At 42.9% G+C, this 233,467-nt stretch overlaps 6 protein-coding genes across 9 annotated transcripts; 3 read left to right on the top strand and 3 right to left on the bottom strand.

The window, feature by feature from the left end:
• Positions 1-22,319: 22,319 nt before the first annotated feature.
• On the top strand, positions 22,320-118,501 carry arhgap42b (Rho GTPase activating protein 42b). Of its 4 annotated transcripts, none has more exons than XM_030108104.1 (25): positions 22,320-22,569; positions 44,921-45,016; positions 47,836-47,897; positions 87,690-87,761; positions 98,675-98,776; positions 98,994-99,104; positions 101,641-101,745; positions 102,568-102,697; positions 103,068-103,168; positions 104,925-105,034; positions 106,055-106,111; positions 108,033-108,111; positions 108,396-108,435; positions 108,739-108,801; positions 108,909-108,983; positions 109,474-109,558; positions 109,752-109,810; positions 110,330-110,435; positions 110,661-110,820; positions 112,026-112,176; positions 112,374-112,769; positions 113,121-113,277; positions 116,901-116,963; positions 117,093-117,172; positions 117,867-118,501. In XM_030108104.1, the coding sequence occupies exons 1-25, from the start codon at positions 22,548-22,550 to the stop codon at positions 117,953-117,955; spliced, it is 2,571 nt and encodes an 856-aa protein (XP_029963964.1). In that variant the 5' UTR covers positions 22,320-22,547; the 3' UTR covers positions 117,956-118,501. The 4 variants fall into 4 exon arrangements, with proteins under 4 accessions (XP_029963964.1, XP_029963963.1, XP_029963966.1 ...); XM_030108103.1 differs by having other exon boundaries at positions 112,362-112,769; XM_030108106.1 differs by lacking the exon at positions 106,055-106,111.
• Positions 118,483-126,361, bottom strand: pgr (progesterone receptor). The gene is made up of 8 exons (XM_030108108.1): positions 125,008-126,361; positions 124,620-124,729; positions 123,522-123,638; positions 123,048-123,353; positions 121,741-121,885; positions 121,504-121,634; positions 121,089-121,246; positions 118,483-121,016 (listed from the first exon to the last, which is right to left on the bottom strand). Exons 1-8 carry the CDS (start codon positions 125,895-125,897, stop codon positions 120,861-120,863), a joined length of 2,013 nt encoding a protein of 670 aa, XP_029963968.1. The 5' UTR covers positions 125,898-126,361; the 3' UTR covers positions 118,483-120,860.
• Positions 126,362-127,715: 1,354 nt separating this feature from the next.
• trpc6b (transient receptor potential cation channel, subfamily C, member 6b) lies at positions 127,716-139,395 on the bottom strand. The gene is made up of 11 exons (XM_030108514.1): positions 138,652-139,395; positions 137,865-138,050; positions 137,588-137,752; positions 133,162-133,378; positions 132,469-132,696; positions 130,499-130,763; positions 130,232-130,427; positions 129,811-130,017; positions 129,176-129,232; positions 128,574-128,649; positions 127,716-128,491 (listed from the first exon to the last, which is right to left on the bottom strand). Exons 1-11 carry the CDS (start codon positions 139,393-139,395, stop codon positions 128,325-128,327), a joined length of 2,508 nt encoding a protein of 835 aa, XP_029964374.1. The 3' UTR covers positions 127,716-128,324.
• A 2,517-nt stretch (positions 139,396-141,912) lies between these two features.
• On the top strand, positions 141,913-151,863 carry cep126 (centrosomal protein 126). The gene is made up of 11 exons (XM_030107701.1): positions 141,913-141,935; positions 142,250-142,369; positions 143,540-143,685; positions 143,772-143,880; positions 144,765-144,897; positions 146,563-148,540; positions 149,418-149,524; positions 150,635-150,704; positions 151,030-151,227; positions 151,336-151,404; positions 151,488-151,863. Exons 1-11 carry the CDS (start codon positions 141,913-141,915, stop codon positions 151,562-151,564), a joined length of 3,030 nt encoding a protein of 1,009 aa, XP_029963561.1. The 3' UTR covers positions 151,565-151,863.
• Positions 151,864-156,739: 4,876 nt separating this feature from the next.
• Positions 156,740-183,702, top strand: yap1 (Yes1 associated transcriptional regulator). Its single transcript, XM_030108598.1, has 8 exons — positions 156,740-157,531; positions 158,769-159,004; positions 169,611-169,729; positions 170,383-170,496; positions 176,039-176,208; positions 179,195-179,322; positions 180,249-180,361; positions 180,800-183,702. Exons 1-8 carry the CDS (start codon positions 157,331-157,333, stop codon positions 181,033-181,035), a joined length of 1,317 nt encoding a protein of 438 aa, XP_029964458.1. The 5' UTR covers positions 156,740-157,330; the 3' UTR covers positions 181,036-183,702.
• A 2,347-nt stretch (positions 183,703-186,049) lies between these two features.
• On the bottom strand, positions 186,050-227,598 carry maml2 (mastermind like transcriptional coactivator 2). The gene is made up of 5 exons (XM_030108596.1): positions 226,345-227,598; positions 194,378-195,604; positions 187,711-187,875; positions 187,512-187,620; positions 186,050-187,417 (listed from the first exon to the last, which is right to left on the bottom strand). The coding sequence occupies exons 1-5, from the start codon at positions 226,753-226,755 to the stop codon at positions 186,606-186,608; spliced, it is 2,724 nt and encodes a 907-aa protein (XP_029964456.1). The 5' UTR covers positions 226,756-227,598; the 3' UTR covers positions 186,050-186,605.
• Positions 227,599-233,467: the final 5,869 nt, after the last annotated feature.

The raw sequence follows: 233,467 nt of genomic DNA, 5'->3' as shown, positions 1-233,467 counted from the left end.
AGACAACTCTGTACGGACTCCTGGTGTCAGTACAAATAAATGTGATGTATATTTTTTAAAATGCTTGTTGATGGTGTTTTCTTTTTTTATTATTATTATTAAAGAAATGTTTAAGATCATGTAGAGATGGAGGACTAGAAATTGTTTATGAAATATTCATGTCTGTTTCTTTTGAATGTGTCCCATTGTGACTGCAACAGTGGACAGACGTTCACTCCAGTCACACTGGAGTATAAAACTGCTCCAAATGTAACATTTTCAAGTTGAAATTTTCCTCAAAAAACAAGAAACAAACAGCTCTCTTTTCCCTTCCAGTAAGCGTCAGTTTTTAGCTTAACGGAGTTCCTGTCAAAGTCCATGTGAACTTCACAAACGGTGGGTTGATGAGAATAACTCAACGAATGTGTGTTTGGAAATGAGCGCATCTAGGAAGTCATGAATTGGAATGGGATTACTACTGCAACAACACAGCATCAGTAGGGTAAAACTGTCTCACGGCGGTCTAATCCCAGCTCACGTTTCCTATTAGTGGGTGAAACAATCCAACGCTCGGTGAATTCTGCTTCACAATGACAGGAAGAAATACATCGAAATATATTTGTGACACACAATACAAGATGAAATGATGCATCATTGTCAACTTAAAGCTGAGAGCTACAATATTAGCTTTACTGAAACATCTACAGATTTAAGTGCAAAGAAATTAATGCTGTGATCAATGCAATGCTTTCAACAATATTTGTGTTTTTTCCCTGAGGACGGTGCTTTAGGACACTTGGAAGGACAACACTGAGCATGTTCAGAGAGGACTATAACTAGTTCCTGTTCACAGAAAATGGAGGTGTTGAGCATCAATCATCAATCATCGATTGTGTCTCGTTGGAGACACGGAAAAGTAGAAAAATCCACAAATCAACAGTTTTAACTTCACTCATATTGAATTTATACTTTGCATATATTGAACAAATGTGATGAGAATGTTGGTCATAAAAATCTGACATGATGTTTTCATTTAGTCTGGAAAATCTCCAAAAAAGTAACATTTGGTTAAACTATGAAGACAAAAGCCAACCCCCTCCATCAACTGGAAAATAGATGACAACAAACTCGAACAATTTTCCGTGATACTGATGTTCTCTCATTCCTGCTGGTTGCTGGTCTCTCCAACACTTCTGTTCTTTAAGGATCTTTCCCAAGTGTTGTAAATGGAAAATAAGGGTGGATTGAATTCCGCGCACGTGGCATTAGAGGCCACACAACTTTGTGAGATAAAGGAAGGGCTGCAGAACCAAACAGGGCAGCATCAAGACTATCTGCTCTTCCTCTCGGGGCTCCTCTTGCCTCATCTGCAGTAAAAACCTTATCTCTCACTGGGCAGAAATCCAAATGAATTTGCCTGAAGTGTAATTAATGTAAGTCTGGAGATCTGTACTTTTAAAGCCAGCTTGCTTGAACAGACCTTTTGCGTTCCCTGCCCGCGGCCCCTGTGGACTCCATTACAGAGCCGAGTAACCCGGCTCACCCGCGCAGGTTCAGACAAAGGTGCAGGCTCGACCACGAGAGACGGGACCACACAGCAGAACAGAGGACGAACGCCGCTCCCAGCTCTGTCTCTCCCATAGGTACTCCTCCTCCGGACCCCGCTCTGTTTCGGCTACGCTGAGCGGGAGGGAGGGCGAGAAGCCGGCCTCTTCTTTCTAACTTGTACTCCATATTTGTCTGTAGTGCAAAGCATTTAGCTGTTTAATGTGGATGGAGGGGCTTTTGCGGTGCTTTTAGCCCGTTCAATGACGTCGGCTCAAACACATGCCTCCACACAAGTGCTAATGTACCGACCTTTAATTATTCATGCCGCACCTGTCTGTGTTGGCGCATCTGATTTATGATAATGGATTATGTATCCAGCAAGGAGACCCATTTGGTTCAGAGAGCCAGAAGCTAGAGTGTCAGCAATTAAAACATGAACTCCCCTTAGGTTAATGTCAGGGTGTGTGTGTGTCTGAGTGTGTCTGTGTGTGTGTGTGTCTGTGAGTGTGAAACAGGATGTACTGTACCTCTTGGTCATGCATACAGTATCTCTCGGGTGAGAGGTTTAGGGCAAATGAATGTTGGGTAGACATAAGCGTAGTGTTTTTAGAGTTTGTGTTTGCCCTCATGTATTTGTAATGACCGAACACACCAAACTATAAATTATGTGAACAATCCACATCCAGCAAATTCCAGACTCAACCAGTGTCTGCCAGATGTGAGAGAAAAGTGCGAACCTAACTACACCACTGTGCAGCAACCCTGAGAATGGTTTTAAATTCTAACATATGCTTTGTGTTTTAAAAGGTAGTCAGTCCAGCCAGGGAACTTCACACCAATTAAATTGAATCAAATTGAATAAGCTCTTTTTGACAGGATTACTCGCACACATGCGTTAATCCAAGCCCTGAGCAAGAAAGTCGATTATGTGCTGAAGGGAACAATTTGGATGTCATATCTTATAGATTAGTCTTGTGCAAAAGAAAAAAAAAAAAAAAAAAACGTCCATCCTCTTCATTCTGATTTCACTCCGTCAAAAGCATAAATCACATGTACAGCGAGGAGGGAAATGAAAGGCCTCTATTCATACATGACACCCAGCAATCAACTAGTTAATAGTCTTTATCCATTTCTGCAATGTCATTCAGCAATCTGAAACTTTCAAAGTCAAGTGTTAAATTGTCTGTGCGGCGCCGCGGCTGCCGGGAGACTCGCTCCGAGCTGCAACTTCACTTTCCAGCGCAGGTCGCAGTTTAACACTCATCCTGGAATTGCCTGAGAAGCCGGGTCCTCCAGCAGATGCTGCAGCTCCGGCAGGAGGCTGTAAACTGTAATATACTGTAGGCCTCCTCCTGTGCGCCGCGCCGTCTCTCTCCTGCGTTTTGTGGCTGCTGATTGCTGGGAGCCCCGAGCGCCATTTACCAAGACTGTCTTATGCATCACGCCGATTTCAGATACAGGAGATACTAGAAACTCTGTGTTCTCTGTCGTTTTCAAAAGGTGTATGCTAAGCTGTATTCGTAAATAATTAAAGGCTTACGTGGGATATAAACTTTCTATAGCGATAAAAGCTTCTCCAAAATAATCCGTCTATAAGCTGCGGAGTATTTCCAGCCGTACAAGGCGTTCTGTGTGTTTTAGTATCGAAACACAGAAATATTCCTGTTTGGGACTTCAATGAGCTAATGTGTGTTGGCTGCTGGAGGTTTTCTGTGATGTTTGGATTTTCGGCCTGTCGGTCCCGACGCCCCCCCCCCCCCAGCAGCGCAGGAGTGGGAGAGAATGAGAATTAGGGAAGTGTGCCATGTTCTGTTGAAGACTGTAACAGAAAGGATTAAAGGAGCAGCTTTGCAGGGAGAAAGAGGGAGAGAGAGTCAACATCCAGCATTGTGTTGCTCTGCTCACTAATTATTAAAGTTAGGATTGAAGTTCTCTCTCGACTCTAAAATTAGAGGATACTGTCAGGAGGCCGAATTGGGCAAATGCGTCCAACTTTAGAATTTGACTTAACATGAGAACAAAAGTATTGTTTGGACCCTCATTTACACAGTGTTTAAAAGTGAAAACAGAAAGTCCTGGTCAGGGGCCTTTCTGTGTGCAGTTTGCATGTTCTGACTATTTGTGTGTGGTTTTCTTCCAAAGTGTAAAAACAAACATGAGAGGTTAATTGGGGACATTAAATTGTCAATATGAAGGTCTGGCATTGGCTCCAGCACCCCGTGACTATAAACAGGATAGAGCGATGTAGAACATGGTGATGCATTTAAAGCCCTACGTACAGAATTTGTTCTCCTATGACGAGATTCATGTAACTTTGTCCGAAGGAATGAGAAGTGTCCATTATGATCTGATTTGATTGTAAGTGTTTGGATTTTCTCTACACCAAACACAAATAGGAACAACTGCACAGAACATACAAGGAAAAAAAAAGGATCTTGTTTAAGAATTAGCAGAAAAGCTTATTTCATCCTGAACTCTTGAGGGTTTTTTCCCCCCCCACTGGTCGCCCTGAGGCCAAAATGTCCACCTGACGCATAAGATATCTCTCAAGTGTAGAAGCTGCTGACGGCAACCATGCGCCTGCAGGAATCAGCCTTTATGATTTTAATGACCTGATGGCCTTTCCTCAAGCACCACTCTCACAACAAGCTTCCCGTGTAGCTGCACCACAGAGGCTCTCGACAGGAAACATTTGTGTTTATTGTTCCCATAACGGCGCCGCTGTCGTGCCGGGTTGTGCGTCTGTTGTTGCCTCCACTTCGCTGCTCCATGGACTTGGATTTAAAAGAAAAGAAAAAAAAAAGAAATGTATAAGTATCTCCACATTTGCATGCAAGGGTGGTTTCTCTTCAGCTAAGATTCAGCAGCCATCTTGACGGGCTTCTAATGTACCGACTTTGTTCTCTTTATTGCATAACTAATGCACTTGCTTGTTTGATAGCCGATAGTGTACTATGAAAGGAGAACTTCTAAAATAAAAGCTAATTTGATGCACTGTGAACCCTCACTCATAAGAAATTAAAGGAAAGGCTGTGCTGTAGGACCTCATTATAGGGAGGAACGTTTAAGAGTAAAGCTGTGGAGGAAAAAAAAAAGACAGATCCACTCGATTAAACTTTCTACCCCTTGTAGTCCAGACCTTGAAATATATGTATTGTTTTTTAAAAAGCTTAGAAATGAAGTCATGGGGTGCGTTTTATAGCTGTGTTTACCAAAGGCCTGTAGCTGCAGAGGCGTGTTAGTAGCCCGCTGACGTTGCTTCAGCGAGAACTTCAGCACCAAATGCATCACCACTGTAGATTTTTACTGGTATTGATATATCTTGTTGCGCCATGCCGTAATGTTTGGCCGCTGCTGAACACATGGTGTTTTACCAACAAATACTCCCCCAAATGGCGTGATGTGTCATGCTGCCACACATAAACTCGTATTTCTGAGGATTCCTCCAGCAGGTGTAATTCCTTTCAGCACGTAAAGTCACATATGGCGATTTGTTTACACGGATCCTGGAAATTCAGCCAAATCTCTGCAGACTGAAGAAGGTGGTGATTCAATTTGGAAAACCAAACTACTTTTTTTTTCTCTCTCTCTCTCTCTAAGTCTCATTGTGTGAGGAAATATAATGGGATGGATGTGTAAATCTGTGGATAAGGAGGGAGGGGGGCTGCAACGGGAGATTTAAGGTCAGGAAAGGAAGCAGTCGGCTAAGTACAAACCTCTGCCAAGACCTTATAAGCTCCCCGGTTAGTTGCTACTTTCCCATCCAGTTATATTGCACTCTGCGGAATGACTGGTGGGCACCATTTCACCAGATGGCTACACTTACATGAAGGTCAAGGGGTTCATATATACGAGAGGAAAAAAAAAAAAATCTCATTTAGGGTATGCATAATATCTGATAAGTGCAGAGGAATTTGACAATAGCTGTGTGCATTAAAAGTTTTAAAGGAATCCATAAATAAGTTTTTTGGAGCTCATTTAAAGTTGGAGTTTTCACACCATGATTACAGTTGCTCAGCGACACCATTCCTTTTTGCCTGCATGTTCACACTTGTCAAGGTTTGGTGCAATTAAAGCAAACTGGTGCAACTGCTCGGTTAGTGTGCTCATTTGGGAGCGTGTTAGCACTGCCACTGCGAACCCTGCTGCGCGCCAGGCGCCGTTTGAAAATACCGAAGCTTGAAGTATGAATGCAGCAGAGACAAAAGGTGTTCAAACAGACCGAACGCAGGGCGTGAAAGGCAGAAAGGCGTCTCCTTCCCGCAGATCTTCTTTGTTATCGTCAATGTGCGTGTCAGAGGATTCCCTGTGTTGACTCCTGTGTGCATTTATAAACTCCTGGTGAGTTTTCAGCTACTGAGAAAACCACACGATAACGTTCTAAGTGGATTGAACCACAGCATGGCAGTAAAAACTTGTGAATTTTCTTTTTTTGCATAATATGTCACTGACATTTGCACTAGTTTCATGTGCACATCGTTTTTCATTTGTCATACATTTTATTCATTTCCAAACGTCAATTTGTAAGAAATAAGAAATGCAAACCTTAGCTACTCTGGAATATGATCTCTTGCATAATAAAAGGTTAATCCGATAATTAAAATGCCAGAAAAAGACTGAATGGTTCTAACCTAAACAAAATGATGCTAAACAAAATGACATCTCATGAAATACTATTAACTTGAAGCGAAGGCTTTTCATTCAAAAATCAGGAGGAGACCGATTGTGTCAGTTTGATCGATCGCTCCTCATTGGGGGACATTAGCACTGGCCTTGCTGTTTGTCCATCTAAAGAGCAGGTGGACGGCTCTGACTTTGTATTTAATCACTGGCTTGTTAGCCTGTCAACAAGAATTGTGGGGACGCACCGATCGTAACTTCCTGCTTTGTCTCGAATGAGCTGATTAAATATATGACGGGCGCCTGTTTGAGTAGGTGTCGTGTCACCCAGGGCGAGACTGTTGACACCAACCCAGCTATCTTCCTCTCAGCTGTGAGTCGTCATTACTTTCCTCACAAAATGGGGGCAACAAATATTTCACTGCAGTCGGAATGTCATCAGTTTTCATTGGAATTACGGATGCGCCAATACCGATATCATTTTTAGACCAATAGCCATTTTCGTACTCATACTCCTAAATGATCCTTGATATAACCGAGGGAGTGTTTTCACGTGACGTACAGGATGTGCTGAGGTGTTTCAGCAACAGCCTGACCATGGTCGTTTTATGTATGGGAGTATGATTAGGCTGAAAGGTGTTTAATACTGTAAGTGCCTCATATCCTTCTCTCTGCGTCGGCGAAAGTAGCTAAAGGTTAATACTCGTACTTGTACTCAGTCCTTTAAAAAAGTGATATCGCTGCACTCCTAATTAAAACGAAAGAATGGCACAAGGCCGTTTTTGACATTTTCCACTCGTCCAGGAACCGGAGAAAGCCTGATGGTCAAATCTAACCTTCTGAAGAATCCAGGACTGCTGTGGTCACTTGCTGTGGACAAGGTAACTATTTTTGTCTTAAAACTAAGATGCAGTGAGTCACTGCAGCAGCAGGCGTCACTCCCTGTTGTCTACAGATGCTTCTCAATCGTTGGTCTTGTGCAGCTGGGCATGGCTCTTTTTAAAGATCTTAGCAGGGAAGTGGATCCGAAGATAATACCCAATGTTTTATTCATCGCGTTTAGATTCAGATGAATCAAAGCTTAATCAGTGTCTTTAATGCACTGGCTTCTTCAGGATTGAACTGTCCTGACCTGTCACGAGACCCGACTGCAGCTCCGCCACCCCACCCTCCATTACCATGGCAGAGGGAGTGAAACGTAATGCTGGGTTTATCCCGGGTCTGGAGCCTGGCTGTGCAAGAGAGCATTCAGTTCATTGCTTGGCCTTTTGCAGCATCATTGGCCTGCTTTATAGTAAGCCAGGTGCAGCGAACCTTTGGTGGAGCTGGACATATTGCCTGATGTAAAGATTCCCCGGGTGGCAGGGCACAGTAAAACCAGGATCAGTCACAGCAATCTGACGATTGCTTCAGACTGAAATTAAGCAGTAAAACACTAAAGAGGCACACTCGTCTCTTCATTCCGCTCTGTCTGTCTGACTTTTATGTATTTAAAATTGGCCGGATTATCTGAAAAGCCCCATATACGTCCCATGCAGACTTTACCTGAGAAAAAAAATGTGACAATTTCCATGACTGATAAAATTGAAGCCCCCCCTCCACCTCGCAGCAGCCGGATAGCTGTGATCTTAATTCAGCTTGGCTGAAAAGTGCCTGATTTTCCAATGTAATTTGCAGTGCACACAACACCAGCTGCGTCGGCTCGGAGCTGAGTCACTCAAACGTGTCCACACCGTGTGTTTTGGGAAGAATTCAGATGATTCCATGAAATAACTCTTTGTTTCATGTAGTGTTAAATGAGGGTCACGTTTTGCCACTGAAGGAACTCTCGCTGTGAAAAAAAACACCGGTGGAGAATTGAAATCACTCTTCCTGGTGCAACAGACTGAGCTGGAAGGCTAGATCACTCACAGTTTTGGTTTTTCGCTACAAAACTTTTTTTTAAATAAAAAAAAAATGTTTTAAATGTTTGCAAAACTATATTTCTGAGTTCATAAAAGAAGTAAACTAATTAAACACAGCACAGCAGTGGTAGGCACAATGCAACAGCTATAAAAGTTTATTTTAAAAAGTTTCACTGCATTCTGCAAAGTTGAAATTGGCTTCATTTTGAAATTGTGGTCATTTTCAGTAGTAATTCTTTGGTTTTGTGAAAATGTAGTCATCTTCATCACATCTCGTCTGCACCATAACAACAAAAACAAGAAACTTTGAAGTTTAAACTGAAAGGTTACTGCTCTATTTTGGTGGTTCAGACCACTCATAATGAAATGAGCCATACGTTGCCCCTAACTACAACATGTTGAAACTCCTGGTCTGTGTTGGCCATCAGATTACTCAAAAAGTGGGGGAGTTTACACCACTGAAATAGTTTTAAAACAAACTTCACAAAAACATCAGCTCAGACATTTCATCAATCAAGCATTTTCTTTTTTACCAAAATCTGGTGAATAATACTTCTAACCCCCCCCCGGAAAAACAACAACAAAGCAGGCTTGGTATGTTCCAACTAGCCACCCCTTTTAAAGGCCTTTGTGCTGAGCGGCCATGTTTCATCCAGAAAACCAGCAGTGCAGCAGGAACTGGAAACTCAAATGCAGCCAAATGATTATTTCAACTAAAATATTCACTTCAAATCGTAAACTAAATTCTCACTAACCTAATCAACTCACGCACCGTGTCACTGAGTTACTCACTTATCGTATAGTCCAGCTTTTGCTGTCACATTGGAAAAACGGAAAGAGCTTAATCCGTCAAGCGTACATCTGTCCGCTTATCTTCTGTCCCTGCTTTACCTGAGTTGGAGGCGATTCTGGTGAAACGCAGGGTGGATCCTGGACAGGTCACCAGTCTGTCGCATGGCTAACACACTGAGGCAGATTTTCACTGACGCCCAGGGTTCACTCCACAGAGCGGCTCGTCTTTCAACCGGATGATTGGCAGTGTGATCCCCGCCGCCGCCTGTCCGTGTCACGAAGCGGAGACGAGCACCTTGCGTACCGTGTGTCACCGCTGGAGTGTGGGTATGAATGCGTGAGTGAGTATTACCAATCATGTCAAGCCTGCTGAAGAGGACGGGAAACACTGTACTTTATGAGTGACGATGTTGTGCACAGGAGCATCTACGACCAAGGTAGAGTCGGCAAGAAATCATCATCATGGAAACTTGACCTATACTGTACCTGCTGGAGGAGAACATCCAGACCTTCTAAACAAGTGTATTTTTGCTGTGAGGTGGCATTCTCCTTTAACTGGCATAAATAAAATGAAGCACAGAGTTAAATCTCAAACCAAAACAGACTGAATCCAGCCAATGTGGTCGAAATTCACAGAATGTTGTGGTTCAGTGTACCAGCTCCTTTCGGTGTGCACCTCAAACGCCCTGCGGCCAACCAAAATCTAAGGGGTGGATACATCAGTGATACTTGTAGAATCAATGCCTTTGTCAATACCGTACAGACTGCCAATGTGCCCAGGGCCTTAATCATTCACCTTTGATGTCTCACACAAGGTGTTGCCAGTGTGTCCTCCGCTCTGTGTGAGTTGCACACCATCAAAGCGCAGCGGCAACCCGCAGGCGCTGTCCCAGCTGCGGCGTCCGGGCCGAGCGCTGGGCGAAATCAGGCATCCACATGTGCTCCAGAATCGATATAAAAGGAGACTGCAGCTGTAACTAAGACCATGATAAATGAGACAGACTTGGAGGTGATTGAGCATGTCTGCTCTGATGGTGGTGCATTTAAATTGGGGCGCGCATGTAAATGTTTTCCCTTAATTGGTAGCTGGAAGAGGTTTATCACCCGAGGTGAATACAGATCTGCAACACAGGCAACTGAAAAGAAATTCAATTCAGATTTAATGAGCTGTGGGCTGGAAAACCAGGTTTGCGCACATGGACTAAGCAGAGACTCTCTTCTTTGTGCTTTGACATAAAGGTTTTCTTTTTTTTTTTTAAACTGTGGTGATTAATGTCCTCTGTTTGACCTTATTGACTTAAAGCTCAAATGAGGAAATTGCTCTCAAGAGCTGTGCACTTTCCCCTTCATTTGGACCAGCAGGCCATGTCACATGCGAGGCTCATGTTTCCCTGGACGGTAGATTAAGCAGACAGATTTTCCCTCCTCTTGAAAACAGAAGTGAAGTCAATTCCACAAAGTGCACCACCCACAGCCAATATAAGGCCACAAACGGCGGCGCCGTCTGCTCAGGTGGACCACACATCAAGGTGTTCGGCGCCACGGAAGCCCTCCTTGATTAACGTTCACTCGCGGACACAAACGACACCTTGGACAGCTCCTTTAACGGCTGTGACAAAAGCGTAGGCACTGAAAAGAGCCACGGGCAGCTGGAAAGTAAAGATGTGAAAACAAAGCAGATGTCCATACTGAGAGAATTATGAAAAAAAAAAAAAATCATCAAATAGCAGAGGAAGCTGCTGGAGCTATCGTCTTCACACATCGCCGCATGCAAAGCGCTCGCAGTAAATGAGACGCCTGTCATTTTACAATGGCCATGCATGCATGCTTGATGCTGAACATGTGAAGATAAGCACATTGTTGAGAAAAGGAAAAAGAAAACGTTTGACCAATGACAGAGTGGAGGATTTTTTTATTTTATTTTTTTTTACCAGTGACAAGGAGAAAGTATTTGACTGTACAGAGACAAATGATTTATGGATTTACTCCCTTTGTGTTAATAAAGTCCAAATAATCTCTTCCCATGGTGAAATTGAAATTGTTGTTAAGGCGCTGCTTGGAAGCGCCGACGTCACCCTGGTGTACTGATAAATGACTGTAATAAAGTGCGGCTGTGGCACAGCATTTTTCAATGTTTAGGATTGTGCAGGTTTCAAATGAAATGGAGATTCCACATGAACGTACTTGATGAGCAGAAGGTCATTTACCCCACAAAAAGAGAGCCACTGAATCAATAGAGCCACTGATATGTTTGCTTTATTGTTTTCAGGCACAAAATCAATGCGATATGGGCTGGAGAAGATCCTGGTGGATGCCTTAACTCCTGCAATTGGTGGATAATCTTCAGAGCTTTCCTTTGGGTTTACGTTCCAGCAGCTGTATGGTTTTTTTTTCTTTTTTTCTTTAAGTGTGCTGTCGCGGGATTTTTAACAGCGTCAGAGCGGCTGTGTGATTACGCGCTCTCTTCTGAGGCTCCATGTAGCCTGGTTGACTGCCCGAGCTAATCTCAGTTTAGCATTTCCGCACAAAAGCCGCCTTTGTGGTTAGTCAAACAATTGCCGACCAGCAGAAGCCTCAAGATCAGGCCGTTTGTGAAAACAATGACATGTCGTTCCTCTGTTTGAATTTTTTTCCTCTGAAAGCGGCAGTTTGTTCATGTAAGCCGCGTCAAGCGGCGCCCCCCGCCGGACCGCTCCCTCGGCCTCCTCCTTCGGCTCCGACACGTATGTGTTCTCCGTGAGTCATCTCCTGCAGACGGCAGCACAGATGCATGTACAGTACTTGTCACTTCAAATGTCACGCAGAGAAGCCGCTATAGAATAAGAAGAGAGTGAAATCAACTCTGATCTCGTACCTTTTGAGTCTAATAAAGACACTTCTTGCCAAAAACATCTCCAGACTGTAGCCATTCATGTGCAGTGGAAGTAGTAGAAAACCAGAAACCTTGATTGCTTCGTGTCCCTCAGTCCTGTCACATCCTTCTCCGAACAGCCTGTTCACAATCTGCATCTGTTCTTTGGCGAAGCCTCGGGGGGGGGGGGGGGGTTTGTCACACCTGAGCATCCAAATATCAGATGTCCCATCTTTTCCCCACCTGCAGCACAATACTTTCCATTTAACAGGATGAGGTATTTGACAAAGCATGACGCAGGCAGGCTGACGGTACGGTGGGAAAACGATGCGGCGCTCTTTCCCATCTACACTGATTGTAAGGCCATGCGTACACCTTTCAAGAGGAAAAGGCATCGTTTTTGCTTTAGAGAAGTTTAAAATGATGTCAAATGGCAGAAATGCTAAAAATGCTGTAGGTTTCATGTTGGGCCAGGTGGGTGCTGTGGTTTGTTTTGTATTGAAAATGTTGTCCTGTAAATGGGGCCGAAACAACAAAACGATGATACCAAGCCTTTCTTACGATTACAGGACTCTACAGCTTTAAATGTCATTGCTGTATTTTTTAATTGACTGTTTCATCTCGTGACGCCCAACACGGTCCCAACAGCCAAGCGGCACGCGGCCGTTTAGATTAGCATAAATCTTTAAAGTGGAGGCTGTCACTCATCCGGGTTGACTGGCATTATTGGCGATGTGGGGCAAACGAAAAGTGGTTAGATAAGCCTTTTGTCTTTGTCTGTTAAATGCCTCGACCTTGGGTTATTGAGCTTCTGTCAGCTGCAGTCTCTCCTCCCTCGCTTATTTACCAGCACTGTGCTGGTGTAAGGACATTCTGCCGTGGAGACGGATGACGGTTCTGGAACTGACTTTACCGACACTGGAGACGGTCATTAGTTCTGATCTCACCTGGCACTGAAGACGTGGGCTGGGAGGCTTATTATGCAGTGTTTAGCATGATGTTTGCAAGTGTGAAAGTAATAACTTGACATTTGCGAGCTGCATCACACGGCCAAGTGAGGAATGTGGGGATGCAGACTCACAACTCCATTTTTGGAGAGTGCTTTGCACACATTGAGAAATGACTGAGTCCAAATGTCACTATGGCTGGTTTACCAAAGTTATGAGAGCTTGGATGTCACGCTGATTTAACTAATGTACCAAAACACCGCGAGGTGGCCATAAATACGGGCATCGCTGCAGCTGCCTGTCGGATTCCAAGGCTGTGAAAAGTCCTCCATTTCCAAATGTTAAATGGATGATTGAGTGAAGCTGAATCCGGTGCCACATAAACATTATGTGCTATCAAATGTTTAGAATAAACATAGTAACTTCCCCTCCCCGCGGTTCATTTTGTTCAGAAATTTGAAGACTCTGTGAAATGAAATCATGTGTTTATGGATGGATCATCTGCTATTCTCATGATTTCTACGTTTTTGAGGGACTTTGAGGGATGCAAAGCTTGATCAGCAACTGAAAATGATGAGCAAATTTGTAAAATACCCCATGGGTCCAAATGTGGGATTTCAGTTGAAAACAAATTCAAAAAAGATATTTTGAGTTGTTCAAATCAAATCAAACTAAACTAAAATACATGTAAAATGATGGGAACATATGGAGTTAAATGTTCTTTCTTGTATCAGTCTTGATTGTATTGTAGATTCTATTCTACCATCTTGGTGCGATGCTGTCGGTAAGTCTTGTAAATCCCTGTTTCTCAGAAAAACATCTTCCCTCTTGGTTCTTCAGATCTGAACTCACGTGAGGTCTGACATGTAACCCACCTCTTTAGAAAGATCACACTGCATTATTTCTTCAGCCGTCTCTATACTGGCTCGGCTGTACATGTCAAATCCCTGATACAAGTGAAGCTCAAACTACTCTATCTGAAGATTCTGTTGTTTCCCTCATGTTTTTCAAGTGAAATAACAGCTGTTATTCACCAACGTGCTGTACAGTTTGTTAAAATGTGAAACATAATACTAAAAAGGTGAATAAAAATGTTACTTATACAATATAACAGTTCAAAAGAAAATCAAGAAAAACTGAACGGAAGTCAAACAGAGATTAAAACCAGTAAATCAAATTCCACTCTGAACTCTTGGGTCTGCGGTACATTGAAGGAAGATTGTGTAAGTTAAGGCTACAAACACATCGGGGTCATCCTTTGACAAAGAAAACGTCGAGTCAGTAAATGTTGACACGCTCTTCCTCATTTCGGTGCACTCCAGGGTTTTAGGTCCGGCCTGCAAACAATAGGCATTGTTTTGTGCTTGGTGTGCTTATTTCAAATAAATGCAATTTATTCCTGACGAAGTTTGTTAAAGGTTCACTCAATGAATGTATGACGTCTATCTATCTACTATCTATCTATCTATCTATCTATCTATCTATCTATCTATCTATCTGTGATTATAAAACACCGTCCACTGACTGATTTCTGATTTAGCGCGAGCTGAAGCTAATTACTGATTCCATTAAGGCATCCTTATTGAGTTGAAAATGACATGCTGAAAGAGTTTCTCCTCGCAGTATTCACTTTGTATTTTCATCAGCTTGGTAATTAACTCTGATCACTTATGAAAGACGTGCTCCAGAGCTCGTCTTTAAAACATTGCATGGCATGCGGAAAGGATTAAAAAGCACTATTTTTATTGGGATTTGAGGATGATTGACACAAACGGTTGGATAATACATGAGACTGTCGTCCAAAGAGATTTGCAGAAGTCAGTGAAAAGCCACAGAGTAAAACCTGCGATCTCAACATTAAAAGTTGTGGTATTGAGCTCAAGTTATTCTTATTGGATTTCTCATAAATATTTTGAAACTGAGCCTATTTCTAAAGGCTTCTGCTCACAAAGATCAAACACATCTTCACATTCTGTCTGTTGATTTTGCAGCATGTAAAAATGGCTTCTGTGCTTGCAGCCAAGGTTCCCTGGTTGACTTGATGTGCAGCATCAGAATAGTTTATATTATTAGTGTAATCTCTCATGCTGTTTGGGGCAGAGCTTTCCTTCGGTCTGCCTCTCTCGAGTCCTTCTATCAGTTTAGAGTCTATGTAGAAATGAAAGGAAGGCGTGAGATGACTCATCAGTGAGATCCAGTTCACAGAAAGAAATACAAGACCAATGGAAAGTGATGATATCAGTAAAGCGTCTAACTTGGTGTCTTTGAAGCGTGGGGAGCTCGGACGATGGAAGGAAATGTTACTCTGTAATTGCCCGGCTTGGATCCAGCGCCTGCTGCACTGTGAGAGCTTCATCCTGTGTGTGTGTTGCCCACCCCGAGGTCCTGAGAACAGCAAAGACGTCAATGCATTTTTAATGCTCCCCAACAATTTTGTTTGTGTGTCCGTTATGAGAATCTCCGCCTCGTGGGGGGCCTTTTGTTTCTATACATCTCAATCTGGCAAGAACACTGCAATTAGTGCTTAAAAGAAAATTCAGGATAAACAAAGCCCATTGAAGAATATGTTGAAGTTCTTTTTGCTGTGAAGTCGCATCCTGCCACAATAGCCACTCGGAGGAGCGTAACTACCTGCCATTAAAGCCCTCCTCTAATACCGTCCAGAGCCGCCTCATTGAGAGGCGCAGCCGGGACGCAGCCTGGCACGTTGTGAGGCGTCAGTCTATTGAGGCTTCCCAGAATTATGTAATTGCTGATGAAGCTGTACCGCTATAGATTTGTTGTCTCTCGTCTGTGCCAGTACTTGGGATTTAGCCTTTCTCTGCTCTGCGGCAGCGTTTAACCTGTCGGATGATGTTCCACGCACCCCGCTGATGGGCTGTGAGCGTCTCAAGTTCATTTGAATGCATTACGAGCGTGAAAGCGTAGGCTGCCTTAATATCAGCACCAAAAAAGGGAGAAAGAAAGCCGTCTGCGGTGCCCCTGTTAACCGTGTAGCACCTTTGGGTGTGAGGTTTAGTGGAGGTATGACCCACACACAGGCTTTTCCTCTGTCTTTTCAATTACCTGGCACGCTGCTATTGGGATCCAGCAGAGCAAACAAAGCTTCTATCACTCAATCACCCCCAGCTGTGTGCCTTTGAAATTGAAAACTACATAGTTATTAAGCCTTTTCTTAGAAAAAAAAAAACCACACATACCTCTGAGAAGAAAAGGTAGCGTTCCTCAATCCCCCCCCCCCATCAGGTTTATCCAGCCTGAACTTCAAAGTGCGCTTTGTTTCGTCACCGGCGGTAAGAGATTGCTTTTGTGTTTCTTATCAGTGTGACGCATGCCGTCGATGAGCCGCTTACACTCCCACAGAAACTGTCGGGAAACATATTGCACCAGGCCGCTCTGAGGTTTTCCCAGCTCGGGAAAAAGGGGGAGTCGCAGTTTTAAATGCTTGTTTCCATTTTGTCTCACCTCCTGTAACTGCTCACTTACTGTACCGCTATCGAGAAATATATCTCTCACTATCTTTTCTTTTTTTTTTATCCTTGGCATCTTGTCGTATCACAGCAGGGCAATTTGAATTTGGTGACAGCGGTTTGCGTGATTTCTCTCTCGGAGTACACTGGAGGAAGTTAATCTCAGAGCCTCCTTTCTCTCTGTCAGCAGAGAAAATATTGAATAGAGAAACTTCAGGTGACATAAAACTAATGGGCTTTAAATTTAACCATGAGAAGGGAAGATGATTGGAAAAGTTTTTCGAAGAATGTAAAATTAGAATTCCTGCCTCCCCCGAGGAGGAGTCGGCCGCGTCGGAGGACCTGTGTAATTCGCTCTCTGTTGAAAAACCCTTAATACTGATTTATCTGATCAAGAGTGTCTCAACAGCTTTCTCCGCTCTGCTCGAGGAATACTAATAAACCGTGCGATGAGGCTCGTTTGGTAAAGAAATGAACACGATCGGGGCTTCACAAACAGTATAATCCCAGGACCTGACACTGTACATCTAGAATTTTTCACACCGGCTTCTGTGCCGAAATGTGATTATTTTGAGGGTACTCAAAAAACACAAAATCTGTAGTAGATGGACATGCAGGGTAAACTGCTAATGGTGATGAAAACTTTTCTTTTCCTGCAGTTTGAATCACTTCAGAAATGCTCAGAATTTGACGAGACAAAGGAAAAGCCACGGCGTTGTTTCCAACCAAAATGGCGTTGAAGAGGATGCCTGGTCGGAGCGCGGAGCCCAGATGGAATAAGCTGCAGGAGAGAATTCAGCCAGTTTTCCACGCAATCTGTTGTTTTCTGGTGGGACGTGTTTATCAACTGGATCCCATGCAGTCGACTCCCAGATGGTTAAAATGAATTTGTTCAATAAATTAGATATCTTTAGATTTCAATCCACTGTTCTTCGGCACTAATTGACCGTTATTTGTGGAGTTGGACGGAACCTGCTCTGATTTGTTGTTGTAAATGGACGAGATGAGGATCGGGATTAAATGATGAAAAAAATAAATCAAACTGACGGCTGGTAATGAAGAAGATTTGTGTTTTCATGTCGTCGTTGCAGTGATTCACACTCAGTTTGACTTTTCTCTGTCTTCCCCGCTGAACTGCAGTTTTGATGGCCAAAAAGCAAAGGTGGAAAGAAATCTAAGAGGAGCGAATTATTCATTTTCCGGTGACACATCAGATGTGAGACATTTCACTTTGAGCTAAAACGGAATCAAAGTCTTCCCTGCCTTCTGAGGAAATCAAATGGCGCTGCAGGGACTTGAAGATGAAACCTGTATCAGACATGAGGTTTTAAAAATAAGAACAAAGACATCCCTTTAATGCAGTGACTCCAAAATCTTATAAGCGCCGCTCGCTGCTCCACAGTTCAGCCGCAGAGATTCACACCCGGCCCCATAAATGGCGAGAGACCAAAACATCCTCGCAGTGTGAGGCCGAGCGAGGAGAGTGTCAAAGAGCGGTTTATCTGCCTCGACAGGGGCGTGCTGCGGCTGACAGGGTTTCTTTTTGAATTTGTGTTGCTCCAAATTAAAGCCAAAGTCCCAGAAAAAAGCACACCGACTGTTTGCTTACAAAGCTGAAGGAGCAGCTCTTGCAATTTATCACCCGGGCTTTAATGTGTGCCTGGAGTCTGCCTGGACAGGTATCACAGAATGAAGGTCAATGAGGGGGAAATAAATAAATAAAAGTGCCTCGCTCCTGAGGACAACCCGTCTTATGTGGGTTGAGAAGATTTGTGAGTCAAAAGCCACAGACGCGCGGACCCAGACGAGGCTTTTAATGTGTGCCGGCTTGCATTTACTCTCCAGCTGGAGTATTTTCCGGGGGATGTGTCCTTTACCTGACTCCACATTCAGCTGGTATGTGGCCGTGGCATTTCAAGCTAAAAAGCTTACCGTCCCAATTTTCACCGTGCGGTGAGAAGCAATAAATGAAATCCCGGCGGATACCCCGAGCTGCAGCCCTGCCTCTTTGTGTAAAGAGGAGGTAATCACGCATAACTGCTCAAACGTCACCGGGACACGGGAGTCGTAGACGAGAGCCCGCCACTTGCCACTTTGGCAGATTGCACTGTCAGGAGGTAAACAACGGAAAAAATGAGGAAGGACTCATCTGATAGGAAATGTCAGAGCATGATTGGGTATAAAAAAAACCTCTCCAAATTAGGGTCATTAATCATGTGCTGGAAAAACAGTGACAGGTCTTGTTCTCCAAAGCTCTCCTGTGGAACTAAGCTGAGTGCCACCGGAAATTGTGCAATTACCTTAATACCTGATTTAAATGAAGAGTATGCATGGCTGTGTCAATTGTTAATTGGGGAAAACAGCTCATATTATTGAAAGGTAATTGCCATCACAAGAAGTGTAGTTATCTCATCTTGTCTTTTTTACATAATTAACACAACAGCAGTGCTTTAAATTCACTCATATTTGATTGGACGGTTGCGTTGGTCTCTGTTCATGTTTTAATGTGGTTTCATTGTGAATACAGTCAAGCTATCGACGTCATTTTCAGCGTTTCAGTGTAAACGAACATCTCTTTCAAAACACTGCTGTGTAAATGTGATTTTTCTGAAGCAAAAATGTTAAAACGTGGCGTTTTTGCATTTCAAAACGTCGCGCAAACGTTTGATATGAGCCTGAAGTTTATCTGTTATCATCTGCACACTTTTCCTATAGAGAACTGAAAGATGAGTGTTGAGCAGAAGCATTTTCCCCCATTTTCCATCTCACTTATCATCTTTCACCCAATAACCCAATTCAGCACTGCAGAGTGCACACAGCAATTAACTTGAAGCAACAGGGTTTCCGCTAATGTATCACATTCCTCTGTGCACCGTGTCAGTGTAACAAACTGCACCCCCGAGGGCTGCCGCTGCAGAATGATGGCACGCAGCTGGAATTGACAGGGGCATGTTTGGCACCAACAGCCCCCCCCCTCCCATCCTCTCCCACCGCACGGAGACCAGACACCTCCTGCCCCCACTGCGTGATGCAGCCATATCACAGGAAATCTCATCAGGAGCCGCCTGACTTGTGCATAATTCACAGCCCAGCTAATCGATGCTTATTCTGCATGGATTATTGATATCGGCTGTGAAATTCAAGACTTTTTTTTTCTTTTTCTTTTCCATCTGAGCGTCTGATTCTCCGTCGTGCCAGGCCAGTGTGGCTCTGTTTAATGCAGTGAGAACTGGAGAGAAGATGTGTCTCACATCTAATTTCTTCCCCCACTCGGTGAAAATGTCTTGCTCACTTAGTGTGATCCAAAAAGCGGAGCGATTCCACCATGTGTATATCCTCTGTGCTCCCAGGCAGTCTCTTTACAGCTCGTAGCGCCGCTCTCCATACGTGCAGTCACTGAGAAAGATATCAAGCGCCGCTGCTCGGCAGACTCATGTTTGCACGACTAATATGAATCTGTGAATGTCGTCATGAGAAAGCAGTGCAGGGGTGTAGTTCTCTATTGAGTATCATCTTAATTAAACCAAATTTCCAGCAAAGACTCTACAGGCAGCTATTTTAGATTGCAATTAGCCATGCCTCACGGCTAACCACTCGCTCTCAAGCCTCTACTGGTGTTTTGTTGAAGCAATATCTTCGACTCTTTTCTGCTTAATCCTCCCAAATACAGCATATTCCTGGAAATGCATGACATATTTTGCCTAATTTTTGGAGATTACCTGCTTTGTGAACCGGTGCATTTCCCGCGGTCCTATCTAAGCGAGCGGGTCGCGTTACTGTGGCTATAATCACATAACCTCCAGCAAACTGGGCTCCGTGGCCGGCTTTGTCACATGCAAATTTAATGGGATTTTAGCGGTGGCCACGACGAGCGTTACACCTCTGAATGCATCAAGCAGGGCCTCGGCCGGGTTCATTACCAGACGTGAGATTTCATCACCGTGAGTGCATATGGCGAGGACACAGATGCTGCTGTTGCTGCTGCCTCCTCAGGTGCAGCCACAGGCCAGCCTTTGTTCCACTTCCAGGTCTTTCCAGCGGCTCCACAGGGGCTCGCGCTGCAATATGTGCTGCAGAGTCAAAATAGTAGTGCACCACTGACTTAAACTCATAGATAGCGGCTAAAACCACTGGTAAATCACCAGCAAAGAACAATAAATCACATGAATAAGCAAATCATTAAAGCAGACTTGGAATGAGCTTAAATTGGGGAAACTGTTAGTTTTTTTTTTTCAATTGGTATCTCGGTCTGTAATCTATTGAAATTTCAGGATTTTACCATATGCAAATATGTTATGATTGATGGCAGTCTTGGTTGAAAACGCTCTTTTGGCCGCAGGTGTGTGAGCCACTGCTACAATATGATGCTAATGCACAGTAACAACACAGCTCGAGCCACGTGATGCTGCCCGGGAAGGTTATCTGTCTCTGATGATTTATCTCAACCGCTACCTAAAGTCCTAGCAGGTATTGCCAGAAAGAAGGCTGGTAGTTAGTTATCGAAGGAAAAGGAGAAGCTGAGGAGAAACCCTGTTGCCGTCTCACAGTCTGCTTTTGATTGTGACGCATTGAGTTATTAATTCCAATCGGAAGCCAATGCTGCATCATCTGCTTCACCTCCACCCAGCCTCCCTCATCGGGGGGGTGGGGCAGCCAGAATAAGAGAGAGCGTCATCCAACAGACTTAGTGCCAGCGGTGGCAGAGCCTGCACGTACACCAAAATGCTCATTTGGAGTGCGACTTCATTATTGCTACACGTCCCTGTTGTATGAGAAGATGTGACCAAATTCCTGACTCCAAGTAGACTCCAGTTTAATTACTTGCATCTACAAAGGTATTAATTCAGATCCCTCTTCACTGGGCCGCACTAATTCCACAATAATGCATTGTCATCTGGAAATTTCTGCACTCTAGGCCTGCTGGCACATTTTGAACCAAACATATACCAGAATCAGCTCAGAGCTGGAGTGGAGTTATAATGGGATATGAACTAATGAGGAGATGTTTAATTGGAGTTTAATCAAAACACTATGAGAGCCCAGAGACACAAGTCGAACAAACGGCTTTTCCCTCGAAACTGTTCATCTGGCCTGTGAAATATTTGAAAAGCTCCATCAAACATGGTGATTGTGTATTTGAGAGAGGCTGTGAGGTGTTAGTGTCAATATGGCAATTAGAACTTTGATCAAACCCGAGCATGCACAGGGAGCACATGCAGGCTCGATCCAAGACACCATCCAAGCTCCATCATCTCAGCCGCTGTTTGTTCTGGAAGCAGGTTTTATCGTTTTGGTTTATCTTTTTTTTTTAAATTTTTTTTTTATATCTGTGTACCAGTTGGAATTGAAATGAACTTTATTCTGTTTGTGTTTTCCTTCTCTCAGTGATGTGCAGTAAAACCTCGTGGGGAAACTGTTTCATTGGTTATATTCTTCTGGAGATTCAGAGTTTTTCTTCACAAAGCTTACAAAAACTGTTCAAACTCTATATTATGTGGGGACATAAAGAAAGAACACAGAGCAGCAGGGAAGAGCAAAGAAACACAATGCAGACAGATACTGAAAAAAAGAACAACCGATATTTAATGGTCTCTCCTCTGTGTTGAATAAAGTTTATTCCATGTGAAAATCCTCTTAAATCAAAGTGAATAAATAAATAGGCAGACCACATTTATAGCTGTTGTTTAAGAAGCATTTTATAAAGAATGGAGGAATTAATTCTTTCATGAAATATTAATGAGTTCCAAAGCAGTCACTTTCAATGGATACTGTACTGAAAAAAAGTTATTCACGCAAACGTGATTAATTTCAAAGAAGAAATACATATTTAGAGGAAAGCATTGTTATAATGAATATATTTTCAGTTATTTCTTAAAGCAAAAATAACTTCGATTGTAACAATTTGACCTTAAATTAAAAAAAAAAAATATTCCTGGTGGGAAATTCTCTGTAAATGTAAAATTATTCAATTGGAAATTATTTTTACGGAATGAACATGCGCTTTTCTTCTATTATTTGCCGTGTAGATAATGTTTCACTCGGTAAAGTTTGGAGTCCTTGGAGTGCGTAAACGATCCAAAACCAGTTGTAAACTATCCAAAGTACCATCAGAGTCATAAGACCGCTATTTGTAGGAAAGGTATGTTGGGGGAGAAAAAAGCGGAAGTGAGGAATGATCTGAGCAGGAAACTTTGTTTTTGGGGGTAGTTTGGAGAAGTCGGCGGGTTGGATCGGAGCTGCGGATGAAAAGTGAGAGTTTTCTCAGAGTTCCAGTGCGTAAAGAGCCGGACGCCGCGTTGCGCACGATGGGGCTCCCCCACGCTGGAGTTCAGCGACTCGTTCCTGGACAGTCCCGACTTCAGAGAGCGCCTCAAATGCCACGAATCGAGCTGGAGCGGACGAATAATTCATCAAGGAGCTCATCAAGGATGGAAACATGCTGATCACTGCGCTCAGGAGTAAGTAGGACGGATGATGCTTTTCACGCGCCTTTCTGCAGAGTCCAGCTCCTCTCTGGCTCAGGTCCGGACAGCGGGGGGGTGATTGTGGTCCCCCACTGGAGCACATTCTCACTGCATGTGTGGAAGGCTTTAAACATACATTTACACAAAGACCACCTAGGATTGATTACTCTGTGATTGCTATAATTGCACATTTAGTTGCCTTCCCTCTGCCTCCCCGCCACACTGCATGCATACAAGGCTCTCAGCGCCTGTTAAGCCCCGTGATATGAATAGATGTGCTCTGGCCAGTCAGAAGGCCACAGTCAGACATGTGGATCTCATTAGTGCAGACTGCACATTGCTCTAACTCCAATTCATTAATGAAAGATGCTTTCAATCACTCTCAAGGGTCATCCATCCCAAGCAGAGGAGGGCAGACTTTTTCTTGCCGGGGTCTGGCACGCTAAAGGTCTGCATGGCTGTCACAGCGAGGATGCCAGCCCCTCTGTCAGGGGGGTCATTGTCCTCTCAAGTTCAGCCTCAAATTCCAGCGTGCTGATTAAAGCAGACTTCCTGTTCAGCTGATCCCCACGGGGATGAGAGTTTGGGCCGCTCACGTCACAAGTGTGTCTGTGAAATTGGGGGAGATTAGAAATATAGGCCGTAATAAATATGGAAAACAGCCGGCTTGAAATAGAGCGGGGAGGGCACAGTGGTGTGGTTGTGGTGCTTTCACTAACTCATCACTCAGCGCTGTAATATATATGTATTTCCACAGTTCAAAATAACACAGTCCCGTCAACCTTTACTGGGAAGAGAGCTTCATTCTTCATGCCTGCACTCTTTTAATCACCATTCCCACAGAGTGAACGCACTCTGCATGTGCCGCCGTGGTCGTCCAGGCGTTGGGAGCCAAAATGCCACATTGACATGTTGTACAGCTCGAGCTGCCAGATCCAGCAATTTACACATTAAATACAATATTATGCAGTTTGGTCTGAAATGATCAAGCCACTTTTAAAGTCAATCATGTATTCATGTAAACCTGGAGAGTGCAGAGAAATATTTAAAACTGCAGTTTTGACAGGGTTGAATATGGAATAGGTTGCTTTTGGATGGAATTTGCACGTTCTTCCACTTAACTGGAGCAAGATTGACTTCTATAAGTGAACGCTATCATTTCATAGGCCTGTTTTGTGTTCTTCATCTGCGAAGTGGCTAGCACACACTCTCTCTCTCGCTTTACAGTGAAAATACACATAAATTGATCCTCGTTTTATTCCTAAAAAGAGCATGTAAAATCACCAGCGTTCCAAATTGGGTGTAATATGAGTGTGTGTGACTTCAGGAGAGGGAAACAGGGTGGAATATGAAGGAATGGGGCACTTTGGACAACACTTCAGTGGGATGACTTATTGTTTTATAATTCTGTATGGAAATGTTTGACACAAGATCTGATGAGAAGAAAAGGTACAACAATGCAGTGGTTGGTGCTCTTTTCCCTCCCGTTTGTGGGTTTCTGCAGTTCGCCAGTTTATCATCATTGCAGAATTGAGTTTTGAGAAACACGTTCCCCGTCAGCTTGTCTCATGTCAACATCATTTGCCCAGTCAGATGCAGCTGCTACTGTACTCAACTGTCTAATATCCAACCTATTATTTCAGCATAAATCACACGTTTGTGGCAAAAATCCAAAGGTGAATCGCATGAAAATTGGTGGAAAACTCATATTTAAACAGCTTCACGATGGTTTTGGTGGGAACTGAAGATGATTTTGTGTTATTTTACAGAAAATTGAATGGGTTGAATATTACAATTTCATTTAATTTGTCGGTCTGCAGTCACAGCCAGGCAAAAATGTCCTGACAACATGACAACAGGTCAGCTTTCCTGAGCTTCTTGAAAGTAATTTGCAGCTGATGTTACTTGGTATACGCAAACATTTAAATATGGCAGCGCCCCAAGTTTCCAGAGCATTCATTGCTTAGTTCCTTTATTATTGTGGGAAACGTTGCATTGAAAGATGACTGAAATGGGAAGTATTCCATGTCAACTGTGAAGAGAAACTTCCTCCTGATTGTGGCCAGACTGAAGCGTATTCCGTTTAGAAAAATGCTTGACCATAATAAGAAACAGCAAAGAAAGGGCGAGCTGCTGTGGGCCTCAGAGGACCAGCGGCGTCTCCAGGATACTTCTTACAAGAGGAAAACAAGGTAAAGGCTGAGGGTGAAATTCACGTCCCACGTTTAAGGATTTCAAGTAGTTTTTCTCAACCGTTTTAGTTCCCTCATTTTAGTATAGATTTGTTCGATCAGTGGAAATGCTAAGGAAATGCTGTTGGATCATCCTTACTTTGGTGATTCAGTGTGAAATTGCAGATAAGTATAAACTTATAATTCTGCGGTTGGCTGCTGAAATCCTCTCCTATTTCATATCTTTTTTTACAGGGAAAAAAAAAAAAACCCAAAACTGTTGTGTCAGTAGTCAGTGCTCCACTGGACGGATTGCCCCGCTAATGTTTATTCATGGCAGTGAGGGTTCTCTGTCGAAAATGTCAAAGGTCTGTGCAAATGGTTTAATACCAAGTAAGACCGTAATGCTCCAGGTTGTACTGCGCATATCAGAATGTGGCGACGTGGATCGCAGCTTTGATTGCGTTTGATTGGCCCGTTGATTCAATAAAACAGCACAGCTGAGGCTTTACTGCAGGGGTGTCAGACATAAGGCCCGTGGACATAAACCAGCCCACAGGAGGATCCTCTCCGCTCCACCAAACCACCAGGCAAACCAGCACAATTTCAGAGAAAACTCTGGACTTTTTGGATTGTGTTTTTTTGTTGTTTCACTGTATTTTACCAGAAACAGAAACCATGTGAAGTGCAGCTTGAATTCCTAAAAGGTTGGTAACATGTATGAAGTGTTAAAACAAATGGAATGCATTGATTTCCATATATAAAAATCTATATTCCCTTCACAATAGACACATTCACAAGATCACATGATGTAAGTGGGACTTTTTATCATTAACTGTGGAATTCGGGTGGACTGCTGCCACTAATCCAGGAACATAGCCACAGAAACAAACAGCTTTGGAGTGATGTGAAAGGACTTTTGGGCTGTATTTGTCTATCCTTTGTGGTGATGAGTGGTTTAGTCCTCTGACTGGAAAGCCCAGTTTCAGTCAGGGTGGGAGGGAGAGTGCAGGAAGCGGGGAGACGGCAGTAAATTATTGATGGGCTTTAACTTGGGACGCTGCAGAGGTTTATGACCCTTTAGGACCCGCCATCAGTGGTGACATTACTGGGCCATTTTTTCCTCTAATAGCAATCATCTCGTGTTTCCCGATTGAAATGTGGGAGATAATTTATTGGTCTTCATGTCCTGTCTGTGTCAATGAGCCCTGTTCAGTCAGGCTGTTATACAAAAACCCAGGGAAGGCTTCTATATGCACATGCACCGGCGCTCTGCTTGCTGGGTTCTAGTCGGCGTATAGCTGTGATGCTGCACTGCAGGGAGGCATGCATGTCTGGCATAAGCATCAAAAATCATTGGTTTGATTATACAAATGTATATAGCTAATTTCTTCTACATGAAAAACGTCTTGATATTTGTATAAGGTTTTTGCAAGTACAGATTATAAATTAAATATTGCATAAATTAAAAAATGAAGACACACATCTGTAAATAAAGTCATGAAAATTGGGACCTACAAACAGCATTATGGAACACTTTTACTGAGGTCTGTCAAACAGGCCTGCAAGGAGCTCCACTGCAGTCCACCAAACCACTGAAAAACTGTCAAAATTTCAAAGAATTTTTTTTTTTAACCAACAAATTTCTGAAGAGTAGCTGATGCAACACTACACTGAAGCTCGAGCTGAGATTTTGGTGATGCTGTCGTGAAAGACATCAAACTGGCATTAGCATCAAAGCCCTGCTGTCAGGGTGAGTTTGTGAAAACAGCAAAATGCAACAGCTTTTCAAGTTTTTGGAACATTTCACTGTGTTTTGCAGCTGAAAGTATCATTAAAAATGGCTTTATATTGGCATTGTAGCAATTTTTGGTCAGAATTGTTTGGTTATTGTAAATTATAGGCATTTCCATCACTTCTGAATATAAAAACACTAAATCTCAGAAGTCCAATATCTCTCAGCTTGAAATTTCCAACCATTTCAGCTGGTGTTCCAAAAAAGTTAAATCACTTTAACTTCGCTCTTTACTGAGATATCTCATCAGTCCGAAATTTACTCTTCAGCATGACAGCATCCCCACGTATTCAGCGTTGAAGTCCCGGAGGCGGCACGGGAGACCGGCAGCAGATGGTGTGGCCCCCGCTGGGCCCTGATCTCCTCATCACGGAGTCTGTCTCGGATTAGATGAAGCAACAGAAGACACTGAAACTGGATAAATCCACACAGGATCTCCAGCAACGCCTCAAACACACCACCCTTGAACTATGAAGAAGTGAGCGCCTAATACAGCAGTCCTGCCTCGGAAGATGAACTCCTGGTTCCCCCAGACAGCAGTTACACAAGACAATTTAACGGCCCGAACAGGCCAGCATTAGATTCCGCATAAATCTGTGACATATTGAAGAAAGTTTTGGAAATTGTTTGTGCTTCAAAGGCTTACAAATCACACTGCGATTCAACTGTATTTGTGGGTAATTATTTGGTCAGGTGCGGCAGGGATGCCTCTCCAGATGCTGTAAGTTGCCGCGGTAGGTTTCACGCTGTCTGTGGTTTGTGCTTTGTAGTCGCATCTGGTGTAAATAACAACTGCGACTTTCGCTAATCCCTCTGCTTGACTGCAGTAATTGAATCGACTGAAGGTGCTAATTATGCCTTTATTGAGCCGGGTTGCTGAAACACACATAGAGGGAATAATGATATGTATTTCAGTTGCAGTGGTGGTTAAGTTTATTGAGGCTGGACCAAGGAATCATCAGAGGAAAGATGTACAGCTATTTTATTATTGTTATCATTATTATTTTTGCCTCTATTGATTTTTGGAAAATCTCTGCATACTGATACTGCTACCATTTTTTTTTTTTTTTTTTCCGGTAACATCCAGATTCTAAAGAATTTTCCTCCCACAGTCTCACGTAGTGAGTGACTCAGTCTTTTCAGCTGACCCACACCGTGATGACGGCTCAATTAATGTGTCACAGCAACATGCCGTTTGGAAAGAGTCTAACTGAGGCGGACAGTTACATCAGCCGAAACTCATCCAGGGTGAGCCGCACCGGTTAAACAGTGCCATGAAAGAAGAAGAAAAAAAAGCCTTCAGATGCAAGATACAGTGAAATGTGAAAAACTATAGTTGTTATGCATGTTTTCATAAACTCACCATGCATGACTTTGAGCTTAGTTTTACAGACTATTTTGTGAACCCAAAATTACAGGTTTAGAAAAAAAAAACAACTCAGTGGTGACCAAGATAATAACATAAATGTTTGCATTAGAAACCAGATTTTAATTGCCTTTGAACAGTAGAAACCAAAGCTGAACACCTGCTTCTCTCATGCTGACTCACTTTAGCCAAACAAACAAACTAACAAACAAACAAACATACGAACAACAGGTGAGATTTCTTGGCGTTCCAGTGTTGTGAAAGAGCTTGGAAGGGTTTTGTTCCAGCCTGTTTGTGGGCCAGGCGCAGGAACGTTCAGCACCCACGTCTCAGTGACAAGACTCCAGGAAGCGGTTTCATCCTCTGACACATGAGACCACACATAAAGCACAGACTTGTTGTTTTACACTTGTCTTCTTGTCAGAATTAAACAAATCCCAGATAACGTGTGGGTTATTGAGCTTCGGGGATGCTTGTCGGTGGACTTTGCTGCAGTGTTTGCAAAGCTGGGCCAACAAGCCCCTGGCGGCAATTTCATATTTATTGTGGAGGCCTGAGAACGGTATCACTCTTTTCATCCAATTCCACTGCAACAGTATTTCCCAAGATGATGAAATGATGCTACAGGAGCCGTGGCATGTACCTCTTTCACTGTATTTGTATATCAAAACAGCCCATCATGTATTATTGGTTAAATAAATCAGACGGCGATCGCCAGGGGAATCCTGTTTGCGATGCTCTCTTTCACCACCTGTCATGTTCTGGCACGGGCTGCCTGGACCACGCCGAAGAAAAATATTTTATTACGACTGTTTGGCTTGTTAGATATTTGACCTTTTTCTCTTGTTTAGCTTGCTTTTGATATTTCAGGTTCGGTTTTCCTGTGTGGGGACTGTACAGCAAGCGATTTGATTCACAGGATAAGGTCTGCGACTCACATACGGCGCATCCAGATATTCTATAGACGGCTTTAAAACTGAGCTGTCGGCTGAAAATGTTGCTAAAGTTTCGTCGATGAGCCTCAACTTTTTTTAATTCTATTACAGTAGGCTACTGTGCAGAAGTTTGAGACAGATGTGAGGAAATCTGGATCGTAAAAGGTAATGGACTTTACTTTTATAGGGCATTTTAAGCACTGCTGTATGGCTTTAAAGAGCTTTAGGCATGACGGCCTTTCAAGGAAAGGAACGTTGTTTTTGAGTATTCATTTCAGGATAGTTTCACATTTACATGGCGGCGGCAGAAACTCTGAAAACACTGTAGTTAGTCTGGCCGCGGCGTTGGCACTGCTGGTTGTCGTTTTTCAAAAAGTTGCGTGTAGACAGAGACGCAAAACACATCAAATAATGCTACACTGTGCATCAATGCTCAAATCCCATCCGTCTCCCTTCTATGCAGTTTTATTCGTTTTATTCATATCGGCTCTCTTTTGGTGAAGGCGGGGGTGCAGACTGGACGGTGTCGCCTCATCCAGAGGACTAACACAGAGCACATTCACTCAATTTAGAGCTGCAAATCAAACTCAGAGCCATTCCCTTGATTTGTGGGAGGAAACCAGGGAAAAATAAAACAATTTGCATAATGAGAACATGCAAACTGTGCACAGAGTGCAATCCACTAACACCCCGTTCACATCATTGGACTGCTTTAGGATTCATTATCCAGAGAGCATGTGATGGAACAAGATGAGGGAGCTAAGCACCCACCTTGGGATGATTTGGAAGACAAGGTGTTCTACCAACTGAATCAAGAGAAGAAGTTTTTTTTTTTAATCTAATTTTAAATATAAACTTATTAATGGCCAGAGTACAAGTCAGTATTTGATGAGCCACCCTGAGCTGTGTTTACAGCACCACCTCCACCGGTGCTCAGGTGTGGAGTTCTTGAAGGAGATCTGCACAGAAGTTATTTCAGACATCTTGCAGATCTCCCACGTCTCCTGTACTCTGACTGAATCTCTCAGCTGACGTGTCGGATGTGGCTCAGGTGGTCAAGCTGTCCCTCCTGCTCTCCATCAGCAGTTTGAAATTGGCTCGACCTGCGCGTGCGTCCCGGTGGCCTCAGGTAATACAGTCCACGCCTTCTCGCCTCTTTTGATGTACTGGCAAGGTGAATGGAAGCCATCCATTTGTGTGTGAGTGAACGTGTTTGTGAATGGGCGAAAGATGTAAAGTGATCTGAGATTGCTTAAAAGTGGTGGAAACGTGCCGTGTAGGTGAGGCTGATTATCGTTAGAAAGTGAAATGAACCAGATTCCTGACTCGACACTTCCATGAGGTTCTACCATCCGGTTGGTACTCCCTACTCTCTATTTGCTATTGATGTCCAATATAAACAGCTACAAGCAACATAATTACCCTTAGTATTGCTGACGAGAACGGGTTTATCAAACATAAGGCCAGTGGACAAAAACGGGTGTTCAAGAAGCCCTAAACCGGCCCACCAAAATACCAAGCAGATTGAAAAAATTTCAAAGAAAACTGAATTTTCAGCAAAGTTCTTGAAAGTAGCAGACAGAACACAGTACCTTTGGGTTATATGCATTGGAAATGTGTAAGAAATCGAATATACTGTCACTCGCAGTAGTGTGACGTGCACGTCGCATGCGATTGAATATGTTGTCATTTTTCAGTTCCTTTGGCATTTCCAGATTCGATACTCCAATCATATGCAAGTGAGTTTTTTCTATTGTGACAAGTGTAAATCCAGATTCTCTTTCTCCAAATCCAGCATATTCTAGTCTTGATGTTTAACAACTGTTTAATCATGTATTTTGCAGTTGTTGTCAATTAATCATTGTTAGTTTGGAAGAATGACGGAAAACTGAATGTTTGGAGTCGTTTTCCTGCTCTGGCACAACTGTGGATTTAGTCAGACGCCTCCATATTGGTGTTGGATGATGGATAAGTAGCTTTTTCCCCAACCTAAAACATTGGCACTGCACTCTCCACATTTGCTGCGGAGCTTACGGTTTATAATCTGATGACAATGATGAATGTGAATAGAAAGACTGAACTAAAGACCCAAAGCAGCTCCCAGTGCGGATGAGGCATCGCTGAAGACGTGTTCAAACCCCGGCGCTCCTCCTCTGGGTGAAGCCTCATGTCCTTCATGCATAATTTGTACGTGTAAAACATCAAGCCAAACGCTTGCTCCTCACACACGGTGTCAGCAGGTTGGAGATGTACTCTGTGTAATCGTGCATCGCCGCCTTTCATCCGCAGACACACTACAAAACTGAATTATTTTCCAAAGTTTGTCTAATAGTCGCCTTTAAAATGTTATTTTTTTCCCTCTGCAGTTATTAAAAACACACTAAAAATGAATGTTTTTCTCGTTTAAGGTCATTAGAGAAGAATATAATTTTGTAACCTGCCATGTTCTGTGTTAAGGAACAGACAGATTTGCTTTATCTAAACCAGGAGACAAGCTATTATTATGTTATCTAAGAATGCGTCCCTGCCACCCCAGCAGGCCCACGCCTGCTCCCCAACTATACAGCTGTGCTTTCTTCCTGGCATATCTGCAGTAATGAATGGCTGCCACACACAAGGGTTCTTATTATTAAAAAAAAAAAAAAAACACAGTATTTAGCAAGTCTGTAAACAGCACCTTTACTTGTTCCAACAGTGCCTGCATAATTCTGGAGCATTTATGCATCTTAATATAACTGTAATTAGTGACTGTTACTCCGTTAATTAAAGATATGATGTGTAGCTTTTTTTTTCTTTGTTCTTTTTTGTTTTGTTTTTTTTCCTCCCTCTCCAGAGTGATTTCACAATCGCTCTCAGCTTTGGGAACTCTGCGAGTTTGTTTGTCTGAGGACAGATGATGCTCCCAAGGCTCAGCCAGAGGAAGTGTCCTGTAAACATGCTTGTATAACCATCCCCCATCCTCCCTCGGATAGCGCTGGCCGTGTGGGTGTGTGGCTCTGTGTTTTCTCAGTGTCTGTGCGTGTCGGACTGTGACTAAGGCACACTGCGAGTTGCAGGATTATACCATTTGCGACGTACCGCTGCCGCCTCGAACACTTTGATGAATTTTAACTGGCGTAATGGGAATGAAATGCAAGCGGACGCTATGTGACTTGCTTGGCAATGCGGCGGGGCGAGGTGGCGAGCGGCGCTCGTGCGGCGCTGCGAGGGGCCCGGCTGGTTTTTGTGGACAGATTTTGATAAAGGGATTAGACGTTGTATTCCTAAAAGCCGCTTCGCCTTCGACTGTGCAGGGAAGTGTGTTAGACTCCAGATTGAGGTCTGTTCTGAGGCTCTCTGTCAGTCAAAGTGATTGTCACACCGAGCACATCCTTCTCCTGTTTAGTCGCCTGGCATCGCAGCCACTTCTGGTCCCTCTTCAAATCGAGATGGATAACCTGGCAAAAAAGTATTTCTTCTTCACGACACTCCAAAAAATTCACTCATACTCTTCTGCCGAACATGATGAATTGTCAATTACAGGTTTTTTTTTTTTTTATTATTGAAATCCAGTGGTGTCCAGACTTTGAGAGTCACTGAAAAGCTTTAATATTAACCAGGTGTTCAAATGAAAGACCGATTGATCATGTCGAATGTGATTTTCACAACAGTAGGTCAGATAAAGCAGCATGGGGTCCATTTTTGTACTTTTATATGCTCAGATTTTGTGGCCTGCTCTAACCCCTCACTGATGGGCTGTATCATGGGAAAAGTGAAATATGGAGGAATGTGAAACGATGCTAACATGCTGGGCAGCTAGTATTAACAGCAGAGGATGTGCTAATGCTGCTTCTGCTGGGTTGAAATTCAATCCGGAGCAGATCGAAAATGCAACTTTCATTCAAAGTGTGTGCAAATGTTGGTTGTATTTCCTCCCTTTGATGAAACATCCACTTCGTGAGTCTTGCCCTGTGCCCTGTTGTCATCCTTTCTCCTGAAATATAACCAAGCTTTCGAACGTTTGTGCCGCCAGGGCGCCATGTCGTTCACCGGAGTCGATCAGGGAATCGTTTGCAACATTGCCTCAAAATTATAGAACTAAATTTCAAATGAATGTTTTCAAACTGTGGGAGGGCATCAGGTTATGCACACAGACACACAGGGAGAAGATGCAGACTCCGTACTGAAAGGCTAAAGTCGGACTTGGACAGTGGAAGCTTCTTGCTGTGAGGTGAGAGTGCGAACCACTACACCACCTAGTAGATTCATGCTTTCAAGCATTTTCTTTCCTAATTTCCTCGACAGAACCAAGAAGTTAACTTCAAAACTAGTTCTGTTTTCTGAGTGAAAAGTCTTTTGGTAGAACTGTGAAATTGCGCTTATTTTTATGCCCAAGTGCTTCTTTTTCTTTTTTCTTTTTTTTTTTTTTCCTTTGGAAGGGAAGTTCATCTCTGTCAGAAGTTCTGTCAGATGTGTTGTCTGCGAGACTCCTGAAAGAAAATCTCTCAACTCGGTCTAAAGGCTATAGACTGGTGATAAATGGTGGAGGCTGGCCTGTCTGACTTTTTTTCATTCCGGCAGAATTGCGAGGGTAATAACTCTGATCTTTTCTTCATACCTTAAGAATAGGCAGTAGCGTTGCATCAGCCTCATTTCATAGACCCAATGTCAGTATCTTCAATCTTTTCTCTGCTTTCTTCAACGACTTAAGATGGTTGAAAACAGTGCAGGTGTGTTTTCTGCAGGGGTTGATGGGTATTGGAGGTGTAATCCTCTCTGTCATCACTGGAGCTGTCGTTACTGTAACTGATTGAGTTAATCCGCCACGTTGTCACTCGACGGTGCTGATTTAATTGGATCTTTCAAAAATAGTGGAGACCTACTGATCTTGACAAGTGCAAATGCCACACTTCTAAAAAAAAAGACTGTACTTTCTTCTGTTGAAACTACGAGGAATTGGTGTGAAATCGGTTTAATAGCGTCTCGAGGGATCGACCGTGTCAGCAAGTCGACTGTAAGGCGTTGGTCTGCGCACCATTCACGTTTCATCCTGCTATATTAAGACGTCTTGGTCACTTGAAAATTAGCCTGAAACTTGACCGGCTGACAGTTTAAAGCAGCGGGCGTGGGCGTGGAGTTATCAAACGAGGCTTTGTCTGAGATGAGTCGGCCGGCGGTGGGAAACTTTTGGCATGCTACGTGAGCGCCGGGGCCAATCTGCCGGCTCTCCTCGCTCAGCTACACTCTCCACCCCCCTGCTGTGCTACTGACAGGCAAATGTAATAGTAAGCAGGTGGAAGGGGCCTTACCTGAAGGGCTGCTCCCCGGGTACAATCCCTCCAAATGGAATCAAAGTGGCACAATGCACCCCACTGTTGCATCAAAGGAATCTCCCCGTCTCTCATTAAGCCGGGTGCACAGACGCTCCTTCCTTTGAAGACCTTCTCATCTGAAATCAGCGGCGTCTCGCTGACAGGATTAAGTCGCAGTGGTGTCTCTCGTTGCGGCGTTGATGTACAGCCAGACGGCGTGCCGTGTCTTCCACAGAAGTGCATTATTGAAAGATGTGTTTGTTTTTGTTTGTCTCGGTGAAGGGCAAAACTGCATAGTAAAGCCTGGGATTGTAGCTCGATACCTTGAGTACCTTGTTAGTCATTCGAGCTGTTTTGTAAATACTAGATTCATTCTTTATTGTGTTTATCCTCAGTGCAACTTCTTTTTTTTTTTTTCAATGGGCCACTTTTATGCCAGTGATTTCAGGTTCTTGAAAGGTTTTCTTTGCTAATTTGTATTAAAGCACTTCATTAAAACCCCGAAGAAATATTCAGAGTATTGGAAACACAACAAGGATGCTGCTTAGTAATTAGTGCAGTAATGAGTATGTCAGTCACATAACACAAAGTGCTGGATGTCTGGCCCACTGATGTTAATGCGCATCGACGTCTCCAAGGAAATGGGATGTTTTTAAACCACTTTCTTTTCATTTCAACTCCAGGTTTGTTTTTGTTTTGATTTTTTTCCATAGTATAAAAAAACACCTTAAAACAAGCAAATTTTGATTGAAGAATTGTAGTGTTTGTGTGTGTGTGTGTGTGTGGTTTTGCGATTCAATTCAGCTGTTTAATAGTTTTACGACCTGCGCCATTGCAATTTGAGTCAGAAAGCTTCGGCGTCCTCTGAGGAATTTCTTACATTACATTGAAACATGAAGCAATTAAGAGATGCTAAATGGAGTTGGGCTTAATATAAGCTATGGCTGCATTTGCAGTGCAATCCTAAGATAATGAAATAATAATAATATTTGATGTTCTATTAGCAAAGTCTGTTCTTTTTTTTTCCTTCTAAATGATTTGCAATATCAAAACCCATGAGCTTATTCAAGTTAATGAATAATGACACACGTAAATGTGAGATATTACATTTTTTAATGTAACACCATTTACTTGATTGTAATTCAGGCATGCAAGACATATTGTGGCGTTATTAATGAAAATTGAGCAGAACATGAAAAGTATTATGATGAGTTTTTGTCAGTGTGTTGACACAGAGACAATTTACTCAGAAAGCATCACCCCTAAAAATGCTAATCCAAATACAAATAAAGGAACCACGTTTGTAATTTACAACGTTGGATGAAATAGACGTAATTGCTCGTCCCAAATGGCTTCAAAAATTCTTCTTTGAAACACACAAAAAATGAAGCGACAATAGAAGGTTTCCACTTGGTGTTGTTTGAATGGTTGTGGCTGGAGTAAAGCATCCTCCAGGCTGGCAGTGCTCCTGCCTGAAGCAGGATGGGGTGAGAGACTTTCATCCTCACTGAGCAGCAGCAGCTGTATAGGTCAGATAAAAGGAGTTTGAAGTTAACCGGTTATCTTGCTGGCAAATTTAGATTTATTTTCTGGCGTCCCTCCTCTTTGCAGATGATGTTGTCCTTTTTGGCGGCATCACATGAGAGCCTCAGTTCACTGCTGAGTGTGATCTGGATCATGGCAGAACCTCTTCTAGACAGGGAGAGAAAACCTGAGTTTGATTATTCTGGGCTCTTTATGATGGGTGATGGGAAGCAGGATTGTAAGATTGGCTTTAGTTTTTAGACACAGCAGTGGAGTCACTGCTTCAGACGATAGTGCTGAGCTGAAAAGCAAAGCTCTCTAATTACTTGTCGGATTACATCCCCGTCCGCACTTATGACCACGGACTGTGGGTCATGACTGAGAGGAAGAGAGTGCAGAGACATGCGGATGAATATGTTTTCTCGGCAGGGCGGCAGGCCTCACTCTTTATCACACGTTGCTCGGCCATCAAAGAGTGTCTGATTAGGATTCCTCCTGGCCGCCTCCCATTAGAGGTCGACCAGTCATGTGGACTGTTGTTCCTATCTCTGGGGTTGGCTTAGGACATGCTGGAGGGATTATATCTCTCAGCTTGGGGTCCCTTTAGAAGAGGATCTGGAGGAAGATATGTTGGACAATAATGTCTGAGCTCTTTTGCCCGATGCAGGCGAAGCAGGAAAGAAGACTGACTGCTGGGGAACTTTATGTGTTGTTTGTGGAGAGAATATGTAAAATAATATTATATTGGAGCTTATGATAAATGGATGTTTGAATTGGAAAATTTGTTGAATTCTTTTTTAAAATGTGCCGCATTCTGTGCAGCTGAGGATGTGGGTTGTTGCACGTGAGAGATTTGAGGAGTCATCTTGGCTGATCTCCAGCACCACTTAGTTGCATCTTGTGATAGAAGCAGCGTGATGCTGGTGGGCCGTGTCCCCTATTGGGAAAAACGAGGCTTCGCAGGGAATACAGAAATGTAGAAATGAGAATCCTTAACCAGTGGTTCTTTATTTCCACAGTCTGATACCCAAGCTTGCTCTAATACAGTTTTAGGTTTTTTTCAGCCTCCTTCCATGGATGGACTGACCTGCTAGCAGTCCTGACCGTGACCCCATTAAACACTCATGGGATCAGTTTGGGCGTGCTGTTTGAGCGACAGTGACCAATACAGCCACGCTGGCTGAATTGCGACAAATGCAAGTTGCAGAATTGGACGCCGTCTCGCCCCGGTGGGTAAGCAGGCTGGTGGAGCAGGCGCCCGGCTTCCGTGGCTGTGTTTGGTGCTTCCACACAATGCTGAAGCTTTTACTCAAATGGATTAGCTGTCAAATAGCCAAATACTGTGTCTCAGTGTTGTATTGTGTCCCTTACTTTGTGAAAATTTCAAAAAGAAACAGTTTCCGCCCACGGGCCTTATGTTTGGCACCCATGATTTAGAATGCAAATAAACAGACTTTCCAAAAGTATATGTATGGCCAAAAAAAGCAGTGTTGCAACAATAAAATGATCTGGCAGACATAAATTCCCTTCCTTTTTATGCCATTTTATTGATTCTGCCGTACGATTCATGTCCGGGCAGCTGCTGGGATGAGCGTCCACTCCGGCCTCTTGCAGGAGGACTGCAGACTTTCCTGCAGTGTTGTCTGTGTTTTGTCAGCGGCTGTCAGCAGATGGAATTTGGTAGTATGTGGTTGCCCGGGAGATGAGATAAAGGTTGTACCCAGGGGGGTTTGCTGTGTGGTGACTGACAGCCATAGTCCTCTCCCTCACATCTCCAGCACTGGGCACTAACTGGGGGTCGAGCTTCACCATGCCGTCATGTTTTGCCTGGGTGGTCAGAGCTCTTTGATTAGAGTCTGTGCAGAAAGACGGCACACCACACTCTTCTCTTTTTTTTTTTTTCAGATTCTCCATGCCCACAGTGAGATGAATCATTAAGTCAAGCCAGATATTGTTTCAGGAAAATTGCATGCTGGGTGAGATAAGGTATTTGCTGACTGTGGCAGAACGAGGAAATGTTATTTTGAGGTATTTAAAAATAAAAGAGAGAGAGAGAGTGAGTTAATTAAGGGAAATTTCCAGAATAGCTTTGTTTTCAGCGTTCGCTCTGCTTCTCTTGTTGCATTAGTGTGTTACCTGTTCCTGAGTGGTGAGTCATATCTTCACACTCAGCCCTTATCTAGTTCTTCTTTCCTCCGAATAATCCCCTGAACAGCACGGCTGTTTTTTTTCCTCCACACAAACTCACAAACAACACACTCTACATTCCTGCTCCTGTCAGAGAACATGTAAAAAATTCACATGAAATAGCTGCAAGACCGTGAAGATAACTGTGCTTCTTATGAAGGTGCAGCCCCCATCCTGCCTCTCCTTCCTTTATTCCTTGGTTTCTTCTGTTCTTTTAAGCCGAAGTGAAAACTTTCTGCATGCCGTTGCAGTGCATCAGTATCTCCTGTGAAGTGTTATTATTCTGATCAGTGTAATGTGGCCAACAGCTCCAAAACCAAAGCGCACAAAGAAGTTGTTAAAGTTGTTGAACTACGTGCTGCTGACTTTTGTCATTTAATTCACTCTAATTTGAGTTGGCTATTGCAGCTATTCAATACTGGGTTGTTGCCAAAATCTTTAACAACCAGCCATCCAAAATAAAGCCTGTTTTTATTTGGATGCGGAGTGTCGACCACGAGCATTGGCATTTAAATCAATCAAACTTTTTTTCCCTACAGTTTCTACAAAAGTTTGAGTCTCTGGAACTGAACAGGGTCACTCCTGTAATCTTCCTTCGCACCAGTTCCCCTCCCATTTATCTTTGCTACTCAGTCGTGTGATGGCTTTAAGGGAGGTGGGTCTTTTTCTAAATGCTTGAGCAATATTTTCTGCAGCGCCTGTTAATGAGCCCAGGGCCAAATTCATTTGTGTCGATTCCCAAACGTCTTAAATAATGCAGGCGAAACGGAAAATAAATGCACCGTTTTCAGGTCAGGTTTGTCTTAAATCTCACCTCACTCAAATGTATGGCCGTATATCCAACATTCTCTTATTTTCTTCTTTTTTTTTTTTTTTTTGACTACTATACAGATTTTCTTATTGTTGTTGCTGTTTTTTCGCCAAAGATTTCAAACCTTTCCAAATAAATCATCCACCTCACTTGTTATTACATAAACATACTTTGTGTTTACTAGTGTTAATAAAAAATATGATTTGGATTTTTGTTTTGGTCGGTTTTTTTTTCCTATTCCCATGTAATTCAAACTCAGTAAATGTATTGTTGTAAGCTCAAGCTGATCTGGTAGTGGAATGAAAGCATCTACATATTGTGAGTCATTCACCAGATAAAGTCTTGTACTATCTTTTTTTTAAGTTGTGTAAAGTGAGTATTATTCCACTTCAGGGCTCACCTCTGCAGCAGCTGCTGTGTCAAGCAAATCTCCCGTGAGCCTCTGACACAGAAGAGCTGTTAAAAAGTAATGGGAGTTGTGGCTGTGAGGCGCTAATGACGAAGGCCAAAATAACCTCTGTGATCGGAACTGAACACCAAGCAGAGGCACGGAAGACTTCTACCATGTCGTCATCAAAGCATCCCTGCACGATCAGCCGCGTCTTCTAAGATATAAGTAGATTCTAAACCATAGACGTTGAATTTTCAAAGCTGCAGCTAAGCTTGAGCGTTGAGTTCGTCCCCTCCGTCGATCCATCTTCTCCACCTCCTTCATCCGACTCCGGGTCGCTGGGGGCCGGAGCCAATCGCGGCTGAAAGGCAGTGTAGCGGCCGGACAGGTCAGTCCATCACACGGCTAACACACCTTCAGCAAACTGAAGTCACCTTTTAACCCACACCTCACGTTTTGGGAATGTGGAGGCAAACCTGAATATCCGTAGAGCATAAAGGAATCCAATCAGAATAAAGAGAATATTGTCACTTATAAGTGAGAATAATAAACATTTTGCCTCTGAAAGTCAGTTTCGTGCCTCCGCTTCACAGATGCATTATTTCTATGAAATCTTGTTTCACTCATTTTTTTCTATTCTGAGAAATGAATTAAACAAACACGCTTTCAATCCTCGAGACAATGAGTTCAGCCCATCAATTTCCAGAACGCAAGCGTCTATTAAAAAGAGAGTAAACAACTCTAATTGAAGCAATTTATGTTAACTTTTAATTGTGGAAGATTTTCCAAAGTCTTGTGTTGACACATTCCATTTGAGCAAACCGTAATTGCATTAAACTGGACGCCGGGACTGAATAAATAACGAAAACAACAGAGAATCAATGTTACTGTGTTAATGTTTTTAAGGTGTGGTGTCTTATCTGAAACAATTCATCCCACTGTCTGCAGCACGAGATTATTTCGTGGAGGCGGGCCCCGTCTGAACGTCGGCGCTAAAAAAAAATCATCCATTATTGATGGTCCTGCAAGCACATTCAGGCAACCGCAGCACGGTATTGATCTCAAATCTGCAGCTTTAGAGTCAAAGTAGAAATGATAGGAGCACATCAATGGCACAATACATCTTGTGGAAAAAGTTCCTCCAGCGCGGCTCTCGGAGCGGCTTCGGTGACATTTTCAAGTGGTCAAACACACTGGAGATACGGCGTCTGACCGAGATAGCGTGGATTCCTGTCAGCGCTCCCCCCGTCTGTGGTCTCATCGAGTGAAAGGCTCAACCTTCTCTTCTGCCCAATACATTGAAATGGAAGATATGAACACTGGCTGTGTCGAGAAAAAAAAAAAACCCACATATTGATAAATATCACATGATTCTCTTTTATCTGGCTCTCTGAGCAATTTGTGTTCCTGTGGAGATGAGATGATTGATTTTCTTTGTGGGCCTTTAGAGCCGGTTTGTACTTTAGGATGCCTGTTAGATAAACTATTGTTATCACAGTGCGAGCTGGATAGCTTTCAGCACAGGATTCATTATGGACTGTCAAACATCCTCACACAGACAAGTCTTAGCTAACACTTTTTTTTTTTGTTCAGTGATTTTGATAGAAACAATAAAACACAAGCTAAGTCTCTTTAAATGTTTGTAATAGGAAAAAAAAAATTATTGCTGTGTGATTTTTTTTTTTTTTGAGCGGCACAAAGAATCCAAGTAGACTTTTCAGAATTAGCAGATTATCTCCACATTCATTCACAATTCACAGTCAATCTTCAGAAACCTCTCGACCGGCACCGGAAGGGGTTAAAGGCGGTCTGGAGCGCGTCCCGGCCGACAGGGCTGAAATGCAGGGCCGTCCCTGGACGGATCAGCCATCCATCACACGGCCGACACAGAGACAGACAATCACACACACTCCGGCACAGACTTACACCTCCCGGCGTTTTACACTCACAAATTGATCCGACTGTCTGGATTGTGGGAGGAAGCCAGAGTCGGGGGCGGAGCTTCAGGGACACGGACCTCGTCTTCACTTTGATTTAAAGCGCATATTGTACCATGACAAACAATGTAATGAAAACAAGTTGAAGTACTTTCTCATTAAGGTGAATTGTCGGAAAAATGGGGCTGAGCAGGAGAGCATTCTTTATTTTTATCACCACAGTGAACTTTACCATGCACATTTCCAAGTATCAAGTAACTGTTTTCTCTATGGTCGGTCAATTTTTCCATTTTCTTGAGTTTTTTTGTTTCAAAAAAGTTTCACATTGGCACTGCAACACTTTGAAAACAACGTCCATTTACTCAAAAATGGCTGAAAGCAGAAAACGATGTAGTTAGCATGCTACGCAGTGGACTGATGCTTTTGTTTGTTTTTGTAATGAAACCACACATACGTTTTATGCATTAGCAATAGCGAGTAGAGTACTTGGATATTCGTATGGTCAGAAGACCAAGTGAGATTACTGCTACATGTGACTCTAAACTATAAAACTAGCAAATTCCCGGAGAACATGGACTGGGAGTCATGACACTCTGGAGGTAAGCATCGTTGTTATTGTTATTTACTACGGCTGTGGAGTCCATTCGCAGGAGCAGCCTTTCAGAAATGTTGCATCTTCCTTTGTTTCCATGGAAACGGGTCATTCTCAAAAAAGTTCCACTTTGAGAGCCATTTTCAAAATGTTGTGTTTTCAGTGGCTCCGAGCTCGGAAAACGCAATGGAAGTTTTCCATTTTCACCTCAAAACATTGGTGAGTAAACGGGTTGTCAGACTACTCTGATAACATCTGTGCCATTCTGTACAGTGGCGTGAGTGTGTGTGTGTGTGTGTGTGTGTGTGTGTGTGTGTGTGTGTGTGTGTGTGTGTGTGTGTGTGTGTGTGTGTATATATATATATAAAAGGTAGATGAATGATATATGAAGTTTAAAAAGCGTTTAACTGAGCACCTTCCTCATACATGAACAGAACTTGCTGACATTTTTTTTCTAGGAACATTACATTAACAACCTTCATCTTCCCCGGTAATTATGTTCTCTTTCACCTGCATCACGCGCGCGTTCTCTCCAGCTCCCCGGCGAAAGTGTTTTTGGTTCACGCTCGTTTGAAGTACAGACATGAGTGATGATGTGAGAAGAAAGAAGGTGAGAAGCAATTAGTGACTCACTGTCAACAATGGCTACGAGAAGAAATGTGTAAATTTTAACCGACTGAGTGGGTTGGCAGCCGAAATGCCAGCGGAGTTAAGAATCTTCATCATGTCTGGCTTTTAATTACAGCTGAATTACGAAATGTTAAAAGCCTCCCCTCACTCCTCTGGTGAGTGCAGGTTACCGCTCACCCCCAGCACTCTCATTCACTCGCCTTTGTGTCAGAGAATTCACTCCGACCCCCGGATTAAATCATCTTTAATTGCATATTATCCCCAACAACTTTCAGTTCCTCGTGCCTTTTCTTGCAAGTACAATCACATCCTCATTTAGTGCTTTATTTCCGTCATGCAAATCACTGAATATATCCTGTCTGCTTCATATAACGGAGCTATTTTTCCTTTTCGCAGTCAAACTAAAACTGTAATTTCAGTGTTATTCTCCGTTTTCGTAGCGTTTATTCTTGTCTTTTCATACAGTTTTGAAGAAATCTAATCAATAATTTAAAAGTGGCCTTTACTGCTTAAGAATATAGAGAATCATTTAGTTGAACTCATACATATTGCTTCTTCGGGAAGTTAAAGAAAATCTTTGAAACCCTGGAAATGAACCAGTGAAGTTCCACAGTTGAGCCTTGCTGTTGCCTAATTGGGAAGTTTAAGTTTGTACGTTTTCATAAACTTTAGAAAAATGTTCACACCGACGCAACTTGAGTCAGAACTCAGTTTTTAAAAAAGTACAAGCTCATTAATCAACTGGGGGATAAAGAAAGGCATTGGAGTTCTCGAACAATAACCGACGCTTTCATACCGCGGAGAAAGCAAATACTGGTAATTAAAGGTCGTGATGAGGCGTCTTGACATATCAGAGACTGCTTTATTAGGTGTTTGGTTTTTGTTCTGTTTTTAGTCATACCGCTGCAGAGAGAGATGAAGTGGAAGGTTTTATATGGTGCAGGCAGAGTTAAAGCCATGTATTTCTCTGCAGAGTATTACTTTACAGGTTTCGTGCCTCACTCTTGTTGACCCATTGGCGTAGTCGGGGGTGTATGGCATAAACCCCAGGACTCCACTGGGTTGATTCTTCATGACGAGTAAGTGGTAAAAAGTTGCAGAAATTCTTCGATTATTCAAAATAGAAAACTATAAGTTACTTCAAGAAGAAATGCCAAAAGGTGAAGTACGTAATATCAATGAGAACCTGTTGTAAAACAGAGCTTCACGATTCATCGGTCGTCCATCTCTGTCGTAAAGCCAGAAACTCCTCGCCTCTTGCAGGCAGAGAATTCATTTTTGTCATCTTGAACAAGTTCGTCTGTCCAAGTTCTGCTTACAGTCGGCAGTGCAGGTGTAGCCAGGTGTCAGACTGAGGCGCTGTGATACGACTGTGACTGATACGCACCTTGCAGTGGCTGCTGGGATATATGGAGACCAATGAACACGTCAGAGGAAGAGATAAATCTCTGCAACCGAGCTCCGGATGTAACGTCGTCCTGCTGTGTGACTTGATCTCATTCAGAGCGACTTCATGCGAATTTGCAATCGGGGCCTTCTTTCTGAGGCTGCATGCCCTTTCCTCCACCGACAGTCAGAGTTTGAATAAGAAGCAGACCTCACATTTTCTCATCTGGAAAGCCACAGAAACAACAAAAAGTTATTTTCTCTGGAGGTTGTCAAATGTCACCCTGAAAAAAAAAAAGACGTTTCATCGCTAAACTAAACTTGTGGAATGCAATAAACATCACAGATTTCTACCTGGCAGTAAGAGGCATTTTGAGGTATTTTTATGGTGATTTTTTTTTCTCTCTTTACCTATTGTTTATCATTCCTGACATAAAGGTTAGGCAGTTCATGTGGGCTTAATTTTTCTGGACAGATCCAAGTATGATGATCAATGAGCGAGTGATGAGGTAAATACAGCCGATATTGCAGTCACGCATGCAGCGGCTGCAGGATGAATGTCAGTGAACGTGGAGCTGGACAGTCAGCACATCAGGAAAAGTGCTACCTTTTGCTCTTCTGCTCACAGAAGTTGCCACGTATAAGAGTCTTCTGAGGTTACACTGTTTTGTTGCTGCTGTCAGGTTTGTTCACTTAAGGAAAGAGGATCAAGAATTTGCATGAATGTTGGTGAATCTCTGAAGAAAATGCTCACCGGATGTAACATTTGAGTTGCGCCATCTGTGCTCCTCACGCCGTCTTCCTGGCAGTGTTTGAAAGGAAGCTCCGGGATGAAAAGCCTATTTGGACGTTTTTGGACAAGCATGAAACTCGTGAGTCATTAGGTTACTCACTCTGCAGTCCTCAGGAGGCCTTCTTCCTCAAACTTACCCGCCCGTATCAGAAATTGAAGAGGTTATGAGGTGTTTTTCTTTTGTTTTCCAGTGTCCTCTGCCATCTTACATGTTTTGAAGGCTTCACAGATTAGTGGAGGAGCTTCAGTCTCATGGTATTCAGTGAAAAATAAAAAAATAAAGGTCATTTCAGGGGAAGAATATAAGTTCATGATTTTCTTTTTAAAATTCCAAAAGAACCCACACTATATTTTCCTTGAGTTTCTTTACAGATCCCACCCTGCATACATAGCTGAACTGTCTGTAAATATTTCAAGGAGCCTTCACTGAATTTGCTTTCGACCGCAGATTTTTCCGAAGCCTCACCTGCGTGTCCGGTGTCGGCTCTTCTCGTGCAGCTCGTTACCTGAAGCTCGACCCCTTCTGATTTTTCCAGATCTCTCTGCTGCCGTCCAGAAGTTCTCCCAGTCCCTGCAGGAGTTCCAGTTCGAGTGCATCGGCGATGCGGAGACGGATGACGAGGTGAACATCGGTGAGTTGACGGCGGCGAGGCTGGTGAGGGCAGCCGTGTCTCTCCACTCTTTCATCTCCTCTGTCACCTGAATCAGAACCTTTTCTGACACCCGTGTGGAGCTTCTCATGGGAGAGACGCTCGACAGGACGGCTCACGTTTAACATGAGAGCTAATGTTCAAAATGTATTAAATATGAGTCGTATTTAACTCTTGTTAAATCGGTGGAAGCAGTTTTTAAACTACGGGGAGCAGCACGGTCGTTATCAGACACAAATCAGCGCACTCTACAAATTCCTGCAATGGGATTTGTCTTTGAGTATAGATCTTAAGGTTGTCTGCGATGCATGTATAATTAATGCTATTGATTTGCTTATGATGCTTCTCTTGTATCTTCTCAAGCCTGTAAAAGATCAAAGACACTAATTGTGATCAGTGTCAGAGATTAATGGAGGTGCGAACCTCCTGGCCTCCTGCAGGAATATGAAAGCAGCTGTGCGCAGGGCCTAGTTGGCTCTAATGGGCAGGATTCCCAGTCTGGCCTCCTCCTCCTCTCTCTCCGTTTTTTTTTTTTTTTTTACACTGCTCATTATCCCCAGCTTGAGTCCTTTGCTCTGTGGAGCTGTAGACTGCTGAATTACTGTCCATCTGTGAGGGCCAGGCTGGATATCGACCTCCTCTACATGAGGCTGTAATGTTCATCTGAATGCTAAATGAATGGTCCCCTTTCTCCCTCACAAAGCCGCGGTGACTGTGCGACGGCCACGGGTGTGCAGGAGACCAATTATTCTGACTGGAAAAAGCCCGCACCAAAAATCCAAGCCTCATTAAAATCAAGCACACTTTAATTCGAGGCAATGCTTCTCTTCCCTGGCCTTCAATCACGGATGTGTTGATCTCAGATTAGACAATGGGCATCATAGCTGCCCACTTGTAGCTCGGCTCTCCCCGTGCACACCCCCGGCACATTAAAACACGCTTTGCAAGACAGTTACACACCATCTGTTTGGTTAGTCATTCCTTGACTGCAGTCATCATTTGGGCCATTTTTTAAATCATGATAGGAAGCTAAAAAATGTAATCTGACAACATTTTATACTGAAAAAAGAAGACATTCCCTGAATCCCTATAATTGGAGCGAACTGAGCTGTGTTCAATGATATTGAGCGCTGTTCAGTATCCTGTCTCACACTCTTGAGCGATATAATCCCGTGTTCGCTGACCATCTCGGAGAGAAAAGGCCATGATTACAATTTGAGGGGAAAAAAAATGAAATAGCCTGTTGAAATCAATCTTGTCATCAATGACATGAGGCTTTCTGACTGACATGGCCGGACCCTTGCGTGAATGCCAGCCATGATCTTGATGCGGTATTGGTACATTTCACTTTGATGCTCCCAACTTCCACACATAAGGTGGGGATCCTGCGTGTGCCGGCAGACGGGTTCACCTGACCTTCTATTGATTTCTCTCTATGACTTCCTGCAGTGACATTCACATTCCACACCAGTTATCTAGGAATCAATGGGGCCAAAAGATTGATGTGGCTATAGAAATTTAAATTTGGAGAAAAGTTACAGGCTCTTGTCTTAGAAGGTCAATCCTTTAGTCCACCACACAAAAACTGTCCAGCGCCTCCTCGGGGGAATCAATTGAGATGAGTTTAAACCCAGACCCAAAGTGATAAATATTTTGCACAACGTTGCAGCCTACAGAATCAATAATGCACAAGCTTTATCACGGTATTCTGAAAACTATCCACACACAGGAAATGTATACAGGCACATTTATTGAGGCACATTTTTTTTTTTTTGTTTGAGGACATGAATCATGGACGTCTGTTGCCTTTCTTCCATTTACCAGTGAATGATATGCAAGCTGTAACCTCACTTTGACTCCCATTTCCTTTCTTCGGAGTCTAATCTTGTCCCATCAGTGGTTCCAGCTGTGCCCTTTACCCCCTGAGAGGTTTGCGCTGTTGATAAAGGGGCTGGTTGCGTTAATAGGAGGCCAGCCTGCCTGCAGGATCACTGGCACAAAATCATTGCTTCATGGTCTTTAAAAGCTTTGGTGTGTAAATGGAGCAAAGTGTCTGAGATGATGCATGGGCCACCATGCCAGGCTGTCGGGCCTGATAATGATGTTACTGTCTTGGCAAGCGGAGCGACTCAACCGCTGCTAAATGGCTGGACATAAGGTGACACAGGGGCTGACCAACAGAGGCCACGCTGTATCTGGACCCCCATTTAATGAAGCTGTGGAGCGATCACGACACAATTTTCTGGCAGATAAGGTTCCATGTAGTGTATGCTGAATTCATCCGGCCCCTGCGAAACGCAATATAGGCCTTTGAAGTGTAGCCCAGATGGTGTGAACATATCTCTGCCACATCGGTCCCTCCTTCACTGTGACAGTATATTGTGAAGCCTAGCAGGGGAAGAAAATAAAGGGAAGTAATCAGTGGCTTCCATTCAATTGAAGTATTGTTTTTACTGCTCGTCCTGGTTTTAAATTGGACAGCTGCATGCTTTTATTAGGTTCTAAAATGTGTTGCAGTGAAAGGTCTCAAGCTGCAGTGCAAATAAACATTTTAGCACCATGCTACAGTGCTTGTGGGGTGCCAGGAACATCTGAGGCTTAACGACTCTGCCACTGTGGTTTGTTTGAGGGAAAAAAAAAAAAATCTTTTATCCTCCGAATGTCACAACGCAGTGGTTTACCGTGTGCGCTCTTCAGTGGGGAACATATTGTGGATGATGTATCATACGCATTGATGCGTTCATTGACCAGACATTGAGTCTTTCAGCTTAATATGTTTTTTTTTCTTTCTTCTTTTTTAGCCCAGTCTTTCAAAGAGTTCTCCCAGCTGTTGAACACTGTCGAAGAGGAGAGACGACGCTTGGTAAGAACAAAACGATTAGTTTCATCAAGATGCTACAGCTTTCATTTTGTGTGCACTATTTATACCTCCGCACACTAGAAACTGCAGCCACAATAACCCTTATTCCCTGATATCACCTCTACCTTTCCCTAATCCCTGTGTGTACATGCTGCAAACAGATTTGCTCCTCATTTGTCTGTTTATGCTGAAGTCTAAACGTGATTTTAAATATAGATTCATTTGAAGCAAATGAAGAACATAACCACAGTCGACACACAGTGTGGCTGGACTCGCAGTGATGGCTGCCATTAACTTTTGTATGAACACAAATGATTATTCAGTTGCTGTTTGCCCAGAAAAAAAAAAAAAACATAATTAGAACAATTTTCCCCCTCATAAAGAAGTGAATTACACTGACAACAAAAGTCGTCCTTCGACGTCGGCTGTGCAATATTGTCTCGCAGGCATTCATTTTACAACTTTTCAAACTGAGTTTAGAGGACACAGGCACTGCATTATTCCACAGACTGACCCAGTTTGACTCTTTGTTCCCTGCATGTATCTCATGAGTGACAATAAACAGAGGTTAACGTCTTGAAATGTGTTCAGTATTATGAAAATGCTGAATGTAATTATAGAAAAACACAGAAGAGACAGACAAACACGGACAAAACCAATTAGGTCCTCATGTTTTCCGTGATGGATTGTTGAGCTCAGATAATTTTTAAATCAGCGGATTGTGGGTTTCGGTGTTGTACTAAAGCGGCAGTTAGGGCTCTGGTTGGCTGGTTTAAAGGTCGAGAAACAAGCCTCCAACTATGCTGAACGTCTGCAGACAAACCAGGCATGACATAAAGGGCAAGGGCAAGTGGAGGTGAAGGGTGGAGGGTGGAGGAGGGGGAGGCGGCGTGCGTCCCACCCGGTGTGAGTGCTGCAGAAGACCCCACACACCGCCACACTCTGCAATCCAAATAAAGGCGCTGTTGTTAAATGCATTTAAGCGCAGAGAAGACAGAAGGAATGAATGCTAAGTTGTTTTCTGCCGTCTGGGGATAATGCCAACGGATTGGTGCTGTCATGTCTGTGTCAATTTGCATATTGAGTATGGATCTGCTGAGAAGGACGGCGTTTGTGTCGATGGTTTTAGCCTTTATGTTTTACTTCTGTGTCAAACATGGATGCAGGAAAAAAAAAAGCTGTGTTCCTGAATTAAAATATCTTCAGAAATTTGTGGATTCACCATTTTTGTTTAGTTGTAATGAATATGGTTTAGAGTGAAGTGAGCAAGAGAAGGTTAGCTAGATATGCTATGAGCAAACGTGCTACACATGCTCACTTTAAATAACCACCAAAAAGGAATAGGCTGAAGCCAGTGGCTTCTTTAATGTCTGTCCTAATAATTCAATAGAATATTCTAGGATATGTGCAACTTACAAACACAATCACAAAACCCAACAACAGAACACAAAAGAACATAACATAAGAATGCCAATATTTCTGTTTTCTCATTGCCCTTCATTATTTTCAGGGCTACAGTTTTTCTTTGTCAAGTGATAAATAGACCTTGTTTATCTCCCACCGCTTAAGTTGCCCTTTTTGTATTTGTTTGGCCAGTTATACTACTTGTATATCATAATACACTGATACATACCATCCAGGAGCGCCAGTTCGGACTGTATAACCACAGAAAGCTGCAACAGTATCATAGAAAATCCTCCATTCGCTAGTAAATTTGCAGAATTTCAATTAAAAATGATACAATATGCAGCAAAACACAGAAACAGAACATCCCAGAGAATGTGGTTGTCTGAGAAACTTGAAAAGGGCTGGAGAAAAGCAGAGAAACTGTTATCATGATGACCAGAGCTGGAGGAGCAAATGCCCAGATGGGTTCTTGAACAGCAAGGCCAAGTCTTATCGTCTGTGTAGTTACTTCTGGGCATGGAAGAATAAGTACCTCCTGTACTCATATTTATTTTACTGATGCAACTCACTTTTGGGTGAAATACATTCCGGAAAATATGGTTCAAAGTGAATTTTACCACTTGAGCAGCCTCAGCGTACTTTTACGTGATCAGTCACGTCACATGCTCCAGTGGTGATGGATTCTTTACAAGATGGCCTCCAGTGTCGTGAGCCCCAGTCCAGATTCTCCTGGAACCTGGAAGTTTTATAGCTGACAGTCACCGTAATGACAATCCAACTTGGTCGTTTGTCCATACGAGTTATTCCTGTATTCACCATTGTTACCGTTTAATAGCATACAAAACACCCAACAGCACCCACTAGTTGTGCAACATGAACACTACATGGTTTTCCGTGTTTCTGCCATGGAAATGGATATTGTTGTCAGAATGTTCCTATGTCAGTGAGAGTTTTCTGAAATGAAAACGTAAAATCAATGCATTTTCATTTGGAATGTCGTTCAACCAGGTTCCAAATTGCCTGTATCTGTTAGCATGAGTCTTTGGGTGTTTGTCTTGTGTCAGACTGACAGCTTGGTTATTCTGTAGTTCCATTCACAGTTGGATAAATTGCTATAAACGATTTATGGATTCATTGTTTTGACTACTTTCACGTAGTCAGTGGCATTTCTGTTTACAGGGCTGGCCTCCATGTTGTGGTTCAGACATTAAAAACCTGTTTCACACAGCAATCTTTCCTCTTTTGGTAATTTTGAATGAGTTCCTCAAGCAAAACTCAAAACAAATTAGACTCACCGGGTTCTTATCTCTTTTGGTGATGGCGTGACTTGAATTGATCAGCGAAGGAGAATTTTTCTTTATAAAAAGACACCGGTGGTTTCCAATTTGTCTGCCACAATGGTGAAAAAACAAGAGCGCTGTCTGGGAGCGTCAAAAATCCCATTACAGCAAACACAACAGCTCTAAAGGCTACAAGGTAATCACCAAAGATCATGCAGTTTCCACTGCTTCATTAAACAGTGACGACGCCTCTGGCACAGCAAGTTGAGAAACTGGGTGAAATCTGCTGAAGTTGGTTTGTAATCTGGAGTGTAATCTGAGGTGGCAGCTTGAGCCTCTACCATATGCTGTGTATTAAACCCACCAAGGCCAAAGAGGACGCCGGTACGGGGACGAAGAGGCAACAAATTGCAAGAGTAATATTTGCAGATGCTGTCGGAGAAAGGCCCGAGTGTGTCTGGGTTAATGTTGTGTGCACAGATGTGACTTTGCGAATGCAGGGCAGCAGTTTTCATACACAGAGAAATGAATCTCACAGAGAATATCGGAGGCTACATCAGAAAAGTAGTTTTGAGTCGAAGGTCTTGGGTCTGTTAGCGGGACAATGAGCCAAAGCACACACCCAGCGGCGCGATGAGGAGGATGAAAAGGGAAAAGGTGGACTGTTATCAGCTGACTAGCAATGAGCGCTGACCCAAATCAAATTTCAGACCTGTAGAGAGAACCGAAATCTGCCAACGCAGAAAGAACTCCTGCAAGCTTAAAAGAGCACCAATGCAGTGCGGCGGGAGAGTGTTGGAAGCAAGCAGCAGAAAGGTGCATGGAGCTTTCAGACGAGCGCTAAAACGGTTCAGAGGCCACCGATAATTGTGTAAGGAATACTTTTGAGGTGTGCATTTTTATTTTGCTGAAAGAAAACATTCTGTTCGGTACCTTTGAACATTTTGATCACTCAGAATAGACTCTTTTTATTGTAAAGCAAGCAGAGTCAGCTTGTTCACCTGTGGGAAGAACATGGCTGCTGTCTGGGAATACAGTGAAGTGAGATTTACCGGCAGCTGTGGGAAGTGAAACAAAGTCACAGAAGTAGAATATTTGTGGTCCAGCCGGCCGCACACAGAGTGCTGTGCAGCCTATTGATTTCCTTGTTTATTGAGTAATGTTAAAATCTGTTTTCTTTATTTCTGCTGGTTTCTATGCTTTCCTTCACTTTTTCACATGTTGGTATTGCTTTTTGACTGTAACTCCCAGCCAGTTGTATCGCTGTTACTGTGTTTCTACAGGGAAAAAAGAAGAAGAAGACGAAAAAATCAGTGATCACACTTAGCATTTAATTTACAGGAGTAGAAATTTCAGAGGGTGGTGCTGAGAGGTATCTTAAGGCAGCAATTACCTCAGTCTGCATACTTCACATCTGATTTCCCAAGTCTGGTATGCAAATAAGATCGGCTGCAGGTTGGCAGTCATCCGTCTTGCAGCCACAGGAGACATTGTCATTCGGACCGCGAAGCAACAAACTTTTATCTGCAGCCTGTTTTTGAACTTTTCAAACCTCCAGGATGAAAGACTCCTGTAAGGGCTTCAGTGCCAAGAAGCACTTTTTAAATTAATATTTTACAGCAGGTCTTCAAACAGGAAAGGTCGCCACACATTGCATGGTAACAAGCATGGTATAGATCAGGGGTGTCAAATATAAGGCTTGTGGTCCAAAACTGGCCCACAAGAGGCTCCAATCTGGTCCACCAAGAAACCACCAAGCAAATGGTAAAAATGTCACAAAAAAAAAAAAAAAAGTTTTTAATCGAAATTTTTTAAGAGTAGTGGACACAGTTTTGCACAAGAAGAAATGATTTACATTGAGATTGCAGTCATTTTCCTGACTAATTTTTTTTTAATTTGAAAAAAAAATTAATCCTGTTTTCTCACATACTTCCACAACAAAGAAAAACTTTAAGTTAATATGAAAATGATTGCTCGGTCCAGCCCACTCAAGGTGAAACTGGGCTGCATATGATCCCCTGATATGTTTGGTACCTCTGGTATAAACAGAGGTTTAATTTGCCTATCATATAGTTTTAGTAAGCGATGTGATGTTTATATGTTTTCCTCTCGATATTGAAAATGCACGATGGAAAAAAGTTGCTCTTTTCTGTGCATGATATGTAACATGGAGTTTATGCCACCCCACTCATTTTTGCCAACACATGTTTATACCATGTGTTCTTTGCAGCATGTATTAAAAAATGAATAGATTGAAGCAAATTGTGCAGAAATAAGGAAATAGAAATGCAAGTTATATTGTGCAATATTTTTCTGCAGCATGGATTGCTTGTTTGTTTAGATGTTGCACTGTTTGCTACAGCTGAAGAGAGACTGGTATTTATATCCAGAGTTAACTTGTGGTGCAGCCAGAGGTGTGTATGATAGCTTCTTACGCAACTGTTTCCATACATAATTTTCTACTGAGCAAACACGTGTTATATTCTGAATGTATTGAGGGCGCAAGTGCTTATCTGATTTTACGACGCTGTCATACTGAGACACCGGGATGTTTTTCAGCATTAGCTCGAGTGTTCCTTCGCCTGAAATGAGGCTCTGACATACGGTTATGTCATGTTGCAGCAGTGGTCGTAATCTCTTTTATTGGTTTTTGAGTGCTTGTCACAACAGAATGCTCAGGAAGTAAAGTCAGGAATTTGGGTAGCACAGAAGCAGCTGCGTTTAATAGCTTTATATAACATCTGTCTGCACAAATAATGGAAACAAAGATCATAGCTGGGTATTAGTGCATCTGTGTGCAAGTTTATTTATTCTAAATCATTTAGTTTCAGAGTGTGAGTCACAAAAAAAAAAAAAAAACACGTCAAAGTGACAAGTGTAAGCAGTGAGGAAACTGTACGACAAAAACAAAAACGCACCAGCGCTAAGTAATGGAAATAGACTCAATAAATCAAAGGTGTGACGACGTGCAGGAGTTAAAGGATGCAGGTCTTCATTCAACTGTGAAAGCTTTAATAAGTCAAAAGCTATTCATAGTACACACACGCTCCTCCTCAACCCTCTGTGTTTGCTTGAAAAGCGTCGTCTGTGCCCCCTCTCGTCTCTCCTCACCTCGCTCACTTCTGTGTCATCTGATCTCAGGAAAATGCAAGAAAACGAGGCTCTGATCTCTGCTCACTGTCACGGCACTGATGCAAGAAGAAAAACACATTCTCTATTTGCACGTGTCTGAATCTCTCGGGATACGTGCGCTTACCATGCAGCTAATGTCACATGTAAACATCGTATTTTTTCGAGCCCGGCTGATACGAAGCGCGACTTGTTGGTGTAGTTTTCCGTGAAGATTCTGCAGGCCGCTTCACACTCGGAGCAGAAACGAGCAGCTTTTCCCGGCTGCTCCTGGAAGTGAACTCTAAATTGATAATGACTCACTCACATCTTGGGGGCATACAACTGTGATTGACTTTGCTGGATAAACTACAGCAGGTGCTTTGCTTTTTTTTAAAGCTAGATTTTACAGAAAACAGCCCGGTTATACCAAGTTCAGACATTTATTAGGCAGGCTGCCAGAAGCATTACTTTACTAAACATGTTTCTTGGGTCTACCTCTCTTCTTTGCAGGTTTCACAGCAAAGCCACCTTAGCATAAGTTGAGATCTATAAATAATTAAACCCTTAATTATGTAGTCCAGGCAAAATAAGCACAGCCTCAGTGGCAAAAAGTCCATTTAATCAACTTTATTCCCATCATAGCTGTTTAGGCTCCCATTAAGGTGGAGGTGAGAAACTCCGGTAACACTTTACTTGAAGCCCCCCTTTATAACACATTATAAGTAGTTATAAACACTAATACATGATCACAATGCTTTATAACTCACTATACAGCACTATACAGCATAGGGTTAGGGTTAGAGTTAGGTCCTGGCATTGTGATCATCTATAAATGTTTATAACTATAGCTACACGTGTTATAATGGCTGTTAAAATGCTTTATGAATGTACTTATAATGTGTTATGCAGGGGGGCTTCAAGTAAAGTGTTACCGAAATTCCTTCAGCGGTCGGAGAACGTGGACGTTTCACAGAAACTCTGGAAATTCATCAAATCTTGTTGAAATGCTGAAGCTACAGATCCAATCATTGTTTTCCTGAAGCTGATAGTCACAGACAGTTCTGAAAATTCTACTTTCCCAAACCCATTGCCTTTCTTGTGGGTTTTCTGTGATATTAACATAATTGGAACACGCTTGGTAAACAGTTCTCAAATGCTGCAATAGCTTCTGGTTGTTTTTCAAATGCAGTTAACACCAAGCTGGAGCTTTTCTGATGTAATAGTGTAAACGCTTCATATACCCCCCACTTCGAAGCAACTTCTTGCCAATACTAATAGAACGCTCTATGTTTACTGAGAGCCTGGCTCAGTCGGTAGACTGGTTAACTTTTAATCTCAAGGTGGTTAAATTGAACTATTTCCTCCTATTTGCTGAATTGTCTTTGATCGACATCCTGAACCCCAAAGGTTGTTTGGCAGAGAAGATTTGGATTTTTCCACATATTCAATGTTACAACAAACAAATAATCCACCAAATACAGACGGACATTTTTTTTCTTGTAAAGCTCTTCAAAATGTGGGCTTATTCTATAATTGATTGTCATTTCCAGGAGCCAGTCTGGCTCGGTCATTATGAGCCAGCTCTACTGTTGGTGCCGATGAGCCATGACGTAAAGCTGCAGCGCGTCGCGACGTTGTATTCATAGAATTAACCAGTTGTTAATAGATACAGAATTAGAAAAGCTCTTGAGTGCTGCACATCTCATTAAACATTGAAAAGAATGTTTCACAGAAGAGAAGAAGGAGGGCATATCTTGCTGAATTTAGTCCAATAATAATTCAGTGACAATAATATTTCTCAGTTTAGAAGACTAATGAACAATGACCCAAAGAGCCGATAAAGAAGTGGGAAAAATCCTTTTCACATTTCATCAAATCATGTCTTCAAAGAACTGCACTTTTCTCCTCCATTTACAATATGCCGCTTGATTACGTGTCACCCTCATCCATTGAGCGCTGCAGCTTTATTTACCTTCCTAGTTTTGTGCATTCACTTGAAAACATCATCATGTAAACAGGCCCTGAAACAACAAAAGAACAACGCCTCTCCATGTTCAAGGATAAAAGACCTCTAATCTGTCTGTTTTGTTGCAGCTATTAAAGAATTCATTATTGTGCTGACTTAGGTGTGCATGTTGAACTGTCGCCTGCATCTTCAGCCTTCTTCCGTATAATGATCAGACAGCCAGTCAGTGGTCAGCAGAATGCAGTCAAGCAGAGAAAGAGATAACAGCTTGAAAAAGATGAAAACAAACTTTTCTGTCTTTCCTGCTTGTCCTTAATAAGCTGTGCTGTGAACTGAACGTGTTTCTATGTCTGCCTCTCGCGCTTGTTTTATATATAGTACAGTTAATGTGATATTTCTAAACAGAACGGAGGCGACACATATTGAAGACAAAAAACAATGACAGGAATGAAACTACAATCGAGAAAGGAAATATGTTTGATTGTCGGCGAGAGATGCCTCCCATGCACAATCAACTATCCATCATGGGCTCTGATGTTGTTCGGCTGCAAATTATGAAGTTTTGGAAGCGTGCATGTCAGAGCGTGTCATTCTAAAACTGTTTTATATTAATAGATCTTTCACTGTGACATGAGGAAGCATCAGGAGGAAATTCAATAAATTCAATGTGTGCATGTGGTTTGATTTTTATATAAAAGGAGAGAAAGTGCACAGATGACCAGAACATTTCATCCTCCTTCAGTCTTTGTGTAATTTGACAGCCGTTAGTCTGCAGAGCTTAATTAGCGCATCTCAAGCCAACACATGTTCGCCAAATGTATTAAAAGCTGTCCTGAACAGGGGAAGAACACCATCCTCAACTCATGAAACACTGGGAGACGCACCAGTCGAGACTTGACTCAGCTGCAGACAAACCACAATCGCTGCCAGATGGTGTTTCTATTTTGGAGGTTTGTTACTCCTATTAGATTACGGCAGGCAGATGTAGCGATCGCAGCGATCGCTACACGCCATGGGAAGAAAAAAAAAAACCCAGACTGGTCACGTCCGGACTGAGTGGGTGCAAACTTTCAGGAGCGGTTCCTGAAATAAAATCCCGATTCCTCACAGACACAGTTTCACTTTCACATGTGGACTGAATCATTTCACTGAAAGCACATGTAGAGGAGACCTGCAGCTGTGTGGTGTGTTAACTAGAAAACTGTCTGCTGCATGGAGGAGCCTGGAGCTGGAAGCCCGGCTTCTGCAGGCTTTGTCGAGCATGAAGAGTTTTGTTGTCTGTTGGCTTGGCAGCTATCCAGGCCTGAAATCTTTTTTTTTTTTTTTTTTTTTTGGTTTGTTTTTTGCCCGATATTTTCTGATTGGCTTCTCTTCCACCTAGGTGTTTTATTCCACATGAAAACTTCACAAATTCTCTTTATATATAAAATAAAAAAAAAAAAAGGAAAGATTTCTGCCATAATTCCCCTGTCGATAATCCTTTCTGCAGCATCAAAAAAGTGAAAGTGGCTGAAGTTCTGCATGGTTTGAGAGGGTTCAGCACTGCTGAGCATGGATGGCATTTAGGAGAGGAAGGGCAGCGCCCTGGTGTTGTGGCTTTCGGAGTGATGATCAAATCCCCCTGGGAGGGAGCCTTTTATGGAAACAGTGGAAAACAGATTGGGTTTTCCTGTTTTTGTCTCTCAGAGTGAAAAAAAAGAGTCAGGTGAGGTTTTTTTTTTTTCTCTCTTATTGAATATTTTATGTAATATGGCTTCAAGCTTGTGTTAAAAAGCATTTAAGGAGTATTTCTTCATTATTTCTAACCAACACCTTTAAAGGAATGGCAGTGGTTGTTAATTTTCTTGTTTTTTCAGCCAATTCTCCTGGAGGTTTCTGCTTTTGTGCTTCAGATTATTGACCTGCTGCCACCAGGTATGATGAAACGTTGGAATAATGAAGTGAAATACAACACAGTCCAGTGCGTTTATGGCTCCATCTGACTGGCCATGCAAGGCATGAAAGCGCAGTAGGTGGCATTTTACGCTTTCAGTGAGCCTTTTTTTAAAATGTATATTACAAATATCAAATGTCAGTTTTAAGTGAGGAAAGATGCCAATCAATTGTATTTCCTGTCATGATCTTACGACAAATGGCGACCCTTTTTTTTTTTGTTCTGCAAAGTCAAAGATTATTGGTTAAAGCTGAGTTGTGTGATACAGTTTTTATGACAAAAACATTTGCATTTGGGCACATATTTAAGTCTACTATGCTTGTTGTTCTGCAGGAAAGTCTGTGCGCAAACTTCATATCAGGATTCGAGTTGCTGTACTTTTTCTTCTAGTTATTCATTGAGGTGTTTGGGCTGTAAAGTGAAATCAACCAGTCAGATTGCCATCTCTCACTCCCTTTTAAATACTTGTATACTTTCACCTCGCTGCTTCGCAGGGAGTCTTTTCACTCCCCCATCATTCGTGCTTGCTCATGCAGGTTTTTTTTTTTTTTTTTTCCCCTCTACTTTTTATTGCATTTTATTGTCTGGAATGAGGAAAAAGTTCACAGCATCACATGCTGTCAGATCCTGACTGATGTTGTCCTCGTGTCAGGGTTAGCATTGCCTCATGCGAAAGCGCTCGCTCCCTTCCCTTTGAGGCGTGCACAATAAACTTAGAGAAAAATACTTCGATAAACAGATGGAAGCAACAAACACGACTTCAGATAATGCAAGTAAACTCTGGTGTGTGAGACGATTTGTTTAAAAAGGGTTGTGAGCCACGCATTTATGTGCAAAGAGCCCTTTTTGCACTGGGAAAAAGAAAAAGGTCCAAGTTTCAGGTTCCACGCACATACAAAACAAATTCTTTTACAAAGTTTGCTAATAAAAGTCGTGTGAAACCAGAGGAGATGTGCAAATATGTGCAACACTTCAGTAGATCAGCTTCTTCAATCCATAAAACAGAGTCACAAACTGCCATTGCACCCATTGGCAGTATGTATCCCCAATGAATCTGTTTTCAGTGACTCCATTGTTGTTGTGTAAACAGACTCCGAACCTCAACCAAAGTTTTTTGTTGTCTTTTGAAGACTTTGTCACGTAAACAGGGCCTCAAAGGAAAGCTGTAAGACTGAAATGAAGTCTTCAGGGAGAACATGCAAAGTCTGCAAGAGGATCAAAAACCCTGGACTCTAACCCGGTAGATTCCCAGTGCCAAGTGAGGGTGCAGCCCACTAATCCACTCTGTGGCCTTCAGGTCAGGCTTTTCCATCGTGTCACATTCTTCAGCTTGATTCATTTTTTTTTTTAAAGTGCTCCTGGAGTGTCGTGTTTTGTTGCAGTCAGTGAAATAATAATGTGATAAACACAGTAGTGTAAAAACTATGAAAATAATGAAGCTGCTATTTCATCTTACTCTGTGTTACCATCTTTTTCCTTTCCACAGTTATAAGTGTAAGATGCATCTTCTTCAGGAGAAACCCCTCGAAGTCATTCAAGTGCTGACTTGCTGCTCTGCCTTGCATTTATTTCCCACGTTGAGGGTTTCCCCCCTTGGTTTATACTTTATTTAAACACTCACAATTACATATAATTTGTCTGTTTGCCACGGGGCTAAAACCAGATGATATAGTGGGCCTGAGCCGTGTGCCGCTCTGTGTTTTTCCCCTGGATTTAACAGTACAGTAACTCTGCTCTGCGGGCTTTCAGTGTGCTGGCCTGTGAACTGAGGAATGTCCCGTTGACCCTGAAACAACACTGTGAAATAAAGGCAGCCATTGTTCATAGCCACATCCATGGCAGCCTGTTTAATGAAAGCTTGAGAAGTATTTGAAAAGAACATTATCGAACCTTTGTGCTGTTCACCTCAGTGCTAAACTAAACCCCAGTGTGCATGGGCCAAGCTGTCACTCAGTGTATCGTTATTCACTTCCATCACCGACACATGTATGCTGAATGTCAAAATATTAAAGCCATCCAGATGCTACTCACATATCAGCTTACTGAATATAAACTATATTTTGGTTCAGTATTATTTTTCACAAAAATCCCATGTGACATGCATAATTCAAAGTGAAATCTGCTCTTACAATACAAGAAAATAAATGCAAGAAGTTCTCTTTCCCTATAAAAGATTCAAGAAATTACAACGGTAGTTTGTTATGACAATTCGAGGCCAGAGGAAATATATCTTGTCTTTAAATTCCACCTCAGTGTTCAGTTAATCTGTGTGAAGCTGTCACCCTTATTGGAAACAGATGGCTGCAAAGTCACTCAAAGTGTGAAATATCTTCTGCCAGTGAAATCCAAACTTTTCCAACGCTGTAAGCCAGATATATAGACATTACTGGTACACATTTTGACTAGAGATCTTCCCAGTGACAAATCTTTCTGTCAGATAAACAGAAATTTAATTATGACTGATCGACTACTATACAAACGCAAGAAAAAAAGCTGATAAAACAGTAAACATGGAATGTATTGTGTGAATCAGGAACCATTTGAATCTTTGAATTACAGTGTTAATTATTTCTGGCTTTAATTGTTGCCGAAGTGCAATGTTCTATGTTCTCCATTAGGCCTATGGGCCAAAACCGGCCTGCAAGGAGCCTCAATCTGGGCCCCCAATCCAGCAAGCAAGTGGTAAAAATCTCAAAGAAAACATTAAGATGTTACCACAACAGTGAGATTCGAGACGAGATACTGTCATGGACGCTAGCTGCCTCACCGCTAGCACACTAGCATTAGCCTCAAAGCCGTGCAGTCAGGGTGAGTTTGTAAAAAAAAAAAAAAAAAAAGAAGCATAATATACATTTATCAAAGTTGTTTGTTTTTTTTGACATTTCTCTGTATTGTGCACCACAAAGTATATTTAAAATTGGGCTGCATTTGGCCCCTGAACTAAAATGTGTTTTACATCTTTGTTCTTGGCAGTAATCTGGACATTACCATTTTTTGCATTCAAGCTAAATGTGAGCGAATGAATTTGTTGATGACGTTTCCTCGGTTGCTGAGTGTGTTGTATCTCTGACTGGTGGTAGAAGAGTGCATGATTAGGTGGCTTCTATCCACAGGTAGAGTAGGAGTCATGACCGAGGTGGGCGAGCGTTTAACTGTTTAGTTGACGAGTCGCATTCATCCATACACCAAGCCATACATTGGTTCTAACTATGAGGAATTAAGTGGATCAATTGTCACCATTTAAAAACCTGTCCATCATTACACTATAACGATTTCCTTCATTTCTCACTACCCACGTTCCTTTTGTTGTCTACGCTTTCTCATGTGTCGATTACGTGGAGCAGGGTCACAGATCTGTCTGATGGAATGCGTTTTCTCCGTGTCTGGAGACGTCTGTGTCTCAGAAAGTGTGAAAAGCAAAGCAGGCATTTAGACAGCCTCTTGAAGAGCTCTTTGCTGACACAATGTATTTCCTGTCGCCGGTCTGTGCTAAGAAGAAAGCCAGCCAGGCATGCTGAAATACCTCTCCACGCTGAGAACTTTTATGTTCCGATACATCAACCTGAGGGTTCACTAAAACCACATTAATTAATACATAAAATACGGTACTTAAATATCTTTGTTATCTCAGCCGACCAATTGTCCCGTTCGGTGCCAGTTTTACCAACCACCCGACAGCCAGCTCCATTTTTTAGGATCCGACTGGATTTTTTATGACAGCAGTTGGGTTGCAGTTGTAAATGGTTAGTCTCGGTGTGCCGGGTTTGCAGTGTGAGACGAGCAGCACTCTTGCACTGACGCTACATAATGTGGTGTACTCACACACACACCTGACAGGCAGCACAGCCCCCTGTTTTGACACAGGTATAATAAGTATTACTATTTCTGAATTGTCTTGCTGTTATTTTTCCTATTCGGATGGAATGTGCAATTCTTTGTCTTTTCAGTTGTTGGCGATGAAGGGTGTAAAGAAAATGCCAATACTATAATTGCGATACTACATTGTCTGAAAACGTATAAACAATTTTTATATTTTTAGCTATGAAATCTTTTTTTTTTTTTCCTTTATCCATAGCTCAAACCTCCCAATTGGCATTAGAGGAGTCAATCAGTTGATGCTCCTTGTTCTTCTAGACCCCTAGATGAGATCTCATGAGTATACAGTCTCACGGCAAACATGCTAATTGCGGGATCTCAGCTCCCACACCCTAATACCCCTTTCACACTGGCCAAAAAACCTGTGTAAACCCGCTAATTAACCGGGTCCTCATGGCAGCGTGAAAGCGTTCACTCGGCATTAGACCCGGGTTTTTCAACCCTGCAATCGACGCGGGTTTTTAGCGGGTCGCTACTACCGGCTTTTTAGTGGGAGGGGCGAAAGGGAGTGTGAAAGGCAGACGCGAGTCGACGCGGTGACTTACGTGATGACGTCGACGCAGCGTGGCTACGTTAGCGCGCTAGTTGTTGTTTCTGGACACAGCGTGAGATTTCCTTCGTCAAGATGACCCAGTATTGGCAAGACAGCGAGACCAGAGAGCTCATATGGATCCGTGGGGAAGAGGAGATTCGTCTACAGGTAATGGGGACTGTGTTCCGCTGCATTGTTTACTTTCGCTTTGCTCCGTCGCGCTGATGATGTCATCAACGCGGGACACTATCAGCGCGGGAAGACGCAGCGACACGGCTCGCCAGCAGGCGGTTAGACGCGGGTCTGCATGCAGTGTGAAAGGACACAAAAGGTGATTATTAGCGGGTCGAAAACACGGGTCGACCCACTAGTTGCAGTGTGAAAGGGGTATAAGAAAGGTTATTACCGCCTCCAAGAACAAGAAGGCAATACTACAGACTCTAATAACAGCTGTACTCTGTAAAATCCTCCGTGGATTTATCCACCGGATAAGTCCAGTGATAACACGACACATCTGTAAGATCACTTGCAAGCCACCATACTGAATGTAACTAGTGTCTCACTGGAACAGGTTTGTTCATCGAAGTTACCACACACCTCAACTTCTGCACAAAAAAACACAAAGCGGACACTGCATTTATTCACAAAAGTTCTAACAATCACTCTGGTTTTGCTGTGTCATGTTCAAGTTTTTTGCTCATTGCTGCAGATGTTAATTCTATTGTGTCTTTCTGATCTTTACGCCATGTTACATTTTTTTCAAAAGCGCCTGTTTAAGTGACTTATTTGTCTGATATATATTGGAATATATTGCATCACCCTTCTTATATTGGAATTTTCATCATATCACCAGATTTAATGTAGGCTTTAAAAAAACTAGTAATGAGGATTATAAGGCCCTGTTTACTCATGATTTTCAAGGGAAATTGCAAAACATTCATTGCATTTTGGGTGTCTGTTTACATGACATCAGTGCTCAAAGACACTGAAATGCTGCTTTTTGAAAATGGCTCCCACGGTGAAACTTTTGGAAAACACTCTGACTCCCATCTTCATATAGACAGAGGAATATGAATTTTTCTGAACCATTGCGCATACGCCCCACAGTCATAGTAAATAGTTCTTGTGCACATGCATGCGGAGATGGACAGTAACAATATTTGCCTCCAGAGTGGCATGAATCCATATTCTCCTGGGACTTGGTGGTTTTATCAACGAGTCGAGCGTTAAAGCAAACCAAATCCATCGTCTGTTCAAAACAATGTCCATGTTCTCACCATTGTTAATGTTTCTAGCGTATTATTCTCTGCTTGTATGTGTGTTAGTGTGTGTGTGGTTTCATTACAAAGAAACAGCACCAGTCTGTGGCCTGACATGTTAAATGCAGTGTTTTCATCATTTCTGCTGTTTCCTTGTGAACAGTTTGCAAAACTTTGCAGTGTGAAGGTGAAACTTTTGTGATGCAAGAAGGCAAAAATGATGCACTCACACAAATTGATCCTACAAGTTCAGGGTAAATGGTTTCACAAAGCCTTGATCATATATAGTTGTTCTAACAAACATTAAACACATAAATGGTTTGTTTAGTGAGTGCTACACTATGTATCTGTGTGTCTAGTGAGCTGTCTCACTAGCTATATACCAGCCCATCCAGCTACATACTTTCTTCTCTATGAGTCTTTATATAGCCAAGTGTCAGTAACTTCTTCCTTTATTTATTTATTTATTTTTTGCCTTAAAATCAATTTCTTATTTGAAAACACTTTCTGTTATGAATTGTTTTTATTTGGAGGAAGTTTAATAGACTCTGTGTAAATCCTAATACATAAACTATGACCACGGCAACTTCAGACTCTGCTATCAACAAATATTACAGGCAGCCAAAGCAAACCGTGTTTAAAACAAACAGCAGAGATTCCTCCAGGGAACCTCCAGAGCGGCCGCTGGCTCCATTTTGCAAGCTTCTTCTTGCTTAACAGCTTACTTTCCAATAAAGGTGCAGGGCAAATATGTCACATCTACTCTCACACCGCGGCGTGACTATGTCTGCAGAAGGTTTGTTTTTATTTCATAGCTCATAAAAGTTAGGGGAGGATGACTTTTCAGCTTGCTGCAGGTGCCAGTGCGGCACCAGATAAAGATTTAGCTCTGCAATGAGATTGTTACCCCCTCGCCACGCACACACAGACGCACACCCACACACACCTCCCTGCAAAATAATCTGCAGACAGAAGTGACAGAAAGGCACGGCCATCACGCTCGCGCTCATATTAAAGGTCATATCGCACCGCCAGCGTGGATGTAAGTCATTTTATTTGGCCGTGATGATGAGGGCAATAACGTTTATTATGCATTTTACACATTAATTACGTTTTGGGGGCTTTGCTTACACCTACTTTAATGAGTTAGGCTAATTCCTTTCGGTTGCCGCCGCCGTTACTGTGGTTATTGGTGTGAGTGTTGCTGATGTTCTTATGTGACGCCGCCGGCTACACGAGCTGTAATACGATTCCAGACAAAGAAGTGCAGATGTCTGGCACGTCGACACGCTCTTTCACGTATGGAAAACACAAGCGCGTTATCCCACACACAAGCGGCTCCAGCAGCCCTTATTAACATTCCCCCTACTGCACTTGTCAACATCTCACTCCAGGATTTTACACTTAATAAACAGACACAATTGTGCATTCACATCAGCCGCGCTTCAGCCTCAGAGGCTTTAGTTGATCATTACCACATGGTACCTAAACTTAGGTGAGCACTAAATGGGAAAATGTAATTGCTTCCAGGAACGAAGGCCTCTTTTGGTGTGCTTAGCGAAATCAATAAATTAATATTTATCACCCGGGGACCTCGTCATGATCTCAAGGTGGACACTCAACCTTTGTGAGTGTATTCGTGATTAAATAGACAGATTAATGTGATTGGACTTTTCCAGCTGAAGGCAAAGATGAAGAGTATTTTATTTAACTTTTGTTGGCTACTCTGCAAGAAAAGCCTGATTTAAACCTTTAAAAATCTATTAATGTGGATTTTAAGGTGAAGTGAGGCGTGGCACTCTTCATATCTTAATCTGCTCCAACAAGCCTGCTCCAACGTTTAAAAATGTATTGTAAACATGTTTGTGCCAAGTTAGCCAGAGAGAAAATAAATGAATGTTGAAATAGAAAGTGGTTGCGTAGAGGTTGGCTTTCATAAGTCCGGGCTTCAGGGGCCTTTCTGTGTGAATTCTTTCTTCGCAGTTTGGTTTTCTTCCACTGAGCGCGTTCCCGACTGCTTCTTTCTGTGTAATGATTGATGAATTGACAAACGAAATGTAAACCTGTGTGATCAGGTTCAAATATTAAAATGGAAAACCACCTTGAACAAAGTGAGGTGAAGGGACATTTCTCCTGAGGAGCTGTGTTATCGTCTCAAACCTTGTCAGAATCACAGTCTCAGGTTGAATGATATCCTATTGTCCTCCATCTGACTGGCAGCGCCGCCATTCGCTGTCATTCTTCACAGTGTGGCTGCACATTCTTCCAGTGGAGGGATTGTCTGTCTGCAGTCTACATTCTGCCTGTCTTCATTTTCTCCATTAAAGCAGTGAAGATCTTTCTTTAATTTCTCACCACACATCACTGGTTTAAGACTTGGTGAATTCTGCTTCACAACGACAGGAAGAGTCGACATGGAAGGATCAAAAAGAGACGCTGCCATGAACACTCGGCCCCCAACGCCAGTTATCCCTGTGATAAAGTCAGAAGGATTCTTAAGTGATGCACAACCACATCAGTGGGTTTTTTTTTTCTAAGATCACGGAAATTGGGTGAATGAGCAGCACCGGGACCGTGTGTAGAATAGAGTTGTGGATATTTATACAGAGATATGTAACTTCTGAACATGACTGCAACGGTACGTCAGCAGAACTCAAAGTCAAATTGCATAGATATTATTGACAAATTCTAAGTCCTCAGACATTGTCACAGTTAGAATCATCTCACTATGGCTCTACTTTATATAACAGCAATATAGAAGGTGGATGGCTGGTTCATTTGAATTATAATGCCACAGTTCTTACTATTTTTCTTTCAAGGTGTTAAAATGATTTTGTCCTGCTTCCATAAGAAGCTTTTCATAAATTGTCGAAGTTGGCACTAGACTTCACCTGGCAAGCAGTCTGATAAAAGAAAAGGAGTGGGGGGAAAAAAAGAAAACACCTACTTGTCAAAGCCCGGTTTGCCTTTTTCCAGAACTCTTCTCTGCCTGGAGCCACGTTCGGGTGAAACTGCAGAGAAAAAATATTCTCTTTGCGTTGAGTGATGGTGCTGTGGTGACCGAGCAGCAGGCTTTTATGACGCCTCCTCAGCCAACAGGAAGGAGAAACGCTGTTTGTTGCGCGGCAGCATAAGAAGTAGTTTGGTTGATTTGTGGGGTGGAAGCCGGGCTTGAGGTGTGTTTAGGTGCTCCTCACTGTCACAACAGAGCGGAAAAAAGCTGGTAAAAATGATTTAATACGTCGTTATGGACTTACATACTGTAACCGGTGAGGTAGAGCACTTTGTGGTTGAACGTTGCAGTGATCATCAGCTACGGGTGTGTGAGAGTAGAAGGTAACCCAAATATTTCGCTTTTTTTTTTCTTCCCCACAAGCTCTGTGAAACATTTTGTAAAGTCCAATAAAGACATTGTTGCAAATCCTAAGCATTGAAGTTAGAGCAGGGTTTCCCAACCCTGGTCCTCAGGGAACACTATCCTGCATGTTTTGGATCTTTCCCTCTTCCAACACACCTGATTCACATGACCAGCTCGTTATCAAGCTCTGCAGAAGTCTAGTAACAATCCTGATCATTTGGATCAGGTGTGTTGGAAGAGGGAAACATCCAAAACATGCAGGATAGTGTTCCCCGAGGACCAGGGTTGGGAAACCCTGAGTTAGAGTATGGAAAACAGGTGTTCTTTTTAACACTGTTGTAGCGTCATCGATATGACACCGAGTTAAACCGCCAGAGAAGAACCAGGACCACAGGGGACGTTTTGAAGCTTTAATTTTCTCTCCAGTCGGTGAAAACTACAAAATACAAGAACATTCCCTTCAACAAATGCATCACAAAAGAAAGAGCATCAGCTCTGCACAAATCTTCTCATCATCATGAAATAACACAAAAATATAATAGTGAAGCCATATGACAATAAATTCACACACTTACGGCATTGCCTTGCTCAAGATTCAAAGTGGATGGCATCAGATCATCACAGACATGTTGCTCAGCTCCGCATGCGTCGTTTGAGATCGAAACGGGAACCGGAAGTTGCGGGGGGAACCGGACGTGATGCGACAAAACCGGAAGTACAATTATTTCTCTGTATTTTTATACAACATGCATAAATAATGATGAAATTTGCACAAAGAACATCTCTGAATCAATATTTACACTTTTTTAACAATTTTTTAAACATTTTTAAACATATTCAACCATTTTTTAATCACATGAACTTATTATAGAAAACAACTGCCTTCAGGGCAACACAACTGTATATATATGTTAAGTTTATTCCACGTTCATCCTGTTTGTGTCTAAAAATATGACATGAATTAGCACTGTGTTTAAGGACAGCACAGACTGACACTGATAATCTCAGTACTTTCCAGCAGGAACAGTCGGCAACTTCAGCTGGAGGGAACAGAAATGGCACTGAAGATTTTCATCTGGTGCCATCATCAGACAAAAAGTCGAAATTAAAATTGTAGTTTATGGTAAAAACACTTGAAAACTAAGAGCCTCCGACGCATGGTTTATGCTCATGATAAATAGCTGTTTCGAGGTTATCAAGCGCACATGGTTTTGTTACGGTTCGGTACGGAGGCTCAGGAGCAGACATCACAAGGAGACGAGACGGGAGTGATCTGAACTGGTTTATTCAAAGAATCAGAGGTCGAAGAGTCCAGGCGGCGGGTCGAGAGGTTAACAGATCCGAGATGATCCGGGGCAAGGCTCAGGGGCAGTCCAGGGTCAGAACTAGGTGTCAGTCTGGAGCAGGCGGGCGGCTAGGGGAGGCGGCAACCAGAGCAGGTCTCCAGACTGAGGACAAGGAGAACAAAGTAAGCGCGGGTACAACAAATGCTGAACGTACAAAGCGCATCTGACACACAAGAGAAGATGTACTGATCCAGCGCTGACAATCAGCTAGGACGCCACTTAAATTATGACGGAGAAAAAAGCAGCTGAAAGTCATTTCGGTGATGAGCTGGTCCCACACTTCCATAAACAACCTCTCCAGCTTCGCCCACCTGAAACTTATCTGAAACACGACCTGAAACTTATTGTTGTCTGAATAGCCAAAAACACAAAGAGATCCTGACCTTCAGAATCAGTACAGCACATTTTTAGCAGTTGTTCAATGTGTGTAATGTATTTTTAAACCAGTTTATGAATTTTCATTACCTGTCTACCGACACCTCAAAGGCCAAAATATGATATGAACAAACTGTCATGGTGCAGGGGTGGAAGGACCCACACGCTGGCAGCACAGGTTGATCAGAAACTCCTTTATTCTCAAGACACAAGGATCTCAGGGCAGGGTTGAGCTGGTGTAGGCACGGGAAACAGAAACATGCAGACAGACCCACAAGGCACCGACAGGGACAAGCAAGTAAAGAAGAAGGCTTGAAGGAATACTCCGAAGATTTTGGACCCACACCCTATCCCGATCATTTGCAGAGTGAGATAAGCTCATAAATACCTTTTTTGTGTCTGTTCGTCCAGTGGATGGCTCCCAGCTGTTAGCATCGAAGTTAGCTTAGCTCAACTACAGCAGGTGAAGAGGAGACAGAGCCAGACTGAGAAAGTGGACAAAATACTCCTTCCAGTGGTCCAGGGGATGGCGTATTAGCATGTGAAGTAAATCTGAATGGTTATACTGTAGAGCATTTTAAAAGACGTGTTTTCTTTTCAATCCGTTAAAATAATGTTTTGATACACACAGAACTGCGCATGCGGATATACCGGAGCACAGCAGTAGAAGCATAGACTCAGCCGCTGTGTGCCTGGTATAACCTTCCGCAGCGCACTATGCTTGTGCAGATCTGTGTGTATCAAAACGCTATTTTAAGGGACTGAAAAGAAAACACGTCTTTTGAAAAGTTTTATAACCATTCGGATTTACTTCGTGTGCTAATATGCCGTCCCCTGGAACACTGGAAGGAGGATTTTGTCCACTTTCTCAGTCTGGCTCTGTCTCCTCTTCACCTGCCATAGTTGAGCTAAGCTAACTACGATGCTAACAGCTGTTAGCCAGGCACTGGACGAACTGACACAAAAAAGGTATTTATGAGCTTATCTCACTTTGTAAATGATAGGGATAGGGCGTGGGTCCAAAATCTTCAGAGTATTCTTTTAAATTGGGGGGAAGACAGGTGCAACACATTAGGGCGAAAACGAGGCAGGAGATAAGGCAGGAGAGCATGAGAAGCAGACAGAAACAGGTGAGATAGGGCATGCAAAAATGGACAAAACTGACCCGGAGCGCCCCCATCTGGCCACAGAGATACAGGATATGACACAAACAGTAAATACACAGATACAGACGGAGCCTTTTTTTCTGCTTTCTGCATTCATTCTCTGAGTAACTCGGTTCGTGTTTCAGGAGTTTGTGGTTGCATGACAGACAGAGTAACACCACTGAGACCTGTGGGGGCAGTGTGGTGCCCAAAAGTTGGCATGTGACCAGCAAAATGATCAAAGAAGACCACAGACATAACAGTCTGAACAGCTTAAAAACGAAAACATCAGGCAACAGATTATCTCCTGAGACCAAATTTTGAATTCTGCAAAATGCCAAAAGAGCTTTGAGCACAGCAGGGTTTCAACAAGATTAATAACATTACCTGCGAGAATGTGGCTTCTCAGCTGGGAGAGATCGCAGCAGCTGGAAGAATGAATGGAGCGCCGGCGGAAACAGGAGCTGCATTTCCCAGAGTCCTTCACGGGAGGGTGATGCCGTCGATGGTTGCCAGGACAATGTCACCTGGAGTCTGACCCACGGACGGAGCAGAAGCCAGGACCCATCCTCGAGCCAGAGGAGGACGGGCCAGCCAAACCAGGAAACAGGCATCTGTCGGTGGAGTGGAGCTGGACTCCAGAGCCTGGACCCCGGAGCCCACACTTCCAATCGAAACCTGGATGTTGGACAGAGCAGAAAGACCAGGCTGGCCCCTGGAGCGACGTAGGCAGGAGCGGGGGCTCGCGTCTGCCCAGCAGCCGTGGCAGGAGTCGCAGAGCCCCGAGACATGCCCCTCCTCTTCCCCGCAAATTTGCTGGGGAGAGAAGACAGCCAGACCGCCAGATGGGCGCTGCGCCGGGCAGCAACGGGGCCCCTATCCCAAGAAGCATCCCCGACCTCGGACGGCTGAGAACGAGGCTCGGAAAAGCGATCAACCCGCCATGGATCGACACCATGGCCAGGAGTCGACACACCGAGCAGCAAGGTAAGATGCAGCACAAACAGCAAAGCAGAGGACAACATGGAGATCGATGAAGCAGGCAGGACCAAGAGCAGCGTGCAGATGACTGCCAGACACTCAGGTAGACTGGGGCAGTTTAAATACATGCCCAATAGATCAGCTGATCTAAGGCCACTCCTTTATGCATATCAGTGTGAGCTCGGCCAGCAGATTGGCTCCGTGCCTGTCTGGATTAACGCTTTGCTCCATAAAAAAAGAGAGAAAAGCTTCCATTCAGGTGTGATTTTCTTTGTAATTTTTTCACCTGCTATTTTGAACTAAGTTGTAACAAAAGAACATGCTATAGAACTTAATAACATGATTAAAGACAATAACATGTTCTCCAACATAAATGCTGCATGCATGCTGAGCTAAGTGCTTTTTCATCCATGTGAGTTCATTGTAGATAATATTGCGGTACTTAGGAGGTACTTATACCACTTATACTTATTCTTATAGAAAGAAAAGAACCTGAAAAGAGCAGCAGGGACTTCACCGTGACGCACATGAATTACCATCTGCTGCCGGAACTCAAAGCCCCTGTGGTCTGTCTCCTGTTGGGTTTGATCTGTAATTAACTCTTTGGTCTTTGCTGTGTTCAAACTTCGACTAAACTTCAACCTGCATCAGATTTTAGGGGACATTAGCTTGGCGGAGACCACAGTTCATAACGCGGCGGCACTCGTACCAAGGTTGGTCTTCATCTGACTAAACCTGTCAGGTGGTCACACACAACATCCGTCACTTGATGGATGGAGGTAAACCTTCACCTGAAATAGGGCTGCAGGATTAACCGACACCTCATCGAAATTGAGGTTTTAAAGGGATAGTTCGGTATTTTTTGACATGAATCTGTATGGCATCCCCATCAGCAGTGTTGTGCATTCCCACAGACTTACCCCCGACAGCATCCAGTGAGCGGAGATCCTGTCCAGTTTTGGTCCGGACGAAAGCAGTCCGGCAAGTTTGCTGGGGTCCCAAAAATAAAGCCTTTTTCTTCTCAAACCAATATGTGTTCGAAAGAGTGATATATTTGCATCACAAAACCGTTGTCCCACAAAAAGTCAGACCTCGTAAACGCTTGGCACTATTTTCTCTCCCTTCATATCACTCTGCACTGCCTCCAGCTGGCAGCCGCGCTAGTTTACCGCTAGTTAGCTCCACCAAACCGCACAGGGCTGAGGTTTTTCGAGGCATTTGAGTGCCAGACCTGTCCGATCAAAAATGACAATAGAAAGCAAGTATGTATGCACTGCACCGCTGCCGCTAACTACCATCATGTTGCTAACAACAAACTCTGCATGTGTACTTTGCGGTGTCGTGAGGAGCAAAAAGTTTTCATTGTGACTCATTCACAGTGTGAAAATGGCTGAGATGGCAACAGAAGAGCGTGTGGAGCAGTCGGTATTAAAAAAGAACTGTAGTTCAGTTGTTTGGACTTACTTTGGGTTTGAAAAAAACGACGTGGAGTAAAAGCGAGCCAAATGTAGGTTGTGTCACCGTGCAGTAGCCAGTTCGAGAGGAAACATGTCTAATTTGTACCAACACCACTACACAATTAACAGAAACGTCGACAAGTCGTAGGTTATTCTCTTTCTCACCCGATCGCCCGAGAGCGCATCATCCAGCACATGTGGATGCGCTCATCTCTCTCCATGAAAACATGAAGCGCCACCCCAAGAATGTGAGGGAATATGAGCCAGGGTAGTATTACTAAACTGATTGTGATCTAAGAATAATTACAGCAATAAGTATTAATTTTTTTTATCCTTTTTCTTTAGAGGCTGGCGAGTTTTTTTTTGTTTTTTTTTGCGAGTTGAAGCTGGTTTCTGAGTGGTGCCTATTTGCGGTTCTGGTTTTTATTTCCATTTATTTCACCTTAAGAACTGTTGTCTAAGTCATTTTCTGTGAAGCATGCAAGCAAGACCAGTATTGAATTACGATTTCGACAGCATTGGGTTTTGGTTATTTTGTTATTTATTTCATTAAAACAACGCACTCTTTTTTTCCAAACGTGACGCGGACATGCATGATGGCATCTCGGCTGCCGCTGCCTGAAGCTTTGTCAAGTTAGTTTACATTGTGTGTTATTTTATGTGTCAACTTGAGCAAGACCATGTAAAAGTAACAAGAATTTTTCGACCGTAATTTTATCAGTTTTCTGCATTTGAAAGTATAAAATGTGAAAATCGCAAATCGAATCGCAATCGCAACATTGGTCAGAAAAATCGCAATTAGGTTTTTTGTCAAAATCGTGCAGCCCTAACCTGAAATACCTACAGCAAACACTTACATGAAGACTTTAGGATGTAGAAGCGTTGAAATGTAGCTTCTCAGGACTGTTAGTACTGTGAGCAAAACCAACTCGTGTAAACTTGTCTTTTTTTAACCTGGTCCAGCATGTCTTGCCTGTCAGTGTCTTTATAGTATAAAACTAAGGGCATCAGCTTGTATTATTTTTACCGGACTGGTGAAAGCCAGTCGAAGGAGAGGGAAGAAAAAGTACGTCCCCAGCTGGGTGAGTCTCGGATTCTGTAAACATGTAATGAGAAAGCGAACACAACCTGGATGGGATAGTTACAAATTTTTCCATCGCGCTAGCGGTGAGGCCATTTTAATCCAGGTTTGAGTATTTTAAGGACTTTCCAGCAGAAACACCAAACAGATGATTCTCCCAGATCTAAATAAGCTTCAGCAAATACTGGAGGGAGCATAGATGATACTGGAGATTTTCATCTGGTGCCATCATCAGACAAACAGCCGGATTTAAAATTGTGGTTTATGGTCAAAAACACTTGAAAACTAAGAGCCTCAGGTGTGTGGTTTAAGCTCATGATAAATATCTGTTTCCAGGTTGTCAAACACATGGTTTCCTGGACTCTCAGCCAAAGTTGCTGTAGTATAAGTCTGAAGACCAGGAAATAGCACACTTCACTCTCTGCTCTGAAACTGTGGTTCACTGGGAGCTGACAAAAGGATTTTCACCTCAGCAGATTTACTGGACAGTTTTGCCGTCAAAACTTTCAGCTGCGATCTGAAACTTGTTGTCCGAATAGCCAAAAACATAAAGAGAATCAGTACAGCACATTCTTAGCAGTTGTTCAATGTGTGTAATGTATTTCTAAACCAACTTATGAATTATCATTACCTGCACATTAGTCTACTGACACCTTAAAGGCTCAAATACGATTTGAACAAACAGTAAACACACAGACAGATACTCTGTCCGCTTCCTGCATTCATTCTCTGAGTAACTCGGTTCGTGTTCCAGGAGTTTGTGGTTGCATGACAGACAGAGTAACACCACTGAGACCTGTGGGGGCAGTGTGGTGCCAAAACGCTGGAGTTTGACCAGCAAAATGAACAAAGAAGACCACAGACATTACAATCTGAATGGCTTAAAAACAAAAAACATCTGGGAACAGATTATCTCCTGAGACTAAATTTTAAGTTTTCTACAATGCAATAATACCTATTTTAGCTGTTTTGAACCCGTTTCATTGATGTCTGGATTAGAAATGTTACCAACACCGTTCGCTGCTCTCTACTGGATGTATTAACGATCAAGCCAGTGTAAGACATCTGAAAGACCCCAACGGGTTTCTGTATGAAAGAAGCATCTTTAGTATTTGAGGCCAACTGTGGTCTGAAGGTTTGGGTCCAAGTTAGAAAAAAAAAGAGAGAAAAGCTTCCATTCAGGTGTGATTTTCTTTGTAATAAGTTTCTTTTCAAGTGCTATTTTGAACTAAATTGTAACTAAAGAACATGCTATAGAACTTAATAACATGATTTAAGACAATAACATGTTCTCCAAGATAAATGCTGCAAGCATGCTGAGCTAAGTGCTTTTTCATCCATGTGAGTTCATTGTAGATAATATTGCGGTACTTAGGAGGTACTTATACCACTTATACTTATTCTTATAGAAAGAAAAGAACCTGAAAAGAGCAGCAGGGACTTCACCGTGACGCACATGAATTACCATCTGCTGCCGGAACTCAAAGCCCCTGTGGTCTGTCTCCTGTTGGGTTTGATCTGTAATTAACTCTTTGGTCTTTGCTGTGTTCAAACTTCGACTAAACTTCAACCTGCATCAGATTTTAGGGGACATTAGCTTGGCGGAGACCACAGTTCATAACGCGGCGGCACTCGTACCAAGGTTGGTCTTCATCTGACTAAACCTGTCAGGTGGTCACACACAACATCCGTCACTTGATGGATGGAGGTAAACCTTCACCTGAAATAGGGCTGCAGGATTAACCGACACCTCATCGAAATTGAGGTTTTAAAGGGATAGTTCGGTATTTTTTGACATGAATCTGTATGGCATCCCCATCAGCAGTGTTGTGCATTCCCACAGACTTACCCCCGACAGCATCCAGTGAGCGGAGATCCTGTCCAGTTTTGGTCCGGACGAAAGCAGTCCGGCAAGTTTGCTGGGGTCCCAAAAATAAAGCCTTTTTCTTCTCAAACCAATATGTGTTCGAAAGAGTGATATATTTGCATCACAAAACCGTTGTCCCACAAAAAGTCAGACCTCGTAAACGCTTGGCACTATTTTCTCTCCCTTCATATCACTCTGCACTGCCTCCAGCTGGCAGCCGCGCTAGTTTACCGCTAGTTAGCTCCACCAAACCGCACAGGGCTGAGGTTTTTCGAGGCATTTGAGTGCCAGACCTGTCCGATCAAAAATGACAATAGAAAGCAAGTATGTATGCACTGCACCGCTGCCGCTAACTACCATCATGTTGCTAACAACAAACTCTGCATGTGTACTTTGCGGTGTCGTGAGGAGCAAAAAGTTTTCATTGTGACTCATTCACAGTGTGAAAATGGCTGAGATGGCAACAGAAGAGCGTGTGGAGCAGTCGGTATTAAAAAAGAACTGTAGTTCAGTTGTTTGGACTTACTTTGGGTTTGAAAAAAACGACGTGGAGTAAAAGCGAGCCAAATGTAGGTTGTGTCACCGTGCAGTAGCCAGTTCGAGAGGAAACATGTCTAATTTGTACCAACACCACTACACAATTAACAGAAACGTCGACAAGTCGTAGGTTATTCTCTTTCTCACCCGATCGCCCGAGAGCGCATCATCCAGCACATGTGGATGCGCTCATCTCTCTCCATGAAAACATGAAGCGCCACCCCAAGAATGTGAGGGAATATGAGCCAGGGTAGTATTACTAAACTGATTGTGATCTAAGAATAATTACAGCAATAAGTATTAATTTTTTTTATCCTTTTTCTTTAGAGGCTGGCGAGTTTTTTTTTGTTTTTTTTTTGCGAGTTGAAGCTGGTTTCTGAGTGGTGCCTATTTGCGGTTCTGGTTTTTATTTCCATTTATTTCACCTTAAGAACTGTTGTCTAAGTCATTTTCTGTGAAGCATGCAAGCAAGACCAGTATTGAATTACGATTTCGACAGCATTGGGTTTTGGTTATTTTGTTATTTATTTCATTAAAACAACGCACTCTTTTTTTCCAAACGTGACGCGGACATGCATGATGGCATCTCGGCTGCCGCTGCCTGAAGCTTTGTCAAGTTAGTTTACATTGTGTGTTATTTTATGTGTCAACTTGAGCAAGACCATGTAAAAGTAACAAGAATTTTTCGACCGTAATTTTATCAGTTTTCTGCATTTGAAAGTATAAAATGTGAAAATCGCAAATCGAATCGCAATCGCAACATTGGTCAGAAAAATCGCAATTAGGTTTTTTGTCAAAATCGTGCAGCCCTAACCTGAAATACCTACAGCAAACACTTACATGAAGACTTTAGGATGTAGAAGCGTTGAAATGTAGCTTCTCAGGACTGTTAGTACTGTGAGCAAAACCAACTCGTGTAAACTTGTCTTTTTTTAACCTGGTCCAGCATGTCTTGCCTGTCAGTGTCTTTATAGTATAAAACTAAGGGCATCAGCTTGTATTATTTTTACCGGACTGGTGAAAGCCAGTCGAAGGAGAGGGAAGAAAAAGTACGTCCCCAGCTGGGTGAGTCTCGGATTCTGTAAACATGTAATGAGAAAGCGAACACAACCTGGATGGGATAGTTACAAATTTTTCCATCGCGCTAGCGGTGAGGCCATTTTAATCCAGGTTTGAGTATTTTAAGGACTTTCCAGCAGAAACACCAAACAGATGATTCTCCCAGATCTAAATAAGCTTCAGCAAATACTGGAGGGAGCATAGATGATACTGGAGATTTTCATCTGGTGCCATCATCAGACAAACAGCCGGATTTAAAATTGTGGTTTATGGTCAAAAACACTTGAAAACTAAGAGCCTCAGGTGTGTGGTTTAAGCTCATGATAAATATCTGTTTCCAGGTTGTCAAACACATGGTTTCCTGGACTCTCAGCCAAAGTTGCTGTAGTATAAGTCTGAAGACCAGGAAATAGCACACTTCACTCTCTGCTCTGAAACTGTGGTTCACTGGGAGCTGACAAAAGGATTTTCACCTCAGCAGATTTACTGGACAGTTTTGCCGTCAAAACTTTCAGCTGCGATCTGAAACTTGTTGTCCGAATAGCCAAAAACATAAAGAGAATCAGTACAGCACATTCTTAGCAGTTGTTCAATGTGTGTAATGTATTTCTAAACCAACTTATGAATTATCATTACCTGCACATTAGTCTACTGACACCTTAAAGGCTCAAATACGATTTGAACAAACAGTAAACACACAGACAGATACTCTGTCCGCTTCCTGCATTCATTCTCTGAGTAACTCGGTTCGTGTTCCAGGAGTTTGTGGTTGCATGACAGACAGAGTAACACCACTGAGACCTGTGGGGGCAGTGTGGTGCCAAAACGCTGGAGTTTGACCAGCAAAATGAACAAAGAAGACCACAGACATTACAATCTGAATGGCTTAAAAACAAAAAACATCTGGGAACAGATTATCTCCTGAGACTAAATTTTAAGTTTTCTACAATGCAATAATACCTATTTTAGCTGTTTTGAACCCGTTTCATTGATGTCTGGATTAGAAATGTTACCAACACCGTTCGCTGCTCTCTACTGGATGTATTAACGATCAAGCCAGTGTAAGACATCTGAAAGACCCCAACGGGTTTCTGTATGAAAGAAGCATCTTTAGTATTTGAGGCCAACTGTGGTCTGAAGGTTTGGGTCCAAGTTAGAAAAAAAAAGAGAGAAAAGCTTCCATTCAGGTGTGATTTTCTTTGTAATAAGTTTCTTTTCAAGTGCTATTTTGAACTAAATTGTAACTAAAGAACATGCTATAGAACTTAATAACATGATTTAAGACAATAACATGTTCTCCAAGATAAATGCTGCAAGCATGCTGAGCTAAGTGCTTTTTCATCCATGTGAGTTCATTGTAGACAATACTGGGGTACTTAAGGGGCATCGTCATCTTATAGAAAGAAAAGAACCTGAAAAGAGCAGCAGGGACTTCACCGTGATGCACATGAATTACCATCTGCTGCCGGAAATGAAAGCCCCTGTGGTCTGTCTCCTGTTGGGTTTGATCTGTAATTAACTCTTTGGTCTGTGCTGTGTTCGAACTTCGACTAAACTTCAACCTGCATCAGATTTTAGGGGACATTAGCTTGGCGGAGACCACAGTTCATAATGCGGCGGCACTCGTACCAAGGTTGGTCTTCATCTGACTAAACCTGTCAGGTGGTCACACACAACATCCGTCAGCTGATGGATGGAGGTGAACCTTCACCTGAAATAGGGCTGCAGGATTAACCGACACCTCACCGAAATTGAGGTTTTAAAGGGATAGTTCGGTATTTTTTGACATGAATCTGTATGGCATCCCTGTCAGCAGTGTTGTGCATTCACACAGACTTACCCCCGACAGCATCCAGTGAGCGGAGATCCTGTCCAGTTTTGGTCCAGACGAAAGTAGTCTGGCAAGTTTGCTGGGGTCCCAAAAATAAAGCCTTTTTCTTCTCAAACCAATATGTATTCGAAAGAGTGATATATTTGCATCACAAAACCGTTGTCCCACAAAAAGTCAGACCTCGTAAACGCTTGGCACTATTTTCTCTCCCTTCATATCACTCCGCACTGCCTCCAGCTGGCAGCCGCGCTAGTTTACCGCTAGTTAGCTCCACCGAACCGCACAGGGCTGAGGTTTTTCGAGGCATTTGAGTGCCAGACCTGTCCGATCAAAAATGACAATAGAAAACAAGTATGTATGCACTGCACCGCTGCCGCTAACTACCATCATGTTGCTAACAACAAACTCTGCACTTGTACTTTGCGGTGTCGTGAGGAGCAAAAAGTTTTCAGTGTGACTCATTCACAGTGTGAAAATGGCTGAGATGGCAACAGAAGAGGGTGTGGAGCAGTCGGTATTAAAAAAAGAACTGCAGTTCAGTTGTTTGGACTTACTTTGGGTTTGAAAAAAACGACGTGGAGTAAAAGCGAGCCAAATGTAGGTGGTGTCACCGTGCAGTAGCCAGATCGAGAGGAAACATGTCTAATTTGTACCAACACCACTACACAATTAATAGAAACGTCGACAAGTCGTAGGTTATTCTCTTTCTCACCCGATCGCCCGACAGCGCATCATCTCTCTCCATGAAAACATGAAGTGCCACCCCAAGAATGTGAGGGAATATGAGCCAGGGTAGTATTACGAAACTGATTGTGATCTAAGAATAATTACAGCAATAAGTATTAATTTTTTTTTAACTTTTTCTTTAGAGGCTGGCGAGTTTTTTTTTTTTTTTTTTTGTGAGTTGAAGCTGGTTTCTGAGTGGTGCCTATTTGCGGTTCTGGTTTTTATTTCCATTTATTTCACCTTAAGAACTGTTGTCTAACTCATTTTCTGTGAACCATGCAAGCAAGACCAGTATTGAATTACAATTTCGACAGCATTGGGTTTTGGTAATTTTGTTATTTATTTCATTAAAACAACGCACTCTTTTTTTCCAAACGTGATGCGGACATGCATGGTGGCATCTCGGCTGCCGCTGCCTGAAGCTTTGTCAAGTTAGTTTACATTGTGTGTTATTTTATGTGTCAACTTGAGCAAGACCATGTAAAAGTAACAAGAATTTTTCGACCGTAATTTTATCAGTTTTCTGCATTTGAAAGTATAAAATGTGAAAATCGCAAATCGAATCGCAATCGCAACATTGGTCAGAAAAATCGCAATTAGGTTTTTTGTCAAAATCGTGCAGCCCTAACCTGAAATACCTACAGCAAACACTTACATGAAGACTTTAGGATGTAGAAGCGTTGAAATGTAGCTTCTCAGGACTGTTAGTACTGTGAGCAAAACCAACTCGTGTAAACTTGTCTTTTTTTAACCTGGTCCAGCATGTCTTGCCTGTCTTTATAGTATAAAACTAAGGGCACCAGCTTGTATTATTTTTACCGGACTGGTGAAAGCCAGTCGAAGGAGGGGAAAAAAAAGTACGTCCCCAGCTGGGTGAGTCTCGGATTCTGTAAACATGTAATGAGAAAGCGAACACAACCTGGATGGGATAGCTACAAATTTTTCCATCGCGCTAGCGGTGAGGCCATTTTAATCCAGGTTTGAGTATTTTAAGGACTTTCCAGCAGAAACACCAAACAGATGATTCTCCCAGATCTAAATAAGCTTCAGCAAATACTGGAGGGAGCATAAATGATACTGGAGATTTTCATCTGGTGCCATCATCAGACAAACAGCCGGATTTAAAATTGTGGTTTATGGTCAAAAACACTTGAAAACTAAGAGCCTCAGGTGTGTGGTTTAAGCTCATGATAAATATCTGTTTCCAGGTTGTCAAACACATGGTTTCCTGGACTCTCAGCCAAAGTTGCTGTAGTATAAGTCTGAAGACCAGGAAATAGCACACTTCACTCTCTGCTCTGAAACTGTGGTTCACTGGGAGCTGACAAAAGGATTTTCACCTCAGCAGATTTACTGGACAGTTTTGCCGTCAAAACTTTCAGCTGCGATCTGAAACTTGTTGTCCGAATAGCCAAAAACATAAAGAGAATCAGTACAGCACATTCTTAGCAGTTGTTCAATGTGTGTAATGTATTTCTAAACCAACTTATGAATTATCATTACCTGCACATTAGTCTACTGACACCTTAAAGGCTCAAATACGATTTGAACAAACAGTAAACACACAGACAGATACTCTGTCCGCTTCCTGCATTCATTCTCTGAGTAACTCGGTTCGTGTTCCAGGAGTTTGTGGTTGCATGACAGACAGAGTAACACCACTGAGACCTGTGGGGGCAGTGTGGTGCCAAAACGCTGGAGTTTGACCAGCAAAATGAACAAAGAAGACCACAGACAACAATCTGAATGGCTTAAAAACAAAAAACATCTGGGAACAGATTATCTCCTGAGACTAAATTTTAAGTTTTCTACAATGCAATAATACCTATTTTAGCTGTTTTGAACCCGTTTCATTGATGTCTGGATTAGAAATGTTACCAACACCGTGCGCTGCTCTCTACTGGATGTATTAACGATCAAGCCAGTGTAAGACATCTGAAAGACCCCAACGGGTTTCTGTATGAAAGAAGCATCTTTAGTATTTGAGGCCAACTGTGGTTTGAAGGTTTGGGTCCAAGTTAGAAAAAAAAAAGAGAGAAAACCTTCCATTCAGGTGTGATTTTCTTTGTAATCAGTTTCTTTTCAAGTGCTATTTTGAACTAAACTGTAACAAAAGAACATGCTATAGAACTTAATAACATGATTTAAGACAATAACATGTTCTCCAAGATAAATGCTGCAAGCATGCTGAGCTAAGTGCTTTTTCATCCATGTGAGTTCATTGTAGACAATACTGGGGTACTTAAGGGGCATCGTCATCTTATAGAAAGAAAAGAACCTGAAAAGAGCAGCAGGGACTTCACCGTGATGCACATGAATTACCATCTGCTGCCGGAACTCAAAGCCCCTGTGGTCTGTCTCCTGTTGGGTTTGATCTGTAATTAACTCTTTGGTCTTTGCTGTGTTCGAACTTCGACTAAACTTCAACCTGCATCAGATTTTAGGGGACATTAGCTTGGCGGAGACCACAGTTCATAATGCGGCGGCACTCGTACCAAGGTTGGTCTTCATCTGACTAAACCTGTCAGGTGGTCACACACAACATCCGTCAGCTGATGGATGGAGGTACACCTTCACCTGAAATATCTACAGCAAACATTTACATGAAGACTTCAGGATGCAGAACCGTTGAAATGTAGCTTCACAGGACTGTTGTATTATTGTACAGCTTCTATTATTTTTACCGGACTGGTGAAAGCCAGTCGAAGTAGAGGAAAAAAACCATGTCCCTAGCTGGGTGAGTCTCAGATTCTCTAAACATGTAATGAGGAAGTGAACGTAGCCTTGATGGGTTGATAGTTACCTTGATAGTTACAAACTTTTCCAGCGCGGTAGCGGTGAGGCCATTTTAGTCCAAGTTTGAGTATTTTAAATCACCATGCATCAGTACCGTTTCTACTTTTTTTTCCCATAAATCCCTTTGACAATTTAAATGCAATTGTTAGCAATAATAACTAATTTGATTGCATTAATATATTTGAAGTAATGCCAGGTTCTCCTTTTCACCAATTGAACAAATATACTTCAAATAAAACCAGCTTTATAAATCTCACTGCTATTACATAAAAGAATGCATTGACCAGTGTTACCATTGCATTTTTGAAGTAAAGTAGTGAGAATTGATTTTTGTGCTGTGTGTCATGTATGCATTACAAGGACAGTAACAACATTTGATCATTGAATGTTGGAGAAGTAGTGGGATTAAATAAGTTTTTCTTGGTCCTACATCTTTGAACAAGATATATGTATTTCTATGTGTGTCTATTTAAGAAAATGTGTATACTCATAAAATATACATTGATTTAATTATTTATTTACATAGATTATTATAGATTGTCATCATAGGAGAGAAATGCATACATTAGAAGTATATCTTCTCCTGTTTTTCCATTAGGTCAGTGCATGAAATTCTAGTATTGTTTTATTTGTCTGATTAATCAATAAGAATGTTTATGTCTGAGTTTCTGAAGGAAACAAAAAACAGGTAAAACATTAATTTATAGAATGTCCAAATCTCTGTTTGACATTTCTATTCATTGTCGACATTTCATTCATGTTCTATTTCTATTCTCTCTTTTTTCGATACTTCGATTGTTATGGAGATATATTGTTAACCTGAATTTAATGTTTCTTTAGATAACCTATCCTTTAATGCTGCTAATCAGAAGTGGTTGAAATGAATTTTGTTGTTTTATAACGGTATTATAAAAACCTTCAATCTTAAAACTTCTCCAATATAATTTTAGTTTTTCTGTACAATTTTTGCCAAAAAGAGGATGAAAGATTGCAAATTTCACAGATTTTTGACATTTTTGAAATACAGTGAATTTCAGAATTGTTGCTGAAAGAAAGAATCCTTCAAACTTTAATGGCTGAAGCATGATCAAAACCAGAAATGATCGCTAGTCCCTTTCAATCACAGCTGAAAGTCCGAGGATGGCAGAGGAGTTTGGAGAAGCTGTGAAAATGAACAGTTTTATGAGTTCAGGACTTTTACATGAATAGTTGAAAGACACTGAGAAAGATAATGTGTCCCTGAACTATTCAGAGAAGATATCCCCATTTATACCAATTCTGCAGATAGTTTTGATTGGGGCAAATTTCAAATTGTACACTTTGTACTATTCAATTTGATCCGGGCCTTGGTGGCATTCGGGACTGTCGTTGCATATTAACCTCTGCGTAACGCTTTTGATCTGCTTGATATTTGGACTGGTAAAAGCAGGAGCAAGGGAAATATAGCGCATTGACATTCCTCCCCCTATCTGGTAATGAAATTGCTTAGCACTATTGCATCCTTTCAAGCATCACACTGTGCTCGCTCATATGGATTTAATCCTGTTGAGGGAGGCGGTTGCCGAGGGCATTCGGCACCACGCCAGTTTGAAAGTAATCCATTGAGTCTTAAATAAGTTGGCCTCCTTCAAGTATGAATATCTGAATTGGCTTATTGGAAATTAATAATCAAACCTGATGTAAATGTTTCAAATGGCGGCGTGCTGATTTCTCATCTGTGTTGACTGGACTTGGCACCAGCAGGGTTGAGTTTGGAGTCAGGTATTGGTAATTTGGGGTGAGAAGCTGACTAGAAATCAGCAGGTGAACTTCACTTGATTTATTTCAGGATAAAGGCAGGAACAACCCTGAAGAAGCCTGGAGATACACATGTTTTTACAATATTGTGTAGTTTCCTTGTAGTTTCTAGACATGCCTATCCAGAACAGGTTTTCTTCTTCCTTTTACTCAGTTTTATATGTTCCCCGTGTTTAATCTCCAAGGCCACAAGTACTGCTGTATATTTAATTGTCCTGTCCATTTAGCACAAAATGAAAAAAGCTAATAGAAAGAAAGAGGGGAAAAAAATCTATATTTAAAGCATGGGTAATACCACTTGCTTCAATTAGGCTGAAAGCGTGTGAGATAAGGCGGAGGAAATGACTTTATCACACTGGCAGAGCAGCATAATTCTTGCTGTTGACACAGTTGATAACATGATGGCTTCAATATGACTGGACGATTAGAACAGCCAGATTTGATGACCATCGTATGTCCTCCACACTTTCGCTGGAGTGTCACTCGTAGCCAAATTGCCTCGAATTATCCGAGTGAAGCGCTCGCTTCCTTATGCCTTTGAACCCCGTCCGATGATGGCTCGTATTAAAATCTCAGAGTGGTTATATGCGAATCCACTTGTGCATGCATCCACCAGCAACATGACACGAGGTTAAAACCATCGCTTCAAGGTGTGTTATTTCAGATATCTTCGTCAAGCGAGTTGTTACTCGCATGCGTTGTGACTTGTGAATGTGTAGAGTTAATAATATCTGATATAATTCTAGCACAGCAAGAAAAGAAATGCTTTTTTTTTAATTTCAATTAACGTTTCTCAAATATTAAATAGCAAGTCAGTCTGTTTTTTAAATTTGTAACACTAAGAACAGACCTAATTCTACACTAGTCACTTGTCAATAGTGGACTAATCAATAAATGTGTCATTAGTCCAGCCACCTCTCAGCGTAGTGCATTGCAAACATGTCCTTGCCAGAACATTGCAGAAAGCTTTGTCTTGATAGACGCATAAATGAGTGTTATGCAACGGTGCACCTGTCAGCCGACGAGCAAAACTGATTATTCATAAGCGTCTGAAATCTCATTATTTACCGCTCACTGTAACCTAAACTACTGCGCACGCCGCTCTCACAAAGTTTCCCGCCCATTTAGATGTTTTATTGTCTCCAAATTAATTCTGCAGTGTGACAGTGATGCTAAATGTACAGATGGAGCTAAAGAAAAAAGCCGACAGTGGATTGCGACTGTGCCCCGCGGTGTCAGGCACCCAGACTTCAGCGGCACAGCCTATAAGTCCTCCACGCTGTGAGCTGAATACTTTTTTTTATTATTATTATTATTTTCTGCACATTTCTCAACTCCCTGCTACAGTTTGCTGCAGTCCGGCCTGAACTGTTTGCCCAACCTGCCAAAAATATTACAAACAACGGTTCAGTTCACGTCTGGGATATCAGTGATTGAAGTCATGTTTCAAATTTTACCACCATCATAAATCTGCTGGTTGCCTCAATTTGACACACTGGTCTCCAGCCAAAACATTATGACCAGCAACACATGAAATCAAGGCCTTGTTCACATGACAATGTTTTCAAGCAAAAGCACAACGTTTTTGTGTGTGTGTGTGTGTGTGTGTGTGTGTGTGTGTGTGTGTGTGTGTGTTTTGGGGGTCTGTTTAGCCTTATTCCTTGCAGTTTGGTGCTCAACCTTTCTTTCCACATGTTTCCTTCAGCACAGGGATGTCATATACAGTTGATGGGTGTCAAACACGTTTCAGTTCGCCGTCCAGTACAATCCAGTTTCATCTTGAGTGGATCGGTGATGAAAAGTCTCTTTTCACAAAAACAAACAATTATTATAGGAAACGACTATTATCTTAACATAAAGCCACTTTAATTCGGATGTAAAATACAGTGAAATACCCAGAAGACTCCTCCTGTGTCGGTTGCATTATTTTTGCGTTTACAAACTCATCCCGACAGCATGGCTTTGAGGCTAGCTTGATTGTAAGGAGGTAGCTAGTTTTCAGCATCACCAATATTAAATTTATTTCAATTCAGCTTTATTTATATAGTACCAAATGTAACACAGTCATATGTGCCATATCTCAGCTCAGGTCTCAGCGTTGTATTGTGTCTGCTACTCTGTAGAAATTTGTTCTAGAAAATCAGTATGTTCTCTGAGACTCAGTGGATTGGACGACCGAATCTGAGCCTCTTCTCGAGTGCGCCTTATGTTTGGCACCACTGATATAGCATGTTAATTGGTGAATCTAACTTTAGCATAGGTGCAAATTGTATGAAAATCACAGTTGATGAATTTATTGAATCCTTGCTTGAAGGTCTTTCTATGTAAAGTTTGCCTGTTCTGAGCATGCATGGGTTTCCAGAAACTGGCGCTTTTAGATGTGAATGTGGGGGTATGTGGCTGATTGTCTCTGTGTTTTCCTTGTGATGGACTGGCGACTCGTGCAACCCTGAACTAAAATAGTGTAGAATATGGATGGATAGATGGATGAACGTGGAGAGAAAAATGGCCTTTTCAGGAGTTCCACTGGTTTTACAAGGGGCGGCTTGTGAAGACTAAATGACTGGGTCAGACCATCTCCAGAACTGCAGCTCTCGTGGGGTTTTGTAAGTGCTACCAGGACGGATAAGTGTCGGACCGGTGAGAGGGAGCCAGGACTGACTCACACACACGATGGAGTACAAGCCCAATCTCCCAACTTCTTCACTGAATCAGGTTTTAGCAGCAAAAGCGGAAGACTTAAACTGCATGAGGCGTGTGGTTATAATATTACGGCTGATCGGTGTGTACTTTGAGATTTCAAAATCAGATTGTAAATATTTGGAATAGTGCTGTAGTGTAGCCGTCGTAATCTGTCAAAATACTGGTTTTGTTTGGGCTGTAGAGGATCTGTGTATATTTGAAGGAGTGGGTATTCATGGTGTAATTAAAGCGCATTATTACTACAAAGCTATAGATTCACTCTACAAGCTTGCAACATCCCACATCAGCGCGCATGAAAGGAAGAGGAAAACAATGCGGGCTGGGAGAGATTGTAGCTTCCTTTGAAGTCACTCATTCTGGCTGCGTGATGGAGCTGACAGGGTTATTTTTGGACAATGAAAATACGCCGTGATTAATGGTTCAAAACAAAATCCATGCTCACAAAGTGTGTGTTTGTGGGGACCGTGGCTGCGGAGCTGATAGAGCGCAACAGCGCTGAATTAGTGCTGGTATCATAGATGTATTATACTGCTCAGCCTCTAGTTTATCACATACACTCACCCCGCAGAATAACACCCTAAATCAAGCTGAGAGCCATGTCATTTGTGACAGCGCCTCCCATCGAGCCGCTCCGTCGGCCTCATGTCATCTGATCTCGCCGGGTGAGAAGCCCATCCACCAGAAATTCACCAGCAACCTTAATGGCACCCTTTTCCCAACCGCTCACCCTCAAGGATCGAGCGAATACTGTAATTGGCACGATATATCTCCCCCCTTATCAGGCTCTGTGTGGAATGAAAACGGAGGAGCGGCTCCTGGAAGGACCTTTTTTTTTTTTTAACTCCGGTCATGACGGGGGGAGAGGTCACCAGCATGCAGAGAAATACCTCGAAAAAATGCAAATGCATTGCAGGAAGTCCCTCGCCTGCCGTTCTGCACCGTATTTCAGCGGAGTGCTTCACAGCTCACATAAAAAGGGTGGATTTCGCGCTGCCTCGGAGGACCATTGTTGAGTGCTCGATCTCGTATCTCTGCTGTGCTCATTTTCGGCCCTCGGAGTCGACGCATTGTTCATTGTCACAGCTTTAAGAGATATTAATGAACCCGATTGCTCTATCCTCCTCGTGTATTTCCACTGTATGTGACTCAAGCTGGATGAATCCCCGCTATAATTTCCTGTTTGACAGATTTGTCAAGCAAACGCTCTGTGAAGAAACCGTATCCGTGTCAGATAAGGTTTTTTTGTGATACTTTCTCTTTTTTTCTGATAAGTCATTTGGAATTATTCAGAGTTAAAATGAACGGGATCACATCTCTCATCCGGGCTGACATGTGTCTGTTTCGCTTGTCTCTTCCTCAATATGTGTTTCAGATTCAGAATGCAGATGATGTTTTGATTACTCCCCTGGAAAAATTTCGGAAGGAGCAAATCGGCGCCGCGAAGGTAAGAGACCACCTACACGCGCAATTAGCGGCTGAACAGCGGAGGATATTTCATGTGTTTTGACACCCTCGCCTCTTCTCCTCACCCCCTTCATCTCCCCGGCATTATGCAAATCATTAATTAAAAGCAAAACGTGACACTGCCAAGACAAGTGGCCTGCTGTTAATTAATCAGACCGGGAGGTGGGACAAACAGACGCACTGATATTGAGAGTTATTCATTCTCTATGAGGCTTTAATGTGTCCTGTTCATTGAGCCGAACAATCAGCTGTAACTCGCATTATTTTTACATTTGGTTCAATGATCTTGAACTCACTGGTGTTGTCCCAAATGTTGGAGCGTTTTCTTTTCAGGTCCCATTTTTATTTTTTGCAAATCGCATTGTATTTATGATTGAGTGGCTGTTAGCAGCAGGGAACTTCAGATTGACTGGAAAAGTTGAAAGTTCAATCACGGATCAAATCATGCAGCGTTTTTCAAGCAAAAAGAAAATAGAAATGCTAAACGCTTTTAATTTCAGACATCCTGGTAGCTCTTTATGTATTCTTTCATTATTAGCTCTAAGTATTTATAGGTTTGCCTCCCACTTCATTCTTTTAAATCCTGATTTATTTCCTCATAAATTAAAATGAAATAAATCAAGAGAAAAAACAGTCAACCTTCCCAAAAAATCCCCACAGATTTAAATATAGTTTGTATAAATCTAGATTTTTTTTTGTCTCCTTTGTCATTATGGAGCCCCATATAAGACGCATTTCTAATTTAATAATTCTAAAGTTGAAGTACCTTCATCTTTTGTGTAATCAGATTACTGTAATCCTGTTACACCCTCTGGAGCGTCCTGGATCCAGAGGATTGATATCAGTGGGAACTCGGCGGCTGGCGTGCGGACGGGACTCCACTGCAGAGAACAGTGTGGGTTCTGCTGCTACGGGCGATCCTTTCATTCTCGACCAATGCCAAGGCGTTAAATGAAAGTGCAGCAGCTTGTTTGTGGTCACTCCCCGGGTGAGATCACAGCAACGGGCTGCTGGAGACTCACGCCTTTGCACAGCTCTCCCACTGAGTTTGCGAGTCCACAGCTGACTCTACTATGAGTCATTTGCACATCTTTGCAAAGCCCTGACACCAGTGAGGGCCGTCCGAGCCGCACACTCCGAATTTTCCCCCATTTTTATTTTATTTTTTGCGAAAATGCATTTTGTCTCACTAGACAGCCACCGGTCTGTGAGAACAGCCCTCTTACGGTGCGTCATCAGTCTGTTCAACCTGCAGAGTGAACGCTGTGTTTCTCCTCTCGGTGCTGAGGTATGAACATCAGTCACTCTCTTCTCTCAGGTCAGACTGAATAACCGTTGCCGCTGCTCTTCTCAACCACTACATGTATCTACCATAATGAAATGGCACATTTTGCCGCCGTGCCTTCCCCTCCCGCTCCCTCTCCCCCCGTCGCAGCGCTCAGTGTTATTGCACCGGCTGTCTATGTTTATAAAATGGTTTCTTAAAAGCCACAGCCCCCGTCACTCCCACTACCTTTTATTTCCTCCGACCACTTCCTCCTAATGGCTCTCTCTCCTCCTACGGCCTATCCCCCGCTAAACATTAGCCCAACTAGAGTGAGATAAAAGGCAGACATCACGAGTGGCTGAGCAACTTTCCACTGTTCCGAGAAGCCGGAGAGAACCGCGGGCTGCCTGACCCTTCCAGTTACTGCCAACATTAGATGGATAAACCGGGGGCTCTGGCCTTATATGGCCATGCTGCGAGTAATCCCGCTGAGGTTACGTACCAGTGTATCAGATTCTTAGACACAAGCACAACACTTCCCCAGTCAGAACGCACCGGCGGATCGACTGCAGCGCTATAGGACATATTAGGCCGAACCAAATTTTTTGGAATAACTCTTCTGAGAACAGAAACAGTCGCCTATTCCTCCATATGTGCAGGAATGTCAATCTGAAATTGTTTTTTTTTTTTTTTTTTTTTGCAGTTTCAGTTGTGTTTTTCTCAAGAAAAGAAACAAGAAATGAAAATCTGTCCAGGTTTTACTGTATTATTACAGGTTCCTGTCAATTGTTGGTCTGCTTTAGTGCACATCTGGACTGATGTTCTGCAGCACTGATGTAGCAGAAGATCTATTTTCACACCCAAAGTGATCATTTACTCGTGATGCTTTGCAGCTTCTGATAACACACATACAGCATGCTTCATTGTTCTGGAACACATCTCCTGAAATACTGGAATATATATCTACGCATGTATTCTATTTTCTATTTTCCACAAGCTGAGAGACACTTTCCTTTAAAACCTTGAACATTATTAAGACTCCCGGGAAGTCTTCTGTACGAGCCGCTCTGGGATTTCTAACCGGTGGGTGGTACTCTTACTGTCTGACAGCATTTTTATTCTTTTCATGTGTCTTTCTTTGACACTGGGGACACTCTGGGGGTCCCGCGCCAGCTGAGTTTGAAGAGTCAGTGCAAACAGAGCCAGATGGGAGTCTGATGGCCGCTGATAATTTGCGTTGTCCTACAAAGGCGGCTCAGACATGGGATGACTCCTGACTGCTTCCGGTCTCCGATGACAGACGTGACATTCATGTTCAAACCCCTAAATATGCTAACCAAGACACCGTGGAGGAAAGGGATCAATTAAAGTGGTTTGGGGATACGCTCGCCAGCTGCGGGCCGCACTAAACCAGTTTCGCACATACTGATTTGAGTGGTATAGTTTTATAATCCTTCATTAACCTTGAGATGTTATGATCAATCAGTGGATGGGGGTAAGTATGCTTCTTCACGAGGGTGAGCCCATAAGCCGACCTGGAGCGCTCCCTATTGAACTGAGACTGACAGATTTCAGTCAAACTGAAATGTTAACCTAACAGAGCGCAGAGCAGGGGTGTCGAACACTTTGTAGACTTTAAAGCTTGAAGACTGAACTCAAGCTGAAGCAGCATCACTTTATTCAATATATGCATCATTTTTCCTCATCACTATTGCGTACTTCAGCAAAAGTGTTGAGCAGTAAAATAAAAAGAGCGGTCATTATCTGAAAACTCAGACCTCAGTCACAATCCTGCTCGTATTATACTTTAAGTCTGTGCATAAAAGCTGAAATGCAAAATAAAAGCAAATCAATAAAGATGTGGTTTTGGATAGTGCAGAGTCCTAATAATGCCTACAAGTGTCTTCACAGCGGGAGAGCTGTAACTTATTCATTACTTTCTAATTAATGGTAAACAAACTAACTAATTTAAGTAAACAGAGTGTGTTTTCTTTATTCATTTTGCAGGGTTTGATCACAGTTTATCACATATTACCACTGTATTGCAGCACAACCGCTGTTGAGCTACCGTCGTCAACATGATCAAAGATAGGAGTAATAATCTGTAGATGTGCAGGCATACATAGCGCGGATGCTGCACAATAAACATTTCGCTTGATGCATTGGTAACTAACCAAACTAGGTCAACTGCATTAATACGACATGAATGTGGAACGCTTTGGAAAATACTTTCTCCTATTGTCAGGGAGAAAAATAAGATTGCAACTCTGCTCCTGACTCTCTCAGACTCAAACTTGCTAAAACTAAAAATATAGTGTAATGTATTTTATAAATAATGTGATGCAGATTTGATACATCTCCTTTCAGCTTTCTAATATTTGTCCCATCACTTTCCACTGCACCCTAACCCCAAAAGCAGAAACTCCATTAAAACAATCTCTCAGTAGGTAATTACTTTTTCTCCTGATCATCAGAATTTCACCAAAGTACAACTGGAGAGTTCAGCCTTCACCTGTCTCAAGGCAGACGTTCCCACTTGTGTATTAAATTAGAATGAGATCCGGCCAGTGGCAATTTTAGGATGTGAATTAATAGTAAAAGGATGGTAAGTATGGTCAGTCTAGACTGTTGCACATTATTTTTTATTGTGCGATAAATAATTCATCTTAATGTTAAGCTCACAAAAACAGTTTTCTCATTACGCACCATCAATTAATGTACCCGCACTGTCCGAGTTCGGATTGTGGGAAACTGGAGTCGATCTGAGGCGACAGCGAAGCACAAAAAGTCACTCGCTTACAGGAAATACCAGGAGAACATGCAAACTTTACAAAGAAGAAAATTAAAGACTTTACCGCCACTCGCCGTTACACTCTGCATGCTTTTATAAACTCACCCTGACAGCATGCCTTTGAGGTTACTTTAAAAATACAGATATATCTTTTGAAAAAATGCCAGCGTTTTATTTGAAATTTTGACAATTTGTTTTGCGATGCTGGGCCAGATCAGAACCGCTTGCAGGCTGATTTTGACCCACAGGCCTCATGTTGGACACCCTTGCCTTGTAGCACCAGTGCAGTAGAAGACAAGAAGTCCACTAAAGAGACAACAAATCATTTCCACAGTTTGAAGCACACAAGCTAAAGTCCCCACTTCATTCAAATCATCCCCAAAATATTATTGTCCTTTAAAACTTATGTCCCAAGAGCACACACACACACACACACACACACACACACACACACACACACACACACACACACACACACACACACACACACAGTCTTGTATTTCTATCCTTGTGGGGACCATCCATTGACTCCCATTCATGTCTAGCCCCTAACCCTGACCCTTACCCTAACCCTAACCCACACCACAATAAAGCCTAACCCTAAAGAAATGTTTTTGCACTTTTACTTTTTTCAGTAACAACAACATGGTCAAGAAAACACTGTTTCTCCTACTTAGGACCGGAAAAAGGTCCCCACAAGGCACGTCGTTCCACGTTTTGCTATCCTTGTGGGGACATTTGGCCCCGACAAGGATAGAAATACAAGAACACACACACACACACACACATACACACACACACACACAGGACTCTGAGAGACAGCACACACGCACACAGGACACTGGGTGTTTCAGCTGCTGCCCTCTACAGAACATTCGGGGCACTGAGGGCACAAACCAACAGACTGAGGAACAGTTTCTACAACGGGGCCACAGCCTGGATCTGCACAGACATCTGACAGGATCCTGAGTCCTTTCAGCTGTGGAGCGTGTGCAGTAAACTCCACTATGAGAGAGAGAGAGAGAGAGAGAGATGGCTTTCACCAATATTTTATCTGCACATCAGCATTACATGTTCATATGGAGTTGTACGTGATCAAAGACGATTGGTAAGTTTTAGGGTTTAGTGCAGGGGGGCAAGTATAAGGCCTGTGGGTCAAAACAAGCCCATCAGAGGCTCCAATCTGGCCCACAAAACCAGGCAACTTGGAAAAGCTCAAACAAAAGATTCAACTGCCATGAAATATTGCTCAAAGGCTTCACTGTGTTTTACACTACAAAGTTTCATTAAAATTGGCTTTAGCAAAAAAAATCTACACATTTTCATCATGTAAAAGCTGTGCATACAAAGAAAAACTTTAAAGTTTAAATTTAAAGGGTATTATTTCACTACTTTACACTCAGGATGAAATTGGGCTTCATGTGGCCCCAGAACTGAAATGAGTTTCACACCCCTGGTTGAGGATTTACCTGATGACTGAATTATCAAGTTAAGAACAAGATGAGGAGAGAGAGCACAGAGGATTTGGTGTTTCATGTTGTGTTTAAAGTGGATCTTGAGGCCTCCTGAGGTCAATTTGCAAAGCATGTCATTCATATCCAATTTATTACTGCATATCTAAACGTGGCTTTTGAAAAAAAATCTATTTTGTGCTGTTGAGATTAAAAAACAAAACTCAGATATGAGTTTAAGAAAAGCAATATCAGGGTGTAAAAACCTCTTAACAAGCCAAACAATGTCATAAAAAACTATCCAAAAAAAATCTTTCCCAGCATCTTTTATGATACAACTTGACTTGTTGGCTAGATTACCGTGTTTACCCAGACATTTCTGGTTCTCAGAAGACATGCTTAGCAAACTTGTGCGGATTGTGTGGGAAAGTCCCCACACACCTACAGAGGGAGCGCACAAGCTCCACACAGAAAGCTCAGACCCGCTGTAGCTAACACACACACATAATCTATCATATCTCTCCCAACTGCGGAGCAGATAATTGATGGTTAACTTTCATCAATAACTAATCTTATTCCTGTCCATTTCCTGAGCGCACATGGATTTTTGTTTTGACCCTTTATCTGCCTGTCAATATTCCGCACACAATGACTTTATGGAATCACTTTCAAGGGTGAACAGACAGAAAGGCTTGTCGTTGTGTTATAATACCTGCGAGCCAAGCGGCGCTTCGGCGGTGCGGAGTGACACTGAACACACCGCGCAGTGTCTGTGTTTTGTGTCACTTCTTTCCCAGTAATGAACCTTTTTCCTTTGCCTGACAGGTCCCCTCTGCCTTTGGGTTTAATAAAGCCAAACTGTTGTGGGAAAGATCCCTCTAAATAAACTCACAGCTGGCGGAAAGTTAGAGTTCAATAAACAATGTCATCTTTAACTTTCAAAGCAGGATGCAGCAACTGTCAAAGTTGAACTGAAATTAAAGTCGGACTAAAGCAAACTCATAGCTGAGTCTTATTAAAAAAAAAAGTGTTTTTTCAGATGGAATATCCTTGATATTGATATTAAATACAAACATTTCTTTAATAACCCCGAACAGGAAGCTTCCACGTCTGATTGTGGCTCTGTAGAGGTTTCTCTGAAGGTGTCCACTGTCACGCTCACTACACTCACTGGTGTAGGATTGTCGGGTTTCAGTTTGTAACAGTGTCATGAGATGACTCCTGCCAACGGCACTGTGTCAATTTTACTGAATAAATAATCTTTTCGGGTTGCAGCAGTGTGAAAAAAATTTCAATTGGAATTAGGGCATCATCAGTGTTTTTCATATCATCCATCCATCCATTCATTGATATTGCTTTCAGGGGCATAACTCTCGGGTCTGTGTGCGGCAGCCGGCGCTCACCATTGAATCACGCCTAATTGTCACAAAAATCCAGAACACATTGTAATAAATGAAATTTTGAAATGATTTTTCTTGCAAGTTTGCCCGTGGCTGAAGAACACGATGAAACGTCAATTGTAACTAATTATTTTCTTTTTAAAATTTTTCACATTCAAAAATGCTTCAAGCTGAAATGTCCAAAATGCATTTTTGGTGTGTGTTTTTTTTTTTTTTTCCAAATGTTGGATGAAACCTGTCACTTCTCAGTTTGCACCATGCAGCAAATTCTCCCTCACAGTTTGGCTGATGCTATTGCTCCTTCACTCGCAATAAATTACTCCAGATCTCTCCACTCGGGCCTCCATGTTGAGAGCAATATCCAGTAAATCGAGATATTGAATCCGGTGGGACTGGACCCTCGGTTCGGTCAATCCGTCACAAGACAGACTCCACACGCATTTTAGGAAACCGGAAGGCCCACAGGCAGAACATGCAAACTCCACACAGAAAGCTCTTAAAGCCCAGACTCAAACAATGCTGTTCTGCCGGTGAGACGAGCGTCTGAACCACGGAACCACCTCGCAGTTTCCACACGTGTCAGTTCGCATCAAGCGATCGTCAAATGTGTCGTCCCAACAAGGAATTCCAGATGTGACTGAAGTTGTTTTTTTTTTTTCTTCTTCTCCCAGTTGTTATCTCGAAGTTAGGTGGTGAGAAAACGGTTGATGTTGATCTTGACAGTGAGATGCCGTGGGGATCTTTACAGCATACAGTATAGACCTATATTCAAGCTGAGCTTGTCAAGACTTTTTCTCACCATAATCATAAAAGAAGCTTTTGAAGATTGATTTTACTTCCTTTCTTTCGCCTCCGTGCAGCTTTACTCAGGCGTTAAGAATTACACTGAGATCAGATAGAAAAGAAAGCAAGCACGGTGCATTTTCTGCTTTCATTTCTTATTGCTTCTGTTTAATTTCATCTTGTGCCACAATGAGCTAAAACGCAGATGAGATGACTGAAGCTTTGCCTGATGCACTAAACAGGTTTTACTCAGATGCCTTGTTTTTCAAACCTTCAGAAGCAGATGTTTGTAATTATTCCTTGTTAATTGGCCGGCGTCTCGCTTCCTGTGAAGGCTCCCGAAGACGTGGGACCCCAGGTAAGGAGGGGAGACATTTTTTGGCTTTGCAGCAAAGTAACCGAGCTCCTGCAGAAGCCCTCTGTTTCCCTTCTCCCCCCGCGGAACCAGGATCAGCTCATGTGTGGTGGAGCATCAAAATAACCAAGCTATTGCTATTTAATCGCCGTTCTGGACCCTTGCTCCAATTAGCCGGCTCTAATGAGCTAACGCAGTTGAGGTGGGTTACAGAGTTCCCCCTTTCATGTCACTGCGCGGAGGATCCATTTAAAATGAGCGCGTGGCGACACGTGCCGCATGCGATGCCTCGCTAGCCATTGAAGTTAGCATTATTCCACAGCGTCTGACAGGGACGAGGAAGTGCAGTAAAACAGTGTGTGATTGCTGGGATTTCTCTTCCCATGTACGCCGCGCCACGCCGACATGTCCAACCTCAGCTTGCGGCTTGCATCTGTCAGAAATGACACTGAGGCTCATTAGGGCCAGTGTCAGAACTGGCAACGCTACCGCTCACGCCCAAATATTCCTCCCGCGGTCTTCACGTCAGTTCCCGGCATCCTCGCAGACAACACCTGATGACTGGAAGACAAGCCGCCCGCAGTGTTGTTTTCCCCCTTCTCACGTTATGGGCGCTATTAGCGAAGCTGCCCCTGCTCCAGCCACCATCAAAGCCCTCTTAACAGCAACATGAGACATCACCAGTCAGAGATTCCACTACAGAGCAATATGCATCAGAATATTCTCTTCCTGCGTCTGATTTATTCATGAGCGTGAACAAAGCAATCAGATGAGGAAATCTCCCAAGTGATGGTTCCATGTGTGTTTTTGTGCACGGCGGCAGTGTTGGGGAAGTGCTCTGACTTTATTCATTGCCAGCCAGCTGATTACTCTCCGACGCAGGCGCCCACCTCATCATATATGCCCGGGGGTATACATATATATATATATATATATATATATATATATATATATATATATATATATATATATATATATTCATCCACACCAGTGTCTTCTTCTCTTCCCCACACGTTGGGTCTTCAAAGCCTCCTGCTTGCACTGCAGCCACCTTTTTTTCTGTGGGACAGTCTTTGCAATTTAAATCACTCGTATTCTGCTCTGATCACACAAACATACCCAGGCGGGGGGTGGAGGGAGGTGGAGGTGGGGGTGCGTACTCGACACACGGACAAGCCAACTAACACCTGGTGTTCTGCTGGGGTATCATTATGGTAGCACCAGTTTATACACGTCCTGCTCGGATCAAAACAAAGCAGCACACTTTGGGTGACTTAATCAGGCTGGCGGTGCCTCACAGACCCTCTGCAGCTCTGAGTCACTGCCTGCCGCTCTGTAAGTGTGAAAGAGTCGCTCCAGACGTACACAGGCCCATTTTCTCTCTCTCTCTTTTTTTTTTCTTGGCATGTTCACACACTGGTCAGCAGTCGGGGGAGAGCTCTGCTGTGACTGTGGGGCTCAGCTAAACCGAAAGCTCTTAATTTAATGTGATCCTGTGTGTGTGTGTGTGTGTGTGTGTGTGTGTGTGTGTGTGTGTGTGTGTGTGTGTGTGTACTCACCCCAGGGCTTCCGCTGTATGCATGCTCGCAGAATAATGTCACGTCAACGGCAGTCACGACGGCCGAGCAGACAGCCAGCTCCCTTTTGTTCTTTAATAAATAAATTTAAAAAAAACTATTAAAATCTGTAGGGAAATTTATGTCCTGTCAGGGTGATGTCACATTTAATCTTATGTTTATTTTACTATCCATCTGTTTATTATCTTATTTTTTTTCCTTCGCAGAAAAAGTCGGCTTATGTCCAATTGATTTTCAGCCCTCTTCTTTCCACAAAACATAATTTCTGGACCAGACATGACATGAAAGATGGAAATAAGACGAAATTATCTATTGATTTTGTCGCCGTACTTGTGATTGCAGTTATGAAGGAGAGGTTACAGTGTGTGTTGGTGGATTCCTCTGTCCTGTTTAACTGCCTGTCTGCTGTGTGTGTGTGTGTGTGTGTGTGTGTGTGTGTGTGTGTGTGTGTGTGTGTGTGTGTTGGGGGGGGCAGTTCTAGGTCATGCAGAATCCAGTTCTAGGTCATATCAGTCGTGAGTAGATTAGACTTGCTAAATTTCAGGGCCATGGGAATGAAAACAAATAGGCAGGGTCTGGTTGCAGCGGCCGTTCAGTGGCGTTTGTTTCCAGCCCTGAATGATTCTGGAGAGAGAGAGAGAGAGAGAGAGAGAGAGAGAGAGATGTGCATCAGGTAGGCAGAGCGGGGTTTGGAAGTCAGACGCTGGAATGCCCTCGCACAGGCAGGTCCTCTCTGCCTGGACAGAGTTTGATTAAAGCTCGCAAATAGGAGGGTGAAATATGCAGTCTCTCTCTGTTTAGATGGGCATCTGGCCTTCCTGTGAAAAACCCTCTCCGAATCCTGCGATTGACTCGACTTTTCAGGTGGAAAGTGGAGCATAACAAGAAGGGAAAATGCAAACAGCGCTCGCCCGGTCCCGTCTGCCAGAGCGCCAAACGCATTATGCTATTGGTGATTTACAGTGTTATGTATTTTCCTGTGAACTTGTGTCCCCAGCTGGGGGCACGGTGAGAATTACAGCGCATATATTTCTCAGAATCCCCTATTGATAATGCACAGTCATGCCGACGTTGTCTGCTCATCATTACACATGTCATATGGCATTTTTATGACCCTCAATAATCTATTGACATGAATTTTAAGGGACTCGTGGCAAATGCAGAGAGACCTCCCCCTAGTGGTGGTTTGATCGCTCGCATCCACTTTCAGGACAGGAGTAAGTGACACATTTCTGGTAATGCTTAAGCCTTTCATGTGGATCTCTTTAGGAAGGGAAGAAGAAGTTCGATAAGGAAACAGAGAAGTACTACTCCACTCTGGAGAGACACCTCAACTTGTCATCCAAAAAGAAGGAGGCGTATCTGCAGGAGGTAAGACCAAAACAAACTTTTCTCATCCTCGACATGTCTCTGAATAATGCTGTTTTATGGTCAGCTGGGTGTTTTTCTATAAATAAGCTGCTAGTTTCTGTACTTCTCTGAGTGCACAGACTGAGTTTTGTAAGTGTGCAGTGAGCTCTGCGTCCGAGGCTCGGCCCTGCTCTTTGTCAGGCCGCTGACCCCGGTCTGGTTCTTCGCTCCTTCTCAGGCTGACGCCCAGATTGATAAGGAGAGGCAGCTCTTCTACGACGCATCGCTGGAGTACGTTTTCAAAATACAAGAAGTACAAGAGAAGAAGAAGTTTGAGTTTGTGGAGCCGGTAAGAGGGGCGCCAGTTTGACGTGACTGAGCTGATTCCGTCGCCGGATGCTTGTTGGAGATGCTGTAATTGCTTTTGCCTCGTAGCTCTGGGTGCAGCCAACAGATTAGCTGAGGTGGCATGTCGTCAAAGAAACACAGATTGATGATAAAAGGTGCTTTTTAGATGTCTGCTACCTCCTCTTTCAAGTGAAATACATCCCTCTTTTACTTCTGTCACTTACACCAATCAGCCATAACATTATAGCCTATATAACCTATACTATACTATATACTATAACCTTTTTTTTTTTTTTTCATCTCCTTGACTTTTTCTCTCAAAGCACAAATGAAGTATGTGGAAGAAAGACTAGGAGAGCATCCATGAATAGATATAACACAACATTATTAATGTGGGAATGGAAATACAGGCCTTGATCAATCAAAGCATGGATCCACTCGACCCCTGAAGGTCTGCTGGTTTCAGCAGGTCCTCCTGAAGTCCTGGAGGTGCGATGTGGGGTCTCTGTAGGGTCCGGAAGCCTTGAACCTGTCGCCAATTCATCACTTTTCCTCCCTTGGACCACGTTTGATAGATACTGACCAGCGCAGAGCGGGGACACTTCACAAATCCCGCCGTTCTGGGGAGGCAGGGACTCAGTGGAGCCATCACAGATGGACATTTTGGTTTATCGTTTGTGTTAGATAACTTTCATTTTAGGCATTGAGCCATCCATAAATGGATGGAGACCCAGTGCCTCTCGTGTCTCCATTCCATGATCACTTTGTTAAAAATCACTCAACCAAAAAGACTAAAAAGTTAAGTTTGCTATGCTTTTCCTCTTTTTTTCTATGTCAAACATATTAAATTTAATTAAAAGACGTGACCAAATATGTTCTATCTACGAAAAGTTGGCCAGACTTTGATGTGGCTGATTATTGTAAATATTCCAGTTAATATTCGACTCATCCTCAGTTGATCCATCTGAGAAAGCTCGTGGTTCTAATTACAAAAATTCAAACGATCAAAATAGCTACGGCTGAGATGAGTGAGATCAGAGGCTCTATAAAAGCTTCCTCCTTACAGCTATTTGCAGTCAATTCTAACCTTTTTCGCTGCAGAAGTTAGCGGGAAATATTCAAATCCCTCACTGTTAAATATCTAGGAAACGTGACATGGATGCAAAGGGGCTGCTTTTTAAAAAAGGCCTCTCCACCGTTTGTTTGCATCCACTGCCAGCAGACCCACACACCCTGGCCAGAAATGTAAATCTCCCGGTCTCAGGTAGTGCCGGAGAAAATGACAAGGCTCAACCTTGCCTGTGATGAATCTGGGCACAGATAAGAAGCTTCATCCTTGAACATTTGATACAGCAGGCCTCATCCTGGAAATCAAATCAGCGGTTGTGTCTGAGGATTTGACTGAGTGAAGCTGTATGTTTGCAGGATGTTCAATGCAAGCGATGGGATCAGTTTCTCCTCCAACAATACGGACAGTATTTTCTCTCCACAATGACCCAGGTGTTTGTTTGTTATCAGGAAAAAATAAGATCGATATCTATCAGCCATGGAGAACTCTCAGAAACTTTTCCTCGAGCTTGAACACAATCTAAAGTGTCATGTTCAGTATTCAGCTCTCATTGAATTTGTTTATCATATGTGGAGAGGATTGTGATACAAAAACAAACTGTTTTATTAAAAGGTTTTATGATTTCTGGTGTTCATGAATGAAGGATGTACAATTCTGTGCAGATGTTTTAGGCTGGTGTAAGAAATTGCTCCTTATCCATCATGTAATACCAGCAGAAAGGCTGATTGGCTCCAGATTTATTCTGCAGCCGAGTCAAACAGCCGAAAACGTCCAGACAGAGTTTATTTGGAAGCATCATGATGATCCATGAGAGCCGATGTGGAACCCACAGATCGTTAATCTTTACACAGTTCACTGCTGGGTGAACTTTTCTGAATACATTTCTGAAATTTTTATATTCACAGACTTTTACAGGGCAAACAGAGACTCAGATATGTGAAGGAAGACCAGCCTAACTCTCACTTCGTAATGTGTTTTCATAAACTTAATTTGAAGCTAATATTTTATTCTTTTTTTATTTTTTTTATTGAATTTCAATGAGATTTTTTTTTTCAATTTATTTAAGTGAATGTTTGAATATTTTTTTTTTAATTTTAAGGATATTTTTAACTTTTTCTACTTCTTGATATTCTATATTTTATCTTCAGCTCATGGATTTTTTTGCTCATTTTTTGCTTTGGGTTGAAATTCGATCGATGGACGAGCCTGAACCAGACTACACCTTCAGAATAGTTCCTTCAAACACAAGCCGGTTCCACCAGATACTGATTGATCTTCCACAAATTCACTTTTCAATTTCCATTAAGTGGTACATCTCATTTTCAAAGCACTGCTGTTTGCTTTACACCAGCCTTAAACCTTTGCTTTGTTTTACAGTATATCTTGTTTTAAAGGCTGTTCCTTTGTAATCAAGTCGTTCAATGTGTATTAACTGGATGTACCGCCACTGAATATTCCTCTCCTCCAGCTCCTGGCCTTCCTCCAGGGTTTGTTTACATTCTACCATGAAGGATATGAGCTGGCTCACGAATTTGAGCCGTACAAACAGCAACTGCAGTTCAACCTACAGAACGTAAGTCTCAACGCGTCGTCGGCCGCACACAAAGGCGGCCGGCCGCATAATCAGATTCCCCAGCTTCTCGTACACACGTCGGAAACAGAGTTTTCACAAATGGCTGATTAAATGCATGATAAGATGAAATTCTTCTCAGCCGACTCCATCGATGTTTGCAGCGTTGCGTTGCAGGCGGTCACTGTAGGACATATAACGATGGCGTGTCAAAAAAAAAAGAGTAGTCAGTTCCAGCGCAGCTGCTGCCGTGGCCCCTGCCTTCAGCGCTGCGACCCCGCAACCAGCAGCCCGAGGATCCAAATTTCTCTCTGACCCAAAATGTCAGCCGCTTTGCCCCGACAATTTCCACTCCCTCACCCTCCATGTCCTCAGATGCAGAGAGCTCTAATGGGGGCGGGACGAGGTGAGGCTGTCTCAGCACTGCGAAGAGATATGAAGCAGCCCCGTTTTGACCTTTTTCACTTGAAGGGAAAAAAAAAAGCTCATCGTCTCAATCTTGGTGCTGATCTAAAATCAGCACCAAGAGTATATTCCTTGCAGTGTAATAATCTGAATGTTATCTGTTGGAAATACATGCAGTCCAAATGGTTTTTCAATAGGTTGATCATTCTTCTCCCAGGTCTGCTCATGCAGCTGCACTGATACGAGGCATTTATCAGCCGCTTGACATTCTTTTCCTTTTATGCAGGCACAATAGAAGCATTTTTGAGATGATGAATCTCACACACACACACACACCCACACACACACACAAAGAAATGTCAGTCCAGTGAAATTCATCAGGTCGGGCTTTGACAGCATCACTTTCCATTTGCCGCTTAGACACGAAACAACTTTGTGAGCACCAAGCAGGAAGTGGAGAAGCTGATGAAGAGGATAAGGTCCGCGGATCAGGACTACAAGCCTCCAGGCCAGTGGACGATGGAGGGCTTCCTGTATGTCCAGGAGAAACGTGAGTTCCCCCCCCCCCCACTTTGCCTATAAGTGCATGTTTTATATCCGTCACCATAAACATGTCTGGAGTTCTCCCAGGCCTCTGCAGAGGAGATCCTCTCACACACAGCTCATAATTCATCCTGTTTACTGATTCACTTTGATCTGCTCTCAAATGGCAGTTGGGGGGGGGGGGTCAGCACCACAAATGGTAGATTTTTATCAGCCACTGTAAACAACTTTTGATTCATCACAGTGTAATTGCAAATTGATTTTCAGAAGTCTTTCCAGAGGCTTGTGATTCAGAGAAAAAATAATTTGGGCTCTCAGCTGTTACTTTCTTCTCCTTCTTCTTCTTGTTTTTTTTTCCTTTTCCTTTTTGGTCTCAGGTCCTCTGGGATGCACTTGGATACGTCACTACTGCACGTACGAGAAAGGCAGCAAGACCTTCAGCATGAGCAACACTGAAAATAAGTCCAATGGGAAACAGGTACTTGAGTTTAGTTTCATGCTTCGCGGCAGTGTCGTGGTCAAGAACAAAACAGCAGGGCTCCAGGTACAATCTGGGTTGAGCTGTGTGAAGTGTGCACGTTTTTCCTTTATGTGCACGTGTCTCTTCCAGTCCAATCCAAAACACTTGAATTTTAAGGTTAATTGGCGTGAACCATCTATTAAGTACCTTCCTAAATGTGATTTGTAATAAATACGGGGACTTTGTGTTTCGGCAACTTTTTTCCAAGTAATGTTTTTTTAAATGAATTGATTGCGCAATTTATACAAATTAATCATATTTAATCACACATGTCTGCAATACGTTGCTTCTGAATTTGCAGCTCATGCACAACATGGTGCACTGAAGCATAACTTATTTTATAACTTACTTTCGTAACTTACCACATGACACGAAAACCACAGGTTGATTTGAAGCTGAAGAGTTTGCATGTACTCTCCCTACAGGTAACTCGAAGGCCTCATTTACGCGACATTTGTTGAGTGAAAATGCCACATTTTCAGTGTATTTGAGGTGTCCGTTTACACGAAAACAGTGGTCAGAGACACTGAAGACGTCTCTCAAGGTGGAACGATGCTTTGACTTGAAATGCTGTTGGGGGCATTTCAAAAGGGGCCTAAATGCTCTCAAAGGTGTGTTTGTCTGTGTGTGTGTTTGTGTGTGTGTGTGTGTGTGTGTGTGTGTGTGTGTGTGTGTGTGTGTGTGTGTGTGTAATCCATCTCAAGCTGTCCAGCGTTTACCTTGCCTTTCACCAAATATTTGCTGTGTTGGCCTCCCTGCAGCCCCACATTGTCCTAAAGTGGGGATGAGAGATGGATGGAGGACGGTTTAGTTCGGTTTATTTGCACGTCCACATGTTAAAAGCAGGAACGGGCGAGCCTGTGTATTCTGTGTGGGTGAAACAAAGAGCCTGCTGGAGCCTTAAACAGCGTCTCAGCCCCGAGGGGGGAAAATACAAAAAGTCAACGCTGCTGAACTGCGAATTTGGGCACAGAAAACAAAAGACTTGCAAACTCGAGGCAAAGAAAAATGTTCTAAGGTTCAAAAAAAAAAAGAAAAAGAATACAAATAACAAGAAAAAGAATGGAAAGACTGACGTTTTAACTTTGAACATAATTAAATAGGTATGCTTTATTTGCTTTATTTGCAATAAGCTGAATGCAGGGGTGTTGTGCTCAACGTTGTCCTGATCTAACTCACTGTAATGAGATCCGGATCATTCCACTTTGGGTTCGTTCATGCAACTTGAAAAGTCACCAGGAGGGGAAATCCTGCTTCCCTGACAACAAGATACCGTCAGCCCCATGAAAAGCTCCAGTGAAAAGACAGGTCCATATCTTCAGGAGTTACTCTTACATGTTGAAGATAGAATTAGTGATACTTTCTGTGGTTTGGTTTATTACAAACAAATGCTAGTAAGTGCTGGTTCGATTGCCCCACCTCCCAATTGAAAACTTCCCCCCGGTTTATTCAGAAGTTTTTTTTTCTGATTGTAAGTGGGGCTGCTATTGTTGAAGGTACCAGGAGACAAACACTGCCTTAACGACGTCAAGAAGAAGAAATTCATTTGCTGCATGTACACAGTGATACAATGAGATTTGACCATATTTGAGTGTTTAATCTAGATTTGCATTTTCATTTGCATTAACCCAAAAAAAGGTTTTTAACTTCCGCTTTTTGATAAGATGCTATTTTTTAATGATTTGTGTGTGTATGTGTGTGTGTTTATTTTCAGAACGGTCTGGTCCTCAGTCAGCCGGAGATGTTCAAGCTCAAGTCCTGCATTCGGAGGAAAACAGACTCCATCGACAAGCGTTTCTGCTTTGATATTGAAGTCATGGAGAGGTCTGTGATACACATTCTTAAAGAGTAAAGACTCACATGCATTCAGTGTGACGGTTAATGTTCGTATAACTACCACTAGTTAGTGTTTCAGGAAAAGGACTGCAGATACTTGGACATTTTTTGTGCAGTGATATACTGTATTCTTCAGTTTGCCCCACATTGGAAAATAATTAATAAGAGGCTGCACGATACGAGCTAAAGTGTAATAATGTTGTGCAGCCTGGGGCCAGTCACAGCCCAGGGTGGAATTTTATTTGTCCACATCCTTGATCCAGAAAGTTGTTCACAGAACAACTAAATTTAAAAATTCAACTTGCATTTCCTGCAAGGTCGTGCATCATGCATGCAGATATGGAAAGAGTGAACCAATCAGCGCCTTTGATTTCTGGGTTTACATTAAAATGCAGAACAGCTATCATCACATATTAGAATTTTTTTTTTTTTTTTTGATTGGTTAAACCAATAAGAATGCTTCTCAACACAATAGTTTCACCACTCTGAATTAACTATATGTTGTTGAGATTTTTTTTCCAGTGTTTCAGCAGCTTTCTTTCAAGAGGGCTCCATCTGATTGGCTGAATGTACAGTGCAGTGAAATAGAATTTTTCACAATGATGATCAGTATGAAATATATCGTGCCGCCCTAGTAAATTATTATTGTATAACAGACTTTTTTAAAATTAAATAAGAAGGCCACAGAGGCTTGAGTTTGTTTTTACAGCTAACTTCTATTCAAACTGGTGCATGTTGATGTTTGGTTTCCATGCATTTTGTGTTCTGATACTGGAAATTAACCCCGATTACCCTCAGAGTACACGACTCGTGAACATGCAAGAGCTGTTCAGGTTTGATTAACATCTTAAAAAGACCGAGATCGGCGGTGTGAGATATCCCCGGCTCTGTTTGTGTCCTGCATGTCTCCTCCCTCTCCAAGCCTGTGTTTGCTGTATGTCTGCAACATTAATATTGATCCTATTTTTGAACCCGTTCCATCTTCTCTCTGTGTCCGTGTCGATGTAGAAACGACATCTATCGTGGAACTCTTTTCAGACCACTTCAGTTTTTCTGTAAAGTCCGGTATGTGAACTGACCACCGCTGCCCTCTGGGAGCAGTTGCATGTGCTGCATGTGTGCTGCTAATCGTAGTGCTCGCTCCAATCCAAACTTCATTTCCTCTTCACAAATCAGACGTCGCTGGATCAATAAGGGCTAATGGACACCGACACCTTGTTGGATTATTTCTCCCTGTCTCCGATCAGTCTTAAATAATAGACTTCTTCATGTCGTTCATCTAAATTCCATCTGTTTTTCAGAAGTTTGAAAATTTCCAAGACGTATGAGAAAAATTCTGAATTGATTTGCATTTAATGTTTTAGTGGGGCATTAGATGAAGTATTGGAAAAGTCTCATACAGCTTTAATTGCCTGTCAGCTGATTAACACTGGCAAAATCGACCGAGTGCTACAAACTGCTTGATGGGAGCTCATTATTGTGACGTGTACTTCACAAAATACCGGCGTTGATGTTGCACTGCAGCAGCAGCAGCAGCCGGGCCGGCGGAGCTCGCCCCTCGGTGCGGGTTGCTGAGCACGGACAATAACTGCAGTTTATTCACAGGCCATCTCATTTATCATGAGGTGCGATGCCCCAAGGTCCATGTTCTAACCACAAGGACAATGTGGGCCAAACTCTAGTCTGCTTCAGGCTCATCTATTCATCCTCATTATAATAAAGATGCGGCTGCACCTGTAGCCCCGCCCTCATCCGACCCGCCGTCTCAGAAACACACGTTTTGGTGGGCTCACCTGAATCGATTCAGCCGTGCAGATGCCTTCATTTCATTTCCTTTGATTTAGCACATCTCCCTCTAAAGCATCCATTCTTACCTGAATTAATAGAATTCTGTTTGTGGTGCTCAAACCAATAAAAGCTTCTGTATTTTTTCTTAGAAACTTTTAAACTCTTTTCCTCTACATAATGCAGTTAGGTAGATAAGTAGGTAGATTAAAGGATGAATTGATGGATTTCATTGATAGGTTAATGTGCTGTAAATAGATTATCTGGATAGGCAGCTGGGAACACGGGTCGATGGATGGTTGAATATGTAAACATGTACATTAGATCACTGAATACTTTGAATGCTTTTATTGAATTCACAAGCACCAAATAAGGTATCAACTAGTAGATCGACACCAAAAACTGAATTAAGCTCATTAAAAACTAATTTAAACAATAAATAACAATAGATTTACATGACTTACAGATACCCGAGAACAGATATATAAAGTAATTTAAATTTGTTATACATCTTAAATTATCTTAAAGTGTCTTCCTTTCATGTCAATCACTTCTGTGGAGATTTAGCAGGATATGCTTCAACAAAAGCAAGTGAATTATTATACGAAATATAGTTGCAGAGTGAATATTTCTTGAGAGAGATGTTTGAAAAGCTTCTGCTGGATCGTCTCTCTGTTTCAATTTGAAGGCAAAAAGCTTAAAACCCGAAGAAATCAATTCCTGAAATTATGGGGCTGGTTAATTCCACCACATGCAAGCTGACACGACTCCGTGCTTGTACTAACTGTCACTCCTGGGTTTTGTCCAGTTTGGGGTTTTTTTTTTTTTTTTTTTTTCCTCCTCTCCCTGAAGTCGTTAGATGATGCTGTATGATTGTTTCACTACTTAGCGCTCTAAATACATGCAGCGGGAGCTCAGGACGGTTTCACGTAGCGTGAGGTGAGGGACTTGTTTCATGCATGTTGGGTGCAAAATAGCTCGTCACTCTAGTGTTAAACGTGTGTAGCTTTTAATTGGGAGTGGAATGTGGAGCACGGAGCCCACCAAGGCCACGGTTTGAAATCAAGCAAGCTGCACACGGGCTATTTGAGTTACACGAGTCCTTTTATAGCGGTCTGAGCCAGTGTAAACACGGGATGTCCAGGGGCCCCCAAGGCAATGAGATCAGACTGAGACTGGCTTTTCTCTTAAATCTTTCCAGGCACGGCGTTATGACACTGCAGGCACTGTCAGAGTCCAACAGAAGATTGTGGCTGGAGGCCATGGATGGCAAGGAGCCGGTGAGGAACTCTGCCTGGTTTGTCTTTGAAATATTCATTTGGTGCTGCCTGCTGTTTGTTCGCCCACCACGTCCAATATCACACAAAAAAATGAAAAGAAAAACCTTCACTGGCGCCCTCTCCTGGTGGTTTTAGTGAAAAACAAAATGACCTCAACGTCTACTTGAGCTATAATTAGGAGGGTCCACTTACAGCTCAGAACCGGCCGGGAATCCAAATGTTTGTGACCTGAGAACAGCTCCTTCACTTAATAATTTCTTCTATTTTCTGCCAATTTTCTCCAGATTTACAATCTGCCAGCCATATTAAGCAAAAAAGAGGAGAGTAAGTATACTTTACACATTTCTTTCTGAACTCTTTTAACTATTTTCAGACTGAATGAATCACTAAAGACGCCAGCTTACACAAATCACACCGCCACGTCGACACCTATAGCCGTCTGTGTTCGTTACCTCAACGATCTGACATCTGCCCACTCAGCTGACACCTCGCGGCCTCGCAGCACGCCGGTTGCATCTTATTAGTTTGAGAGCAGGCATGAGAGGGAGCTCATTATTCCTACATGATGTGCGGTTAACCCAGACAGTAATTGAAGTGGCAACCCGCTTTTCTTGTGTTGCGTTGCAGCGTTCCTTAATGAGGCAGGGTTCAACTTCGTGAGAAAATGCATCGACCTGGTGGAAATCAGAGGTGAGACGTGGAAACGTGTGAGATTAATGTGGCAAATGATGCAAATAACGATGGATTTCACTGATTCATACGACAGCTGATTGACTCTGTGCTCCATTGTCGCCCAGGTATAAACACAATGGGCCTGTACAGAATCGGAGGAGTGAACTCCAAAGTGCAGAAGCTGATGACCACTGTCTTCTGTAAGTTGTAATTTAAGGCAACATCTCGTACACTGTGTAGCAAAGCAATCCACTTGTGCCTGGTTCACCATGTTCTTGTTTTTTAAAGGATTTATGAGCTTCAGGGTGTAAAAAAAAAAAAAACTCCACTTTTTAACATTGCCTGTGACAGCAAAGTGAAGCAAGAGGTCCTCCTGGTGGCGTGACAGTGCAACAGCCATCTGGACTGGATGTGACTGTCACGGCTGTATTGAATTACCCGCAGTAATCTTGTTTGCATACATTTCATACATACATACAGGATATGTCTTGAATGAATAGCCGAGGCTCATCTCCCTCTCTGTAAGACGTCACACATGCGCTCTCGTGCAGATTTTCCTCTGCATTGTTATTCTGAATGATGTTGTTTGTGTCAGGTTGTGTTGCTTTCTGCAGGCAGCTCAATCCTCACAAAAAAAAAAAAAACCAAAAAAAAAAAACAATAAAACGTGCTTGAATGTGTTGAAAATAGCATCCAAAGCACCTGTGGATATGGACCTGGACCCGGAGACGTGGGACAACAAAACCATCACCAGCGGCCTGAAGAATTACCTCAGGTCAGCTCGCCCCGCCGGCTGCATGTCTTTAACTGTCGGGAGCTATTATTGCCTCCATAATGCCTCTCTGAAGCCTCCCCGGAGTCGCTCGCCCTTTCACTGCTGCCACTGACTCACAGAGCAGAGTGGCTGCGTTTAACAGACCCGCGCCGCTCGCCACCCGAATGACGGCGGCGGCTTTCTGTTCCCCCAGGTGTCTCTCCGAGCCCCTCATGACTTTCAAGCTCCACAAAGATTTTATCATGGCCGTCAGTAAGTTCTAAAAAGTTACTGATATCACTGATCTCTTAGCAACTGCTTCTCTCTCTCTCCCTCTCTCTTTTATTATTAAACATTAAGCGGAATTATTTGTTCCAGTGTGTTTGAATTAAAAACGACATGCCCTCTCGAGGAGCGCAGGAAACAGTTTCCAACTACAAATATCTGATAGTAAACTGTGTTTTTGCCAGAGGGTTTGAAGGAGCTATATAACTGAGTCTGCATCGAGCACATTCCAGGGAAATTAATTGTGAGCTGCGTTACACTTTAAAGTCAGTCTTTTGAACCGAGATGGCTGTGTCGGCACTGCGCTGTCTGAAAACCAAATCAGTGAAAAGACTGAAGCAATTAAAGCGTTCCCGTCTCGCAGAACCTTGATGTGCCATGTTGAGTCTGTGTTTGTCTACAGCAGCAGGCTCAGTGGTCCGACGTCACGTTTCCAGTGGGGTTGTGGAAACCGCAGTAATTGCCAGTTTGCCGTTGCTGATCCTGATCGTTTCGATCTCTCCTCAGAGTCCGATGACCAGAACTACCGGGTGTGTGCCGTGCACGCTCTGGTTCATAAGCTGCCCGACAGAAACAAGGAGATGCTGGAGCTGCTCGTAAAGCACCTTGTCACGTACGTCTTCCCGTAATGAGCCGGTAACACCGCAGCCTTTAAGGGAAAGCGCGGCCCCGGGAGACGTGATAAAAATCGCTGCAAGCAATTAAAGTGTCTTCATGGACGGAGGATGTTGGGTTCCTTCAGAACTGCTGCGCTGGAACAGGAAATATCACCTTCTGGTTACGAGGTGAAGCTCTCAGCCAGACTCTGTCCGACACTCTCGTCTCTTTTTACATTCAGGGTTTCTGCTCAGAACCAATCCAACCTGATGACGGTGTCCAACCTGGGCGTGATCTTTGGGCCCACGCTGATGCGCTCGCAGGAGGAGACCGTGGCCGCCATGATGAACATCAAGTTTCAGAACATTGTGGTGGAAATACTGATCGAGAACTTCAATAAGGTGAGCCGCCCGGTTTTAGTTTGCAGTTTAATCTGAAATGATCTAAATATTACATATACATGATGTGTTTCAACCCCTTTGAATTAAACTCACACATATATAGGTTGTTACCATCATAAAGCCCATTAAACTAAAAGGTGGTGTATTTTGACCGTGTCATTATTTTAATGCATATTTTCCAACTCCCAGCTGTATAAATGTGTCTTATTGGATTGGAGCATATCGGGTGATGTGTTTTTGTGGAATGAAGAAGGATGTGTTTCAAGGAGATAAACAATATCAAGCTGTGGATAGTTAATAGGCAGATTCTTGTCCTCGGGCAAAATGGGCAGAAAAAGAGATTTGACCGACTCTAACATGTTTAATAAAAAGAAAAAGAAACCTTTCAGAGGGATGCAGCACATTGAAATTACAATCACTTGTGTAAGATTTTCTGGAGAAAAATAAACATTGGTGTTTTAAGTGGTCAAAAAAGAAACATGGTTTGATGTTAAACTGTCACTAAATCTGGGGGAAAGATATTGACCGTTCATAATATACGGAAGATGACGTTGTCACTAATGACTGATGAGAACTTGAACTGGAAATAACAGATAATATACAAAAGTAAAAATATTAAAAGCAATTTCTGTATTGGACAAAGTAAAAGGTGTGTTGGATAACACAGCACTATAATTCTCTGATTGCTTCCTATCTGGCTGACTCTGTTGGAATTTAGGGAGATGCATGTAAAGACAAACATCCAGTTAATTTTCATTTTACAGAAATTAGTGGAAAAAATACATAAATCCAATAAACCCATTATTCATGGCTAAAACTGTTGAAATTACACAACTTGGTAGATTATAATTTTCTAAATATGTATAAAACTCAAAAAGAAACTTCACCTGTCAATGTCAAAAACAGAAAGCAGTCACAGAAATTTAATATAGTATAAATATCATCATGTTGGTAGAGGGAAAAAAACTCTGATATTGGTGGTTGTTTGTTTTTAAGGCTCATTGGAAACCATTTGTAGATTAAAAATGGGAATTTTTTTCTTCTGAAGATTTGGCCAAGAAATACTTAAAGATGGGTTTTTAAAAGGTTTAAATGGGTTTTTATTTGTATTTTTATTAATAGACACTTTGACTTCAGCAAAGTTTAAAAAAAATAACCAGAATACCTAAATGTGAGACCGTTCTGCTGCTGTCCCGATCACGCAGATCTTCCACCAGCCTCCGGACCCCAACGTGCCGCTGCCGCAGCCCCAGAGCCGGCCGGGCTCTCGCCGGAGCAGGGCCATCTGTTTGTCCACGGGGCCCCGCAAGCCCCGCAGCCTCTACACCCCAACGCTGTGTCTGGCCGATGCAGAAAGTGAGTACCAAAGTTGTGATTACCGCCGCGGGCCAACGCGCCACAAATTGCCAAAACCTGCCACCAGCCATCATTGTCACTGCGCACACACTGTTCCGGTGGGTTTCTCCTGTTCCGGTGTTTCCTGTCCAGAGCAGCAGTCGTCTTCGCAGGTTTTAATGAGGGCCTGGTGTGCCTGGTCTCTGGTCCCTGCCTAGGCGACACTTTGAGCAGCAGTCCGAGCAGCACCCCCATGGGCAGCCTGGAGTCCCTGTCGTCCCACTCGTCGGAGCAGAACGCCTCCTCCAAAGCGGCTTCCTCCGGACCCCGGCCGGGTCAGGACAGGCCGCCCCCGGAGCTCCGCCGGACGCCGTCGCAGCTCTCCAACGGCCCCGGCAGCGCCGCGTGCGCCAGCAGCCCCGAGTCCAGCTCCAGGGAGGACACGGGCCGCACGGACGGCGAGTCCGAGGACGCCTTGAGCCTGTCGTCGGTCGGCACGACACCCAGGCTGTCTCCCGCTCCCAAGAAAGCCCCGCACTGCCGGAGCGACCTCCGGCCGGAGCCGCTGCACCACTCCCCCGCTCTGTCTCTCAAGTCGCTGCTCATATCCGAAGGTACAACCATCATCGAGAACCCCGGACTGAACCCTCCTGTAATGAACGCACCGATTTTGTTTCCCTTGCAGTAATAAAGCAGGTTGCAATCTCATAAAAGTGACATCTTTCAGGATGAACTTCATAAAGCGGATAGTTTTATTGTTGTGATTTATTCCAGCGGGGCTTTCCGACTCTGACAGCCCTCCTTTGATTTACACATAAGTTAAACAGCAGTGAAAGTATTATTTACACGGCTCATTGCCTGCAGTTGTGTGGTGCAGTGTGTCAGCTGTTTTCCTATCGCACTTGTGTGTCTTTTGTGTCATTTTGCCAGGAGATACAAGTAATTGTTTGTGTGTCACTGTCAAGGCCGACGGAGCTGCTCCGGATCTGTCCAAAGTTTATCGACGCTGGAGTCCAAAGAGAGTTTAAAGGCTGCTGGGCACCCAGACCTCCCCCCAAAACAAGTGATCCGCCGCAGGGTGGAGAGCGCCGTCAGCAACGGCTACCAGCGACCCGGATCAGTGTAATGACTCCACTCGGGCCTCCGATATCACCAGTCAATGGAAATGTCATTATGAACATGCTCTGCTGGGCAGCACGGTTTCACTTCATCACAAACTCATTGTTATTACAATTCTATTCACTAGAAGAGAAAAAAAAATATCCTGAGGTCCCCTCTGCCAATCAATAATACAATAATAGCCCATAAGTCTCCCAAAATGTGAGAAAATTGTAAAGAAAGTGCTGGATAGTAGGTGTTGTCCATGAAGGAGTGTCACAACTATCCCATCCACCACCGTAAGAGAGCTGCAAAAAGCCAGGAAAAAAAAAACAACTTTATTTTTTAAGAAATGCAATATTTAAGTATCTTTGCAACACTGACTGCTTTTACTACATTTTGAAAGTCTTTTTTTAATGGTACTCCTGAATGTAATGACTTACAAGATCAGGGGTGTGAAACACATCTCAGCTCAGGAGCCATATGTAGCCTAATTCCATCTTTAAAGGGTCAAATTGGTAAGATTCCACCTTAATAATCTTTTCTTTGTTGTGGTGCAGACTGCATGTGAGTGAAATGGCTAAATTCTAAGAAACAAAACAAAAAGAAATGGAATGGAATGGAAAATGGCCACAATCTTTACATAAAGACAATTTTGATTATTTCTTTTGGTGCACAATACAGTGAAATGTTAAAAAAAAAAAAAGCTGTTCCATTGTATGTTTTTGCAAACTTACTCTGACAGCATCTTTTTCAGGCTAATGCTAATGCTAACTAACTGTCTGTCACTGTTACCTCAGCTCAGGTCTCAGTGTTATGTTGTATCCACTCCTATTAAGAATTTTCTTCAAAAACAATTTGTAGTTAATCTGATTTTTTTTTCTTGATAGCTTGGAGGGCCATATTGGAGCCTCTTGTGAGCCAGTTTTGGTCCACAGGCCGTATGTTTGACACCTCCATGTTAGATCATTAGTTTAATGTCTGATAATGGCTCAAATGTCCTATCAGACCATCAGCAACTTATCACATTATTGGCTTCATTACATTTAAAATGGCCAAAGGTATTATTTTATTAGATCTTACAAACCAAAATTATTATCCATTTATTTCTAATTAAAACTGAGTGCAGTGTTCTGGTCAATAACCTGAAAAGGCTCTGCTGTTGATGCACAAACAATGCTGGAGGAGTTTACTGCAAGTGAAGCTTTATTTCAAAATATTTCACCAGTGAGATTTTTTTTTTTAAGTATGAATGAACAGTTACTCATGAAATTCAGCTCAGAAGGCCACATAGAGCAGGTTTTTCATAAGATTTAAGGATGAAAGCTTTCACTGCTGGTTCACTGGTTTGACTTATTTTTATTTTATTAACTATAAACTCAGTTAAGTTCATTGGAAAAATACTGTTAATGTCCACTTAAAAGAATACTCCGAAGATTTTGGACCCACACCCTATCCCTATCATTTATAAAGTGAGATAAGCTCATAAATACTTTTTTGTGTCCGTTACTCCAGTGGCTGGATCCCAGCTGTTAGCATCATAGTTAGTTTAGCTCAACTCCAGGAGGTGAAGAGGAGATAGAGCCAGACTGATGAAAGTGGACAAACTACTCCTCACAGTGATGCTCTGCGGAAGGATATACCGGCGCACAGCGGCTGAGTCTATGGCTGCTACTGCTGTGCTCCGGTATATCCTTCCGCGGAGCACTGCGCATGTGTAGGTCTGTGTGTATCAACACGTTATTTTAACGGATTGAAAAGATAACACGTTTTTTAAAACATTTTATAAGCATTTGGATTTACTTCACGTGCTAATACGCCGTCCCCTGGACCACTGGAAGGAGTATTTTGTCCACTTTCGTCAGTCCGGCTCTGTCTCCTCTTCACCTCCGGCAGTTGAGCTAAGCTAACTATGATGCTAACAGCTGGGATCCAGCCACTGGACGCACAGACACAAAAAAGGTATTTATGAGCTTATCTCACTCTGTAAATGATAGGGTTGAGGTGTGGGTCCAAAATCTTCGGAGTATTCTTTAAAGGGTTTTTTTTTTTTTTTTTTTTTAATGCACTCTCCTATGGGTTAAAGTCAAACCTCTTGGAGGTCAAATTTGGCCCACGAGCCACATGTTTGATCCACCTGTGACGCTTTATGAGCTCTATGACACAGAGTGAGGAAAATTAAAACTGTAGACAATCTGAAAAGTTTTTTTAGTTGATAATGAAAATCTAATATAATAATATAAATATTATAAAATAATAATATAGTAATAATATAGTATACATAACAATATGATTTATTATAAATCTAATTAAGATATATTAATTAGAATTGAAGTATTTTGAGTTTAAATGATTCAAATATGCTACTCTATATGAGAAATACCAGATTTAAATGGACTTTAGATAATTATATCACAGCCCATACTGTGTATAATATTAGTAATTAGTAAGTAAGCAACAGACATAACAGAAAAAGCCTCCACAGTGTTGTGTGTACATGTGCCTGCAGTCTAAAGCCAATAAGCGGTTTCGTGGCCTCTCACCTCCACCTCCACCCCCTCCCACAAAATAAATACCAGTCGATAAGGTCTGAGGACAATAGATGAGAAAGCGTTTCCCCTCTCCTCCCTCCCTCCTCCGTGCGTCGTCAGCCTCGTCCTCCGTCTGGTTATGTGCGTTGAGAGGTCTGGGAGATCGGATGAGTATGTGTTGTGAGATTTATGCCTTTCCTGCTCTGCCGGGAGAGCTGGCTTTAATTACGTTCTGCCTGCTCTGGGGTTGATGTGACCCAGCAGCAGTCTGCGCTCGTTCTCCTGGGACAAATAGATTGTTTGACTTGTCTGAGAGAGCCAGTCACACGCTCTCTCAAGCAGTTTCTCTGTATCAGGCACCCAGCTCTGCCCCGGGCTCCGCCGGCACCCCCACCCCCACCCTCCCTACACTCTCCAAGGTTATTGTGCACGGGGTCAAGTGTTGCCTTGTTGTACAGTTTAACTCAACACGGCGCTGCAGTCCGCTACGCAGGAAGGATACCTCCCGTTTTAAGCCGTTATTCCTTTCACCTCATTCTGAACAATGAGAAACGCCGACTGCAGGTCAGACAGGGTGGAATCTCTCTGAGGCAGCGCTGCTTGTTTTGCTTTGCATTCAACGCAGTATATCAGACGACATCGATTACAGGCACTTTACAAGATTCATGTTGAAAGAAAAATACTTTTCAACACAAAGTCTTGTTTTTTGAATAAGACAAGGGAAGTTTTAAAGACATACAGACACACAGGCAGGTGGCTTCAGTTTACATCCAGCATGTTCCTGTTTCTGAACTCTTCACTGCAAAAATTCGGCATAAATTCAGGAGCACAATTTATTCTGAGCTCACTTTTACAAACTTATTTCCAATTTTAAAACATCCAGCGTCACAGGTCTTGAGGTTTTGAGTCACCAGTTATCGTCTAAAGAAATCAAAAACTCAGGAGAACATGCAAACTGCACAGAAAAGTCTAAATTGAATTCAAGCTGTCATATTTAGGACAAGACGGTAGTTATAACACTAAACCACTTCACTCCTTCTGTTACAATATGCCAAATCTGCATTACTAGAAGTTTTCTATATTGAAGTGCTGTGAACTCTGTCTTCTTGCTTCCAGGGTCGCTGCTCGAGCGCTGCTTTTCGAAAACGCCTCCTCCGCGCAGCCGATGCCAGTCATAAGGTGACGTCAACACGAGAAACTGTTGCTCGAGAAGAGTTTGACCTGAAGAGCTCTCCCCTTGTCTCCTCCATGCTGCCCTGACACTGCTTGTTTTTCTTGGTGTTTTTATTTTTTTATTTTTTTCTACAGAGACGCCAAGGCTATGTATTCCTGCGAGGCCGAGCACAGCCACGAGCTCAGCTTCCCCCAGGGGGCGCACTTCACAAATGGTGAGCAGAGCCAGGAAAGTGGAGGTTTTTACTGTACATTGGCTTCACTGGAGCAGAGCTCACGCCCGCTGGAGAGGCCTGCGCGAGCCATGCTCTGGGCTTTCTTCATCCAGGAAATCATTTCAGCCTTACGGTGACTCAGATACGTAATTATTGCAAGAGATCTGCAGGAGATTCTTTCTTTTTATTGCCTCTTGCTCCTTCGTCTCCCATAAAGCGACGACTTGGCCCTCGACCAGTGCAGACGGGTCACAGTAACCTCGTGATGGACGGCGCTGGTGCCTGTTCCCGGTTAGCTCTGCCAGTGGAGCCAGCAGCCAAACGCAAAAACGTCAACAAACGCTCCCTAACACTTACAAGAAGGACGACCACTTTCCTCCACATTTTTCCCTTTTTTTTTTTAACATCCTTATTCAGAGCATCCCAGATGGATTTCTTTTAAAAACTGTTCATCTTGGTGCATCTAGGTGGCGTTTATCTTTGATCTTTGATGATTTATGCTTTGAAGCTGAGTTTTTTAGAGCTCTGTTTTCCTCAGACTGCTGTTTGCCAAGTCCTGGCGTTAACGTTGTCACATTCAGGCTCAGTGATTCCAATTGGAGACGCTGAATCATGAGACTGCCTCCCATTTTCTGTTTGACTTCAGTGTTTTTCTCTCGCTCTCTCTCTCTCTCTGTCTTTCTACTTCCTGCAGTCTATCCCTCCATTGAACCAGGCTGGCTCCAAGCAACGTACGAGGGAAGAACAGGTCTAATCCCGGAGAATTACGTTGTCTTCCTCTAACAGGTGGCAAATGTTTTGAATTTTTTTTTCTCATGGTATCCATGGGGAGAAAAACAAAGAGCGCCATACGGTTGATTGATCAGATTTATCCAGTCACTGACATTTGTTCAGCAGATGTCAATCAAGGCAGCAACTCTTTTAACATTTTAAAGTTAAAATATATATTTACCTCCTTGTCTGTTTGTTTTCTGAGGTTCAGGATCAATCTGTATGGTATATTTAGTGTTAAATGTAAATATATATAACCCACTGATTGCACTGATGTCTGAGTATTAACCTACAAAGTCACAAAACAGTCATACCCCGTTTCACATTTTTTTATTCTCAGAAATATGGTAATATGATATAGAAATTAAATATAATCTTTTTTTTCATTTTGGAAAGGTAAAAACCTTTCCATTGTATCAGCATACAACTTCCAGCATTATATCAGCGTACAGCTTCCATCCTGTCAAATGGAAAATCTACTGTTTGCTTAACATTCACTTTAATTCAACAAGCTGTGACTTTAGAAAATAAGAATCCATCTATGATTCCAAAAAAAAATGATGATAAAGAAAGAAAAAAATAAGCATAGAGAGTTTGCACCTTAACTTTTCATGTTTGTGGACTCTGATCACTTCTGCAAAGCGCACTTTCTGGATCGCTCCACGGTACTTTATGGCTCGTCTGAATATCTGCTTCTGGTGAACGTGCATCCCTCCACACTGTCAAGTCAGCTACGCATCACGTGTTAAAATGCTGTTTTGTACTGTCGGATGAAGCTTTGCTGTCCTCACTGGTACACTGGTGTACCAGTAGCAGACACGAGACATGTATCAGATTACTTTTTTTCCTAGAACATTATCACGTTCACAATGACATAAAAAGTTACATTCAGTGATGTGATTTTAAAAAATTCAATATATATCAATCCTTTTCGGTTTTTACAAACTGAAACATATTAGAGAAGAGCTGGCTCGGGTTGGCCAGACTGGCTCTGGGAGGCTGTGTGAGATTTCCTCCTCGCCAAGATCAGGATGTTCTTTTCCATTTACATCTCTGAGAATGTGAGGTGGCCTTGAACTATGATGCTGGACTAATACTCCCTCACCGTCTCTATTTACCGGGGCGAATCACAGGAGTGAGACTCACGTCCTCGATATGTAACCCTTTTTATCCCTTCTTCTGCTTTGTTTCCTCGCAATTATCTACTGTAAGTTCAACGTGTCTAATCGTGACTATAAATAAATCATGTGACCTGTTAGACTCGTTGTGCAGATTTCTTTGTTGCACTGAGCGAGTGAATGAACGCAGCACTGTTAATGGTTGTTACAGATAATAATCCTGAATATTTACCCGCCCCGGAGGTTGAGCTTTCACCCTGGGAGCCGGATTTGAGTCGCAGTAGCTGTTTGCTCAGACAATATTACTGCAAATACACCTGTTTTTATTGCATTGCATGTTTATTAATATGTATTAGTTGGAGTGTTTCACATCCTTCCCATCCAATATATTTTTCTTAAAGATTAATAACAGGATTAGTTATAATTGATTAATTGGTAGACAAAAACTGGTCAACTTCAACTTTCTTGCAATAATGCATGACTGATCTGATTTATTGGTCACGTTTCTCATCAGTATTAAATATTGTGTGGATTTGTTGACACATATTTTTATGCAGGTTGAAATTTAGAAAAGAATTTAAACTCTTTTTTTGCACCGGAAGGAATCATTGCAATTAAGTTCACAATGAAACTGTTGTCATTTGTTTTATTTTATTTCTTGTAATTGTTTGCTTTTGTGGAAATATAGACATTTATAGACATTTTCACCACATACTCTGCACCCCAGCAAAGAAAAAAACTCAAAAGTTTAATCTTAAAGATTATGATGACACTGTTTTTCCAGTCCAGGCTGCTCAGGATGGATTTCATTTAAATAAATGAAATGTGTTTGATACTCCTGAACGAAGTTGTTTCTAATCAGGGTTTGATTTTTGAAGAATTTGTCTTTTCAACAGAGCATGTGAGGAAATTCTTAAAGAAAAAAGGAAGGAATGAGTTGGAAGATTGAACATTTTTTACTGGATGTTTACATAAATCTGAAAGTAATAAATGCAAAAGAATGAGAGTAACAGTTGCAGTCTCTCCATCAAACCCTTTACCTTTCAAAAATCCAGCATTCAGCCAAAAACGATTACTTTAAATGTGTCTTTAGTTTGGTCTTGTGCTGAGGGAGCTTTGATCGCCGTGTGAGTGGACAGATGTTATCAGAAGCAATGATACAACAAAAATAATAATCCGACAGAAAAAGGAATGCATAGAGCAAATGTAGGAAACGGCCTCAGCTCCGATTTCCTCTGGTACATCACGTCGTGTTCCTATCTACACACCCTGGATACGTTCAGTCCGACACAACGCAAACATTCGCATCAGATCAAAATGACTGGATGCCCTGAAATATGGAGATAGAAAACATGCATGCAAGAGGGGGAACATGCAAACCGCCACCCCTCAAAAAGAAAACCCCTCAGATCCTGGCTTCACTGGAATCCCAGTGAGTCACTGTGGTGCAGCTGTTATTAGTTTCATTATAATCTGAAGTTTTTGTTGCTTTAAATATATATATTTCTACAGATTTATTAGAAAAACGAAGGCGATCGTCAGCAGTGTCGCGTATCAGCTAAAGAGTGACAATCGTACACGATTAGCTTTATTATTTCTGATTGATTCTGCTTTTATAATATTCAAGATTTCTCTAAAAAGGTTTTAAGAAACACATTCAGTTTTACCTCGACAGAGGCGACAGAGGACGTAAAGCACAAGCCGGCGTTTGACATGATTGAAGGCAGAGAGGAATCCAGTGATAGTGAAGCGAGGAATCCTTTCCCAGCACGCCTCTTCAGAGTTGGGGGGGGGGCTCGTCATTTGGCGTGGAACAGGAGCGGCCTCACCATGCCTGCCAGGACCTTGGGGAGCTGCGAGGCAATGACTTCCGACATCATCTCGGGAAACTCCACCTTCATGGCGTCGGCCTGGATGAAGGTGCTCAGGCAGTACAGGTTGACCTTCTTCACTATCTGTGGACAGAAGAGACACGGCGTTTGTCTCCGGAGCTGCCGGGAGGGACGCGGCAGCGGCGGCGGGCTTACATCGTGCATGGCGTCCATCAGCTTGGTGAGGTGGTAGAAGCGCTGGGAGCTGGCCACCACGCCCTTCTCCTTCATGTGGATGGCCTTGGTCAGCTCGCGGATGTAGTTTTGTCGCATTTCGTCGAAGGCCGCCTGACTTTTCAGTCCTTCGAGAGGCACTGGGTGTGCACAGGGCAAAAAAAAGAATAACACTGAAATTGTGCACACTTCTTTAATCACGTGCAATAATTTTCAACAACACAGATTGAAAAACTGTTTCCTTTCATCAGGATCTGATAGCAGCTGCTACATCCATTTCACCAAGGGCAAGACGCCTAATAAACTACACATTTACAGTAAAACGGTCCACAAAGCTACTTTTCTACACAGTGTGATTAATTCCAGAGGGAACAATGGTGGAGAAGGTGAGTCTGACCTGTGTTGAGCAAGATGATGGCTTTCATGCAGAGAAACTCCTCACGGGTAACTTGAAGATTTGCAAATTCCTGAGGAATAAATTGTATCGCCAGGCAGAGGTCATAAATTGGCGATCTCCTCATTTGTTCCCTGAAAGACAGAGAGATTTTTAATCTCTACTCCTCAGTAGATTCATCAGAGTCGTGCCTACATGTCCTCCTGGATCAAAATCAGTCTTGCGAACATGATTACTCACTGACTTAGGACCAGGTCAGGAGCAAAGTACAAGAATTCGCTGGTGACGTTCTGGAAGGAGCGCCAGCCGAGAGAGAACACCATCAGGTTCATCCAGGAGTACTGGATCAGAGTCATCTGGTCATTGATGTGAAGATTACGAAACCCTGGTGAAAGAAAGAAAAACATGGCTTCAGTAAAGGACCCAATTATCCACACCGCAGAATGGATCATATAATTTTAGTTATTTATTTACCCTGTCGTTTACCAGGTAAGTTAGCTGAGAACCGGTTCTCATTTTTTCATTTACGACCTGGTCAAGAGGCGGCATGCAACAACATGAACAACAATCTCGACCTAATATAGAGCCGACACGGGAAGCATGAGTCCCACAGGCCACGTGTGGCCCTGGTCCCAACCACTACTCGATAATATAATAACTTCTGTGGACCAAAGGAGCCCAAATGATGCATTTAAAGGTAGAAATGATCCATTTCAGATATTGCTGCTTGAATGAACTTTGTTTTCGGTGACTCATTTGCTGTGATTTTCCACAGCTTGTTAAAATATTCTTTTGCAAATTGACAAAACACTTTCAAAGCTGCTGATCAAGACTACTGGTAGACGTTGATCATTGTGAGGGTGCACACAGTGACCAAGCACTTCTGCTACAAGACATAAAGCAGCTGACTGGACTAAGTCTTGCAGATAATATTTTTCATTTTAAATACATAAGTTCAAATGAGGTTACATGTGGAAAAAAAGTATGTTTTGATGCAGCTCAGAAGTGACTATAACAACTGAGCAATCAGTTAACAAGGCCAGATTTAAGTCTGCAGCTCTCAAACAGCATCAGAAAATTTTCATCCTTGCAGCAGTAATTGTAGTTCGCAAGAAATGGAAGAAATCCTTTGCTTTTACACTTGGATAGATTTTATTAGGAGTTGGCGAGCTTTTTATTTATGCTCTGTGTTACATTTAAGATAACACATAATGTTGTCAAGCAGAATTGACTCTGTCCCAGCAGTTGTTCCAGTGTGCATTTGTTTTACAGTATTAAAAATGAGCGAGCGAAGAGAGAGCAGGGCCACAGTGCAAGAGTGTTTCGTCTTTCTAACCTTGGTCCAGACCAGTGAGCTGCACAGAAAAGTGCTACACTGCCAGAGATACTGCAGTCTTGGATATTCTAAAATCCATTTTTGTAGCGTGTTTATTGCGAATCACTTATCCTACACCCAAATCTCAGCCGGCGCTCTAAGAGGACACCTGCGGCGCGGCCGATCGCCATGGTTACAACGGCGGTGGCCCTGCGGCGCGGCGAGCTGTTACCTGGTAGAGATTTGGTCCACTTGACGATCCACAGCAGCTGCTTCTCGCACAGCCGGTTGAGGCTGTTGAGCAGGAGGTGGGGGACCTCGGGCTGCAAGTTGTCGTAGCCGGAGTAAACCATCTCGGGCTCGATGTTCTCCAGGATGTTGAGGATCTGCGTGGAAAGATGCAGCTCGTGGATGCTGGGTATGCAGGTCATGGAGGTCAGGGCCTGATTGTCGCCGGACACGGCCAAGTGGGAATGGAACATCATGGACGGGGTCAGACCCAAGGCTTTCAAGGCCCCGTAGCGCTTCAGTTTCCTGCCTGTGACGTGAATACAAGGTCCACTCAGTCAAAAACACCAAGGCAAATGTGTCTGGAGGGCGGATATGGCATTTCAGTGAAAGAAACGCTGTATTTTAAAGATTTCTTTGATGGTAATCTAGGTTTTACTCGCTGCTTTAAAAAGAAAAAAAGCTGAACAAAGAGTACCTCCAAGCATCATTCCAGCTTGATAGCACTTTCTGAGGCGACACGCTGGGCAATTCTTCCTCCGGATTTTGTCCACGATGCAGTCATTTCGCCCCGCGCACAAATAGCTGTGATGGCCTGTTGGGTGATTTGATACAGATAACGTACACTTTTAGAAAAGCACTTGATTCCCAACTTTGCAGGGAGCAGACGAGGCAGGTAATGAGGAGGGGCGGGCGGCTCTTCAATGGCCCTTGACTATTAGCAGTGGCTACTCCAGTGCCACACTGAGGCAGCACTCTCAGAGATCTGAAGAAGAAAATTAGATAGCAGCAAGGCTGTGAGGACAGAGTGACACGGCCGTGGTGAGACACAGTGGCTCTAATATATCTTGCACTGCTAGATAACAAAAAAAAAAGAAAACCCTTCAGGATGAGGAACACGGTGAACATTGGTCAATGTGTTACTGTTGCGAACATCCTTTAACAACCACAGAAGGTTTATTTTTCTCTCTTTTTGAAAACAGGATGAAAGGTTTGGGTTTCACTGTTGAAAATAAATAAAGAAATCTGAGTAAGACTTTAACCTTATATGTTGAAGTCAAATATTAAATACGATGCAAAGTGTTTGATTGTATTAAACATCGTAGGAACAGGTGAAAAGTGTGCTTCCATGCATGACTTGGCAGCCGAGTCAAGGGAACGGTATGAACTGATAAAACCACTCGAACAAGGAGCAAAACATCCTCTAACACAACTGCATCCAAGTCCTGTTAACCTGATCCAGTCGCTTAGAGGAATTAAAATGGGTGCGCTGTGGCTGGCCTGTCGCTAAAGCAGAAGCTAAAATACTGACATGAAAACAAGACAATAAAGAAAGCAAGGTCATTATTTTTTTTCTTTAATTGCTTTGCATGAGGTTTTAAACAACTGCTTTTTTTCCCCACAAATGTTGCCTTGAGTATAAAACCGTGCTTTCGTCAGCAGTGATGCACAAATAGTTTCTGTAATTGATTACTTGTAGGGTGGCAAATCCAAAACTTTGACTGGAACAATGAAGCAATGAAAGGAACTGATCAATTATAAAACAAGAAAAGAAGAATTCAGAGGCTTTGCTCACCCTCAACAGCTCTCTTAAAGAAGACTTTACAGCTTCCACAGGTTAACACTCCGTAGTGGCAGCCGGATGCTTCATCACCGCAGATGACACACAATCTCTGAGGGGGCATCCTGGAAAAAAAGAAGAAAATCACAAGATAAAGACAGATCGGTTCATTCAAGACACTCTGATATCATCTCGGTGAGGATATTAAAGTTTTAACCTCATGTCAAAAGGAAACTTCCATGTGATGTGTGCAGCTTCCAAGCTGCTCATTATTGTGCTCACAACAGACAAATGTGCTCATCACCCTGATTTAACTTTCACTTCCATGTCCATGTGAGTGAGGAATATACAAACAAATGTGTGATCAAACAAGTGAACACGAGACTGGAAGTTTAGTATTTACCCTGGGAATCCAGGAAAGGGCGACAGGTTCCTCTGGGAGAGGTTCTGGTTCTGGATCCCATCATAGCTGCCGGGGGTGAAGGGTTCCTCGGGCACTCCGGCTGACTGGCACCAGAACTGCGTCTCGGCCGGGGACGGCTGCATCTGCCAACGAGGAAGCTCGCTCCTGTACATGCTCAACTGGGCGTGCGCCTGAGTGTTGGCGTCCAAATTCAGAACAGGCTTCCCGGGTAAAGCGCACCTGGAGTCCGTCCTCACCGAGTTTCCGAGCTGCTCTGGCTGATGCAGGTCGATGAGAAAGTTTGGAGAGCCCTCCATCGTCGGACGGGGAGTCGGCGCAAAGGCTGCGGACTCCATGCCGCCAAGCGCCAACTGTTGCTTCCTTTCGGGGTTGCAGCAGGTGTCGAGAGCGCACAGGTCCGGTGCCGGCTCAAAGTTAGAGCCGGTGGTTTCGGTGATCACTGAAGGCTCCTTCTCATCCTTGATGAATTTACACGCCGCGTTTGTCGCGGGGAGGCTTAGACCAGCGCCCGGCAAACTTTCAGGAGAGCTCACGTTTGTCCTGTGAACTTTAACAAAATCTCCCCACGGCGCGCTGTCACACTTCAGATATTCACTGCTGCGATCATAAAAGTGTTTGGCTGCGAGTGGAGCATCAAGTACGCTACAGTCTTTAAAAACTGCGCAGTCATTTGGAGCGTGGATCGGCGCGCCACCGGTGCCAAAATTACGCACGGACAAGGGCACGCAGTTCACAGCCCGCGGCTCGTTTGACACTTTATTATTTGACCGACTGAAACCAGCCTCGATCAGATCACTTACTCGTGCCTCGGTGGAGTCTGAGTTGGAAGTGTTGACAGAGTTCATCTTCCCGTTAACCTTGTTTTCCATTTGGCGAATCTCGACGCGCGCAGCAGAAACAGGAGGGCGCCCCGAGGCGAAAGGTGGCGGATGAATTGTGGCACAGAAAACCTTCCTGTTAATTCTCCTCCCTGCCGAGAAAGGCTGTGACTAGTCTTACATGTGTCTATTACACTGAGACGTGCGGCTCGGAGACGTCGCAAATGACCTTTCAGTCTTTGTAGATCAGTCAAACGCGCTCACCTTCTGGAATAAACCTGCCACTTTTAAGAAGATCGAAACTAAATGTCTTCGCAGAGGTCCTGCGCTTCATGTTTCAAAGTGAAAAAAAAAAAGATTCTTTTTTCTTTTTTCCCCACATATGTCCAGTATTCCTCTTTCAACTTGAAGATCAAATCCTTGAAAAGAATAAATTTCCAGGTGAAGAATCGATGCCGCGCGGCGCTGTGGATGTGCGTAAAGTTGCTCTAAACTCAAAGCGGACCTCTCCTGCCGTCCAGTCTGCCAGTGAAGAGAATCGACTATGGATCATTCAATGTCAGGAGCCACTAATCCCCGCCCCAGTTCATGAATCAAGAACAACACAGCGACGTTTTTGGCCAAATTAGGAAGTAGCATAAACTTCGGCTTCAAGTAATTAAGAGTGCGTTTCAGTAGTGATACTGAAACTTAATCCAATAAGCTATAGCATGTAAATGGATTCGGAGGGGGTATGACTGATGGATAATAAACACATTTTTGCAGGATGATTTCCAGTTCAGTCTTGATGAGCTCTGGCTATTGGGGTGAAATAAACATCCATTTATTATTGTTAAAGTCCTTAATTTACACTCCAAATGAATGAAAAGTGAAGCCTCCTTTACTGCAGCTTTTATTCAACTTTCTGTTTGTATGCTTGATTTATATTTTTGTGTTTGACACAGTTCTCTATCAAAGCCCTTTGTTGCTACATGTGATCCAGACACAGTGCATCCTGAAGAGACTGATAAAGTGATTCATGTCTCCCTGCTGTATGTCACAACAACAGCGCCGTTTGCCTCCTCATTCCACTCATTTTGATTTGCCTCGCTCTAATCCCAGTTAGATAACCGCTTGGGTTTTGAGTGAGGGGTTAATCAGCCGCAGTGTGGAGGATGTATGTGGCTGTGATGCTCATGCAGGCCTTGGCTCTATCTCCTGCGTCATGTTTCTGACAAGAGGATCCTCATACTGAGACCTGCAACGGATTAAAGCTGCACGTTTATATCTACACAGTGTTCCTTAGTAATGATGACCTACTTGTCACACAATGCTAATCTGAAAGTGTGGCTCATGGCTTTGCTCTACTAACACATGTTTTTGACCCTATTTCCATTGTTAGATTGTTTAAATCAGAAAATGCAATTGTTTTCACCTACATATTTGGACAAATCCATGTTCCAATCCAATTTTCTTATGAACTTTTTTCATCTGTATGTCTTTTCTTGTACAAATGCTTCACAGCAAGTTGACATCTGAGGTCTGGCGGTTGCTTTTAGTCATCTGCTCGGCTATTTGGAGGTGATTTACTTGTGTGCTTGACAGGTCAGAGTGTTCCCGTACATTTGTCTTGCTTCACAAAAAGTGTTCACAACAGCTGCCAGGATTTGAAAAAATAGAAATCTGTATTTTCATCTTTTTGTTTGTTTTGTTTTGTTTTGTTTAAAGAGTCACCTACTTTGTCACAGGTGTTGTGACAGTTGTGTTTTAGCTGTATGGCAGCGTATGGTGAGGAAATGTAAAGACAAGTTGTAAACTGGATGGTTTCCCATTTTTTTTTTAATTGTTTTAAGCAAATTACAATACAAAAAAGAAGAAAATCCTCTGCACATGACAAGGGGAAGATAACCAACACTGGTTTTATTTACATCCATTAAACATTAAGCTTGAGTAAACAACTTTTTACTAAAGTGCAATGTTAAGAAAAATACAACAAAAGTAGAATGTTTTCAACTGGTGGTCAAGAGTTCATACACTGGAGAAAAAAAGCTCACACTGAATGCTCCGGTAAGAGTCCCCTTTAGCTTTTTATCTCACATCTGCTTTAAAGTGCTGCCTGCAAGTTTTTCAGACACATTTTTTAAAATTTTGTCTCTAACTGCGTTTTCTGCTCAGAATGCAGAAGCTGGCAGCTGCTTTATGAGCTGCACAGCGGATTGGAGAAACTGTGCTCAAGCACCAAGAAAAAAAGATTACAATACTTCCACCATGTGGTTAACTGTACAGACACAGGCGCAACAACACAAAAAACATCAAGAATTTAAGAGGTTATCGGTTAAAAAACAAACAAACAAACACACACACAGACACACACATACACATAGAACTAAGAATGAGTGCCTAAAAAAGGAAAAATCAGATGAACCACTGTCTTCAAATTGTGGTCTTCTGGCTCCATGCTTCATGAAAGGCATCGGGTAAAACACACATCAGATGCTCTCAGGAGAGAATATGGAGCTCATGGTTGAGCTCCTCGTTCTGCCGGAGGTGTGTGACCTCTCCCAGCCGCCGGATGAGCTTGGCCAGTGTCTTCATGTCGTGGCTCCCCCTCTCCAGCAGCTCGTAGCGAAGGCTGGAGATGTCCTGCTTGATCTCCTTCAGTTCGCCTGCGATCGGGTAAATGAACGGCATCAAAAGACGTTTCCATAATTTACTTTTTATTTATTTAATTTAAGCTGCTCGACTCACCTTCGTTTACTTCATCACTGTCTTTATCTCGCTGAGCTTTTAGGATGTACCTTTTGATGAGGCGGTTCATTATCTTCTGTAATAAAATACAGAAACATTTTTTCAGCTATTAGAAGTTTATGTGAGTTTTTATTTATAAGACTACTCTTTAGTTTGGCTCTCGGCATTTGAAGACACATATCTGCCTTTTCTGAGAATAATATCCTTCAGAATGGATCATTCCTTTTCCAGCAGATTGAGAATCAGAGCAGCTGATGGGAACAATAATTCACACTGATGCTGCTGAAGGTGATGATTTTAAGAGATCAAGTTACATTAATACTTGTCCAATGAAAGGACTTCCTGGTGCTCTTTCAACCATAACTGTTGTTCCAAAATGAAAATTTTCAACATGTTATATAATAAGCCTAGTAAGGTTATTACTAGGTTTTATATTATTGAGAAAATAATTTAATTTCTAAGTTGAATCAACATATATGTCATTGCGAATGATGAAGCTGCTGTTTTATATGTTACATAACAATCAGAAAAGTTGTGAACTTCACACACAACGTATGACATTTATGCGTCTGTGCAAGAAGACATGAATAAAAGCTCTTTACGTGGTGTTGTGTCGGTCGAACAGAAGCTTCTGCAGTCACGTCCTCCATTTGTCTCAACTAAGACAAAACAGAACAGAAAGCAGACGGAGCGATGTTAAGGAAGGTTCAATTACAACTGAGACTTGAGGAGAACAAACCAGAGAGAAGTGGCAGAAATCTCTACCCTTCATGATAAAAAGAAACACTTCTGCTCTCCCTCCAAGTGAACCATGTCTGGATCCAGTCCTTCAGGTTTGCTCAACATACCAAATCCCTATGTTCCTGTTCCATTTATGAAGTTACAGAAGTCAAAGTGAGAACTGCTGACCTTCAGTTTATCTTAGCAACAAAGCAAATTAAAATATTAGAACAACAACTACTGCTGCTACTATTAGTACTACTACTACAGCCATAAATATATTTTAAACAAAAATCAACCAGAACAATCACAACAAAACTAATGATAACATTTATTTGCCTTTATCCATGGTTACTTTATTTCTGAAAGGCCGAAGTCAAATTATGTACCTCAAATTACAAGGTGTGAATTATTTTAAAAAGCTTATTAAAATCAATAAAAATCATATAAAGTGCATGGTTGCTGCTCCGCTGTCTAATGACAGACGACTGAAATTGTATTTTCCTCGATGACTGACATTTTTCAGCTCCATCTCATCACTTGAATCTTCTATCTTCTTCCTCACAGCTCCTCCACGGATGAACCCCCGGATCCTCAGGAAAAGGGCCGCCACAGACCTGGGGCTGGGCACGAGGTTGAAGGGAACCGGGAGGCTTCCGCCATGCTCGAAGTAAGAGAACCAGAGTTTAGCTCTGGCGAACTTCCACTCCACGTCGGCATCATCCTGCATCGAGACAAACACTGTGGTTACATGTTGTTTTATATCCGGGATTGGTTTATTCTGAATTAAATAATTCAGAATTAACATCTTGTTTACATGGGAAAAAATGAATAAAAAGTGGGAATAAAAAAAATCTCACTTAAACACACAATTGCACATTCTTTCCTTTTAGGTCAAATTACCCTCCACCAGGTGAGTGTTTATGGCTCAATCTTACCTCAATTTCCTGGAAGGAGCTGTTAAACATGGCAATGAGCATATTGAGCAGCACGATCACCATGATGACGTTGTACACTCCGTACAGAACGTAACCAATATTCTCTATGAACTTGTGGTTGATGGTGATGACCACTGATTTCACTTCTGACAGTCCGAAAATGGCCCAAAACAAGGTTTTGAAGCTCTCCTCGATCCTTGACGGCACAAGAAAAGGCGCGTTCAGAAATAAGCATCATTAATGTGTTTAAAGCAGTGGATCACTTACGTAGTGAAGGCGTTGTTGTGCTTGGCTCCAAGGTAGTACGAGTACAGGTTGAACATCCCCACCATGAACGCCACGAAGACCGTGATGAAGATCACCATGAATTTAAAGATGTCTTTCACTGTCCTTCCCAGAGAGATCTGCAGAGGCCCGAAGCGCTCGTTGGCGGGGAGGATGTAGGCGATGCGGGAGAAACTCAACACGACGGCGATGGCGTACAGGCCTTCAGATATGAGCTGCGGGTCGGAGGGCATCCAGTGCATCCGAGCTGAAAACACACACATAAAGGCGGTAGTTTTCAACCCAAACTGATGTTATGTGGCGATATAGGTTAATAATTGACAGTGTGTGTTAACGCGTGTGAACGGGACTCAAGGAAGCTAAATATAGACAAATTAAAATGATGTCGACAAGACAGTTTCAGGCACTATTTGTAATACAAAGAGAGTTCATCTGGATGTTTATCAAAGACAGCAAAAGATAAAGCTGCCTTGAAAAATGATGAACAGCTAAATGTGCCAAAGCAAAAAAAAAAGTGGCTTAAGTTAAAAACTGTTAAAAAGGGTAAAAATAAAGAGTTAAACCAGATGACATAGATTAAACTGTTAAAATATAAAGTTGAAATAATAATGGTATTTCAGGAGGAAAAAACTAAAATGGTTAAAACAGCTAAAAATTGTTCATAATTTATATGAAAATATAAAAATCTGAGGATATTGTAAAATAAATGACCAAACCAAATACGCCAAAACTAAATTTGCTGCAACAACACAACTAAAAACTGTTAAAACAGCAACAACAAAACTAACATAAAACAGCTAAAACTCACTACAAATGTTAAATATTTAAAATAAAATGACCAAAAACAGCATCAGTAAAATACCTGGAACAAAAATGGCTTAAACCACTAAAAACCCGCAAAAATTGGTTAAAACTGCTGAAACAATTTATAGCTAAACCATCTCTCCATTCATACAACTTCTATACCGGTTGATGCTGTGCAGGTGTAAAGGGTCACAGGGTCGCAGGTCGCTGGAGTCAGTCTCAGGCAGGATGCACCCTGGACATGTCACCAGTCCATCATGTCGTAGCTGAACCGCATAGATATTACTTCATAAGCTGTGTTATCTTTATTTAAAAAGATTTTGAGGCTCCAAACAAATTTAATTTGATTAAAACTGGGCAAAAAATGTGTTCATTTGCTCAAAAAGGCTGTAGGTGTTTGTCCATGACCTGCAATTCAACACAAACAAAACTCATCCAGTGAACAATCCTACACAGAACAAATCTACACCGCATAACTTGAGCCAAGCTGCAAACTGTATTTACTGCCCCGCATCTGCGGATTATTATTTCGGCTTTGTTTCACCCAAACCTTCAGGTCGGAGGTCATGAGCAGACGCTCGGTGTCCCTGTCTGCCCAACAATCACAACACGACGAGGCGACGCTTCAACATTACAGCTGCCTCATCATTTCAAACATTTAATATTACAAGCTGGGACCATAAGAAAGACAAAATTGTTCCGTTGTAAGGGCATCCATAACTCACTGGTGGTTAAATCTACTCACTGATCATTCAAACCCTGGAAACCTATCAGTATTCTCAAATTACAGCTGTGAATCCTCATCATCATTTATTCAATTCCTACAATACTGAAACCTCTTGACATCCTCAGAATTCCCACAAACCATACTGCTTGCCTCAGACTACCTCAGTCACTGTTATCACCTCGCACTGTCCCGACCTTGCTTTCTCTGTTTCTTTAGTGTCCCTGTTGAACAGAAAGGAAAAGAAAACAAAGATACACCCCATGATGACCACTGATTCTCTGAGATCTCGATGAGGTGGAGATGTGAAACTGAGGAGTCGAGGAGGAAATAAAGGTTGCAGGTGATTCATAGTGAAGAACTGAGCAGAAAACTAAGAAACCAAAAAAAAAAAAAAAAAAAAAATCTTGCGGTCCAGCCTTACCAAGGTGGAAGTAGCGGATCTCAAAGGGCAGCGATATGTTGGACAGGTCGGTGTAGTGTTCGTCGATGAAGCTCTGAGCAGAACACGCATGCCAGAAAGCCATCAGCCTGGCGATGAAGGAGGTCATGAAGATGGCCAAAATGCTGAAGTCCAGAAGGTTCCAGGCTTCTGTGATGTACTCTCGGAGGTCCTGCAGCCAGATATCTTTACATTCCTCCCAGATCTTTCCTGTTGGAAGACAGAAATTGCACCGTTTCCTGACAAGCCAAGCCACCTCTTTCTCAGATTTAATCCAAACATGAAAAACATCCCGAAGAGCTTTTAAATTAAAGTTAAATCATGTGAAGCGCAATATCACTGGCCGTGTGTGTGTGTGTGTGTGTGTGTGTGTGTGTGACATGTCTGTGGAGATCAGCTGCAAAATGTTGCTTTTTCATCTCTAGAAAGTCAATCTGATTTATTATTGTAGACGTGGAAAGAATGCTGAATCATCTGCGTCTCCACGATGGATATCTGCAGGCGTGCAACTCCTGAACGATGAGATCCTTGACCTGACGTGCACAGAAGCTGCAATAGAGTCATAAATCTCGGCGCCTGCCTGATGAGGCCGAGCGTCACGAAGTCGGGAGAGGAATAAATCAATGAGGAAACGGCTGGGTGAGGTGGAAGCGAGAGTACGTTTACACTCATGACCTATGACCCACGAGATGATGAGAATCTCCATCCAGGTGAAGGGGGTGGTCTTCATTCGGAACAGCTGCGAGGGGTAGTCCTGAACGGTCATGTTGGGCAGCAGCGCCGTCCCCTCGAAGCGGTCCGCCGCGTTCAGGACCAGCAGGCACAGAAACATGACGAAGGACGCCGCGTGGGCCACGAACTTCAGGAAGGGGCCACACATGAGCTTCCCAAGCTGAAGTCAGAGAAAGGAGAAAGACGTGCCAGAAACACGATGCTGCGAGTAGCACACTTTTATAGCAGGAAATTAAAGATAGATTAACTTTTATTCGTTTTTTTGATGTCGTTAAAATGTCATTCATCAAACGTTCTTTCTCATCCTTGTTGCTGTTTTTAGCTGTTAGCTTGTTTACCTGCAGAGGCAGGAACGACGTGTTCTTTCTCTTTACATTCAAACACAGACGACTGATTGCTTCTGCTTTTAAACAAATGACAGGACTTGGTAACCTCAGGCAGCGGTGCCGCAGTTGGCAAGTCACGGCAAAATCACTTAAACACCGGAAAGGTAAAAACCAACCCGGAATCCATATTTCACCAAACCAGTTCCTGCCCGCATGAGATCCATGGATATAAAATGAGCTGTGTGCAACACAATCAGCCGCAACAAACCGTGTGAAAACGTGCTGTGAACTCAATGAGCTCCACAGTAAAAGCAGTGAAGGAGATCAACAAACTACTAAGAATGTTTTTGTTTGTTTTTAGACATGTCTGCCGTGCCGGTATGATGGGTGTGATCGGTTAATGTGACGGAGTCCCGGCAGCGACTTTTTGTTCAACTTTATGTCCTTCTGCGTTTTAATTATGTTTGTGAAAGCTGGTGGTTAACAAACACGCCCAGTGAAGATGAAACTGGTGCTTCATGCAAAAAAACTTTCAACAAGGGCGATCCAGAGTTACTGTGAGAAAACAACAACTATCAATCATGTAATATATATATATATATATATATATATATATATATATATATATATATATATATATATATATATATATCTATGTGAAAGTGCACAAGGTAATGAAATTAGAGAGCAATCAACCAGTGCATTCCTATTTCAGAAACAGAAGGGCATAAAAAAAGTTTTGAGTCTTTATATTTTTCAAGGTTATAAAAGTTTGGTTTTGATTCAGAATGTATTTGATGAAGTTGAGCCTAATTTAGTTTTGAAAAACGCTTCTACTTAAGTGCTCAGTGTGCGTAAGAGCCTATTGACATGAGAAACTTTACAAAGCAGAACCTCCACTGTGTTTTGGGTGTTTGTGTACATCAGGGGTCGGCAATTAGCGGCCCGCGGGCCAAATGTGGCCCGCCGAACCGTCCAATCCGGCCCGCAAGAGGATCCCAACACGCGCGCGCACAAACGCATTAACGCACGCATTACCCCGGGCCCTCGAGCGGACACACGCACCCCTGTGAGAGTGCGATATCTGTCATTGTGTTGCAATAGACAATCTTCGAGGGATGTGTTGTTTAGTTGTGGTTTCTGGTTTGTCACTGAAAAATAAAGAGGAGTGGCACCTCGTCTGGTGAACAGAGAGCGCAAGTGAGTGCGCTGCACCGAGCTCTCCGTGGCCCTCATTTATCAAACGGTAGTACGACGGTATATGGGCGTACGCCCATCGTACGTCCATATGAAAGTCGGGTTGGTTATTTATCAATTTGGTCGTGATCGTTCGGAAAGATTAAATCTCACGACAGCTCTGACATCGTGTACGTAAGTTTCAGTCAGTGCGGACTTGCGGTGCAGTGCAGAAGAACCTGGCGGAGCGTGAAAATAACTATAAAGCACATCTCAAACACGCCATAAAGCAGAAGCAGCACACATTCAGTACAGATTAAAACATTAATAAATAAAAAATAAAATTTTGCCCTTACTGAATGTCTAATAAAATTCTTCCTCGTGAGATTAATAAAGGATTTTTAACTTTCAATAAGTCCGCTTGTCCATCCTGCCACGGAGAGGAGCAGTTTTATCAGTGCGCAAATACGCACAGCTGCTGCTGCGGAGCAGCTGCAGACGCTCAGATCCAGCGGGGGAAACGCTGCTGTTCCTGTTCATCCTCGAAAAGGTGTGTGACTTTATTTAGGTAGTTTACACAATATTGCACTGGCGATAGAGTTACTTTGATGCGCTTGCGCCACAAGAGGATGTGGGAACCAGCAGAGCCGCACTGGGTCTGGACGGAGGAGACAGGACCTGAAGAACCGCGACTGAAATGCAAAATACACTCTAAAGTATAGAAAATTATTTATTTAATCAGTGATGTGATGCCAGCAGCCTAGAAAATAACATATGGACTAAAGGGAGGTTAAATCCAGACAGAGGACGTTTAGTCAAACATTTTATGAAAACTTCTATAAATTGTTTTTAATTTAAGCAGCACCAGCAGCGGGGGGCACGCGCCGCCCTCGGTGGACTGAGTCCCGGGTCCTGTCCTGTGCTGTGTCCCGTTCGGTCCGAGGTGTGTCTCGGTGGGACCGTCCCCGCTGTGGGGAGGAGACCGGGCCGCGGTGCCGCGCTGTCTGACTCTGACACATCATAAAACAGAACAATAAAACTCTGAGCTGTACAACCTGAGTCGGCTTCATTATTTGTAATATCAGGGTTAAATTAACGGACCTATAATCTGCTCAGACCTCAGCCGGTGTCCGTTCGTCCAGGTGACGCTGCTCACCGCTGCCGTGAACAGCGTCCTCCAGACTGCATTTTTCTATTCTCCTTTAATTTCAGTTTTTTTTCTTCCAAAGAGCTCCTCCTGATTTCTCTCCACCTCAGACCTGAGAGGATCCATTTCCAGCTCCCAAAAGTTTCTTTTTTCGCCAAAATCGCTCCTTTTCCGTGTTTGACCTCACTGGGCGCGGCTTCGGAACTATGAATATTTCAGGGCGTAACATGTTAATGACGATCAAATTCAGCCGCCGCATTTATCAACACCCGATCACTCAAACGCTGAGATCCGCGAGGTACGGAAGTTTCTGTAATGCCGCGCGAGCCCCGTCGTACGATGAGCTCACCGCTCAGATATACACCCGTTTGAAAGATGGATTGATAAATGAGGGCCCGTGTGTTTATTCTCCAGTAAGTTTGAGTGTTTGTTTCACAAAGTCACTGTAATGAGGCGATTGTCGCTCAACCTTGAGCGGCGGATGGCGAGCGATGACGCGGCGAGCGTTTCCAGGGAAAAATCCGCGCGCCCGTCGACTTGCACTGCCACTCGCTGCCGCCCGACACCCGCCGCTCCATCGCTCGTCGTTCGAGTTGAAATAATTGAACCTTTCAAGCGAATTGGCACCAGGACAGCCTATCAGCGTGGAGGTCTTCACGGACGTGCTGACGGAGGGAAGCAGGGCTCCGACCGTGCAGAACAGTTGGCGTGATGCCAAGGCGAGCGGCGTGCGCGATCTCACTTGTTCACCGCTTCTGGTGGAAACCGAGCATCAGCCTGAAGCAGCGCCGGAACCGGCCGTCCGGGCGCAGCTCCTGCAGAAGACGCTGGAACTCACCGAGCTCAGACCCCCCCCCCAATCGCTCTCCAGTCCGCGGATGGACGCGAGACCCCTTGGCCCGCGATTGAAGTGCCCCCCAAAAAAGTGGCCCGCCGCCAAATCTAATTGCCGACCCCTGGTGTACATGACAACAGTGCTCTGAACCACTGTAAATACAACTTTTTGAAAGCGGGTCCCAAGGCGGAGCTCTTAAAAAATGCTCCGTCACCATGAAAACGGGTAAAAACAATTGTGCATGGAGGAAACACTGCAACAGCACATGAATAGTTCTTCTGGACATGCTCAGTAAGACGGACAACAACGTTCCCCTCCAGAATGCCGCGACTCTCAGTCCATATTCTTCTGGAACTCTGGAGTTAAGATTCACCACCTAATCCAACCTGGTCATCTGTCCACGTGAACTCCCACTGTTCATGTTTATACCAGGTTGTTCTCTGAGCAAGTGTGTGTGAGTTCATTCTAACTCTAATCCAAAAGCAAAGAACAGGACGGACTATGGTCCTACATAAAAACTTCATTAATTTCATAATTTCTGCCATTTCTGTAGAAAAAGACATTGTTGTTAAAACATTGCCATGAAGGTGTAAATCGTGTTAGAGAGGAAAATGCAAAATGAATGTTTTCACTTGAAAAGTTGCATAAACGAGGCTAAAGAGTCTGGGTAGCCTGCACAGTAACAGCAGTGTCTCTTCTTCCAAACTTGTTCATTTTTATTCCGTTTATTGTGTTGAGTTCTGTTCAGTCTGTTGATTTGTGTGCAGGTGGAGCAGTGATGGCAGAAGCATTGAGGGGATGCTCCCATCCTGATCCATAAAGGACTGATTACAGCTATCAGACAGGAAATTGACACACAAAACACATCTCCTGTTTGTAACTGACCTTACTTGACGGCGCGATCCAGTAAACGAAGGCCAGGGCGGGCATTCCGACAGCTACGCCAAGGACGAGGAGAATTTTAACAGCTGTGGTTTGCTGACGCAGACCAGACAGGTTCTCGTACCAGATGGAGAGGAGGCGCTGCTGGCAGTTTGGATGAGCCACAAACTGCTCCGTTCGGGGAGCGATCGGTGTGACAGGAGGGAGGAGGAGGCCAACAAGGTTTACAAGTCAAGGTAGAAGGTTAAAAAGCACGGCAATAAGTGAGTGTTGTTTTCACCTTTTTCACTTCATATTTGATTGCCAGTTTAAACCTGATGAGGGACTGTCTGCTGCAGCTTTCGGCGCCGTGGCACGAGTCGGTGTCTCCGTTCAAGATGGCCTCCACTTCTTCTGTGTTTCGGCACAAGTCCAGGAGTCCCACCACAAAATCCTTACACTGCATGGACAGTTTCTTGTAATCATTCTGAAACAGAGAAGTCACCAGACGTTTCGACCATTAGACATCAATAAACATCATTTCAACTTTGGGTTTCTTGTGTAGAGTTTTCATGTTCTGCCTGTGCAGATGGATTTAAAGACCTATATTTGCATTAATTATTTACAGTTGTTTCTTTCTCTTTCTTAACAAAACAGATCAGTTTCACATCTTAAAGTTGAGTTAAAAATGATGAATATCAATATGTTTTAATTCTTTATTTCTGACCTTTTCTGTGCTTTACTATGAGTGTCACCAATCAAAACTGACAGCGTAAAATCTATTAGGAGAGGAGAGCCGAGCGCATGAAGGAGGAGACAAAGAAGACACAATGAGGAAGGAATTAAAGAACAGGACTGCAAAGTATGAAGGAAGTCGCCATGCTGCCTCCGGCGTCACTTTGGCATGATTTACAACTGAGCAGATGACTGAGAAAGGTGAGGGTGAAGTTGATACAACCTAACTGCAGTTTAACTGGGTTGAGTTGGATAAACAATGGATGACCAGACTGCAGCTACAATCTGTGTGATTTAGTCTGTGCATCCCGTATTAAGAGCGGATTATCGCTGAAAAATCTGAAATCGGTTACCTTGAACTCTTTCTCTGTGTTGGCCAGGACTGCCAGCTCGTTGCTGAGCTCCAGAGCGGCGATCACGGGGTCTTCACTGGAGAGGCAGAGGTACGCTGGACTGGCCAGACCTTTGTACGCATTGATGCGGGACTGCGAGTGGCTGAAGGAGTCGTTCCTCTGCCGCTCGCTGCAGATCCTGCACTGGCAGAAGTAGTCATGGGGCCGTTCGATACGGGCCCCCTTCAGCAGCAGGATATGGACGATTTCATACTCCTGACACTGAGAGGCCAGGATGATGGGGGTGATATCGTGAGAGAAACGAGTCCCGTCCTCGTCGTAGGAGAAGAAGTCGTCGTGTGTGTCGGCCTGGCTGGGGCTGTTCGACAGCCTCTGACCGTCTTCCAGAGCCTCGTGGCTCAGAATGGCCTCCACCAGACGGATGTAACCTTTACTGATGGCCAACAGCAGAGCGTCGCCGATCCGAGAGAGGTCCTTCTTCTTCAGGAGAAGCTTTGCAACCTCTAAATGCTCGTTGGCGACTGCCAGCTGCAGAGCGTTCTGGCCCATGTAGTTCACACAGTTGACGTTGAGGTCCGGCAGCTCTTCCAACATCCGTCTGACCTCGGGAGCGTTTCCGTATTCCGCCGCTTCTAAAAAGATTTCCTCGGCCACAGAAAGGCAGAGGGACGACTGCGCGTGGAACAAGTAACCAGCTCCCCTCATCGCCTGCCTCCGTTTTCTGGTGGCTGCCTGTCGAATCATCGCGCTTTTCCCTTCACTGCTCCACCTGCACACACATAAACAGATTTTAATCTTCGCCACTCACTGTAAGAGGCAGGGAGCTGAAATTTTTAATCTTTCGTCTTGCAATCAACTGGCACCATCATTAACATCATTACTGCTTTGTGGAATTCGCTCCACAGTTTCCCCAAAAGTCCTTGAGAAGGAAGCAGCAGTGACCCAAGCAGTAAATATACATAACAGTTTGCGATGCACAGTTGGTCTCAGCTGAGTTATAACTCACACTCCATGTGTGACACCGCCTACTGCTTCATCATCTGCTCCCCTTCAGTTCTGGACACGCTAATGTCTATGCACTTGGCCTCTGCCTGATCCGAGGACAAATGTATTTTACGTGCCATTCCGGATATTGCTCATCAGGCAGCTTTCCACAAGATGGAAACCTCTACAGGAGTGACATTAAACACATAAATTAGATTAAGATCATGCGACCGTTCAACAACCATCATTTAAAGTATTGACAGTATCTTGTGCCGTTGTCAGACGTGTAAATGAACTTCCTGTTTGGTAATTACATTCCTATAACAGGATTATCTGGGGAACTTCAGCACAGATGATGCTCAGTGATGACAGATGATGACAGCACTCCTTCATTAAGTGGTAATTGGACTTAACAAGATTGTGCATGAGTGGGTAATCTGATGAGAGCATGCATTACATACACAATTTGCTTCATCACATGCCAGATAATGTCAGCCTGAGACATCATGAATTCTGTTCCACCCCAGGGGATGGACAGAGCACATCACCACTGGAGGGATTAAGATCATAAATGTGACAGACGAGAGATAAATTTGCTTGAATCATTTTTCATTTAACAAAGCATTCAAAGCTGTTTTCATAAAGTTCACCTTCCTGGATTTCAGAGAGAGTCTTGTTTTTCCTCTGCCCCACTTCTGCATCCTGAATAAGCAGCTGAGGTGTGAGAGCCGTGGGTCAATAACTAGAGGGAACGTGACAGAAAAAATGCCTGTAATAAGGTAAAACTGACAGAAATAGCATTCTTCACGCATTTCATATACAGCCCTGCTTGCAAATGTTTAGGAAAAAAGAGGACAAATCCACACTTTACACACCAAATAGAAGAAAACAGGAGAATGAATAACATCACTGGTAACACTATGGCTTTTCAAGAGTTTCCGGGAGAAAAGCAGCCTATTTCATTTGATTCAAATTGAGTATTGCATCTTTGACGACAGTCTTTTACAAATCCAATTGCATGATCCACTCACCTCAGATGAAACTCAATTTTATCACCTCCAAACTTGGCTGAGTGGTGATGAGAGGCTCCTCCGGGTTATGCTGAGTCTGAGTCACCAGCCCTCTGGGCCACCTGTCTGCCTGCTACTGCGACTCCAGCCCTGTCCCTCCTCCTCTGGGCTGCATGCTGACACTGCATGCCTCCCATGCACAGCCAGTGCTTTTCTGGCAGGTTTTAAGTGTTCTTTGCTTTTTTTTTTTTTTTTTTTTTTTTTTTTTTTTCATGGGAGGTTTTTCCACACCGGATACATTTGGTATGAGGATTATCTGTAATTTCCTTGATTTTCAGCAGGCTGGGCCATAAACAGAGGCCCAGGGCTGAAGGATTATCTTCATAAGAACTATTCGTAATTGACAGAGTGCAAGTTACCTGCAATGGCACCATTACTATATGGCGTTTAACACCGGCCCATAGGACAGCATAAACAATCAGGAGAAAAGCAGATTTTTCTAAATCCTCTTAACTTGGAGAGCCATCAATGTAAAAGGAAATAAAAACTCACCTTTATTATATCTAAAGCATCCATAATGAAGCGTGATGGAATGAATATGCGAATAGTGTCCTCAGAATATTTAGAATTCAAGGATTATTTCTTTGTATACGATGGTAATGTCAAGTCATTGCTTTTGGAATAAGTGACAATTTTTTCAAACCCATGTTGGTGAATTTTTTTTCACTTGATTTTTTTTTTTTGACAGAGTACTTATCTTTATTTGAACTTTTTATGGAAGTTTTTAACGAATGTGTGGCTTTTTACAAAGTATTGTGTTTAAAAAAAATCTAAGCAATATGTTGAATGGAGCCTTCAAACCATTTATTCCCATTCTTTTGGGCGTCCCTGAAGGCCTCACGGAGGCTTTATTGATCACTGCGCCCCCCGCTGGTCGCTTCCGGTATTGTCTCATGTCCGGTTGTCAAGGAGACGCGTCCTCTCTTGCTATCCTACTGTAGCACAGACAGCTGAAGAGGACGGATCATTTCCGCTCGTTTCGCCTTCTCCCTTTTCAATCAGCTTTAAAGCGTGAAGGCAGCAAGTTGCCGCGATGTGGAGTCGAACGTTTACTTCACAAGTCGCCCTCCGTGCTGAAAATGGCTGATCGAGCTGATCCTCGGACCGTGTGCCGCGTGCCCCGCTGACGTCAACCGGGACAAGGCGCTCCGAATAGCGGCTAGCGGCTCAGCTGAGAGCCGCCGGGAGGGATCAGCTGGACCGGATCATGGACAACTTCTTCTACCACTCGTATCCTACCTGTTTTATTCTCTCGTGAAGTGTGAGGAAAGCTGTTTCATGATCACACCTGTAACTTCACGTGAATGTTTTATGATATATGTTTTTTTTTATTCACTCAAGTCTAAGCACACGCAGAGATCCAGTGTAATACACACACACAATGGGACTTATTTTATAAATGACATGCTAACATGTTGCAGCTGCTTGATCACATCTGTTGAAGTTTTTATTTAAGTGCAGTGTGTAGATTTCTGTGTAGATTTGTGTGAAAATACAATAATCCCAGATCCATTCAAAATTCCTCAGCTGATGATCACTTGCAGAAATCCAAGGTTGGGATCTGATGGGGGCCTCGACACTGAAAGACAACTCCTGACTGAGGAGCAGAAGATGTGCAAAACGAGGGCCCGCAAGTTTTCTCTGGAGACCAACCGCCGCAGAAAGTTAGTTCACCTCTATGGCATCATGAATGTGCATTTTATGTGGACAGTGACAGACAGATGGCTGCAACCCAAACCCTGTCCAGAAAGCCAGCTCACAATAAACTAGCAGCATCTTCAGTTTCTTCCTGGAATCAGCAGACGATGCTGTGCAGGTGTAGAGTACACACCTCCTCCTGAACACAGATTATGGCTGTTTTGGGCTCAGCACAGAGAACTGACAGTGCTGACGGGATGTTTCAGTCGCGACCTGGAAATAGATCCGTTTGACCAGAGTAGTGTGACTGAGGCCACACTTCTCCAGTGACTAAATCTGCAAATCCTTTGTAGATATTAATACCCCAACTAAACTTAGGTCTCCATAGATATCTGCAAAGACTAGAAGTGACCATCCTGGTTTTGAACCTTTGCTTTGATGCAAGGAGAGCTGCACACTGCAGTGTAGCTTACTAATTTAATATCAGATACAGATTTTACTTCAAAAAGTGTGAAGATGTGCAAAAATGGACTTCAGTATGCTGCATTGTTTAAGAAATATTTTAGAGTTTTGTGCTTTTTAAAGAAAATATACTGAAGAAATGAGTTTTGATTACCAGTATTCATGGGCAAACATGTAATACGATTGCATAATATTCATATATCCGCCTTCTAATGACGATAAAATTAAAGTTGCCACCCTATGTTGTAGACAAGGTATAATACATTAAATTTCTTTTCGCATATTTGAATTTTAGGAGTTACCATGCAAGATTGTCTAATTTAACTTTGCAGTTTAATTCAGATATACATAAAAGATTAACTTGTATTAAATTTTATTACATTTAGCATAAAAATCTAAATTGAATGCGTTCACTAAATCCTCCATTCACTTGTTGCTCTGTTGCTCCCTGCTTAAATAAACCGACACTGCTCTGTTGACACTAATTACCATTTTACATGTCGAAAAAAGCAGGCAGAACAATGAGGCTGACCTCGGTCGAACCGGCTGATGTTATTACTGGACTTCCTCAGTAAACCTGGCAGAGAATACAGGCTCTGACTTATTGATGACTTTGATGAAAACATATCTGGCGGAGCTGACTCGGGTTTCTGCATCTAAAATATGGCGGGACTGGACTGACTCGGGTGAGCTGTGACCCAGGTTTCGTGCTGGCTGTCTCTTCCCCGGCCCAGGGCGCTGGATGAACGGCGGAGGCAGTGGGACATGCAGGAGCAGCAGCTGCGAGAACACATCTTACAGCAGCGCAGGCAGCAGGTGCAGGATGTGACCGAGCGCTTCCAGAGGGCTCATCTGCCTTCGTCTCAGAGACGGAGGCAATGTCAGTACAGTAAGTGTCTTACAGATTCCACTCAGGAGGAGAGGAAAATCTCCTCTGATACGGTTCATCTTCTGTATTTCCTTCAGCAATGAGAAGAAATGTCATAAATCTTGACGATGCACTCAACCACATCCGATGTACTTCAAGCATACACAGCCGGCAGAACTCATTTACCAACAACTCCAACATCAGCAGGTAAAAGAAACCAAGAATACACACAGGTTATGTTGCCAAAAGCATTTGCTCACCTTCACTTGACTGTATGATCTTTAGTGATATCCAGAGGATTTAATATGATATCAGTTTGACAGCATAACAGCTTCAACTCTTCCAAGAAGGCTTTCCAAAAGGTTGAGGAGTGTGTTTATTGGGATTTGGGACTCATCCTAAAGGTGTTCTGATGGGTTGAGGGCTGGACTCTGTGGCAGCCAGTCAAACTGGATCATCCAGGTCTTTATGGACCTTGCTTGATGCGCTGGAGAAGCATAAAACTGCTCTATAGTCCAGTGACGGTGTGCTGTACGCCACAGCATCCAACAGTTTGCATTGTATTTGGTGATGTTCAGCTTGATGCAGCTGCTGGACCATGGAAACCCTCCATCAGGCTCTGTACAGACTGGTCTGGAACTCATCTGAAGATTACATGAAGCTTACATGAATATAGCTATTGACTCTGCAGAAAGTTGGCAACATCTGCCGACTGCACACCTCAAGATCTGTTGACCCCGCTCTGTAATTGTTCATTTTTTACTTAATAGCTGAGTTGCTGTTGTTCAAAGCTGCTTCACCTCTGTTATAGTACTCCTAACAACTCACTGTGAGGACATTTCCCAGTTGTACTCATTGCATAGTTGACATCCTATCAGTGCACCACACTTCAGGTGACTGACCTCTGGACCATTGAGTGACCCATCCTGTGACTGGAAGTGATTGGAATACCTGAATCAAACGGAGAGCTGAACAAATACTTCTGGCAATATAATGCATGTTATTTGAAAACCTTAGACTGAAGCTTTCAGTATATTTTCAGGTTCACCTGCTGGCCTTTATTTATAGCTGTTTGATCTTTCTTAAAGGAGCTGCACTCCTTCTCCTAAGCCTCCCACTGTTTCTAAATCCTCCCTCCACCAAGCGCTGTCCGCCGTGGAAGCCTACACCCAACTGCAACAGGATCAGAGCAGAGCGGAGAAGCAGCAAGATCACAGTCCACAGGTATCTGACTTCTGATCGAAAGACAACAAAATCCAACTTTTGTTGGTGTTTTGTTGAAGAGATCTGAGCTTAATATTGATTGTTAAAGGGTTGGTTGTCAGCTGATAGTTTTCTGCTGTTTTCATTAGGAAATTTATTGAATTGACTGTGATCATCATGTAACTTGATAAAAAAGCTGGAATTCATCCTGGAATAACTCAAAACTGCTTGTTTTGGTCTCAGACCAAAGTTAAGTCAGTTTAAAAAGGGGCTCTGTTTACAACAAAGAACAGAAATGTCTCCAAATCAATGCAGTTTTATACAGACTTTAATAACAACAATAATACTAAGTATTATAAATATTGTGCACTTTTTATGTCCTTCTCATTTTAGTGCTTAAAAAACATGATCAATCTCAAAATTATGGAATCAGTAATATAATTATGCTCCTTTTTTATAACAGCGGCAAACACTGCATCTTTAGAACTGCGCTCGAGTATTGCTTTGAACCCTCAGTCAAAAGCTTTGACTTTGTCATGTTTTCAGAATGTCTGAACATTGTTTAATCTTAATTAATGCCTTCAAATACACCAGGCTGCCTTATGCTTCAGTGAGAAGGCCATGACATTATAAATTAAGAGGTTGAAAGCAATTCTAACTAAATCAAAGCAGGAAACAGCTACATATATTGACCTCTCGGGGGCAGCAGTGGTGCATGAATCAGTTCCTCAAACTACTCCAGATGAACTCTGATGCACAAATTCAGATAAGAGCGTGAACCCAGCTTTTGCCCTCAGTAGGTTTTCTTTAGTTTGCATGTTCTCTCTGTTCATGGAATGAAAAGACATGCATGTTCGTTACTTGGGTAATGATTCCAAAGAAGCTGCAAGTGTGACTGTTTGTGTTAACCCTGTGATGGTTTGTAACCAGGATAAATCAGGCACAGTATCGAAGATGGGTGGATTTATTTGTTGACCATCACAGAAGGTAATAAATATAACAGGAAAAGTTGGTTTGAAGGAGAACTTGTGCAGAATCAGAAATAGTGATAGTAATAGTCAGAAATAGATACAAAGCTAACATGCTCGTTGTTGAGGAATTGTTTGTGTCCAATCAATGAACACTTCCAATATTTTAGACCAAGACTGTTGAAGATATGGCCCTTGGACCAAGATTGGCCAGCAAGAGGGTCCAATCCGGCCCACCAAACCCTAAAGCAAGTTATTAAAAATGTCAGTGAAAACTGATTTTTTTTTTTTCCCAACAAATTTCTTAAGAGTCATGGACAAAACACAACACTGAGATGTTGGTGATACTGCCATGAAAGATAGCTATCTTATGGCTATCAAACTAGCCTCAAAGCCATGCTACAAAACATGCACATAACAGCCATCGAAGCTTCTTTGGACATTCCACTGTATTTTGTGCCAAGAAGGTTTCATTAAAATTGGCTTTATGTTGAGACTGAAACCTTTTTTCTCAGCAGTTACTTATGTTTAGGGAAAATATAGACATTTTCATCACGTATTGTTTGCTTCACGACAAACCAAAACTTGAAAAATTTAAATTCTAAGGGTATAATGGCACACTTTTACTGGTCCAGCCCGCTTTAATTGTCACCCCATGTTTTAGATACACCCTCAGATGTGCATTATATGTCTACAGACATTGTCTTCCACATTTCAGGGCAGCCACGTGTCGGAATGCTGTAATTCTGAGAGCCTGTCAAGTAAAGACAGCTTGGATAACGAGGACCTCGAACCCAGCACCAAGAATCCTCAGTCTTCCTTTTCATCTTTCTTCATCGGCTCGGAAAAGACCCACCCGGACCTGAGAGAGCAGAGCGATCTGTGTCCCCCAGCCGACCTGACGCCGTTCTCGGGGATGCTCCTTCTCGCCGACAACTTGGCCCCGTCAAGAAAACAGTTTGAGCCCAAGCCGAAGAAACAGGAGGACTCGGACTGGCCTCATGAGAAGATGCATATTCCCAAACCTTCTTGGGAGTACACGTCTGTTCAGAAAACAGCCAAAGCAGACACGCGGCCTGCTCTGCACAACTGTAACATCTTAGCTGTTTGTGAACTTATGAGTGATGACTCGGAGGACTTTAAAACAAACTCCCCTCAGAGCAGTTCCAGGGAACACATCATTACTACTGGAGATACGTCTGGAAACGCGACAAATCTTGAGTCCGCCTGTCCCGAGCAAGAGACTCTGTTGGATATCAAAGAGCAGAAGAACCATGATGTCAAGCTACTAAAATATCCGTCAGCTACAGAAATCCCTTCGCCTGCCAAAAATGGCAACGGCAAAGACGTGTTTTTCGGGTCTACCTCAAAGCCAAATATTTTCCTAAACGATAGCACAACAGATAATTTGGTAAAAGAAGAAACTCCTCAGCAAACAGCAGAAGACAGCCACTATCTGTCATCTCAGCGAGAGCCCAGCGCTTCCATAAACAATCTCAACAAGGGTTTAAACACGCACCACAAACATGAGAAGTCCTTCAACGCGGCGTCGCTGCAGCATGCATGCTCGTCTAATATTCAGTCTGGAACGCACAAATGTCAGGAGTACCTCGACGAGGAGGTACGAAAACTGCCTGTTTCAGAAGCAGCGTCTCGTCCGGCGTGTGAAGTCAGATTCATCAAAGGGATCCTGAAAAAGCAGTCCAAATACATGTCGGGAAATCCCACGCACGCCTGCGGAGCAGGGCACTTGATTTTTGCCAAACAGGTAGCGTTGGCAATCAGAGACAGCGTGGAATTAACCAGGGCGAAAGCAAAGGACACAGAGGGCAATAAGACTGTCAAGAAGAAGCTGCGGTGGTTTGACGAGATGCATGTGGAAAAAGAGGCCAAAGAGCAGAACATGATGAAACACGCGAGAGGCAAGTCTTCCAATCCTCCTCAGTGCAAAAACAGCCCGGAGGACCACCAGCTGAGTCTGGCTGCAGGCGCAGGGACTCCCAAGGCCGGACCCAGGGTGACCCCTGCAGCCTCTGCCCGCTCTCACTTTACAAAAGAGGCCTGGGCAGATGTTGGGGTTCAAACCGGCCCCCCGCAGGAGCGATCAGATGAGGTCAAGGTGCCACGGTGCAACACCAGGACCGGCGGTCCCAGGGTCCCTCGGAGAGAGCGCTCCGCCAGAGCCACAGCAGGTCTGGTTTCCTCGCGAACAAGAAAGGGCACCGTCATGCGACCTCAATCTGCCACCGAGGTGAGTCAGATTGCCAAAGCCCAGGGGAGGGCGATGGCGCCCCGCCCTCCTCCTCGCATGGACTCAGTGGCCGTCAAGACGGCGTACGTCTCCAAGACCCCATATGGCCTGGATCTCTCCGGTTTCCACTGCAAGCAGGCGCCGGCTGCAGAGCAGACACTGCACAGGAGCAGCTCTGATGTCTTCCTCTCGCTGAGCACTCATCACGCAATCCCAGCAGACTGCAGTGTTACGTACGCACCTCTGCCACCCTCGTACATCCCCCCCTTCTCAGAGGGCAGCTCGAAGAGCGCATCTGGCCCGGGTCATCAGGAAACTCACAACTGCGGCAGGAGAAGAGGGATGGCCGTCAGTGAGAAAGGCCTCTGTTTGGATTGCACTCCCACAGAAGATGAGATCTCACAGCTCTGGCACGACGTGCGCAGTGCCTTAACCACCAAGGACGGTAATGTATGGTTTGGCTGACAGCCTCTCAGTCAGTTCAGCCTCTGGTTTGTCTGCCTGCAGAGACGTCACCAAGATTTACTCACAGCTATTCCCGGGCTCATTTCTTTTTTAACCATTACCTTACCAAGCTGTACACAATCACAACGCCAAGTGACAACTATTTCATCCTCGCATATGTTCACCCTGATACTAATTCAGTGAATTGGTATCATTATGTTCCACATATGTATAAGATTTACATCAAAAGCCATAGCTTCATGATAAAATACCAGCAACAAGCTGTTGATCCTCTAACCCGATTCAAGGAAGACAGTCACACTTAGAGAGGAGAACTCAGATGGCCTTACAGACTTCCTGTATCTTAATTGGGTGTTATCTGCTTCACATCAAACCCGTGTCTCCAGTTGTCTGGAGACAGTCGCTGTCGGCAGCCACCATCAGACAGTAAACACAGGAGCTAATCCGCTGCTCTGAATGGAATAAATTTGATTGAGTAGCTATGTCCTTCTTATCCTATAAACAGACATAACACAAATAACTGGATTGAGGTGGAGCCCCAGCGCTTTAAATTCCATTGATCTGCATGTTTTGAGCCAAGATCTTTACTCAGAGAGGAAAAACCCTGTTTTCTGTCTACATTTGCTTTGAAAGTAAAGTATAATTTTTAACGCCTTACTGTTCGCCCAAAAAATTTGCATGAAAATTTGAAGTTTACATATTGAATTGATTTTACAATACAATTATATATTAAGAAAAACAATAATAATTTTTTTGGGGGCGGCTTAGAAATTACTGCTGTGTGTAAGCAGTGTAACAATAAGTAATCTCCACAACTCTTTCCACCTCATGATTCTGGTAAATTCCTCCTCTTCCAGCTAAAACAGCACAGAGAAGACAAGCTCCTGAGAATGGGCGGGTTTCAAGGAAGCCCTGCGTTCAGCCCCCCGGCTCGGGGAACAGGAGACCGCTCCCCACCTCTCAGGTGCGTGCATGCAGTTGTGCAGTTGCCCCGTGGGGTGGAAAAGTGAGAATACTTGGTAAAAGATCAGTGAGTGGGTGTGTTTGAACTTGCAGAATCGGCCTGGAGTCCCTTTCATGCTGCTCTTCTTTGCAACGCTGATTAGATGTGAAGATTTATGCTTCCCACAACAAGATGTACAGGATTAACTTGAACTGGCAGTTTTCACTCAGTGTTTTGGTGGAGAGTTTGTTCTGTTATGCTTATGACTTACACATCTGCATGTAGGCTATAGGTTGTCTAAATGTGATGGAGGGATACTCTATGAGTTGAAAGTGTAATAGTAATAAGAAAAAGCTTATCATATATGGCATTTCTGACAAAAATTCAAGAAAAAAGTGAAAGAAGCCAGGAGCAAAAGACCTATACGCCAATAAAATAATAGGAAAATTTGGATTGATCTATTAGATTACCCATATTAAAATAATACAATGCAGTTATAAAATACATGTCACATGATTGAAAATTATTAAAGAATTAAAAAAAAAAAGCTTATAGATGTTTTAAGGTGGTGCAGGCCTGTTGTGTGTAACTTCTATGGGCAGAAACATTCTTGCTTTGGCTTCCCCTACAACTAAAAGACAATTTACATTTAACTGATGGATCCTGATTATTAGTATGTTATTAAACCAGGTGGAATGTTGCCATTAAAGACCAATAAAAGTTTAAAATCACCTTTACTCTCAAGGTAGTAGTTGTGAATTGAACAAAGCAAGATATTCCTTGTATCTCCTGAAAGAGGGAGTCTAAGAAAATTCTGGTCTATTCACCAAAATAAAGATCATCTTGAAGAATAACATCCAGACTGCTGGCAGGACAAGATTAGTGTGTAGAAAGTCAGGAATCATACAACATTATCTCAGCCTGTTACCATTTAATTAGAATTTATGTATAACTGCATGACATCTGCAATTAAAAATTTGCAACTCACCATTTCTTATAAATAATATGGAAACAAGCAGAACTTGACCTCACAATGAAAGAGGTTTGAAAACAGAGCCCTGTGGCACACCACACCAAAGTCATCCAGAGAAAAGAATGTAACTTACTGTTTGTTTTTTGTTGTGTGTTTAGCCCTCAAAACAGACCACGCAGCTGGCCAGACCATTTTCAGTTTCTTCCTGTGCAACGTTTCCGAATAGAGGTAAAGTGGTCACAGTGTATGTTTTTAACATTTCTGTCACAGGCTTGAAAACACAATATGGTAGATGCTGGAGTTTTGTTTGAATCATGTGAAAAAAAGTCTCATTTGATATTGCAGCCAATATTCTCCTGTTTTTTTTTTTGCCTTGCTGAACTTTAAATCCTTCTATAAAGTTTTATATGAACCCTCTCTTGCCCACTCTGCATACGTTGCCTAATTGGCACAGCTATGGCGTTTCCATAATAAATAAATGGAGGGGGGGAAAAAAGAGAGAAAAAAAGGTTGAGAGCAGCTGCCTGTTATGTAACTTTGCATGTGCTCTCAGGTTCTGAGAGTACAACCCAGTTTCACCTGGCTGAAGCGCACGCTCAAGGCCTCCTGGAAGAAGAAAGGGACGCGGCGGCCGCCATGGAGACGGCGGCCCAAACACAGAAGCCCGGCCAGCAGCAGGGGCTCACCAACATTTCCTTGGAGGAGCAGAAAATCCTTCTGTCTTTGGAAAGACTCAACCACCAGCTGCACTGTGAGCACAGCACTCCAGAGAGGCTGTTTGCATTCACTTACAGAGATAATGCTCCAGAACCGCCTCATTCAGTGCAGGATCGTGAATTTTACCTGTTTGCATTCGTAGGTGCGCAGGAATACGTCGGGGTGAATTCTGGCTCACGTGGTCCTGTTCTTATCGGTGAAACCTTTGTAAGTGTTGTCAAGATCTTTGCTTTCAGGAACTCAAAGATTTCTATTCAGTTCTTTACTGTTTTGTCTTTTTTTGTTTCCAGACAGGAGACATGAAAGTCAGCCTCTACAAGCGATGTGCGTCCTCCGCCAGCAGTCGCTCCAGATTTCAGAAGAAATCCTGATCTGCAGCTTGTGTGGTCCCTGCATATTGTGCTGCAACATAATGTGTAACTAAGCACTTTATTACCCTGCAAAATAGATTTGACCAAATGTGCCTACTGCAGAAACGTCATGATCGGAGAGATAAACAGCTTTGAGCTGCAGGGGATTTATAAAAATGTGCAACTTTACTATTAAGTGATCAGACTCTAAGTGCCTGAGAAAATCTTGTAAACTTAATTCAACTTAGTTTTACCCTCTTTTTTTTTCTTCCCAATTTAGTGGAATCTATTAGCACTGAACTAAATAAAGCTTCTTGACACTGATAAACTGACTAGATTCACTCTTTCGTCAGTCAAAGCGTCTCTTTTAACGCTAATGATCAAATTGAGGCCCGGAAACGATTTGCGGAGGAGAGGTGTTGCAACGTGGAAGGTGTGTTTTTCTCTCTGTCATGGTGGCTGAACGGCTGATTACGTTCGCCCGACTCAACCTACTGGCTCAGCCAGCTCTGCCTCTGCCAGAGGGCTTCCACTGCCTGCTGCTGCGATTGTATCTACAGTCAGCTCGAGCCGTCAGCCGGATTTGGCTTTTTCAATGCCCACAGTTTCCACTTGCAGCACCGATGAAAGTCAGTATTTGTCTGAGTTCAGCTGTCAGGTGCATTTATGTTTAGTCTTATTCTTAATCGAGCACATCTCTGCTTTCCTTTTTCAAAGAAATGTTGCAACAGTGAAAACAGAAACTAAAATGGTAGGATTATGGACGTGAGCTGTGGAACCCCTCCCTCACCGGCGTGTCTGGTTTTGCCCCTCCGTCAGCCTGCTACGACTTGCTCCCATAGGCGCAGGAGGCCCGAGCTCATGTGAAGATCGAGGTTTAACTACAGGTTACTTGAGTGCGTCTTCACGGAGCTATAAACAACACTGCGGTGGTGACATCTCTCCGCCACACAGAGTCTGATCTGTGTTACCTTACACCTTATGAACGGCCCTCAAGACAGGGAATAGTTCTAGTTTTGGTGCAGGACCAGACCTGCAGCAGCAGACGCAATCTGACGGGTTTTTTTTTTTAAGCAAAATATGACTGCTTCATACCAATCAGTGAGAAGAGATTGGAGCGGTGCTTCTTCACCTGGAAGCTCGAAGGAGATATTAGAAATATTGAGTAGGAAAACATCCTAAAATCATAATCTAAACTAAATATTTCCTAAATCATTTGTTCTAGGATAGAAAAACCAGTGCATAACATGCCACAAATAAACTAAATATGAACAGAAATGGTCTGTCAGTATCTGAACTGCAGATTCAGACCACTTCACTGCGGATTTGCCCTGAATTTGACTCCTTTTGTCCTCCTGCTATTAATGTTGGGAGTCATTAGACTCCACAGTGGAGAGCGTAATGACATTTAAGCCCTAACCAGCCCAACACGCTGCTACTCATCAAGAAAATTCAAGAGTGCTGAAAATAAAGGAAGGGATTTTCACTCATGCAAGTTCAAGCTTGTGCTTTGGTCCGTTGTGAAGCTTATTCTCGCTGGTATTTAGCCCTGTTATGTTACAGTCCATTTAACATGCACTGAATTATGTCTGCTCTGACAATATAGCAGATGAAGAGAAGTGAATCAAAACATTGGAGCAAATTTGATCTAATTTTACTCCTGCAGTGAAGCAAAACACACATTGCGTGCTGTACACATAGTGCTGTCAAGCAGCAGAACTTTTTCATTAAGCTGAAAGATATACATGATTGAAATGTGCAAATGGAACTGAAGTAATTATTGTGGGGAGTCTGCATGTTTTCCCTGTGGGTGCGTTGGTTTTTCTCTGGTTTCCTGACATGGTATGACTTGTTTAGGTTAGTTTATGTCTCTTTATTGCATGTAGGTGAGAATGCGAAGTGCATTTACCTTGTTACTAACTCCCAGTTGAATGTGCGTGCTGGGGAAACAATAATAAGAAAGAAATTGAGTAGATTTTGAGGGAAGATCAGAAATAGTTCAGGTTTAAGGCAGCTCAGTTTCAGCTTGAGAGGGCCAGGCCTGTCAAATAGGGCCATAATAACCAATAAATTCAACCTTTAAAGTTTTCGTTTTTGTGTCACAGAGTGTACGTGATGAAAATGTCAAGATTTTTACAAAATCAAACAGCTATTAGTGAAAATGAAAACAGTATCAACACACAGCCCATTTGAATAATAGTTTGGAGTAAAAATCTGAGAAATGTCCAACAGACTTCTCCTGTATCTGCTGTGTGATGCAGGTTTTTGCCAACTCATCCTGACAGCATGGCTTTGAGGTTGATGCAAGTTTAATCTTTCATGGCAGTGTCTCCGTTCTTGAAGCTCAGGTGTTGTGTTGTTTCCACTACTCTTAAGAAATATGTTGAAAAATCAACGTTTTCTTTGAAATTTTCAGGACTGACAGTTTAGCAGGCTGGATTGGAGCCTCTAGCGAATGAATGCTTTCAGTTTTGATTGTTAGGAGAAATAATTTTGAGTAATAAATAGGTTTTTTTTTCCAAGAATTACTTTGACGCCGAGTAAGCCCACAAATTGAAATCATAGTCAAACAATTTTATATCTTACTTATAGCCAGGATGCTATAAATCCTATTTAGGACGCAAAAATCCTATTTTAGGTCAACATTTTTCTCCAAAACAAAATCCAAAAATGTTTTTTTTTAATGCGTGATTATTATTATTATTTTTTTTTAGAAAAAAAATTTGATCATTCATATAAAAGTAAACTGAAGCACTTGGCTGAATTAAAATGTTGTTACAAGTGTCTACAACTTTGAGATGAATGAGATGGGTTTTTTTTTTGTTGCTGTTGTTTTTGTTTTTGTTTTTTTAACTCCAGTCATGTTATGTGACTGTATTTCTATCCAACCCCTGCCTGTATTTACCCAGTAAGCCCTATAGGGGGCGCTCCAGATGCTCATCAGCCTTTAGCAACACCGTGCGTCACCGTGTCCGATAATAACACCAGGCCAAATCCGTTTCCACAGGCCGCCCCGGTCCAGCTGTCCCGCCCCGCTCAGGTTGGTTCTCTGCAGCTCTTTTGTTCCCGCTGACATGAAGCTGCAGCCAGTCAACCAGAAGGACACTTTACAGGAAAGATGAACAGTTGTTGACCAAAAGTGACCAAACCCTGCTAGGTGGGTGGTCCCCTGACTCCCCCCCACCCCCTCATCCCCCAGGGGCTGCTGGGACGCTGCAGTCTATCTCTTTAATGTGTCTGAGTGCATTACAATGATGTGAAAATGACCACTTTCATCCAGACAATGGACGTTGCTTGACTGGCAGCGTTTGTGCACAGAGCGTTTCCTCCATTGACATGTGTGACCTTTCAGTGCAATCATCAAGTTGTTGCTGTATTAATTATAATTATCTCTTAATGCACACAGAATGAGAATATTTGACACAGAGGGACACATTATAGTGCTGCTCGACTTAATCCCTGCTAGTGGGATATTTATGCTCATATTTATTTATTTCTCAAAAGATTTATTTCTCAATTAATGACAAATATGTGAAACAGTGCATGAGACACACACCCGTTTAAACACAAGCGTGTGTGTTTTGGGGAGAAGCTCCTTTTAATCTGCCCGGAGCCCTTATACAGTGTCTGCAGATATTTAATAGGGCTTCATAATCATTCATTCAGTGGATGTATGGGAAAAGCTGAAACACAGCCTCTGTATCCAAAGAGGGTGGATCTTGACAAAATGATTTCTCAATGGAAGAGGGGTCTCATTAGCATAACAATTGTGGGAACTGCATGGGTCTACTTTTCATGAGCACTGTAAAAAAGACAGAGAGAGAAAAAAAAGTAGTACCATTATTCACTTATTCATTCTGATGAGGGAAAATGTGGATTTGGATTATTGTTCAGACTCTTGGGAAAATGTGTTTGTTGCCTCCTCACCCATAGCAGGGACGTGCAGCGTGTTACAGCCCCAACCTGCTCTGTCCAGTCCGAATTTTAATGAAGCTGGACTTAATTTGAATCCCCCTCCAGACAGTAAACTTACAGATTGAATAATTACATAACATTTTAATGAGAACAAGTTTTTCCTTTCACTTTTCACAGAATTTTGCTACATTATTTAAGGTTTACTGACATCTGAGTTCAACAGTGATATTAAAAGGGCTCAAAGATGCACATTCATGATTGTTTTTCCAAATATGGAATATGGGAAACAAGAATTACAGAAACCACAATCTGATTATAACTAAATAACGTAATCTTCTTAGATAATCTATTTTTGAATTGGATGACTTATTGTACAGAATTAAGACCAAACTGTTGAAATATAACGATTGATTCACTGTTTGGATTAGGATACTGGAAAAATGAACATTTTCATTGCAATTTTTGATGCGTGTATTGTGCAGTAACTGCTGACATAAGAAACCATGTTGTAAGAATATTGAGTAAATATGTTATAAAATATTATTTTCGGCTTTTTTTTACTTTCAATAAGCAAAAATTCTGCAAAATTCTGCAAAAAAAAAACTGATTCGTTGGAATAATAAGATATTTTGATTTAGGTTTTTGATGATTTAGAAGCTAAAAATTTTCAAGGAATCAAGCAAGAGAGGCTTTGAATATTCCATAGAAATCTAAACTGTTTGGATTATATTATGTGACATTTTAGGTAAAATGCACCATGATCATCTGATGACATGATAACTTATATTACTTGTTACATTTATTTAGTATACATCAGTGAATTACACGCTAAAAATATACACAAAACTCTTAACTTTTCTCACTCTATGAATACCAGTTGTGGAATATATGGACTTTTCACTGTTTGGAATGAACTATTGAAATAAACAATTTAATTGTAGCTTTATGCACTTGTTTTACCTGTTTTTAGGGGTAAATGAGAAAAAAGGTTAGTGAAACAATCAGCTTAAAAAAAAAAAATACAAAAAATTTAATGAGTAATGTTTTGTTTTTTGGTTTTTTTGAAAAAAAAAAGTTTGATTTTAGGACTTACAACATTTGACAGACAGATAGTAGATGATGAAAGAGCTGAATATCTTTGCCCTGGTATAATGTTGACAGTCCCTGCTGTGGCGCACGGTCCCGGGTCCACGGGGGGAGTTTCGGTTCCTCTCACTGTACCTTTAAAGCCTCCCGTCCCAGCCGAGCGTCGCTCCGCCCCTGGTGGAGCAGACGTCCCGTGAGTCATAAAGTTTGATGTCCTGCCCAAAGTTTAGACCCGACTGGAGCTAAACTTTTTTTTTTTTTCATAAGTGAGCGGCAGAGATTTGTTTCTGTGAGCCATGAAGCTCCCTTAAGAGAAACTTTATAACTTCTCTAAACTTTTCTTGTGCGTCTTTTTCGTGCGCCTGTTGCGCTTTTTTTTCCGGCTACCTCTGCGCTTTTTTTCTTTTTCTTTTTTTTTTCTTTTTTTGTGTGTTAGTTGGAAAAGTTGGGGCCGGACGACAACACAGATTCCAGTGTGGAGTAGATATGCGCTTTGTTACATTCAGCATGCCAGCAGGAAACAGCAGGAAAACGCAGCGTTTCTCTGCAGATTTCGACAGCTAACGCACTTTGGGAGAAAATCAAGCAGTTAGAATGACTCTGGATCACTTTTACTGAGAGCCAAACAAGATTCCCGATTTCCTGTTGTGTGAGGAAAAGAGAGAGAAAAAAACCTCTAAGGAATTGGCTTGAGCTTATTTCGCTTTTTAAAAAGAACAACAAAACTATTTGTGCGTACTTGAACATTTTCGGACGCGTAAAAGTTGGCCGACTCGCTTCGGGACGATGGATCCGAGCCAGCACAACCCTCCTGCGGGACACCAGATCGTCCATGTACGGGGCGACTCTGAAACGGACCTGGAGGCGCTTTTTAACGCCGTGATGAACCCGAAGAGCACCATCGTGCCCCCGTCCGTGCCCATGAGGATGAGAAAGCTGCCGGACTCCTTCTTCAAGCCCCCAGAACCAAAGTCCCACTCCAGACAAGTAAGCCCGCCCTGCGCAAATCACGTCTGAATCAAGGCCCATCCGGCCTCTAGGACGAGCCTGGCAGTCAACATCTCTAACCTGACTTTTTAACTCACTTTTAACCTTCAAGAATGATCTGCATCCATCAAAGTAATTCAGGGAAAAAGTACTTTTTATGACGCATCTGTCATGACATCTCAAAAAGCCTCCAAAAGCTTCCAGAAGCCTTCGCAAGTCGGATTCTTCACGCGTTATAAACCCCTTTCCTAGTAAACCCTGAAGCCAATGCATTTGTCTCATTAGAGTAACTAACACTGGAACATTTTGTTTACTTAAAATCATTTGCCATAAAGACAGTTTGCGTGTATGTGTGAATGTTTTCATGTGACTTTTGGCTGCAACGTTTCTAAACTGGATCAATGATGTCCTGAAATCAAGAGTGTTTGTTGAGATAATGAGCATAAAAGAAAGGCATGGATGGTTGAAGTTAATGTAATGTCCCCTCACAGCACCTCCACCACCTATAAAGAGGGGGGGCTTTGGTGAGTAGTGCGCGTGCGCGGTGGCTGCAGGGAGTCTGCGCCCTCCTCTGTCCCATTCAGGCCCTCGATCCTCTCCCCAAAACCTAAACAACTCCTAAACTTACACTCGGCATACAGCAGAAGGGGAGATATTTGGAATTAGAAGTGGAGTTATGAATGGATCAGTTTACCTGTTGTGATCATGTAACTTAGAGTTACTTTCAATTCAGTTTAGCTTCATAAAATACCTGCATTAAAATCTCAGGAAACCAGCAGCAGATCTAAAAATGACACCATTGCACTGTTCACTCAACAGGTTCAGAAGTTGTAGTCATACTTATTGGCTTTTAAAACTAGATTACATCATGTGAATTGTACTTAAGTTTGAGTAAAATTACCAATTTTGTCATTTCAAAGGGAGCAAAGTTTTGTACATGGATGTGCTTGTGAATTTAAATGTCACACATTAGACTACACAGTATGGATTGTATTTAAGCGTAATTAAAACTGCATACCAGTTGTTCAAAGGTAGGAAGGTGCGATTGTGCTTCAATCTGAGCACAGTTACATCCTTGTTACTTATCGTTAAAAGTTGGAATTATGAAGCAAGTATGATTTAAATTGTATGATGACATAAAAAAAATCAGAAAAGTAATATTTTTTCCAAGCATGACTGAATTATCAGCGTTAGCCCTGTTGGACTCACACCGTCCCTCTCTCCCCCTCAAACTCAGGCCAGCACCGACGCAGGGAGTGGCGGCGTGCTCACCCCCCACCACGTCCGTGCACACTCGTCTCCGGCCTCCCTCCAGCTGGGGGCCGTCTCCGGCACCTCCCTGTCTGCCATCGTCCCGGCGGGGGCCGCGCCTCAGCATCTCCGCCAGTCGTCCTATGAGATCTCGGACGACGTGCCGCTGCCCGCCGGGTGGGAGATGGCCAAGACCGCCTCCGGACAGAGATACTTCCTCAAGTGAGTGTGCCAGCAGCAGGTGCATCGCATTATGCCGTCCTGGGATAAACCTGGAATGTGTGCGGCTTCAAAGAGTGTTTTTTTGGAAAACATATTGGACGATGTTGGAAGTGGTTTGAAGATTGATTTGTGGAACGGACTCTGAAAGTGGGCAGTTGGTTTTGCGTTGTGCGCCACGTGAATATCTCCCAACGTCTGTGAAGGGCGGAGCCATGAGTTCTACTCAATCTGAAAATACTCAATCTGCCTCTCCCGCCAGCGGATGGCCTGGCAGTGTGGTCATCGCTCAGGTTTGATTCTCTTGCAACAGTGTAAAGCTCCTTGGAGGCTGATCAAGCGGGGGATCAGCACTATTTACTTTTTTCCATTAAATTAACTAAACCAGTGTCAAACGTAAGGCCCGTGGTCCGAAACTAGCCCGCAAGAGACTCCAGAGGGCCGTCAAACCACCATTATTTTTTAACAAATGTCTAAAGACTGAGACGCTGCCATGAAAAACAATTACCCTGTTGCCATCAAACTAGCCTCAAAGCCATGCTGCCAGGGCGAGTGTGTTTAAACATGCATAATGCAGCAGCTTCATGAGAGGTTCAGATTGTAGTCAGTTTTGTTAGTAATTGTTTGGTTTTTGTGAAATCGTAGACATTTTCATTACATATCTTCTGCATCACAACAAAGAAAAACTTTCAAGTTTAAACTTACAGGTTATTTTACTGGTCTGGCTCACTCAAATGACAGAACACCAGCTCATAACGGGACAAACTTAGAGATACACACAAGTGTCTCCTCAGATCCTCAGATGTATGATTTTGTATTGTGGGAGGAAACCTGAACAACCAGATACGCTCAGGAAGAACACGCAGGCTTCACAGAGAGAGAGTCCCCCAGTGCTATGCTACACTTAAACTCTGCATTTGTTGACTTTTAGTATTCCTACGCATGTTTTCTAACATAATGGTGATTATGTTACATAACTATTCCCTCAAATATAAACTTTATGTACCACTAAAACGAACTTCCCTCCTCCGATCGCATGAATCGAGCACTTTACGTTTGATTCACGGTAGCCAGATGCTGCTGCCAGGCCTTGCAGTATCCATGTCTGTCAGAAGGAACCAATCAGCTTCATATCTGCATGTTTTTAATCTAAAACAGGAGTGAGGTTATTGCATAATTTTAAGATAGTGAGCAGAGGATTTCTGGCGAGTTTGGAAAATGTACTAAAAACCTGATCGCTGCTGTTTACTATATCAGATTGTAACTTTAAACAAGATCCATTACTTTACGTTGGGTTGCTGAAGGAATGTAAATAAAGGGTGATGGCCTTTTCATAACAGCCAGCTGGTTATCGAGACGCAGTATCAAAATCACACTGGAGTGTTTTCGTCTGGGGTATTTGGAGCTTTAACATTCAGGGTGCAGCCTTCAAAGCTCTGCAAGCTCAAGGTGAAAAGCTACTTTACAACTTTTTGGTAAGAATGACATTTTTTTTTTTAGCCTCCAGCAAGCCGAGACAAGTCCGAGTTAGCAGAGCGGCGGTCTGGAGCTCGGCGTCTCGACAGCGGCGTCTGTTCGGTGTACATTATGCTGACCATAATTTCCAAATCTGCTCCGGGGCACAATACCGGCTAGTGTGCCCCGACAGAGACAATCGCAATTGTTAAATTGCAGGTTATTAAATTTGGGTCGTCTTCCTAAACAAGAGGCGTCTTTTTAAGGGACTGCTGCTGTATGTAGTTTTCTCTTTCTTGGTCTCAGGTTTCAGTAGAAACAATGGCGCAGTGTGGCCGCTCCAGACAGCAAAGGACGGACAAACTCTGCAAAACTCCGCTTATCTAACTTCTAATGACTTTGAAATTAAAGACTGTAGCTTTACCAGAGGCCTTTATGTTGGTCACTGTGGTGCTTGTCGCTTCATTATGCATTTATTCGTCTCTCCCCGCATCTGTTTTCTGTGTTGTTGTGAAAGGATCGGTTGAATTATTCATAAAAATGACGTCCTTGTCAACAATTTATGTTAATTTAATCTCCTCCTCATGAAACGGTCCAAAGTTTACAAAGTGCTGCGGCGGCCCGTGTTGTTTAGAGGAGATGTGACATCTCGGAGTCGTCGCCCTCACTCCTCCTCATGGCCAAATGTTGTGAGTTTGAGGAAAAGTAAATCTCTGACGCAGAGTCTGAGCAAACCCGATAGTCTGAAATTTACTTGGATATAAAAAAAAGAGAGCTTTCATTACCAGATGTTTTAAGGTCGCACATCTGTGGAACATCTGGTCTGTTTTGAAGAGACTCGTCTAAAAAAAAAAAAAAAGGAGAGAGAGAGAAGAAAATAAGACGGCAGGGATGGAGAACGGGGAGCCTTAAAGACTCTCTTGAGGTTGTTGCTTTTGTTTTGAAGACTGAATTTGTGAGTTACACAATGTAGTTTGTGTAGTCTTAAAGATTCACCTTTTGAAATAATTAAATGGATTTATATTTTTCATTATTAGCACATTGTAAAGTTCTATAATGGCAACCGTACACACGGCCACTTCATGTTCTTAGACACCTCCTCCTCTACAGGGTCACAGGAGGCTGGAGCCAATCCCAGCTTCATAAGGGGCGAGGGCGGGGTCCATTCTGGACACTTCACCACTCTGCCACAGGGCCAACGCATCCACGCAACACTCACTTTGACACCTAGGGACGTTTTAGGATGGCCAAATTAACCTGGTGTGGAACTGCGAAACGACCAAGTCCCAGCAACATGGACTGGGAGTCACGACACTCTGGAGGAAAACGTTATTGTTATTGTTCATCCTCTCATGTGCAGAAGGTCCATTTCCTACGGATACGGTGTAGTATCAGTGTTTCCTCTGTCTACACAGACATGGAGCTCCGGCTGTGTCAAAGTTTCACTTTGATAGCTGCTTTCAGAAAGTGGCGTTTTCATTGACTCCGAGCACCATTGCCGTGTGAACGGACACCAAAACACAACGGAAGTTTTCCGTTTTCACTCGAAAACGCTGTCACATAAACGGGACCTGATGCACTGTGAAGACTGTTGTTTCCATGCTGTTTATGCCGACGTATTCAGCCAATCAGACGAGGGACTGCAGCCCTGAAGACCCGCCCACTACATAGAGAAAGAGAAAGAGCGCTGTTAACAAATCTCTAAGGCATTAAGTGTTCTGATTCACCAATATTTACCTCAAATCATGTCTAATGTTTATCTATGCACGCAGCAGCACGTTACTCCTCGTGAGTTAAACATGCAGTGAGTGACTGTTGGATCCGTGTCGTCTCTGTCGGCTGGATGTGTGACCGGAGCGCATGTAACACACAGCGTTGGCGTTGCAGTGGAGACATCTTCCGCTCGCTGCACATCAAAGTGCAGATACTTGATCTGGAATAAAGGCAGAGCTGCTGGAAAAGACACTCCCCTATTTATAAACAGGGGCTGTGTGACCGTGTTGCAGAGGGAGTGTGTGTGTGTGTGTGTGTGTGCGTGTGTGTGTGTGTGTGTGTGTGTGGGTGGGTGGTGGTTGCACTGGTGGGGGTGGGGAGTCGGTCACCAGCCCGAGCAGAGCACTGGGTGGGGGGCTCACATTTCACTCCGGTGACCGCTGTTGTCCTTAGAGATAAATCAACTCGGGGTGAAAGTTTTTTTAAAGATACTGTTTCTCCTGCTTCCTCCGCTGTTTATACGGGATTGTACAACTTGGAGCCGACTGGCTTCTTGTGTCGCACCGCCAGCCCCACCACCACCACCACCACCACCGTCCCTTGCCCGTGTCCACTCCCTTTAAAAGTCAGGGCCCGTTTTAGTGTGAATGGAGCTGAGCTGTGTGTGACGGAGCCTCCTTTGTGTCAGTGGAGTTAAATGGCAGCCATGTGGAGACGTCTAGAAGAGGGGCCAAGAGAAACTCTGGCCCTCCCTTTGTCCCCGGCCGTGAAACAGTGATCTTTATTCAGACCACAGGCCTGTTGAGACTCATGTGAGCCTTCCTAAAATAGACAAATGGCTGACATGAAGTTTTAAAGATGGCGGCGAGAGCGAACGCTGCGGTGGAGTTGGAGCGTTCTCCACACCTGAGAGCTTCACGCTGAGCCAGCCTCGCGCCGGGGTGTAAACTCCCAGCAGCAGTAACGATTTGCTAAGTACATTATTAACCCAGTGAAACTGTGCTCACGGATTAGCAGTTAGATCATTAGGATATTGTTTCGATTGTCTGTAAAACATTGTCACCTGATCTATATTTTTATCACAATACAGTGATGGGGAAGAAAACGGGGAGCCGAATATAATCCAGAAAGTCTTCTAGTTTTGGCTGTTACATAAAAACAAAGAGTGGGAGAATGTCAACAGAGTCTATTGACCTTTCCTCCTCTTTCTTGCAGCAGTTTGCCGTGGTCTTTGATTTATGGCGGCGGGGGCACGGAGGTTGGGTCACCTTGCTGGGCGCTGTGGACGGGGGCAGGGCCGGTCTGCGGGGCCGGGTCATAAACTAATGAAGGTTTCTAATTTAGACACACCGGAGAACCAGGAGGGGTAATCACTGTTTCCGGGCGCTTATTAAATGCAGCTTTGAAAGAGCTTTTTAGTTCGTGGGAAGTCAGCCTTAAGCAGGGAAAGCTTTGGGGGTGGGAGCCATTGTTTGCCCTCAGGGGCAGGTAGAGCCGGGTGTTGACGGACACTCGCGTCTTTTGGGAACTAAATAAGCTGCTTGTATTTCGCCGTCTCTGCTTGTGAATTAAACCGTTTGGATAAATCACTGCCTTCTCACTCTGCGCCACAGTCACAGCGAGCTGCCTGATGGGTAGTTTGGTTTGACTTCACTAGATCCCCCGTCTGGGGTTTCCTGAACATCTGTTGCACTAAATACAAGTCAGAGACCCTGTTTGAGCCGGAAAGATCAAAGTGTTTACTTGGACTTTACGCTGGAAATATCTCCTCGGAGATTACGTGGAGATTTCTCTTCCAGCAGACAACATGAGATGACTCAATTTGTTCCTTTTCCCCCTATAATTGCATGTTTATAGTGCCTCTTCTTTAAAGACAGGAAGACTCAGACTGCTTGATAATTGCCAATTTCCACATAATTCTCCATGACGTAGGGAAATTACTATGTAAAAACTGCATATATTATTATTTGATTATTTATTTATGGAGCTGTGTGGGAAAATTGCATTGATATGTGCATGATCTGGGGAGTTTTTTTTTTTTTTCATTCACAATTATACAACCATCCTAGAGTGTTTACCATTCATTTGAATTTCTTGTCAATCATGCTGACTGAAGCTGATTTCAGTTTCTTAGTATCTCATGTAGCATTCAAAATATCATCAACTTGTATTGTTGTCCTTTTCACTGCATTAACTTGGTAAATGTACAAATTGGATTTCATACTAAGCCACAAATGGTGCTGGGAAAGACGGGGCAGTAAGCCAGTGTGAAGCCCTCATTTGGAGCAACTTTGTGTTTGACAAACTTTTGGTTTATTGACCACACACAGACAAGAACCTTCCTGTTCAGCCCCGGCCTGTCAGCTCAGCACACAAACCTGACTGTGAGAAAGTCAGGCTCGTGTTTACCAAGGTCTTGATGTAACACCTCTGTTTCAGACATCAATGCCTCCACTGTCACTGGGGGCATCTCCACAGAGAACTAGGACTGAGAAGTGGACTGAGTTCCTCCTCAAAACACCTGATTTCATGCTAAAATTTATTTATTTATTTATTTTTTTGGACCATTTGAGTCTGTGTATTTACCACAAGTCTACATTTTCAATAGAGGAAAGCTCCACGCTGGTGCAGGTACTGCCTGAATTAGTTGCTTCATTATTCCAAACTGCCCTTCAAAGGGAAACTTAAAGCCACAATGGGGTCAGAAAGGTTGCCCCAATAATCTCTCTTGATGATGTCCTGCTGATAGAGAGGCAGCCAGGCATCCCCGGTCCGACCAAAGCGGAGGTGGTCATCCTCATCTCACAGGCCTGATTACATCTGGCCTCCCTCAGTGCGCTCTTTAGTCATCAGTTTCAACCACCCTCCAAGCACATACTCCCTGGGTGGGGCTCCTGCGGCCTGAGGATCCCATTTTTAACATTTGACAACTCAGCTTGTGGGAGTGTTTCGACGATGCTGCGCTTCCCGAAGCTTCACTCCCCTGTTCAACAGCTGGAGAGTAAAAGAGTCTCAAATCAAACTTTTAATGACATGTTTACCGTGTTTTTAACCAATCTGGAAGCATTAAAACCACAGTTTATCATGTTGCGCCACAGCGTTCGCGAATGTCGACACACAATCGGCCATATCGCAGTAATCAGATGGATGTTTACGAAACAACAAGTGCGGCATTCACACGCCTTTCTCGGCAGAGCCAGTCACAGAAAAGTCTTCAATGATTTCAGGATAGAAAAGCTGAAACCCACCGAGAAGCCGTCTCCGTAAGATCGGGACGGAGCAGAAGAGCCGTGTGCCAGACCGGTGAAGCTAAGTCATATTTAGCTTCGCTGTGAGAGGGCTCCCTCCTTTCACCTCAGCAAGATGCCTTTTAAATAACACAGGCACAATAAACACCAGCTTGATAACCGGCCCCTCGAGTCAAAGCCGAGACGGATCAAGAGGTCGTGCGCTGCGCTTCGCTGAGCCACAGTCAACCCATGATGACAGCTCGAGTAAAAATTAGCAAGTGAGGCTCCATGAGAAGGTGACCGAGTTGATAATGGGTCACGCTCAAACCACAGGATTCTCTCTGGCTCCACAAACTGCACATTTACCCACGGTTTTCCACTGCAGCAGCTAATCATGGGTTTTACTTCCATTTTGGTGATTAACAACTGAATATTGAGCTTGAGATTATGGCTGTGTCCACCGTGATGGAAATGCGTGGGTTTACCTCCACGGTTTTAGCCAGAGATTCCCAAGGGAATTGGTGAAACTATCAAAGAAAAAAAGAAAACTTCCTAAAAATAATTGATGATGAATAGGTAGTAAAATAAAGCAGTGGTATGGGTTTTCGTCATAGTAGGATTGTAATAGGATGAGGAAATTGTCCAAATGGGTTTCATTTAGAGAGAAATCAGCACTTTTATAAGCTCTTGTCATCTTACAGGAATGAGTGGTGACAAAAAGAAATGCTGGAAGTACTTTTCCAGTTAAGTAGTTGCTTTTAATCTTGAGTAACTTTTCAAGTAATTCCAACACAACTTGCAGTTATGTTTTTTATGTGATTTTTAGAAGCTATTGTTGCTCTGCATCACTTTTTCTCAGAGTCTTTCCAGTCAGTGTCTGGAAATCATGATTTCATTTTTCAAAATGTTTAGTTTGTCAGTAAATAAAAGCTAAATTTTTCCATTAAAGGTCTTTTATCACACTGATTTTGTGAGGTGACAGTTGTTAGTTGTGCTCACTAAGGTGCTAGACACAACCAGTAATGTAATAATGACCAGTAATGTGAAAGATTTTGCCAAATTAAAATGTATTAATGCCAATTATAGTACTTTTCAATAGATTTTGAGGACTGGTCATGCAGAGTGAACACGCCCCATTCGACCTCCCAGGGCCTCTGCTGTAGAAGTTAATAGTTTTAGTTTGACTGAAGACATTGCTGCTACTGCTGTCCGTCCATTATCTGAGCGTATAAACACACCATCACACTTCTTTGAGAGGATGCAACACATCTGACTTCAATTCTTGAATTAGAGTGCGAGTTTGAAATCAAAGCAGCCAAATCGCAAAGCTTCATCCGAACTGTGTGCGTGAGTCGAAGGCCCACAACTGTTTTTCTGCGCGTCCGCCGCCCCACGGTTTCGGGGGGGGAGGGTGCCTCGCCGAGCTTGTGGTGGTGTCAGAGACATGTAAAGACAACACCGAGCAGTTGTGACTGTGGAGGTTGCAGATCATCAGCAATTCCTGACAGCAACTGGTGGCCTCCAGCCGTCCCGACAGTTGCCATGACATTGTTTTGTTTTATGTTTCGGCCACAGGAAGCGCAGTATAGCTGCCCATATAAGGGCCGGGCCACGTCGAGTCAATGGATTATCTTTTAGTCTTTAAAAGCTGGTGATGAATTACTGGCGCCTGGTAACTCATTTACTCGCCCTCTCGGTTGGCAGATATTGAGTAGAAGATTTTAAAGGCTCTCGTATGGAGTTGATTTCATTACTGCAGTTGTGATTATTTGGAATCGTTGGGCTTTGTTTACAAAGGTTTTCACTGAGCCAGGCTGCAAAGGTTAGTAACTGAAGCTGGTGTTTGACAGAGAGGTCAATATGTTGACTCGAATCTGCAAACAGCTGGGAGAATCGTACGTCTCGGAGGCTTTGAGGTTATTTTCTTTCGCCCCTTTTCTGCCGTCTGTGTTTGGCGTCGGTGTGCCAGGATGTGCAGGCCTCTCATTTACAATAAACCCACCCTCCCTTCCCTTATCCCTGTGCTCCTCTCCCAGTCTCCTCCCCTCTTCTTCCCTCCTCTCTGTAATAAATGTCATAGTTTCCAGAGTGGGACAGAGGCAGTGGGGGGGGGGGGCGGCAGGGCGGGCGCTCACACTGTAACAGAAGCACAGCAACTCATGCAGCCAATGAAAATCAGAGGAATCGCTTCCGTAGATTCTTTTTTTTTTTGCTGTTTCACTTTTTTTTCCTGTAGTTGCCCCCCCCCCCCTTCTCCTGTGCTGCTCCCTGTGACCTCTCTTTCTCAAGAGCCCCCTCCACTCTGAGCAGCTCCAGCTATTTTGCTTGGTTTGTGGTGTTTGTGTGTGTGTGTGTGTTTCTGTGAGGGCTTGGGTTGAGGGGGTGGGGAGGGGCTGGTAGGGGGATTTGGCAGCTCCTTTGATCAATAAAGCATAAACAAGAGGGGGGCTTGAAAATGGGTTGCATTGTGTCAGGGGGAGGAGTGCTGAGTCAGGCCCTCTCGCTCTCCGGCCTGGGATCCAGAGCAGACAGGCAGGCTGGGATTACCGCAGAGGCCAAGAGAAACTCACAAGCTCTGGCTTCACCCAGCTGTTCCAAAAAAACCCTGCCCAATGGCACTCCGGGATCCAGTTCAGCATCGAGGACAGACACGTCCAGGGTTCGGGGCAGTGGACTACAACAACTCTTCATTTCTGTCATGTGTGTTGAAGTTATTCAATCTGTGTAAGAGTTGTGGTGGTGCTTTAACAAGGTGGTGCCTATTTGTTTGAGGTGGGGTGGAGGGGGGGTGGGGGGTGTCTCCTAAATGGGATGGTTCAAAAAACAAAAAAAGGACAAGTGAATAGTGGGGTTTTAGGTCGTAGCTCAGTCTATGCCTTTGTCAAGCAGGTGAAAGCTTTGTAAATGTGGCGCCAGATTGTTAAAGCCCCTGACACTCTGCAGTGTCCGAGCCGCTTCCAGGGGGAAAAAAAAAAAAGAAAAAAAAAAGGGACCCCCTGCGTTGAGCCCTGGGACTGACCCTCCCTCAATAGAGAGGGTCCTGCTCGGGAGAGGAGGGCTTCCTGTATTAGCTTTCCATCTTAATCAAGCAACAAGTACCAACAAAGCACTAATTATCAATGCCTTCACAGAATGCTACACAAAGCACCCCCCCACCCCCACCGCCACCCCCACCTCCCCACGTTTCTGCCCCAGCAAAGATGAGCCAGAAAATAGATTGAGCAACATTGTTTGACTCTACAATAGTTGTTTTGAAAGCAATCACAGCCTCTGAGACACTTTCAAGGAGTTCGCAGGCAGATGTGATTTATATTCAGTCGTTAGCTGCTGTTTTGGGTTTGAAGTAACGCGTAACTAACCTTTCATTTCAGATCAAGGTTCGTGTCTTCATTTATATTCATGGGTTGTCGTGGAAAATAACCCAAACCATGGATGACGGTGTTGTGTTTTGGTTAAATCCAGCTTCCTGTAACAGTCACCACTTACAGAAATCCAGAGGTTGGAGTGTGTTTTCATCAAAGGGCCTGTTGAAATGGCCCTGACTCATCAGTGCCTGCATGTGACCGTCTGTTTTGTATTGGTACTGCCCGTGGTTTGAACTCGGCCGTGATTACTGGTAGCAAAACATCAGCAGTCACTTTTTCTCTGATTGAATGATCAGATTGTGCAGGACGATGATTAAAGTGATCAGGTTGATGTGATTCTTTATGTCCGCCAAGAATATACTGTAATCAGCAAACTGGATGGATCCCATAATGCTTTGCTGCATAGTACATCAAACATTTTTTGCGATATCAACTTGCACAATATATTATGAATGACTGATTGGACAACAGTGAATTATATTTCCATACATGCAAATCCAAAATGACAGAACATTAAAAATGAAGAAGATTCCAATAATCATGAAAAATTCCCAGAAGTTAACTTGTTAAAATAAAAGTAGTTGGGGGTCCAAATCGTGAGACGCAAAGATGGAAGCATCATCTACGCAAGTGTTGGTGTTCTTATGTTCACCTTAACATAACAGACAACGGGAACCAATCAGCTGGGCCGTTTACAGAAACTCAGTAATAAATAATAATAGTGAATCCACAATTCTCTCTGGTTTCGTCACATCTCACAATACGCCCACTACTCATATTACTTACAGTGCATGTCTACAGTGCATTTTTTAACTTGTTTCTTTGTGTATTTTTGTGTCCTCACAGCCACATCGAACAGACCACCACTTGGCAGGACCCCCGTAAAGCCATGCTGCAGATAAACCAGGCCCCCCCTCCCAGCACCGTGCCAGTGCCGCAGCAGAACCTCATGAACCCAGCCAGCGGTGCGTATGCGCATGTACCGTCTTCTGCTTCTCCACGGACGCAGCAGATTTCATGTTTGTGGCTATAATTCAACATATCTGTGAGTTTTCCACGTCACCTTGGCGTTCAGTTGCACCATTCAGTGTCAGTCGGGTACAGTCTCGTTCTTACTTGCCGCCGCTCGGCCTGCCTCAGCTCTGTCCGTGCGGTAGGAATTTGCCCCGGGTGAGGTAAGACAGTGGTAGAACGCTACAGGTCCTGTCTGACATGTTTGGGAGCTGCGTGACTCACAGATTGTCAGAGTTTACAGATGAACCTTCTTTCTATTCTGCTCCTGTCATTGTTCTACACCTGCACAGATTTTTTTTAAAAAAAGCTCCTGATGTTGACAGCAGGAAAGGTTTGTTTTCTCTGGCAGATAATTGATATATTCAGACTTGATAGATAATGAGTGAATACAGGCCGGTGCAGCCTGTTTTTTTAGTCCAACACGTTGACATAGAAGACAATTCTTCAAGTGTCAGAAACCACAGTGTACAATAATTATGCCCTCTGCCGCTTCGCCTTTGTCGTGTCACGTGAGATACGTTGCACAATTGCAACCAAACAAAAGAAATAAACCAGCAGCGCCTCTCTGTTTCTCTAACATCACTCGTGCCTCGTCTTGGTTCAGGACCCCTCCCTGACGGCTGGGAGCAGGCCATCACATCAGAGGGAGAAATCTACTACATCAACCACAAGAACAAGACCACATCCTGGCTGGACCCGCGGCTCGAGCCTCGCTACGGTGAGTTCGCCGCACAAGGCTTTTTATGACTGCAGTTGTTGATCAAGGTGGTACAAGGTGGATTATGCCTGATTGTGTCAAGTCTTTCACAGTCAAAGTCACTGTATAAAAACACACATGCAACATTTTCAGCAGACTAAGTCTATTGAAGAGCAATAGTCTGACTTAACGTACCTTGAAAAACTAATTCTACTAAACACTTTTGAATGCATCAATGCTCATCTCCTGTGTGTCATTAAAACATTTTCATTTTTAAAGTAGCTTTGTCTTTTATGTAACGCTTCAATCAGCTGGTCTGGCTGGGAAGAAAAGATCGAAAAACACTTCCTTCTTGTTCAGTCTGGCTGTTTAATCATTCATTTTATGACTTTATGATTTGCAAGGAACAGGAAGAAATGTGCAGCTTATGAATATGGCCACTTGCCCTGACCTCCAGTGTGACGAGTAGAGTTCGAATCCCAGATGCTGCAGGAAAGACATCCAATGTATTGCATTGGTTCTGGCTTTTCTCTAGCCGATGTTCCAATCTGCTTGATTTTTTTGAGAAACATAAAAGAAGGGGCAACTGTTATTTATTTGGTTATGATGCATGATGTGTATTTAATATTTTATCTTTTCAAAACTTTTTAACAAGCATGATAAGATTTGTGCTTTTTACTGCCAATTTAAAACAAAAAAAAATGAACATGTAAAGGAAATTGGTGGCATTCAAACGTAAATTACCAGTTGGTATGAGAAATAACGTAAGTATTGGAGACTTGAGATGTTGATTAAGCTTTGTGAAGTTGGTTTATCAGTGCATATTTAAATCCCCTAATGATTATTTCTAGTTACGCTTTTTCATATTTACTGATCACGATACGTCATATTTTTAGGTTTAGTCGCAGATCAAGGGTTAAAATAATGTTGATATTCCAGTCAATTTATCATGAGACATCAAAAGCATTGTTATAATATATGTTTTACTCCTTTTAAATTGATTTGCTTCTAAAACTTTGGGGGATTTTTCCTCTGCTCGGGCTCATTCATACAGGATGCATCATCGCAGTTGATTGAAATTCAGTATGATTCATAGTTCGCTTCTCCGCTCCACATTGTTCCGGACTGACTGGGCATGACATCCACGCAACAAACCAGATTTTTCTGAACCCACTCCCCCTTCCTGAGCTCACATCTAACCTTTTGTCAACCATCTTAGTGTTAGCACGACAGCTGAGTTGTCCATTAATACACCCGGGCCGGGCTAAAGTTTGACGGCGAGCCTCGGCCGTGTGGCGCCCGGCGTTTGGTGAATCAGTGTTCGGGCCAGGTAGGATGTGTTGAGACCCCTTTCTGCGGCCATGGGAGTGAGCTCATCCTCCTCCTCCTGTGTGCCAGGAACCTTAACACGTAGATGAAGGCTCCCGCTCATGTCAGGCTGACTCACTTCTGCTTCAGGTGCCATCCTCTCATTACGCCAGCGTTCCCCAGGGAAGCTCACCCTGGTTCACAAAGGCAACATGTGTGAGTCAGCATGCAGAGCCTTTGATTGATTTCAGCTTTTTACCTTTTTTTAAACTCAAACACTTACTTACACACAGGTTAGGGTTTGTTTTTTTTTTTTTCTGGGAGCAGTTGTGTGTGGGGATCTGAAGGCCGAGCAGGAGGGCTGAAAACAGAGTTGTAAGGGGAGTGGGGCAGCTGGGAAGAGATGGTGGCTCGCATCGGCAAAGCTCTTTGAAGATTTATAAGTCTTGAACACACAAGGCTGCTGGGCCCCTGAAAGCCAGAGAGGGAGAGAAAGAGACAGACACTGTTAACTCATTATGTGCCATAACTGCATTCACTTTCATGTGAGTTCAAATCTTTTACCTTATTATTCAATGTTATAGTTCACTTTTTTTTTTTTTACTTTTACAGCTTATTTGTTCATCTTTTAGTCATATTTGGACTTTTTTTTAGATTTCAAATAACTTTTTCATCATTTTGTACTTAAAGCTTCTTTGATATTTTAAATGTTAAAGTGAATTTTAAGCTTTTTATTAACTTTTTTTTTTTGCAGAGAAATGTGCCTTCTTGCCTCGATACACTGCTGCCATGTAGGTTTCCAATCATAAGCAGGCCGCTTTGATAATAGAGGCTAATTTGAGCTTTAAGGAGAAAAGCAGCTGAGTGCCTTTAACTGAGGGTTGCTGCCGGCTGCCTTTCCCCCGTGTGAGGCCCAGTGCAGGCGCAGCCCCATTCTGCCGCAGCTCCAGACAGACTTGAATCCGTGCCAGGCCTCTTTATTCTGTGGTCCAACTCTTAATCTGTTCCAGACCTTTTCAGTCAAAGGACTCCAATGTGAGAGGGGAGGAGGGGCGGGGGGAGGCAAGGCGAAAGGGGAAGAAAGGAAAATGGGAGGAACAGAGGGGAAAATGCCGATGGGATAAGCATGCATCCTCTTTTTAAGGTCCAAAGAGGTGGTGAGCAGCGAACAAGCCGTGAGCGCAGTGGCCGGGTTCAAAAGGGGACTGATTAATGCGTGTAGTTGTTGTTTTCCGTACGCACCTTGCTGGAGGAGGAGGAAACACGCAGGGAAAATCCTCCAGTGCACCAAAAGACGGATTCTCTCGTCTCAAAGTTTTTTAAATGTTGTCAAAAAGTGAGGCTTTCTCTGCTTCGGCTGTCAAACTGCTTCAGCAGAGAGGTTGGCACTAACGGTGAAACGTCATAATGAGACGAGGCAGCAGTAGCCAGGTCCAACCACACGTTTCATTTGCTGCTTTTCTCTCTCCAAAGTTTCCACAAGTTGACATTTCTGCACTAATGACATTTTGTAGCATCTTACTTTGCAAACAAACGCTTTGGATAATCCTTCTGTCCAGTGATTTTCAATACCAGCTGAAGTTAAATAACATTATAGTGAGCTGGAATGAGAAAAGAGCTGAACCTGGAAAGACTGCCAGTCTTTCACAGAGCTTAGAAAGAAAGATACATTATTACATCATTTAGGTCACCAATTAATGTGCATGTCTTTGGATCGTGGGAACAAACCAGACACACAAAGAAAACACTCACAGAGAGAACGTGCAAACTACACCCAAGTCTTCTAACTGTGAGACAAGAGAAACCAGTCAATCGCAAGTAACCAAATATACATGCAAGTTGCAGTGACTTGCTGCAGAAACCCTTATAAATAGATAAACTGAACACTGTTGGGTTTTTGTGCAGCTCATCACAACAGTTCCTTGAATCATAAAATTTATTCCAAGAGTCTGTTTTCCACTGAGACCTTCAGATGAGAATAAAACAATAAAACTGTTAAGACATTCAGAGCATCATCCCTCTTTGCTTATCCAAACACTTTCTAAGGGCTTTTTTTAGCCTTTATAGTGACTGCAGCGAGCCCATAAAGGTGCCGTGTCCCGGCCACAGCTGGCACGCCCTTGGCGTTACCTGCCCCAGGTGATCTAGTGGTGTGTTGCTGGTGTGATGGCCTGATAAGGCCCGCTGTTGTTGGCTCGTTGTTTTGCAGGCGTGCGTGAAGAAGACAAAAGGCAGACGGCATTAACTCATCTCTTATCTCCCCCTACACCCGCACTCACCACCTGTATGTGCTGCTGACTTAATCCGCCCCTTCCCAAAACCACATTCACACACACAGACACACACACACATTCACACACTCGGCCCTCTTATCCTGGAGAGGCGTCCTTTCAGACTATCACCGTGGCCCTGAAGTGAACCTGTCGTTTGCACCTCTCACCCACACATGTAATTCCCCACTTTGATATCCTGGGTGTTTGTGCATAGTTCCCTGCAGTAACGTTGGTTATTATTTGCTGTTTGGTCTGCAGGGGAGTCCTTGACTTGACGCGTACCAGAAAGCCAGCTGTCCTGGAGGAAAATTCCAGCTGATTTCAGCTTCGTCGCATAGTTTTTCTGGAAGTGCTGCATTTGCGCGGGTGTCGCTCACGACTGTTGCCAGTTTGTCTCCCCATCACTCGTGCATGAGCAGGAGTACGTTCAGGTGTCGGCCAGTTTGTCTGAAACCGTGTTTTCCGTGTATCACTATGTGTCGGTGAATTCCTCGCACAAACGCCTTCAATGTAACGTTTCTTCAAAGCTGCTGACACTGCCCGCCGCGCAGAAACTCTGTCATGAGAACAGTTAATGGTGCCCTGATGGCGGCGTGATCTGACCACAAAAGGCCTCAGTATCTGCCAGAGATAAGAAGTGGAGAGAAGTAACACACTCTCCCATGGCTTCAGTTGATGTGTGTGTGGGAGAGAACAGAGGAGGAGGAGGCTCCACGGTCCTCTGTGTGTGTTTACGTGCATGTACCGAGCCGGGGTGGGGGAGGCGGAGTGGGAGGGGAGGTGAGGCAGGCCAGGGTGGGGCCTCCAGCGCTTCCCAGGGAGAGCCCTCAGCCGTGCTTCATTCAGCTCCTGCCACAGTGTAAACAGACAGTGATTGAATGGTGACGGGGAAGGTGCCGGGGCGGTCAGGACAACAGCCCCACGTGAAGAGTGTCCCCGCACCGAGGCTTTGTTGTGGTTGAAGCACATAAGCAAACAGCTCTCCTCACTGGCCCCATTACTGTTACACCCCTCCTCAACAGCCGCATTTGCTTCTCTTTCTCCGCTACAGAGATAAAATGTGTGACCTACTTTGCATGCATAGATTCCTGTGCTGCTTCATGCTTATGTTTATGAGACCCACCCCCTCCTCCGTGAAGCACAACAAAGATTTCACCGGGGAGCGGTTGTGTTTTTAATGCAAACACATTTGCTCCGACATGGTTAACGCGTCGGCTTGAAAACTCCGATCCAGGGCGGCGGTGGACTGTTCGGTGTTGCTGCAGAGGACCCATCAGGCCGGGCCTGGAGAGGCGGTCAGTCGTGAGGGATAATCTGCGATTTGTTTAGAAGGAAACCAAACGCACAATGAAAGGATAAGTCATGACTGATGCAATGTACAAAACTAACAAAGCCTGTCTTAGTCAGTGAGTGGGAGGGGATCAGGTCTTACAGGAATCGTGATTGTTTCAGACGCTAGGTGGAAAGCTCGTGCTGGGACTTCCCTTGTTCTGCACAACCTGCTGCACTGGATCCGCTCTTGTACAGGTTCAGCTCGCAGGAGCTCAAGTTGTCGGTCTTGTTATGTAGTCGAGCATGCAGTTACTGAGGCGCAAGTGTATTTATCCTCTTATGCACAGCAGATCGGGTGTGTTTTCTTCATTTCATAAGATGCGTTACGTAGCTCCGCAGCCTGAAGTACATCAAACAGATTTATTATCTTATCAAAAATCTAGTTTTTATATTGCCAGTGTTGCATCAATTTAAAATCCTGGCAAATTCAGACTTTTTTAATTATTATTAAAAATGCATATTTTTGGTAATTTTTCCTTGATTGAATTTATTTGCAGATTCTAAAAGGATTGACATGTTAGATGTGCCAATTGAGCTAGCTTTAAAAAAAAAAAGTGAATTTCTCCATAAGTGAACGTTTCTTTTGTACTCAACATAACTTGAATGCGGTAGCGGAAGACAATGTCACTCAACTGGTGTCTGTTTCGCAGCCCTGAACCAGCAGAGGATCACCCAAAGCGCCCCGGTGAAGCAGGGAGGGCAGCTGCCTCCCAGCACCCTCAGCGGAGTCATGGGAGGCAACAACCAGATGAGGCTGCCGCAGATCGACAAGGAACGGCTGAGAATGAAGCAACAGGAGCTGCTGCGACAGAGGCCACAGGTCAGAAACCAGGACATCCAAACACATGCAGAGCCTGTCTGGACAGGATTTACCTCTCGAAGAGGAGCACAGTGTCCTGAGGACGAGTGAAAAGACCTGAAGTGGCTGACTTGCTGAGTCAGTTTATGCCTCACAACATTTATATTGTTATGCATATGTTCCTTGAATAGGGCTTTAAATGTGACTCACCATTCAGAGGTAATGCGGTGGTGGATCTGAAGCCTTCTTTGATCAGGCTTTATTGTTACACCACCCTGCAATGAAGGCCCGTGAGTCATCTGTGGTAATTTTATCACTTCCTAATGGGGATGTGTCACAGTGCAACCCACGCAGGGCGGTGCAGCAAGAGTCCAGCGGTTTACTCAAGGCCGTGTCGTAACAGCAGAAAACACGGCTGCGGGATTATAAATGAGAGTGCTGCTGCTCAGTTTGTTTACCGTGTCTTTGACATGGGATGTTCCAGTGTAGGAAGCGACCCCCGCTCAGTCATCATCAATGAGATGCGTATTCAGCTACCTGTAGCACTGAAACTTCATGTGAAATTCAAAACAGGTTTTCAGAATGGGACGAGGGATTAAGAGAAACTGTCAGCACAAAGCAGGAGACATCAGGTTTTGTTACCCATCCAAGGATTTCCAGGTTTCACTTGTTTTTACATGCATGGGTATAAACAACACACATTACGTGAATGATCTGATGAAAACACACAATTCTCCAGCCGGTTTCTCTAAACAACAAGCAGAATGAATTAACGTATGTGTTAAAGAGACGAGTCTGTCCACATTCGAACGGCACCTCTATCAGTTTCACCGAGATCTCCTGTAACTTTCCTTTGTTTGAATTACAAAAGCCGGAGTGCATTTGCAAATAAAGTAGAGTGCGATTGCAGGGTGAAAGATGTTTAACCACGCGGGATAAATGCTTGTGCAGGGAGTTCAACTTTAGGCCAACTTTGGGGCTCAAATGTATTCCACATGGCTGACAGAAGGGCGAGCGGACCGCTGGAGCTTTTTACTGCACCTGTGGTTCAGTCAGAGTGCGGCTGCTGCGTCCTGGGAATGTCACCTGAACGATTCTTTAACGTCTATCTCGGTTTAAAGCAGCAGGTTCAGATACGATACAGACAGGACAGCTCGGGCTTTATCCAAATATTTTTGACTGAAACTGGAGAAAGATTAAAGCCTTATCACTTTCCAGACACTTAAAGCAATATTTGATGATGTCTTTATTTCTTTTCTTGAGTAAGATTAGATAGGCTGTGGAGATTTTACCAGAAATGTCATCAACAAATTCTAGTATATATGATAATTGTATAATTACTACCATGATATAATGATTATATGAAACTATAACAACAAAAAAGTGTAAATAAAAACACATTTCAGAGATTTTTCATGACAAACTAAAAAAGAAAACAAAACAAAAAAAAAACCCAAAGAGTTGCAGTGTGCCATGTTTTCGCTGACCTACAGCAAACTGCACCAGCCTCTATTGTACTTTCTGTACATATTTCACCAATTAGCGGCTCAGAATCTGATCCCTAATTATCAGACTGTCAGTTTCAATAAAAATAAAATCCTGTACACTTGACAAAAGTGAGCTGCATGATTGGAATACTAAAAGACCAGAGAGAATAAGATGTCTCGCTGATGTTTGATTTCTTGAAATGTACAATTAGGCATGCCGATTTGATCGACATATTTAGGTCAAATAAAAAAGAAGGGTTTCTATAAAAAGAGCAGGATGCATAAGGAACATGGTTCCTCATATGACAAAAGAAAATTAATATAATTACTGATGTTGCTCTGAGTCACAATCAGTTCCTATAATAGCGGAATAATTTACCCGGTGATTAACTGTCTCACAGTATGGGAAGGCTGGTTATTGTGGAGACAAACACAGAGCACAGAGCTTGTATTGACATGACAGCCAGGTCTGGATTGGAAAACAACAGTAATTCAAACCTCTGCAGCAAAATCATCCAAGCGCTGACAGGCAACTTTATCCTCAAGCAGATTTGTCCTTTTGCCATTTTTTAATGATTAATTTGTTCCAGACATGTCAAAACATCTACAAATAACACATGCATACAAAAAAAGAGCGAAGTCTATTTTTACAAACAAGAATTTGTCAATATATGTTCATGCACATACCCAAACACATACGTAGAGTAGAATAGAAATACTTTGTTCCCAGAGAGAAAATTCCTTAAACATGTACTGTATATACAAATATTTAAATTAACATATTTATATTGTAAACGATCTATATAAATAAATCTATGTGTTACAAAAAACATATACAAACATAAACATCTACGTCCACGTATGCACACTTCTATGCATGTTTATATCCAGTCCATACACACACACATAAAACAAATATATCTCTTTAAGCTTGTCTGAAAAAGGCTACAACTTATTTGATCCAATAAAAATCAAATTTTCAATCAACCTTCTTCCTGAGTTCCGTGTATGAAAACATATTTATAGTTCTATGTAGCAATATCCTCTGCCACTGATTGGTCTGAGCCTTCTTCTGAACAGTCTCACGCTCGGACGTTGTTTCACTTCTTGACTGAGTTGAAGGTTCACCGAGACCTCGGAGTGGCGACTCTGGAAAGTCGTCCCACTCTTTCCCGTTCGAGGACGTCAGAGTGAAGGAGATGTAAACAAAAGAAAAATTAAAAAGCGCAGCATGACTTCATATCCTCTCTGCCTTATCTGATGGAGCATGTGTAGAAAACAATTGTCTCGGGCTGTGGCCGGCCCCTCGTGTAACGTGACACTGCGTGTGAGGGCCGAGCACGGCCAGCAACATGTGTGCCTGGCTTCATTTTTACATTTTCTGCAGTGAAACCAGAGCGGCAGGCATTTGGGACACTTCTAAAATGTTTTCACCCAGCTTGTGTATAATTAGCCACTGAGATTAAGGGCGGGGTCGACGTGCATTTCTCAGGGGTTTTTTTTTCTCTTATCACTGACAGGAGCTCGCGCTGAGGAACCAGCTGCCGTCTAGTATGGAGCAAGATGGTGGCACCAACCCCGTGTCCTCCCCAATGGCGCAAGACGCCCGGACCATGACCGCCAACAGCACCGACCCATTCCTCAACAGGTTGGTGTCGCCGGCGGGGCCCGATGGGGGGCAATCGGTGTCAGGGGACCCCCGTCCCGGTTTGTTTGTGGGGAACCTGCTTGTTTGAGTTGAGTTTCGTAGTAAAAACAGGAGGCTTAACCCTCTTCACATGGTAATGACTCATTCAGTCCAGCAGATCTGGGCCGAGTTCACTGCACAATGATGACCTCTGCTGTACGGGCCACGCAACAAACAATCGCTTCATGTGGAAAACATAAACTCGGTTCAGAGTGGAGACGTCGGAAACACGAAACGTCTCTAAACGCGTCGGGACATCGTGAACGCACGGGAACTTCTCTTTCCCCCGAATCCCGTTTGTGTAGGATTCTGGGAAATGATTCCTCACTGTTCAAGCTCTAGTTCTTCTGTAAGCAGACAAAGTGTGGAAAGAAGTGAATAGCAAGCAGGCCATGAGAACATGTGGTCCAGTCAGTAGACAGGCCAACCTAATCTCCCTTCCTCCCCCTGCTGCCTCCACTCCCCTGCTCTCACAATGGCCTCATTCATCCTGCCTCTGCCATACTCTGCCTACATATTTTTCTGCTAATTAGTATAGGCTTGTCAAATGTCTCCTCTCTCTCCCTGTCCTTTTGTCTCTGTCGCCCCTGCCATTGTTGCTCTTTTTCCTATTTTCGGCAAAACAGGGCGAAAAAGTGCAGCTCGGTTTCGCCGCTGTCAGTGTCAATTAGCCGCCGCCGTCTGTCTCGATGATACAAGTGTTCTTGGAAAGGGAATTAAGGCCACACTCTCCCTTCAGCCTTTATTAACTTTTGCGGTATAGTTTACTGGAGTTCACACAGTTCGGTTTGAGAGTGGCCGTCTGCCCTACTTGTGCTTGCCGTGCCACGTTTGTGACCCTGGTCTCTCGGTGTTTCGTGCCCCCCCCCCCCCCCCCCCCCCCCCAGCGGGACCTACCACTCCAGGGACGAGAGCACGGACAGCGGTCTGAGCATGAGCAGCTACAGCGTCCCCCGCACCCCGGACGACTTCCTCAACAGTGTGGATGAGATGGACACAGGTGAGCTGGGGACTGGAATCCAGTGGGATGATGATGATGATGATGATGATGATGATGGTCGCTCCCTACTCTTCATCATTCTGTAGTCTCTCTCTCTGTAGTCTCTGACTTTTGCTTCACTGCAAAAAAGCGTCAAGATGTCTTTAAGAGGTTAAACTTTGATGATCTGTCCGTTTGAAACATGACAAACCTGATGTTTGAAAAGAAGAACTGCAATTTGAACTGCAATATGAGTCCACCCTGTGCTTTACAGCGGATCTTTATCACATTATTTAAATCTTCAAAGCCAGAAAACATCTGAACACATGTAGCTGGAACTTAAAAATAAGAAAGGATAATTCATCTAATAACATATTCTAGAATTCATCCTGCGGTGATTGAGGAACCCAGTCCGGTGCGCCGCTCCTCATCACTTCCTCCTTTTCTCCCGGTTGCCAGGCGATCCCCTCCCTCCCTCCATGGCGACGCAGCCCAGCCGCTTCCCCGACTACCTGGACGCCATCCCGGGAACCGACGTGGACCTGGGCACCCTGGAGGGCGAGAGCATGGCGGTGGAGGGCGAGGAGCTGATGCCCAGCCTGCAGGAGGCGCTGAGCTCCGACATCCTCAACGACATGGAGTCGGTGCTGGCAGCGACCAAGATCGACAAGGAGAGCTTCCTCACATGGTTATAGGAGGAGAGAGGAGCTCCGCTGCCTCGCGCTGGACTGCCTGCCCGCTCTGATCTGATCTGTGAAGGATCCCTCCGTGCTTCCACCAGACATTTCAGCGAGCCTCTCCGGACTTCTGCATCTGTCTCAGCGCGTTAAAGCCAACCTTTTTTTTTTTTTTTTTTTTTTTTTTTTTTTCTCTTCCAGGCAGTATTCTTGTTCTCTTCACTGGTGTTTTATCTCTTTTTATTTTGTCTGTGTCTTCAAGGCTGGCCCATGAACAGACAATTATGCAAGGGTCCCCGAATTTTTCACAAATCTGTCAGTGATTCTCGGGCATATTTACCCAGAGCGAGGGGTGCAGTCCCTCCCCCCCCCCCCCACGCCTCCTGCTTTTCCCGGGCTGGTGCTGCATGGACCGCCTGGAGCCGCTCTTCCTCACAGTACAGCATGAAGCAGCCCCACCTGACTGTGTGTGTGTGTGTGTGTGTTTATGTGTGTGTGGGACTATTGCATGTAGCCGAATTAGCTTTATATTTGGCCTCGAGTTTTTAATCTTTGGTTGTGTTGCTGTATTAACGAGCCTGAGAAACCAAAAATGATGTATTTGGAGCGTAAAGAACAATACTGATTTGGAGTAAAGGTAACGTGAGGCTCGCTTTGAGCTTGGTTGGGGTTGGAGGGGGGGTCTGGGCGGGGCGGGGCGGGGCGGAGCGGGGCGTTGGAACCTGGGGACCGGCTACATCGCTGCTTGGCTGTGCCAGCAAGTCTAAGTTAAAACCTTTGGTAGAACAAAGTGCCTTCAGTTGTAATTTTTTCAAGACGCGAGCGACAAAAACAAATAGCGGCTTTTCTGTGGTGCAGCAAGAAGCATCAGCCATGTTTTCCTCTCATGTCCAGTAATCAAAAAACTGTATTTTTTTGTTTATAAGCACAGGGGGATGTAGGGATCTGTTCTTTGCTCTTGTTTAACCCTAGCTTCCTTGTATCTCAGTCTTATCGAAGCCTAACTAAAGATTCATTGTTTTATCTCTCCAGTATTTTATTTTTAGGTTACTATTACACATGTATGATAGCTTAGATCCAAAATGGCATTTTGCTTTAGTGTTTTTTTTTCTTCTTCTTCTTCTTCTTCCTTAGATGAATTGAGAAGTTTTCGAACAGGGTTTATCACAACACGTCACTACATTAAGGATGTATTCTTCTGCATTTAGCTGATTCTCTCTGCTTTACTATATACATCCTAGTGTTTTTGTATTTTTGTCGATCACATGCAGCTTTTACGATCCTTTTTTTTCCAAACATTAACCAAAAAAAAGGAAGAAAAAAAGACAGATCTCTCTGCAGAAACTATAGCTCTGTGATCAAGCTGTGTTTGAAGGAGGGAATCGAACCTCTGCGTGGTGCTGTGGTGAAGCGTGTGGAGCGAGCGGCGGGCGGTCTGCAGCCGGGACAGGTCAAAGCAGGTTTTAGTGTAGAAAGTCAGGGCTAGACTGATGGCGACGAGTCACACAGTTCAGTTTGTCATTGAAATAATTAAGAAACAATCAGTTATCTCAGTCAGGAACGGCAGATTCCAAAGATTTCTTCTTCTCTCTCTCTCTCTTTTTTTTTTTTTTTGTAATGACACTAACATTTATTTTTTTGTTTTCTTCAGAGCCCAGAAATGGTTTGATTTGTAAATCAGCCTCTGTATGAACAAACTGTATAAGCTAATGAGAAAAGAAAAGAAAAAAAAAAAGATGTACGTCTCTGAATAGGTGTAGCTGAGAGATTCCTTTTATCTTTTTGAGTGACTAACCCTGAGACTTTTTTTTTTTTTTTAAGGATGAGGTTTCAGCAGAGCGGCGGGGTTGATTCTTCAGTAAGCACTCACATGTTTACACAGTCTGATTGAGAAAACTGCTACCAACACACTAACGATTCTCTCACGATCACGTTATTTCCATGTTTACACGATGACTACGCATTACTGCAGTAACCGTTGAGCGATCGGCCCGCCGTGCGCGCCCACGGCGGGACGGCACACTCGTTCTGTTGCCAACCGATGCTTAAATTGGTAGCATCAACTTGATGGAACACTATACATATACAGTATATATAAATATAAATATATATAAATATATATTAGATTAGAGGACATGAACTTTTTTTTTTATCCTGTGTGAGAAACCTCTTTTTAGTTTTGATTTTGATTCTTTAAATCATGTGGCGATGGATTAAAGATGGACGAACAGTGTTGGTGAGAACAATGCAACTAAAAATGAGTGGTACACCACAGTGCTTGTATTGCACGGCTAGAGTTTTCATTTTTGACGCAATGATGCATTTTGTCACGCGAAACCTGATTTTTATGCTTAGTGTGTAATTGTCAGAGCATATTAGCTGTTGACTCTCATTGTAGCAGTAGAACTAATCACCAGTTAATGGACTTTGTATTTAGAGTTTTCTAAATGCACATGAAATGAATTTATATTCTGTAATGATCTGTTCTCTCTCTCTCTCTCTCTCTCTCTCTCTCTCTCTCTCTCTCTCTCTCTCTCTCTCTCTCTCTCTCTCTCTCTCTTTTTCTCTCTTTTTTTTGATAGATATGTGCATGTGTCTTAGAACAATAAATTCTGTTACATTATATCTTTCTTCATATGATACTTTTAAATTGGCCCAAAATAAAGTATATACTTTGTGGTAACAGCTTGTGTGCAGTATTGATGTTTATGTATTCAGAGTTGAGTTGAGTAGCTGTGGAGAGTAATCTGATACAACAACAGTATACAGCTTTGTTTTCCCTGAAAAACTGAAATGGGCAAATATAATTTTGACAGATCCAGGTTAATTTTGTGGATTAGGCTGTGAAACAGCACAGGTTACAAAACAGAGAGTTAGTAATTACACAAAATTAAACGGGAACCAGTTTCAACTAATCGTAGTAACATTTTCTTTAAAAGCCAAACTGACTGTTTCACATTCACGGATTTCATTCTTATCAAACAGACTGATAAATGTTTTTCAACAGGAGATTATTTCTATTTTTTGCAGCACTTTTGTTTTTTGTGTTTAAATCTTAGTCTGGCACATTATTTCAAATCATTTATTAGAAAACATGTTTTTTTGTTTTTTTTTTTGCCTGTTCTGTGTTATTTTAGCAGTTCTGCTTCTTGTCACAATTTTATCACTTTGCGGTATAATCTTTCTATTCATTTGTGGCCTTTTTTTTATTGGTTTTCTCCTATGTTGTATCCATAAGATGTCAAAAACATTTTTATTGTCACGATTGAAGTTTAAACTGTTGTTTCGGACAATTCCGACAATGATCAGCTCAGACAGGCCCTCCAACGTGGTTACTCCATTCATACTGCAGAGAACTAGAAGTATTCTTAGATGCACTGCGCCTCTGCACAAATCACTTTAACAAAATCAAATCAAATATGTATTTTTTCCCTCCCTCACTTTCATTTTGATGATTTTCCTGAATAAGCGCAAAACACACATATAGCTGGCCAGCCATTTTCCGAAATTGATACACTGTTAATCTCGCAAATAATTACCTTATTTGAAGCGGATTTATGCTTTTGAATCATATATTCAGATGAATATTTCCCAAACTTTGCAGCCCTAACTCCCATTTCTCCCTCTGCTGGTGAAAATGAATCTGCCTGCTTGTTTCCCCGATAGATTGAGGACGGCTGCTGAGGAGGTATGTCTCCCTCTGCTGGCTATTTGTATTAACAGCTGTGAATGCCTTGTTCGGTTATTTATTCTGGGGAGTTTGTGTGCTTTATCTCTGGGGGGGGAAAAAAAAAAAACATTGTATCTTAAATCTAGTATATGATATAATATATCGTTGAAGGTTCCATGGATTGAAATTCACCCACAACACTGCAGTGGATATACTGTAGATATATTTTCACTTTTCAATGCCCTACAGTGTCCATCAAGTTCAGAAATCAGGTGAAACGACAGAAGATATATATTAACATCTTTTCTCAGACATCAGTGGAAATGTGTTGGTGAAATAACTACCGGGCCCTCTGGACTGACAGTCAAGTACTCAGTTCAGCTTTTTATGTCAGTAAATCTGCACTGACAATATCTGTAAATATTACTGAAGGGCTTTTTGGGTGGCACATTGTCGAAATAAATCTGCAGTACAGCTTGCCAAAACTACTGCATTAACACCACTATAACACAATGATAGAACTTTATCCTCCAAAAACAATTCATTACTCATATAATTGGTGCTGAAGCATTTACAGGTATTTGCGGATGTTGATATTCAGTCTCTTTGAGATAAATTGTTGCCCATAAAAAAAACATCAGCTTACATTTAATTGACCTCATGAAAGTTCCATCAAAATCAAGCCTGTCCATCACTGATTTCAGTCAAATAAAGTTGTTTCAATTTCCTACCTTTAAATATTGTTCAACAAATTTAAAGATCGTCTTCATTAAACTCATGAATACTTGCTCATGAAGTTTGCTCTGTTGAGATATTCTAAAAAGTGATATGAAAGGAAAAGCATTCCAACTCCAGACTTTCTCTTTGTTATGGAACAGGGGCGTCTGAAGCTCAGTTTAACAATATGCAACACAGTTTCATCTTGAGTGGGCCAGACCGGTAAAACGGTGCCATAACAGCCTTGACAGTTCAAACTTGTAAAGTTTCTCCTTTTGCACATGATGAAAATGTCTATATTTTTTCAAAACCAATTACTGTGGGAAAATAAGTACATTCCTAACATAAAAAGAAATTTAGATACATTTTGGTGCAAAATATAGCGAAATGTCAAAAAAACCTGTTCCATAAATGCTGCATTAATTATCCTTCATGTGTGACAAAACTGTTAGCATCAGCACATTTAATACACTTTGAGAATGACACGTCCCAAAGCATGTAATATTTTAGCAGGTCCCTCATTTTGGAGGAAGTTTATCCTCACTTTAAAGAGATAAATGTTTGTAGTTATGCCAGTAAAAGAATAACATTCATGGAGAATTTTTAATCAACGATTTAACTTTAATGAAACAAACAAAAAAAACAGACTCTTCAAATAAATTTTATTAATTACATGTATTATATTGTCTAATTACTATCCCAATAATTATTAAATATGACATGAAAAAACAATGGTTACATTGTCTGAACTGCATCAGAAACTATCACAGATGAATGAGCCTCGAACGGCAAAAGGAACAGAAACGTTCTGCCAAAAACTCTCATGGAACATGGGAGCAAGAGAGTATGATGCCACGGCGAAGGATGGATGCGGATCGAGAAAGTTGGACCGAGCTGAGGTTTCAGGAAACACAGCAATGTTTTCATTTCACAGTGTGGATCTTGTACTTTGACGTTTACGACGGCACTGGGGCATGACATACAGACCACGAAAACAAAGAAGAGCAGGTTCTTGGCCAATATAGCAGAGTACTAAAGACAGAACACAAATTCCTTTCACAGTAAATACAATACAAAACAATTCATTATATGTGGGTAACAAATAATATGAGTTTATAAAATCCCATTTAGACTTTTTTCTTTTTTTTTTTTTAAATTTTTTTTACAAGAGTTGTTCCATTTAGCAAGTTGAGAGCCATATTCAGGAGTGGCTTCCCAGGATCTCATCCAAATTGATATCTTTCATCCAGTCATCGTTCCCAGAGCCAGATTTGAGCAAAGAGTCAATGAAGTCGGAATCTGCGTTGATTCCAGGAACCGTGTTGTCTCCCTCTGGGAGGAAGTCGAAAGTCAGGCGGTTGGCTCTGCTGTTCTGGAAGCTGCCGCTGCAGCCGGGGTTGGGCTCGGCGAAGTTCCCCGCCGGTACTCTCTGTTCGGGCGAGGCCTGGTTCAGGTTCCCGACCGCCGACGGGGAGCCGATGATGGCCTGGTTGGACCTGGACGGGTTTAGAGGGAGCAGGCCGATGTCCGGGGCCACCTGGTTGGGGGGGCCGACGTGCCGCTGCTGGTACGGGTGGTTTGGCAGATCCTGAGACTGGAGGGGGTTGGGGAGCCGCCGGATCCCGAGTCCAGTTGTCACTTGCTTGTTGACCGAGCCCCAGCCCATGCCGACATTTGTCATCAAGGGTCCCAGGGTCTGACCCGGCACCCCCGAGGAATGCAAGTCAGCTGCCGTCCTCTGGAGCTGGACACCTGCTGCGCTGTTCATCCCGAAGGACTTCCCCTGTGCGTTCGGCCCCAGGAACCGGGGCTTACTCTGATTCAGTCCCATGCGGTTGTGACTGTTTTGCTGCGGGAACTGGCTGATGCAGGAGCCGGGGTGGCAGTCGGTCCCAAATCTACGGTCTGACGGCGAAGGAGCCATCTTTGACGTCGGGCCAGAGGGAAGGTGACAGGATAGGGACTGCAGGCCGCCGTCGAGGCCATTGCTGGGAGGCTGGGAGGAGTTTGGACCTGAAGACAGAGAAATGAAATGGTTCATTCATATGCTCGCTTTCTCAGCAGTTCTTGTTCTGTTAAACAAACCCGCAGCTCATCATAAAAGTACCTGTGAACATGTTCCCTTGCTGAACTCCCACCATGCTTCTTGACTGCTTGTAGTCCGGCGGCGGTCTCGTGAGATGACGACTGAACTGATCATTTGTGCTGTCTTTGTCCTGGACAGGAGAAACAAACGTCTGATTACCAGATGAAAAACAAAACCACTTAATAATGTGTGAAAACAGTAGAACAGAGTATATTTTTACTGTGTTGCTGATGGCGTGCTGTGGCTGGTTGAGCTGCCGCTGCATGGCTGGAGCCTTGGCCGTTCCTTTCTGCTGATTGTTGGGCGCCGACGGCCGCGGCGGCGGCTGAGCTGACATGCCTCCCAGGCTTCCATTAGCGGGAAGCCTCGGGCCGGCGGGAACACCCTGTGGAGAGAACACACAATTTGGTCCCACATTAGCGTCAGCGCTCCGACTACTGCATTTTTAAATGGCTGTTTTTACCTCATTTCAGTTAAGTGCTTAACAGAAAGGTTAAAAAGCAAAGTGATGCATTAACCGAGGTTGACCACTAGAGGGCAAAGCTCTACAAGACATCATGAGATCTGAGTGAACGATACTGTTCAACCTCCAGAATGTGGTCAAGGCTACTCCCTCTGCAGATGAAAAAGAGAGACTTGGAGAGGCTTTTTTTGGAAGGGGGAGTGCGAGCCCTCTTCAAGGCCTGCCTTCCCCTTGATAATTGTGTCTAAAGAGAGTGGAAAGAATCCCTGAGACAGCAGGAAATGTGTGTAGATGGGAAGTTAAGCACCAGCACCATGACTGCCCCTATTTATTAAGTTCTTCTTTACTGATCACTGTGTTCGTGTTTGGCAAGGATTGCACTCCATCCCCCAGAAAGCCATTTGGCTCCTGACACTTTCCCTGATTAAGCCGTTGTACCAGAGCACTCAAATTTAATTGAGATTTCCCAGCTAGATCTGTATTTAAAGTCTTCACTGTTCTTGATGTGTGGGTGGTTACTGTCCTTGTACTACCGTTCTCTTAAGTGGCTGCGCAGACCCTCCAAGTAATTCCAGTTGAGATTAGATTTAGCACTGCACACATCTTCGGGTTTTATCTCAAATCTCCACTCTCTGACATGCCGTAAAACTTTATGGCATGGGTATTAAATATATGGCTCATGGGGCAACAACCAGCCCGCAAGAGGCTCCAATCCGGCCCACCAAACCACTAAGCAAATAGAAAAAAAAATCAAATAAAACATAGATTTTTTTTCTTAGACAAATTTCCTACGAGTATCAGACAAGACACAACACTGAGACCTGAGCTGAGATATCGGCGATGCTGCCATGAACGATAGTTGCTTTGTTGCTATGAAACCAGACTCAAAGTCATGCCGTCGTCGGGGTGAGTTTGTAAAAACTTTCATAACATAACAGTTATGGGAGAAGTTTTTTTTTAGGGACATTTCAATTTTTGTTGAAGCAGAAAGTCTCATTAAAATTGGCTCTATGTGGAGATTGTAGGTATTTTCCATGGCAATTGATTTTGTAAAAATACATTTTCATCATACACACTCTGGCGCCACACACAAAGAAAACCTTTAAAGTTTAAATATAAAGATAATCATGACTTTTTCACCAGCCCGACCGTCTCAGGATGAAATCGGGCTGAACATGGCTCCTGAACTAACACCCCTGGTACAATGATCTGGTCGGTTGAAGCTCACTAAGCAGTAGAAGAGAAACTTTCTTCTATCTTGGTAGTTTTATTAAGGATGCTGCTGGTGACTAATTTTTCTTTAGTGAGTTTCTTCGTTTTCATCATATCCTGCAATCGTGTAGGACCACAGAGTCTCCAGGTAATGAATGTTAAATTGTATGTTAACCTACAAATGGCTTGAGTTTCATGCATTGTTTTCGTGATCAAAGTTATGAGACTCCAGCTAGCAGCTAGCCTCAAAGTCATGCTGTCAGGGTGAGTTTGCAAAAACAGGCACAACTCAAAAACTATAGAACTTTTTTTGGGCATTTTACTGTATTTTTGCACCAAACAGTGTCTTTAAAATTGGCTTTACGTTGAGATTGTAGTCATTTTCAGTAATAATTGTTTGGCTTTGTGAAAATATAAATATTTCATTTATGAATTCAGGAAATTATAGAGACGTTGTGTAGGCGTATCATGCATTGAATGTGCACTGTGTGTTTTTAAATTCTGATACATGTTTTGTGGGTCCAACTATTTCGTATAATTGTGATTTTGTACTGCGTAATACATTGTTCACATTCTCCCGTTCAAAAGAGATCACGATCTCAATGGGACTCCCTGGTAAAATAAAGGTTAAATAAGATTAAAAAGAAAACTACTTGTCTTTCATGTTGGACACATGGGCAGCATTACAATGCCAGTGAGTTTCCACCAAGCAAGAGTATTTGTCATGAAGGAGGTTAATGTGCACAAAATCCAAGTCAACACAGACTGTGTACAGAGAGTCAGTCATCGTGTTGACTTTAAACGTCTCCCTGGGTAAAATGGATTAGAAATCCAACAGTGCATTTAGCAGGAACCAGTATTTAGAGGTCAGATTCTTTATAAAAGACAAAGTATATACATGTGCGTATGCAAGTGAATGATAATGAATGGGGAAACTATTGAGGCAGGATTAGGGAACAGGGGGAGTTGAAACTCATCAGGAGTCACAAGCCATTTCACATTCGCTAATTTCTCTCTGCCTGAGTTCAACCCACACAGCAAACCAAGCATGGCAATGAGGTTACACGGGGACAGGAACATCCAAACAGCGGTTTCTCCTGTTACTCTAGGAAGCAGAGTCACTGGCTTTGATTCATCATATCCACTTGCAGAGACTCAGAAATGGTGACTTTTTCCCCACAGAGGTAAACTGCAAACGGCTTCCTCCATCTTGGTAAAGTCAAAAAAGCCCAACGAGGGGTGTTTTCGCGTGTACAGCTGAGTAATCCTCTCTGTCATCCTGATGTGTCATAAAGCTGTTTTCCATGTTTTTTCCCCCCTCTCATTCTTCACAAGCTCGTCGTAAATGAATACCACATGTGGCTCGGGCTCAGGAGAAGCAGCGGAGTGATTTAGTCTCCCATCCTGCGGCAGTGGAGGCAGCTGACAGTGATCCAGGCCCAGCCTCGCCGGCTCTCACACTGCACTTCCTCCAGTCTGCTCTCAGGATGCTGTCCCCGGGGAGCGCCTCGGCATCTGGACTTGGCTGCAGCTCCCTTTCCCAGGAAACAAGAACTCCCTTCACTGCACTGCTGGAGTGACCTGCTAGGCTCGGCCCCCGTGGCCCCGCTCTGATTCTGACGGAGGGCTGTGGTGCCACTGGATCATCAACAGAAGTTAAGAGTCCTGCATGACTGCAAGTAAACTCAACTATTTTTAGCTAAATTTTTACTTTTTTTTTTTCAGTCAGCTGCAAAGAGGCTGACAAGAAAAACGGTGACGGTCTGCAGCATTCAGAGCATGTACGTAGCATTTAGCACGCCACTGGATTCATGCATTTCCAGTAAGTATTGTGTATTGTTTAGCCTTGAAATGCAAACAGGTTTGAACTAGGGTGATTGAAATTGTATATCTGATAATACACTTCATGACTTGTACAGTCTATTTACTTTCTCCTGAGAAATCCTGTTGCCTTTTGTGGTTTGTTCATTCTCTTTTCACTGTTTGCCTGGGGCGTCAAACACATTTCAGTTCAGGGATCACACCAGGTCTAAGCTCATCCTGAGTGGACTTGACCAGTAAAATATTGCCATTAAATTCATTAGTAGTAGTGCCTTTAAATTGAAAAGGAATTGTTAGCTGCAAAGTGCATATGGTGAAAATATCTATATTTTCACAAAAACCAGGCCAATTACTGCAGAAAATGATAATAATCCCAACACAAAGCCAAGTTTAATGAAACCCTCTGGTGGAAAATACAGTGAAATGTCCAAAAGCTTCTCCTCTAGCTGCTGCATTATGCATGTTTTTTATAAACTCATCCTGACAGCACGGCTTTGAGGCTAGTTTTATAGCAACGAGGTAGCTCGCTATCCCGACAGCATTACCAGCATCTCGGCATGGGTCTGTGTCGTAAAAAAAAAAAAAAAAAATCAATGTTTTCTTTGAATTTTTTAATATTTGCCTGGTGGTTTAGTGGGCCAGAGAGGAGCCTCTTGTGGGTTGGTTTTGGTCCACGGGCCTTATGTTGGACACACCTGCTGGGAACTTATCTATCTTATGTTGGGCAAACAGGAAGAATTACACATTCAGACCAACGGGGAATGGGACGAATCCTTAAATAACCTCCAGTGCATGTTTGGGGATTGTGTGAGAAAACCCATGCCTGACCATAGAGAACATGCAAACTCCACTCAGACCTCCAATGCTTCAATTACTAAGATGATTTTCAATCCTTTTTTTTTTTTTTTGGCTTGTTTTGCCTTCTATAGCTAAAGTACACAACAAAGCCACACCGCTACCTCCCACCCACTCAAACACAGGTTTAATAATGCATCAGCGTCCTCACTGTTCGGTTTGACCTCACAATTAGAGGGCGACGCGGCGGCAGTCGGAATTCTGACATGTCTTATTCAGCAACTTAAAATTAAATTGGGAAAAGTGTCAAAAAAAGGCAGGGAGGCTAGCACATCTTGCTGGGTTTTTTTTTTTTCTCTTAAAGAGGTCTGCAGCCGCATTCAGAGGGAGGAAGCCCGCTGCTCGTCACTGGTGTTACACAGGGGATCAGAGCATTCTTTCAGGACCTTTATTTCTCTGGCATTACTAATTCAGTTCACTGTGGGAAGAGACTCCGCTCTCTTTCTCCTCTGTGTGAGCTGTCCCTTCCTCATTAGCTGGACTTTTAACCCTGTCCTCGCTGCCGGCAGAAGACAAACACACCATCAGCGTTATTGCACACTTGCTCTCAATTATAAGGTGGCTTTTTTTGTCTCCCCTCCATATTTCTGACGCCGTCACATCCTCTGCTTCCCCGCTTCGTATTTGCATAGTTTTTTTTTTCTTCAAACAAAGCACATTAAAACATAATGCCCTTGGGAAAGTTGTCTCATCAAAACATTTCTCGTGATGAACTCGAGCGCGGCCTCATTTTCTCGGCATTTTAACGACCAGAGGTGACTGAGCTCCTACCTTCAGGAGCTCTGGGCTTTAGAAAAGTTTGCTGTTTCAATAATTAATCAAAATCCATTTGAAGCTTATTCATTATTTGAAGTCCCGGTCTTTTAAGCGTCTTCGCTGCTGCACGTTTTAATTACACACCGCTTTCTATTGCAGATCATCTAATATATAAACAGAATCCAAAAAAATATTAATTTAATGTCTTTTCTTATAACAGCAACACGAATGCTGGAATACTTTACACTAATATAGAAGATGTGACGTTTCTGACTTTGACTTTTTAATTGGCTCATTTGGGCCATAAAAAGGTTTCCTGGCCATACCGGCCCGTTGCTTCTCTGATATCTGAACGGAACATTCAGGATGTTTAGAGTGTAATTGGCGCGTCCTGTTTTATCCGTGTGTGTTGATGCGTTTGTCATCCCACCTTGTTTACTTCCCTCCCCGCCTCCCTCTTTCTCCCACCAGCCACTCCGGCACTTCCTTCATCTGTAGAGGTTACGAGAGCTCTCTTGTGTGGCGCGCATTATCATTTCACACAAAGGCAGCCACAGATACTGTTGGTGCAAAAATGAAAGAGGGGACGGTCTAAATCTCCCCAATCATAACAAATCAGTGATTCAACCTCCGGCACCAGGCTAAGCAGATTACTGTCATTTTCCACCACTTGTCCCTTGTAGCTAACAACCTCCAATTAGCAAATCCCGCTGCGCATATCTGTGCCCTGATGGGGAGCCACCATGACAAGCAGAGAAATTAGAAGTCCTGCATGTTAATCTACCATGCTCTGGCAATCTGTGTCATCGTCAAAATGCTTCCAGGGGAAATACATATTGAAGGGAATCGCAGGAGCAAAGGCACAGACATTAACAAGGACAATAACAATACGGTCTCAGAACAAACAGTGTTGTTGCATCGCTGCTGTTTTCCCGACTGCTGGGAGGAAACCAAACGATGGGGGGGGGGGGGGGGGGGACTGGAATGAGAAAGTTTGTGCTGTGTATCATTCTTATCACACTGTCAGCAGAAAAGCAACAACCTATGCTGTTTTTCTTTGTGAACCGTGTTGAGAAATAAACAGCCCTCTTTACACGGCGCTTATTAGTCACGCCACTTAAAATCCACATCATGATTTCATGGCGCTGGCTGCGCTGCATTGTTTCCGTCACATACAATTCCACATAAATATGCTATGTGACAACTGCAGCGCCACCGTTCACACCGCGAGAGCGTACATGACACAGATATTGTCACGTTTATAGATATTTGTAAATTATTTGTTGCAGAAACCCTCTCTCTTGTTGTCATTATCAGCAGTGTTCTCTGACAACTTCCTGAAGATGAAAAGTGAGTATTTACTCCATGACGTTATCCATCAGTTCATGCTGTCCCAGTTCATGTGTGTTCATAATGAGCACATAGGGCGCATTCAGGGTGCAATTCCTGAAGAAACCGAGGGAAGTTTGTACTTTTCATGTCATTTTCAACATGAAGTTATGTATAATAAAGAAGGTAAGACATATTTGGAGTTGAATCTGTGAAAGTTACATGAGGCAAATTGAAGCCTTGAGGTAAAGCATGAGAACTTTAGTTTTACTTGTGTGCGTTTTATAACATGCATTTTTCTATGGAAAGATTATTTTATTTTATTTTAAAAGCTTTTATCACAAATGAAGGCAGAGAGAGGGCCGTTTTGGTTTCCTCATTCTGAAGTGCAGAGATACAGCTTTCCCATGAGTGCAATCATGCGTGAAGGAATTTTGGACGGAGTCCTTACCTGTCGCTGTTGTGACAGTCTGAAGGGCAGCCCCGCAGGAACAGGCTTGGGCTGCAGACAGAGGCCCCCCGATGAGGAGATCTGCTGGTTCTGGAAGTGGAGAGCTGAATGTGGCTGGTTCTGGCCTGGCGGCGGCGACTGCTGCTGCTGCTGCTGCTGCTGCTGGTCCGTTCTGGTCACCGGGCTCGCCATGATGGGCATGGGCTGGCTGGCCGAATGCGGCGCTTTGGGGCTGAAGTGCAGCGTGGGCTTGGTGCTGAGAACCTTCATGTCCAGGTGGTGCGAGCCGCTGTGGCCGTTGGATTTAAAGAGGCAGTTGTTGATCCCTTTGCTGTGAGGTCCGATCCTCTGCTGGTTGAGCGGGGCTGGGCTGGAGACCCCGTCCTGGGGGAAGGTGCTGGTGGAGGAGTGGGTGCTCATGGTGGGAGCCCAGCTGGTCAGACCCACTGGTGGGGTTGGTTGGTGGTGGTGGTGGAGAAGGGAGCTTGGCTGCTGCTGATTTGCCGCCATCTGCTTCAGCTGCTCTGCGTGGGATATTTCTGGCCAGCAGGGCATGGTTCTGGGGTGTCCGGCCTGAGAGCTAGCTTTCTGCGACGTGGTTGTGGAGGAGGTGCTGGTCAGCGTGAAAGACGGTCCCGCCGAGGCCGGCCGGAGCTGCGGAGAGCCACAGTGGACCTGTCCAAAATCCGGCGAGTGCTCTGTTTTGATGGGCTTCTCCAGCGGGGAACACAGACTGGCGGCCGCCCCCGCTGAGCTCGGCCGACCCAAGTCCAAACCGAAGGTGTCGTCCTGCTTCAGCATCTTCTCGAACTCCAGGTCGTTGAGCGGCGGGACCGCCTTGGTCAGCTCATCAAACAGGTCCTGGAGCTCAGGGTCGATCTGACCCCCGCCTTCATCTTTAAAGTCAAAAATCATCTCAGCGCTGGAATGGCCGCAGGACTGGATTTCAACCGGCTCCTTCTTCATTTCCTTTAGCGTCATGTTGAACACGTCAGAGCCCTGTCCGTGAGGCATCATGTAGTTCTTCCTCTGCATGCCCATGCCCGAGGAGCCCTGCAGAGAGTGGGACTGGGCCAAGCTGTGGTTGCACGTCCCGTGTCCGAGGCCACCGGCGTCCACGCGGATCCGCTTGAAGTCCGATCCGGGGAAACCGCAGGAGAGGCCGTTCTGCTTGGCCACGTGTCCCGGTGCATGACCCTCGATCTTTCGCCGCAAAGATCCTTGAAGCTGCAAACACAATAAAGTAAGAGATGCTTTTAGAGAACACAAAAGAGGACTTCAATTACTAACCTTCACCTCACTTTTTTCTGTTCATGTTATTTACCGAGCGTGATTTTTTTTCTAAAGAGGACTTCAAGTTATGCAGTTTGAAGAAGTGTGACCCTGAACAAAATATTTTCCTAACAAGACTTTAAATACTACACACGGTACAAAGGCAGTGTTGTGGAGCCAAATTAAAGTGTGGCAGGAGTTCTCAACCTGTACAACTTAAATAAAGGTCAGAGCAGCACTACAGTATGTATCCACATCCAAATTCACAATAAACCCAAGGTCTGCCGATGCTGGGAAAGTATCCAACGTGTGAAATCCAGGGAAAAAAAAGGTGCTTTCATTGATAGTGAAGAGTTTCATCCAGCAAGGTAAGTGTTGATTATACAGGAATACCAACGATTTCTCAAATGCTTTCAAAGATCACTAAATACCTTCAAACTTGTATCTACATTTTTCTTCAAATACTTGCGATACAGCAAACGGCATGGGAGAATTGTTTTGATATAATGTAGTGTGAGTGGAGTGGAGGGGATGAGACAATACTTAGGAATCTGATACAGCCGACAGACCGCAGAGAGAAGAATAGGGTCTTTGTCTGTTTCCCTCATTTGCATATATTATATTTTTCTCCATTGTGCTTCATTAGATAGCAGAGTTTCCCCTTTGTGGCTGAGATTCTGCTTAACATGCTGCTGCAGATATCTGATTTCCTTTTGTCCTAAGTGTTCGTCTTCATTGACGGTAATAAGAATGACTCACAGCTCAATCCACACCCAATAAAACCATAACTTAGAAACCCCCAGCGCCGTGTTTATTTCATCATAACAAAAACATTTACTGCATCTTTTAGATTAAATATCAGCATCATGTCAATTGAAAAAAAAAAGATTCTTTCATGCAAGATTATTAAGAATTTGCTGAATAAGAAATGATCCATCCAGTTGCAGTTGTACACACATAAAAATGGTTGATTACTGGACCACATTTTAATGTGGCGCCTGCATGGGAACAAAATGGCTCTGATTGTACACCAGCCTGAGCATAAGAGAGGAGTATCAGCGGGCTGCATATTTCACTGCGAGAACAAATTTGAGTCATTTCCACCTGCTGGCAAACATTACATTAAGATGATTCATAGCCTCAGGATTCGGAGTGAATCCTGCAGTTCATTACATCTCCACTCTGTTCATGTCTGTGTTACTGCTAATGTTCCTCAGCATAATTCACAGACAGAGTCAGGGATTTTAATGCAAACTCAACATCAATTCATCAATCCGTCCATCTTATAGACGTGATCTATCCAAGCTAGTCGCTGGAGCACAACGGAGGTGACATTGGGTAGAGGGCAAATCAGTCACTCCTTTGTTCCAATTCAGCGGAGTTTTACTTTTACACAGCAACGTTTTGAAAACATTCTCCGTTTACATGGAAATGACAAAAAACCTGAACACATTGACTTTACTTGTTGGCCCACTGATGGGTGCTGTTTGTTTCTGGAATTAAATCTCTCTCACACACACACACACACACACACACACACACACACACACACACACACACACACACGCATGCAGAGAACAATACGCTATAAACACTAACAATGGTGAGTAAGCGGACACTCACAAGGAACAGAATGAAAGTTTAGCATTTTCCTTGAAACCTCTGCATAAACGCGACTTAGAATCCAGACAAAAGTACAAGAAAACAATTTGCAATCAGTCAAAGAAAGCAAAGTTTTTTGTGCATCAGAGCCAATCAACTGTTAATTTTCAATTTTTTGCCACATCTGCAGGACGAGCATAATTTCAGACCTATTGCATTCCATGCAAAAAAAGTTTTTCTTCTCTTACATTAATACTGTATGCAGAGAGTTTTCTTTTAAAAACCCTGAAGAAACAATCAACCATCTGTGTTGTCAGAATTTCAGCTCCCACAGTGAGAAGTCTCCCATTATTCTGCTGGTTTCTTTTATCAAAATGTATGTGATCATATCAATACTCACCCTTTTTAATCCCACCCTGTCACCACTGACAGGATTTGGCAAGAATACATCTAATAAACACAACTGCAAGATATTTATGATATCTGGAACATTGGAAAACTACAACAAAGCAGAGAAATAGATCGCAGTATTTGTATGTATTCCGTGTGTACGCAGTATGCCGCAGTACTTATTCAGTACTTATTGCAGTGGCCTAGGTACTTTTACATTACATTCAGACACTTGTAACTTAACTTAGTCAATAATATACATTAAGAATATAGTTTTTTTGGGGGGAAAAAAGAAGCAGAAACACCTAAGAGTCTTTCATATTGATTAGCTTTATGTTACCAGCCATCTGTGAATTTCCGTTCCTCAGTTTCGGCAGTCATGCTTTTTTAAGCCCCCGATCAGCCTTTTTTTCCATCATCGTGGTAGTAGTGATAATCTACTTTTCTTAACTCCCACAAAATGTTCTCAAAAAGTCCGATTTTTTTTTTTGACCCTGTTTCTGTTTTCTATATTTCTATATTTTTTGATTAAATTCTGAAGTGCAACTTTTCTCTTGTTGTGTTTTCATGTTCAGTCATGAAGGCTTTTAATGTGTGGAAGTTTATCAGCATTCTGCTGTCATACAGTGACACCTAGAGTTCATGGATGGTATGAAATATTTGTTAACTGTTGACCTAATGTTTTTAATTTTATGGAACATACATCTTAATTGAGCTTTCACCAACAGCCTGCTGGATGGACGGAGTGACTTCTTTATTAAAACACAGCTAACTGATGCTCTATAATATCAAATTTATGCAACATGTTAATGTTTTGCCACAAAAATAAAATTCAGTACTTTTACAAGTGAAGGAAGAAACGATAGGTTAATGCAAAAGTAGGTCCAATTTGATGTTCAGTTTAATACGGGGGTTTAAAGAGATGCTGTTTTGAATCTAAAGACTCAATAGGTTCATTTACAGGTCTTCCCTGGGACGGACGTGATTAAATATCACTAGACAGCTGTTTTTTCTTCCCGAAATGCAGATGAAGACAGCCGTTGTGCGGCTTCACGCACGCTTTCTCTGCTTCCACGGGGCTCTTTGTGCAGAAGACAGACAGGAGTCCTCCTCATGGTTCAAGGCACTGTCTGTGAAAACACATCATGAATAATGGAAAGGACAGTCTATGCGTTGCAAAAAGCCATTGTGAGACACGGCTGCCTCACTACCGCTTCTGTGCCACTTAAAAAATGGACTCTTGTGAAGGGCAGCTCTGAAAATTCAGAGATGAAGCATCTTAAAATCTCCACGCAATATTGTTTATATCCAATCACTGTTGTTTCTTTTCCGATGTGACGTTCATTAGAGTGAAGGATCAATAACACTGGAACGGAAAACCGATGTTCTCTGTTACATTTTCCAACAGAAAAAAAAGGGACCATCCTGTTCGCTCAGCACTCAGAAGCGGTGGCCTCTTAGCTGGCCTGAAATCCTCATGACTGATCTCCAAGTGATCTGAAAATAGATTTTTTGATTAACATTTAATGAGCTCAGAAGCTCAGAATCACTTTGAAAGTGACTCCTGCTGCATGAAAGGCTTAAACATACGTATAATATGATATTCATCCTTGAGTTCAACGCATCGCTGCTTACAGTTTTTTTTATTTATTTTTTATTTTTTTGCTGACGAAACATAAAATATTCAATCATCCAAGGTCAATACCGAGCTTAACAGTTCACACACGGTATTATGTGTTGAAAATCATTTCAATTAAGGAATGAAGCGTTTATTCGCAGTGAGCTCCGGTCTTATCGACGCCGCTTGACGGAGGCATTGAGGAACCTGACCTTGGCCGTGTCAACAGAGGCTATCTATTCATGGGAGCTGGGAGGCTGGTGGCTGCTGGTGTGTCAAGCTGAGCAGTACGGTGACGCTGAGCACTGTGGATGGGGCTCCGGGTGAGCCATCACGGGGACGCGAGAACCAGGCCTCTTGGTACCATCTGTCAGTCCAGCGGAACAGTCCTCACAGCCACGACCGCTCCGAGGGTTTAGGTTGAGAGAGAAGGTTTTTGCTTCAGTGTTTTGAGGATGAGAGCGTGGCTCAGCTAAAGATCGAGCTCACCAGCCTTTAATCTATTCACCAGAGCCCCCCCAAACATGTTGCAATAAGTTCCTGGGAGAGTTAGAGACCTCCTTCTCAGCATTCAACGTGGAAAAACAAGGGGGGGGGAAAAAGAAAACAGACTCCCAAAATAAAGGAATAAATACAAGTATTGTGTTCCTAGGGAGACATAATATTTATGCGGTTCTGCAGGTTGCATACTGTTGCGAGAGGGGATTTCAGCTCATTTACTGCCAGATAAGAAACAAGAACCCTCAGACCGGTGCCAGTGATCAGCTGCCATACAAAATTCATCTGTGGAGAGCAGAGTTGAATTCTAAAATTCATCCTCTCTGTTTAAAGATTGTGAGGCAAAAAAAAAAAACATCCAAGATAAATTTAATCAGTTAAATCCAAGGGGCGAGACTTGGTGTCTCGATACAGCGGAAATGTAATTGAATTAAAGCTGGTGGGTTGGTGGATGGGGTATTGTGTTATCTTCTCAACAGGATTCAAAGAAGAGGAAGGTGTGCATGATGTGTTTGAACCAGGATCCTCAAAATGAAAAATAATAATAATAATAAAAAAACTACTGATTTGTCAACATTTGCATTTTCTTTTCTGGAGATTGCATTTAAAGGAATGTGTCACATCCACCCCAAAAAAGAAAAACATCTTATCTTTTAGAAACTGTGGAAACTGTTTCGGATATTAGTGAGCTATTAGTTTTTACTGAGATTATCTAAGATGATTAACTCTCTAATTTGGTTGACTTTCAAAGACATTTCAGAGAATAACAGATAAACCTTGGAGGACAAGATGAACACAAGATTTTATTTTTTGACCCTTCCATACAGCGAGCTTGGGTTAAAGAAAAGGATTGAAAATCAACAACAATAATCTAGGAAAAGTTCCTTTCAAAGATGTACTGAGAACTTCACAAGTGATTGTAACTAAACGTCTATGTAAATGTGAGCAGCTCTGAGTGTAGGATCCATCCCAGAAGCACCAGACAGGGCAGTAAATGTAAATCCAGCCTCAGCCTACAGTGCCTTCCTGTGCTGACCCATGTCAAAGGAAGCAGTCAGACACCTCTTGGTCGGCGGCAAAATGTTAATATCAGCTTGATCCATGATTTTGTCAAGCTTTCAAGCTTACAACATGTATGATTCATTTGTCCAGTGAATGGAAGCGAGCCGGCCGTGCTCGCCCAACAAAAGCAACATATTTAATCTGCTCCTGCAGGGCATGAGCCATAAGGTTGCAGAGGGACGTGAGCGCAGGTTCATGATGTGCTTGCCTAATCAGGCTGGTGTGTGTTGGGACGAAGCAGCACACTGCAGAGGTGGGCTACTTTTGGCTCATCAGCACTTTGCATCCCCACACTTCCTGACACAGTTGTATTAGATTGAGGCTGCCCTCCAGAGAGCAGCCAGGAGAGAAGGATGAGCAGCAGCAGCAGCAGCAGGAAAAAGAAGGAGAGGCAGCTTTGTGGCAGCCTCTGGGAAATGGGAAGAGATGATAAGAGCGCCTTTGAAGAGAAATCATCCATTATGTTTACTGAAGGCAGATTTTTTTTTTTAACAGTTACCGTAGCTCGGCTCCAGCATTTCATGGAGAAACTTGCTATTTTAATAATAGGCAGCTTTGCACACTAAAAGAAAAAAAAATCCTGTTAGGGACACTTAGCATTCAAATATGATCTCTCCATTATCCAAACACAGAGATTAAAAGCCAGTCCGTGCTTTGGCGCGTCCTTTGTTCGCAATCCAGACACGTCTAATGTGAGATCCTCAAGGCTACCGCAGAAGATGAAGAAGAATCTCCAGAAATATGCATGGGCCACGTGAGAAATGATGAAAAAGTAACAAGAAACAAAGAACAACGTGTCTCCGTTTATCAGACACAGCCACGACAATGAACTGAGGAGAGCGTCGCCGTTCGCACAAAGCCAAATTATGATCGTCAAACGCTTTTTTTGATCTGCTCAGGTGGATTGAACGCACATTATATTCAGTGAGTAGATGCTGCTGTCAGATACAATGACAGCGAGTGTAAGAGCTGTGACTCTGTCAAGGCATTACCGCCGCACCAGCAAGGCCACGCCACCGCAGACGTACCACAGGTCACCAACATCGCAGTGACAAGCCGTCACATCACATCACCCATGGCCATGTGGCTCACAGAGCTCCTGACACCGCTGTCGCCTCTCATCTGCATGTCATTCTTAACCACGCAGACATTCACTGAGGGGGGACGGACTGAGGGCCGGCCGCCATCATGCAGCAGACACCGCCGCGGCTTCTGGTAGGAGAGACCCCCTCTCCTTACAGCGACCCAGCGTTTGAAGAGAGGATCTGGAAAAATAAATCACTTTCGCCTGAGCTGTGTCATCTTTGTCCTCATTTCGTCAGTGAAAGAGAAGAAGAAGAAAGCTTCCCGCCATCGAACGAGCCCCGAGCCGGTCACCGGATACAGTTTCCCTGTCAGCCGCGTTTACAGACTTAAGCCGCCATTGAAGCTGGGCTGGGGTTAACTCGGTGGTAACACGGGCTTAAATTCGCTTGGGTTCAACACTTTTAAGTGCCGGGATCACACCGCTGCCACATCTGAAGCGTGGTGTGCAGCAGAAATGAAAGGACATGACGTCTTTAGCATAATGTCATGGTTTTCTTTCAGGGAGAAATGGTGCTGTGTCTGTGTGAGGGCCGGGAGCGAGGAAACAATTATCATTCTGGGAAAGTGCTTCAGGCTGTGGGAGGGTTAACATAAATCACAAAACTCAAGGATACCCAACAGTCGAGGTTCAAAACCTGCAGAAACTGACTTTTTTTCTCACTTGTAGGGGGGTGGGGGGCAACAGAAACAGGTTGTGAAAGCAACCCCTGTCAAATAAGCTACAAATCCAAGGCGGAGAGCAAAGGGAGCCTGGATTTGGAGTCGAGTGTAACTTCAGCGTATTGCATCATAATATATGCGATTGAGGATTCCCACCTCAAAATGCATTTATTTAGTAACATTCAATTGTTTTCAAATTGACATTCTTGCAAAAAGAAGGCCAACGGGGCATGTCTGGTTTACAGAGTCATGGCCAACATTTTGGACCGTTGATCTGCTACATTGATCAGCCAGTAGCTAATTATCTGTATCTGATGGCCTTTGCTGCAAGAAAAGTAGAGTACTGTGGGTTTTTAGGGGTTCTTTGTTGAGAATGAAACATCTGTTACTGTTAAAATGACTCAATCGGAGCTGACCAATGAGCTGTGAAGCTGTAAAGGTCCATTTCCAAGCACATCTACAAGTTCAGAGTCTGTATTTCTTAAATCATCAAGCTGTTTTCGCACGTAAAAGGCAATGATCTTAAACTCAAATAATGCTTTAAATGCAAGAATTTATCAGGCAGCAGAGGTCACTATGAGCACAAAAAGCTAAATTATATGAAGAATGATTTAAAAATGACAACAATAAAGTGAATGGTGAAGATATTAACTTCCAGCGATCACATTACAGAATCCAAGAGGTGAAACTAATATATAAAAATGAGCAGACAACGTGACGATTTCCCCTCCTCCGGCAGCAAATCCCACAATGAGCAGGTCTGAACTCTCCTGGACTGTTTGTACCCTTAAAAGGCCATTACCATACAACCACAAGTACCTTTTTCCAAGCGACCGTCAAACACAAGGCCTGCCTCCGGTCATGCCACAGGAAAAGGCACATAAGCGGGGAACAAGTTCCCTTCCTGTTTTCAAAGACGATTCCTATGGCATGCAGAACAGTTTCCTGCACACTAGGCTCATTTCACCATCTCAAACATCTGGCTGCTCTTCAGCATGCAGCTGCAGCGCGGCCAGAGCCAACAGTGCCATTGCTGGATTGAGCAACACGGTCGTGAGCAATTCCACTCGTTTTTACAAAGGAAAAAAAAAAAAAAAGACAAACCGCCATCTATTGGATAACACGCTAACTCTGTAGCACGATCGCCTTTAAGTGTTTTATCTTCTTTCAGGCTCCCTTTCAACTGCACCCGCTGAAGTTCCCAATCAGGAAACAATATTTGTCAGTATCTGGAGCGCCTGCAGCAAAGTGCTCTTCAGCAGCGCGGCTGTGGCGATTTCCCAGTGAAACAAGGATCCATTTTACATCCCGTGGGAAACCTGGGCTGAGTGGTTAATGCTGTGCTAATGCTGCATCACTCAGGCAGGTCTTGATAAGCCTCATGCTTTTAGAGCAGAGGAAAACACATTTAGTGTTTTAAACCGCTCCAATGGAGAAAGCTTTGAAAAAAATCCACTGGCTGAAAAAAAAAAAAGGGTTGTACTTGTTGAGTTTTGCCATCTCTCCCAGCTTTCACTTAAATTACACACACACGCATTAGGACAGGCGAGCAGTCACACTAATCTCATGCTCTGAAACAATCCTCCGCGAGCCGGGTATAAAAAAAGGGACTGCTGCAGCTAGAAAGTCAGGAGAGAGAAAAAAATAAATGAGTGGGAAGCTTTGTTTGACTCCCACTCCTATCAGTTCTGAGATTCCAAATAAGGTCTGTGTAGCCCTGGTGCTGGTTGAGACGGACACAGAAAACACTGCAGAGCTCACTGACTCCAGCCCCGGAAGAAGTGTGTGTGTGTGTGTGTGTGTGTGTGTGTGTGTGTGTGTGTGTGTGTGTGTGTGTGTGTGTGTGTGTGTGTGGAGGGAGGGGGGCATCGGGGGATCATGGTGCAGAAAATATGTGACCTCTATACAAATTTATCATCGGCCTGACATTTCCCAGAAGCACCAAAACAAAACACTGGATGATACAGATAAATCTCAGATATTAGTTAGATAGAGATCATCTACGAAAACAAGTTGTTTTTCACTTAAAAACCGACGAAAAACCTGCGAGCGGGGTTTCACACACCAAACTGAACCCATGGGAATCCTCCAGAAGAGCGCTAAATTAATAGCTGCACTAGACAATTTCACCCAGTGCCAACTCCAAGACCTGCCATGAGCCAAATACCAAGAATAATGAAACATACCGGCAACTCTTTCTCCAAAATCTGAGATCACGCTCAAAGAAAAAAAAGGATGAAAAGGCAAACAGATTCCTTTCCGTTGGTTCAAACTGGAAGCTGGTTTTCACAGTTCTTCAAAAACATCTGGAAGTATTGATTTCCTTTAAGATGCAGTCGTGCACGGAGCAGAAAATAACAATATTGAAAACACACTATTGGGAAAATGTCATAAGAGAGGACCAATCTGGAAGCTGGAGGAATGAGTCTGTGTCCTCTCTATTGTCAATGTTTATTGTGTAGTTTCATTAAACAAAAACCACCAGCAGCGCCACCTTGTGGCCTAGCATGCTACGGTCATCATTTTCAGCGTTTCAAAGCATTGCTGTGTAAATGACAAACTTTTCTGCAATGAAAACTAAAAAAAATATGTTTTCACTAGTGCTGAACGATTTGGGGAAAAGGTGCGATTGGCGATTAGGCGGACAATATTGCGATTGTGACTGTGCTTGCGATTTAATAAAAAAAAAGTTGGTTCATGAGGCTACAGACTTGCTTGGTTATCACGGGGAATAAATCAAGGAAAAAGCAGAGATGGATTACTGAGGATTTTAATTGTGTAATAATTCTCAAAATATCCAAACTTACTGTATACAAGCAACAGTGTCCAGCACAACAGTACTGTTTTGTTTTTATTCAAAATAGCACAATTATGCATTGTACAAACTAAAAAGGCACATCTCTGTAAACTGAAAACAGTGAGAAGTATCTTCTGTGTGATACATAAACTGGAATGATAACACAAAACTTTACCACAGATAGGGTCGGACGCTATGAACAAAATCTTATATCACGGTATCAGAAATTTCATATCACGGTAACGGTATATACGTATCACGGTATGTATTTTTCCCCTGTAAATTCAAATAATTGCTTAAAAATAACCAAACTGTCAGATTAGCTCATTTTTCCGTTTTATTTTTTAAACTCCGGTTTATATAAATGAAATTATGAAAAAGAAAAAAAGACCTGAGTTTTTAGCGTCACTCCCGGAGCCGCAAGTCTCTGCGTCCGCCAATACGGCTCCCACCCCTCCTGGATATGCTGGTGTTGTTCGCGAGCGCACCCTGTGCTTACCTGACCAATGAAACGCAGCGAACAAACCCCACACGACGTCGGGACACGCTGTGAAAATTCACAAACACACCCAAACAATTGTGCTCCGGCTGTCCTGTTAGCGAGTGCAGACATCTGCTCTCTCTCCAGGTTAGGGTTTTTTGTTTGTTTTTTTTCACTTTTTTTAATAATTGCACAATCTTTTGTGATTACCTAATTGCACATGCTGACATTGCGATTGTGATTGCAATAATCATGCAGCACTAGTTTTCACAGGAGAACCCATCGTGTAAACGGGGCCGAAATCAGCGTGTCCCAACCTGGAGTCCAGAACGCTTTCGGGAGATGGAGCCCGAGTTTCCGCCTACTCCGACGGCATCCAAATCAGATTGGCACATTCAAGAAAACCATACTCAGACACTTTCTGGGCCAAAGGCGACGAAGAAAAACACTTGGAAACTGCCCGTTGCTTTTATTTAGAAGTTTCCTGCTTTTGTATGTTGGCGAGAGTGAGCGTGTCCACCTGCGCTCGGCGCTTAAGTGTTTTGACGAATAGAGGCAGACCTGAGGAGGGCTTCAGGGAGACAGGCTGTGTGAGGAGACCACCCAACAGCGCTACGAATGAGAGAAGAAACCAGGGGTCTGCAAACTTCACCACAACGCCGCTCAGAAAGGCGCATCTCTTACGGTTCATTCATAAAGCTTTATGAAAAGGAGATACTTTACCGAGTTTTTATTTCAGTTGACAAAATTATAATTAGAGAATGAAAACAAAATTGACACAAAATTCCCAAAATTTTATAAGATGAGGAATTCAGTTCTAACTAAAGTATTTTTTCAAACACTGCTTGAAAAGGACACTCAAAATGTTTAAGCTGATTCAACTTCTGTAGCCATTATTAGCTGATTTTTTTAATTAATTTAGCTGTTTTACCTGTATTTTAACTTTATTTGCTTTCTTTGGTTTGTCTTGTAATTTCTACCTTTCCTAGCATTTGAGCTGAAGCATTTCAACAGTTGAACAATTTGAAATTTTATTCATTTTAGTTTTTCTGGTTATGTTTTTCTGTATTTTTTGCTAGTTTGTGGTAGTTTTATACACTTTACTTCTCATGCTTTTCAGCCAGGAGATCAGAGGCCTTTTGAAAAAACACCCTGGTGTGTAAATCAGATAAAAATGTTTATTTACAGGTAATTTTGTCAGAGCTTCAAGAAGTCACTCCAGCTGTTAGACTCATTCCATCGAGGATAAAAAGGATAATAATCCTCTGTGCTGCTTTAGTTAGTGACTAAAAACCAGACAACATATTCTGGGACTAATAAAGTATTTCTTTTGCATTCTATTGCCTTTCCTACCAATATAGGATAAAAGTGTCCTTCAGAAAGTTGCATATCCATCAGTGATCCTGACAGGTCCTGAGCGCGCCGCGGCCGGCGCAGTGGGACTCGCAGGGCGAGTTCAAGGTTGCAGCCAAACCTAAAACTGTGGGCAAGTTTCTGCATGCGAGCTGTTTCTGTGTGTGTTTGGAGTGGGCCTGGTAAACCAGTGCTTTAAGGTCTGTCTGCAAGTCGCAACACACACACACACACACACACACACACACACACACACACACACACACACACACACACACACACACACACACACACAGGTAATCTGTCCAAGTGGAAAAAAACAACTTTCCCATGATGCATTCGCTGACATTCATTAGAAAGTTACAAGACACAAAACAGCCGTTAAAACTGATTGAGGGGATTTATGACGATTAAGATAATTGCAGATTTGAAAAATTCTATTTCATTTTTTTTCTTTTTAAGTGGATCCAGTCCTGTTGAAATGTCATATCATGAACAAGATGTGAATAAACACCTAAATAAACTGATTTTGCACAATACTGTAATAAATTCCACAACATTCTAATGGAGACAGATCAATTAGTGTAAAAAAGTAAAACATTAAAAAACAGTGATATCTAAGCACCATGTATCCAGGCTCAAACTATTCTATTACAAGGACTTTGTCATGATATCAAACTGGTCTCAGTGTGGCGAACTCCACATTTGGTTAAGATCCAAATGCCTGAGTTGAATGTGACCGTGCATTGCTCCAGTGGAGGGAACACATGCTGTATTTTTCCTGACACAGTCAAATCATGCTGCTTCTGCGAGAGAATATGTTGCACAAGGTTTATATGAATAAAAACGGGTGCAATTTCAACACTGCACGCAGACATGTGGAAGCTGATCGACCAATTGGACACACTAAGGATTCATTTTGTGCTTCAGGCCGTTCACTGCTCCATCCAATCGCTCTACGCAAGCAGTAACGCACACAAACACACACAGCCCTCATTTGAATACTACTGTTTGCACATGATGTCAAAACACATTTATACAGGATCTCAGTATATCAAGTCCTGATGAAATAATCTGATGTTTCCATATTGAACTGATTGAGCTGATTTTGCATTGTTTGGCCAACTAAATGCACACACCCCTCACATTTACAGCAAAATATTTTATCTAACTGTATATTCAAAGTAAGAATCAGCTGCTCTTACTGCAAAAATCTTACTTTCGTGGCCAATAATATAGATGGAGACGTCCTGCTCACGATGAAAGAGCATTTAATGAGAATAGAAATGGAAGCACAGCAGTGAATCTCTGCAGGAACACACAGTAGAAGAACAATAAGTTCAGCAGACAGGCGCTGTCATACGGCAGATCCACCAGCAGACCTCGAGTATTCCCCCTCCTGCCGTCATGTTGCTACTGAAGGCTGAGCGTTTCAGCATTTTGTTGATTTGCTTTCCCTCGGCTTGTTTGTCTCACAGTAATGAAAACATGCGACGTTGTCCCTGGGTTTTTGGATTTTTCTTCCACAGCTGCACGCCGCTGCCGGTGAGACAAAAGGTAACGTGGTGGGAAATCACAGCACGGCGTGCTCTGCTCTCTCATGAAATGACAGCCCGTTAGGTCAAGGCTGGGTACGTGGAACTATTTACATTTCCATCCTGGGATATGATATTTGGTCTGGGTGGAAGAGATTATCCTGCTTACTTGCGAGGATTTCACAGTTCAACTGTGGCAAGTCGTCCCTCCACTGAGGAGACAGCTGTTTTTTTTCCCCCCTTCGCTTTGACTACTTCGGGCAAAACAGATGAGCCTGGCGATTCAAGCTCAGCCAAAGCAGCACAACAGAGGGGAAAATTCCCACTTACTCAGGAATTCATTTACTGGGAATCACAAAGGGGAGTAAAACTCAATAAAACTGTGCGTCTGCATTTACAGTAATCCAAACTATTGAAAAGAATACGGGCATTTATTATATGAGTACCTTCTATTCTGTTGGGCTATTTCATTTAACTACGACTAATTTAACAAGGTTGGAATCAAACAGCATTTGGTGAATAAGAGCAGCAGCTCAAGAGAAGGTGGAACACGCTGCTCCTGATTCTCACTGGACATTAATGCTCTCCTGGATAAGCAAAGTTTTTTTTTTCTCCATAAAATGTCTCTTTTTTTGAACACCCCGCAGTTGATTACCGTGTTACTGTGGTAATTTAACTCGTTATAGAGCACTTATTGAACCATCCTTCTGGTTTTAAAGACTCAAGGTTGCAAAAAAGTCATTTAGGCCATCGATTAAGAAAAGAAGAATGTTTTCAAGAGTGAAAACAACCAAAATCACACTTACATCAGACTTTTTTTACTCAAAAATCAGAAAAAGCATGCAAAGTATTCCTTACTGGATTTACAGCGTCTGTTATCAAATTCTAAAATGGAACAGTGAGATATGCTGAGTCAAAACACAACAGTGCTTGTGAGATCGTGACAATTTTAAAGTCAAATTGCTATCACTTGACATATTATTGACCAATTTTCAACACACCTTCCCATGAGATGTCTATCTCAGCTATTAAGAGATTATTAATCACTCTGAAAATGTGAAGAAATGAGGCTGAGCTACTGAAAAATATTTGTGGGAACTATGGCAGAAATCTATAATGAACTGCCGCTTGACTGTCTGGAGCTTAATAGTCACATTGAAATTCTTTAAAAACCCTGTTAATACTGTACATGCAACTTAAAGTAGCTTTATGAGTTTGTGTTTTGAAACTGGTTCAGTTCTAAATGTATATGTCGCAAAAATACACTGGAAGCATTAAAAAAATGTACTTTAACTCATGTTTACAGGAAAAACAATGAGAAAAACATGCTGTAGTACCAATTTAGAAAGCTGGATCCCTCAAGACAGAAGCTTATCTGTTCGAGACACACGATGAAATAAGTTGCTTTTAACGCCTGTGTGCAGAAATGGCAAGGCACTAATTGCCTCTAGCTTGTCTCAGCGTTAAAGAAACCGCTCCAGCTCCACTTGCCTGCAGCAGGAAATATCAACATGTCTACATCTTCAGGTTTAAACAGCTGCTGTTGCTGCGCTGGTTATCTTTTTCCTTGGTACTTCCCCAAACAGGCCGGCCTCGCCGAGAGTTTGTTGAATGTGAGTGAGTTTAAACAGCCGGGTCAAAGTCCCTCAGAGGTAGTTCTCAGGATGCGCTGTCTCACCGCGCTGGAAAGCAAATGGGACGTGAAACCCTGGTCTTATCAACACACGGTTAATGGAACACATCCAATTGTTTAATACGGGGGAAAATACTTGACGGGTCCCCATGTGATTCTGTGACATGAAAATGACCCCGAACCACGGAGCTGTAAACTCCATATGAAGGGGAACAAAAAATGTTGGAGCAGATCCAGAGATGTCCACAGAGCTCTGATCAGACTGGAATTACGGAAAAAAAAGACCAAAGTATGTTCTCAGAGATGGTTGAAACAAGCTACCATTCACCCAAGGGAAAAACAAAGACAGATTAGCAGTCCATCACAGGGCTAATGCAGAGTGACACACTCACACACACACTCACACTTAGTTCCCATTGGCTGTCGAGAAGCACCGCTTTGCCTGAAACACATGTTTCTAGACTGTGGGAGGAAACCCAGACGTAACCCACACACGCAAAAAGGGGAACACACATGAACCGGGGATCTGACTGTGAGGCACAGAGGTAACCACTGCACAACCTCCAGTCACAAAAGAAACAACAACACCGTCATTGATGAGGAGAAAGCCCTGGAGCAGATGTAAAGATGTCCGCCGAGACCTGACCGGACTGGAGTTACACGAAAAGAACAACGAGGGTGGAAAAGCCAATCAAAAGAAGACCCTGTTCTCAAACATGGTTGAAACAATCAAGTAAAGTTTGAAGAAGTGTTGCTTTGCATGCAGAAACACTCAAGTGTTCGATAATAATAATACCCTCACTTTCAGTGTCTAAATGTTGCACAGTTCTCTGTATTGGCAAGTATCTGCAGCCATTACACAACAGTGTTTTTAAAAAAAAAAAGAAGAAGAAGCAGAATCAACCTAGTAACACTGCCTAAATATCCCGTTTTAAAGTGTCAGAACAGAGTCAACATTTGAAAATGGATGGGTTTATTACGATTGACCATGCCTGTGTCTGTCGGTGAACCACAAAGCGCCATGCTATTAGAATATGGCATAAAAAGGCTGGCTTTGTTGCCGGATGTGGGAAAAAACATCCAATAGACTCTAAAAAAAGCACAGGAAGGAAACTGGGGGTGGGGTGGCAGTGAGTAGCATTGGGGGGGGGTGTGGTGGTGGAGAGTGGGAGTGAGAAAGGAATGTTCTCTTCACTCTCTCTTTCTCCTTCTTGTTATCATGCATACGCTCACATAATAACCCCACTTTCTCACTAACAGCTATGAAAAGAATGCAGCATCATGGTTCTTTTTCTTTCTTTCGTTCTCTGCGAGCAGGACGGAAACAGAATGAGCTTTTACTCACCTAATGATCATTTACAATCTACATTTTATGAGTCCAGACCAGCCCTGTTGAATTTAGAGGGGCTTGTTTAAAGGATGGATTCTCTCTCTCTGGGGTTTTTTTCTTTTTAATCACCATACTTCTTTTTATTAGAATCTTCTCAGGATGGGTTTTTGCAATCTTTCCACACTAACTGACACAGTGGGAGAATAATGTGGAGGAGTTGAATCATTAACCCTTACGCACAGTTTGGGTTGAAAGTAACTTATTTCGACATTCGAAAAGAGCAAAAGTACTCTAAAAGGATTTTTCTTCTAACCTTAAAGTTGACGGACTTTCCCCAAAAGTCGCCACAAAATGCACAAAACTGCTCTTGTACCATAAACATTTCTACACTGAGGGGTTTTGAGTCAAATCTGACGACTGAGAGAGATTTTAGACCGTTAATCAAAACCTCCAGTAGAGGGCAGTGCACACTGCTGGCTTCACGTGAGACGATGTTTCTAATCCAGATGTCGATGAAACAGATTCAAAACTTCTAAAATATGTATTTGTGTCCCTAAGTGGAATTTAAAATTTGGTCTTTGGAAGATAATTCCTTGTTGTATGTTTGCTAGTGAAAACTCCGTCCTGACGTCCAGGTGAGGTAATTTCGGAGATTTGTTTGCATCCAAGCTCACATCTGTACAGCTGTTCTTCTTCAGGATCACCATTCTTGTTGTGTTCCAAGCTGCTACTTCCTGCTTTGTTCCTTGAACTGGTCATATATGAGCTTTACTGTCCAACACTGCCCCCACAGGTCATCGGAGGTATTACTCTGTTTCTTACTTATCTGTAAGCTTCATAAGCAGTCCGGATTTCATGAAGAATGATCATGAAAGGCCTTGTGTTTGTGTGTGTGTGTGTGTTGATCTGAGTGTACCCAGCCTTCACTCATCATCGATGAGGTGAAAACCAGCCCCGTTTGAGCCTCTTCACATCAGCGTCAAAGCCAAGCTGTGAAAAACGCGACGAAGAATTCAGAAATCTTGCAGCACGACAATCAACATGCTTTTTACAAGTATGAAGAGAATGTCTTTTGCTTTCATATTGTGTGATTTTTAATTTAAAAAAAAAATGTCCAGTACATAAAATCAGACTTATCTTTAGACTGAAAAAAATATATACTTTTACCGATCAGACCCAACTAAGATTAAACTTAGGATATAAATGACTTTAGATCCACCATGGGGCTATGTCTTCATGTCTTATAGTATGTAAAGTTTCAATGAATTGTGATGGCAAAAATCTATATAGTTTCCTCAAGCCAGATGACCTATTCATACATTCTAATTAACATATATATCTTTTTACAGCGAGGAAACTCTTGGCCCGGGGGGCTGGCACCATACTGTAAGACTTCACTGATTGATTCTTGTTCTGTGGCAGCACTTGACCTGACAAATACCTCCCTTCCTTGAGCAAGACGCAGCTAAATATGACACACATCTGTGCCCCAGGTCCTTTTCACAAGCATAACCTTTAATCACAATTCATCCTCTTTAAATCCACTCACACAGGTCACAGGGCCAAGCCAGGAGACTTCCAGCACAACCTGCTCTTGACCTTATCGCTGATATTACTGTATGGTTTTCATAAACGTGCAGCAGATAACTTAGATTGACTCCACAGTCCGGTTTAAAAGCCACTGATACGTAGGTAAAAGACAGATTTTTAACAGCTGTAAGACATCTTCTTATCTTCTGGCGGATTACATTCACCACCTGGTTTTATGGAATGAATTAAACACATTTTGCACTATTTTTAGATGAAGAGAAACAGATAAAACTGTAAAGTGGAAAAAGAAGCAATTTAAGAGTAATTAGCTGAGTTAAAAACCTTTACATTTTGAATTGTAGGAAGACTGCTCAGAGAGACGGAGGCACAACCGAAACCACTTACTAAGATATTCGGAATCCCCTTTGTGAAGTTCCCTGAATATTATGGTTTTCGTTTCTCATTTCCTTAAACTGAAAATAAAGCGAATATCCACAGAAACTCCTGCAGCAGTGCGTGCAAGAGAGTGGAGAGCAACGAGGAACTGCCTCACACACAACAAAAGGGAACAGAACGTCTGACAGTCTCAGCTGACTCTGGGCGAAGGCAGGTTACACCCTGGACAGTCTGCCAATTCATGGCAAAGCAGAGACACACACACACACACACACACACACACACACACTCACACACACACACACTCACATTTACGCCTTCTGGGAATTCATGGTCACCAGTTTGTTTCAGGCCCCGTTTTCAGGCAAAAACCAGAAACTTTTATTGTGCTTTGTTGTCCATTTTACACAACAACGGTGGCTGAAGCCACTGAAAACGCAATTTTTTGGAGACAGTGCCATTCCGTCTCCATGGAAACGGGGGGAAAAATGCTGTTTTTCTGAAATGCTGCGATCGTACAAATATACAATTTTTTGTAGATGGACAACCTTAGTCAACAGTTTAAGTCCACCATTTACCATAAAATGCTGAATGAAGTGTAATATGCACTGTAAGGCAGAGTGTGTTCATCAGAGCCCCCAAACCTGGCGCCGGCGCCGTCACCGCGGCCCCTGTTCCCCGTTAAGGCCGGTCTGTGGACGATCCGACAGGGCAGATAGAGACCAGGGATCCTCCCCTGATTTTTTTTGCTGTAGTTGCAACAGCAATGTGTGTGTGTGTGTGTGTGTGTGTGTGTGTGTGTGTGTGCCTCCGGGCGAGGTGGAGAGAGAACAGGCGCCAAAGCGTAGCTCAGCACCGTGACACCTCGCCACAGCAGAGCACTAACACAAACATTCCAGCTGCCATTTCTCAGCTTTATTGGCAGAGCACAGGCAAAAAAAACTAAACAAGAACACCTATGTTCCTCCACCGGACCTGTATGTGATGCTCTTGACGGGTCAGTGTGATAATCAGAAAGGTCTGAATCAGGATCTGACCGTCAGTTTTAACGTGAAATATGAAATAGGTCCACGTTTACACAGAAAAACAAGGAATTCAGCTGCTTTCCAATCACAGAATGAAGTAAAATATGACCAATAAAACACAATAACAGGCTATTTCACCTTTATTTGACCAGACATTTACAACATTATTGCACTTTTCTCGAAACAATTCCACAGTTTATCCAGAAAATGTTCCCCTTTATTTGTTATTGACGACTCACCCAGAATGAGAACAGGAACCGAACTGTCACATTTGACATTGCATTTGACTTTCCCTTGTTTTCTTCTCAGTATATTTGAGGTTGGGAGTAATTTCAGGTGTGTAAAGCGGGTTTCTGATATTTAATGATGTTGTTGCTCTAAATCAGGGGTGTGAAATATAAGGCCCGTGGGCCAAAGCCGGCCAGCAAGAGGCTCCAATGAAGCCCATGGCTGGCTACCTAGTGAGGTCCGGTCAAGATGACATGGATCTGTTTTTGGTTCCTGAACTAAAATGTGTTTGACACTGCTGGTCTGAACCAAGTAAAACCGATTCCTCCTCTAAACTCACTAAAGCTCCAGCTGATTGTAATGCTTTAAACCAGCAGGCAGCGCCCAAACCTGAAGCAACAGCGCAAACCGTGAAAACTCTGGATGATCGGCGGCCATGCTGCAGTGATTTAACAAGCTGGTAGTTAAAAATAACACAAATAAATAAAAATCTATTTGCAGTTAGAGCACCTTTCATACAAGAATCACAGCCCAAAACAGCCTCACAATGCAGTATTACATAAACCAAGAGCTTCATAATGAACATAAAAAGTCTTAGTGAATTATCTATTTTCTTTAATGGGGTAAAGAACAACTACTTTAAAAACTGAAAGTACCAATTTAACCTATTGAGATTGCTAAATGTGCTTAATTTTATCGATATAAAAGGCCTTTTACACTGTAATGCTGTTAGTATGCTTGTCATCGTGAATAAACCAACGACATAATACGCTAATAAGTGACTGGGCTTCTTACTGTCGCTGAGTATCATTACATAAACCAAGAGCTTCATAATGAACATAAAAAGTCTTAGTGAATTATCTATTTTCTTTAATGGGGTAAAGAACAACTACTTTAAAAACTGAAAGTACCAATTTAACCTATTGAGATTGCTAAATGTGCTTAATTTTATCGATATAAAAGGCCTTTTACACTGTAATGCTGTTAGTATGTTTGTCATCGTGAATAAACCAACGACATAATACGCTAATAAGTGACTGGGCTTCTTACTGTCGCTGAGTATCATTCTCATCAGTGAGGAATTGTGACGAATGTGTGTCAAATCAGCAATAAAACTTTAAATAAGGCAGAGAAATTAATATTTAAGAGTCAAGGAGTTCAGTTAGAAGTAAAAACCTTAAAGAGAAGATGATGAAACCAAACAGCAGGATGGGAAATGTAAAGGTGAATCATGAGGTGAAGAAGAAGAAGGTGAATGTCAGCATTTGTTTTCAAGTGAAGTTGAAAAAATACTGATGAATAAATCAAAAGTGTTTACTTGATTAACCCTGAATCTTATCATAGGTATATTTAATAAAGCAGCTGATGTTATTGATGTATGTTGAACTCTCCTGTTATGCTCAATCCTTTGTTTCTCCACACACTGTTACGCTCAGGACTGAGTAACGGACGTTCATATCAAAGGCTTTCCTCCCAAAGAGGAGGCGTAGCGTGCTGTATGTACTCCCAGGTCCTCACAGCCACTAATAAAACAAGACCCCGGAACAAACACCTTCTCTGGCCAGCATTGTCCCGTATCGGCCAAGGTCGTGACTTTCACCTTTCATATTTCTCAAAACCATAACGTGCCCCCCTCCCCTACCCTTTCCCTCCAAGGACGACTTTTAGCAAAGAACAGAACACAGCCGCGATGCAAATGGGGTTGAACTCTGACTGGGACCCCAGAGCACAGGAGAGCGAGGGAGCACCGGGGAGAATAAGTGAATGCTTGTGCCTCTTTTCAGCACTCTGCGGCTCCGGAGCCTGGGAACTTCAGCAGCTTGGCCCGGCTCTGAGAAATATCCTGAGCTGTAATGTAAACATGCCTGAACTCTGATCTAGCACCCTCTCCTCCCCCTCCTCCTCCTCCTCCTCCCCTCGCTCAGTTTAACCCAGCAGCCGGAGCGAAGGGGGTTTGCCGGTGACATCGGGAGCCCACTTTCTCATTTCCTGAGGAGGGTAATGACCCCGGGGAGGACCGGCCGTTTGAAGTCCCGCTGCGCGTGAAGCCCGTTTTCGCTCTGAACTCGATTGTTGGCGCACAAAAGACTGCTACGACTGAGCTCTGCACATCTGTGAAGGCTTGTCAGCGTTTGAGCGAGGTGAGGGGGAGACACACTATCCAGGCGTGTTTGGAGACTCACGCCCAGTTCGGCGGTGGCGGCGGCGGCGATAATCAGATCTGTTTACAGCAGCAGCTACAAGAAGTCCGGGAAGCTGACATATCAGGTGGCTGATTGTCAGGATAAGTGTGAGAACAGTTATAGATAAGCTCCTGTTTATCTGATCCCACAACTGTCAGCTCCAAAAACACAAAAATATTCCTCCGTCTCAAGCGGGCGCACGCCATGAATGAGAAAAACCCGGCCGACGCTGTAAATACTGCGCTGAACCGGCGTCAGGAAAGCACAGCGTGTGTTTTATTTTGCCTGCAATCTGTCCCCTGGATTCACCTTCCATGCGCTGCACATAAAATACACCTGGACATGCTTGTTCCCACAGGGGTCCAGTTTCAGCAGCGGGTAGCAGAGCACTCGTGGAAAGACACTCCGAGGCTTTACGCTCCACCCTCCCCTCGCCTGGGCCTTTTTTTTTTTTTTTTTCTTCTCTCCCCCTAACACACAATCCTGCCCTCTCTTCAATTAGTCCAAGCAGGAAAAACCTGACAAACCTCAAAGAGCTCTCCGAGCAGAAGAAATCACATCAGGCATGAACGGATACCACGACAATGAGTCTGAAGATACACAGGCGAACATAAACACGGTCCCTCGCCCCCGGCTTCATAACCAGATGACGAAAAGCCATGAAACTTCTATCTACTTGGTCAAAAAGGTTTAATTGTGGCAGCAGTAATGTATTAGTCCTCCAGAAAATCCCCGCTGACTTCAGTGGCACCAATGAGACGTTTCCTTTTGTATCTGGAGGTCCATATAATAACTCGAAAATTTAAACAAAGCACTGGCAACAAACTGGGAGGAAGCTGAAAGCACACACCAACAACAAAGGGATACGGCGGGGACTCTCTAATCCAAACCCTCTGGGAACGGAGGTATTTCAACCAAGCGAAATGTTCACTCGCACAGGAACACTAAGTAGAAGGGTAATTCATATTCACAACATGAAACAAGTGTCTACACGTATTCACAAGAGTCTGCCGCACAGCTTAATGTGCAACTCCAGAATCAACAAGGACGTTTAAACAGTCGCTCCACATTTTAGGAATTTCCTCTCGTCGGATTACATTTTGTAGTCAATTTCTAATTAAAAGAATAATTCTTGAAATGTTTTACTGAATTGATCAGATTACAGATGAGATGTTTCAACTGTCATAATTCAAAACCACAGAGTTTCAATTTCTTAAGCTGCTTCAGCCAAAAATAACACTGTACTCAGCAGTAAGACTAAACAGAGAAGATAACAGTGACACAGGTCTGTGAAAAAAAACACAGATACCACTTTCAGAATGTTTCCTTGTAAATGTGAAACTTTTGTGAAACGAGAATGCAAGAACGCCGCGTTTCCAGGTGAAACACGGTGTAAACGAGGCCTCAAACTAACCGCGAAATATGAACCGGGGACGTTCTCATTGTGAGACAAGACTGTAAACCACTGCACCACGGTGCGACGTAGATTAATTTCACGTTCACCACAGATAAATCAATAGATATTAGCCGTTTCTCAGCACAAACGACAGCAAACAGTCGGCAGCAGCATATCCGCGGCACGATCTGCTGGTTATCAAAACACCGAGTGCAAATTAGCTGATCCGACATAAAAACAACAAAAGTTGTGCCACCGAGGGGGGAGATTTTATCAAGGTTGATGCTGATCATGTATATTTTCTCCACTGTGGCGTCTGAAGGTAAAGCTGCTGCCTTGCAAGCTCTGCTGGAGGCAGGGGAGCAGCGCCAAGGACGGCGAGCAGATGTCTGCGGCAGAAAAGGCGTTTAATCCGAGGGCGGCCGGTGGTGCTCCGGCACCTAAATGCTACATTTACCCTAAAGGTCGGGCCGTTTTGAGCCTGGCGGAGCAGCAGAGTGAACCGAGCCCACCTGCGCTGTCAAAGCTGCGTGTTCTACTGAGCATGTTCCCACCTACAGTGTATCCTCCCTTGAAGACTGAGGATGAGATGGCTTTACTACATGATTTCAGCAGCACTCTTCAAAGACAGATACAGCCTTCCCATAGGCTGCTGAATAAAACATGAGGAGCGTGTGTGCGTGTGTGTGTGTGTGTGTGTGTGTGTGTGTCTGGTTGTGCCAGTGGGAGGGTGGCTGAGTGGAAATGTGTAGGAGTGGGTGGGGGGAAAGATGGGAAGTGTGAGTGGGGGTTTTTAAGACACTGCTGCTGGAGATACTGTAGAACAGATGATCCATAAATGCCTTTGATTTGACACACATCCTCACTGCCCTGCTGGGTGCCTTCAGACTTCCGTCTGTCTTGATTCATATGTTCTCCTTTGTTTCCCTGTTCGGTGTCTCTGTGCGTGTCTGTGGGTGCACGCACGTGCGCGTGCTTGCACGTGCGCACACGTGCAAATGTGCGCTCCTGAGCAGCATTGAACTTGTTAACCAAACCTAAATTACTCCACGGAAGTATAAAAGTGTGCTCGTTTCAGGGAAGGGGAGGCAATGCAAATGTTGCCAGGTACTGAGATGTCCCAGATTCTCAGCACGATTTCCAACACAGTGCTGCTGCCACCGCCGCATGACACGCTGAGAATTGGCTTTTCAAAAACCATTACAAATACATAGATAGATAGATAGATAGATAGATAGATAGATAGATGACACACCCATCTATTTATACGTTCAGTCACCTAAAATAACTACTGTACTTGAAGGCCCACAATGGTCTCTGACCCCTTGCATTGCTGCACTGGGTGAAACGTAAACCCCGAACAGGTTGCCGAGCTCCATGTTCACCCACTCACACAAAACAAAGAATTGCACTCAACAACTTGTAACAACCCAGCGTTGCTTTCATTGTTTTTACCATTAGCTGATGCGCCATCGTCGGTTCATGAAGCCTTTTATTGTCGCTGTAAAAACTTGAGTGTCTCGTAAGTCTTTTCTGGGAAAAAAAAATAAAAAAATCCGCTGCTCTTGGAGGAAAGTAAATGGTAACAGTAACAACAGCCGTAAGGAAAATAAAACAAGGGCCATGACATGACGTTATAGACAATTTGACATTTTAAAAGCCGAGGATCTGACATACTCAGATTTGATCCGATGAGCTGCTGGATGTCTTGGCTTATTCCATCACAGCAATGGATTATATTTAGAGCTCCAGTTTACAGGACTGGAAATGCAGTTAATGATATCATCAGGGCATGTAGTCATGAAGTAAAAGAGATTGAAAAATAAAGCTCCTCTGAGAAATGTCAGTCATCAGCGAACTTTGTTCCTGCCACTTAGTAATAATCTGGCGTCTGGGTCGGCTACTGAATGAAAAACTTGTCGAAGCTTGTTCCTGTCGTGCCCTCAAGGATACAGCAATCATAATCATGAAACGTATGTGTCGCTGAGATGGTAAAGACCTATGTTTACTGATGTTAAAATAAAGCTGTTTACTGAAAATGAGACATCCATTACACGGATGATTTCGCCAGTATCTATTTTAACGAAGGCAAAATTACCATAGCGTCAAAACAAGTATCTTAAGAGAGGCAGTCGTTTCCTGGACACACAGCATCAGGAGCATATGGGAGACACTGCCGTTCCCCCGAAGACAAACTGAGCATACAGACAGCACATGTACTTGGTGCTAAAAATTTATGAACAAGTCTACTTATATGGCTGTGAAATGTCCATATCAAGACGTTACACGGCTCCGGCTTTTAGTACACAGGTCAGTGCATCTGTTTGATGTGTTGTCTCTCAGACAAAAAAGATGATAAATCCTTCCAATGCTTAAAGTGAGAACATATTTTGCTCCAGAAAAGTCTCAGGTACACACAGAAACATTTTGAAAACGATGTCTGTTCACATGGAAACGACAGAAACATTTTCATTGGCTTTGACCTCTGTTGTCACGTAAACGGATGCTCAAAACGCAATCAAATTTTTGTGTTTTCACTTGAAATCTTCATCTTTGCTTGAAACTGCTGGTGCTAATTACAACCTTATTAGAGGTAGGGACAGCAGGCTGGAGCTGGGTTGATTCAGTGCAGAGTTTGCATGTTCTACCTGGGCATGCATGGGTTTTTACCATGTACTCTGACTTCCTTCTACAATTCAAGGGCATGCATATTACGTTTGGTTATTCAGTGCCGTCTACAACTGTGTGTAGGTGCGATCTTCCATCTGGTTGTGCCTTTAGCCGATTCTAGGCTGGGATTTGCTCCAGCTCCCCGGGACACTAAATTATATAAAGCAAGTATAGATGATGGATAGTTGGATATTTGAACAGATAAAATTCAAAAATAATCCATGGCTTACTTTATCCTTATCCCAGGAGATTTGACTTTGTTGAATTAAATGTATAGTAGTGCGATTGTGCATATATTTCATAGTATACAATACATGCCTTTACACAAAAAACTATTGTACTATATACTGCTCCGAGTTCAATGCTCTGCAAAGATTTTGAGAGAAAACAGCTGCACTGCTTTCAAAATGAAGGTGTTTAATTGCTACAATAACTGATTTTCTGTTTTGGCCCATTTAAAAAATGAAGTACACATAAGTGGAAATGAATTGAAGCACATCTTGGAATGAGCACTAATCCCTAATAGAAGGAGGAGATTACCAGATGGCTTTACGAGAGTATATGGAGGCCTATCTTAATTTCTTTTAAATCAGAGCCCTGTGAGATGCTCAACTCATCTCGCAGTCTGCACAATGAAACGCGCCTAATCACATCAGGCTTACAGCGCAGTCATGCTGTCAATAAACAGCACCCACAGCAATTCTATTCCTCGCTGAAGTGGACTCAAACTCATTCAGTATTCACAACCGATGGACATCCAGCTTCTCCGCTAAGGAAAAATTTCAGCTTTTCCATGACAACGCGGCAGTGATCTGCGGGATGAACATGGATCCTCCCTGCATCCACAGGGCTGTGGGCTTCACCGTGGGTGGCCCCGGCGGACCTGGGCTAATTGTTTCACATCACAGCCGAGCCAGGCTGAGATCAGACCACCAGCGGCTCTGATTCAAGCTGTTCGGCGGCCAAACAAGGTTTGCCAGGAAACACTTACAGTGCACACCCCACCCGGCGCTCATGCACACACTCTTCATCCATCATACATGACCACAAGTGAGTACAAGGAATTTTGTTTTCTCCATGCCGCTTGAGGAAGCTGTCAATGCCCTGGTCAGATGGAAATAGTCGGGTTTGATTAATAAATCAAAAAGCAACCAATGACATAATTTTGGATGAGCCATTAAAAATCAACATGATTACTTTTAGAGGATTTAAAAAAAAAAAAAAAACTTTCAATGTCAAAACATTGTATTTAACATGTAGAGATCAAGTGGATGAAGAACTGCTTCAAAAGTATTTTTCATAGCACCTTTTCAACCTATTAATCATCCTGTAACCTCTTTGACTGACTACATTCTTGCAGAGGCCGTGACCTTCACATATGGAATATCTGCTCGATTGTTAAAAGCACAGACAAGTGTTTGAAGGAATTCTTAACCATTTGATCAAGGTACAGTTTACAGTGTATTTGGCATTGGGCCTTCATTGCACAGTTCAGAGTAGAGTTACAAGAAGCACAAGAGAGAGAAAGTGATATAAGGACAAAATAATCTGGTGAGATGACAGACACCAGTACTGATTGTGGTCATGGGGTTGTATTTTTATTTATTTATTCATTTTTCTCAAAAGTAGATGACCTCTTGTCTGGGTTTCAAAAAGCTGCTTTGCACAACGGGCTCACGAAATCACAAGTGGTTGAAGATAATAGGAAAAGACGTGAGGAGAGCTTTGAGCCCATGCTGCAGCAGGACAGCAGTTCCCAGATCTGTCACTAGTAAACGACTGGGTAATAACAAAATCCTCCCAGTACACCCCAGACTGTTAATCACCAAGCATCCCTCGCCTACTGCTTTTTCAAGGCTTGTTTGACTTTAAGTAAACACGCGCAGGAAATGTATTCAGTGGCTCCAAACATTTATATGGAGGCCGTGTGGTTCAAACAGCTCCATGGCCAGCAGATCTTTCAAGAAGGTGCTTAGTGAGCCATTTGTTAAACATATGATAATAGGCCATGGCAGCGCATGGCATGCTCGCATGCCGCATGGCTCTGTTATTGTTTGTCGAGCTATTCATTTCTCCGCTCACTATCTGTATCGTTGAAAGACGACTGTTGGATCCTGCTCTGATGAAACTGGATGTCTGTATATTGTAATAGAGGGCTAACGTTTTGTAAGCTCTGCCGTGTGACCTATTTCTGTGCAGAATACATTTAGCGATACAGGTAGGAAGGGAAATATTGAAACGCCGGCACTGAAACAACAGGCTCAAATGTGAATATCCGAAAGCGTTCGATGGGTTCGCGGCAGCTTTATGGAAAATCATTTTCTGAGTCGATAAGTAAGCTCTTATCTCATCTTTCCCATTTCTCCAATTTCATCTAAAAGAATATCCTTTGTTAATCTGGTCTCAATGAGCACCGTTGTTAAGTGCTGCTCACTCGGCGCTCGCAGCCAGTCATAATCCATTGTGTTGTTTGCCCCTCGCTCGGTGTACATTACCATTGCAAATTCCAATGTGAACAGTCAATAACAGGCACAGATGTGGTCATTGTAGATGCCTCACTTTTTAATTCAGAAGAATGCAGTATGGAGAACTTTTCCTGAACCCCCAGAAATCGCTTGAAACACAAGTTTCCATCTCTGCAGCTCCAGATGATTGGAAAACATACATATCATGTTCACACTGCACTCGTTTAATTAATTTTATGGCATATAATTCAGCATACATGCATGGAGGGGGATTTCTGCTATGCCTGCTGTTCTGCCTCACCCAATCTTCATGAGTTGTGAAAAAAAAAAAAAAAACATTAACCTCGGGGTTGATATAAACAAGTGCACCAGGACTTCATTTCCTCCTCACCATCTTGCTGCACTCATCAGTTTTATATAGAACAAGCTACTCCAGAGTCAACATCAGTAAAAATGAAACAGTACATGATAATGATGTTCCCTGACCTCTTTTAGACAGTCAATATAATCCATGATGCTGTTGTGTCTTGCCTTGCATCGTGTTCACCGTCTCTCTAGTTCTCAGCGTGAAAAAGTAAATAGGAAAACTGCAAGGGGGAAAAAACAATGCCCTTTTTTTTTGTATTATTAACGCTATAAATCAAGAAGAATCTACTTAAATGTCCTGATCAAGGCAAAAGCTAATACAACTACTCAATTCCAGTGACGGTAATAAATAAAATTACGGAACAATCACTGCTGCCCTTTTATGGCTTTACTGGAAAAATATTGCATTGTTTATTTTTCCATCCAGCATCTTAAGCAAGAAAAGGAACATCTGCAGGCTTTCGCCCCTTTGACATTATATTGAAATGCTGCTTGGGAAATAATTCATAGCCTGGATGCTGAACTCCCTCATGCCCAATGAAAGAAAAAAAACAAAAACAACAGAATAAATCTCACATCTTGCTGGCTGTTCCCTTAACAGATGCCATACAGGAAGTCCGGCCTATCAGCACTACCAGGCACGCAGCGAGCATGGCGACGTTTCCCTATCCTGCCTGCTCTTTTTTTTTTTTGCTGGTTCAGCTGTTATGGAAATACACTACTTTGTCCTTAATCTAAAGGTTCTGAAATGATATAAAATAGAGGTGGAAATCACTCAAAGGGAGGTCAGAAAAACAAACTAACTTCTGCATTGAGGCATTCTGAGAAACCCTGTTCCGTGACAGGTACAGTTGACACAAAGGAAATGCAGTTTTCTGTTAAGGTTGCATGTTAAATAGGTTAAACAAGCCACAGCGAGCATCTGCATCCCTGTTTGGATCAGTACAGATGTTGCAGTGAATGCAAAACATCCCCATGGCCCAATGACCCCAAAACCATTTCCTCAGAATGGATTGCTTTGCAAACAAGCTCTGTGATCCTGTATCAGTATGCTCACTTCAAGGGGCCCTTTAATCATGAGCATCGGGAACCCTGAGTTTACTACCCTTGTTTTAAAGTATTTCCCGATTGCGCTGTGCTTAATGTGGATCAGGCTGTCCTGTAAGGCTCGCTTGTGTTGAAAAATCAGTTTATTCATGATCAGCGACGAGGAGATCGAGATCAAACGACGTCTTAAAAAAAAAAAGTTTCTTGGTCTGAATTTCAGGGGGGTCCTGGAGGCTTGTATTTTCACATCGTAATAAGTAAAAGAAACAAATCACCATCTGCATCATCTCTGTTATCCATCCATGCACATATCTTATAAAACAGCAGCATCAAACACACTTTAGTTCAGGCGCATGTTGGTAGCAGGGAACCAGAGTACATGTTTACACAGGGAGAACATGCAAACTGTGCACAGAAAGGCGCTCAAGATCAACTTGATATTGAGCCAGCAACAACCACCACTGCGCCACAAATTCACTCTACTATCACAGATATAGTGTAAAAGCACAGCCTGCATTATTTCAGCCCTTTGCATTAAGTGATCTTTAGCAGTTATAATGAGCCATGACCAACACATCACACTCTGGCTTTCTTCTGTACTAACGTTTTAATTGCTGGGTGAGGAAGTTGATCTAGGCTGACTGGGTGAAGGTGAGGTATACATCCTGGACAAAAGGACTTCACCTACCAGCAATCTGGAGTCACCAATTAATGTCAAATGTAGTCGTAAACCACAGGAGAACATGCAAACTGAGCACTGAACCACCTCATTCTACTGTACCTATGTTACCAAACGTATTAACTGGCCTGTCTTCACTTTCATATGAATTTGAGTGACATCTCATTCCTCGAACCAGCGGATTCAACCTGGTGTCAGTTCCAGGCTTTGCTTTGACTGTTCTAGGCTTTCAACAAGATTTAGAAGTGTGTTTATGGGAATTGTGGAGCATTTTGAGGTCAGACATTGCTGTGGCTGGCCTTTTTCATGACTGGGTTGCTGTTGTTCCCAGTCACAGATAGCTATAGCTCTGCCAGCAGTTTATCGTGAGTGAATTTCACACTGCACAGGTGTCATCCTGTGCATACCGAGCACCTGAGAGTGACCTGTTCTGTCACAAATGTTTGTTAAAACAGTCTGCAAAGGCGCTTGATTTTATATAGCAGATCAATGGAGGTGATTGGAACAACTGAAATCGATGAGAGGAAGACCTGCGGTAATACTTTTGGAAACATGGTGTTTTATGTGATGGACGCAGATGGACACTCTTCATTATTTCAATTATTCCTAATTGATTTTCACCAGTAACAATAACCCATTAGTGTCTGATCACCCCCAACACTTACCGCAATGCGCGTGGAGATCTTCTGCTCGCCCTCTGCGCCCTTCTGCTCCCCGTTGGCCCTGCTGTACTCTGGAGGTTGCTGGTTCGATCCCCGGCCGCCCTTGGTCTTGCGGTTGCCGGGCCCCTGGTGGACTATGTTGAGCAGGTGGAGCGTGCTCTCGTGCTCGCGGTCGGAGGTCTCGGCCTGGCCCCTCTGGTAGCGGTTCTCGCAGGTGGAGTGGTGCCGCCTGCACAGCTCGATGCGGGCGCGCAGCCGCTCCACGATGGCGCTGTGCAGCTGTGGCACCGCGGAGCCCCGGGAGGAGCCCACCACCGGCCCGCTGCCCACCCCGCCGGGCATCGCCCCCAGACCCACACCCAGCATGGGCACGAAAGCCCCCGCGGCAGGCTGCGCCGGGGTCGCTTCTCCCATGCCCGCTGGAAGTTTCTCTGAAGACTGAGGTCCAGTCAGCTCGTAATGGACCGCAGCTCGGGCATGGAAGAAAACAGGACGTACGGACACAACTAGGATCCCATGTGGTTTTAAGAAAAAATTAAAAATAAAAATAAAAAAAATACACGCAATAACTAAGAAAGAAACACTGTATCCAAGAAATGACGAGTTGCACAATGATCAGATCAATCCATTCCCTCCAAGGGTAATAAAAAGTTACCAAAGTGTATCTTATTCCTCGGAGTCTTAGTTTGTGGATTCACGTGTAAAAAAAAAAACGAAAAAAACGAAAAAGACCGTGGATCTACAGCTGGAATAATCCCGATCCTAATGACTCGACCTCTGCTCGCAGATAAATAGGCTGAATCGTCTATTCAATATGAATCCCTGAATGATTCAAAACCACAGCACGCACAACTTCACTTCCACCCGATGGATAGATAGATACATCCCCTGCTCCGGCTCCGGCTCACTTTATCTCCGATTAAATGATCCCAGCAATAACATCTACTGGAAGAGAAAGTGAGCGATCGGTCACAAAAAAAAAAGAAAAAAAAAACAGAGAGAAATCCACTAAAGTTCAAGACTCACGCATTTTCTGTTTGTTTTTGTTTAGAAACGAGTCCTTTCTTTCTCTTTCCATCCGGATCGGGAAGGATCTGGTTGCGATTAAGTCAAAAACCCAGCGGTCGAAACGCAGGGAGTCGTTCCCGAAACCGATTGAGATACGTCTCAAATAGTCCCTTTGACAATCGTTTGTCCGTGTCGTTCACCGAGGAAAGAGAGCCGCTGCACACAGACCCTCATTGTATGAACATTCCTCCTCTGACATGATGCACTCAGGCCGGAGCGGCGGGGACACAGGCGCCCTCCAGCGGCAGGAGGGGGGGACTGCAGGGCTGGAGGGAGGGGGAGGGAGAAAGGGAGGAGGGAGGAGGGAGGAGGGAGGGCGAGAGGGAGGGCGAGAGGGAGGGTGGGAGGGATGGATGGATGGGGTGAGGTAGGAAGGAAGCGTTAATTGGAAGGAGAGAGGGATGAAATAAATGCATGGATGGATTCATGGACAGATGGATGGATGAATGGATGATGGAAGGATGGATTGGATGGATAGATGAATGGGTGGATGGATGAATAATGGATGATGCACAGACCGTTTAGATGGATGGATTGATGGATGGATGAATGATGGCTGATGGACAGACAGTTACTGGATGGACGGTTTGGATGGATGGATGGATGGATGGATGGATGTAGAACCTGTTCCAGATGTTGATGCAGTTTCATAAAGGTGGACGACTCGTTACATTTCAGGCCGTTTCAGGTTTTGTGGCCGTTTCGGGGTGAAGGCTGTTGCTCAGGGACCCACAGCGGTGACCTCTCTCTCTCCACCGTGGGATTTGAACCTGTGAACCTCAGATACCAAGTCTGCTTCCCCTGTCTCTCACAGCCCCAAACGCAAAACCATAACAAGTGCTAAAGAGGACAAGTGCAGAAAGAACATTTGATTAAATCTATTACATTTGGATCCAATTGGCCCATTCTAACAAAAGCTTTGGAAGCAAACGAGGAAATGTAGTATTTCATCAGAAATTGGATTATTTGCAGAGTCCCCTTGAAAACAAGCACCCTGAACCTACAAACATGTAAGAGGACACATAGGTGAACTCAGAAAAGTACAATTATGTATTTGTAATCTTAAAGACCGCAGCGCCTCAGCTCTGTTAAATTGGCATGCTGAGAAATAAACCTAACTGCACATAAATGTGAAGTCAAGCAGTAAAAGAGCCTCTGTTTCAAATTATGAGTCTGCTAATGTATTACTGGTGCGTCTCTTTTCCACCTGGCCAGCCTATAAAACACTGAGGAACCTGTAGGCTATTTACAGCCAAAGCACACATATTTATACAATAACACAAGCGAGGGAGGCCTTGTCTCTGGAATTTCAGCATGAATGTGTTGAGGTTAGAGATCAGGGGTCACAGACCAGCTTGTTCATTAATCTGAATACAGACTTCTCTGAACTTTCCCCTCAGCTTTAGGAGAGAAAAAAAAAAGTAATGCACCCATAAATTGTTTGCATTCGGCGCACTTCAGTTTAATCTCAGGAACTGCCAGCCTCAGTGTTTGTTTCCAGATTATTTCAAGCCAGAGTGGCTCTACAGACCAAAAGATTCCTGCTACTTTTATTATGCAGGTTTAAAAGAGACTTCTGATTAAGATCATTATTCAAATCACTTGTGGAGGATTCATGTTCTTTTTTTGGGTCTTGCTTTTGTTGTCCCTGAAACTGTGCCCTCCCCCTGTGGACATATTAGACACAGCAGATATTTGTTCTTGAAGAAAGCACATTTTATGTCCGATTGAAACCTCTCGCAGTCCAGTTTTGGACCAAGGACCAGATGTTTGACACCCCTGTTATAAAATTCAGTGTTCATATTACATTAGCACTGTTTTAGGTTGATACCAAAACACAATTTATTGTTTGACAGAAACACTAAAATATGACAATTAGGTTCTGTCTTTATTGGTTTTGTTTTGTTTTCCAAAAGCACAGATTGTTCTGTCACTCACTCTAACAAGATTATTGGATTCTCGATTGCACAAATACTCCAAGAAATCCAAAACAGCAATGTATAGTCAGAATTATAAGAACAACACTTAACAGCTACAAAACATTAGATACATAATGTGTAGATCAGATACCAAAATATATCAGTGTATTTCAAACCATAAATGGTTCAATTCTCAAATTACAATATCAACATCCACATCTTAGTCAGTATTTTCAGATAAGTGTTAGTGATTAGCTTGTGTCTGATTCTCAGTTTTCAAACAGTGAACATTGATTTAAAAACAAATCAGGAACATAAATCAGGAAAATGCTTTGAGTGGGATCTGGGTAAATACCAAGAAGATTTCCAAATCCTCTTTTTTGTTCACATAAAATACAATACTACCAGCTGAATGATCTGTGTTAGTTTTAGAAATTACTCTATAATAACATGATAGCTTTCATATTTTGAGTTTCAAACAAGAATGTGCATTTTACCAACATGTTTATTAAAACGGAAGCTTGACCTTTACCTCTGTCTGTCACACACATTTCAAATTGGATTTTCAAGGTGCGTGATGGTGTAGTGGTTTGCGCGCTCTCTTCACAGAAGAAAGCATCCCAGTTTGAGTCCGGACTAGGGACTTTCTGCACAGTTTTCACATGTTTTACCTGTGCAAGGCATCATTGCATGTTCTCATTTGTCCACGGTGTAAGAGGCATCGGAGAACAACTGAATGACTTCAGCTGGAGTTCCAGTTTCCTCCCACAGTCAAAGCAAGTGCATTTAAGGTTAACTGGTCACGCCAAGCAGGAAAGAAGAAGAATGAAAGGACTGAATTTGAGAAACTGAAATTTAGTTGTGTTTCTTGTTTTCTTCCTCACTTCATTCATTCTTCACCTGTTAATTTATTTAAAGGTTTCAGACTGATGCGTGACTTGCAGCCACAGGATCTGACGCACAGACAGGATGTATGTTTTCATAAAGCAGAAGGAAACTTAAACACCGAGAGGAAACCACACAAATATGGGGCGATCGTGCGAAAAAACTCCGGTGCATGTGAACGTTGACAACATATTGCTGTCTATCACAAGATCCGCAGAGAAGAAATGCCATTGCTGTGTAAAAATAACTTTTCTCTTAGTGCCCAAAGCTAGAGCAGACACAGCACGAGCTTTTCAGGGAGCAGTTTCACTGTTATCAATACGAAGAGAGGTTCCTTCTGTTCGGGGTGAGAGAAAAGGATTTACTGCTCTCATTTCTTATTTGTTTTAATGCCTCGTTTAGTTTAGTTGGCCAGTCAAACAAAGCTGTTGCTGGGGGCTTGTTTGAGTGAGAAATGTTCAGTCGATTAGTCATTTTAATTCCCTTTATGGGAAATGACAGCATGGCCACTGGTCATTACTGGAACATGATCATCATGTCTTCAAGCACAATAGCATCCGTTCAGGGAAGACTGGTGTTTTATGGAGCCTGGGAGAGTAAAGCTCTGCTCTATACGTATTAATATTATGCTGGTGTGATAATACTTCATGGATGTGTCATTTTAAAATGGTTGGGGGGGAGGTTTTTTGAATGAATTTCTATGTGAAGGCCATGCTGCTGTGGATTGTGATCTTTAATCAAGTTTAATGTTTGTGGATTGAAGCAGTGTTGTTGAAAGGTAATTATCTGCTTGGAGATTTCCAAGCAACTATTAAGATACTCCAATTATATGGTGCAAATTATTTCTGCAAAGTGGCTTAACTTACCTCAAAATATCATTTAAATCACCATTTCAAGCACATTTAATAGTTTCCCTTAAAGATTGAATGCAAGTATTACATAGCACACAGTGTGTGAATAAATATGACAGGAGATTTACAGGTGCTGTTCAAAGATAAAAACAATAGTTTTCAGTAGCTTTTTGTGTAGAGTGCTGATGTTTAAGTCCTTTTTTTTTTTACATTTTTAGGATAAATGAATGCATTAATTTGCAAGCATTAAATGCTTGCTTAAAACTCTCTAGAAATGACTATGTGTGTATGTATGTGTGTGTGTGTGTGTGTGTGTGTGTGTGTGTGTGTGTGTGTGTGTGTGTGTGTATATAATTAAAATGAAAGTTCATAATATGAAATGATATTTACACTAAATGATTAATAATCAAATATGATGCGCTTTGTTGTGTTTAAAAAAAAACTTGTTGCTTTAAAAGGGATTTATTGTTGCCAATTCCTCAGTTAAGAAAGTTCTAAATGAGATCCTCATCCAATTTACATAGGTGAAATAAATTTACATCTGCTCATTTGCATATCTTGGTCAAATCAGATGATGATGATGTCATTTAAAACCGATACATTGTTGCCAACTCCTCAGTTAAGAACGTTCTAAATGACATCATCATACAGAAAGAAGGAACCTGTTGGTGCATAGTGCATCACGTCACATGATAGAGAATTGATAGAGACATGTCAGTTTTAAATGGAAGTTCAGGCATCTCTTGACATACATCTATTCTTATTTTACTTTTCTTACTTTTAGAAATGTAGAAATGCTATCTACAGCCACAATTGAAATTTGAGTTATGTCTTGTCTCATATCATCACACAGCAACATTTGACTAATTTAGAAAATATGTAGCGTTTCCTGTTTGTAATTTATTCTGTCAAGTGTTATTATTATTATTATTATTTTATTAATCAAATTTTCAGATTTATCATAAATAATTTAACATGCATCTTAAAGTGTCATTAACAGGGGATCCAAATTCTTTGACATATTTAAAAATACTTCTTTTAATGTAACAATAGTCACTTTGCCTCATAATTACTTTTAAAATTCAGTTACTAACTCAGTTACTTTTTTTGAAGTAGTCACCAGTAACTATAACTATTTACTATGGATTACCATGAGTATTTTTCTCTAGAACTATTACCATAACTATAAGTAACTTGACCAACACTGAATGTCATCATGAGTCCACTATAAGTATGATAAACATTATTTTCTTATAATTGCTTCCATAATTATTACAACTATTGTTGCCAATCATGCATTGTCTTAGATTTCCAAATGCTAGTTTCAGAAAAAGAGATGCACAGGTTACCAAATACTCTAACTTATGCTGTACCAACAGTGCAGCTGCTGTTTGATACAACAGGGGGCAGCAGACTATAAGTTTCAGTCAACTATGGAATGGAAGAGGAGTTAAGGAGTTTGTGAAGATGGGAAAAAAAGAAAAAAAAAACATTAATTTAAACCTGACATCAAAATCTCTCAGAATTTAAAAGGCAATGCCCTGCCAGCAACATGTAGATAAAAGTGGTGATTATCTGTTAAACAAAATGGCCCCATCTAGTGGTTTCTTCATCAGAAATGTGTAAATATACTATGGAGTTCCTGTAAAGAAAGACACTCATTAGCTGTTTTTAAGTGTTGTGCAGAGGGATGAGCAACATAGATCATAGAAGAAAACTGGATTAAAGTCTTTTAGACTATGAGTTCAATCCGTTTCTGTAACAAAGTTCTTGTGTCTTTAATTAATAATCACGAAAATCATAGGCAGCAAAATCAGCTGTGAACCAAGATCAGTAAAATAAGAAAAAAAAAACTCACAAGGAGTGAAATAACTTTTGGAAATACAAAATCCTAACTACAACATTATTATTTATTAAAAACACAACCAAAAAAACAAAAGAGCTTCAATTTTTTGCTGTTTGCAGAATTAAAAAACTAATTTGCAGGTATTATTCATCCTTCAAAGGAGAATAAGGGTGATGTGTAATGTTAAGGAACACAAATACTTCTCAGCAACTTCCAAATTTCTTTGAACTAATAATTGTTTATTGTTGAAAATCGCCTTGCTCAGACAAAATATGATTTCCATTCACTTGAATTAGTTATTTCACTAATTAACCTAATAAATAAGCTGCGAAAACTGAAGCCGAATGCATTTAGGGTATACTATATATGAAATATGACACTGAGTCACAGAATTGTGGAGAGAAATCGGTCCAACAGGCCTTTTATACTAGACCTTGTAAAACATGTTTAATTTTGTCATTGTAATGTTTTTTTTCTACATAATTCCCCATATGGTAATGGCACATAAGGATTTTTAGCTTTAAATAATGAGGTGTTTCACTAATTTCAGTCAAAGG

This window comes from Salarias fasciatus, chromosome 14, assembly GCF_902148845.1.
Source record: "Salarias fasciatus chromosome 14, fSalaFa1.1, whole genome shotgun sequence".
Taxonomy (NCBI): Eukaryota; Metazoa; Chordata; class Actinopteri; order Blenniiformes; family Blenniidae; genus Salarias; species Salarias fasciatus.
The sequence above is the reverse complement of the archived record's forward strand: the minus strand, read 5'-3'. Positions and strand labels throughout refer to the sequence as shown.

Coding starts and splice junctions, on each gene's coding strand:
- arhgap42b (XM_030108103.1), top strand. CDS start 22,548: ATGCTGATCACTGCGCTCAGGA. Junction 105,035..106,054: donor GATATTGAAGTCATGGAGAG/GTCTGTGATACA, acceptor GTGTCGATGTAG/AAACGACATCTATCGTGGAA. Junction 109,559..109,751: donor GGCCTGAAGAATTACCTCAG/GTCAGCTCGCCC, acceptor CTGTTCCCCCAG/GTGTCTCTCCGAGCCCCTCA.
- maml2 (XM_030108596.1), bottom strand. CDS start 226,755: ATGGGAGAAGCGACCCCGGCGCAGCCTGCCGCGGGGGCTTTCGTGCCC. Junction 187,876..194,377: donor GACTGTCACAACAGCGACAG/GTAAGGACTCCG, acceptor TTCTCTCCACAG/GGTGTTCCCGCCGGCCCGAG. Junction 187,418..187,511: donor GCAAGGGAACATGTTCACAG/GTACTTTTATGA, acceptor CTCTGTCTTCAG/GTCCAAACTCCTCCCAGCCT.
- yap1 (XM_030108598.1), top strand. CDS start 157,331: ATGGATCCGAGCCAGCACAACCCTCCTGCGGGACACCAGATCGTCCAT. Junction 157,532..158,768: donor CAAAGTCCCACTCCAGACAA/GTAAGCCCGCCC, acceptor CCTCAAACTCAG/GCCAGCACCGACGCAGGGAG. Junction 169,730..170,382: donor CCTCATGAACCCAGCCAGCG/GTGCGTATGCGC, acceptor GTCTTGGTTCAG/GACCCCTCCCTGACGGCTGG.
- cep126 (XM_030107701.1), top strand. CDS start 141,913: ATGGACAACTTCTTCTACCACTC. Junction 148,541..149,417: donor TGCCTTAACCACCAAGGACG/GTAATGTATGGT, acceptor CTCCTCTTCCAG/CTAAAACAGCACAGAGAAGA. Junction 149,525..150,634: donor GACCGCTCCCCACCTCTCAG/GTGCGTGCATGC, acceptor TTGTGTGTTTAG/CCCTCAAAACAGACCACGCA.
- trpc6b (XM_030108514.1), bottom strand. CDS start 139,395: ATGATTCGACAGGCAGCCACCAGAAAACGGAGGCAGGCGATGAGGGGA. Junction 133,379..137,587: donor GGATCGCGCCGTCAAGTAAG/GTCAGTTACAAA, acceptor CTCTGACTTCAG/CTTGGGAAGCTCATGTGTGG. Junction 130,428..130,498: donor CACAACAACGCCTTCACTAC/GTAAGTGATCCA, acceptor TGTGCCGTCAAG/GATCGAGGAGAGCTTCAAAA.
- pgr (XM_030108108.1), bottom strand. CDS start 125,897: ATGGAAAACAAGGTTAACGGGAAGATGAACTCTGTCAACACTTCCAAC. Junction 124,730..125,007: donor CCCTTTCCTGGATTCCCAGG/GTAAATACTAAA, acceptor CTTTTTTTCCAG/GATGCCCCCTCAGAGATTGT. Junction 121,017..121,088: donor TGATGGACGCCATGCACGAT/GTAAGCCCGCCG, acceptor TTCTGTCCACAG/ATAGTGAAGAAGGTCAACCT.